The 238,178-nt window shown below is 45.4% G+C and overlaps 2 protein-coding genes across 4 annotated transcripts; one reads left to right on the forward strand and one right to left on the reverse strand.

The window, feature by feature from the left end:
- Positions 1 to 19,617: 19,617 nt before the first annotated feature.
- LOC122935262 (uncharacterized mitochondrial protein AtMg00860-like) lies at positions 19,618 to 21,773 on the forward strand. The gene is made up of 2 exons (XM_044291024.1): positions 19,618 to 19,698; positions 21,387 to 21,773. Exons 1-2 carry the CDS (start codon positions 19,618 to 19,620, stop codon positions 21,771 to 21,773), a joined length of 468 nt encoding a protein of 155 aa, XP_044146959.1.
- A 7,462-nt stretch (positions 21,774 to 29,235) lies between these two features.
- On the reverse strand, positions 29,236 to 149,328 carry DGKD (diacylglycerol kinase delta). Of its 3 annotated transcripts, XM_044289326.1 has the most exons (30): positions 149,149 to 149,328; positions 124,751 to 124,861; positions 107,881 to 107,961; positions 87,257 to 87,361; positions 85,587 to 85,719; positions 80,320 to 80,426; positions 79,324 to 79,449; positions 72,975 to 73,077; positions 71,839 to 72,001; positions 71,141 to 71,249; positions 70,494 to 70,633; positions 70,313 to 70,397; positions 70,135 to 70,229; positions 64,529 to 64,628; positions 64,109 to 64,364; positions 61,790 to 61,897; positions 57,235 to 57,333; positions 56,264 to 56,360; positions 55,275 to 55,385; positions 55,091 to 55,187; positions 53,387 to 53,494; positions 53,192 to 53,305; positions 51,680 to 51,814; positions 51,434 to 51,600; positions 48,528 to 48,633; positions 39,485 to 39,577; positions 38,688 to 38,807; positions 38,017 to 38,131; positions 34,126 to 34,256; positions 29,236 to 30,485 (listed from the first exon to the last, which is right to left on the reverse strand). In XM_044289326.1, exons 1-30 carry the CDS (start codon positions 149,272 to 149,274, stop codon positions 30,399 to 30,401), a joined length of 3,528 nt encoding a protein of 1,175 aa, XP_044145261.1. In that variant the 5' UTR covers positions 149,275 to 149,328; the 3' UTR covers positions 29,236 to 30,398. The 3 variants fall into 3 exon arrangements, with proteins under 3 accessions (XP_044145261.1, XP_044145262.1, XP_044145263.1); XM_044289327.1 differs by lacking the exon at positions 34,126 to 34,256; XM_044289328.1 differs by lacking the exons at positions 29,236 to 30,485; positions 34,126 to 34,256; positions 38,017 to 38,131; positions 38,688 to 38,807 and adding an exon at positions 39,184 to 39,385.
- Between the last annotated feature and the right edge of the window lie 88,850 nt (positions 149,329 to 238,178).

Consider the following 238,178-nt stretch of genomic DNA (forward strand, 5'->3'; position numbering starts at 1 on the left):
TCCTATGTAAAACCACAGATAATACTAGTGCTGATAATGTGGTAGTGTTACCTGCAGTCCTACGTAAAACCACAGATAATACTAGTGCTGATAATGTGGTAGTGTTACCTGCAGTCCTATGTAAAACCACAGATAACACTAGTGTAGATCATGTGGAAGTGTTACCTTAGTCCTTAGTGTGCCTTCCTGTGTCTATCGCACGGACTCCATGCTGCTGGCGCTGCCTCCTCTTCCTTCTTCTTCCTCTGCACAGAACGTCCTGATGCAGCTGCGTCAAGACATAGGAACAGTGGGCATGGTGATGGTGACACACAGGAAGAGACACACACACAGGGACGGACACACACACTTACAAATGATAAATATGATCACATCACAGTTCCTGCCTGTCTGCTTTGGTAAAACTGGGCATAGCTGGGCTATGCCAGGCTTTAGCAGAGTGGGCACAGGACAGTGGACACAGGGCACGATATGTATGCAAGCACAGCTGAGCGAGTGCAGGGCAAGGGCCCGCATACACATTACTCCTCCTGCCTGTCATACCCTTCCCCCCCCCACTGGGCATTTTGGGGGGCATTAGGGGTTGGATGATGCGGATTGTGCACATAGCCACCATTCATATCCCCCCCCCCTCCTAAAGGTAACTGATGTGCTGGGGGAGAGGAATATGATTGGTGGCTATGTGCACAGTCAACATCAGCAGCAAGGAGTTAAAGTCCAACCCTTAATGGCCCCCAAAATCCCTGGGGGGGGGGGGGGGGGGTTGATGTAGTAGCAGGAAAGCACACTGTCCCCCTGTCCTCTCTGAGCCCCCCCTGAGTCCTCTCTGAGCCCCCCCCCCTCACCCATTGCACACTTTTCCCACTCCAGATGGGCCAGTGGGCTGGCAGCAGCACCCCCCCCCCCAGTCACCATGGCATTGGCACATTTCTCCCTGTCCCCTCCAGATGGGCAGCATCAGCACATCTCTGTCCCCCCCCCCCCCCTCCAGTCACTGTGGCATTGGCACATAATCATTTCTCCAAATAAATACCTACTTGTTCTTTTGCTGTAGAGTAGACTACTAGCTCTAGCTGTAGTTTTGCCGCGTGGGCCTTGCTGTGTCTGCTGGCTGGGCGCGCTCCGTCTTCTCTCTGGGGGCGGAGTTCAGTGGCAACGTCAAAAGGATAAGGGAAGACGTGCCTGTGCGGCAGCTACGCTCCAGCAGCCACTGGTCTGCTCTCTTAGGCTGCTTTCACACTAGCGTTCGGGTGTCCGCTCGTGAGCTCCGTTTGAAGGGGCTCACGAGCGGACCCGAACGCAGCCGTCCAGCCCTGATGCAGTCTGAATGGAGCGGATCCGCTCAGACTGCATCAGTCTGGCGGCGTTCAGCCTCCGCTCCGCTCGCCTCCGCACGGACAGGCGGACAGCTGAACGCTGCTTGCAGCGTTCGGGTGTCCGCCTGGCCGTGCGGATCCGTGCGGATCCGTCCAGACTTACAATGTAAGTCAATGGGGACGGATCCGTTTGAAGATGCCACAATGTGGCTCAATCTTCAGGCGGATCCGTCCCCCATTGACTTTACATTGAAAGTCTGGACGGATCCGTCCCAGGCTATTTTCACACTTAGCTGTTCTATGCTAAAATAATGCAGACGGATCCGTTCTGAACGGAGCCTCCGTCTGCATTATTATGAGCGGATCCGTTCAGAACGGATCCGCCCGAACGCTAGTGTGAAAGTAGCCTTAACCTCTTAAGGACACATGACGTACCGGTACGTCATGATGTCCTGGTACTTAAGGACACATGACGTACCGGTACGTCATGAATGGTTCCGATCACCGCCGCTCGGCGGGCGGTGATCGGAACCCGGTGCCTGCTCAAATCATTGAGCAGGCACCTGGGGCAAATGCGTCGGGGGGTCCTGTGACCCCCCCATGTCGGCGATCGCAGAAAACCTCAGGTCAATTCAGACCTGCGGTTTTCTGCGTTTCCGGGTTATTCGGGTCTCTGAAGACCTGATAACCCGGAACAGGATGGTGATGGTGGTGTGATTTCACTCCACCAATCACCATCCAGCGATCCTGAGTGGTGATGGTGACATCACCACTCAGGATCGCTTTCTGATTGGTCAGTGGGCGGTCCGGCGGCAGATTCAAAAGAGGCAGGCGCTCCTCTCCTCCTCCTTTTGTGTTCCGGAGCCGGAGGAGAGAGGAGCTGCCTGCACGTGTCTGCTGCCACCGCTGCACCGCTGCCTGCACCCGATCTGTGCCCCCAGGACCCGATTTCTGCCACCAGCACCCCCCCATCAGGTACATAGGGACAGCTAGGGAAAGTTTGGGTTAGGCAGGGAAAAAAAGGGAAAGTTAGTTTTTTTACTTTTCATTGCATCACCCTAGTTAGGGTGTCTGGGGTCCACAGCACAGCTGTGTGACCCTAGACCCCCCAGGGGTGCTGCCACTTGCCCCCCCCCTGCCCCCCCTCCCCCCACTTTTTTGGGGTGCAGGATTTTATTTTTATTTTTTTGTGTACGCTGACTGTGGCCGGCACTCTTAGTGTCCGGCCACTGTTAGCGCATCGCACACCCCACCGCTGATCAACTTCGGACGGTTGATCAGCGGTTTTGAAATTTTTTTTCCACATTTTTTGGCCTTTTTTTTAGTCAGTTTTTTTTTTTTTTTTGTTAGTTTTAGGGTGAGTTCGTGAACACCCGTGCCCCCACACACACGCACACAAAATAAAGAGAGTTACACACACGCACATATACACGCAGACACACACTCCCCTATGGCCCGCCGGACGTTCTCGGCCGAGGAGGCATACGCCCAGCTTGCCTCCGAATCCGAGAGTCCCAGTGAGGATGAGGATGACCCCACATTCCTGTTGTCATCCGCATCCTCCTCATCATCTAGCGATGATGATGAGCCCCCAAGGCAGCGGAGACGCCGCCAGGCGGAGCAAGGGGACCGCCATGTTAGGGACCCTGTGGCCCAGCCTAGTATGAGCAGCTCTGGGGCTCGTACTGGTTTCCCGGCCCACCAGTTAAATCCACCGGAGCACCCTGCTGGTGAATTTGTCTGGTGTAGCCCAGAGCGATACGAGCCCGTGATTCCTGATTTTGTAGGCCAATCAGGAATCCAGATTTCCACAGTGGGCTACACTGAATATGACTTTTTTCGTCATTTTGTCTGATGGTGGAGCAGACGAATCTGTACGCCCAACAGTTCGTCGCTCAACACCCGGGCTCCTTTTTGGCCAGGCCCGGTGGCTGGACGCCGGTCAGTGCAGCCGAAATGAGGACATTTTGGGGCCTCGTGCTGCATATGGGCCTGGTCAAGAAACCCAGTGTCAGGCTGTACTGGAGTGGGGACGTCCTATACCAGACCCCACTTTACAGTACGGCCATGACACGCTCCCGGTTTGAGGCCATCCGGAAATGTCTGCATTATTCCGATAATGCAGCATGTCCCCCCCGAGGTGATCCTACCTATGACCGTCTGTACAAGATACGGCCGGTCATCGATCACTTTGGGGCCAAATTCATGGAGGCCTATGTACCTGGAAGAGAGGTCGCGGTTGATGAGTCTCTCATTGCGTTCAAGGGGAGACTCATTTTCCGCCAGTATGTGCCCACCAAGCGGGCGAGGTATGGCGTGAAGCTATACAAAATTTGTGAGAGTACCTCAGGGTACACTTACAAATTTCGAGGGGCGAGATTCCCGGATTCAACCCCCAGAATGTCCCCCCACTCTGGGTGTTACCGGGAAACTTGTGTGGGACCTTATGTTCCCACTGCTGGATAAGGGTTACCACCTTTACGTGGATAACTTTTATACCAGTATCCCCTTGTTCCAGTCCCTTGCCGCCAGATCCACGTTCGCTTGTGGGACCGTGCGGAAAAATCAACGCGGCCTCCCTGCCCTCCCCCTCCAGGTACCTATCCCCAGGGGTGAGACCCGTGCCCTTACCACTGGAAACCTGTTGCTGGTCAGGTATAAGGACAAGAGGGATGTCCTTATGCTGTCCACAATTCATGGTAACGGCATCACCCCTGTCCCTGTGCGAGGTACCGCGGCAACGGTCCTCAAGCCCGATTGTATCGTCGCCTACAATCGGTATATGGGAGGAGTTGATCTCTCTGATCAAGTCCTCAAGCCATATAACGCCATGCGCAAAACCCGGGCATGGTACAAAAAAGTTGCGGTCTACTTGGTGCAGGTTGCCATGTACAACTCTTTTGTACTATCCCGAAGCGCTGGCAGCACAGGGACATTCCTCCAGTTCTATGAGGCAGTCCTCAAGGCCCTGATCTTTTCGGACCGGGAAAGAGCAGGCCGGAGTACCTCGGGAACTGTAGGTGCCCGGATCGTCCCTAGCCAACACTTTCCAGGTGTGGTCCCCCATACTGGAAAGAAGGGACGAACCCAAAAAAGGTGCAGAGTGTGTCACAGGAGGGGGATACGGAGGGACACCACAACTCAATGTGACACGTGCCCCGATCATCCGGGCCTCTGCATTATTGGTTGCTTCAGGGAGTATCACACTTCCATGGAGTACTAAATTTATATCCCAATTTAGAACTGACATGGGATTAAAAAAAAAATGGTTCTCAGACTTGAGAAACCCAAACAAAATAAAATAATTTATTAAAAGTATACATATTAGGTATCGCCGCGTCGGTAATAATCTCCTCTATAAAAATACCCCATGATCCGACCCCCCCCAGATTAACACGGTCCAAAAAAAAAAAAAAAGTGCAAAAAAAGATTTTTTTTGTCACCAAACATAACAAAAAATTTAATAGCAAGCGATCAAAAAGTCATATAGCCCCCAAAATAGTGCCAGAAAAACCGTCCGCTCGTCCCGCAAAAAATGAGCCCCCACATAAGATAATCAGATAAAAAATAAATAAAAAAATGACACCTAGACTTTAGAGATACCCAAAAAATGTTTGGGTATCAAAAAGGATAATATAGTCAAAAACCTAAATAATTATTAAAAAAAAGTAGACTTATTAGGTATCGCCGCGTCCGTAAGAATCTCCTCTATAAAAATATCCCATGACCTAACCCCCCAGATTAACACGGTTAAAAAAAAAAATATGAAAACGGTGCCAAAAACTCAATTTTTGGCACTTTTTCATTTCAATCCGTTTTTTTCGGTAACAAAACAAGGGTTAACAACCAAACAAAAGTTAATATTTATTACCCTGATACTGCAGTTTACAGAAATGCCATATTTGTGGTCGTAAACTGCTGTATCAGTAAAAGGGAGGCCGCAAAAGGAAAGGACCGACATGGTTTCTGGAAGGCCGATTTTGATGGCCTTTTTTATTGACACCATGTCCCTTTTGAAGCCCCCCTGATGCCCCCCTAGAGTAAAAACTCCCTAAAAGTGACCCCATCTAAGAAACTACACCCCTCAAGGTATTCAAAACTGATTATACAAACTTTATTAACCCTTTAGGTGTTCCTCAACAGTTAATGGCAAATGGAGATGAAATTTCAGAATCTCAATTTTTGATAACCTTGCCTCACAAAAATGTAATATAGAGCAACCAAAAATCATATGTACCCTAAAAATAGTCCCCCAAATAATGCCACCTTATCCCATAGTTTCCAAAATGGGGTCACTTTTAGGGAGTTTCTACTCCAGGGGTGCATCAGGGGGGTTGAAACAGGACACGGTGTAAATAAACCGGTCCATAAAAATCAGCCCTCCAAAAACCAAACGGCGCACCTTTCACTCTACGCCCCGCTGTGTGGCCGTACAGTAGTTTACGGCCACATATTGGGTGTTTCTGTAAACGGCAGAGTCAGGGCAATAAAGATACAGTCTTGTTTGGCTGTTAACCCTTGCTTTGTTAGTGGAAAAAATGGGTTAAAATGGAAAATTAGACAAAAAAATCTAATTCTCAAATTTCATCCCCATTTGTCAATAACTCTTGCGCAACACCTAAAGGGTTAACGACGTATGTAAAATCAGTTTTGAATACCTTAAGGGGTGTACTTTCTTAGATGGGGTCACTTTTAGGGAGTTTCTACTCCAGGGGTGCATCAGGGGGGTTGAAACAGGACACGGTGTAAATAAACCGGTCCATAAAAATCAGCCCTCCAAAAACCAAACGGCGCACCTTTCACTCTACGCCCCGCTGTGTGGCCGTACAGTAGTTTACGGCCACATATTGGGTGTTTCTGTAAACGGCAGAGTCAGGGCAATAGAGATACAGTCTTGTTTGGCTGTTAACCCTTGCTTTGTTAGTGGAAAAAATGGGTTAAAATGGAAAATTAGACAAAAAAATCTAATTCTCAAATTTCATCCCCATTTGTCAATAACTCTTGCGCAACGCCTAAAGGGTTAACGACGTATGTAAAATCAGTTTTGAATACCTTGAGGGGTGTATTTTATTAGATGGGGTCACTTTTAGGGAGTTTCTGCTCTAGGGGTGCATCAGGGGGCTTCAAATGGGACATGGTGTAAATAAACCAGTCCATAAAAATCAGCCTTCCAAAAACCAAACGGCGCACCTTTCACTCTACGCCCCGCTGTGTGGCTGTACAGTAGTTTACGGACATATATTGGGTGTTTCTGTAAACGGCAGAGTCAGGGCAATAAAGATACAGTCTTGTTTGGCTGTTAACCCTTGCTTTGTTAGTGGAAAAAATGGGTTAAAATGGAAAATTAGACAAAAAAATGAAATTCTCAAATTTCTTCCCCATTTGCCAATAACTCTTGTGCAACACCTAAAGGGTTAACGACGTATGTAAAATCAGTTTTGAATACCTTGAGGGGTGTAGTTTCTTAGATGGGGTCATTTTTGGGAGGTTTCTATTATCTAAGCCTCACAATATGACTTCAAACCTGAACTGGTCCATAAAAAGTGGGATTTTGAAGATTTCTGAAAAATTTCTAAATTTGCTTCTAAACTTCTAAGCCTTGTAACATCCCCAAAAAATAAAATATCATTCCCAAAATGCTACAAACATGAAGTAGACATATGGGGAATGTAAAGTCATCACAATTTTTGGGGGTATTACTATGTATTACAGAAGTAGAGAAACTGAAACTTTGAAATTTGCTAATTTTTGCAATTTTGGGGTAAATTAGGTATTATTTTGTGCAAAAAAAATAATTTTTTTGACTTCATTTTACCACTGTCATGAAGTACAATATGTGACGAAAAAACAATCTCAGAACGGCCTGGATAAGTCAAAGCGTTTTAAAGTTATGAGCACTTAAAGTGACAGTGGTCAGATTTGCAAAAAATGGCCTGGTCCTTAAGGTGAAATAAGGCTGTGTCCCTATGGGGTTAAAGAGACAGGCAGGCCAGCCAGGCAGCAGAGAGGAGCTCAGAGCGGCCGCGGGCCCCGCCCCCTCCTCACTCCTTCAATTGTCCAGAGCGCTACCTGTGTTAGTCGGCCGCCCGCCCGCAGGCCCCGCAGAATAAAGATTTGCGTGAGTAGAGAGTGAGACGTCACTCCTCTCTTCTAGACTTAGTTCACGGCGGGCTGTCGGCCGCCCGGCGCCCCTGTTGCTATGGCGCCCTGTGCGGCCGCACAGCCCGCACACCCCAAAGGCCGGCCCTGGCTATAGCCACTCCCCTGCACACTTGCTGCTGATTCATATGGAAAATAACTGTCAATCAGCAGCAGGTAGGCGGGGAGAGTCAAAGGCTCATGAATATTCAGGAGTCATCATTATCAGCTGGAGCTTTTCAATACAAGATGTTGGCAGATTGACTGGGTCAATTAAAGAAAGTGACCCAGCATTTTGCTAAGAGAATCAGTCACTTATTTATGTTGCCCTTAGTTAGGACACCATAAAACTGGTGACAGGTTCCCTTTAACTTGAAAAATAACAAGATTATTTCAGGTTGGTATTATTGCCCTGTTCGACTTCACCATGTTTCTATCCACCTCTGACGCGTGTTGGCGATGTGGGGCGGATAGAGGAACCATGTTGGGTATATGGTGGAGCTGTCCTAGGGTCAAGTCTTTTTGGGATTGTGTTTTTCGCATTTATGCAGCTTTTTAGAGAACCAAGTAACAAATAGCCCTAAGATTGCTCTTTTTCCAGTGATACTCGGGTCCCTTGCCTCGATTATGAAAGGCATCCTGAAACACTTTCTGGGTGCAGGACAGTTAGTCATCCACGTCGACGGTGACTCCCCTTACCACTGAGTGGTTGGCAGAACTACATAGCATAGTGAAGATGGAAGAGATTATAGCAGAGAATCATGACCACTTGAAGGAGTATGTTGCTGTGTGGAAACCTTGGAAGAACTTTGCTGAGTTTTTTGCATTTACAGATTTGATTCACTAAGCCTGTCTTGATGTAGCTACCGCTACTTCATCCTATCCCCCTTTTCTTTCTCTTTACTTATTAACACAAATTGTGAGATAATACCCTACAATTACAGCTATTTCTTAGGTATATTGTTCTGTACCTGAAATGAATATTGTAATCATATATTGGACAGACGTCTACAATGTGGGGCGTTCAGCTTTGGAGTGCAAATCATTCTTTTATTACGTCTTTTAGTTTTCTATGCATTTTTTTATGTTCACACTGCCATTATTGCCATAATGGATGTAACATCTGACCGCAGCGTAAGCACAGCCACACTGGGAGAGACGCGCTGCTGAGCCAGGTCCCCTGGTGAGGCAACATACACAAGTGCCACTGATAGTCTTTGACTCACTAGCTGTGTTCCTGGTTCCTTGTTCCTGTGCTTATTGGATTGCTGGTCCCTCTGACCCTGGCTTGTCTTCTGACCCCTCACTGTCTCTCGTTTGGTACTGCGTTGTCCATCTGGTTTTGATCTCAGCTTGTCTTCTGACCACTGTCTATCTCCCATATTGGCACGGCATAGCTTGTCTGGTTCTGATCTATTTACATACGACTCTGGTATTTTCTCTGTCTGTCTTTGTTAGTCCATCTTTGAATTAGTTGCGGTCTAGCTATCTAGGGCATGTACTGCAAGTAGGTAAGGAAAGCAAGCTGGGTTCTAGCCGTAGGGCTCACTGTGCTTGTCTGTCCCTACCTACAGTCATAACATTTTTAAAAATCTATAAAAACAGTTGAAACATAAAGATGATTGAAGCTGGTATGACTTAGAAAACTGTTGGCTAAAACTTAACTAGGCCAGCATGTGAATAAGCCTACACCGCAGAAAAAACACTAAACATAGAAAATGAACAAAAAAGTCTCATTACTTCCTCCCCTTATCTCCTCTTTTCCTTTGATCCCATTTAGTCTCATGTTACCAGTAAAACTGAAAAATACATAAAGAAATCTGTCTTTCCCAAGATTTTGGCCATGTCCCCCTCCTCCTCCTCACTGTTCTATGCCTTTTTGTAAGACAACTGGCTGCAGCAGGAGTCTCCCACCTCTGTCCTATCTGCAATAGGACAAAATGTTAATAAACCCTGCCCCCTTGGCTACGTTCCACCCCTTATCTGTGGTGCAGTGGAAAATTGAACAAATCAGCAGGTGATTGACCTCTATGTTCTCTGCAGAATTTGTACAAGACTGTTGTATGCACTAAACTCTGCACAGGTTATGCCCAGTTTACTTGTATCACTTGTTTGCTCCTTTAACAAACAAGTTTGGGTTGGCTGATCAAGCTTATTAATTCCTATGGAAAAGTAAGCTGTTTTCTAACACCTCTATCACTACTTATCTGTGTTATGAGGAAAACTTTAAAAGTAAACAGGAAAACTATTAGGACTCATTCACATGACTGTATTTTCACTCTACGTCCAATCCGCATTGTTTGTGGATCGCACACGGATCCATTAATTTATATGGGGCCACAAAAAATGCACACAGCACACAGATGTCTGGCAGCGGCTTTCTCCTCTTTCTCTCAATTGAAAACACATACATTCTTGGCAGAACTGAACATGTATGTGCAGTGACGTGCCTAGGGTGTTTAGCACCCTGGACGGGTCCTTTCTCTGTCACCATCCCCCCCAATACTTTAAAAAGTTCTACCCCCTCACAGTAGTATTGCCCTCATTGCACAACCTTTACAGTAGTTTTGTACAGATGTGTACCCCTTCACAGTAGTTATGCCCACATTGTGCCCTCTCACAGTAGTTATGCTTACATTGTGCCCTCTCACAGTAGTTATGCCCACGTTGTGCCCTCTCACAGTAGTTATGCCCACGTTGTGATCCCCTCACAGTAGTTATGCCCTCTCTGTGCCCCTTTCACAGTTATAATTCCCTCTTTGTGCCCCTTCACAGTAATAATCCCCATTGTGCCCCCTTCATAGTAATAATCTTTATTGTGCCCTCTTTATAGTAATAATGCCCATTGTGCCCCCTTAATAGTAGTAATGCCCACTGTGCTAATAATACCCTCTGTTCTCCCTCCATAGTAGAAATCCCTATTGTGCCCCCTTCACAGTAATAATGCGCACTGTGCCCCCTTCACAGTAATAATGCCCTCTGTGCCCTCTTCATTGTAGTAATGCCCTCTGGCTCTGTGCCCCCTACATAGTAGTAATGCTCTCTGTGGCCCCTTCATAGTAATAAAGTCCTCTGAGGCCCCTCCATAGTAATAAAGTCATCTGTGGCCTCTCAATAGTAATAAAGTCCTCTGTGCCCACTCCATAGTAATAAAGTTCTCTGAACCCACTCCATAGTAATAAAGCCCTCTTTACCTGCTCTGTAAAAAAATGAATAAATAAATAATAAAAATAACACAGTAACTACACACCTTATCCCTTTCCTGAAGCTCACATACCTCTCTTCCCTGCAGGTGCAGTTCGCTCTGCAGCCACTGTGTGGGCGGGGCTTATGCAGATTTCTGTGCTTCAGGCTCCACCCACATGGGCTGGCAGCGTGATCTGTGCAAACTGAATGGTGGAGAGGGGAGAAGTCTTCTTGCTTCACCAGAGCGCTGCCGGCCTGAAGGAGGGGAGGAGTGCTGGGAGCTGAGCGGTAAGTGACAGGACCCAGCTCCCTGCGCTCCAATAATGAGCGTTTCCATCCTGAGAGCTGGCACCTGGGGCGAACCGCCCCCACTTAGTACGCCACTGTGTATGTGTGAGTCGCAAGAGATAGTTGTTGGCTAAATGAGAGTTTGGCCAACAACTATTGAAGGTACATTGGCACCTTTGCTACATGACTAACTACAGAATTGATAAAGACCATGTTTTACACCACTTCAGAGGCATTCTCTTTGGATAACATCAAGAGTCATAGAAACATAGAAGAATGGCGGCAGAAAAAGACCACAGATCCATCTAGTCTGCCCTTATATTATTTTCTTTTTATGTTATTTTAGGATATACAGTTGTGTTAAAAATAATAGCAGTCAGACATCACTAACCTGATCAATCACTGTTTTTGGTAGAAATGATATTTCTACATTGCAAATAATTTACTAGCAAGTGTAGTAGAGTAATAGAAACCCAACAGACCCAACAGTCATGACATGCATGCTGCTGATTCTGTGTAATTCAATCACTTATTGAAAGGGGCATGTTCAAAATAATAGCAGTGTGGAGATCAATGAGTGAGGTCATTCATTCTTTGAAAAAGAAGGGCAATTATTGCCCTTATTTAAGGAAGGAAGGCAGCAAATGTTGTACATGCTTGTTATAGTGCATTTCTCTCTGAAATTCTGAAGAAAATGGGTCGTTCCAGACATTGTTCAGAAGAACAGCGTACCTTGATTAAAAAGTTGATTGGTGAGGGGAAAACATATAAAGAAGTGCAGAAAATGATAGGCTGCTCAGTTAAAATGATCACAAATGCTTTAAAATGGCAACCAAATACTGAAAGACGTAGAAGAAAGCGAAAAACTACCAAATGGATAGAAGAATAGCCAAAATGGCAAGGACTCAGCCATCTGTGGATGACGGACACTGTTATGGGGGGATCTGTGCATGACGGACACTGTTATGGGGGGGATCTGTGGATGACGGACACTGTTATGGGGGGATCTGTGGATGATGGACACTGTTACGGGGGGATCTGTGGATGACGGACACTGTTATGGGGGGATCTGTGGATGACGAACACTGTTACGGGGGGATCTGTGGATGATGGACACTGTTACGGGGGGGATCTGTGGATGACGGACACTGTTACAGGGGGATCTGTGGATGACGGACACTGTTATGGGGGGATCTGTGGATGACGGACACTGTTATGGGGGGGATCTGTGGATGACGGACACTGTTATGGGGTGGATCTGTGGATGACGAACACTGTTACAGGGGGGATCTGTGGATGGCACTGTTACAGGGGGGATCTGTGGCTGGCACTGTTATATATGTGCCATCCAGACCCCCCACCCCATAACAGTGCCATCCACAGCCCCCCCAGCCCATAACAGTGGCATCCACAGACCCCCCCCCCCCTTAAAATGTATTAGATATGCCCCCTCACTTCTAAATTCCTAATAGTACCTTACATCCTATTCCTAGGTTCTGTACAATTGCGGGCCGGCGCGTCACTCACTGACGTCACTTGCCTGCGCCACCTGCTTTATTCATAAAGTAGGCGGCGCAGGCACATGACATCAAGGAGTTACGCTGCCGCCCGCCCGGCCTGCCGGCATTATACAGAACCTAGGAATAGGATGTAAGGTACTATTAGGAATTTAGGAGTGAGGGGGCATATGTATTACATTTTAATTGAATAAGACATTTAATATTAGTATACCGGAGCGGCGGGGCGGGGCTATAGTACACTGACTGCACCGCCCCGCCGCTATTCCCGGCCCCCAGCTCCTCCTCCCAGTCCCTCCCCAGGCCCCCGCTCGCTCTACATCGCATCCAGCGATGTTAAATTGTCAGCATTCGCCCCATAAGACGCAGGGGCATTTCCCCCCAATTTTTTTTTGGGGAAAAGTGCGTCTTATGGGGCGAAAAATACGGTAGCCCCCAGATCACCCTCCATCACCCCAATTAACCCCTTGATCGCCCCCTGTCAATCACCTAGTGAAAGGGAAAAAAGTGATCAGTGTAAACTGTCACTTTTTTTTCTTCACTGGTATTGACTGTTAGGTTTAGAATAGTTTAGGCCCCTTGGTTAGGTAGTTTAGCGATTGTTTAGCGCCCAGCCCACCGCACCGCAGTCACTTATTCGCTGATTAGCGTATCGCTAATCAGCATTTGTACTTTTAATGATCACAGTCAGATCTATAATTGTATTAGTGTCACCTAAGGCTACTTCACACTAGCGTTCGTCGGTCCGCTCGTGAGCTCCGTTTGAAGGAGCTCACGAGCGGACCCGAACGCCTCCGTCCAGCCCTGATGCAGTCTGAATGGAGCGGATCCGCTCAGACTGCATCAGTCTGGCGGCGTTCAGCCTCCGCTCCGCTCGCCTCCGCACGGCCAGGCGGACAGCTGAACGCTGCTTGCAGCGTTCAGCTGTCCGCCTGGCCGTGCGGAGGTGAGCGGATCCGTTCAGACTTACAATGTAAGTCAATGGGAACGGATCCGCTTGAAGATGACACCATATGGCTCAATCTTCAAGCGGATCCGTCCCCTATTGACTTTACATTGAAGGTCTGAACGGATCCGCTCAGACATCTTGCGCACTTAGAAATTTTTCTAAGTTATTAATGCAGACGGATCCGTACTGAACGGAGCCTCCGTCTGCATTAATATGATCGGATCCGTTCAGAACGGATCCAATCAAGCGCTAGTGTGAAAGTAGCCTTAGCTCGCCCTCCACCCAAAACGCAGTGTTTGCCCGATCAGGCCTGATCGGTCGCCCACACGTGCGTTCACCCACGCCCGGCCCACCGCAGTGACAAAAAATAATTTTTTTTTTTTAATCACTGCACAATCACTTTACAAGCGCTGCGGCGATAAAAAAAAATCAGTTTTGATATTTTTTTATCAACCGCAGCGGCCTCCGGTACTTCGCTAGCCTCCCATTTGTAAGACAGGGTTGCTTTTTTTTCATGGGTAGTCTCAGGGAATACCCCTAAATTTAGTTGCCCATATGTCAAACAGGGGGTATTCTTCTGAAGAGGCCTACAGGCTTCTGACCCAGTCGGATGAGGAATGGGAACCATCATCTGACGAATCTAGCGGGTCAGAATATGAACCTATAGAAAGCAGTGGCAGTCGGACTCAAAGTTCGGACGAGGAGGTTGAGGTCCCTGATACCACCAGGCGTACCCGGCCCCGTGTCGCTAGACCACAGGTTGCGCAGGATCCGCTTCAAGGGCAGCAGAGTGGGGCTGGCGCTGTCGGATTACGTGGTGAGGCATACACCAGCAGCGCAGCCCATCCTGGACCTAGTACCAGCACTGCCATACAACATGGTAAAGTGGCGAGCACCAGAAGGGCAGTTGAAGCTGGTACGGTGGCACGTGCAGTAGTTACCCCGTCGCAGCCACCGCACAGACAGGCCCGTAGAGCCCCTAGAATCCCTGAGGTGCTGGCAAACCCTGATTGGCAGTCCCCAACTTCAGCCGCACCTGTAGTTCCCCCTTTCACCGCCCAGTCTGGAGTTCGGGTTGAGACAGCTCAGATCGGTTCGGCCCTGGGATTTTTTGAGCTGTTCTTGACTGCGGAGCTCTTGGACTTAGTTGTGGCAGAAACAAACCAGTATGCCACACAATTTATATCCGCCAACCCGGGAAGCTTTTATGCCCAGCCTTTCCAGTGGAAACCAGTCCAAGTTTCCAAAATTAAACATTTTCTGGGCCTTCTCCAAAAGCATGAATTGCGGTCATATTGGTCCACGAACCCAATTCATCACATGCCCATGTTCTCTGCTGCTATGTCCAGGACACGATTTGAGACCATCCTGCGTTTCCTGCACTTTAGCGATAACACCACCTCCCGTCCCAGAGGCCACCCAGCTTTTGACCGGCTCCACAAAATTCGGCCCCTCATAGACCACTTCAACCAGAAATTTGAAGATTTGTATACCCCTGAGCAAAACATCTGCGAAGACGAGTCCCTAATACATTTTACCGGGCGCCTTGGCTTCAAACAATACATCCCAAGCAAGCACGCCCGGTATGGGGTCAAATTGTATAAGCTCTGTGAAAGGGCCACAGGCTATACCCACAAATTTCGGATCCATGAGGGAAAAGATCAGACCCTGGAGCCGGTCGGTTGCCCTGACTACCTGGGGAGCAGTGGGAAGGCAGTCTGGGACTTGGTGTCACCCTTATTTGGCAAGGGCTACCATCTTTATGTGGACAATTTCTACACAAGTGTGGCCCTCTTCAGGCATTTGTTTCTAGAACAGATTGGCTGCTGTGGCACCGCGCGAACTAGTCGCGCGGGCTTCCCCCAACGGCTCGTTACCACCCGTCTTGCAAGGGGGGAGAGGGCTGCCGTGTGTAACGAAGAACTGCTCGCGGTGAAATGGAGACAAGCGTGACGTTTACATGCTCTCCTCCATTCACGCAGACACGACAATCCAAATTGAGCGAGCAACCCGTGTCATTAAAAAAAGCCCCTCTCAGTCCACGACTATAACCTTCACATGGGAGGGGTGGACTTCAATGACCAGATGTTGTCTCCGTATTTAGTTTCCCGACGCACCAGACGCTGGTATAAGAAGGTGTCTGTATATTTGATTCAATTGGCTCTGTATAATAGTTTTGTTCTCTACAGTAAGGCTGGGAGAACAGGATCCTTCCTCAAATTTCAGGAAGAGATCATCGAGAACCTCCTGTATCCAGGAGGTTCCATGGCCCCATCCACCAGTGTAGTTAGCCGTCTACACGAGCGACATTTCCCCAATGTCGTTGCTGGTACCTCAAACCAACCGTCACCCCGAAAAAGATGTTGTGTCTGTAGCAGGAGTGGAATAAGGCGTGACACCCGCTATTTCTGTCCTGACCACCCTGCCCTATGCTTAGGGGAGTGTTTCCGGAAGTACCACACACAGGTACACCTAGCATAGGGATCACATCTCACCAAGACAGGCACACAGGGCTATTAGGGCCCATTCACACACAGCTGCTGCAAACCTCTCCTTTAACCTGGGATAAAGTGCATAATGTACTTCGCCACATCTTTGGGCGCTTTGCGCTTTGCACATTGTCCCATGGGCAAGGAGAGGTTTGTCCTATAAAGGTAAAAAAACAAAAAAACAAAAACACCAGTAAGCAAAAAAGTTAACGTTCAGTTTCAAAAGTTAAAAAGTTTATATGTTCTGTTCTAAAGTTATTATAAAGTTAATAAAAAAATTTGCGTTGCGGCCTGGTTTTCTTTTTTTTACCTTCCAGGTGGATCAACCGATCAACTAGCTGCAGCACTGATGTGCATTCTGACAGAAGCATTGCGCTGCTGTCAGATTACACACAAGTCGGTATATGCGGCGCTGCAAGACGATATTTCTCCTCTGCAGTAAAAGATACGTTTGCCGAGGCATATGAGCTGAGGAGGTGGCGGTGTTCATATGCTTTGGCAAACACTTTGTATATATAAAAATAATAATAATCCCGGCAATGATTTATTCATCCACATCGATTGATGTGAATGGAAAAATCGGGTTTGCCAGGGCATACGAGCTAAGTGGGTATGGATGTTGGGCGGAGCTCCTATGTCCTGGCAGACGCCTTTCCCCTCCTTTTTTTTTTTGGGCAGAGATTTTTTTCATCCACAGTGATCGATGTGAATGAAGAAATCTGTGCCGTTCATTACCTGTATGCTCAATATAAGGAGAATAGCAGAAACTCCTAATGCTGGCCATACATGTAATGATTGCGGAGACCCTCAAATGCCAGGGCAGTATAAACACCCCACAAATGACCCCATTTTGGAAAGAAGACACCCCAAGGTATTCGCTGAGGGGCATATTGAGTCCATGAAAGATTGAAATTTTTGTCCCAAGTTAGCGGAAAGTGAGGCTTTGTGAGAAAAAAAAAAAAATCAATTTCCGCTAACTTATGCCCCAAAAAAAATAATTCTATAAACTCGCCAGGCCCCTCATTGACTACCTTGGGGTGTCTTCTTTCCAAAATGGGGTCACATGTGGGGTATTTATACTGCCCTGGCTTTTTAGGGGCCCTAAAGCGTGAGAAGAAGTCTGGGATCCAAATGTCTAAAAATGCCCTCCTAAAAGGAATTTGGGCACCTTTGCGCATCTAGGCTGCAAAAAAATGTCACACATGTAGTATCGCCGTACTCAGGAGAAGTTGGGGAATGTGTTTTGGGGTGTCATTTTACATATACCCATGCTGGGTGAGAGAAATATCTCGGCAAAAGACAACATTTCCCATTTTTTTATACAAAGTTGGCATTTGACCAAGATATTTATCTCACCCAGCATGGGTATATGTAAAATGACACCCCAAAACACATTCCCCAACTTCTCCTGAGTACGGCGATACCACATGTTTGACACTTTTTTGCAGCCAAGGTGGGCAAAGGGGCACACATTCCAAAGAGCACCTTTCGGATTTCACAGGCAATTTTTTACACATTTTGATTGCAAACTACTTCTCACGCATATGGGCCCCTAAAATGCCAGGGCAGTATAACTACCCCACAAGTGACCCCATTTTGGAAAGAAGACACCCCAAGGTATTCTGTGAGGGGCATGGCGAGTTCCTAGAATTTTTTTATTTTTTGTCACAAGTTAGCAGAAAATGATGATTTTTTTTTTCCTTACAAAGTCTCATATTCCACTAACTTGTGACAAAAAATAAAAACTTCCATGAACTCACTATGCCCATCATGAAATACCTTGGGGTGTCTTCTTTCCAAAATGGGGTCACTTGTGGGGTAGTTATACTGCCCTGGCATTTTAGGGGCCCATATGCGTGAGAAGTAGTTTGCAATCAAAATGTGTAAAAAATGGCCTGTGAAATCCGAAAGGTGCTCTTTGGAATGTGTGCCCCTTTGCCCACCTTGGCTGCAAAAAAGTGTCATGCATGTGGTATCGCCGTACTCAGGAGAAATTGGGGAATGTGTTTTGGGGTGTCATTTTACATATATCCATGCTGGGTGAGATAAATATCTTGGTCAAATGCCAACTTTGTATAAAAAAATGGGATATGTTGTCTTTTAAGAGAAAAATATGATAATTTCAGCCCGCACAACCCCTAGCAGGTGCAGATTGCTATGGCGAAATAGAGATATAAATGTAAAAACACAAAATGCAATCGCACACTGCAACCAGCACTCTGCCCTGCCTTTATGCTGGATGTTGAATAAGGCATTGGTGTACATTTTGGCCAAAGCGTAATAGGCCACTCATTTATATCTCTATTTCGCCATAGCAATCTGCACCTGCTAGGGGTTGTGCGGGCTGAAATTATCATATTTTTCTCTTTGTAGTACGTATTGGAGGCGTGGCAATCTCCAAGCAGTCAAGCACACCTGTCCAATTAATCTGCCCCCTGGAGGCTGGTTTTAAAGTCAGTATAAAACTGAGTCTGCTTATACAGCACCTACCAGTAGCCATTAGGCTCCAGGAGAAGTATAAAGTGGGCTCAGCATGCATGTGAGTACTTGCATCCCTGGATCCGATGAAAGCTGTAATGGCACCGGACGGGGTTAAAAGCAGAGTGTGCTTGGCGTGCATGCTGTGCCTGCGCTCCCTGGACTTTATGTGGCTGTCATGGCCCATAAAAGGTAGGAACTAGTGTTAGGGACCACTCATGAAGGCGACCTTGACGTGGTGAGTGGCTTATTACGCTTTGGCCAAAATGTACACCAATGCCTTATTCAACATCCAGCATAAAGGCAAGGCAGAGTGCTGGTTGCAGTGTGCGATTGCATTTTGTGTTTTTAAATGTTGTCTTTTGCCAAGATATTTCTCTCACCTAGCATGGGTATATGTAAAATGACACCCCAAAACACATTCCCCAACTTCTCCTGAGTATGGCGATACCAGATGTGTGACACTTTTTTGCAGCCTAGGTAGAACCTCAGGAAATTGTAGAACCTCAGGCATTGTAGAACCTCAGGAAACATGACAGGTGCTCAGAAAGTCAGAGCTGCTTCAAAAAGCGGAAATTCACATTTTTGTACCATAGTTTGTAAACGCTATAACTTTTACCCAAAACATTTTTTTTTGCCCAAACATTTATTTTTTATCAGACATGTAGAACAATAAATTTAGCGAAAAATTTATATATGGATGTCGTTTTTTTTTGCAAAATTTTACAACTGAAAGTGAAAAATGTCATTTTTTTGCAAAAAAAAATCGTTAAATTTCGATTAATAACAAAAAAAGTAAAAATGTCAGCAGCAATGAAATACCACCAAATGAAAGCTCTATTAGTGAGAAGAAAAGGAGGTAAAATTCAATAAACGGTGAAAGTAGTGTAGTGCAGAAGTGTAAAAAGTGGCCTGGTCATTAAGGGTGTTTCAGCTAGGGGGGGTTGAAGTGGTTAAAGGGCATCCGTTAGCAGATTTGTACTTTATGAAAATTGATGACCTGTTGCATGTGCACTTGGTAGCTGAAGGCATCTGTATTGGTCCCATGTTCATCTGTGCCTGCATTGCTGAGAAAAAATGTAATTTTAATATATGCAAATGAGCCTCTAGGACCAATGGGGGCGTTGCCATTAAACCTAGAGGCTGAACTCTTTCTGCAACTATTGCGCCGGTCTGCACTTTGATTGACTTTAGAAGAATTCAGGGCCAGGTGTGATGATGTTTACACTGCGTGGCTGTTACTAGGGCCCGGCGATATGACTCTTTGCAGCATCGCCGGCACCCTTCTTGGGATGAGAAGCAAGGACTCGAGCTGTGTCCTCGTTCCCATGACAACGGTGAGGACCTGGCCAAGCACACTTCCTCAGCGTGGCCGGCGTCCTCCGTTCCCCAGGAGACAGGGAGACTGAGTGCCGAGGTTGATGACTTGGTGCTCAGCTACAATAGACCTGGAGGGACGGGTCACGTGACGCTGGTCACGTCACGTGACTCTATTACCTCTGATATTTAACTGGCAGCCTGCTGGTCACAGGTTGCCTGTTATTGGGTCTGTACTACCTACCTGCTACGTTTGTGTACTCTGCATTTCTGACCTCGGCTTTCGTTCCCGACCTTGCTTCTATTTATCTCCTAGGTTTTGACTTGACCTCCTGGCTATTTGACCTCGGCTTGTTGTTTACTCTTCTATTGGTTATTGTTTGTGTACTGATGTCCTCTCCTGGTATTGACCTCGGCTTGCCTCACCTTGCTTTTGTGTTCCGTGTGTTCTGTGTTCCGTGTGTTTCTCCACTTCCCTAATCTGCACTTACCCAGGTTAGGGACTGTCGTCCAGTTGTGTACCGTTACCTAGGATGGATCGTGCAAGTAGGCAGGGAGAGAGGCAAGGGTGGCAGTCAGGGGTGCATGCTTCCCTACCCCCCTATGACACTGGCCATGTCAAACAAATTGCTGAAGGTGCAGCAGTTTCAGAGAAAGCTGAGCCTGTAGGAATAAAGGCAATGCCCCCGTTGCTCCTAGAGGCCGATTTGCATATATTAAAACAAAATCCTATCTCCGCCTGTACTCGACTCGGGAGCGGCCGGTAACTTCATTGACTCTTCTCTGGTCCAACGACTATAGATCCCAGTGTTCAAACCGGGAGAAGCCATTTTCGTCACTGCTGTGGATGGGTCTCCCCTTCAAGAAGGCCAGTCGTTGTGGATGACCCCTGGGTTGAAGGTAACGGTAGGGGCTGGTCACTGGGAAGTCTTAAACCTTTTAATCCTGGACATGCCATTCACTCCTGTGATTTTGGGCCTCCCCTGGTTGAGACTTCATAATCCATTTGTGGATTGGCGTTTCGGACAAATTTGCAAGTGGAGTTCTGACTGCTTCACCAGGTGCATTTGCCCGGTGTTGCCACTTGCATCCACGGAAGTGCTGAGTGCGTTACCCAAACGCTATCATCGCTTCCAAGACATGCTTAGCCCACAAGGGGCTGATGTGTTACCTCTTCATAGGCCATATGATTGTCCTATTGATTTGTTGCCAGGTACCATGCCACCCAGAGGGCATCTGTATAATCTCACTGGGCCTGAAGTTCAGGCCCAGCGAGAATATATAAAGTAGAATCTCGATAAGGGTTTCATCTGACCGTCCACTTCTCTGGCAGGGGCAGGATTTTTTTTTGTGGAGAAGAAAGACGGCGGATTGAGACCTTGCATTGATTTTCGTGCCCTCAATCGAATTACGGTGAAGAATCAGTACCCCCTTCCACTTATTGTAGATTTCTTTGCTCAGGTGGCAGGGGCCCGGATTTTTACCAAACTCGATTTGAGGGGTGCGTACAACTTAGTACGTATACGCAAGGGTGACGAATGGAAGACCGCATTTAATACTAGAGAGGGGCATTATGAGTATCTTGTGATGCCTTTCGGTTTCTGTAATGCTCCCGCAGCCTTCCAGGAGTTCATCAATGATGTCCTCCGGGATTTCTTGGGTAGATTCGTGGTTGTCTATTTAGATGACATACTAATCTACTCTTCAGACTCACCGGGATCATGTTTGTCAGGTTTTCCAGAGGCTGAGAGAGAATCACTTGTACGCCAAGCTCGAGAAATGCTTGTTTGAAGTGAAAGAATTGCCTTTTCTAGGGTATATAGTCTCTAAACGAGGATTGGCGATGGACCCCTCCAAACTCTCAGCGGTCCTGGACTGGCCTCAGCCTAGAGATCTGAAGGGATTACAGCGTTTCCTCGCCAATTTCTATCGCAAATTTATTAAGAACTCTTCTGCTGTAGTGCTGCCTCTCACTAACCTCACTAAGAAGGGGATGAACCCTTCTAAATGGACGAAAGAGGCTGGCAAAGCCTTTGAGACCCTAAAGCAAGCCTTTTGCTCAGCTCCAATCCTCACTCATTCAGACACTTCTTAACCTTTTTTCCTCGAGGTTGACGCCTCTGAGGCCGGAGTGGGGGCGGTTCTGTCTTAGTACTCTGGAGATCCTGAGAGGCTTCATCCTTGTGCCTTTTTCTCTCGGAAGCTCTCTCCAGCCGAGTGTAACTATGATAACGGTAATAGAGAGCTTTTGGGGGTTAAGTTGGCCTTTCAAAAGTGGAGACATTGGCTAGAGGGTGCGGAACATCCCATTACGGTTTACACCGACCACAAGAACCTCGAGTATATCGAAGGGGCTAAGAGATTAAATTCTCGCCAAGCCCGCTGGGCATTGTTTTTTACCCGCTTTAATTTCCACTTAACCTATAAACCAGGAACCAAGAATGTCAAAGCGAATGCTCTTTCCCGTTGTTTCCCTGAAGCCCCTTCTGGACATGACACTGAGCCAGAACCCATTATCCCTGCGAGGTGTTTTGTAGCCGCTTGGGACACCTCAGGAATAATGGAGGATCTGTCTTCACTGCTCTTACCTTTACAGGCAGAGAGCCCTCCTAACAAACCGAAAGGTCGGCTGTTTGTGCCTTTAAATTTCAGACTCAGGGTTTTGCAACAATTGCATAATTCTAAGTCGGCCGGGCACCCGGGGATAATGAAAACCATATCCCTTTGTAAACGTCATGTCTGGTGGCCCAAGATGCTTTCTGATGTCAAAGCCTATGTCCAAGCATGTAGTGTCTGTGTTCGCTGTAAATCATCTCGGTCCGCCCATTCTGGTACTTTGCTTCCTTTGTCCATTCCTTCGGTCCCGTGGACCCACGTGTCTATGGATTTCATAATGGATTTGCCTAGGCTTTCCGGCTGTACAGTAATTTGGGTAGTGGTGGATCGTTTTAGTAAGATGGCTCATTTTATTCCACTTCCTGGATTGCCGACGGCTGGAAAGCTGGCAGATCTGTTTGTAAAACATGTCTTCCGATTACACGGGGCACCGGAGGATATTGTTTCAGATAGGGGTGTTCAGTTTATTTCCCATTTCTGGCGCTCCTTCTTCTCCCGTCTAGGGATTAGGCTGTCATTTTCATCTGGTTTTCACCCAGAGACTAACAGGCAGACAGAAAGAACGAACCAGACCCTGGAACAGTATCTCCAGTGTTTTGTGTCAGACTGCCAGGAGGAATGGGCAGCTCACCTCCCCTTTGCAGAGGTGGCTTATAACAACTCCGAACATGCCTCTACCAAGATGTTTCCGTTCAGGTGCGTGAGGGGGGGGGGGGGGGGGGGCAGGATCAAGACTCTCCTCTCTGGCAGGGGCCTCCACTGACTGTCCAGTGGTGAATCAATGGTTCCAGGATAGACAGCACATTTGGTTGTTGACGCAGCGGAATCTTCGTAAGGCGGTGGCACAACAGAAAGAATTTGCTGACCGCCATCGCACTACGGAGCAAGAGTTTAAGGTAGGAGATCCAGTGTGGGTCTCCATCCGAAACATCCCGTTGCGTCAACGGTCTGCCAAACTGGGGCCTAGATTCATTGGTCCATACCCGGTTATACAATAAATTAACCGGGTGACTTACAAGGTTGCGCTTCCTCCGTCGATTCAAACAGTGAACACCTTTCATGTTTCACTGCTCAAATCGGCGGCCGAGTCAGCTCCCTTCATTCGAACTCCATCTCCGGTGGAGGTTCAAGGGGAGCCGGAATTTTAAGGTCAATAAGATTTTGGATTCCCGCTTTGTCCAGAGATCTCTCCAGTATTTAGTGGACTGGAAGGGATTTGGTCCAGAAGAGAGATGTTGGGTACCTGCCCGCCAGGTTCATGCGGAGGAATTGGTAGCTACTTTCCACCGTGAGAATCCGGGTAAGCCCCGTTTGGAGTCTTCTGAGCCGCCTCCTCGAGGGGGGGGGGTAATGTAAGGGAGTTTGCAGTTTTGGTTCCCTTGCGGGCAGATATGGTGGGGCGTCCGCGTGGGCACCGGAGGGGAGGGCCACGGGGATCTCTAAGGCAGAATTGCCAGGCTGATGGCAATACGTCGCGGCCGGTCCTGATCCGGCGTCCATGCTGGCACAATCCCGTGCAGTCTGTTGGGCGTCGGCGTGCATGCCCGAGCGGTGATTCGCAAAGGAATGCGCGGCCGAGTGTGCGTGCATCTTATGGGCTACGTCGGCCACTGGCAGGTAAAGCATCTGTGCACAAATTCAAAGTTGATTAGGGATTTGCTGCACAGGTGCTAATGAGTAGGATCATCGCATGACCTATGAGGTTCTGACAAGCAGCACTCTGTGATTGGCCAGCAGGTGTTTAAAAGGTGGTTTCCCTGGCTGATCAGTGCTCACTGTTGTCTCTACAACCTGGGAGTATGCTGGTTCAGATTCACTAAGTTTGTTCCATGCATGAACTCTGTGTGTCTCCATCTAGTGAATGCCTCTGGAAACCTCATCTCTGCTCTACAGTTGCACCATGTGTGGCCTCGGATCGGACCTTGGATACTTCACCGTCTCATCCTTAGGTATTTGGCTTCACAGACTCTTCCGTATGAACTTTAGCCTGGTCTGGCTTTTCTTTGATGTTTTCCCATAGAGGTTATTATTTGGACTACGTTATTTCTGTATGATTTCTGGCTTGGACTTTACTGCTGTGTTTTCAATAAATCCACGTTTGTTCAGATCTTTGCCTGGTTGCTTGGGGTTCTGCAGCATTACAGTGGCATTTCATACCAGGATATAGACGTGAACCTTCCTGGTTTTCCGCTGCGCTTAGTAAAAGTCCAGTCTTTGTGACTTTGGCTAGCCCAGCTTTTGCCCCTCCCTCCTACGTGTTGATGTATGAGGTGTAATCACAATCCTAAGTGCAGGTTTAAGAGCCTCTTTTCAGTGGTTGTAGGACAGTCGATAATAACCTTTCTTTGGGAGGAGCTTTAACACTGGTCTGCAGGTCGTTGTAAGGTCATCAACCATGCAGATTGGTTGGTGCACAACAGGAAGTCTTGGCTAGACAATTACATTTGCGGTCCACCCCCGGACAACACTAGCGCGAGCAGCAAGGCCTTGTTCAGCATGGCAGATGAGTGGTTTAAGTTGTTTCTGGTTGGATAACAGGCAGCCCACCAAAAGCTGTGTCATACCACACCTGGTGTTGTTAATTTGAGTGGCAACTGGGCACTGCTGAGGTTGTCAGTCCTGGCTCTGCTAAACATCTTATACAGCTTGCATATAGGGAAGATGGAATTGAAGACAAACTTGAACAATTCCACATTGTTCTAAAAACAAATGTCCCTTTATGACTTTTGTCAGTCCAACAATGCTTTTAAATAACATTGCCTAATGGAACCATAAAGGTCCCCTGCCAAATCAAAAACTTTGCCTAAACTCTATACCTAGTCTAATTGTACACTTACATATACTATTCTCAATTATTTGCTCAATATTTGGTCCAATATGTAATAACATTTCCAAATTAAAAAATATACATAAAGTAAGTTGCACTTCATAGCGGTCCTCATCTTTCTTCTTAATGCATTAAATAAACAATGGCAATCAATATTTTTAATGGTATTGGATGGCCTTTGTCACATAACACTGTAACTAACACTGTATAAGATCTGAAACGCATAGACAAAGTTTTTGTATCTGATGTCTGGAGATTTTATTACAAAAAAATAATGCTTTTTTACAGGAAGCTGGATTAGATTTTTCTTTGTAGAAGGCTGTATGGTCGTTATCCAGGACCTTTTTCCGTGCTTCCAAGAGAAAGTTCACAGGTGAGCACTGCAGTTGATGACTTTGCATTGAATAACACTGTAACATGTATCACTTCCTTTCAGTTACTCAACACATTGAGGTGTAAAATAAAGAAAAAATTTGTTTTGATATCTTTTCATTTGTTATATTAGATATCTTCTTCAATATAAATCTTTTAGCCAATAATATCAGTTTAATTATATGCCCTTGATTATTGATAATAATTAATATTACACATTTATTAACTAAATTTTACAGCGTTAATTTTTCAGTATAAATAACATATCTTTATTCTCTGGGTCAGTACGATTACAGCTATACCAAATACATATAGTTTATTTTATGTTTTACTACTTCTGTGCAATGAAACCCCCCCTTTTTTTTTTTAAGGAAGAAAATCTTTTTGCATCGCCACTTCCCAAGACACATAACTTTTTTTTATTTTTTTTATTTCTATGGAGTTGTGTAGGTGCTTGATTTTTGCGGGGCAACTTGTAGTTTTCATTGGTATCATTTTGGGGTAAACTCTGCTTTTTGATCACTTTTTATTGTTTGATATTTTTATAGAGCAGGTCATTAAAGATGCAGTGATGCCCAATATGTCCGCTTTTTTTTTTTTTTTAAGTTATTTCAAAAAGCCTTTTTGGGAAAAAAATCATGTTTTTGTGTCTCCATTTTCTGAAATCCATATATATTTTTTTATTTTTCTGCCAGTCGTCTTGTGTAGGGGCTCAGTTTTGTGGGAAGAGTTGATGTTTTTATTGGTACTATTTTTGGGTACATATGGTTTTTTGACCGTTCAATATTATACCTTTGACCAAAAAATTTCAGTTTTAGTTTTTATTTATTTAGGCATTCACCTGAGGGGGTAGATAATGTGATATTTTATATTTTCATTATGGACGCAACAATACCTAGTATGTATATATGTATAATTTTTAACATTTTACTTAAGTTTTACAGTATTTTTATTTTTTTAATTAAGTCATGTTTTTGCGTCTCCATTTTCTGAAAGCCATAATTTTTCTGCGGATTATCTAATAAAGGCATAGTAAATGATAAACGAGACGGGTTTGGTGGCCCACCCCCTTTTTTAGACCTGGTGTGAGTGTGGAAAAGTCGCAGACTGCAGCACAAATAACCCTTGCGCCGCAATCTGCGACAGATATACGCCAGAAAACTAGTGTATATCAGTTAGTAAATGACCCCCTATATGATTAATCTTCACTCTGCTTCTTATGCATAAACTGTATTAAACAAAATAAAAAACTATTAACAATGCAACCTTAATCACTTATTTAACTCATCATCACATTTTCTCTCATCAGCATGGTGTTAGTTAGTTAACCCCTCCGATCTCATTCCCCCTTTTTAATCTTTCTGATGTACTGCGCAGACTCCAAACCAAAATATGTATGTATTTGTAAAGTTAAACCCCTTTTCTTAACCCCTGTCTTTCCTAACACTTTACATTTTTCCCCAGTCTCTAGTGCAAGTAATGAATATACTGCACTAGGGCACTAAAAGCTTAATACACAGATACCTTTTCATGATGTTCCCTAAACATCTGGGCACTCTTCCTTATTAGCTGTTGGATCAACTGCAATATCAACAATCTGCAGACTTTCACTACCCAAATTTCTGGAGACTATCCAACTGCTTCACTGATCTCTACGGATATATATTTAGCCACTTGTAGATATCCAACGTGACAGCCTATGCCGTCAAGATATCCAACGTGACAGCCTATGCCGTCACCCTTCCCTTGTCTATGGATGCCCGAGTCTCACCCTGATAAGAGATCAGACCAAACCAACTCTTTATATCATCTTATAATCAATAAGTGTCTTTTTTGCCCAAACCCCACTTCTGGTACCAGATGTAGTATTGTGAGATCTGAGATTTGGAAAAAAATAGACTTCTACCATCATAATTTCTGTTATGTAGCTGACTGACATTAGCGATGTCCTAATGTCAGCACTACATAAGTTTGTTTTTTACATTTGTCCCTGCAGCCGTTCTGCTAAAATACACACTTTAACAATATGCTAATTAGCCTCTGGGTGCGTAGATTCAGCACCTAGAGGCTCGAAAAACTAACCATGTATCCCGCCCAGGTCCTCTGTTCTGCCCACCCCGCTACTCTTGATTGATGCCCAAGTTCCATGCATCATTGAGGAAATCCGGCGCCTGCACCGTTCACTTCTGTATTCGGCGCAGGTGCAGTGAGTGTAGTCCGTGCTCCTGGCACCGGCTTCCTCACTGTGACGTAGTCGGCGCAGGCAGGGAGCCGGCACCAGGAGCGCGGCCTTCACTCACTGCACCGAATACAGAAGTGAACGCCGCAGACGCCGAATTTCCTCAACGATGCATGGAACTTGGACATCAATCAAGAGTAGCGGGGCGGGCAGAACGGAGGACCTGGGCAGGATACATGGTTAGTTTTTCGAGCCTCTAGGTGCTGAATCTACGCCCACATAGCACCCAGAGGCTCATTAGCATATTGTTAAAGTGTGTATTTTAGCAGAACAGCTGCAGGGACAAATGTAAAAAACACACTGTTATGTAGTGCTGACATTAGCACATCGCTAATATCAGCCAGCTACATAACAGAAATGATGATGGTAGAAACCCTTTAACACAACATAGGTGCATAAAGAGTTTAACAGTCACCAAAAGCCGTGAACAAATGAGCGAGTTCCCATCGATCACTGCCCAACATGGCACTCAGCTGACTCCCATATGATATAAAAAGAGGCGAGTTAAGAGGTAAGTTAGACCTTACTGGAGAACTGATGCTTTGGGTTCCTTCAGCCAGAAACCACAATGAAGCAGGTATGAGTGTGAAAATGCTTATGTAAAGACTGCCATAATTATAGGTGTGCATAATTTTTGTCACAGCTTCTGTCCTTCAGAGTGCAAGACAGAAAATAGAGCAGCAGAGAACCCCACAGTTGACCATAGATGATTCTGCCGCTGCCTTCTCTTCAATTGCAGTGGCGAGCAGGTGTAATTGCAGCTTCACAATCGCATTCACTTCAATGGGAAGGAGCAGATGGAGTGTAACTGCTCCTTTCCATTCAAATGGGCCAGAAGTGGCTGCTTGACCCTTCTAGCGCAGCTTAGGTTGGTTCTATATCTGTGTTGTCATTTATGGTTTTCTGTTCTGACTTAGGAGCAAAAAAAAAAAAAAAACGACAGAGAGCTGGGTCTGACATTACGGACACAAAGGGTGCTCAATGGAGGGCATTCGGTCATGGTCAGAAAAAAAAGCGCTGCATATGATGGAAATGGAGCATCTGACGCAGGTGTGAACATAGCTTAAGGCCGGTATTACAAACAGCAGATGTGGGTGACGATTGTCGGGAAGGAAACATTCCTTCTCGACAATCGCCTGCTTGTCAGCAGAGGAGACCGCAGTACGGAGAGGAGCTATCGCTAATGTCATCACTCGTCCCAAAACAAAAATCATTCTTTGCTGCCACGAGCTGGCCCTGGCAAATGATGATTTTAAAGCATGCTTAAAGATTGCGATTGCCCAATGAACAAGCATTTGGTGGGTAATCGGCGGCAGTATTACACTGCCAGATTGAGTGTTACCATGAACACTTGTTAGCGATGATCTGCACGATTTTCTGCTGGTGTAATACAGCCATTACCTTGATAGAATACATTCAGATTTCTATTGAAACTAGCCTGCGTGAGGCTTGTCACATATATTATAACCCAAGTGGTGAGAAAAAAGTAGACTAGGAACAAGGCAACATCATTAAGAGATATTTTACTGTTAGAACCAAGGAATTTTTACAATATTGCTATTTACATGCATTAACATCAATCTGGAAAAGAAGCTGTGACTGCAATAAGGCACGGGACAATAAATACGCATGGGAAAGGACAGCCAGGCTTCTGCTGAGGGTTTTCGTGGCTTTCATTTGTCCCTCATACATAAGAAGCAAGAAACAGGGGACCTGCCCAGAAGTAAGAAATGTAAGAGGTTGAACAGATGAAGGAATGGATGTGGACAACTGAAATCACAAGCCAAACACATCTTCAGGAAACAGTACTTCAATGTATCTCGCTCTGACAGCGAGTTCCTTCTTGCGCTCCACAGGGGACACATTATGCAGGGCAGAGGCTGCTCCCTGCTTTTTAAAAAGGTACCTACAGTATAGAAATGTAAACAATCGTTTGATCCTAGACCCCAGCGTGGGACGTTGCAATGGTCTGACATCTCACAAACAGCCCAATAAAACCACCGATTACAACAAGTCTACACTATTTTACAAATACTTTATAAACCACTAGAAATGTACACGTTGAGCCTGAGAAAAGAGCATTCATATTAAAACATAGTACAAAACTCCACAGTCATCTGACATGTGCAATAACTGTGCGAGGAACAGGTAGAGCCCTAAATCCATTACCAAGGTCTCAAAGTCTTTAGGCAAAGGGCAGAGGGTGAGTAAGCCCTGTCTACTGTGTTCAGTCTGCTAGCAGTATAATGCCTGTCCCAATCCACACGAGGTAGCACATCAATGAGAAGGACTACTACAGTCACAACTGGCTATCGCAGCATCTACAAAAAATACCTGGCTTAAGGGTATCCAGTAAAATGCAAAAAAAAAAGAAAAAAAAAAAAAAAAGATTAAAGCCCTTGGCTCATTCAAGACATGGATATATCCGGTCTATAACTGGCAGCAGTTATTCCCAGGGCTCATTTAGGCTTGTGATACTTGACTGGTCGTAGGGATAACAATGGCTATGTATCATAGTTGGCCAAGAAGCTCAGAAGACTTTTGAGATGAGCTGATGTTACAAAGCGATGTGCTGCAGCAACACTAGAGCGGCATGTGTTTTAATGGAGCGACACCGGCGATCATGAATCACCCAGACTGGACCACACACGCAGTGAAGACAGATCCTATTCCACACTGACAGGAGGGGGGTTCAGCTCTCGGATGGCATGGAGGATTCTCTTCATGTGACCCACTTTTGTCACTCCCAACTCCTGCAGAAAAAACAGGTGTTATTATCTCGTATTTGTACTTAAAATATTGGGAGAAGTCCTAATGCAGAAAACCCACAAAAAAGTTAAGCAGAAAAGGTCGCAACTTTCAACTCGCTGCAAAGCATAGTAACCATTTTGTAGCAATTAATTATGTTAATAATGGTTTCAAATATTGTATCCATTTCATGGATCAAGGTTAATCATATAGGATTTTAATATTTGAATTTTTGTGATGTGAATAATACTAATACAAATGTCATTTTCATTCTACAAGGCAGTGTGGGCATATCAGTAGAGCTATCAAGAATACAGGTGAGTGCAACTACATTCATGCTGTGAAGCCCTCATGGCACTGCACCTGTCGATTGTGCTAAAAACCCTACATGAGACATTATTAGTGTAAAATGCATTATATTAAGGCCATAATAACAATGATAATCCAAATGGTGACTAATGTTTTTGTCACTTAAAGAGGACCTTTTACAGGCTCTGACATTACCATATAAATAGCTGGCAGGGTAGGGCATACTGATGACATGTGATATTGCTTATTATTTCTATGCGCTGCTTTGTTCCCCTGTTCTGGTTTCCTGCCCAGTATGTAAATCCATACCATTGGTACAGGGTGGGGGAGAAGGCTGTGGCTGTGAGCTGTCCAAGTGATAACTATAGAGGGGCACCTAACATTGTGGCCTTCTATCAGTAAGTATGGTATTTTTCAATGATATCAAGTAATTTGAAACCCACTTTCAGTGACATAATTCTAGTTTAGGGACTAGCAAGACAACGAGGATCCTTGAGGTGAGAGCAAGTTGTGTGTCTTGGCCAAAATATCACCCAATGCCATTCATTTCATTTGCAGGATGCAGTCTGGCCTTCTGATGTTGGTGGAGATTGAGGTGCCAGGACTTGTGGGATGTACTTAAAGAGGTGCTGGGCAACCTGCCATTTTAATACAATGGCTGTGGGCAACAGGCTGTTAGCCAGTATAGTGCACTGCATAGCAGATGTTCAGTATTTTTATCTGTTCGACCTCCTTCATATAACACTATGGCCTGTGTACTTCCTGTTGGGAAGGGGTACCTGAACCTGCCCTTCTATCTTCTTCCCCCTAACATCTGCTATTGGGTTGAGTCGGGATGCTTCCATACAAGTCAGATGGTTGTCCTGCCGGGCTGGTTGACAATAATCTAATGTGTATGGGTAACATACGTTAATAAAGGCCATGAAAGTGATTATGATGACAGTCTAGCGCCTGAATGTGGCAGCAAAAACTATTGAAAATGGATATAATGTAAGAGTTTTACTGCTTTAAAATGTTATGCTTTTGCAACAAATTGAAGAAAGGCACAGACACATTACATATACCACAACACGTGCCGGAAGAGAACTCGCTGGTGTTAACACAGAGCAGGCAAATATTAGCATTTAGTCACCTGGTAGAATAGCTGTGATTGCATGCATGCTAGGGTGGCAGGAGGGTGCAGGTGGCATACTGTCATTGGTCATAAGACTTAGAAATGGGAATGACAATGTTAGACATGCCATGCTTGTGTATTGTGTTTTTCAGAGGTTGTGTACTGATGAGGCCTGAAGACATTTTAGCACTGGATTTCGGGCACTGGCTGAAGAGCAATGACCAATACAAATGACAAATGGACAAAGGTCACATAGGTTTAGCAGTGAAAGTCTTTGCAGTATACCGTCTAAGCACGGACTTGTAAAACACTGGATCAATACAGTGATGTCACCATAGAGGGGTGACAGGACTGATTTCAAGGGACAGGCTTGAAACTTAGGACAATCTATCATTTTTAATAAATCATCTGAGTGGAGTGCAGCCGCTTTCACACTGCATTTTGCTGTGTCTGTTTTCACTTTCACTGCTAAACATATGTGCCGTAATACACTGCAGAGGCTCCTGGCACATATGTCCAATGTATCCACAGGCGCATTGTACCATTGTAAAAAAAGAAATAAAATAACACATTAGGGTGGGTTCACATCATGTTTTATGCTTCCGTTTGACATATACGTTAGAAAAAAAAAGATACAAAGAAGCAGCATACCACGTTCTTGTATCCTGCAGTGTCCCGTAAAAAAAAAGGATACTTTTTTTTTTTTACAATGGAACGGATGCCACTGTATGGCATCAGTCTGAGGCATCCGTTTAACGTATATGGTTTTTGTATATCTTAAACGGATGGGAAAAACATGATGTGAACCCACCCTTGATGCTATTGCTGTCTTGTTAGGAACTTTGAGACTATTACAGAGTCTGACACTTATACCATGGCGGTGGTCAACAGAGAAAATAGTCCATATATCCAAAAAAGAAGAGAATCTGTATAAAATCGTCCTTTTATTTCTTCATTTAAAAGCAGCTACATAGGTAATGGGATGCGGGGCATGCAGTCAACAACCGTTTCCCGTGTATCAGCGCTTTCTTTTGGCCCACCGTGCGCTTCCACTGTGGGCCAAGAGGAAGCGCTGTTACGCGGAAAATGGCTGTTTCCTGTATGCCCCGCATCCCCTTACCTACGTAGCTGCTTTTAAATTAATAAATAACAGGAGGACAGTGCCACAGATTATTATTATTTTTTTGTATCCATAGGTCCATTTTGCCTTGATGAATGACAGAAGAGCTTCCTTTTGACTTTGGTTACACTGGTATTTCTTTCTTTCGACTGGATAGAACAGCGGGGACTGCTGCGCTATTCCATACAGAGGGCATATGTTTATTGAACATGGCAGTCTACAGCCTACGAATGCCACTGTATGCTTATTCGGTGGCATCAAGCAGAGGAATAGGTCAAGAACTCATCCAAACATATACCGCCAATGATCAGAAACCATGCAAGGCAATGGTCCTTAAACAGTGCTGATTACATGTGTCACACTGTATGTTGCTATATGGTCTGAAAACAGTGCTTGGATACTAAGTGACCGTAAAATAGTAGAGGTGACTTGTGCCAAGTACAAATTAAGGGTTGGCAATGCAGAGCTGTACCTAGATGGTGTGGATAATAATACACATATATTATATAGGCAGTTTTGCCAGCAGAAATGGGGAGAAGTATTAGGCTACTTACACACTAGCGTTTTTGCTGGATCCGGCAGGGTTAAGCAAAAACGTTTCCGTTACTGATAATACAACCATCTGCATCCGTTATTGTATTATCTTTAACATTTCTTTAACATTGCCAAACGGATCCGTTTTAAACTCCATTGAAAGTCAATGGAGGACAGATCGTTTTCTATTGTGGCAGAGAAAACAATGCAAGTCAATGGGGGTCATGACAGATCCGTTTTTCCCAGGATGGAAAGCAAAATACTGCATGTTGCGGTTTGCTCTCTGGTCTGGGAACGCATCTAAATGGAACAGAATGCATTTTGGAGGATTCCGTTCTGTTCAGTTCAATTTTGTCCCCATTGACAATGAATGGGGACAAAACGGAAGCGTTTTTTTTCCGGTATTGAGCCCCTATGACGGAACTCAATTCCGGAAAACTTTAACGCTAGCGTGAAAGTATCCTTAACAGATGACATGCAAAATCTGATTGCAGGGAGAGAATTAGACATAGACAAAGAGCAGAAGAGAGCTGGATTCTACTTTGTGTCTGACATCTGTGAGAGATACCTTGAGGTCTCGGCGCTCCAGATGTAGGAGCTCACAGCCCCGGATGTCATGGCGAGTAAAGACCTCCTTGTACTCAGACAGACTGAGACGCTCCAACCAAAGAGATACCTCTTCCGTCCCCCAAAGGTGAGCTGTCAGAAAGAGTCCCTTAGTAAGAAACCACATCCCAAAGCAAAGAAAACCACTTGCCAAGATACAGATTATCCACAGTTGAGAGCAGAGGAATCTAATTTCAAGATGCAACGATCAGGTAAAGACAAACACCACCAATGTTGTTACGTAACTGCACAGTTTCCAGAATTTCTATAGACAAATGTAATTGCAGCCACAGATTGAGGCTATCATAAGTCATTCTGCGAAATGATGCAATGAATTACCTCTCGACACCACACCTATTATTTCCCTATTTTATTCAGATTAACTCATTACATTACACGGAGTAACCCAATATCAGTTATATTCACTTATTAGCAAAATAATACCTGGTGATAAAACCGATAAATGAATGTGGGATTATCAGGCTACTTGTCAGAACAGCTCATTTTCTATTAAAAGATCACTTAAAGGATTAGAAAAACATGGCTGCTTTCTTCCAAACACAGCCAGTCATTTATAATGAGTGAAATTAATGTTTTCATTTATTTGAAGTGGTTCACCAATCACCTTAAAGCATGTTCTAAATGTATTATACAGGTCGGTATGGTCTCAAAGGGTTGTGCAAGACTGTTGGGGGAAAGTGGGGGGTTGGCAAAGGCCACTTGCTGGGCCTGTAAAGGGAAAATTACATACCTACTTGCTGGTGCTGGCTTCCTGCTCCTTCTCCTCCCAGCCGGTTATGCTCTGCTGGGCTCCCTATCTATAAACATCTGGTTTGACATCACCTCAGCCAATGGCCACAGTGGTGACCGGATCACCTAGCGTGATGTCATTATTTGTCACCACGTAAGGGGAGACAGTCTCTGCAGCGGCCAGTTAGTGGCTGCGGCGATGTCAAACAAGATGTTTACATCGAATGAGCCCAGCGGAGCATCGCAGGGAAGTCATTTTCCGTTTACAAGTCCGGTAAAGTGTGGGGGAAGGGTTGCCAACTTCCCCCCTTCCCCATTCTTGCAGAACCTTTAAGGACACCAAATATGCCTATGCTATTTGGGGTTTTCCAAATCATATTTAGTAAATTAGATTTGTTGTAAAAAAACAACAACAAAAAAGACCCTGTGGTTTGTGACCGTTTTTCCCTTTTTACTTTTGCATAATTAACCATTATTTTTGAATGGATTTTTATTATAGATTTTTTTTTTTTACTTTATAATATTCTTGCATATTAAATAAAAAACTGCTGTTAGGACATCCATAGGTTTGCCCTAGGAACTGGCTACAGTAAGAGAAAGGACCCTGGACTGTCTGCTCATATCTAAAGGAATTATTTTGATGCCCACAAAAGTGCAAGTCCCCATAAGTTGCTTTTTTATGTTTATGCTTATTTATGTTAACCATATTTCTATAGAATTTTTTGGGAGCCCCCCCCCCCCCCCCCACCGTCACACACTGGCCGCTAGGCCTAAAATATGTTAAAGGGGTTGTGCAGTCTGTTTGTATTGATGAACTATCGTCCCCACCGATCAGATACTGACGTCCTATTCTGAGAAAACAAGCTTCACCACCCCTTAAAGACTTCCAGCTACATGGGCCATAGGCACAATGGACAGGAGCTGACCCCATTGACTTCTATGGGAGTTTTTTCTAGGCATGCTCTGTGCACAGGTGAGGAGGGAGTAGATAGGTTAAAACCTATTGTGAAATGGTGGATTTTGTGTTATATATACACAGGCGTTACCTGTCATTGTAATCCTTCCTGGGATAATGTGATGGCTACTGAAAAGTCACAAGTACAGAACAGGAAATTATAGAAAGTTATTAGGTATAGTGGCCGGTGTGAAAATTGCAGGATTATATAATTTTTTTTGTAAATATAGATAGTGACACAGGAAAACATAAAAACTAACTAACTAACTAACTAACATAACATTCTAAAAAAACACATGTTTAACAGAAGGTGATTTAAACCATAGGTCATTTTCTGACAACACATTTCCTGTAAATCCTGATGAACCCCTTTAGAGATGTGTATTAGATGTAAAGGAAAAATCCTAGAACTGCTTCTAAGGAGCACTGAACAACAGTACCGCATGTGAAATCCATAACTGCAGTTTGCACTTGTAGTTCTTTTTGCTGCAGTTTTTCCTCGTTGAAGTTCATGGGTCAAAACCACAGCAAACTGTGATGGGTAGGGCATTTAACTTAAACTCAGCATGTGCATACTTTTCAAAATTTTAATGTGAATTAGATTGTTACCAATATGTAAAAAATATACACCGATTAGGGGAAGCCAAGGAAAAACTATGGGCCAGATTTATCATTACACTTACATCTTACTCCACTTTTACATATGTCCAAAGTCACTTTTGGCTAAGTCAGATTTATTAATGGTCCTTTAATACTGTGATAAATGTGGTTTGACGGTAGCAGTTTGTCCTTCAGTAAGTGTCTTTACAAAAGTCGCACGTCTTTACGAAAAAGTTGCATGTTCTATTACAAAGTCGCATAAGATAAGCATGGGCCTCACTGGAGTGAAATTGCGCAATTTTTTGTGAGTTTTTAAATTGTCGCAATAGTAAATCTATCTAGAGATTCATTTACATAGGAAAACATGCCCACTTTCAGAAAACTGGCGAGCATAGCGCAGAGCCAATAAAATGAACTTTTTCACTCCATTATTTTGACTTGAGTTAATGATAAATCTGGCCCATGTTTTTTTCAGCTGACATGTAGACAGAAAATACCGTTGTCTGACTGAGCCCGAATGTTTGGTGCATCCTCCTAGCTTCAGGGCCTATAACCATGGTGCTACATCCTCAAGTATAAAAATGTATAAGCAATGAAGTCACAAGTGCTTATGTATTTGTATTCCTACACTTTCAAAATACTAAATACAAGATCGTATGTATTATGTGGTCTGCACACCGCAGATCCGCAAAATGGGATACCGGCCATGTGCATCCCGCAATTTATATGTTGTAAAAATGCCTATTCTTGTCCACAAACAGACAAGAACAAGACTTTTTTTTTTTTGCGAGACGGACATACTTATGTGGACAGCACACTGTTTACTATCTGCAATTTTTGCACTACAACTCCCAACCTGCACACTTGCTTGGCTGAACCCCCATATAAGTGAATGGAGCATCCTGGGAGTTGTAGTTTCACAATTGGGGTTGAGCGAATTGGGTTTGGATTGCTGTATCTGAACCCGATTCTTTTAAGAACTACCTTAAGAATATCAGCTCCGTCCTACTGTAAAATGTATGGCCTCGCGAGACTTACTTCATGTGTCAATTCGTTTATTTGCATAAATGATCAAACTGTATCAAAATACAAAGATGAACTTGGCTTCATTACTGAGGCATGAAGCGGCATTCGGCTTAGTATTTTGATACAGTAATTTATGTGAATAATCAAAGTGACGGGTGATAGAGGCTAGATGAACTAAGTCTCGCGATATTTGTTGAGATTTCGGAAAGACCTCCACGGAGGCCATACATTTTACAGTAGGATGGAGCCAATATTATTAACGAAGTTTACAAACGAATCGGGTTTGGATACAGCAATCCGAACCAGATTCGCTCAAGCCTATTTACAATAGTCGGGACTGCAAGAGGTTGCGGACCCTGTACATAATCTTCATCAAAACTTTTAGAAAATTTCTAGCAATCTACTACTTTCTGTTAATTACAATGTTTTACCCATCACAAGTATATACAGTATATACAGTATATCAGTATGGCACCCTTTACTGTGCATCTGCTGTAATTATTTATTTGACAGAACATTTACCAGGTGCTCCTGTGCTGCTCCGGGTCTCCTTGTTCTTAGTGTTTTTCTCCTTCTTGAACTTGTTCACCAGTCTAAACCGACTGCTACGTCTTAATTTGGAGTAATCAAGAGCCCCCTGATGAAGAGAGATCACAACTGTCAGCCTCTAGCAAAACATGATTTTGAAGAGATGCATGTCTTCTTTTCACAAATGAAGGGAAGAACATGTTTAAGGCTACTTTCACACTAGCGTTAATATTTTCCGGTATTGAGATCCGCCATAGGGGCTTAATACCGAAAAAAACGCCTCAGTTTTGTCCCCATTGATCCAAAATGCATTCCGTTCTGTTTGGTTGTGTTCCCATACTAAAGAGCAAACCGCAGCATGCAGCGGTTTGCTTTCAGTCATGGGATGCGGAGCAAGACAGATCCGTCATGACCCCCAATGCAAGTCAATGGGGACGGATCAGTTTTCTCTGACACCGTTTCCGCTGCCCCCTTGAATTCAAGCACACTGCAAACAGAGCGCTCGGGAGATTAAAAAAGTGTTTTTCTGAAGTATGGATTAATGAATTTCTGGCTCACACACATGATCAGTTACAGACTGGGGGCTGCTATAAGGTAATGCTGGCAGTTTTATATCACTTTTGGAGGTGACAGGTTCCCTTTAAAGGAAGAATGACAATACTCACGTCTTCTTCTCCAGGCTCTGTGTTCTGGGACAGCCATGGGATGTCTGCTAGTTTCCTCAGCTCCTGCTCTGTGTTACTGAGGGATGTCATCAGCTGTTCTTTCTGAGGAGGATCCAACAGCTTTAAAAGACAAAGGTTAGTCAGAGTTATCTTTACTGTTCGGGTACTTTCACACGGTGTGTGCAGTGCCCATCAGAGGTCAGTGTGGTATACTTTGTTTGCCATTCCATACAGCAGGAAGGAAGTTATACCAATGTCGAGCTCTCATGGCACAGACAGAAAACGGACACTGCAAATGCTGTGGGAATCCACACTTAGGGGCCATTCAGATATCCGTAAGTGTTTTACACGGATACCGGCCCGTGTGCTTCTGCAATTTGCAGACCGCACATGGCCGTCCCTATGATAGAAATGCCTATTCTTGTCCACGATTGCGGACAAGAATAAGACATGCTGTGTCTTTTTTTGCGGGGCCGTGGAACGGAACTACGGATGCGGACAGCACACAGTGTGCTGTCTGCATCTTTTGCGGTCCCATTGAAATGAATGGGGCCGCACCCGTTCTGCGAATTGCGGAACGGATGTGGACCCAGAACTACTCACGTGTGAAAGGAGCCTTATCTAGCCATTGTGTCCATTTTTCACCTCTCTGGCTTAAAGCACGACTAATATTAGACTTGTTATCTACTGAAGAACACCTATTGTGGGGAGAGATACATCACTGCTTGGAGTGCACTGAAATCGGGTAACAGTTTGACGCATAAGGAGCAATTTGTACATTTCAGCCCTCTACTCACCAAAGCCATCTTTCCAGAAAGTAAAAGCTCGGTCTCATTCAGTAAAGCTCGAACGTTCGTAACCATTTCCATTACATGAGTGCAACTTAGACCCTGAAACAAGACAGTACTGGAAACCATTAGAAATAGATCAATACAACTGCTACAAATAATGATTATTCTCTATGTATTATTTCATTTCTTTACAATAGCACAAGGAAAAAGGGGTTTATTTTTACCTTGACATATACCACTACCTATTGAAGTGTTTCAGAGATCTATGGCATTTCCCTGCCAGCCTGCCCATGGTACCTGATGAACCAGCTCCATTGTTAAAAAGAACCTGTCACCATGAAATGTGTAAGGGCTGTATGACACTAACAGATTATCTGACCAATATCTTTTCAAATCAGACCAATAGGTGTTGTGTATAACAAAAGATCTGTGTGGGCAAACTGCCATCTGACCAATTATTGGTCAAAAAATCTGTCAGATAATCTGTTGGTGTAATACAGGCCTAAGTGTGTATAAATAGATAACTGTCAGTCACTGATGGCTGTACATGGGGCGGGTGTTATCAGTGATTGATAGCATTCTCTGTGTAAGTGTGTCTAAATAGATAGCTGTCAGTCACTGATAGCTGTACACAGGGGAGGTGTTATCAGTGATTGATACCATTCTCTGTGTAATTGCGTATACAGAAATAGCTGTCATTAACTGATAGTGGTACACAGGGTCGGTGTTATCAGAGATTAATAGAGTTCTCTGTGTAAGTGTGTATACAGACATAGAGGTCCTTCACTGATACCTGTATATGGGAAAGGTGCTATAAGTGATTGATGGCATTCTGTGTGTGTGTATACGGAGATAGCTGTCAGTCACGCATAGCTGTACAAGGGGGAGGTGTTATCAGTGATTGATAACATTCTCTGTGTAATTGTGTATACAGAAATAGCTGTCGGTAACTGATAGTTGTAGGAGAAAAATTGTAGGAGACCACCAAAATACCAAGGACAAGTGCCTGGGAAAAAAGGCCATATGCAAGAAAGGAACAAAGGGAAACACCCAGCTCCACCTAAGGTGGGAAAAATAAGAAGCTAGACCAGTGATGGCTAACCTTGGCACTCCAGCTGTGGTAAAACTACAACTCCCAAGATGCCCCCCTTGCTTGGCTGCTCTCAGAACTCTAGAAATAAATAGAGCATGCCGGGAGTCGTAGTTTCACCACAGCTGGAGTGCCAAGGTTAGCCATCACTGAACTAGACTATAGCAAGCAAGCTTGAACAAGTGCACACTAGAGAGCCAGAGAAAGGATCTGGAAGAACAAGGGCTCCCCCTGAAGAAACAGGAGAGCAGCACAACCGAAGGGCGTCTGTTGGTAATGACCTAGCGCTCTGCATATAGAAGGATGTTCCAGGAGGAGGATCTATAAGAGGATAGACCCAACAAGAAAAATTAGACCATGAGGGAACCTGGCAGGAGAGAAAATGCCTGGGAAAAGGACAGAAGCAGTCCTGAACCAAGAAAAAAACTTCCTGGAGACAAGCAAAAGTAAGACCCTGTGGACCACCACTCCGCAAAAGGAAGGAGATTCCATAAGGCCTGGAAGCAAAGGAACCTGACCAGTAAGAGGACCCGGCAAGGAAAAAACTCTAAATTGTCTCAGACCAAAAACATGGCCTATCCGTGACAAACATCAAGTGAAGGCTAGGGTAGAAAGGAAACAAGGAAACACTGGAGGCTGAACGACTGAGAGAAAGAATAGAAAAGACTCACCATGGGAAGGGAGCAAGCCTCCTTCCACTGCAAGGCAGATGGGAAAATAGAAACACCATATAAGAAGGTGGAAACCCCATCCTACAAGAGAAAGCAGCCAACCCCTGGGGAAGAAGGGGGTCCTAGGTAATGGCCAGAAGAAGGGAACGTAAAGACATGCTTCCCATACAAAGGAGGCGAGAATCGAGCCTCAGAAAAACTGGAACAAAATATCACTGTGAAATGTAAGACCAGAGAAATCCCTGGCCACAAAGTCTCAGGAAAAAAGGAAATAGTCGCAGGCCCGGAGCAACAAACTCCCAGGTACCAGGACCTGAACCTGGGGAGACGGGAAGAGAGGTTAGAAACTCAAGAGGGAAACAAGCCTATGGGGACCCAGGAGGGAAAAGAACCAAATCGGGCCCAAAGAGGCAGCTGTCATACAGAGCATGTGCGATCAGAGATGCTATGAGTAGCTTCCCCAGAAGTAACCGGCCAGCTAGATTGTCCAAGAATCATTGGGGCAGGGACTCCAAGCAGGATTACCTCAGAGGCTAAGTAGGGTCCACAGAACTGGACCACATGAGGACAATAATAGCCAGATTATCAAAGGAAAAATGAAATGTAGCAACCATAGGGAAAAAAACATCAGCCATGGTTAGACCAACCATCCCAAGTGTAGTGAATAGCATACTGTATAACACTGCCCCGGAAGGCGCAAGTACAGCCCCCTGGATTTTGTAAAAGAATCGCCAGACATCCATATGTCAGAAAAAGGATGCAGAACTCGCCAGGGAAAGCTGGGAGAGACTACCAGCAGAGCACAATGAAACCCCCAAGGAAGGGGGAAGAAACTGACAGATGCAGACAACGGCAAGGCCCAAGCGAACGGCACTTCTGTCATGTAGCACAACTAATCAGAGAACATAAGGGAGTACCAAGAACGCCCGGACCATGGAAGAACTACGGGACCATGTCCGATACCAGAGTGAGCAGTGGGAAATTCCACCCACCAAGTAGGTGTATGTGACGCTCACTAATCCTGTCACAGCCATATCAGAGAGGACGTCCTGCGATGACCCGAACACTGCAGTAGTGGCTGGTGCTCCCAATGCTTCGTATACCTGCAGGATAGAATATCCAGTGGTGATCCAGGTACTCTGCCAGGATTGGCGCATGTAACTGTGAAAACAAAGCAGAGAGGCAGTAACAACGAGAGTACTCCATCCATGAAATGGGGTAACGCAGCTGTGCGGAATACAGTAGTACTTTATAGGGTTGACAAAGCACAAACCTAGCATGATAGCCAACAACCTGCCCATGGCAAAGGGAGTGTGGTTGTCTGGTGCATAACAGGACTGGGAAGTCTTGTTAAATAGTGCGTCAAGCAATAAAGTAAAAATCATGCCTAGTACAGGGGCAATGAGAAGACATGGTGCACTCAGAGGGCCTGGTTCAGGAGTTACTGCACCGGGTGTCAGATCTGAACAGGCCAGCCATATACTGGATCTAACAATTGCAACTCTACTCCGCCCAAGAAGGGGGGAACATATGCTTACCAGGTACATACTACAACCAGGATGGTTTGTCGGATCAAGCGCCTTGAGATAGTACAAGTACACCGCCGAGGACGACGGTAATGGGGTGCTAGATGCATACTAGAACCAGAAAAGAGTAATGAGTACAGCATCTGGGGATAGTACAGTCCACATGAAGAGGGATCCCATGATTGCCTAGCATGCATTAGAGCCAGGAAAGAGCAATGCAGGAGCAGTATGGGCCACAGATTGTACCAATAGGGCACAGCACTTGGAGATACTACAAATACTCCGCCTGAGAATGGGAGTAATCTGGCTGCATGGTGCATACTATAATGAGATTGGAGACATGGCTACAGCATCTGGAAATGGTATAGGTACTCCGCTTGATAAAGGAGTAGTATGACTGTATGATGCACACTAGAACCAGACATGTGCAATGGCTACAGCATTTGGAGATGGTACAGGTACTCTACCTAATAAAGGAGTAATATGGCTGTGTAGTGCAGACTAAAACCAGACAGGTGTAATGGCTACGGCTACAGCATCTGGAGATGGTACAGGTACTCCACCTAAGAAAGGAGCAATGTGGCTGCATGGTGCACACTAGAACCAGAAATGTGCAATGGCTACAGAATCTGAAGATGGCATCTGTACTTGGCCTGATAAGGGAGAAATATGGCTGCATGGTGCACAGTAGAACCAGACAGGTGTAATGGCTACAGCCTCTGGAGATGGTACAGGTACTTCACCTAATAAAGGAGTAATGAGGCTACATGGTGCACACTAGTACCAGACAAGTGAAATGGCTATAGCGTCTGAATATGGTATAGGTACTCCACCCAATAATGGAGTAATATGGTGCATGGGGCGCATTAGAACCAGACAGGTGACATGGCTATAGCATCTAAAGATGGTACAGGTACTCGGCTTGATAAGGGAGTAATATGGTTGCGTGATGCACACTAGCACCAGGATGGTGTATTGGCTACAGCGTCTGGAGAAGTAATACAGTGGCCTGAAACACTCTTGGACTAGGAGGGTGTGTTGAATATAGCCCCTGGTAATAGTGAAATTACTCCAGCTGAAAAGGAAATACATTGGAACCAGGAAAGTCTGCCGGATACAGCATTTGGCAGTGGTACGAGTACCCCCCTGTGAAAGGGAAGGCGCATGTACCTGGGACACCACATAGGTGTGCCGGCGTGCTAAACACTGTGGTGGTAAAGCACCACCTACTGGAGAGGCGACAAGCTGACCTACCTGTGTGGATAATTACCTGTACAACCAGGGGAGTGCCATCTGAAAATCCACTAAAGGGGGCACCAACCCTGGAGAGGAGAGTTTCCACAGTGGACATTTGTCTTTGACCACCAAGAGAGATTGTGTATGGTGGAAGACCGCCTAATGCTCTATTCAGAGTCAGAATCGGTACAGAGGAGTACCCCGATGAGGCAGAAGAACGCTGAGGAGTTTCCCTCAGTGCTAGTCCCGTCCTGGGAGGAAACCAGAATGCTGGGAATGAGCGGGACCTATGAGGGGAGACTCTAGGCCGCTATTGGACTCTGATATGGAACGAGGCAGATAGCAAAGGACTCCCGGTGGGCCCGATGCTACCGCATAAGGGCAGGGAAGAGTGCCATAATATCATCATAGCTGAGAATGGGTGCAGGCTATGGTGCAGGTGAGGGACCCACATGGGGAAAAGGTGACCCCTGAACAGCGTTTAGGGTAACCCGACTGAGCCCAGGATCCAGTCACCGCATGCAGGCCAGCCAGGCCGATGGCAAAGCAACCCCCAGCTACCGCAGGAGCAGATGCAACCCAGGGGGAGGGATGGGGGGCAAGGGGGCCTGCCACAGCATGATCTACCAAACAGGGGCCCAAGATAATACGTCCCACCAATGACGCTACATGCGGGCGGGGGGCACTGTGAAAATGGGGAAAGCACCCTCTGGGAAGAAGATCTCGTCCTCCCACCGGAAATTCCCTGCAGAGACCTCTAGAAGGCAACACCCCTAGAAAATAACAGGAAGCCAGGAAAAAATGGCGGGAAAGAGTTTGGCCTAGTCCGGGCAGAAGCCGGGGGCTAGAGTAGATAGTGTAGCTAAAAATGAGGCACCCCCAGCGGACTAAAGCTGCAGGGTTCTAAAAAGCGGAAAAAAACTCCAAAAGGCTACAAAAAAGGGGATGCACAGAAATGGGATCAAAGCGACCCCCATTGGTGAGAAAAATAACCCAATAGAACCCCTGAATGGCAGGGGGAAAAAATAAATAAATCAGACAACAGATGCGGCCTTGTCACAGCTGAAGTCGGGGACTATAATAGATGCAGCAGCCATAAATAAAACATCCGAAGTGGGCGGACACCGCGGGACCTGGGGATGGGAGGGAGCAATGCCTTGAGGGGGGAGGGAAGGGGAGGGGGGTCATAGCGACCCCCATATAGAGAGAAAATGAGCCACACAGAGATCCTGGAAGCCAGGAAAGAAGGCGAGAACTGGAGCGGCCTAGTCCAGGCACAAGCCGGGGACTAGAGTAAGGCCTCCTGCACCTGAACGTGTGCTTCCCGTTGCCGTATTGCGGACCGCATTTGCAGATCCACAATACACGGGCACCGTTCCGTGTGCATTCCGCATCACGGATGCGGACCCATTCACTTGAATGGTTCCGCAAATCTGTAGATGCGGAATGGTGCGGAACGGAAGCACGGAACGGAACCCTACGAAGTGCTTCTGTGGGGTTTCGTCCAGTATTTCCGTTCCGCAAAAAGATAGAACACGACCTGACCTCAGTATCTGAGGAAAGGGATTTAGGAGTAATTATTTCAGAAGACTTAAAGGTGGGAAGACAATGTAATAAAGCAGCACGAAATGCCAGCAGAATGCTTGGATGTATAGGGAGAGGTATAAGCAGTAGAAAGAGTGAAGTGCTTATGCCGCTGTACAGATCACTGGTGAGACCTCACTTGGAGTATTGTGCGCAGTACTGGAGGCCATATCTCCAGAAGGATATAGATACTCTAGAGAGAGTTCAGAGAAGAGCTACTAAACTAGTACATGGATTGCAGGATAAAACTTACCAGGAAAGGTTAAAGGACCTTAACATGTATAGCTTGGAAGAAAGACGAGACAGAGGGGATATGATAGAAACTTTTAAATACATAAAGGGAATCAACTCGGTAAAGGAGGAGAGAATATTTAAAAGAAGAAAAACTACCACAAGAGGACACAGTTTTAAATTAGAGGGGCAAAGGTTTAAAAGTAATATCAGGAAGTATTACTTTACTGAGAGAGTAGTGGATGCATGGAATAGCCTTCCTGCAGAAGTGGTAGCTGCAAATACAGTGAAGGAGTTTAAGCATGCATGGGATAGGCATAAGGCTATCCTTCATATAAGATAGGGCCAGGGACTATTCATAGGATTCAGATATATTGGGCAGACTAGATGGGCCAAATGGTTCTTATCTGCCGACACATTCTATGTTTCTATGTTTCTATGACCACAGGCGCACACGTTTGTGTGCAGGAGGCCTAAATAGGAGGCCAAGGAAGGGAAGGATGGCCAGGGGGGAGGGGACCTCGATGGAGTATGGATGGATGGGAGGGAAGGAGTCCCTAACTAGGGTAGGGCGCATACTCACTATCTGGCGTCTTCGGGCGCCGCCGGGTCACCCCTTCCGGTAATTCCACTCTAGTGCAAGTTTACCGTGCTCCACTGCGGATGCGGTAATGGGGGACTGGGTGACCGGCGAGGTACCGAGGTACATGCCCGCAGGGGGTGCTAATAAAGTGGACCTCTACTAATTGAATTCATACATTTTTAATGGCTGCAAAAATGGCCATGAAAAACTTACAGTATGTCCATTTTTCATTAACATGAATGTAGCCTTGCTTTCTTGTTCAAGCAGGGATTATGATTACAGTAGTGCTGCCATCTAGCTGACACTAAAGGCGATGGGTAGACATTGATAGAGAAAAAAGTCAAAACCTACTAGAGGCTTGATCACCTGAAAGAAGATGAAGGAGCGTCATAATGAGCTGAACATATGAAACCTCAGGGTGAGAGCCAGCTTAAAGGGGGTTGTCTATCTTAAGGTGGCCATACCATATATATTAAATGAACGTGACAGTTTCGTCTGGACTGGATGATCATATGTGTATTGTGGTGTTCTGACTCTCCCACGATGGCAGATCTCAGAAGGAAGAAGAAGGGTCTTGTATAATGAATTTCAACATCACTGATCCTTTGTTCTGGCAGCGGATTATTCTCCTACTTCTATAATAATACAGGCACTCCTGGCTGACAGCCGTCTGATGCGTACGGACACCATTAGAAAACCTACTTCCAACTACTCTAGTAAGAAACTCTTAGTAAGGCCTCATTCATATATACGTGGACTACGGTCTGTGAAAATCCGTCCTGCTGAGTGCACGGCATCATTGGTTGCTATGACGCCGTGCGCTCGTGCACTCAGCAGGACGGGTTTTTACGGACCGTGGTCCACGTATGTGTGAATAAGTCCTAAGAAGTGGTTGTCCTTTGTTAAAAAAAAACACTTCTAGTAGATAAAACAAAGAGGGGCATTAAAAAACGCACCACTCTAGAGGACCTGGCACATCCTTGCGTTCAGTCTATTCATTGTAATGGTCATTGTGCAATGCTCATCTTTCCTGCGGTGGTGCTTCCTTCACATAATATAGATGACTGCTGAGGATCAAAAATGCTTACTCATTGAATAACTACTCTCATTAATATTCAAAAATCTAAAGATAAGATAAGCTACAGAAAAACTCCAATGCCAGAGGTATTACACTGACATTGGGAAAGGGTTAAATACTACAATCAAATACTTTCATTTGTCTTCTAAGGCTGATCGACGGGGACCCCCGCCGATCATCTGTTTGAGAAGGCAGCGGTGCTCCAGGAGCGCTGCGGCCTTCTCTCGGTTTCCCTCAGGCCCAGTGACGTCACGAGTCGTATCACTGACCTAGGCGGGGCTAAGTTCTGTTCACTTGAATGGAGCTTAGCCCCGCCCAGGCCATTGATACTAGTCGTGACGTCACTGGGGCAGCGGTAAACAGTGAGAAGGCCGCGGCACTGCCTTCTCAAACAGATGATTGGCAGGGGGTCCCGGGTGTCGAACCCCCGCCGATCAGATGCAGGTGATCTATCCAGAGGATAGATCATCAGTTTAAAAGAACTGCATAACCCCTTTAATTTAGTATTTTTATTAGACTTTCCCCCACCATTCCCTGTGCGCTTAAAATTCAGTTCTCTGTACACCACTGCCAGCTCAGTTCATAAATGGGGCTGCAGCAGCAGTGAGTACAGGCAGGAGCGCATATTGCTGCTCCTGCCTGTGCGCCCACGGAGGTTTGGCATAAGTTGAGTTACTCTTTAAGACTGGTGTTACCATTGCCAGACTTGATCTTCTGGAGTCAGAGACCTCTTAATAAATTACGGGTGCTAGGAATTCAAATCTACACCAGTTAGGGGCTGGCGTAGATGTGAGCTAGAATTTACACAAGTTTCTGGCGTAATTATAGTGGGGCTGTGGAGGCTCCTTCCCTCCAGCTAAGGCCCGGCCATTTTCATGCCACTTTAGAACGGTGACTAGAAGCGCACAAAGCAGCAAATTATGGTTCATATATAGTGTGTGCCAGAATTTTCACACAAGTACTAAAAAAAGCATTGATAAATCCCCCCCTATGTTTCTAAAATTAAGTACTGGGCTCCAAATTAGAACATGCAGTCAACGAGCAGCTTACCTCAGAGTTCTTGCTGTAGACCTTTTCCATGGACTTTGAGCTTGCATTTACAGCATGGGCCAGCTCCTGCTCCATACTTTCATGAGAAATCGCTATTTCTTTAATGCTGAAAACATAGAAACAAGTATGTTCTCCCACTTGATTTAACATAAATAAACTTTAGGATTCAAAAGCTTTTTAGATTCAAAAACCAGTTATTCCCCAGTTAAAGTTATAGTCCATTCATGTGTTACGGGAACACAGAAAAGAAGTTCCTCACTTCATCTCCTCCTTTTCTTTGGTTCTATTTTGTCTCATATTACAGTTAGGGCTCAAGCCATATGTCCCGGAGTGGCATACATTGCAGGGCTGTGGAGTCGAGGAGTCAGAGGCAATTTTGGGTACCTGGAGTCGGTGTCGTCAAAAATGAACCGACTCCGACTCCTACTAAATTTAAATTGGAATAAAAATAAAAAAAAGCAAGTTTAAATGTCCCAATTCACCAAAAGTTATAATTAATTACTTCTCTACTGTAAGAATAAAGGCCAATGCATGCAGTGTGTCACATTACCGCAAAACGAACACGTTAAGTGACCGTGAAGAAGCATGATTTTCATATGTTTCACGCAATGCACAGTTAAGGAGCGGCAATACTTATACTTTCCATTGTGTGGTGTTCCGGTGTTACAGGGAACGCAACGCCCATGGTTAACCGAGCCTCTCACTGATAACTGATTAAGTAAATATGTTTTTTTGCAGGACTAGAGACACTTGTGTAAGTGAAGGGAATGGAGGGTCAATAGTTCAAGACTGAAGCTGTAAACCATTTGAAAAACTGCTGTCATTCAGCTAACGCTATAAAAACTTGCAAACTCAGATTGTTAGCTTAAACTTTAAACATGACCATGGGATTCTACTAGGGAAATCATGTTTTACAATACATGCCCCTTCCCCTGCCCCTTCCTGGATCCTCCCACTGCCCTGTCTTCAACAGAAGATCAGCACACAAAGGAGAAGGCAGCAGCTTCCTAGCCAGTAGTTCTGTGGTAATGACATGTATGTTGCCTTTCATTCCTTCAAGGAATGTATAAAATACATTTGCATATTAAAGGGATTCTGTCACGAAGTTTTGGCCTATAGAGCTGCGGACATGCACGGCTAGATCGCCGCTAGCATGTCCGCAATATATATGTCATATAGGGCTGTGTGCTTTTAATGTTTTAAAAAACATATCTATAAAATCCTTTTTTAAAGACATTAAAAGCACACAGCCCTATATGACAGATATATTGCGGATATGCTAGCAGCGATCTAGCCGTGCATGTCCGCAGCTCTATAGGCTAAAACTTTGTGACAGAATCCCTTTAAATACAGAGGAGTCGGAGTCGGAAGTACCAAAAACTGAGGAGTCGGAGCATTTATCTACCGACTCCACAGCCCTGATACATTGTGCGCACCGGAGCGCACAGCATCCTAGGTTACTAGGATACTGTGCGCATCTGGCCGCCAGCGGGGCTATTGTACTGCACTCATATGAGTGCAGAACAAAAGCCACGCGGGTGGCCCGATGCGCACAGTATCATAGTAACCTACGATGCTGTACGCCCCTGTGTGCATGAGCCCTTAAAGGGTTTCTACCACCAGATTTTCACCTATCTGCTAGTGACTGCTGTACCTAACCGTGTTCATGTATTACCTTTGTCTGGAGCGGTTAAGCTTAAAAACGTAGTTTAATTGATATGCAAATGAGCCTCTAGGTGCTATGGGGGCGTCTTTTCAGCACCTAGAGGCTCAGTCTACTCACTATTTCTGCCGCCTATCGCGTCCCTCCAGCCCGCCCCTCTCGTCTAGATTGACAGCCTACTTCTCTCCATCTCGGCCGAATTCTCGCGCTTGCGCCGTGTGCTTTTGTATTCGGCGCAGGCACAATGACTGTCGCGGGAATTCCTAGAGGCTCATTTGCATATCAATAAAACTACGTTTTTAAGCTTAACCGCTCCAGACAAAGGTAATACATGAACATGGTTAGGTACAGCAGACACTAGCAGATCGCTAGTGTCAGACAGCTAAATAGGTGAAAATCTGGTGGTAGAAACCCTTTAAACAGAGAAATACATAAAGAAATCTTCAGGAGATCTGCCATATCCCTCTTCCTCCTCAGAGTCCTGTGACAAGCTGTATGAAAAGTGGCTGGAGCAGGAGCCTCCCTGCTGTGTCCTGTATGCAGTAGGACAAAAAGATTTTAAGCCCATCCCTTGAGTAACCTCCATTCCTCAGACTGGCTCCAGCCGAAGATGGAGCAGATCAGCAGATTTACCGCTGTGTTCTCTTTTTATAAGACCGTTTGTCAGGTTAAAGCAGAAACTACTGCAGACTCACAAACAATGAGGGCAGCTACTGTATATTTCTTGTTTAAAGGGGTTGTCTCATCTCAGACAATGGGGACAAATCACTAGTATATGCCCCCATTGTCTTATAGGTGCGGGTTCCACCCACCTATATTGGGGTCGAGGCGAGTGATACTAGTTGTGACGTCACTGGGCCTACGGTAAACATCGAGAAGGCGGTTGGCTATTTTCGGCGCCCCCATAGAAAATGAATGCGTAATGTGCCCTCCACCACTTTTGGGGCCCCATTCTCGATATAGGTGCAGGTCCTACCCATCAGACAATAGGGGCATATCCTAGTGAACGCTACCTGAAAGATGGTCTCAAGTAACAGAAATCTAAAGTTTATGCTAAAGGAATCCACCAGACCAGGGGGAGTTATACTGGATAATACATTCTATATACACCCAATTGAGCAAAATGCTATTCTTTACAGTTTGTGGAGGGATATTCTGTTAGAGGAGGCACTAAAACCCCAAAATGTCCTTTATACACTTACTTTTCTGGTCTAAATGGGTTTTGAGCCATTGGGACCTTTACCTGTGAATTAGGGCACCAGCAGCCTGGCCAAACCGCGAGACCTGGGCTGCCTCCTCTTCAGACAGAGCTTCAGGGTAAGAAGAGATTGGAGACAAGGCAGTGGAAGTCTGGCGGGAAAGTTCACACTTCTGTTTATCTTCCCAAGATTTTAATGTACTTTCAAAGGCCTGGAGGGATAAAGATGTGAGACATGGTTGACCCGGCCAAGAGAATACATCTCATTATACATATTTCTGGAAGCTTTACCCTGTCTCTGGTGAGTGTCTGGGTTCTGTTCTTATGCACTATACAGATATAGCCAGGGGGCTGGATCCAGGCCTCTCCATCCACTTGCACAGGAATACCTTCATCTCCGAGCACTGTGATCTTTACTGTCCGACACTACCGGACAACATAAAAAAAAAAAAAATGAGTCAACAGGGCAATGATGTAAATGCCACTTTTTAAAACTGTAAAAAATATATATATATTTTTTTTTAAATACATGGACAAAAGATTTAGCATTTTGGTATACTTTATCGTCCTCAAACTAGATATAGGTTGACCCGGTGCTTATAAGATTAGAAGAGCAGTACTAAAGAAAACAACAGGTCCCTTATTTGTACATGGCCATGCTGTTTTATTTATTACCCAGTAATCTCATCTGTAAATTAAAAAACACATTGCATTTCTCTGTTAGATCATGTAAGACAAAAATATGCCTGCATCCACCTGAAAAAAAGCAGCAAGATCATGGCCACTAGGGGTCTCACTTCCACTAAGTTGCAGTCATTTGCCTGTTGTGAGGCAAGATCTGTACCCAGAAAGGCTAGTTTCACACATGCGGTGTGAATTCTGGCAAGCTGTTCTGGCACAGAACAGCCTGCTGGAATTCACCGGATTTGACACTGCCGGATGCCGACGGAATGCCCACCGGCCCCATTTACTATAATAGGGTTGGGTGGAGATCCAGCCCCACTCCGGAAGACAATGAGGAAGATGTGCCGGACACAAACCCCTGCATGCCGCAGTTTGTGTCCGGACAATTCCCGGCATTGTCTGTCGCAACAGCCTGACGGAATTCACACCGAAGGTGTGAAACTAACCTAACAGAGACTCAGCAGATGGCTTGTCAGAGCTAGCTGAGATTGTGAGCCTGATAAAACAACTGCTTCTACATGGCTTTAGAACATCACAGGAGCCTCCTGCCTTTCTGTAAGTGTAATCTCTCCCTCCTTATGTGAGCTCCACAGCTGAAAACAAACACAGTGGGAAGTAAGGGAAAGGATGTGACAGCAGTGAGTGCATGCAGAAGGGAGAGAACCCCTGCTTCTGAGTGAAATGCGACTAGCTGTGCAGCTGAAACAGGGAATAGTATGGCTGACAAACAAAAAAACACTAGGGAAGCCCAAACTTAACTGTTTCTTCACAGTTATGATTGTACAAAGAAGCACTCAGGTATGCTTTAATGCTATATTCTTGTTATGGTGCCATCTTTTATTGCTTTTGATTCGCTCTCAGAATGTTCAGACCGGCAAAAAAAAATCTGTACAGTAGAAGGGACTTCTCACCAGCACTGAACACATTAGTAAGATGTTCTAAATAGAAATCAAAAGATAATACAGCAATACAGTATGCAGACAAAGAAGCTTTAAAAAATGATTTCAATTGAGAAATTATGGGTTGGGTGATCCAACAGAGAAATGTAATATTTAATAACGAGATACCTGGTTTTTGCATTTCTGTGTCTTACAGTGTCAATATTGCTTGTTGTGTTACCTGTGCAATCCGATGATGCTGCAATTTGATAACCCTGGACACAGCCATCTGCATGCTACCAAAAACAGCAACTACCTCCAGGATCTTGTCATCAAAAGAAGGAGCAGCAAATGTCTAAAACCAAGGGGGAAAATAACGATAAGAAACTGGAATGACAGCCTACAATGCTGACTCAAATCCATGCATGAAACTTACATCATCTTCCTTGTTGCCTCCCCAGAAGTTGGTGCCTCCAGCATAACTGGGAATGTTCAGGACAGCAATTCCTTGCAAGCTGGGCAGGGGAATGGGCACCCCATCACACTGCGGGGGACATTGGGGTAAGTGGAGGTAGACACGCACATCCACTGAGAAAGAAAGAGACAGACATCTAAAAGAAGAGAGACAGACACAACCAGTGTTAGGGACAGACACAGAGACATGCAAGATGAAGATAAACATTGCTAACAAGGGAGCCAAACAATGTAAACCAAGGTGCAAACACACACATGCAGAATATACGTAACACATGCAAAAGAGGATACACTCGCCCAGTCATCTCTGCTCTACAGTCATGAATAATATGCGCGAGTATGAAAGTCTAATGTCTTTTAACCAGTTTAAAAACCTAGCGATTTTCCATTTTTTACTCCCGGCCTTCACAGAGTCATAACTTTTTTTCATTTTTCCATTCACGTATGAGGGCTTTTTATTTGGGGGACATGTACTTTTTGATGGCACCATTTAATATTGCATACAATGCAGTAGGAAGATGGTAAACAAATCCAAACGGGGTGGGATTGGAAAACAAAAATAGTTTTATGGGTTTCTTTTAATGGCGTTCCCTGTATAGTGGAAGTGGCCTGTTACTTTCATTCTCTGGGTCAGTACGATTACAGCGATACCCCATTTTTATAGTTTTTTGTGTGTTTTAATACTCTTATCACTTCTCCCATAGACTGCAATGATTTAATATTGCAGCCTATGGGGTTTCACTATGTTCCTGCTGAGCCCTACAACAGGAAGGGCTCCATAGGAACTTTGCTATGGCAGGCCTCAGAACCTTCAGAAGGCCAGAGGCTGCCATAACAACTGAACGACTCCTTTGATCTTGGTGCGTGGTTGCAACTGACTACGGTGTCTGAGGGGTTAAATGTCAGTGTTCCCGCCGATCATGTACTCTGCTGTGTAAAACAGCAGACCCTCGGTACTGGAATGAAGCTCTGCTGAATAGGTAAGTAGCTATTTTTCTTTATTGCTTTCAAGGCCAAATTAAATTTGCTTTGGCAGTTTGACAACCCCTTTCACAGTCAAGCTGGACCATACTAGAGATGAAAGTAAACCGAACGTACTGGCTATGGCTAGATCAGCCAACAAACTTGAGTAAAGGGGTCTCCAACTATTTCCCCAATGGAAAACATTAGAGAAAAGAAGGATAAGGCAAGTTGGATTCAGAAGCGTCTAGTATCAGTACCCTACTGAAAAATACATGCAAGCTCAGCCAAGCATGCATGTTTTGGTTACGTAAGGAGATCTTTGAATGTTCAGCCGACCGGGAACTCATGTGCATGGCCAGCTTTAATGTCTGCTCTGCCTAGCAAATCTTCTAAAATCATAGTTTTACCTGAAACATCTATAGTGCTGAAAAACACATAGCTGACATACACAGAACATCAATGATTTTCTTTCCAACTGCAACAAACGTGGGGAAAACGTGCTCACAATATTAGGTTGGAAAAAGCAAAGCTGAAGCAGGATCAAGTTCATTGTGAGGCATCTGTGGTGTAACATAATTTATGTGTTTCTTAAGCTTTAGGTTATTTCACGCACAAACAACCCTATGGTGCAAAGGTAACAGAATTAGAAAGACAATAGGGACAGACAGAGGAGACAGATTAGGAAGCGCTTCCACATACAAACCTCTAGTAGAACTCGCTGCTCCAGGTTCTTGTACGTCCTCTGTAGAAGCTCTTTGGTCCCCAGCACGCCATACCACATCCTATTCTTTGTACGACTTCTGTCATTGAAGAAACACAAGAAATGACTATAACCGATTTTAAAGGGATTTGTTGGAAGGCTGTTTTATGTTTTAGCCATTTCTCACCTACACTTCCTCGGGTGCTCATCCCTTTTATTGTTAAAATCCAGGGAGATTTTTGCATCCAGACCAATTCCAAAGTAATTATTCATCACACATTTTTCTGAGTAACAATCCCTGAGGAACAGCATAAAAGCATGAAACCTTCCATCACAAGAGTACATGACCCACATCATAGATTTAATATATCGGGGTGAAGGTCTGCATGCACATTAGAGTATTGCTGGCTGAAGCTGCTACTTTTGGTGGAACCTACCGACAATGTAATGTATATGGGAAGCTCCTGAATGTCCCCTGACAAATGATATTGGGGGAGAAAAGGATCGGGCATATTGAAATTTCCCTTTTGCTTTCCTGGTAGGTAAGCTGCCGCAGGGTTGTCTGGCAGTGGCTTTCTCCTCAATGAAAACGTATACATTGAGCCGAACCTAGCGTGTATGAGTATGGAGGAGTCGAGAGTATTCAGCCAACAGCTATTGAATGTGTATGGACACCTCTAGGCATATTTGGAACTATATGGTGTGAATATAGGTTGCTTGCTTACTCTACTATTACTGCCCTGTAGAGAACCTAACATTTAAAAATAAAGAATGAAATATTAATAAACTTGATCCGTGAAATTAATGTAATCAATATACAGTGCTCCATCAGCTATTGAGGATGTATGGGCACCTTAATAGAGGATATTTAAACAAAACCAGCTATTAGTCAGACATTATCTGACAGCTAGGGCCATGTCTAGTTAACTACTGTTACAGCTATCAAAAATGAAAGATTACAGATAATGTGACAACATAAAGGAAGTAAGGACCTGCTATTCCCTGCTCAATGTCTGAGTTTATCTGGAAACTGCCGTACAGTTTGATAATTTATCTAATCTAATGAGGCTGAGCATCATGACGAATAACAGGTCAAGAGCTTGTAAAAATGACAACCCACATTGATCATGAGTGAACTCTTATCATCCTTGTGATACTCTTATCAGCTCTACTTACAAGTTATCAGGTTCAGAGCTAAAGGAATCAGCGTTAATTAAGAAGCGGTTCATGAGGGCGTTCACTGGTAAAGATACAGTCATTCCTGGTCTCATGCCTACAAATAACGAAAGAGGCTGTTACTTTTTGGCCTTATCAGATTCACAATACATTTCTTAGAGCTCTTTTACACAGGCCGAGTATCCGACGATCATTGGGAACGAACATGCATATGAATGCTTGTTCCCAATAATTGCCCAGTGAAAAAGTTTTCACACGGTACTTAAAATGATCATTTCTCAGCAGCACATTGCCCCGTGTAAAGAAGGATGTGCTGCAGATAAAGAATGAATCTGTATGGGGAATAATGATTGCTGTGGCGGTCATTCATCCCCACACAGGGGTAATTATTCCTGAATGCAAATGCAGCTAAACAACTGGGCGATGATCGGGAACAAACAGTTGTTTCTGATCACTGCTTTGTGCACTGATCCATGTAAATAGGCCCTAAGAATATCTTAGCCAACTTTCACACTTGCGCTTTCCCTTTCTATGCCGTCATAGGATCTCAATAGCGGGGGGGAAACGCTTCAGTTTTGTCCCTATTCATTGTCAATGGGGACAAAACTGAACTGAACAAACGCAATGCACCAGAATGCATTCCATTCCGTTTGGTTGTGTCCCCATTACGGACAAAAAAACGCTGCAAGCAGTGTTTTTCTGTCTGTTATGTACTGTGGAGGAAGACGGATCCATCCTGACTGACAATGTAAGTCAATGGGGACGGATCCGTTTTCTCTGACACAACAGAAAACTGATCCGTCCCCCACTGTCTTTCAATGGAGTTCATGACGGATCTGTCTTGGCCATGTTAAAGATAATACAACTGCATCCGTTCATAACTGATGCAGATAGTTGTATTATCAGAACGGAGGCATTTTTGCTGATCCATGACGGATCCAGCAAAAACACTGGTGTGAAAGTAGCCTTACTTGGGTATACATGGTCCCCTTGAGAGTTGGCATTAGGAAGCGATGCAGTGGCTCCTGCGGAAAGACTGACTTTGCTGGAAATTTTTTCTCCCTTGGAACCTGCAATTACAATCAAAGAATAGCATGAACATTTAACAAAAATAATTCTTAGCATCAATCCTTCATTTACATTGCATCGGCAGCACAGATCGATCTGGGGAAAGCAGTCCAGACAAAATCCACATGTCAGCTCCAGATTCACCTATCCTTCATGCACATTGATAATTAACCACAGTTATGGGGAGTAGCCCTAAAGAATTACCGTATATGAGTACTTTTTATAATTTGTATTTATTGAAGTTTTAACTGTTTTTAGGCTAAAGTGTAAAACTGAGGTGATGGGGTAGCCGAGGGGAAGTACATTAGGAGAGATGTATTTTAGATCTACATTAGGAGAGATTTTAGTTTTAGAGAACCATCTTTAAGAGGTCAGCTTGCGGGGGTGGATGGGCTAATTTAATTTGACCACAATATTTGCCAAGTACCTCATGTTCATTTATATGGTGAATACAGCATTAATTAAATTTATAATTCATATACTCACTGTCTGTTGTGTCTTGCGTTTGATTAGGAGAGATAATGGAGAAGGAATCTTCTGTTTGAAGTGACTGGGGTGCTTTGGTGAGTGCCAAGGCCTCCTCCTAGGTCAATGACGTCAAGTTTACCAGTCATATGACCTAGAAGTGGTTCAGTCTCATTCAAGTGAACGGGGACAACCTGCAATTCTAAGCACAGACGCTTTCTAATGGAGGGTGCTGTGCTTGGTAACCTGTGAAGCCACGGTGCACCAGCCTCCTCAAACAGCTGATCAGCAGGGGTGCTGGTAGTCGGGACCTCTGCTGATCTGATAGCAAATTACATAGCAAGTATCCACATTAATAAAAGTGTTCATCTGTTATTATGGAAGACTTTTCCAATGTGGTAAATGAAGGGATTTTCCCAGTAAAAAATACTTTTCCACTATCCACAGAATAAGGGATAAGTATCTGACTGCTGGTGATCCAACTGTGAAGAACCCCGACAACCATGAGAACAGAGAACCTGAAATGCCCCATTAAAAATGCAGCTGTGGTGGGCACCGATAGTCTGGGAAGCACATAAGGCTTATATTAGGGGACTTTTTTTTTATAGCTCTGGGCTCTAAATTAAAGAAAGCCAAGCAAAAGGTAGTGGATAGCATCCTACAGCAAATTGCAGCTGTGGAGAGAATCCAAAAGAAATCCAAAGCTATTCCTCTCCAGGAGGAGCTAGCGCTCTTGAGGGCCAAACTCAAAACCTCTCTCTCGACTCAATTGGCAAAAAAATACTGATATTTTAAACATCTTTTATATGCACATGGAGACAAAGGGAAACGTCTGATGTCCTCCATTCTTAAGAAAGCTAGAGCAAAGTCTTTTATACACACAATCAAGACTGAATCTGGCAAACTAGTCTCCTCGACAGATGAGATTGCTAGGGCTTTTCACCTCTTTTACTCTAAACTATATACTCTTAGGAGTCCAGAGGATAAGGCCCCTAAGTTGATTTCTATGGAAACAACGCAGAAGTTCCTACACCTCCTAAAACTACCCTCCATAACCTCCTCCGATTGAAGACTTCAATCAAGATAAAGCCCGCCCCCAGCCAGAATCCAGGAAGTGAACGGCGCGCTGGCAGCAGGCAAGTATGAAAATGCAAAGTGGGATAACCCCTTTAAGGTTAACTCTGCCAATCAGAGATACTGAACGTGTCAATCCCTCAGCCGCTACTTCCCAGATTGAAGTCCAGAATGGATTTTGATTGGGCCTCCTCTACCATTACCTACTTGGGAGTACGTCTCTCAGGAGACTTATCAAAGCTCTATCATCTGAATTACTCTCCGCTATTAGCAGTGCTTACCAAGATGTTGAAATCATGACTCATTGTGGATATCCTGGCTTGGCAGACAGAACCTATTGAAAACATACATCATGCCGAAAGTACTATATATGTTGCAGATGGTCCTGATTCTCCTGTCTCCTGCATTGTTCAGTTCCATCAAGAGCCTCTTTTCTAGATTCTTGTGGAAAAATAAAAAAAACTCATATGTCTCATTCAATGCGGATCAGGAGACGAGAGGTTTGGGCCTACCTGGCGTGTTTGCCTACTATAAAGCGGTACAATTGAATAGATGGTTACAGATGATGTTTCCAAGCGGAGAAGAAGAGCCATTTGCAATTTTCTCCTCACACAGTGGTGGCTCAGATCTAACGAATATGTGGATTCCCAATGCTAAACCTAGGGCAAATGTGGGCTTAGATCCAATGCTGCAAGGTCTGGTTGACGTTTGGCGTCAGTTGGGCTCAACTCTGGCTCCACGACCATCTCCCTTGATACCAATGTCATTATTGCCTGCTATTGTATCTTCCCCAGGTGTGGCTAAAGAGGATCTATGGTGTTCTCTGAGTTCTTGGACACCAAGGGACTCCTTTAATGGAAGAGCCATACCCTCTACCGAATCTCTAGGAGGTTTTCTCCCTACAGGTATTCCGAGGGTGACCTTATCCTTTTATTATGCTCACTTCAAATATATCTGCACAACATTTTTAGAGGTAGCCACACCTGGGAGAGACCTTACAGCCTTTAAACAATTAATGTTGACAACATTTTCCCAAAACAGGAAAATTTCATACCTTTAACAGCATTTTGGTATAGACCCCCAGACAAAACCAATAGGTGCTGGAGATGCCAGAGTTTCAGAGGTTCCTACTTGAACATCTGGTGGACATGTGACACCATAAAAGCATTTTGGAAGGAAATAGAATCCACTATCCAGAAGATATACAAGGCGCCCTTTCAAATATTACCGGACATAGTCTTTCTATCCAAACCAAGCGACTTGCATCGCCCTTCTAAAACAAATTTGATCACACACTTATTGGCAGTAGCTAATGTGTTGATCCCGCTACATTGGTTACAAACAATACCTCCATCTTTGGATGAATGGTGCGCAAGAGTCGATTAGGTGTGCAACTTTAAGGAGCTCATTAAAAGAGACATGATGCCTTCTTGAAAACATGGAACCCCTGGAGGCAACTTCTATAGGAAGCTTCACCCACACACCCCACCTCTCAGAGGAAGTAATAACTACTTGAGGTATTGGAGGTGGGTGCGCTTTCAGACTCACTGTGTACACAACCACAAGTCATATGGATAATAATCCCATAGGAGAACCCTCAACTCACCCTCCTCTCCTTCACAACCCTGTGTTCTTACCCTTTTGTTAGTCTGTATATTTCTTGTCTTTAATGTTATATAGATGGAAATACACCAGGAGACGAGTATTACTTATCAAACTCATCATTGTACCTTTGTATGTAAAGACCTTACTTAACCAACTATGCTTAACAACCTGGTATATGTTTTTTGGTTCTGTATTTGTGACAAAACCTTAATAAAAGTGAATTTAAAACAAAAAATTGAGCTGTGGTGCTCCATTCACTTCTATGGAACTGCTGCAGACAACATGAGTGCTCACCAGTCCCATAGACGTGAATAGAGCAATGGTCAATAATGCGTACCACCACTTCATTCTCATGGGGCACGTGAGGACCTCTGTTCTCATGATCGCTGGGGAAACACCCTGACAACTGGAACACTAGAGAACAGATACATATCCCCCTATCATCTGGATAGAGTATAAGTATTTTCAGTGGGAAAACCCCTTTAAGAGTCTCCTTCTAGTTTCCATAGAAAATTGCATGTCTCGGGTGCTGAAGTTAAGATTTTATAGGGAGAGAGGAGGATGGAGGGTTACATAGGTCACTGGTAAGTATTGTCACAGAAAAGACACTGTGACCATTTAATTCCTGCAGCGGCAGTGGTCAGGAGTTTGTAAAGCTATACTAAAGATACTAAGTGGAGTATTGAAAGCTTGAGTTCAATTCCTGTTCAGCTAAAGAGGAAAATGCTCATTAAGGGTTCCTATAATGTGAATAATGTTTTACTGTGAATTCATTTTGTAATGTGGCTTCCAGCCAGTCTGTTCTGAATACATGAGATACCTTATGTGGATAATTTTAAGGTTAAGGTTGCCATTAAAATATTAAGACCCCTTTACAAGGGTAGACACAGCAGGCAATTATTAGAAATGATCCATTTGTTCCCAATAATTGCCTACTTTTCAGGGGAGATGAGACCCTCGTTTACAAGCAGCAATCACTCCCACTGTTTCGGGGCGAGGGATTGCCACTGTGATCGCTTGTCCCTATAGAGAATCATTGTTTCTGTACAGCAGATGGCTGTTTGGACAATTTGCTGCCCAGAAATAAAGAAGCAATGCTTTCAATGATGAATGAGTGTTTGCACCTTTAACCAGGACAATTATCGGAAGGAGCGTTCCTATCATGGGCTAGTGTAAAGGGACCATTAGATCCTATAAAAAACACCTAAGCATCACTTTTAGCATCTGTGTTTTTTAATCAGTTGTATTTGGGATTAGAATCAGTCTCTTGTAATTCTATTGTAAATACATCAGCCATAAAGTAAGAAAAATTACCTCTACTTGATCCTCTTATCCTTGGCAATGCATTCCCACTATGTACATCGGTAGAAAATGGCAAGAGAAAATCTTCACTAGGAGTCTGTGCATTCTGTTCATCAACAGCTGCAAGGAAAGCATCCAACATCATGAATGTGACACAACCTCCAAAGGACATAACCTCAAAGGAATGAGCTGCATGGACATGGTCATTTGACCAGAGCCCAGAACGGATGATTGGATCGATAAAAGGTAAAAGAAATACATTACAAAATGACAGCTACCTTCATAAACGGATATTTTAAAGGATGTTGATGCACACTGGAAAACCCCTTTAAGGACAGAAAACTAGACCATTAGCCCATATATGAAAATTCCACAAGTATTTTTAATGGCTGTGTTCAAGTTTATTTTATTCAACCACTCCAAGAGTTTCAGTGCTCAGAATTAAAGATGAGTGAATCAATTTGTCTCATCAGCAAGACTTATTGGGGAATATATTTATAATTAAAGGGGTTCTGCACTTTGTTTTAACTGATGATCTATCCTATCGGTTTACCGCCGGCCCAGTGACGTCACGACTAGTATCAACTAGCGTGGGCGGGGCTAAGCTGTGTTCACGTGAATGGAGCTTAGCCCCGCCCACGCTAATTGATACTAGTCGTGAAGTCAGTGGGCCAGCGGTAAACAAAGAGAAGGCCGTGGCGCTACTGGAGCGCCATTGCCTTCTCAAACAGCTGATCGGCAGGGGATCACAGGTATCGGACCCCCACCGATCAGAAGCTGATGATCTATCCAGAGGATAGATCATCAGTTAAAACAAAGTGCAGAACCCCTTTAAGTAATATTTAAGTATTTCCATTTACTTCATTCCCAGAGAACCCCCTGAATAGGTGAAATCACAATATCCTGACTTTTCCTAGCAAACGACATTATAGACTAAATATAAATATATATTAGGGGTGCACCGAAATGAAAATTCTGGTCCGAAACCGAAACTTCAGGATGCCCTTGACCGAAAACCGAAACTGCCTTTTTGCCCAAATACTTTTAAAATACTTTTTTTAAGTAAAAAAAAGGAAAGTGAATTAAAATATAAAGTTAAACAGATACATAGATATTATACACACAATGCCACCCAAAGTGGTTATTTAAAAAAAAAATGTCACTCCCCCCCCCTCCCTCCCTCGTCACTCTCCCCCTCCCTCCTTTGTCACTCTCTCCCCCCCCCTCCCTCCCTTGTCACTCTCATTTCCCCCCCTCCCTTGTCACTCTTATTCTACCCCCCCTCCCTTGTCACTCTTATTCTACCCCCCTCCCTTGTCACTCTCATTCTACCCCCTCCCTTGTCACTCTCATTCTACCCCCTCCCTTGTCACTCTCATTCTACCCCCTCCCTTGTCACTCTCATTCTACCCCCTCCCTTGTCACTCTCATTCTACCCCCTCCCTTGTCACTCTCATTCTACCCCCTCCCTTGTCACTCTCATTCTACCCCCTCCCTTGTCACTCTCATTCTACCCCCTCCCTTGTCACTCTCATTCTACCCCCTCCCTTGTCACTCTCATTCTACCCCTCCCTTGTCACTCTCATTCTACCCCCCCTTGTCACTCTCATTCTACTCCCCCCCCCTTGTCACTCTCATTCTACCCCCCCTCCCTTGTCACTCTCATTCTACCCCCCTCCCTTGTCACTCTCATTTTACACCCCCCCCCCTTGTCACTCTCATTTTACACACCCCCTTGTCACTCTCATTTTACACCCCCCCACCCCCTCCCATGTCACCTCTAGTGTAGCCTGTGTAGCGTGGCCGAGCTCTGTTCGGTCCGCGGTACAGGAGCATTTTTTTCTTGTACCCGGCCGGACTGAAAGGAAGTGCACACTAAGTGAGCACTTCCTGTCAGTCCGGCCGGGTACAGGAAACAAAAGCTCCTGTACCGCGGAACGAACAGGGCTCGGCCACGCTACACTAACAACAGCAGTAGCACAGAGCACACACAGCAGGACTGAGCCGGAGATTCTTTAGAGCGGCAAGCGTTTAGGAGGCACAGCATGAGGGGCGCTGCCGGCTGGCCGCCCGAACGTATAAATCCAACCATATTTTCTGCCGATATGTACGAATATCGGCCGAAATGGATTAGGCCCATTTTCGGCCGATATTTTCGGTGCACCCCTAATATATATATATATATATATATATATATATACACACACACACACATATACACTAAAATACCCATAAGTCCAGATTTTCTCATACAACTTACATATTTGTTCTATGTATGCAATACAGTCAACAGAGCCTAACCCTTTGTGGTTCTGGTTATTTTTGACTTACCTTTCTCTGCCTGCTCTATTATCTGTCTGATGGCTTTCTTAAGGCTATTAGCTCTTAGCATAAGCTGCTCCCGTGGCCGAAAAGTCTGTTGTCGACCTGGGGAAGGAGAGATTGCTGCTGGAGACGCCATGGTTTCGGACGACTCCTCACCCTCTTCACTAATTGTAGGTGGGGGCTGAGAAAGAACTGATGTAGCTTGAGATTCTTCATTTAAGGTGTTCAAGAGAGAGTCTAGCTTCTCCCTCAGAAGATTACACTGTAGAAAAAAAGACTCTTTAGCTACAAAATCATGCATTTCCTTTCCCATGTCTGTCTCTTATCAACAGTTACTGGATGGATAGCTGGAAGATCAGAATATGGGCTCATCACCAACACCTAATTATATTATTACGGGATAGCTAGATCTTATGGTGGACGTACCTTTCCCGCCATTGTTTCAGATTCTTCACAACTCTCGGTCATTCTCTCATAGGCCTTCCCAACACGTGCAACAAAATCTTTTACCGTTTCACACAGAACTCTGAGAAAAACAAGGAAACAGAGCACCAGCGAGTAAATAACAACGCAATCATTTCTACGAGCCAATTATAAAATACTAAATGTTCTGTGTACCATGCAAATTGAAGCTAAAGCTTTGTCAGTAAACTCAAGGAAAACCAAAGAAAGAAGTGTGCTTGCGTATTCTATGATCACCCAATAAACCTTTATTTGCCAAGGAGTTATCTCAAATTTCCTGGCAGGGAAGCAATTCAACAGCCAAGAACATATGTGATACTTCCTTGCCACTAAAGGCTATAGTTTAGGGTAGACCATACCTCGAGACACAACCTGCATGACATTCCTGAGGTGCAGGACCTGCGCAGGTGCAGTGTGTTTCACAGGAGAAAGCTGAATGACGTGTCTTGTCACAAGCCCCCCCAATTGTTGTCATCTTATAGAAAGTGGCATGTGCATGGCACAGAAGGCTTGCCGATCAAGAGAGAGTGGCTGAAAACACAGCAGAAATTCTAAACAAAGTATATTAGTAAACCACATACATCTATCTATCTGCATAGTTTTAAATAGTCATAAAGTGGTCAGCCTCACTGATCAGGCGAATACAAATTTAGTGATATGCAAGGGTATTGTAGAATTTATGTTTTGAAGTATGGTATGGCTAGCTATAAAAAAAGTGATATGTTCTATCACTTGTAAAGTTTATGAAAAGTTTATTTTTTATGATAACTTAGGTTTCTTAAATTTAAAATCTTATTTTCAAGGAATGATCTCTAACATTGCATATGCCATATCTGCATCCCCCAAGTGGCTCAAACTCAATTAAAGTCTTGTCCGACCGTTTTTAACATTCTCAGGGGAGCAGACAAACTTATTAAAAAAGAAAAACTCCTAACATCTTTTAAGGGTCTCACTATTCCAGCGCTCTGAGTCCGGTTCCCATTGGATTGGAAGTGATAATGTCACCTTCATCAATCATGTGAACAATGGATGTGACATCATCACTTCCACTCCAACAGAAGAACCGAGAACCAGGCCTACATTGAGGGATTGGAAAGACCTTTAGAGGATGAGTTATTTTTCTTTCTTTTATAAGCCTGGTTGCTCTCATGAGAATTTAAGCTGTAGGACAACCACCTTAACAGAGTAAAAAGCCAAAAATGTGAAGTGGGACTGCTATGGAGGATTCAGAGCTAGCATGTATTATATGTTCAGAGGCCATGGAATAGAATAATTCCACCGCAGTGATACAGCTACCACTTAAAGTGAAATACACTGCCTGTCCCAAAATAAAAAAGGTCACAAACTCTTAATATTTTGTTGGACCGCCTTTAGCTTTGATTACGGCACGCATTCGCTGTGTCATTGTTTCGATAAGCTTCTGCAATGTCAAAAGATTTATTTCCATCCAGTGTTGTGATTTTTCACCAAGATCTTGCATTGATGATGGTAGAGTCTGACTGCTGCGCAAAGCCTTCTCCAGCACATCCCAAAGATTCTCAAGGTCTGGTTAAGGTCTGGATTCTGTGGTGGCCAATCCATGTGTGAAAATTATGTCTCATGCTCCCTGAACCACTCTTTCACAATTTGAGCCCGATGAATCCTGGCAATGTCATCTTTGAATATGCCCGTGCCATCAGGGAACAAAAAATCCACTGATGGAATAACCTGGTCATTCAGTATGTTCAGGTATATATTCGGCTGACCTAATTCTTGGAGCACAGATACTGTTGCTGAACCTAGACCTGACCAACTGCAGCAACCCCAGATCATAGCACTCACAGGCTTGTACAGTAGGCACTAGGCATGATGGGTGCATCACTTCAACTGCCTCTCTTCTTACCCTGATGCGCCCATCACTCTGGGACAGGGTAAATCTGGACTCCTCAGACCACGTGACCTTCTTCCATTGCTCCAGAGTCCAATCTTTATGCTCGCTAGCAAATTGAAGCCTTTTTTTTTCTGGTTTGCCTCACTAATTAGTTGTTTTCTTACAGCTACACAGCTGTTCAGTCCCAATCCCTTGAGTTCCCTTCGCATTGTGCGTGTGGAAATGCTCTTACTTTCACTATTAAACATAGCCCTGAGTTCTACTGTTGTTTTTCTTCGATATGATTGCACCAAACATTTAAGTGATCGCCGATCATGATCATTCAGGATTTTTTCCCGCCACATTTTTTCCTCGAATACGATGGGTCCCCACTATCCTTCCAGTTTTTAATAATGAGTTGGACAGTTCTTAACCCAATTTTAGCAGTTTCTGCAATCTCCTTAGATGTTTTCTCTGCTTGATGCATGTCAATGATTTGACCCTTCTCAAACAGACTAACATCTTTTCCACGACCACGAGATGTGTCTTTCGACATGGTTGTTTAAGAAATGAGAGGCAATTTATTGCACCAGTTGGGGTTAAATAACTTGTTGCCAGCTGAAAGATAATCACCCATGCAGTAATTATCCAATAGGAGGTTCATAACTATTTGCTTAGTTAAATCCAGGTGGCGACTTTTTTTTTTGGACAGGCAGTGTATATTACCTATAAGTATTTTTCCTAACTAGAACCAGACACTGATTTGTTTTATTTAATTTTTTTAATTTACTGTACATAATTATGGAGAGAAGCCATCAGAGAAATGCTTCAAAGCCGCCTTACCACAGTAACCTGTAGTCAATGACTTCAGTAGGTGCTGTGGGTGTGCTCTGTGCGCTGTGCAGAGGGCACTGTGTTGTGGGTGTGCTCTGTGAGCTGTGCAGAGGGCACTGTGTTGTGGGTGTGCTCTGTGAGCTGTGCAGAGGGCACTGTGTTGTGGGTGTGCTCTGTGAGCTGTGCAGAGGGCACTGTGTTGTGGGTGTGCTCTGTGAGCTGTGCAGAGGGCACTGTGTTGTTGGTGTGCTCTGTGAGCTGTGCAGAGGGCACTGTGTTGTGGGTGTGCTCTGTGAGCTGTGCAGAGGGCACTGTGTTGTGGGTGTGCTCTGTGAGCTGTGCAGCGGTCACTGTGCAGCGAGGAGAAGGGGGAGAGTTGCAACCTTTATCTATTGCCAATGGCAGATCTTGTTTTATCTGCCTCTGGCTTTAAAAGGACACTACCATCATTTTTTTTTTACATATTAATAGTCTTTATGTGAATATTCTATGTAAATTTTTATTTACAAAAAAACAGGCTGATGGTTTTCTGGATACAATTTTCAAGTCCACATGATATTTCCAATACTGCGATGTCTCCATAAAACAGGAACTTTATTATAGCGGGGCTAAAATACCTACACTAGACCAAAATGGGTCAGAGTTACTTGTATTTTTCCTCGCTATAATAAAGTTCATGTTTTATGGACACATCACAGTACTGGACTTTTAATTTAAACTTTTTCTTGTAACTCCAACTTGGTCTGAGCCAAGCAACCTTCCTCTTGTGTTTGCACAATATTTTTCTAAGTCCCTCCTTGTATTCTACTTAGGCCCCTTGCAGATGAGCGTTCCTCCCGCAGCGAGTCCACAATGCAGCTCCCGGCAGGACCTCCCAGCGCTGCCGGGGGTCACATAGCATTATATTGATTTATGATGATATGTAACCCTTACAGTTCTGGAATGTATTGGATAACAGTGGCATAATGCTGCCAGAGTTATCCAATACATTCCAGAACTGTAAGGGTTACATAGCATCATAAATCAATATAATGCTATGTGAATTCCGTCAGTCCTTGGAGGTCAGGCCGGGTGCTGCGATGCGGACTTGCTGCGGGACGAACGCTTGTCTGCAAGGGGCCTTACTGTCCGAGAGCTGAACCCTGACATACCTCCATTTTCACCCCGGCAGCCCCCCTGACTTGAGCATCGGAGCAGTTCATGCTCCGATGCTCTCCTTTGCCCTGCGCTAAATCGCGCAGGACAAGGGCATTTTTGGAGATCCGGTGATGTACCGGGCTCTCCATGGGGCTGCCAGAAAGCCTGGTGACGTCACCGGCACTGATGGGCGGGATTTAGCGCTGCCCTAGCCAGTAAAACGGCTTCGGCAGCGCTAAAGCCCGCCCGTCAGAGCCGGTGACGTCACCGAACACACTGCCGAGCGGAAGCTTCCGCCTGGCAGTGTGTTATGATAAATAAAAGAGCCCGTGCCCTGCGTGATTTAGTGCAGGGCACGGGAGCGCATCGGAGCATGAGATGCTTCGATACTAACATCAGGGGTGCTGCCGGGGTGAAAATAAGGGATGTCAGGGTTCAGCTCTGAACCCGGAGAACCCCTTTAACTTCCTACTTTGTTTGGACTTAGCACAGCAAGCAACCTTGCTTGACTTTCTCAGACTGCGACCAGTGACAGAAGGGGGATGACTGATTCCATTAGAGCATCAAATATTACACTGATACGTGCATTGCTCTTCTGTGGACATCTTTATCCAGTCCTATTAGGACACCAATAGACCAGTGATGGCTAACCTCCAGAATTTCCAGCTGTGGTAAAACTACAACTGTCAAGATGCACATTTGCTTGGTTGTTGTCAGAACTCCACAGAAATAATTGGAGCATGCTGGGAGTCACCACAGCTGCAGTGCCGGAGGTTAGCCATTACTGCAATAGTTTCATAAATTCAACACCTTCTATGATATTAGGAGATAACATCTTTCTCTCACTGCAGCAGTAAAATAACAATGGATTATAGTTTTTTTTCTCTCTGTGCTGACTGCTACAGAAGTACAATATTTTGTGTTTAATTTTCAATAGCATGATGCCAAAAGAAAAACAGCCAAAAATGTAGTTAAAAAATACCCCATTCTGATGGAATTGTCCTTTTAAAATAGAGGTGTCACCTATCATTGTTATCCTGCCTGTGATGATAATGGGATGACTGCTGAGAAGTTATATCTACTTAAAACTAAGTGTCAGCATGTTATGAGGCTCAGTAGTCAGTGTGATAAAATATAAATAATATTGTCAAAAATTCTTAAATATGTTCATCATATAAACTTCATTTAAACTATGGGTCACTTCCTCATGATACAGTCCCTATAAATAAAGCCCCTTTACAAGGCCCAATGTAGAAAGTGACTGTCGCTTGCTTGTCGGTGAAGAAGACTGCTACATTTACATTCAGTGATCTCCTCCACAGTATAGGGAGGAGTGATTGCTAATGCAAACGCTCATCCCCATATAGAATCTTTGTGTTTAGATAGCAAAATCTCTGCCAGCAAACAATGATTTAGGTCAGGGATGCCCAACCTGCGGCCCTCCAGCTGCTGCAAAACTACAACTCCCAGCATGCCCGGACAGCCTACACCTATCAGCTTACAGCAGGGCATGATGGGAGTTGTAGTTTTACAACAGCTGGAGGGCCACAGGTTGAGCACCCCTGATTTAGGTGGTCACACTAACTATTTCGCTCATTCATCAGGTAATCGGTGGCACATTACAAAGGCAGATTATTGCGAACAAGCATCTGCATGTACACTTGTTAGCGATAATCTGCCCGAACATCGGGCAGTGTAAAGGGCCCATAAGAAACAACCCAGGATTTCTATTGTTTAAAGTGGTGCTTACTTGGCTGATGAAATAACCACGGAGTGCTGATCTGAGCTGAGAATCTGTGATAAGTGAGCAGCTACAGAGTCTTCGTAGCCTAAGATTTGTTGTACCTGGATGGTGTAAATGAAACAAGGCTCTAGTCATCAGGACCATACAGAAAGAAAGATGTAAGAGAAAATCAGTGAACACTTACCTCACAGTCCTCACTTTGTTCTGTGGGTGTACAAGGATCTGGGGCCTGAGCTGGAAGTTTTGTCTCATATACCATGATGCTCCACCTACAAAGTATAAAACCATTAATGTCTTACAACTGTGAATCTGTTAGGAAAAGAATGAAATAAAAAACACAGCAAAACTCAATTCCTTAAGCTCACCTATCCAGCATTTTAGTGCCAGCTCTCTCAAGTTTTTCCAGAATCTGAGGGAGCTGAGTGTCATCATCACACGCAGAGCCCCAGCCAAGGACACGGGCCAGGTCATTTCCAGTGCCCAAGGGCAAGACTCCCAACTGACACTAAGAAAAAAGGGAAAACAGTACACTTACACTGCATACCTTTGTATATTATAAATGTTAAAGGGGATGTAAAGGAAAATAATTATCTTAAACCACCTTTCAGAGGATGCCTAATCCTTGCTGTTTTCTACTTCCTGCTGCATCGATGATGTCCCAGCTCATGGACATATGCCACTGCAGCCAATCACTGGCTGTAGCAGGTCAAAACTGCTCCGCAGCGCACATGTCCTTGCGCCAGGACAACCATCGCTGTAACAGAAAGAAGATAATTGGGTGGTCTCGGAACAGGAGCCACGAAGGATAGGCGAGGCAAGTGACATATTTTTTCATTTATTTATGTATACCATGCTGATCTTTTTTTAAAGATTATCTTGGACAAGAAGATGGACTGTGCAGACATGACCAACTGTGTGCTTCATATCAGCTAAATCAAGATACATATCATCATAAATAGATATGAGCCATGAGAGGAGTCTGAAATGAACCCTTGTTATAATCTTTGTATACCTGTTTATGTAGATTAAGGGCATCAATTTCAGAAAGGACCCAGCCCACGCTACCGTCACCGCCACACACCAATATTCTGAAAGTGTCAAACTTTTGAAACAAGCGTAAACTAGAGGGGAAAAAATGGCATCATTTAACAGTGTTTGTTTTAAGTACGGTATGAAAAAACAACAATCTATAAGGAATATTAGGACTTGGCTGTTTCATACAAATGATATCATCTGTGGACCACATAACAACTACTCTAGCGTCATAGAGACACTTACAAATTAAAGAAACAACCTCTCTGCTGGAAAAGGACATAATATAGGGCCTTATCAGGTACACTCAATACCATAAGTTTAGCCCCTTGTGCACAGACCTATCAGTCCTCATTGTGATTAATTATGTATTTTATGTAATTGTTTTATCTTGATTGACATTTTATCTCATTAAATGTGTGCTTTATGTTAGAGTGCTTGCCCAATATACTTTTTATTTCCCAAATCATATAATAGCCAGTTATAGTGTTATTTATCAGGTACCCATGATAGCTTATCCTGAAAAGTCACCTGAAACATCATTTGTACTTCATATACCTCTTATTAAAAATCTAGAACATTTAAAAAAAAAAAAAAAAAAAAAAAAAAAAAAAAAAAAAAGGAAGTACGGTATGAAAAGAAGTATGAAAAAAGTGTGGAAAGGCCACTTGGTCTCACCCTAGATGAGGCCCTCCATTCATCAGGTCAAACACTTGAGCTGGGTTGAGCAGCTGTTTGAAACGTCGCAGGAATTTCACTCCTTGGTTATCTCCACTTTTTGAATTTACAAAGACAAGCAGTGGACTAGTACAGGAAGGGGGGCACGTGGCCTTCCAGAAACCTGGAGCAGAAGCGGAAGACAAGAAGGAAGAGGTATGTTAAGCGGTGATGTGTTAAGGGTCTTTCACATGGGTAGATAGGATAATCAGGCAAACTAATGCAATTGCGACTGCTCCTTCCCATGCATTCATTGTTCATAATTTCTGTATGCACATAAGAGTCAGTGTTTGTTGGTCCTTAAGGCAACCCTCCAGTTCGAAGAAAAAATATTGAAATCAACTGGGGAACAAACAGAACATACAAGATGCCTCCTTTTCATCTTTTAGTTGCATATCCTCTATTTCTCAGGCCTCTCTTCTGCCATCTGAGATTGATCCGAGATCTGAGACATTGGTAGCCCAAGACGCTTCCTACTAGTCCAGCCCTATTCTTGGATTGGCCAGCACTGTTCATGTGAGCATAGTCAGCCAATCCAAGGGTAGGAAGTGTCTTGGGCTACCAAATGCACAGTATGCATCAGACAGTCCGAGAAGCTGCATGGCCATCTTGGATGGCAGAAGAGTAGCGGGAATTGATGGCTCCGCAGCTAAAAAGAAGATCACAAGTGTGCTGTTCTCTCCCCAGTTAGGGTCTATTCACACATCAATATGTGTTTTGTGGATCCACGGATCCGCAAAACACGGACAACGGCAATGTGCGGACCGCACATTGCCGGCACTATAATAGAAAATGCCTAACCTTTTCCGCAATTGCGGACAAGAATAGGACATGTTCTATTTTTTTTCGGGAACGTAATTGCTGACCCGGAAGTGCGGATCCGCATTTCCGGATCAGGACAGCACATAGTGTGGCCCCATAGAAATGAATGGGTCCACAATTCCATTCCGCAAAATGCGGAACAGAATTGCAGACGTGTGAATGGAGCCTTAATGTGATCTTGGTTTTCTCAAACCGGACTGAGCTCTGACTGCCGAATGTCGCTCTGCACAAAACATGAACTCCAACCCAACCTACCAAGTGTAACGTGTACATACCATCAGAGTCGATGCTGTTGAGGGCTGTTGGTGGAATTACTGATACTTTGCACTGGCCAAGTGGACATTTTTTCGGCAGAAGTTCTTTACAAGAGGAGTGTGCCTACAGAATTTAAGAACAGAAGATTACTTATATGAAAAAAACAGAAAAATGGCAAGTCAAAAAAATTGTGTGTATACATGGTGTGGCGTCTCACTGACACCGGTGACAGATCTCAATTATGAACTATCAGTTTTCTCTCAAAACCATCTGGCCAGCGTGATGATGTCATCACGGCACCGTGCAAAATTTAGTGTTTTTTCCCCCCAATCAAGAGCAAATGGTCGGGGACATTATTATCGGAGGGGCACTGTGGGGGACATTACTACTGGAGGGGCACATTAATACCGGAGGGGCACTGTGGGGGACAGTTCTATCAGAGGGCCACTGTGGGGGACAGTTCTATCAGAGGGCCACTGTGGGGGACAGTTCTATCAGAGGGCCACTGTGGGGGACAGTTCTATCAGAGGGCCACTGTGGGGGACAGTTCTATCAGAGGGCCACTGTGGGGGACAGTTCTATCAGAGGGCCACTGTGGGGGACAGTTCTATCAGAGGGCCACTGTGGGGGACAGTTCTATCAGAGGGCCACTGTGGGGGACAGTTCTATCAGAGGGCCACTGTGGGGGACAGTTCTATCAGAGGGCCACTGTGGGGGACAGTTCTATCAGAGGGCCACTGTGAGGGACAGTTCTATCAGAGGGCCACTGTGGGGGACAGTTCTATCAGAGGGCCACTGTGGGGGACAGTTCTATCAGAGGGCCACTGTGGGGGACAGTTCTATCAGAGGGCCACTGTGGGGGACAGTTCTATCAGAGGGCCACTGTGGGGGACAGTTCTATCAGAGGGCCACTGTGGGGGACAGTTCTATCAGAGGGCCACTGTGGGGGACAGTTCTATCAGAGGGCCACTGTGGGGGACAGTTCTATCAGAGGGCCACTGTGGGGGACAGTTCTATCAGAGGGCCACTGTGGGGGACAGTTCTATCAGAGGGGCACTGTGGGGGACAGTTCTATCAGAGGGGCACTGTGGGGGACAGTTCTATCAGAGGGGCACTGTGGGGGACAGTTCTATCAGAGGGGCACTGTGGGGGACAGTTCTATCAGAGGGGCACTGTGGGGGACAGTTCTATCAGAGGGGCACTGTGGGGGACAGTTCTATCAGAGGGGCACTGTGGGGGACAGTTCTATCAGAGGGGCACTGTGGGGGACAGTTCTATCAGAGGGGCACTGTGGGGGACAGTTCTATCAGAGGGGCACTGTGGGGGACAGTTCTATCAGAGGGGCACTGTGGGGGACAGTTCTATCAGAGGGGCACTGTGGGGGACAGTACTATCAGAGGGGCACTGTGGGGGACAGTACTATCAGAGGGGCACTGTGGAGGACAGTACTATCAGAGGGGCACTGTGGGGGACAGTACTAGTGAACGGGCACTGTGGAGCCCTTAACTACAGGGGGGGGGGGGCACTGTGGGGGACATTACTACAGGAGGGGCACTCTGAGGACAGGGGCGGACTGGGAACTTAAGTGTCCCTGGAAAAAATATAAAAAATGGTCCCGTTTTGTAGTCTGGTCCAAATTGATGGAAGGCAGGCCAGCAATACCATATTGTGGCACATTATACCATCCCAACAGAGCCAAATACCACAGTCTAGGGCTGCAACGATTAATCGACGCAATCAATAATATTCGATAACTGGATTCGTTGTCAAATAATCCAGTTATCGAATAATCGGCCGATTCGTTGCTATTCGGGCGGGAGCGGACGGTCGGGCGCTATGCCTGCGGGTCCTTGAACTTTAGATCACCGCATCTTTATTACCTTACAATGAAGCTCCAGTAACAGGCAGAGCGGGTGGCGGCGCAAAGTCACTTACTCACGTGACGCGCCTGCTCCATTCATAAAGTAAGCGGAGCAGGCGCGTCACATGAGTAAGTGACGTTACGCCGCCGCCCGCTCTGCCTGTTACTGGAGCTTCATTGTAAGGTAAAATAAGATGCGGTGATTTAAAGTAAAAGTTACTGCCGTTTAAGGAATACTGCTGTGAGCGGCGGGGCCAGGGCTGTTATGGGGAGGCGGATCTGTGTATGGCACTGTTATGGAGGGGATCTGTGTATGGCACTGTTATGGGGAGGGGGATCTGTGGATGACACATATAGCATAAGATGCTATATAGTTTCATGAATAGATCTGTGCCATCCACAGATCCCCCTCCCCATAACAGTGCCATCCACAGATCCCCCTCCCCATAACAGTGCCATCCACAGATCCCTCTCCCCATAACAGGGCACAGATCCCCCTCCCCATAACAGTGCCATCCACAGAACCCCTCCATAACAGTGCCATCCACAGAACCCCTCCATAACAGTGCCATCCACAGAACCCCTCCATAACAGTGCCATCCACAGAACCCCCCACAATAGTGCCATCCACAGAACCCCTCCATAACAGTGCCATCCACAGAACCCCTCCATAACAGTGCCATCCACAGATCCCCAATAACAGTGCCATCCACAGATCCCCAATAACAGTGCCATCCACAGATCCCCTCCATAAGTGCCATCCACAGATCCCCTCCATAAGTGCCATCCACAGATCCCCTCCATAAGTGCCATCCACAGATCCCCTCCACAAGTGCCATCCACAGATCCCCTCCACGAGTGCCATCCACAGATCCCCTCCATGAGTGCCATCCACAGATCCCCCTCCATAAGTGCCATCCACAGATCCCCCTCCATAAGTGCCATCCACAGATCCCCTCCATAACAGTGCCATCCACAGATCCCCCATTCACAATTTGTTTTAATATGGCCTTTGAACATAGTTTTTCAAGTAAAATCATATAAACCCCTTTTTTTTGTCATTTTGGTGTTTTTTCCCCGATTAATCAATGAAATTATCGACAACTAATCGATTATTCAAATAATCGTTAGCTGCAGCCCTACCACAGTCCATCACAAAATACTGTCAGCAGCACAGAATACACCCCCAAAAACTTCCACTAGCTAGCTATGAGAAGGGCTAAGGCATCGGTCCACAGGGAAATTTCCCTGTAAGTTCTATGGCCAATCCACACCTGTCCGGGGGCCATTACTACTGGAGGGGCACTGTGAGCGACATAACTGGCAACATTATTGGGAGCACTCTATGGGAATTTTTAATGCTGGAGACAGTATAAGGGGCATTACTGGTAGCACTGGGGACTTTTAATACTAAGGCACTATATGGTATTCAATACAAAAGGTTGTAGCTGCACTTACGGGTCTGCTCCTTCAGCCAATACAGTGGCGGTGCCAGCGGTGATGGGTACCAGTCCGTAGTACCCCCCGAACTTCACAGAAGTAGAAAAAACTGCAGCACTCCCAGGTCTTCAAGCAGTTTCTGATTTATTCACCAAAATGTGCAACATTTCGCCCTCACGTGGTCTTTTTCAAGCATGAAAAAGACATTTGAAGTCGAAATGTGGCACATTTTGGTGAATAAATCAGAAACTGCTTGAAGACCTGGGAGTGCTGCAGTTTTTCTACTTTTGTGAAGGCACTATATGGGGCATTACTAGGACATTTTTTTGTATGAAGGCACTATATGGTGCATTACTGGACGCAATGGGATACTTTTGGTCCCTGCAGGACCAGGAAGCGGCTCGGTCCCGTAACTGTAACAGCCAAGAGGTCACAGATGCTTGAATGCTACATCAGAGCAGTGATATACCATTCAAGCTGCTGTGACCACTGAGGCATGTGATTGGTTGCAGCGGTCACAAGACCAAGCCGCTTCCTGGTCCCACAAAAAAAAAAAAACTAACACAGATCCTTTGCTGGAAAAAAATGTTAGGACTCTTGGAATATGGCAGCAAAAAAACAAATCATAAAAAATGTTTAAAGTGTATTTATTATAAAAAAAAACTAATAAAACATAAAAGCAAACATAAAAATGGCCTAAAATAGCCCACATGCTCTAACAGGTAAAACACCGGGGAAATTAAATTAGAACAGAGTCTACTGACAAGTTACAAGGAAGAGCACAAAGTGAGGAGGAGCCGGTGACGACATAAGCAAATGAAGCTGCAGTACATGAAAATTGAGTCCGTCATTTGACACCCTATGTATTATATGAGCCGGGTGTGGAATATTAACTTTTATTTTAGCTTACATGCACAAAAGCCATAAAAATTATACTGTAATCTGGAGAAAATTAAATATTCCACATGTATACGAATGGCCTTCAGACAGGAACAAAGTGAGAAGCCCTTTCAGCATCTGTCTTTCCTCATGCCATGAATGAACTGTGAGACAATTAAAATGTTTATGCAGCAAATATTAAAGAGGAACTACTCATGGGATCATGTCACAAAGTCCCTGCTCGTAAAAGGCAAGCTATGAACAAACTGGACCAGTTATCAAGCAATACATACTGGAGTAACAGGGTGACTACGCTAGGTTCCTGTTCCCCTGAGAACCAGCACAGGTGCCCCTGGACTATGTAAAGGGTCCGTGGCAAATGTTCATCATATGCCGGTAGCACTCATTTTACTCAAGGCAATCTCCCCTCTGCCTGACGACTAGAGCCTAGCTGAGCATGAAATTCCCTCCAACATAGCTATGTCTTGTGGTCCGCTCTCCAGCTACAACATACTACATGGAATGAACTTGGTACATGTGTGAGACAGTTATATTTGGGACCCCCACCAAACAGCAGAAGTATGGAGGTAGGTTTCCAATATAGGACACAGTAAATGTTTCATACTTCTTAAGATTGGTTAGCCACACTCATCCCTGACAACCCTCACTGGCAGTGACGTTAGCTAGGCAGTGAGGAAAGCCCCCCATTCCTACATTACCCACTACGGAGCCTTGGATCCAGCCATTGCTACTAGTTCCCATGCTCAATTTATAGGGCGGGCAGCCCTGGTAACCTCAACAGCCACCACGCTCACATCTGTGACATCACTCCCTGTCTGTTTTGCAGACTGAAATGGAAGATAACATTGACAGTGGCTATTATGAGGTCACCACCTACAGGAGATCCACCAGCCTAAGGCCTATATTAGACTGAGCAAATATCGTACTGAATGTCGTTAATGCAAACTAAATTGAATGAGCGATTAAATGACAAGTGAGGAATTGCTCGTTTCTCGCCAACTGTGATCTTTCATCCAGCTCACAGATCGGTTCGTATAATATGGAGTCTACTCGTTTACACATCATATAGAGGCATAGTACTCGGTAGTGAACGATTAATGAGTGAACATCGCTCTATGTAATAAGCACGTTGCTAAGGAGTCGCAAAATCTACTATCTATAATCGCTATCTGCAAGACATCTGCTGGTCTAATACAAGCCTATGCCCTGACAATCACGTTAGTGACATAATCAGCAGAGATCAGCAAGCCTCCTTGACGTCAAGGACTCTCCACCTGCTATGGAGCCTTAAGGGCCCTTTCCACAGGCAGAGATTACAAAAGATAATTGCTAACGAGCGTTCATAGGAACACTTGCTAGCGACTATCTGGCGGTGTAAATCTGCCACTCATTACCTGATAAATTGAATCGCTTGTGCGCACACAAAAATTATCGTTTACTGTCAGCAGGTCATGCTGTGCAAACACGATCTGCTGCCGGCAAACGAGTCAGTATGAGGAAGAGCGATGGCATTAGCGATCGCTCCTCCCCGTACTCTCCTCTACCAGAGAGCAGCAGATTATCAGGAAGGACCGCTTCCCTCCCGACAATCAGCTGCTCTGTCAGCCCATGTAAAGGGACCTTTCCAAGGGATTGACACCGGGCCACCCTTCCACCCAAGTGCAGGCATCGTGGCTGTGCAGCTGCGGGAAGTAACAGTCAAGGGTGAACACTTTGTGATCTCACAAACCCAATAAGCCCAACAAACTCTCAACCCATCAGCTGTCATCACCTTTACTTGGGCCTTAAAAGGGACATGTCAGGCACATTCATCGTAACAGTCCTTACCTCTTTTCCCTACAAGCAACAACGATAGTCCCTAACAGTGGATTGTCTTACTGTCCTGTCAGAATCACATTCTCATTTTCCACTACCCCAGTAGCACATCCTCCCCATACTGCAGTGCACATGAGCTCCTCTGCCTTCTCTCCTGGTCTCTGTACAGTATAGTAACTGGCCAGCAGCCAGTCGGTGTAGTTCATTCATTGTGGCTCATTTTAAATGTAGCACTGCCACTGGTGCACTTGCTTGCCCGCCACATCCAGCAGAGCACAATATGGGACAATACTTCCCTGTATGGCGGGTTTATGTGGATAAAGAGATTCAGCCCCGTGTATAGAAAGACTTACCGCTGCCTTGCACCACAGGCATTGCCAGTCTTGCAGACGCAGCACACTGCCACATGTCTTCTCACAGACAGTGCATTTTGCACTAACAGGTAAATTGCCCTCCAGCCACTGGTGTGGCATTGAGACCTACAGATAGCAGAAAGAGCAGTCTTTAATACTGTACCAGAATGCAGCCCCTACTCCCATTTTTGTTTTTTAAATACCATGCCATATATTGTACATCTATACATACAGCAGTATATGTAATGGTGAGTTTCACGTACCCTCTGAAAGGTGTTTTCCGGTACTTCGATACTGATGATCGATTCTCAGGATATATTATTAATATCACATCGTGAGGGTCCGACACCAGGCACCCCCCACCAATCTGGTGATTCATGCAGCTGTCGGACACCATACAGTGGATGGAAGGCTCCATACACTGTGTTGTTACTGGTGCTGGTGTCCTGCAGTTCAGCTCCGATTCCCTCGAATGGAGGAACACGGCACGGCCAATACCCACTTAGGGAGTGCTGTAGTGGTAAGTAAAGGCCCATTTATACAGGTTGACTGAGCAGGGAATTATCGGGAATTAACTGTTTGTTCCCGATAACTGCCTGCTGGAGATGAGAGATGCATTTACATGCAGCAATCACCTCCGTTGTATGGTGATGTGAGATATCTCTACTGTGATTGCTCATCTCCATACAGATTCATTGTTTCTGGCCAGCGTCCTGTGTAAATTGTGACATAGGTGTAAGTATCAACAATGCTTTCAACCAATGATAGATCGTTTTCTCATTCATCGGGTGATCGGCGGTACCTTTACACAGGCCGTTTATCGGGACAGAACCTTCATTCACAGTCTGATAAGTGTCCTGTGTAAAGGGACCTTAACGGGTGCCATCATAAAGGGCTCATTATCTTAAATTCAATTTAAGGGTTTCAGGCAAATATTTCTCAGTTTTGCTGAATGCCAGGCCATACTTATATTGTCTTAAGACAAATGACACTAACCCCATCTTCGTCCTCGATAATGTCCTTTCCAATAGAAGCCAAGGTGGTCCATTTGCAATTGTTTGTGGCCCTCACAGCACAGCGTCGGTGAGACTTAAACTTGCAGACTATTTACAAGAATAGAAAAACACAAAGAAAACCCATGAAAACTATCATATGACAGTCCAGGAACAGCTTGGATAAGCAGATATGAGTGGAACACATGACTGCACAACCTCTGGTCTATATGTTCCACTATTCATGTGTGTAATCTCTGATTGGAAAAGAAACAACCTTTCTCCATGTCTGGGGGCTGCCTGGCCCACCTTGATATCTGCGACACATAATTCGGATGCCTAGGAAAATCTGGCAAATGCCGTACGCAGGCCGCCAGGGTATCCAGCTGAAATGACCAATCTGACATGAGTATGTAGTTTAGACAAAGGACCACATTTTCTAATCCTAAAGATGGCGTAAGCTTAGACCAGTGGTCTAGACCTGCCCCAGATTTATCACAGGGGCTCAGGCTGGATGATAAATGTGGTGCAGGGCTAGACTCTTTTCTTTGACGCTATAACAACTGTTGGTTGGCTTACTTTGAGACAGATTTATACACTAGAATGTGGCACTATTTGGGCACAAAATAGCACATCTTAGGCCTACCCCTTTATGTGAAGCTACACCTACTTTCTGCCAAGTCCCACATCCTTCTGGAGCATGACGGAAAAAAAGTATAGAAACCCTAGATGTGCCAAATTGCACCAATTTTAAGACAGATTTTTGGTGCAGATACATTTTTGGTGCAGCCCGCAAAAAACATGGATGACGTCCGTGTGCATTACGCATTTTGCGGAACGGAACAGCTGGCCCATAATAAAACAGTCCTATCCTTGCCCGTAATGCAGACAATAATAGGACATGTTCTATTTTTTGGGGGAACGGAAATACGGACACACGGAAACGCAATGCACACTGAGTAACTCATTTTTTCTTGCGGACATGGAAAGAAAGTACGTTTGTGTGCATGAGCCCTAAGCCAGTTTTCCTTTACACCAGTTTTGATAAATCTACCCCTACAGTCCTCTATGACAGACACACCTTAAGAAGCTTTGAAAAATAGAGCCTAGCAACACTAGACAATCAACAACCCAACTGCTTAGGAGGCAGTAGTCATCAGTGCAGCTTCCATTGTTAGTGGTTTTCTTCTGTTTGTTTTTTATGCATTTTTTACAATGCAATCCTAGCGCTAGAACTGACATACAAACTGACACAAGATACTGTATGCGACTGACTGAACATACAATAGCTAAATCTCCAATAGTCTAATGAATGGTTGGACATGTTGGATTTGATCATGCACAATCCTCTGTTCCCTCAGGAATAAGCGGCTATCTATTCCCCATGCACTTTCAGCCCTTGTTCTGTCGATACTAACAAAACAGAACCTGCAGCTGGGTTCCCAGACACTTACCTCCAGGGACTGACTTTCCTACATAAAAAAAAATAAAAAATCAATAAAAAATAAATCGTTCCTGCAAAAAAATCTTTGGGGTATATCGCCACATGGGACTTATTGTTAACAGCATTTAGAGATAAGCTGTGCAGAAGCCACCCATGGGTAATAGACACAATGGACAGGAGCTGCCTCATTGACTTCTATGGGAGAGTTTTCTAGGCATGCTCTGTGACCTGTGCAGAGGTCAGGAGGGAGTAGGTAAGGTGTGATATCACCTACGATATTGTGAACGGTGGATCTTGTGTATACAGTACAGACCAAAAGTTTGGACACACCTTCTCATTCAAAGAGTTTTCTTTATTTTCATGACTATGAAAATTGTAGATTCACACTGAAGGCATCAAAACTATGAATTAACACATGTGGAATTAAATACATAACAAACAAGTGTGAAACAACTGAAAATATGTAATATTCTAGGGTCTTCAAAGTAGTCACCTTTTGCTTTGATTACTGCTTTGCACACTCTTGGCATTCTCTTGATGAGCTTCAAGAGGTAGTCACCTGAAATGGTCTTCCAACAGTCTTGAAGGAGTTCCCAGAGATGCTTAGCACTTGTTGGCCCTTTTGCCTTCACTCTGCGGTCCAGCTCACCCCAAACCATCTTGATTGGGTTCAGGTCCGGTGACTGTGGAGGCCAGGTCATCTGGCGCAGCATCCCATCACTCTCCTTCATGGTCAAATAGCCCTTATTTACAAAGTTTTCACAATTTTTGGGCTGACTGACTTTCATTTCTTAAAGTAATGATGGCCACTCGTTTTTCTTTACTTAGCTGCTTTTTTCTTGCCATAATACAAATTCTAACAGTCTATTCAGTAGGACTATCAGCTGTGTATCCACCTGACTTCTCCTCAACGCAACTGATGGTCCCAACCCCATTTATAAGGCAAGAAATCCCACTTATTAAACCTGACAGGGCACACCTGTGAAGTGAAAACCATTTCAGGTGACTACCTCTTGAAGCTCATCAAGAGAATGCCAAGAATGTGCAAAGCAGTAATCAAAGCAAAAGGCGGCTACTTTGAAGAACCTAGAATATAACATATTTTCAGTTGTTTCACACGTTTTTGTTATGTATATAATTCCACATGTGTTAATTCATAGTTTTGATGCCTTCAGTGTGAATCTACAATTTTCATAGTCATGAAAATAAAGAAAACTCTTTGGAAGAGAAGGTATGTCCAAACTTTTGGTCTGTACTGTATATATATGTCATTGTAGTCCTGCCTCTAATGATAAGCAGATAACTGCAGTAAAGTAATCTGTACTTTAGGATATTATTTTAAAATATAGTGACAAATAAAAAATAACAATCGCCAAAATTTCTTTAAAAATGTTTAACATAAAAACTTGATTTAAACAATAGATCATCTTCTGATGACACATACCATATACTACAATAATATACTATGATTGGGATCATCTGATACTACAGCAAGGAAATCCTCAGGGAAATAAATACCATGCCCCCGCACGTCAATTGGCAGAAGAAAAGCCAAGATGTACAGCAGCTTATGTTCTACCAATAGGTCAAGGAAATCCAGTTCACTTACCTGTTATCAGATTATTCACACTTAACGTGAGTCATTCAGATAACTGTAATATAATGCATAATTGTCCATACAATGCCCTACTGTACAAGGGCAAATCAGCACTTCTAGGATAACACTGATAATATTAGCACCTGGATAAAAATCTATGTATTATGTCTGCATATCCTCTTAATTCTGACAGATTCCTTCGACAATGAGTTCACACTTCACTTCAGTACTTTCCATGAGTATCAGTACATTCACACGACTGTATGTGTTTTACGGTTCACTAATTGCAGATCAGCAAAACACAGATACTATTACCAACCGTGTGCGTTCCGCATTTTGCTTGGCCAGCCCTATGACAGAAATGCCTATTCTTGTCCACAATTACTGAGAAAAATAGGACATGCTCTTCCCTTCTTGCGGGGGCCGCGGAAGCAAAGTACGAATGCGGAGTGCACACGGTATGCTGTCCACATCTTTTACGGCCCCACTGAAATGATGCGGACCCATCAATACAGTTGTGTGAATGTTCCCCTTTTGTGAGCCAAAACCAGTAGTGAAGCCTACTCACAGATCGGGTATAATGGAAAGATTTCCTCCTGTTCTGTGTTTTGGACCCGCAACTGGTCCGGGCTCCCAATAACTGCTGGAAAAAACTGCGCAAATAACTGAAGTATGAACTCAGCCTAATGTTTATGGGTTCAAGTAAACTGTCCCCAATGTGTACTATGAAGGGTAACAAGGATTCGCCACGGTGAATTTAAATTCCTCCCATTCTCTATTTTCTCCAGTGGTAATGGGTGCCATGCACCTGGCATCCAGTTCTCCTCTCTTAGGGTACAGGCAGACGGCGCGGTCATGTCAGGGTTGTGATACGGCCACGCTGCAGTCGGGATCCCCGATGCTGTATGGGCCACACAGCAGGCTCTAATTAAACTAATGAAGACGGTACTGTTTCGTCGGCCTGGCTACATGGTACCTTCTATTCTGCAGCATCATTAACAATGCAGACAGTGCCGTCTTCACAGTGACCGTACCATGTGGTCGTACCCTTAACAGGGTTTTCCGGGAATTCTTCACAATTTTCTTATGGTTCCTAATTTGGATGACCCGATTAAAGACTCGCAATATTAAAGACTCCTATGGTCCTGCAATCTGCTGCTCCCGTCTGGATCCCATACAGCCATCTTCCCATTCCCGCCTGGAGTATGGACATGGTCACCTGCACTTCTGCAACTAATGGGTGGCTTCAGAAGTGACGTGCCACTTGGAGATATGTCCCTAGTGAAGCTGGAAATTGGCTGTGGCAGAGCAGGATGACCATTTCCTAAACCCTGCCGGAAGTAAACAAACCGGGGATCTGAGGGCGGCTGAAGGAGAAGCAGGGGGCAGGTAAGCTTAAGTCTATCATTAGGTCACACATGCTAGGGGTCATTCTTCTGCAAATAATGAAGAATTCCCAGAAAACCCTTTTGAGCTGGCCACAAACATGAGATCTATGTTGGTTGGATCCGTCAATTTTGGCCAATTGACGGGTTGGCCAACCATCTTATTTGCATGGGGCCATCATCACTTGGCCACTAATGTGGGGGAGACAAGGACTTGCCACATTGAATTTGGTTGAATTTGTATGGCAAACATGCAAGTTCAAATGGAGGGATGGCTTGGTTGACAGCTATATAAAGGGTTATTGTTTTAGATGTAACTTGTTGCAAATATCACAGTAGAGATGAGCGAAACGACTTCGGATGAAACATCCGATTCGCTCTGATGAGACAAAGAAGTCATTACTTCGTGAATAACTTCATAAATTAATTCGTACTGTAAAAAAACATTTCCTGAACTCGGGTTCGGTTCCAAGTGGTACCTTGGAATAATTTATGACACAGTCTCTACATTAACCTACATTTAACGCATTTGTTCCAGCACTTTCTATAATGTCACATTGCTGCCATGTAAACCCATCCCTGGCCTGTGGCAGTGAAAGCTATGAAGGTGACTAGATCAGCATGGGAACATAGTAAACCCGGCTAATTAAACAGCATTAAATAAATAGGGCATGTTCCACTTATAACTGTACAATCACCTTCCATAACCATTTCATAAAGCTAATACGCAGAAGGCATGCGACGCCTCCCAGCCGACACCGAAGATCTGATACCAAGAAACCTCATAGTGACAAGGACAAGTCAACATGACAGATGGGATTACATTAGGATATTTGCTAACATACCTTCGCAGGAGAGTCCATGGGATGTGACCCCAGAGAGGGCTTCACGACACACGTTGCAGTATGTGGGTCGGGCATGGGAACAGGCGTACCAGTTGTGCATTCCGGAGAAATGGTCCATACTGTACTGGGCAGACTGGAAGTATGAAACACAAAGAGCTGTTGATCCTGCAGGCAGTGTGCACACGCAGGCACGGCAGGTCAGATCACTGCCCGGGGCAGCCCTGCCTATCGGGATTGTTATGCAAATAACAAGTCAAGTAATACTACCTAACCTAGCTAGAAGGAAAGGCATTTCTTGTGCAGACAACAGCGACTTGCGGCACGACACTTGGAGATATGGGGCTGGGTTCACACATGACCACATAGCTGCGGATTTGCAGCCGCTGATTTTCGTGCATTGTACAGTACCAGCAAAGTGCGGAAATGAAATCTGCAGCATGTCAATTTATGCTGCGGTCCTCCCCGGAGGATTTCATCCTTTGCAATCAAGAGGGTGAAGCCCACCGGCTTTTCCGCAGCAAAAAACGCTTGTAGCACATGTGTTTTTTGTGGCACCACATCAACTGCTGCAGACTTTTCGTCTACAATTACCAGTACGGGTGGACGTAAATCCTGCTCTGTCAAGCTGTTATATTTCATCGTCATGCACACTGCGGTCTGCAAATCGCGGAACCGCAAAACGCGGGTACTGGCTGAGTGCATGCTACAATTTTCCTTAAACTCTTGTAGAAATGCCATATCCTTGTTCTATCTTATAGAAGTACACACTGTGGGAGATTTATGAACCTGGTGTAAAGTAGAACTGGCTTAGTTGCCCATAGCAACCAGATTCCACCTTTCGTTTTCAAAAGAAGCTGTGAAAAATGAAAGGTGGAATCTGATTGGTTGCTATGGGCAACTGAGCCAGTTCTACTGTACACCAGTTTCATAAATCTCCCCCAATGTGCTGTCCGCATGTTTTGCGGCCCCATTGAAATGAATGTATCTGCATCTAATCTGCAAAAAATGTGGACCAAAAATACGGTTGTATGCATGATGCCGTAATGACATCCAAAACGCCTAGTGATGAAGAAGAAGGAGCGCATAAAAGAAAACTGATTATCAGAGCCTGGTAAAGCTGGGTGACAATCCCTATGGGAGCGATAATGGCAGCAATGTTAGTTCTTCTTCAGCTTTCCCAAAAACAGATGTAACTAAAGAACGGCTAAGGGTCCATTCACACGACCGCAAAATGGGTCCGCATCCGTTCCGCAATTTTGTGGAACAGGTGCGGACCCATTCATTTTTAATGGGGCCGGAATGTGCTGTCTGCATCCGCATTTGCGGATCTGCAAAAACATAGAACATGTCCTATTCTTGTCAGGAATTGTGCGGTCGATGTGCGGTCTGCAAAATGCCGGTGTCCGTGTTTTGTGACACGGACGTGTGAATGGACCCCAAGTAGAATCTGGTGATCTCTTTTTTTAAAACACATAAATGCCTCAGCGGCCCCTTTACCTGGGGCGAAGGTCACTGGAAGGACAAGTTTTGTCTGTTTCACTATAATTTGTCTTTTATCTGCTGACGATCAGGCTCTTGGCCACTCCTGGAGCACAATAATGAATACAATGTACACGTGTCCCTGCAGAGTGACCCGGCTGCTCCTGGAATCCTACTGCAAGTCAGCTCACCTCAAAGAGTTCACGATTCTGCACCGTCTTCAGCGCCGCCATCCATTCTTCCATGTCTTTTCTGTTGTCTGCGCTCAGTATCAGTTTGCGAAAGGGAGTGAATACCTGAGGAATAGGAGAAAAGGAGGATGAGGAGCAATGCCAGGGAAAGAGAGACTGCAAAATCGGGGAGGAGGAGAGAGCAAAAGGAGATTTCATTCGAAGCAGCTGTTTGCTAAAGGCATGGAAGCCCAGTGTGCATAGTGGCATAGGAAATGCAAACAAGTGACTACAAACTTCAGAGAGGGGAAATTTATCGTCTCACTAATCTATTTTATGACATTAAAAAGTGGCAAATACAAAGTTTGCAACGTTTAAATACCACTGTGACAAAATTCAGTTGCAAGTGGCGTTTCGAAATTCCTTGCCACTCGTGATCAGCAGCAGGACCCACTGATCTAATACTTATCCTCTATCCACAGGATAGGGAATAACTTCTCACAGCCGGAAAACCCTTATAAGGCCTCATGCACACGACCGTTGTTCTGGTTCGCATCCGAGCCGCACAAAGCAATCTGCAGTGCAGATTCCACAAAGCAAATTCACAGCAAAGTACAGTACAATACAAGTCTCTGATTTTCCAATCCCCATCTACATGCTTATGTTTAAAGGGAACCTGTCATCAACTTTATGCTGCCCATACTGACGGCAGCATAAAGTAGACACAGGTGAGTTGATTTCAGCGCTCTGTTATTTAAAAGTTAAAAGTAAGTGGTTGCCGAGAACCAACATCACAATCATTGCAGACTGGGCCTGGAAAAGAGTCCCGGCCACCTGAGAAGAGTCCTGGTTATTCATGAATTCATGCTCTCCTGCTGATGGCTGACAGTCTTCTACCTAGTTTTCTCCCTTTCTCTCTAGGAGAGAACTGACAGTCATCAGAAGGGTGAGAGTGCAGGAGATTATGTATAACCAGGACTCTTCTCAGGTAGATGTGACTCTTTTCCAGGCCCAGGCTGCAATGATTATGATGCTGGTTCTCGGCAATTCTCATGAGTGACACACCGCTGAAATCAGCATTTCTGTCAGTATTTTATGCTGCCCTCAGTGAGGTCACCATAAGGGTCCATTCACACGTCCGTTTTTGTATTCCGCATCCGTTCCGATAAAAAACGGAACGTTATTTGGAGCCATTCATTTCAATGGATTCCGCAAATATTCGGACTGCACACATAGTGCTCTCCGATTCCGTTCCGTGGGTTCCGTTTATTCGGACCCAGGAAAAAAAATATACCCTGTCCTACTATTTGTCTGATTTTGCGTTCCGTCATGCCATTCTAGTCAATGGATCCGTCAAAAATGCGGAAGACATGCTAAAAGCATCCTCATGTCATCCAGATTTTCGGATCCGCAAAAAACAGGAACGTTTATCTGGAAAGGTAAAAATACTGATGTGTGAATGGACCCTAAAGTTGATGACAGGTTCCCTTTTAAGGGGTTATCCAACCCCTATAATGACCCCCCTCCCAATGCCGATGCACCTCATATAGATTATACTTACCCCGCTCCCTGACATCCACGTCACCCCTGATCTCCGCACAGCCACTGATGCATCTCCCTGTCGTGTGGATCAAAACATCCAGCGACAAGGGGGAGGGGGTGCAGCCAATAGCAGGCCGCAACAGAGACGAGCCTCCCTAGCATCGCGGGTGACGCTAGGGAGGCTCGTCCCCGTGGCAGCCTGCTATTGGCTGCCCCTGTGTCACCGGATGTTTTGATCCGCGCGACGGGGAGATGCAGCAGTGGCTGTGCGAAGATCAGGGGTGACGCGGGTGTGGGGGAGCGGGGTAAGTATAATCTATATGAGGTGCCCATGCATTTGGGGGGTCATTATAGGGGTTGGATAACTCCTGGGAATGGTCCGCATGCGATTTGAATTATTTTGTGGGTCAGATGCTGACCCATTCACTTCAATGGAGCCGCAAAAGATGTGGACAGCAGACTATGTGCTGTCCGCCTCTGTATGTCCATTCTGTGGTTCCGCAAAACAATAGAACATGTCCTATTATTGTCTGTGTTATGGACAAGGATAGAAACGTTCTACTAGGGGCCGGATGTTCTGCAAAATGCGGAAACCACACAGCCGGTATCCATGTTTTGCAGATCCGCAATTTTGCGGACCACAAAAATGGATATGTTTGTGTGAATGAACCCAAAGTAATATTCCTGCCAGCATTCCGTATTTTGTGGAACGGAACAGCTGGCCCCTAATAGAACAGTACTATCCTTGTCCGTAATGCGGACAATAATAGCACATGCTATAGTTTTGCGGAACAGAAATACGGACATAGAGAAATGGAATGCACACTGAGTACCTTCCGTTTTTTTTGCGAACCCATCGAACTGAATGGTTTCGCATATGGTCCGCAAAAAAATGGAGCAGACACGGAAAGAAAATCAGTTCGTTTTCAAGTCCTAATCAAGGCACATATGGGGTCATTTATCAAACTGGTGTAAAGTAGAACTGGCTTAGTTGCGCACAGAAACCAATCAGATTCCACCTTTCATTTTTGACAGCTCCTTTTGAAAATGAAAGGTGGAATCTGATTGGTTGCTATGGGAAACTAAGCCAGTTCTACTTTACACCAGTTTGATAAATGACTCCAATAGAGAAGTAAATATGCCTCACCTCCCCATATGAGCACCTGAAATGACTTTGAAATGACTTTGCACCAGCCACAGGATACTTCACCTCTGCTGGGACCTGTCAGTTTGATCTCAGACATAGTGCATGTTTGGTCCAAAAATTATCAGCTTATCATAAAAATGACCCGATCTTTTTGAAAGTTTACAGAATTTGTGGTCACCACCCTGTCTGGAATACACTGGCAACGTCCTGGTGGGTATGTGGGAGGGAAGTGAAAACTTTGGCATCAAGGAGCTTTATCTTACTGCAATATTCATTCTGAAGAAACTCATGATCAGATTTTACTTTACACCGCAAAATAAATGCTGATTGATGATCTAACAAGCCGATCGGCAGTTATCTAAAGGGCTTTTTGCACGGGCCATTGTAAATTCGGGAAAAAAAACAATCACACATATGACTCCATTAATAATAAGTCAGAATGAATCGCCACCGAGAAGTCTATAAAAACCGTACAACAACCATCTGTGGGGACTAGAATGTCAGCCATAGTCATCATCAGTTGTAGTTTAGGGAAAAAACTTACACAAAATATCCTCATACGGGGTGTCTGGGATTTTGATGTTGGTGGCCTATCCTTAGGATAAGTCATTAAAGGGGTTACCTGAGACTATAAAAAGCTCCCCCATATGCCGGGCCCCTCACACTGAATAGACTTACCCCGCTCCCTGCGCCGCTCCTGGTCCCCGCACCGCTGCTTTTCCCTGTACACGGATGAAAACATCCGGTGTCAGGGGTGAAGGGCAGCCAATGGCAGGCGGTGATGGGGATGAGCCTCCCTAGCGTCACCCGCGATGCAAGGGAGGCCCGTCCCCGTCTGCCATTGGCTGCTCCCCCCTACACTGGATGTTTTCATCTGGAGAGAAGCAGCAGCGGAGGTGCGGGGACCAGGAGCGGCGCAGGGAGCGGGGTAAGTACAGTATATTCAATGTGAAGGGCCTGGCATATGGGGGAGCTTTTTATAGTCTCGGATAACCCCTTTAATTGGTGGTGGTCTGACTCCTGGCATCCCTGTTGATCAGCTGTTTCTAGAGGCTGCAGCGCTCAGGTTTAGGTCTCTTGCGTTCTGTATATGGAAACATTAATTTCAATGGGTCTGCCAAAAAAACGGAATGTACTTTCTATGCATTCCATTTCCGTATTTCTGTTCAAAGATAGAACATGTCCTACTATTGCCCACAAATCACGTTCCGTGGCGCCATTCAAGTCAATGGGGCTGTAAAAAAAAAAAAAAACTGAACAGATACGGAATGCATCCGTATGTCTTCAGTATCCGTTCCGTTTTTGCAGAACCATCTATTGAAAATTTTATGCCCAGCCCAATTTTTCTATGTAATTACTGTATATGCCATGCTTCAGTTTCCATTTGTGATCCACAAAAAAACAGAAACCAAACGGAAAAACGGAACGGCAAAACCGAACGGAAACACTACTGAAACAAAAAGTGGAGAAACGGATCCGTTTAAAACGGACCACAAAACACTGAAAAAGCCATACGGTCGTGTGCAAGAGGCGAAAGTTATATATATTTTTTCGTTTACGTTCCATTTTTTGCGTTCCGTATGCAGAACCATTTATTTCAATGGATCCGCAAAAAAAAAAAAAACGGAAGGTACTTCGTATGCCTTCCGTTTCCGTATTTCCGTTCAAAGATAGAACATGTCCTATTATAAGGATAGTACTGTTCTATCAGGGGCCAGCTGTTCCGCCAAAAACAAAAAACGGAATTCACACGGACGTCATCCGTATTTTTTGCAGATCTGTTTTTTGCGGAGCGCAAAATACTGAAAAAGCCATACGGTCGTGTGCAAGAGGCCTCAGGCAAGCAATATAAAAATCACAGACAACCCCTTTAAAGGGGGCTGTCTTATGAAACGCAACGCCTTTAACACGAGAGCTGTCAAGATCCCTGGCAGCTGACTATACCAGTGGAAGGTGCAGATGGCTGTTTATTTCCCCTACAGCAAAGTATGACATAGTGGCCATTCAAAGGAATGGTCCTCTACAGGTGTAGCGGATGCTAAATGAAGTTGGCGCACTGGGTGCACTGAGCTATTAATACAGTGCGCAACAGTGCTTGACGGTATTAACGTAGCATAGGCACTCTGCGTAAAAATGTCGTAGCTCACCGAGACCGTTCATTTAACACTTTCTACCTCTGTATGCGGTAATGTAGTAAATAAACGGTCCAAGTCCACCAGAGCAAGTGAGTACTGAAAGCCGGTTTTGAAAAGTTTAAAAGAGTTATCTGGGAATTTGATATTAATGGCCCTTTTATCAGGAAAGGTCATCATAATCAGATCGGCGGGCTCCCGGCAATGACCCTGATCAGCTGTTCAGCTGTTCGAAGAGGCCGTGGTGCTCTGCGAGTGCTTACACCTCTTCCTAGGCCAGTGACATCGCCGTACATCGGTCACATGGCCTCGGCGCAGCTCAGTCCAGTTCAAGTGAATCTGCCTGAAGTGCAATGCCAAGCACAGCCGCTATCCAATATAGGGCACTGAGCTTGGTATGGTGTGAGGAGGCCACACCACTCACCACAGCTCTGACGAGAGCAGCGGACTCTTCAAATTCCTGATCGGTGGGGGTACCAGGAGTCGGACTTCGCAATCTAAAATTCAGGGGTGGACTGGGAACTTTAAATGGCCCTGGTGGCCCTATTTTGTAGTGGGGCCCAAAATGACAAAAGGCAGGACAAGCATTACCACATTGTGGCAAAATATACCACCCCGGCAGAGCCAAATACCACAATGTATTGCAAAATAGTGCCCCAGCAGCCCATATTACCTCCCTAAACTGCTCCTCTGTGACCAATGCCACGTTCTGTCCTACTCCAGTTGCCTTAGGATGGCTATATGCTTGCATTTAGGAGTCAGAAGCGGAGCATCAGATCATTACCATGGCTGGAGGCTGTGAGGAGGGCTCAGACGGGCCCCAGGGCATCGGCCCCCTGGGATGTTTCCCTGTAGGGTCTATAGCCAGTCTGCCCCGATATTATTGATGACCTATTGAGTATAGACCAGGGGTGCACAACCTGCGGCCCGCGGCCCCCAGAGCCATGGTTTGCGGCCCCCGCCCTGCTGGGCAGAAACACCGCTGATCCTGCGATCAGCTGTGTTTCTGCACAGAGCACCGCACAGCAGATGGATCACAGCAGATGGAGCACTGTAGCAGGAGCAAAAAGGGTCCCCGGCTATCAGTGAGAGCGGGGAAGCCAAGGAGAAGACAGAAGCGCTTTATTAGCGCTTCTGCCTTCTCCTCTATGAGCACTCTGCAGTGTGGACCCAGCGACCATGTGATCGCTGGGTGTCTCGGGAACAGAGGAGCGCTGCCCTGGTACAAAGCCTCCGCAGCAGGCTGGTTTCCCTGTAACTGGGGCTCCTTTGTACAAAAAAAAAAAAGTCACTTATTGTCTCCCAAAGGTCTTTCAGTGACCTCTTGGGGACAAATTATGTGGTAAAAATATATAAAAAAGTTAAAAAATGATTCCAAAAAATGTGAAAACTTAATAAATTAAAAAATTAAATAAAAAGGAAAAAGTGCTTAATAAAAGAGTGTTCACTGTCCCACCACAGTTTTTTTATGAAAAAGTGCAAAATTTAAAAAAGTGACAGTGTGCCCCAAAGTCTTTTTATGACCTCTTGGGGGACATATTATGTAGCAGAAATATATTATGTAAAAAAAAAAAAGATACTTAAAAGAAAAAACACCCACACCAATCAAAACCATCACCATTACCGCCCCATTCACATGAAACTTTTCATATTATATAGAAAAACGGCCTACACAAAATAGAGAACTAATTATAATAATTTATTTTGGTGTCAGTTTGCATATTTAAAGAATAAGGAGCTACAGTTTGAAAAAAATATAACAACTTTTTAAAAATGTTTTGTACAGTTTCCCCCAAATAAAAATTGTTTCAAAAATTATTTTGGTAGTCCAACAAATAAGATAGTTACAACCATTTGAACCACCACGCGCGCTAAATCAGAAAAAAGTGTTTGATCCTTAAGGCCTTTTCGGGCCTGGTCATTCAAGCGTTAACCAATAGGCGCCTTCCCCACTAGAAAGGTAATGAGCTTACTGGTTACTGCAGGGCGCCTATAACTGGATTGGCAGGAGATGGTAGTAACCAGTGAGCTCCGTCCTCTGCAGTGAAGGAAAACGCTGATTTATAAATAGGAGGCAGGATGGAAGGAAATGTCGCCACTTTTCTGGTAAAAAATGATTTTTAACAAGTTCCTGCAGCATGGCCTCTGAAATCGAAAATTCATAATTAACTGCTCTACTCCGCTCTGGTCCTCTGCGCTGCCTCCATCTTCCGGTTCCTGCTCTGTTTACACCTGTTAGTGCATGGCCATGGTCACTTGCACGGCTCCAGTCAATGACTGGCTTCAGCAGTGACACGCTGCTTGTGGCCACATAACCGCCTAAGCCAGTCATTGGCTGGAGTGGTGTATGACCATGTCCATGCACTGCCAGGTAGGGCTGCAGTAAACGAATATTTTTGTAATCGAGTATTCTATCGATTATATTTCTCGATTCATCGAGTAATCTAATAAGAAAAAGCTACTTAAAATAACGTACGTAATTAGGTATGTATAAAGTTATTGGTTTGAAGGGGTTAATAACTTTATACATGCCTAATGCCAAGCTGCTTCCATTAACCCCTCCAAACCAATAACTTTATACATGCCCATTGGGTTTGGAGGGGTTAATGGAAGCACCTTGGCATTAGGCATGTATAAAGTTATTGGTTTGAAGAGGTTAATGAAAGCACCTTGGAGGTGCCTTCATTAACCCCTCTCTAAACCAATAACTTTATACATGCCAAGGTGGTGCTTGCAGCCTCCATTAACCACTCTCTCTCCATCTGCCTCCCCCCAGCCTCTGATCTGCTTGCCCCCAGCCTCTGATCTGCCTCCCCCCAGCCTCTGATCTGCCTCCCCCCAGCCTCTGATCTGCCTACCCCCCCAGCCTCTGATCTGCCTCCCCCCCAGCCTCTGATCTGCCTCCCCCCCAGCCTCTGATCTGCCTCCCCCCCAGCCTCTGATCTGCCTCCCCCCAGCCTCTGATCTGCCTCCCCCCAGCCTCTGATCTGCCTCCCCCCCAGCCTCTGATCTGCCTGCCCCCAGCCTCTGATCTGCCTGCCCCCAGCCTCTGATCTGCCTGCCCCCAGCCTCTGATCTGCCTGCCCCCAGCCTCTGATCTGCCTCCCTCCAGCCTCTGATCTGCCTGCCCCCAGCCTCTGATCTGCCTCCCCCCCAGCCTCTGATCTGCCTCCCCCCAGCCTCTGATCTGCCTCCCCCCCAGCCTCTGATCTGCCTCCCCCCCAGCCTCTGATCTGCCTCCCCCCCCAGCCTCTGATCTGCCTCCCCCCCAGCCTCTGATCTGCCTCCCCCCAGCCTCTGATCTGCCTCCCCCCCAGCCTCTGATCTGCCTCCCCCCCCAGCCTCTGATCTACCTCCCCCCCAGCCTCTGATCTGCCTCCCCCCCAGCCTCTGATCTGCCTCCCCCCCAGCCTCTGATCTGCCTCCCCCCCAGCCTCTGATCTGCCTCCCCCCAGCCTCTGATCTGCCTGCCCCCAGCCTTTGATCTGCCTGCCCCCAGCCTCTGATCTGCCTCCCCCCTCCCCCAAGCCTCTGATCTGCCTCCCCCCTCCCCCCAGCCTCTGATCTGCCTGCCCCCTCTGGTAACGCAACCCTCCCTCCCTCCCTCCCCAGTATTAATCATTGGTGGCAGTGTAATGCTGGGGCTCCGATCGGTTACCATGGCAGCCAGGAGTCACGCTACTGAAGCCCTGACTGCCATGGTATGTTAGTGAGCAGCGCATTATACTCACGTGCGCTGTGGCCGACGGTCGCTCCTTCTTCTGTCTGTGCGGCGGATTGCTAATGCTTACAGCATTAGAAATGCGCCGCACAGACCTATGAGAAGGAGCGACCGCCGGCCACAGCGCATGTGAGTATAATGCGCTGCTCTCTGCTCACTAACATACCATGGCAGCCAGGACTTCAGTAGCGTCCTGGCTGCCATGGTAACCGATCGCTCCTTCTCATAGGTCTGTGCGGCGCATTGCTAATGCTGTAAGCATTAGCAATCCGCCGCACAGACAGAAGAAGGAGCGACCGTCGGCCACAGCGCACGTGAGTATAATGCGCTGCTCTCTGCTCACTAACATACCATGGCAGTCAGGGCTTCAGTAGCGTGACTCCTGGCTGCCATGGTAACCGATCGGAGCCCCAGCATTACACTGCTGGGGCTCCGATCGGAACTGACACTGCCACCAATGATGGGGGGGAGGAGGGGGACCCTGTGGGATATGGCCGGCACATTAATTGGTGGCGCAGTGGCCACAGTCCCTCCCCTCCTCCTCCTCCTACTGTCCTCATTGGTCTTCAGCGGCAGCCGCGCACAGTGGGGAGGGAGTGACTCCTCCCTCCTCCTCCCTCCTCCTCCCTCCTCCCTCCTCCTACCTCCGCTGTGCCGGCCGGCTCAGTCCTGCCTCTCTGGCCTCCGGAGGACACGGAAGCGGTGAGTGAGACGCTTAATTTCACTCCCGCTCCGTGATCACGTGATGTAAACGATTCCTCGATGCAGGGAAACTGCATTGATGAATTTTTTGACTCGATTTAATCGAGTTATTCGAATAATCGTTTCAGCCCTACTGCCAGGTGTAAACAGCGGAGGCAATTCGAAGAACCAGAGAGGTGGGGAGCAAGTAAGTATAAGGGTCCATTCACACGTCCGTTTTTTCTTTCCTGATCTGTTCCGTTTCTTGCGGAACAGATCTGGACCAGTTCTGTACCCATTCATTTTCAATGGGTCCTGGAAAAAATCGGACAGCACAATGTGTGCTGTCCGTTTCCGTTGTTCCGTTCCGCATGTCCGAAAAAATATAAAACTTCTCCTATTCTTTTCTGCAAAAATCGGATCCTGGTACAATACAAAGTCAATGGATCCGCAAAAAACGGAAGACATTCGTATGTCATTATGTATGTCATCCGTTTTATGCGGATTCCGTTCCTGGAAATTGAATCCTGCCCACAGAAACTTATTTTTTTTTTCAAAGAAATCGAAACAACTTTATTTGCTTATTGAAATTTTGCGGATCCGCAAAAAACGGATGACATACGGAAACATTTTCAGGAACAACGGATCCGCAAAAAAACTGACTGAAATTCGGGATATAGAAAAATACTGACGTGTGAATGTAGCCTAACTCTTCGGTTTCAGGGGCTATGCTGCAGCACGATATTTGGGACAATTACTGGGAACAAGTGTTCATAGGAGCGCTCATATCTTATATCTGGCCAGTATAATCGTGCAGCTGATCAGTCGATAAACAAGGAATTGCTCATTTGTTGGTTGATTTGCATATTTTATCAGGATGAAAGATGTCCGATTATCTGCAGCACGACTGTGGCAGCGATCGCTCCTCCCCAGTCACTTTACACTGGCTTGTTGATCGGCGCTCATCTGCCTATTACACTTTTTTTTTTATTTGAGGACCCTTGAAATAGAGCGATGTGACAATGCAGCCCCCAGACCAAAAAAGGTTGTGCACCCCTGGTATAGACCATCAAATTCCTGGATAACCCCTTTAAGGGTCCATTCACACGTCCGTGAATGTGTCCGCACCCTTTCCGCAATTCTGTGGAACGGGTGCGGACCCATTCTTTCTCTATGGGTACGGAATGGATGCGGAGAGCACACTATGTGAATGTGTCCGCACCCTTTCCGCAATTCTGTGGAACGGGTGCGGACCCATTCTTTCTCTATGGGGACGGAATGGATGCGGAGAGCACACTATGTGCTCTCCACACCCGCATTTCCGGAGCGCGGCCCCTATCTTCCGGTCTGCGGCTCCGGGAAAAAAAATAGAACATGTCCTATTCTTGTCCGCAATTGCAGACAAGAATAGGCAGTTCTATGGGGGTGCCGGCCGGGTGTATTGCGGATCCGCAATGCACTACGGACATGTGACTGGACCCTAAGTGTGCAAGATCGTTTTCTTTATTTGACACGAATGTAGATAGGAAAATATCGAAATGCACAAAATTTACACAGGTACAGCACACAGAGGGTTTCTAGAAAATAGCCCCTGTGAGAGAAGAGTGAGAATTACCAGCCGACATTTGCTTTAAATGTGTTTCACTATATTAAAATGGTATGAATGCAAAAAAGGAAAGGAACAAAAACCTGTTTAAACCTAACAATAATGAAATTCTTCTAGTTAAAACAATGAAATCTTTACTTCCCCCATCTCTAAATATAGCACAGAACACACAGGGCTCACAAGAAGTATTTACTTATGTATCATCACACAAAGGCGACACTATGCCCAGAAGGAACCTTTCCCAGCCAGAATACCACACAGTGCAGCCCTGCGTCGGGCGCCAACCTGGTACAAACCAGTCATTAAAGGAGTTTTCTGGGATTTTAATATTGATGACCTAACCTCAGGATAGGTCATTAATTTCAAATCGGAGGGAGTCTGACACCTGGCACCCCGCCGACTAGCTGTTTGAAGGGAAGGCACGCGCCGTGCCAGTGCTGACTTCTCTTCACTGCTTAGGCTACTTTCACACTGGCGTTTTGGCTTTCCATTTGTGAGATCAGTTCAGGGCTCTCACAAGCGGTCCAAAACGGATCAGTTTTGCCCTAATGCATTCTAAATGGAAAAGGATCCGCTCAGAATGCATCAGTTTGCCTCCGTTCAGTCACCATTCCGCTCTGGAGGCGGACAGCCAAGACGCTGCTTGCAGCAGTTTGCTGTCCGTCTGACGAAGCGGAACCATTTTCTCTGACACAGTCTGGCACAATAGAGAACGGATTCCTCCCCTATTGACTTTCAATGGTGTTCAAGACGGATCTGTCATGGCTATAAAAGACATAATACAACCGGATCCATTCATGACGGATGCATGCGGTTGTATTATTGTAATAGAAGCGTTTTTGTAGATCCATGACGGATCCACAAAAACGCTAGTGTGAAAGTAGCCTTACCTGCTCACTGTAAACAGCGCAGCGGTGAGCAGGTGGAACTACGAGCGCCCCATTCACTTCTATGGGACGGCTCTGTAGTATACATTTGAATAGGAATGAGCCGTCCCATAGAAGTAAGGATAGGTCATCAATATTAAAATCCTGGAAAACCCATTTAAAAAGGAAATTGCAGGTTTCCGCAATTTCGTTCCGCATTTTGTGGAATGGAATTGCGGACCCATTCATTTCTATGGGGCCGCAAGATGTGCTGCCCAGATACTGAATTGCGGACCCGCACTTCCTGGTCCGCAATTCCGTTCTCGAAAAAAAATAGAACATTTCCTATTCTTGTCCGCAATTGCGGACAAGAATAGGCATATTCTATTAGTGCCGGCGATGTGCGGTCCGCAAAATGCGGAACGCACATTGCCGATGTCCGTGTTTTGCAGATCCGCAAAACACGCTACGGACGTGTGAATGGACCCTAACAGCTCCTGTGCTATTCTAAGGCTAAGTGGTCCTGTGCACTAGGACATTATGAGGGGGGACAGTCACTTCTAATGGCAAAAACAGCAGAAATCCCAACAGAGCCCCAATGAACTCCATTCTAAGCCAATAGTGTGTCCATTGGTTGCCTTTTGGATCTGTTGTACAATGGATCGAGCACAGTGCCATGGATGCTGTGACACTAGTTAGTGAATTCTACTTTCACACTTGCATTTTGGTTTTCCGTTTGTGAGATCCGTTCAGGGCTCTCACAAGCGGTCCAAAACAGATCAGTTTGCATTCTAATGCATTCTGAAAGGAAAAGGATCTGCTCAGAATGCATCAGTATGCCCCTGTTCCGTCTCCATTCCACTTTGGAGACGGACACCAAAACGCTGCTTGGTGTCCATCTGATGAAACTGAGCTAAACTCTTGTACATCTTCCAAACCATTCCACTCACACCGCCCTCATCCTTCTTTTGAAAATTAAGAACAGCAATCACCCAATTTGTTTTGGGGCCACCTTAGCCCTCGGATAGAATTCTCCACTTTAATCAGACCTAAGTCTCAAGGGGGGGGGGAAGGGAATAGGCCTTCCTGATCTCAAGTTATATCACACAGCGGCTTCTCTCACGAGATTACTTGATTGGTGGCAGTACAATGGGGAAATTTAACAATGGGTAGGGTTAGAACAATCCCTTTATCCTCTTCCTCTTAGGCTACTTTCACACTTGCGTTTTGTGCGGATCAGTCATGGATCTGCACAGACGGATTAGTTCAAATAATACAAACGTCTGCATCCGTTCAGAACGGATCCGTTTAGCCAATATGGATACGTCTTGAACACCATTGAAAGTCAATAGGGGACGGATCCGTTTGTATTATCTTTTACATAGCCAAGATGGATACGTCTTGAACACCATTGAAAGTCAATAGAGGACGGATCCGTTTTCTATTGTGCCAGATTGTGTCAGTGAAAATAGGATCCGTCCCCATTGACTTACATTGGGTGCCAGGACGGATCCGTTTTCACTGACACAATCTGGCACAATAGAAAACAGATCCATCCCTTATTGACTTTCAATGGTGTTCAAGACGTATCCATCTTGGCTAAACGGATCCGTTCTGAACGGATGCAGACGTTTGTATTATCTGAACTAATCCATCTGTGCAGATCCATGACTGATCCGCACCAAACGCGAGTGTGAAAGTAGCCTAAGAGGAAGAGGATAAAGGGATTGTTCTAACCCTACCCATTGTTTAATTTCCCCATTGTACTGCCAATCAAGTAATCTCTTGGCTATATTAAATCTAATACAAACGGATCCGTTCTGAACGGATGCAGACGGTTGTATTATCTGAACGGATCCGTCTGTGCAGATTCATGACGGATCCGCACCAAACGCGAGTGTGAAAGTAGCCATAATGGAGTGCATGTGTTAATAAGATCCCCATCATTTACTTATTTATTACACACATAGTAGAACTTAAACGGTCACTACATTTTCACACAGCTTTGCATAAATCAACAGTACAGGCAAATATAAGAAAGTGTAGAAAGTGTATAGCTTATTAGAGAAAATGCTTCTTTCTTCACTTATCAGTCCTTCCCCACTTTCCTCCTAAACTAACATTCACTCTGAATTCTCTCCACAATCCATCTTGATTGAGCAAGAATCCTTCACTGAAGTATCAGATTATAGCTGTCGGCCTATGGAGAGGGGAGAAGGAGTGAGCTGCAGTGAGAAAGACACAGGCAGTAAATGTTTTACTGCCTCACAGCTACTGATTTTACATATACACTGCTTAGAATTTCCCTACAATGTCCCCCATGTTCTTCTGATTCTCTGGATATAAAAGACACTGGCAAGTGGAGCAGAATCTCCTCTACTTTCTCTGTGCTCTGTATTGGAGACATCATAGCAGTCAGTCTCCATCTACTAGCTCAGAGACCATACACCTTCAATAGATATTGGCTGAATGTTCGTGTGCCAGACTCTCCTAACAGATATGCTCCCGGACAGCCATGTCTTCCGACTTCCCCTGACACATACATGCTTGGTTCGGCAGAGCATGTATGCGTTTTAATGGGAAGAGAGGAGAAAGCTGCGGTTAGCCACCTCTGTTGGCTTATCTCTCAGAAGAAAAAAAAGGTAGGAAAAAAATTAAATTAATCTGTTCCTTCTCACCCTGGCATCATCTACTGGGGAAGTCAGGAGATCGATGTATAAATTAGATTGTCAGCTGGCCCTGCCGAAATCTGGGACAGCTTATCCTGAAAACTTATCTGAAAGTGTAGGTACACTTTAATTATTTATACTTTGGGGTGAAGAGATGCCATTCTTATCTTATAATGTTTTGTTCCCTTCCATAGTATTATTTTTGGGATATATTAGTGTATTAACAGATATATCTACATAAACCTGGATATTTTTACTAAATCCCGTTTTTATGTAATTATGAATGCTCCGTCTTTGTTCTATTGACTAAACTCATGATCTGTCACATACATTTGGGTCAGTTACTCCTATTTCACTGACTTCTATGCTTTAGTGAACACTTGTGCAATACCCCAGATAGGGTATGTGCAATTGTTTGTTATATTTTGTAATGATGTCATATAATATGTTATGTATCTATCGTTTGCTTCTAAATGATGAGGTATGGTAGGCATTAGAAATGGAACTTACCATTCCATTCCTCCCCTCTTGGTGGGAGTTAGCTGGTCCAGCTTCCTGCCAGAAGGCGGAGCTCTACAAAAAGTTAGCTTGGAGAGGCAGGAGTGAGGGAGCACATCCATCCAAGGGCCTTTGGGACCAATGATACAGCTCATCTGTGAGGACCACTACTCCAGGGAGACTGCAGGGTCCCAAGCCACAGAAGTCGTGCAAGCTACAGCATTTAAACTCAGCAGAGTAATCAGCACTACATTTATACAGACTCCAATGCAGGTGAGGGGATAACAAGTTAAGACGCCCATCACCAGAGTTAGTTCAAGACAGGCACATGTAAAAGCCTGCATGACACAAGTGGACACCTATAGCCACAAGTTCCACCTTATTGCTGTTAGTGAAGTAAAATCAGGAGAGAGAGAAGGACTACTCTAGAGTGCTATTATCTGCCATCTTTCCTCATCATCTGGGTACAGAGACATTGCACCTTGTACACACGGCAGCTGGATGTACTGTAATTCATCCTGATGAATGGTTTGTTCTTTTTTTGTCTGTCTGTTACTTTCACATCACCTTTTCACTGGACTGAACCCCAGGGAGAAACAGCCTTAGGCCTCCTGCACACGAACGTTGTGCAACGTCCGTGCGGCGGCCGGGAAGGATCCGAGACCCATTCAACTTGAATAGGTCCGTGATCCGTCCGCACTGCAAAAAAATAGGACAAGTTCAATTTTTTTGCGGTGCAGAGGCACGGACAGAAACACCACAGAAGCACTCAGTAGTGCTTCTGTGGAATTCTGATCCGTGCTTCCGTTCCGCATCTCCAAGATTGCAGACCCATTCAAGTGAATGGGTCTGCATTTGTGATACGGAGTGCACACGGGCCGGTGCCCGTGTATTGTGGGCCGCAATACGGACATGAACACACAACATTCGTGTGCAAGAGGCCTGCACCGGCTCCTTGGGGACTTGCTGCACTTGTATTCCACATAATCTAACAATTCTTATAACTCTGTATTGTACCGTTCCTCTGTTGTTCCTCTTACATCAGTTGGGGATGAGTCCCTACAAGTGTATAAGGACACGTCCCTTTGAGAGGTTAGGAAGTGGTGTACCACTACAAAGAACAAACACAAAAAGTACAGCAGCACCCTGCTTTAAGACAGATGCAAACACTGAATAGATGAATTATCTTGAACTGCATTACCTCTACGCTCACCTCTACGCCTGGGGCGGTCATTTCTGGTGTTTGGTTTATGGGCTCACTCAGTTTAATAAAAGGTGTGCACTGAGAACCTCAGGTTTATACAGTCCTGATCAAAAGTTTAAGACCACTTGAAAAATGGCAAAAAAAACAACAAATTTTACATTGTTGGATCTTAACAAGGTTCCAAGTAGACCTTCAACATGCAACAAGAAGAAATGGGAGTGAGACAAAACATTTTTTGAGCATTCAATTAATTGAAAATAACAATTAAACTGAAACAGGCTGTTTTTCAGCCGATCCAAATTTTAGGACCACATGCCTTTAAAAGGCCAAATCTGTGCAAAGATGTGGATTCATTGTCATTTTCTGTCAGGTAGTCACACGTTGTGATGGCAAAGCCAAAAAACTCTCCCTTTTTCAACATGGTCGGGTTGTTAAACTGCATAAGCAGGGTCTCTCACAGCGTGCCATCGCTGCTGAGGTGGGACGCAGTAAGACAGTCATTTGGAATTTCTTAAAGGATCCAATTGGCTGTCCGTCAAGACACTGGACGATCCTCGACCCAAATTAAGGCCCTTACTGGTGCCGACTGCAGCCCCATAACCATCAGACGGCTGCAGTCTGAAGGGCTTCAAAAACAAAAAACGTCTTCAAAGACTTCGTCTCCTTGAACGCCACAGAACTGCTTGTTTGGACTTTGCAAGAGAGCACCAAACATGGGACATTCAAAAGGTGGGGAAAAAAATGTATTTTCTGATGAGAAAAAATTTAACCTTGATGGTCCTGATGGTTTCCAACGTTACTGGCATGACAAGCAGATCCCACCTGAGATGTTTTCTACGCGCCACAGTGGAGGGGGCGCCATAATGGTCTGGGGTGCTTTTTCCTTCAGTGGAACAATGGAGCTTTAGGAAGTGCAGGGGCATCAAACGGCCGCTGGCTATGTCCAGATGTTGCAGAGAGCATTCCTCATGACTGAGGGCCCTCGTCTGTGTGGTAACGACTGAGTTTTTCAACAGGACAACGTTACAGTACACAATGCCCGCAGAACAAGGGACTTCTTCCAGGAGAATAATATCACTCTTTTGGCCCATCCTGCGTGTTACCCTGATCTAAATCCAATTGATAACCTTTGGGGATGGATGGCAAGGGAAGTTTACAAAAATGGACAACAGTTCCAGACAGTAGATTGCCTTCGTGCGGCCGTCTTCACCACTTGGAGAAATGTTCCCACTCACCTCATGGAAACGCTTGCATCAAGCATGCCGAAACAAATTTTTGAAGTGATAAACAATAACGGCGGAGCTACTCATTACTAAGTTCATGTTTGGAAGTTGGATTTCTGTTTTGGGGGGGTTTAGGTTTTTTTTGGAGGTGTGGTCCTAAACTTTTGATCAGCTGAAAAACAGCCTGTTTCAGTTTATTCGTTGTTTTCATTAAATTGAATGCTCAAAAAATGTTTTGTCTCACTCCCATTTCTTCTTGTTGCATGTTGAAGCTCTACTTGGAACCTTGTTAAGATCCAGCCATGCTAAATATGATTTTTTGCCATTCTTCAAGTGGTCTTAAACTTTTGATCAGGACTGTATAAACCTGAGGTTCTCAGAGCACACCTTTATTAAACTGAGTGAGCCCATAAACCAAACACCAGAAATGACCGCCCCAGGCGGAACTCCGCAACAATTAGGCCCCTTTCACACGAGCGAGTATTCCGCGCGGGTGCGATGCGTGAGTTGAACGCATTGCACCCGCACTGAATCCTGACCCATTCATTTCTATGGGGCTGTTCACATGAGCGGTGATTTTCACGCATCACTTATGCGTTGCGTGAAAATCGCAGCATGCTCCTCTTTGTGCGTTGCGGTGCAATAATCCACGCAATGCAGGCCCCATAGAAGTGAATGGGGTTGCGTGAAAATAGCAAGCATCCGCAAGCAAGTGCGGATGCGGTGCGATTTTCACGCATGGGTTCTAGGTGACAGTCTATTCACTGTATTATTTTCCCTTATAACATGGTTATAAGGGAAAATAATAGCATTCTGACTACAGAATGCATAGTATAATAGTGCTGGAAGGGTTAAAAAAATAAAAAAGTTAACTCACCTTCTCCTCTTGTTCGCGTAGTTCCCGGTCTGTTCTTTGCTAGCTGTGGGCTTGGGCTAAAGGACCTGTGGTGATGTCAGATCACATGCTCCATCACCATGGTGATGGACCATGTGATTGGAGCATGTGATCTGACGTCACCACAGGTCATTCAGCCCAAGCCCACAGCTAGCAAAGAACAGACCGGGAACTACGCGAACAAGAGGAGAAGGTGAGTTAACTTTTTTATTTGTTTACCCCTTCCAGCACTATTATACTATGCATTCTGTAGTCAGAATGCTATTATTTTCCCTTATAACCATGTTATAAGGGAAAATAATACAATCTTCAGAACATCAATCCCAAGCCCGAACTTCTGTGAAGAAGTTTGGGTTTGGGTACCAAACATGAGCGATTTTTCTCACGCGAGTGCAAAACGCATTACAATGTTTTGCACTCGCGCGGAAAAATCGTGCATTTTCCCGCAACGCACCCGCCTCTTATCCGGGCAAAAAACATGACGCCCGTGTGAAAGAGGCCTAAAACCACCTCTTTTAGGACCAGGTTGGCAAAATAAACCCACTGGGGACCAGATCCAGCCTTTCTTCGCTCTAACCAAAAGCCCTGGACAGATAGGAAGAAATGCACTAGCAATAGAGGCAGCCAAATGCACAATGCAAAGCAATTTTGAGGGATACTGTGTGAATGCAAATGTTTTTGAGACACTCACAAGATTAAACGACCCAATACATGGCAGCACAGAGCTACAATAGCGCGTTCATTCTACAAGCCAGGTCTGCATACTAGCGCTGATCAATGACTGGTTCCATTATAACTGCTGGCGAATGGACTGGTCACCAGATATTACAGAGCTTCTGGTCTAACTGGAGTAAAAGTTTCCCCTTTATACAAAACACAGAGCCAAACAAACACCAAAAAATGTAAAAATCCTTCATAAATATACAGTGTGTGTGTGTGTGTGTATATATATATATATACACACACACAGAATAGTTATCAAAGTTCAATTGCAGTGTAATAGCTCTCTTAAAAGATCTGCAATTAGTATAATCTTCGTAGTCAAAGATTGCCTTGCTACATAGCTAGCCCTGTTACAACTCCGCTCATAACCCACATCCTGCCCTCCGGAGCATTGCTCTGTTACCCACATGCCATGTGATAAGCTGAAGGTGTGCACCCAGAGGTTTTAAAAATAGCAATAAAGCTGCACCCTTATTGTCAGGTTCCTTAAAGGAACACTACCATCAAAACATTTTTTTAACATATTAACAGTCTACATGTGAATATTCTCTGTAATTCTTTTTTTTTTTATAAAAGCTTTTCTGGATATAATTTTTGAGGTCACTTGAATTCTACCTCCTGTTCTGGGTCTTTAACTTCCTCCTTTGTTTGGACCTTTAGCACATCAAACCGCTTCGCTTGAATTAAAGGGATTTTCCAACTCATGACCTATCCTCTCATGGGGTCTGGCAACAAAATCTACTAAGGTCTATGGCCATCTCAGACATGCAGTGTGGTATACTTAAACACATGGTCTTCCTGTGTATGACAGGCACCCAGAGATTTTTTTATTTTCAGACACATTTATGTAACTGCAAAAAAACAACAATGTTGTCAGAAGTGTACCATTCCATAGGAAGGAAAGCCTGAGAATAAAGGGGTTATCCCATGAGTAATGTAAAAAAGTGAAAAGCAGACATCATATATAGTAAACTTTCTAACAAACTTTTTAACAATTGCTCTGCTAGATTTATTTCAAGTTGGCAGTTCAGGAGGCATGTCCTTTCTGCTGCAGCTGAAGGATGGAAGTGACCATGTATGTCAACTTCAGTGAGCTGAGCGGGTGCTATACAGATACATTTTAATACATTTTTAATTACCGGTACATGCAGTTACAAACGTCTTCATATCCGGGTGCTGGTGTGAAAAATGCAGAATATTTTTTGTGGGACAACCCCTTTAAGTATTCAAGGCTAGTAGAGTAGTCTGCAGAGACCCTGCCTGGAGAGTGCTGTTGGAAAAGTTGAATCCGTATACCATAAAGTCAGGTGCACCGTAGATCAGGCATGGATTTCTCAAAGAGAATGACAGGAGCAGGAAGCTGGGTATAGCAGGGAGCCCGGCACCCTCAGAACGGCAGTAGCAGGACATCAGTGAGGTTAGTATGAGTCTTGTTTTTTTGTGTTTTTTAACATGTGTAGTTATTTTGTGTGTGTTTTTTTTTGTATTTTTTATTAACATACGTTGCGCCTGGGACAGCTTTTATTGTGAGCTGGAATACCAGTTTAATAGCTCATTATGGAACCAAGAGACATAAAGGGGTTATCCATTCCCTATAATGACCCCACCAGAATGGCCAGACTCCTCCTCTAGAGACTACTTACCTGCTCCCCGGAACCTTTATCCTTGGTCCACAAAATAAAACACTAGGACCAAAATGCATCCAAAAAGGTGGTACTTTACAGACTGGGACACTTACTGTGAAACTGTTGTTAAGGTTTTTGGTGCTCGACTCTGCAACACTGGCGTCCGTTACGTCAATCTCCTCAAATATGATGGACTGTAAAAGAACAGAAGAAGAGATGATTTAGTGGATTCTGATGCTACTATGGATTCCTCTATATACAAACAAATAAAAAAAATGGCGTGGTGTTAAACAGGCAGGAAGTGCTCAACCCCATATGCAGTTGTGCACGTATATACAGGGGAGCAAATCCTGCACTTGTGGCCCGTTGCCAATGGCGATCCTCAGCAAAAATGCATACAGTGGAGGATGCCCGCAGCGGACCACAAGTACCACAATAAACATCCTACACAAGATAGCACTGATGTGGATGTGATAACCAATATAGCAATATAATAATATTTGCAAAGACAGGTGCACCCTGCGGTCTTACTAACCCTTAGGCCGAATGCACACGGCCGTGTTCCGCGGCCGAGAGCGGTCCGTGGTGTGTCGGGCTGGATTCCTCGTATAGTGTATTACTGTACAGCAGCGGCGGCATGAAGCGCACGGCGTCATAGCAACCAATGACGCCATGCGCTCCTGCTCTGAACAGGAATCCAGCCCGACACACCACGGACCGCTCTCGGCCGCGGAACACGGCCGTGTGCATTCGGCCTAAGGGTTAGTAAGACCGCAGGGTGCACCTGTCTTTGCAAATATTATTATATTACTATTGATTCCTCTATAAAACAAGCATAGACACAATGGTAGTTATCCATCTTCATGATCTACATCAATCCATAGCAAGCTATACTTACAGGAAACCCAAGCAGTCTCTGTAAAGAAGTGCAGCTCACTATTCAGTCACATGTCAAATATACGCCCCCCCCCCCCCCCTCCCCCAGATGTGGTAGGATAGCTGGCTATGTGGAACCAGATAATGAGGAGTTTGATCAAATGTGACCTCCTCATCCACTGACATGGAAGAAAGTAATTGAAACTGACAGCTAACATGTTTGACTGACATCTGCTCGAACCTGCTTTCAGAGTAACTAAACTTTTGGAAAACGTTATTTTAAAATGTTCTAAATAGCCGAGAAATGATTTGTCAGTGCTGTACTGGTGCACGGATTTCACTGCACAGATCTCTGCTCCTGCCTGTGCACCCCTCACACTTGACTTAGGTACCCTGTGCCCTGTGCAGTGGTGCTATGCCCGGACTTTGCTGAGCGGAGTGAGCTCCTGCATGAGCCCGTTCAGCTCAACTGAAAGCTCTCCATAGCACATCAGAACAGGAGCAGCAATGTGCCAGAGATCCTTGAGCTGAGCGGAGCAGGCTCAGGCACAGGGTGGATTTGATTTAAATCAAACCGATTTAAATCACTAGTCAGTGAGGCTTGATTTAAATCATAGTTTTTTACATAAAGATTCATATTTGGACAATTTTTCTGTTGTACTTAGGAAGGAGAAAAATAATCATTACCTTAATAATAACAATTTAAATTGGATTTATGCAACTGAAACAATAACATTACAGCATGTTATTTGCTTAAACATCCATGTTTGTTAACTAATTTGGCTAAAGAAAATATATATATTTTAAGTGACTTCCACCAGTTCACTGGTGTGACTTTCTTTAAAATATCTTCAGGAAACATATATTTCTTGAATGGTTCCCCCCTTGACTTTGAAGTTCATTATAGTTGGCATTACAGATGGATGATTGCTGGATACCCATGTCATAGCTAACTCCTCTTCCTCAGCACTTAAGTTTTGACCCTGATACTGGATATTGACAATATTTGCCAAAAAATGAGCTGGAGACAGTGCTTGTCCCATTAGTTTTTTTAATGCTTGTAATTTAATTCTGTCCATGTGTAGCTCTGTTTTTAAGTGTTCACTCAGTTCCTTCCACATTTCAACAGCATCAGCAATAAAACAGCTGAATGGATTAATGGAATTTAACAAAAAATTAAACATATACAGCCTTATTCTACATAATTAAAAAAGTAATCTTTATTTCATAATGAAATAACCTTTGGATGGTAATATATTTTCCTCAAAAAGCATTTTATATTAAAAAATCTGATTTGAATCATTGATTTTCATCCACCCTGTTCAGGCAGAAGCCCACTCTGCTCAGCCAAATCCTGGCATAGCACCACTGTACAGGGCACCGATTTACTGTGCCAGAATTTAGCCAGGCTTGAGAGGAGCACAGTAGGAAAATATTAAATATCATGGTGGCAGATTCCCTTTAATCAATTTTGGACAACAGGATCTGTGGTTTTATTTTCATTTTATCATCTCTGCATTAAAAAGAAAAAAAAAAACACACAGCAATTCCGACACCTTTTTAAGGTTTTGTTCATGTTGTATAAGTGACATTATAACTTTATTATGCTGGCCAGTACAATTACGCCAATACCACATTTATCTAGTTTTTCAATGTTTTTCTACCTTTTGTAGGAAGGCGCAAGGGGCAGTCATTGACGGAAGGTATGTGTCACCAAGGTTCTTGGCCTCGGTGAGGTAAGAGCCAGTAGTTTCAAGTATCAGCGGCAGCTAGTGCTGATTGACACTGTTTGCCGTTTAGTATGGCTGTAAGCTGATCAGAGCCGGCTCTTACTGGGAGTAGACAAAATGCTGGGTGGGTGGCTCCTCCCCACGCTTCAGGCCGGGTCTTCGTTTGGGATATAAAAGCACAGGCAGCACTGTCAGGTGGTGTGGATTATCCTCCATCTGACATCTTTGTTCTGTGGACTTGCCATGGTGTGAAAGAACACCAAGACGGAGAACTGTCATTTTGTTTATGTGTGAATAAACACTGAACTGTTTAAGTTAAAGACTTTGTTTTTGCCTCTGTACTGCGTCCGCTAATCTGCCTACCAGAGCGAATACCTACACTTTGTACAACAAAAACATTAAGAAAATTGTTTTAGTGTTGCCACATTCAAAGACCCATACCATTTTTATTTTTCCATCCACAGAGCTGCATAAGTCTTTTGTTAGGGGTGGGCTAAGTTGTAGTTTTTGTTGTCATTTTGGAGTACATACACAATTGTTGTTGCTTTTTGTAATGAACAATAAACAGCAATTATACTATTTTTTTCAATTTTATTGTATAGGTCATTGTGGATCTGGCAATACCAAATATATACCAGATATGCTTTACTTAATTTATTATAAAAAAAAATCATAAGCACTTTTTTAACTTTTGTTTTATTTTTTCTTTATCCCACTAAGGGACTTGACCATGTGATCCTCTGAACGCTCATATCATACTTCTTTACTGCAGTGTAATATGTTAGTTACTGTAGTGCCTGACATAATGCCTAATTGGACGTACCAAAGGCATCCATATATGGCAGGCTAGAAGCCATTGTTAGACCCATGACCCAACCGCTTGGCACCCTGGGATTGTATTGCAGGGGGCCGATGGGTTGACAGAGCTACCCCCCCTCCTTCTCCCTTAGATGCCACCTACAATGAAGTTCTAACAGCTCTCCTGCAGCAGTTTAATCACACCTTATAGCTTCAGTCATTCAAATATAATTAAAATCTCACCTTCACGAGGTCCTTGACCTCAGGGTTTTTATGATAAACAGATTATTCTGACTGAATTACTAGTCATAAGTATTTAATGCCAGAGATTCCTTGTCACTGTAATCTTGCCTGTGAAGTTAAAGGGGTTGTCCGGGTTCAGAGCTCTACCCGGACATACCTCCATTTTCACCCCTGCAGCCCCCCTGACTTCAGCAACGGAGCAGTTCATGCTCCGATGCTCTCCTTTGCCCTGCGCTAAATCGCACAGGGCAAAGGCATTTTTTTGAGATCCGGTGATGTACCGGGCTCTCCATAGGGCTGCCAGCAAGCCCGGTGACGTCACCGGCACTGATGGGCGGGATGTAGCGCTGCCCTAGCCAGTAAAACAGCTAGGGCAGCGCTAAGCCCACCCATCAGAGCCGGTGACGTCACCGAACATACTGCAGGGCGGAAGCTTCTGCCCAGCAGTGTGTTATTGTAAACAAAAGAGCCCGTGCTCTGCGCAATTTAGCGCAGGGAAAGGGAGCGGATCGGAGCATGAGAAGCTCCAATGCTAGCCTCAGGGGGGGCTGCCTGGGTGAAAATAAGGGTATGTCCGGGTTCAGCTCTGAACCTGGACAACCCCTTTAATGATGAAAACTGATCTGTACGGACCAAGAAGTGGCACCTATTAGGTCTAGTGGCCAGTGCAAAAAGAATTTGGTATATTTAAAAATAAGATTATCAAGCGAGCATCGGACGTCACATGCACCGAGCCCAGTGACGAGGATGAAGCTCCTGCCCTCAGTCTCCTGCTGATCGCACAGGCGCAGCCCTCAGTGGGTACTGCGCCTGTGCGAGAGTCCGTTCGGCGTGAGGGAGGGGGAGGAGAGGGAGGAGAGGCTGTGGCAGGCTGGGGGCGGTTAGACAGTGCAAGGAAGGCGGGCTGGGCACTGAAAGAGGGGCGGTACTGGGCTCTCTAAGGAACAAAACGCCCCTCTGGGCACATTCAGGACTCATTTGCATATCAATAAAAGTCGTTTTTTGCAGAAACTGCTGGACGGATTTCAAGATAAAACAGCACAGCCTAATCCAGGTAAGCTGTGCTTCATGGCTGCTTTAAAATCGTTTTTTGGGTTAGGGGAGGTGACAGAATCCCTTTAAGTATGCCAGAAAAGGAGCTGCTCATAGAGAGCAGCTCTCGGCTCTGGCTTATAGAGGGTGGTCTACCGCTCCCCGCTCCTCTTCCCCTCTATGACGCTCATATGGCCTAGTAGGGCATATGACAGGAGTTGCCTTCCTAAGAAAAACGGCATAGAGTTCAATGCAATCTATTGTTCCTCATTACCACAAGAGGCTGGAAAGGTTATCAGTGGATTACTAACAGGTATCTTGAGGAATACAACGGCAGCACAATAAACAGTAAATGTCAGCATGATATTTATTTTCTATATAATATTACTATGCAGTCTGTTTAGTTGTATTTTTATCTTTTGCATCCTCAAACCTACAAGCTGCAGCCCCCCTTTGATCTTGTGCACATAAAGACAGCTATTACCCTCGCTCCTTCTCTTATATGGAAACAAAAAATAGCTCTTTACTAAAATAGAAAAAAAAACTCAATTTAAATGTCTCTACGGCTCCACATAAACGTGGTGCAGTGGTAAGTTATGTATTTAGTTTGTGTCATAGACAGGGAACTGTGCCACTTCTTTGGTAGGAAAACAGAGGATTTCCAGAAAATATGTAAAGCCTGTAGACCATCCATCATCCAGAACAAAGAAATAGTAGCTTTGCAAATCATACCACCCACGCACCTCAGTGTAAACCACAGCCGCCCAGCGGGTACATAAACTGGCTCCAGATTCTACAATAGAGAAATTTTTACCATCTGTAACATGGCACTCCCTCTTCCCTAGACTGCGCTCTGCAGAGATTGATTTAATTGTGCTTGTTTTTTTTTTTGCCTTTATCATTAACTCTTTGATCCGGGGACTATTATACGTCTCCCTGTTGACCTTCCTGTCAAATGCACTTTGTTTCTTTGATGGGTTTGGCTGCTGAATATTACACCACATTTACTGTGTGGGGGTGCACTTATTTATTACTGCTATTGCTCGTACATTGGGATTGGCACAGGCACTGGCCGTGTGCATTCCGCATCACGGACCCGTTCACTTGAATGGGTCTGCAATCACAGAGATGCTGAACGGAGGCACGGATTGGAACCCCACGGAAGCACCCCTGAGGGGGTGAACACATGCCAGACAGTGTACCCGGGACAGGGCATCCGCGTTTCCCTGTAACCGGCCTGCCCTGTGTTCCACTGAAAACGTAAAGTTTTGTAGGGAGAGAAACCATCGGGTGACCCGGGCATTTCTGTCCTTGGCCTGGTTCATCCACTTGAGAGGGGAGTGGTCAGTCACCAGGCGGAATTTTATCCCCAATAAATAATAGCGGAGAGACTCGAGTGCCCACTTGAGCCAGGCACTCTCTCTCCACTATACTATAACGGGTCTCGACTGTGGTGAGCTTACAGCTGAGGAAGACAACGGGATGCTCCTCCCCGTTGACTTCCTGAGACAGTACAGCACCAAGGCCTACTTCGGAGGCATCGGTATGTACTCTAAACTTCCTTTTGAAGTCAGGCGTCACCAAAACCGGGGAATCTGGTTAAACCTTTCTACCAGACCGTCCGTTTGCGGATGGTAAACGGACATCCGTAGCCGTTTCATGTGCAGCAACTTACAGAGTTCCCTCATCACCTTGGAGATAAAAGGGGTCCCTTGGTCGGTCAGAACCTCTTTAGGTAGTCCTACTCAGGAAAACATCTCCATTATTTCCATAGCTATGAGTTTGGCCGAGGTATGTCGCAGTGGCACCGCCTCCGGGTACCTAGTGGCGTATACTCTAGAATGACTAAGATGTGTTGATGCCCTCTGGTGGACTTCGGTACTGGGCCTATGAGATCCATAGCTATTCGGTCAAACGGTACTTCGATAATCGGGAGAGGTACTAGGGGACTACGGAAATTTGGCTGGGGGCTAGTTATCTGGCAGGTCGGGAAACACTTACAAAACTCTCCTACCTCTTTGAATATGCTGGGCCAGTAAAACCGCTGTAGAGGGACTTCCGGTTCCGGCGCGCGCATGGCCAGCCGCTAGTGAGAAGCGCTCCGCTCGGCCGGCCCGAATTCAGCGAAATCGCCGCATACCGGGGCTGAGACTAGCCCCCAATCCCCCCGGGAACATCGAGGGGCTTCACATGGAAAAGTTTGTGGACCGGGGCGGCTCGCAGAGGGAAGTTCCAACACTACCCCCGACGGGAGACGAACTGAAAGCTAGGGGCAAGATGGCGCCGGTGTCCGAGAAGCGTCACAGGCTCATCCGCTCGACTTCCCAGTCCACACAGAGAAGTACCGAAGCGTCCGGGTCGGAGGACGAAGAAGGAGATTGTGGCCTCCTGCCGAAAGGTGATATAACCTCCTCGTGTAAATCTATGGCCATAGAAGTAGCTAAGCTCCTGGCCCCGGACATTAAAGCCTCGCTAGAGGCCACGGTTGCGACGGCTTTGAAACAGCTGCAGTCTGAGGTGGCACAGCATACCTCTCAGATCACAGAGGTACAGCACAGAGTGGTGCAGATCGAAGAAGATCTGGAGAAAGCACAAAGTAATATCGCTGACCTCCTGCGTAGTAACCAGTTCTTAAAGGAAAAGATAGATGATTTAGAGAACCGCTCCAGGAGGAGCAATTTGCGGATCATTGGGTTACCTGAGTCGATCCCTCCGAATCACTTGGCGGACATATGTGAGGAGGAAATACCGCAGGCTTTGGGGCTGAGGGGCACGTGTGTGGTGGAGAGAGAGCATCGCCTGGGTCCGCCTTTACCGGCGGGGTCGCGCTCTAACAACGCTAGACCGAGGGCGACGATTGTGAAATACTTGAATTATGCGGCCAAGGAGGCCATATTGGCGAAGTTCAGACGTAAAGAGCAACCCCTAATGATCAGGGGTAACAGGATCCTCCTTTTCAGCGACTACTCCGCTGAGGTGGCGAGGCGAAGAAAGGAGTTCACTCCGCTCTGCTCAGCGCTGGCTAAGCACAAGATCAAATTCGCTCTACTATACCCTGCCACCCTGAGGATTTTCCGTCCGGATGGGTCGATTGATACTTACCACTCGCCAAGGGAGGCAAGAGAAGCGTTGGAGATGGACCCTCTATATTCGGACATGTTCATGTCCTTGTCCCAAAGATCCACGGCATCATCCAGGGGAAGAGGAGCAAGACAGAGCCCGGGCAGATCTATGGCACGTGCAGCGGAAGCTGATCTGCGGGAAGCTGAAAATGTGTGACTGTAATCGCCTCTAAGCAGAGACTTTACCTGTGGCAGGATCCCTGGCGGGACACGTGAGAGATCAACGGACCTGCTGTTATGTTGATTTTGGGTTGTAGTTGTCTGTTAAACTCAAGGCATAGGGCTGGAGGGTGGGGCATGGTGGGAGAAGGATTGGGATGCGGTTGGATTTTAGTGGCGACAACAGCTACGCGGTAGAATGCGCGATAAAAAGCGAAGTCTAGAAAATGTATGTTATTGTTGTGGGGCTGGTTGGGGGGGTTGGGGGGGGCTGGGAGGGGGGGAGGGGGGGGGAGGGAGTTATTACTGATTTGAGACACAGTGTAAGGCTGATACCGGTGCCTCTTATATGTATTACAGGACCGTTTGCTCTCCGGGGGTCCTCCTGCAGTGTCCTTTTCAGTGAGTCACCGACATGAAAGTTGCAACATGGAATGTTAAGGGCCTTCGCTCCCCCACCAAACGTATGGCAGTGCTCCGTTACCTTAAAAAACTGGGCGTTGACATTGCATTCCTGCAGGAGACCCACTTGGAGGAAGCAGATTTTGACAGGATGCGAAAATTATGGGTGGGCCGAGTAGTGGGGTCACCCTCCGTGGGAAGGAAGGCGGGTACTTTAGTGCTTTTTCATAAACGGTTGCGTTTTGATGTACTGTCCGCGACAGCTGACACACTGGGGAGATGGTTTCGTTTGGAGTTAAACTCGCCAGTGGGGCAGTTAGTGGTCCACAATGTTTACGCCCCTAATGGCTCCCAGGCAGCGTTTTACGAGACCCTAGAAAGGGACATTATCTCAGAGCACTCACAGCTGCTGCTGGTAGCGGGCGACTTTAATAGGGTACATAGTGAACAGGAGGATAGAAAGCGGGGGACATTTGCAAACGTAAATAAACGGCAGAGAAGTCAGACGCTGCTTCCGTTACTGCAAAATACGGGGCTGCATGACACATGGCGGTACTACCATCCGGAAGACCGCGAGTATACCCATTTCTCTCATGCCCAGGGGTCATGGTCCAGGATTGACTACCTATTAGCGTCAACAGTCTTGTTGTCTAAAGTGAAAAAGGTGGAAATTGCCGATCTGTTAATCTCGGACCATGCCCCAGTGGTTATGGAGCTCAGGGACGCAGTCCCTAGGGGACAGGATTTTATCTGGCGGATGCCGCAGCATCTGTTAAGAGATAAGGAGTTCACTGACAAAGTAAAAGGATGGTGGTGGGAGTATGCACAGGATAATGCGGAGCATGCGGCCAATCAGCGCTTATTCTGGGACGCGGCTAAGGCGGTACTGAGGGGTCGGATTATGTCGTATACAGTAGGGAAGAAGCGCGAGGCGAGAGAGCGGTATGACCAAGCCACGATGGAGGTGCGGGAAGCCTATACCAGATTTTTGCAGAATCCCACAAACCCCAACAAATTGGCCTGGGTGACGGCTAAACACAGCTTCGATTATTGCCAGGAAACGAGGGAAAAATGGACGGGGGACTATCAGAAGGCGAAATTTTTTCGCTTCGGTAATAAGGCGGGTCGTTTGTTAGCCAATTTAACACGCCCCTTCACTGCACAATCTATGCTGCATCCTCTGAAAGATAGAACAGGAAGGTTATGCAGCCAACCGAAAGAGATGGTAGATATCCTGGGAGAATTTTATCAGGCCCTCTATTCTAGGGATCCGTTTGATCCTGCGGAAGCTAGGAGTATTCTGGATAAAATTGACTTGCCACGATTACCGGAGGAACGGTTAGAGGCCTTAAATGGGGAAATTACGGAAGAGGAAGTTGGGGGCGACCATAAAATCCCTCTCGAACTGTAAGGCGCCGGGTCCAGACGGGTATCCTGCGGAATTTTATAAGTCAATGAACCCGACCCTGACCAAATTGTTTAATAGCGTTATGCTGGGGGGGAGCCTACCTGATTCGGGCAAGATGGCATATATTAAGGTCCTCCCGAAACCGGGGAGGGACTTGAACCTGCCGAGTGCGTATAGGCCTATTTCTTTGATAAACCAGGATGTCAAGATCCTGTCCAAACTCTTAGCCACCAGGTTGGCGCAATGTGTACCTGAACTGATTGGCCCTCATCAAGTGGGGTTCATGAAGGGGAGGTCGGCGGTTACAAATATTCGCAAAGTATTAGCTAGTCTGCATGCGAGTGGGGAGGTGAAAACAGCACCATGTCCGGCGTTGCTTGCGATTGATGCCGAAAAGGCTTTTGACAATGTCAACTGGCAATGGCTGGACATGGTGCTGGACAGGTTCAACGTCATGGGTCATTTTAGGAATTACATAGGGGCGCTGTATGAGGTTCCTCAGGCGAGAGTAAACATACCCGGCTTCCTATCCAGGTCTATAGTACTGGGCAAGGGAACCCGTCAGGGCTGCCCCCTGTCTCCGTTGCTCTTTAATTTGGCGATGGAACCTTTGGCGAGGTGGCTGACTCATTCGGATTTATTTGACGGAATCAGAATAGGGAGTAAGGTGCTGAAAGTTAGCTGTTTTGCGGACGACATCCTGCTGTATATGGGGGCTCCAGAGGCCCAGTTGGGGAAGGTGTTGGAGGCATTAAGCGCTTATGGGAAAGTAACGGGTTATAGGGTCAATGTAGACAAAAGTCAACTATTGTTTTTGGGGCGAACACCGCAATTGGGGGCCTGCACGATGAGTGGGGTGGAGATTCGGAAAGATTATATAACTTATCTGGGCATCAAGATCGGTCGCACCCCGAGCTCGCTGTATACCCTGAACTATCCCCCTCTTTTCTTGAAAATAGAATCTGAGTTAGAAAGGTGGCGGGATCTGCCCTTGTCTCTCTGTGGTAGAGCCCACTTAATCAAGATGATGAGCTTCCCGAAATTGCTTTACCCGCTTCAAATGATACCTCTGTTACTGAAACATGTGGATGTGGTGAGGATGCGGCGGGCATTTAACCGCTTCCTGTGGAAGACCAAACGACCGTGTATCGCCTATGCCAAGCTGACTATGCTACGGGATGAAGGGGGGTTGCAGCTTCCTGATATCCGCCACTATAATCTGGCGGCGCTGTTTAGGCACGCGCGAGATTGGGTATGGGATACTGCTTTCTACTCGGCGACTTGGCTCGAGAAAGAACTTGCTGGCAGGGAAAATTTAGAGGCTCTACTGCATTCCAGGCTCAGGGACATCCCGGCGTCGATTAAGCAAGCCGTTTTGTTGAGGGATACCATAGTGGCGTGGAAGGCCATTAGGAAGATTTACGGGCTCCCGTGTTACATTTCTCCTAGAATGCCGCTGTGGTCACTCCCGGCCTTCCCCCAGGGCAGGGAGAATGCTCTGTTTCAAGTATGGAGGAACAAGAACATCGTGAAACTTAGTGATCTATTGTTGGAAAACACGGTCCAATGGTTGTCGTGGGACCAGCTTAAAAGAAAGTATGACATGCCAGACGCACAGTATCTTCCTTACCATCAGATCAGGAGTTATTGTAAAACTCAGGCGAGTTCCTTGGGAGATGTGGAGAACCTGGCCTGGTTTGCGGCTCTGTTGGGCAATAGTGGTTCCCACATGTCCCTGTCGGAACTGCACAGTAGGCTTCACAACATTCAAACGATAGGGCTGGTGAAAGGGGCGTACAAGCTTTGGGAGAGGGAATTGCTGGATCAGAATATTGCAAAAAAAATGAGAGTGGGGTTTGAATTGGTAAGGCGGGCCACATATAATGAGCTGTGGAGAGAGTCGCAGCTAAGACTCATGCATAGGGCAACATATGCCTTCAACCTGTCGTATCGTGACGCCCCTGCTCATTATCTGCGGAACTGCCCCAAGTGCAATCTCCAAAGTGCCGGATTGTTACATGCCATGTGGGAGTGCCCGAAAGTGAGACCCTTGTGGCAGAAATCAATAGACACAATAAAGGAGTTCTGGGGGGAAACGGTGGGATTGACACCTCAACAGTGTATTTTCCATTATATACCCTTGAATCAGAATGAGGAAATGGGTACAGTAGTCACCAAAGGAGGGGTACATCTTATGTTGATGTCTGTGAAGAAAACTCTTTTGAGACATTGGTTGGAAGGGTCAGTGCCGTCTTGGGAGGAGGTATTGGGCACGATGAAGGCTGTCCTTTATCTGGAAAGACTTGAGGTGGAGCAAGATAAGGAACGTATGATTGAAAAGTTTGTTAAAAAATGGAGGTGCTTCATTGAGAAGCTGTTGTCACGGGGGGAAATTGGGGAGCTTATGCGCCCGTTCAAGCTGACCAAATGGTACCTGGAAGCGCAACTGGCTAATAAGTTGGGATTACTGGAGGCTTAAACCGGAAAGTATGTGATAAGATAGGCTTTTTCATGTAAGGCAATCAAATCAATGTTTTTGGGGTTGGGGGGATGGGGGGGGGGGGGGGTTCAGGGATGGGGGGGGGGGTGGCGGGCTGGGGAGGGGAGGGGAGAAAAGTTAAAATGAGTGGAATGGAAAAATGTTGTGAGACGATCAATGTTTCTTGCTTGTGCAATGTATCTTACTTCTTTGGACATCAACGTCTGTATGATATGTATTGTCTGCATTTTTCCACTTCAATAAAAAGAAGTTTAAAAAAAAAAAAAAAAACGCTGTAGAATACGATCCTGAGTTTTCTGCAGCCCGAGGTGACCCCCGATAACGTGTTGGTGGGCTAGATCTAACACATGCTTGCGATAAGCCTTGGCGACAACCAATTGTTCAATAGGTTCACCCCATAGTTGGTTTACCCGATACAACATATCCTGATGAACCACATAATGGGAAAACACTGACTCTGCCCCAGGTTGTTGTGGTTCACCATCTACTATTAACACATTTTCCCAGGCACGGGATAGGCTTGGGTCCCGATGTTGGGCGGTACCAAAATTATCCCTGGAGACATTGAGGTCTGCCAATTCAGGACCCGGCGGCCAGTCCTCCACATCTCCCACCATCACACTCAGCGGGGTTGTCTCCCCCTCTTCTACCAAAGTGGCGGTTACCCCTACCGCTGGCCCTTCGGTCTCAGGTTCCCAGGGTTCTGGTCTCCCCCCTGAGTCGGGCCACTCTGCTAGGGTTACCCCTCTCTCATGGGCATCAGTCACTCTCATAGCAGACCACATTGCCGGGAAGCCCGGGAAGTCTCTCCCTATTATGAGTTCATAATGTAGATTTGTGGCGACAGCCACCTCGTAGGTCCATCTACAGGCCACCGTAGTTAGAGACACCAGTGCGGTGGGGTAGTCTTTTAAGTCTCCATGGATGCACATCACCCTGACTCTCCAGCCAGTATAATCAGGGGACCACATCAGGGTAGCCCTTACTAGGGTCACCAGACTCCCTGAGTCCAGCAGAGCCTCTGCCAGAGTGTCTCCCACATCCACCTGGCACAAATGATCTAGAGACTCTGGGGTACCTGTTGCACACAGCCTCCTGGCATATAGCGACTGACGGTAGCCATAGTTAGTATCCATGATTGGGACAGCCAGCCCTTACATGGCTAGGCTCCTGACACCGCCAGAAGACTATCAGAGCCAGGTCTGCCGTAGGTACATCCCGGGCAGGTTTTATTGGCTCAAATCTCCGGGCCTGGGGTGGAGATTTCCGGGGTTTGCCGACCCCCCTCCCGACAGAACCCTCCTTTAGATTCCTGGTAGCTTCGTAGCGTTCCACCAGGTCCACCATCTCAAGGGCATTGCCAGGAGAGAACATCCAGAACATATTGGCCAACAGACGATCCAGCATAGCAGTGGGACTTAGCACGTCAGACTGTAGCCATTTTTGCAAGAGGTGAAGTAAGTTATAATACTGGGGTCTTGCAGGCTCAGCTGGGTTGAACCCGGATGTACCCGCTGGGCCCGGACCAACACATTTCCCCGCAGTCTTGCCAGAATATCACCCTTAATTTTCTGGGAGTCAGCCGCTTGATTGTACGGCAAGTCGAAACACACCCGCTGGGAATCGGATGCCAGGAACGGAGCAACGACCTCAGCCCACTGGTCACGGTGTAGCTTTTCCCTGATGGCCACTTTATCGTACATCGCCAGGTAGGTTTCGATGTCTGCGGGGGTCATCTTAGGAATCACGGCATGGACTGCTTTCTGGGCATCGTGGACGCTCGCGGTTGCTCCTGCTTTCTGCAAAGCCATCAAGTGTTGTAGCAGCAACTGGTTAGTCTCCTGCTGCTGCTTATTAGCCTCGTGTTGCTGCAGGTTTGTCTCTCGCTGCTGCAGATTAGCCTCCAGGAGGGCCTTTACAACAGCCTCCATTTTGTCGTGGGGCACTGGTTGTAATACAACTGGTTTAATGTATGACATACAACCGTGCCTGAAAAATGCAGAGAAAAAAAAAAAAAAAACAGCATTCACGCCAGCCTCACTGCTTATGCCCACATCCTCCACCAATTGTGGGGTTTCGCTCTTGTAGACAGGATTAGCGGACGCAGTATAAAGGCAACAACAAATTCTTTGGATCAAACAGTTCAACGTTTTATTCACACTTTAGGCAAGTGACAAAACAAGCAGTCATAATCAAACAAAAAGTCACCTTGCGGTGTTGGTGGTAATTCACACCATGAGGCAATTTTACCTCAAACAGTCTTTGACCATAGCAGCACCAACCTGTTTTCACGCCAAACAGGTAGAAAGCCTTCATCCAGACACAAGGCTCCCAGATCTCAACACAGAGACACGGCTTCTGAGCCCAGCTGCCTATTTAAGGACAGCCAGGTGCTGCCAAAACACAGACCGGCACTTAAAATCCGGTCCGGTATTTGACCTCACTTGGCTGTAAAACAGCCCAGCAGCACATGCTGGGAGGAAAATACTTGTTTTCCCAGACGAAACCTCTCACTTTGTCACTATATATGCCACTTTTGTGGTATATATCTGATTCAGATTCTGTCGTACGCCATTTTGTGGCAGAATCTGCGACTTCTTCCCTGCTAACGCCAGGTCCAAAAAAGGGGGTGCGGCATGGGCGGGCCGACAGGCCAGTTTCATTCATAACTTTTTACGCCTAGATTAGGCGTAGAAAATTATCTGAATGTAAGACATCAAGGAAGCTGGCTTACATTTAGACCGCGCTGGATACGCCAAAGTTATGTATAGGCTGACACCTTTACGTAACTTCAGCGATCCACCATCAGCACAGGGGCTTATTAAGACTGGCATCTAAAACGCCGGTCTTAAAAAATGTGCTCCTTAGTTTTTATTGACCGACTTTATTAAAATAACAAATTGGGGGAGAATGGGGAAAAATAGTAAATTAATCTTTGGTCATTACTCCGCTGTGTGTGAAGCCACGACCATCTCCACTTCCAGTTGGACTGACATGCCGGCTTCACACACAGCGGAGGAGAGCAGCTGCAGGGATGATCGCACGGTAAGTACTCTAGCTCGCTCCCCTCTGTAGAGGCTCCATTGCCACCAATGAGCACCGGCGATCACATATAAGCAATAGGGAATTGGCAAAATCATGCATTCCTACTGGAACACACTGCCACTGATGATTTACAATTGTATTTGCCAGGAATCATATTGGTGGCACAGAGGAATGAGAAGACAGGGCTATCTTGTCTAGCCCTGTCAATCAAAGGTGAGAGGGAGTGCATTGAGCACAGAGGGGGCGTAGCTGTAATGCTGCTCCACGAGCTACTCCCGGTGACCCAACTGCCTAATCTGCATAAAAAAGTACAGATTACTCAGCAGCTGTTTAAGATGCAAACAAAAGAAATATATAGTTTAACTCAACATGATCAACCCTACCAGGCAGTATGCCTGGTTTAATAGGGTTGATCATGCTGACAGAGGCTCTCTAAAAGACGATATATTGCAAGATTGCTTTATCAATGAGAATGATTTTGCAAGTGAAAAACCATCACAATTTTTTTTTCTTGTTGCTGAGTGATAAGATATATACACACTTGTTCTCAATAGAGATAGGTGAGTAAGCTACTGCCTGACACCTCTAGTGATGGAATGTCTCCCTTGAGAGGCGCTGATATTCAACATGCCCGATCTTTGACATCTTCTGTTGAGGGAGTGTCTGCACACCTCCATACAAAAAAGGTAATGGGCTGGTCCCACCAAAATCAGCAGGTCAGTGGGACCTGCTGACCATGTAACATGTATGGTGGTGTCCCGACTTTTTCCACGACAATAGATGTCAGAGAAAAGAAGGACTGGGCATGTTGGTGTCTGGCAGTGGCTTATTTTTTAAAAACAAATGCATGGTTGGCCTTATGTGCCTTTATATGGGGGAGAGGGACGTATATATTTCAGATGCATGGCCACCTTTAGAGACCTACCGGTAGACAGCTATTTCTCCCAGGGAACAAAGGATCAGATCTGTTGAAATCACACTGATCTTTCTTTCCAATGAGATCTGCCATTACGGACAGTCAGGAAACCCCTACAGACATCAGACAGCTGGCCAATCCCACCAAAATTGTCAGGTTCAGCTGACTTTCCTTTAATGTGTATGGACACTTTTAGTCTAATTTGTGTCAAAGAAAAGTTGATGACCATTATAGTAGTTGTCACCATTCATAACGCACATCCTCTGCCCTTGTATGTCACATTATCAAACAGATTTTTTTTTAGTAGCCTGTGAAGGCAGACTGACAACCTCTGTGGAAACCGCAATGGCTGCCATAAGGGTTGTTGTCAAGTGATGTTTTCTCCACTTTCCTGAGCTAAGGAGAAGAAAAGACTTAGGGGGTCATTTATTAAACGTCATAAATACGCCTATATTAGTAGAAAATGGCCTAGATTAGTTTTAGGCGTAGAAAATGGCCTAAATGTAGGACAGCTAGGAAGCAGTCTTCCATTTAGAAGTGGCGGTGGATCTGCTGAAGTTATGTAGAGTCTGGCGCCTCTACATAACTGCAGCAGATCCACCGCCGAGCAGGGCCTTATTAAGATCAGTGTCTAAAATGCAGGTCTTAATAAATGTGCCTCTTATGACTTCATTTTAGGCTGATATGGTCTTTATGTTAAAAAAAGCACAGATTTTATGCTTCTCTTCCTACCGCCCCACTCCATATTTCACCTTTGCGGTCTTGGCGTAGTAGAGGGTTCGGCCTCGCAATTTGAAGTAGCGTCTCCTCCATCGCTGAAAGGAACTTGTCTGCTTTTGTAGATGACCTTCTTTCACAATTGCCTGGGAAAAGTCAAGGAGACATGATAAGAACTCTATTTTCAGCATGACTGTCCTCCCATGGTATGAGATAGTAACTCCTGCTCAGTTCTCATCTATAACTCGTTACCGATGCAGACTTATAAACCCAAAATCTGAACGTGGAGGACACTGGATTGCCTACAACAGTATACAGGGGAGAGTATACTGGAAATGGTGGTAAGAGAGGGGAAAGAAGCAATAAAGTTCCAGCTGAAAAAGCTCCGTAGGAAGTCCTAGGCACAGGGATCACATGTCCTTGACCGCATGGTTTATGGAGGCAAGTCCGGCCATCCTTTCAGATATTGACTACACTTTTCAATGAAAGGCTCATTAAAAGAAAAAAAAAAGAAAACTGGATAGGTGTCAATGGCAGAAATAAGTAACTGCACGTAAATTGTTTGGGCTGTGCATACACACAGAGCCACAGGCCACATTTGCACAATCCATTTTTCACATGGATTTTGCTGCACCAAAGTCATCACTGAATCCACCTCCCATTGTTTTAAGGGAAATCTGTCAGCTCCATAACACCCCCCAAACTAGAGTAGCGGTGTATGGTGTAAGTGACGCCGAGTCCAGTTATGTAATTTTCATCTTCACTTGCATTCCGACGCTGCGCTCTCACAAACCAGCAGTAACTTGCATTGAGAGGACTCCCGAGCTCACACCCATAATGGAGAGGACTCAAAGAGGAGTCCCCGTCAAAGCATTTTACTGCTGGTTTGTAGGAGCATAGCGTTGGAATGCAAGTGAGTATGAAGATAAAAATGGCATACCCGGACTCCGTGTCATTTATACTATACACTGCTTACTCTGGTTTGGGGGTTGGGGGAGGGGGGGGGGTTGGAGCTGAAAGATTCCCTTTAAATATGAAATCCACATTGCAGTTCATGTGGAGCATTTTTTTTCCATGCGCATAAGGCCTCATCCACACGACCGTTGTGTGCACCCGTGGCCGTTGTTCCGTTTTCCGTGATTTTCTGCGGACCCATTGACTTTCAATGGGTTGAAAACTCGGAAAATGCACCGTTTGTCATCCGCATCCGTGATCAGTGTATCCTATCCGTAAAAAAAATAAGACCTGTTCTATTTTTTTGACGGACAACGGTTCACGGACCCATTCAAGTCAATGGGTCCGTGAAAAAACATGGATGCACACAAGATTGGCATCCGTGTCCGTGATCCGTAGGCTACTTTCATACAGACGGATCCGAAGATCCGTCTGCATAAAAGCTTTTTCAGAGCTGAGTTTTCACTTCGTGAAAACTCAGATCCGACAGTATATTCTAACACAGAGGCGTTCCCATAGTGATGGGGACGCTTCAAGTTAGAATATACTACGAGCTGTGTACATGACTGCCCCCTCCTGCCTGGCAGCACCCGATCTCCTACAGGGGGCTGTGATCCGCACAATTAACCCCTCAGGTGCCGCACCTGAAGGGGTTAATTGTGTGTATCATAGCCCCCTGTAAGAGATCAGGGGCTGCCAGGCAGCAAACCCCCCTCCCTCCCCAGTTTTAATTTCATTGGTGGCCATTAGGGCTGCAGCTAACGATTATTTGAATAATCGATTAGTTGCCGATTAATTTCTACGATTAATCGATTAATCGGCAAAAACGACTAAATTACAAAACAGAGAGGTTTATATGATCTTACTTAAAAATATATGTTCAAAGGCCATATTAAAACAAATTGTGGACGACACTATTATGGGGGATCTGTGGACGACACTATTATGGGGGATCTGTGGACGACACTATTATGGGGGATCTGTGGACGGCGCAGTTATGGAGAGGGGGATCTGTGGATGGCGTAGTTATGGAGAGGGGGATCTGTGGGTGGCGCAGTTATGGAGAGGGGGATCTGTGGGTGGCGCAGTTATGGAGAGGGGGATCTGTGGGTGGCGCAGTTATGGAGAGGGGGATCTGTGGGCGGCGCAGTTATGGAGAGGGGGATCTGTGGGTGGCGCAGTTATGGAGAGGGGGATCTGTGGGTGGCGCAGTTATGGAGAGGGGGATCTGTGGGCAGCGCAGTTATGGAGAGGGGGATCTGTGGGCGGCGCAGTTATGGAGAGGGGGATCTGTGGGCGGCGCAGTTATGGAGAGGGGGATCTGTGGATGGCGCTGTTATGGAGAGGGATCTGTGGGTGGCGCAGTTATGGAGAGGGGGATCTGTGGGTGGCGCTGTTATGGAGAGGGGGATATGTGCACTGTTATGGGCATAACAGTGCACAGATCCCTTTCCTCATAACAGTGCACAGATCCCCCTTCCCATAGCAGTGCCATACACAGACCCCCCCCCCCTCCTCCCCATAGCAGTGCTATACACAGACCCCCTCCCCATAGCAGTGCCATAGACAGATCCTCCCCCCTCCCCATAGCAGTGCTATACACAGACCCCCCTCCCCATAGCAGTGCCATAGACAGATCCTCCCCCCTCCCCATAACAGCCCCGGCCCCGATGCTTATAAGTCGGACTAATCACGTCTGCATCTTTATTTTACCTTTTTACAATGACGCTCCTGTAACAGCCAGGCAGAGCGGACGGCGGCGTAACGTCACTCACTCACGTGACGCACCTGCTCCGCCCACCTCATGAATGAAGGAGGCGGAGCCGGCGTGTCACGTGAGTGAGCGACGTTACGCCGCCGTCCGCTCTGCCTGGCTGTTACAGGAGCGTCATTGTAAAAAGGTAAAATAAAGATGCAGCGACCGCCCGCCCGCATAGCAACGAATCGGCGATTATTCGATAACTGGATTCGTCGACAACGAATCCAGTTATCGAATATAATCGATTACATCGATTAATCGTTGCAGCCCTAGTGGCCATTGCGACTCCCAACCCTATTGTATTTATATCATTGGTGGCCAGTGTGCGGCCCCCACTCCCTCCCTCTATTGTATTATCATTGGTGGCCAGTGTGCGGCCCCCCCTCTTTTGTATTAATATCATTAGTGGCCAGTGTGCGTGTTAAAATATACCATCGGACTGGAGAAAACTCCAATATAATAGGGACTCCTGACTTTACATTGAAAGTCAATGGGGGACGGATCCGTTTGCAATTGCACCATATTGTGTCAACGTCAAACGGATCCGTCCCCATTGACTTGCATTGTAAGTCTGGACAGATCCGTTTGGCATGTCCGTGGATCCTCCAAAAATCAAGGAAGATCCACGGAAGGAAAAACGGACACGGATCGCGGAACTACGGAACCCGTTTTTGCGGACCGGAAAAAAAAAACGGTTGTGTGCATGAGGCCTGAATTGAAAAAAGTTCCTCCTTGCTGCAGATTCAGCATGGAAATTCCCATTGAAATCAATGGAAGGCATCAAAATCTGCACTAAAAAGCGCTTCAAATAGAAAACAACATAGAAAAATATGGAATTTTTAATGTCTACATTTTCAAGATGCTAATACAACCATGTGAGCATAACATACCCTAATGTGTGTCATTCATTGTGTTAGAGATGAGACTTGCAATGATAACGCGGCCTCGTGTGTGACCCGTCTCTAACACCATATTCTGCACATGCCATGTAGCTGAGAGATGGACCCGGAGGACCAGAGGACTTTCCGGTTTCTATATCATCCCCTCCCTCCTCACCGTATCTGCCATCTACCGCAGGCTCTCCACTTGGCTGTCCAAGGCATCAGCTTTTCCCGTGTGTCCCCACTAACAAGCGCTGTCATCTGCCCGGCTACAACAACAAACATGGTCCTCAGGATGACTGTGACGGCAAACAATCTTGTCCTAAATGCCCCAACAGCAAACATCCTCTGCTTGACAACACCCACTCACTGCCTGTTCCTGACAACACTTTTCCTGTCAGAACGCATTAACGTTCTGTTCCTGACAACACCCACTCACTGTCTGTCGCTGCAAATCCCCTCGCAACGCTCTTCAATGTCCCCATCCACCTGGCTTATGCAAGCAGCTTCTGTCACTGATCTATCTCAAGTCTCTGGCTGTTCGTGAATGTCTTACAAGTGTCTCCCCGTATATTACATGGCCCTATCGTGTCCTCCCCACCCCCGCACGCCTCTGTATTCCATCTTGATGTGACACAAACCATTCTTGAAGTATCGCACATCCCGCAGTACATTTCCCAGGACATATTCTAAACTATGGAAGTAAACAAATGACATTGCCTGCTGCCTGCCTTCTCCTCGCATGTTCCTTCCTCTATTTAGAGAAGTGTTCTGACCAGAGACCTAGGAGATCATCCGTGACTTCTAGCTTACTGTCTACTAAAGCCTGATTCAGACAGTCGATAGCCAGCCAACTGCACATAGACAGCAGATGGGCCCATCCCCTTCACCCCCGGAGGGTTTTTTGTTTTTCACTCCCTGCCTTACCAGGGCCATAACTTTTTTATTTTTCAGTTTACATAGCTGTATGAGGGCTTGTTTTTTGTGGGACAAGTGGAACTTTATAATGGCATAGTTTATTATTGTATACGTTGTAGTAGGAAAATGAGAAAAAAATCCAAATGGGGAGGAACTGGAAAAAAAATTCAATTGAGACACAATTTTATGGGTTTTGTTTATACGGTGTTCTCTGTGTGGTAAAACCGACCTTCATTCTCACGTTTCATTGCCATATTCTGACCCCTATAACTTGTTTTGTAGTTATGTGTACGGAGCTGTGTAACGGGTCATTTTTTTGTGGGGTGATCTGTACTTTTCATTGATACCATTTTGGGGTGTGTTTGACTTTTTTATCACTTTTTATTAAAAAATTTTATGGGCAGTGAAGCAACTAAAAATGGGCAAATCGGCCATTTTGACATTTTTTCAGTTTCGCTGTTTGCCGTATGGGATAAATATTTCAATATTTTAATAGTATGGGTGTTTTTGCACATTGAGAAGCCTATGATGTTTAGCTTTTTTTTTTTATTGGTTTTTCATTTAGGGGAAAAGGGGGGTGATTTTTTAAATATTTGTAAAAACATTTTTTTCAAACTTGTTCATATTTCCCCCTAGGGAACTTGTACAACAAAAAAAATCATTATCTCATAGATTCCAATGCAGGAGTGTGCGATTCTGGGTTTTTGCTCACCCAGATACAGTGGTCACATTTGACCACTGATCTGATGGGTTAAATGTGTGCGATCGATGTTATCGTCGATTGAATACATAAGCCACGGGCGCCTGCTAAAACAGCCTGCAGCCATGGCTCCCACTGCGTTCACTTCCGAGTGTCTTCTTTAACGACCCTCACTGCGCCATACATGTACGGTCCTGGGCGGGAAGAGGTTAAAGAGGCAGTTCCATAATTACATGTTAATATGATTCAGCATGCAAATCTAGCTACTTTCTATTACAATATTGTTCCAGTTGCTCCATGCTTCATTATTATGCCGCCCCCTGGTGTTTCATCTGTATAGTAATGTGCATGTCCACCTACTGAGCTACATATGCATGGTCATATATGCTCAGCTCCATCCTTCAATGTACACCAGATATACCTACTGTTAGAAGCTGTGACAGTTACAGGGAGAGAGCTGCAGAAGAAGGTACATGCCTCCTGAGCTGTGATAAAGAGATGGATTCAGCAGAAGGGACACCCCCCCCCCCCTCCCCAGGGAGAGCAGCAGCAGAAAGGACACATCCCCTGAGAAAAGACAGGCCCCCTGATTTACCACATAGAAATAAATCCAGAAGAGCAATGAATGGTGAGATTGCTGGCCCCAAATGAGGTACAGGGCTGGTTCTAGCTTTGTTAGAAAGAGTTGGCATGTACTATATGATGTCTGATTTTCATTACTTTTCTCGTACATTGCATAGCCCCTTCAAAGCCATAGGTTCTATTCACATGTCCATTGGATAGTGCAGCGAAACTTCTTGCCCGTTTTTAATCTTAGACTCATTCATTAAAGTGTATGGTTGTGGGAAAAAAACATGGATGCCAACAAGGATGGACATTTGTCTGTTTTTTGTGGAATGGCAACCTGAATCCGGGGTTTATAGTCAGTTTTATAGTCGCTTCTATTTTCCGGGACTGAGATCCGTCATAGTGTCTCAATATCGGAAAAAATACTTCCATTTTGTCCCCATTCATTGTGAATGGGGACAAAACGTAACTGAACAGAACGGAATGCTCCAAAATGCATTCCGTTCACCTACCGGAGAGCAAACTGGTCGCGTTCTCATACCGGAGAGCAAACCGCAACAAACTGCGGTTTTCTTTCCGTCATGGGATGCGGAGCAAGCAAATCCTTTTTCTCTGACACACTAGAAAACAGATCCGTCCCCCATTGACTTTCAATGGAGTTCATGATCCGTCTTGGCTATGTTACAGATATTTACAACCAGATCCGTCCATAACGGATGCAGGTGGTTGTATTATCAGTAACGGAAGCGTTTTTGCTGAACCCTGTCAGATCCAGTAAAAACGCTAGTGTGAAAGTAGCCTGAGCTGGTTGATAACCAATAACACAATTACAGAACCCCCCTCACCACCACAGTTTCCCAGCTTTGCCTGTCTTCTCTATTCTGTCATCAGATCTGCCCTTCAGATAAATTCATAGGTTAGATTAAAGGGGTATTTCCATCTCAAACATTTATGACATATCCACAGGATGTACATGTCTGATAGATGTGGTTCTCAGCTCTGGGACCCACACCCATCTGTAAAACAGCGCCCGCAGATCTACTTCAGTTTGGATGCGGCAGCAGGAGCTGGCCAGGACCAAGGAAACCACAGATATGGAACAATGTGGCACAACCTCCTTAGAAGTCTCCATAGTCTCATAGCTTTGTGAAGTCGGGGAGCAAGGAGATTCGGAGTATGCAGGGCGGTGCTGGGCTCCTTCACAGTGGGCGTGGCTGGGCTCCTGAATCGTTAGTAGCCTCATTTACATATATATAATAGTTTGTTTGACACAATAAAAGCACACAGAGCTATGGGGACTGGATATTGCAGATGTGCTAGCGGCGATTTAGCAGTGCATGTCCTCAGGTCTATACCCAAAATCCAGGTGACAGGTTCCCTTTAAGGACTTGTTTACACGACTGTATGGCTTTTTCAGTGTTTTGCGGGCCGTTTTTAATGGATCCGTATTTTCGTTTTTTCTTTTAGTAGGGTTTCCAGTTACGTTACGTTTTTCCGTATGGCATATACAGTATACAGTAAAAATTAGGCTGGGCATAAAATTTTCAATAGATGGTTCCGCAAAAACTGAAAGGATACGGATATTTTTTTTGCAGACCCATTGACTTGAATGGAGCCACAGAATGTGATTTGCGGGCAATATTAGGACATGTTCTATCTTTGAACTGAACGGAAAAACGGAAATACAAAAACGGAATGCATATGCAATACACCCGGCCGGCACCCCCATAGAACTGCCTATTCTTGTCCGCAAAAACAGGAAGAACTGGTTTTCTGGATATTTTTTAAGTCCCTCCATGTATTTTACTTCCTGTCCTGGTTCTTTAACTTCCTCCTTTATTTGTTATTTTCGGCTTACATTCACAGAACCAATGCAGTCTATGGGGCCATTACCACATCCACTTACATGTGCAGAGACATTTGCTCTTCTCTTAATACAAAAGGACCTGCGCTCCCAACGTGATGACATCACCAAGCAATCCCAGCACATGAAATACCCCTATATTGCTAATAAATTTTTCAGGCATTTCTACTATCAGAATTAGGGTTCATGCACATGAACATTCGCAGTAACTTTCTTTTTTTTTTTTGCGGATCCTTTGAATTGAATGGTTCCGCATGCGGTCCGCTTAAAGAAACGGAACGGACACGGAAAGAAAATACGTTTGTGTGCATGAGCCCTTAAAGGGGCTGCCTCACTTCAGCAAATGGCATTTATCATGTAAAGAAAATTACTATGCGACACTTACTAATGTATTGTGATTGTCCATATTGCCTCCTTTGCTGGCTTGAATCATTTTCACATCACATTATACACTGCTTACGTCCATGGTTACAACTAGTGTTGCAAATTGCGGCCCGCAATGCACGAACACCGTCCATGGGGCAGCCGTAGAGGATCGTGGAACCAATCACTTTAATGGGTCCGCGATCTGGCCATTTTGCAAAAAGATAGGACATGTTCTATCTTTTTGCGGAACGAAAGTACAGGACGAAACCCCACAGAAGCACTCCGTAGTGCTCCCATAGGGTTCCGTTCCGTGCTTCCGTCCCGCACCATTTCACATCTCCGGATTTGCGGACCCATTGAAGTGAACGGGTCCGCATCTGTGATGCAGAATGCCCACCGAACGGCACCCATCTATTGCGGATCCGCAAATGCGGTCCGCAATACAGCAACGGGGTGCACACGTTAGTGTGCAGGAGGTCTAACTCTGTGAATTGAGCTTCCGCATACGGGAACTGAATTTACAGCGATTCCTTATTATCTACAGTGCTGCCTATAATTATTCATACCCCTGGCAAATTTTGACTTAAAGTTACCGTACTTTTATTCAACCAGCAAGTTTGCTTAAATGTAAAATGCCTTTTGTACATCGTCTTATTATCTTTTGGGAGACACCTATGTCATTTCCCGTCATAAAATTACTTGCTGGTTGAATAAAAGTAACTTTAAGGCCTCATGCACACGACCGTTGTGTGCATCCGTGTCCGTTGTTCCGTTTTCCGTGATTTTCTGCGGATCCATTGACTTTCAATGGGTCCGTTGAAAACACGGAAAATGCACCGTTGTTCATCCGCGTCCGTGATCCGTGTTTCCTGTCCGTAAAAAAAATATGACCTGTCCTATTTTTTTTGACGGACAACGGTTCACGGACCCATTCAAGTCAATGGGTCCGTGAAAAAACACGGATGCACACAAGATTGTCATCCGCGTCAGTGATCCGTGTCCGTAGGCTACTTTCATACAGACGGATCCGAAGATCAGTCTGCATAAAAGATTTTTCAGAGCTAAGTTTTCGTGAAAACTCAGATCCGACAGTATATTCTAAGGGTACTTTCACACTTGTGTTTTTATTTTCCGGCATAGAGTTCCGTCACAGGGGCTCTATACCGGAAAATAACTGATCAGGCATATCCCCATGCATTCTGAATGGAGAGTAATCCGTTCAGTTTGCATCAGGATGTCTTCAGTTCAGTCGTTTTGACTGATCAGGCAAAAGAGAAAACCGTAGCATGCTACGGTTTTATCTCCAGCGAAAAAAACTGAAGACTTGCCTGAATGACGGATCCGGCATTTTTTTCCATAGGAATGTATTAGTGCCGGATCCGGCATTCAAAATACCGGAATGCCGGATCCGTCCTTTTGGTCTGCGCATGCGCAGACCTTTAAAAATCAAAAAAAAAAAAAAAAGATCCGTTTTGCCTGATGACACCGGAAAAACGGATCCGGTATTGCAATGCATTTTTCTGACTGATCAGGCATTTTTCTGACTGATCAGGATCCTGATCAGTCTGAAAAATGCCTGATCAGTCAGAAAAAATGACATCCGTTTGCATACAGTTTGCCTGATCAGGCAGTCAGTTCAGGCAACGGAACTGCCTGCCGGAATCAAACAACGCAAGTGTGAAAGTACCCTTACACAGAGGCGTTCCCATAGTTATGGGGACGCTTCAAGTTAGAATATACTACGAACTGTGTACATGACTGCCCCCTGCTGCCTGGCAGCACCCGATCTCTTACAGGGGGCTGTGATCCACACTATTAACCCCTCAGGTGGCCAGTGCGGCCCCCCCCTTCCTCCCTCTACTGTAATAATTTTATTGGTGGCCAGTGCGGCCTTAGCAATATTAGAAGCATTATACTTACCTGCGCTGTCTGTGACCGGCCGTGCGCTCCTCCTACTGGTAAGTTACAGATCTGTGCTTTAAGCAATTTGCACAGACCTGTCACTTACCAGTAGGAGGAGCTCCCGGCCGGTCACAGACAGCGCAGCAGGTAAGTATAATGCTTCTAATATTTCTAAGTAACCATGGCAGCCAAGACTGCAGTAGCGTCCTGGCTGCCATGGTTACCGATCGGAGCCCCAGCGATTAAACTGGGTCTTCGATCGGAACTCTCTGCTGCCACCAATGATGGGGGGGGGGGGGCGCCGGGGAGGCCGCAGTGGCCACCAATGAAATTAATACAGTAGAGGGAGGGAGGGAGGGGGGGATTAATTGTGCTTCAGCCCCCTGTAAGAGATCGGATGCTGCCAGGCAGCAGTCATGTACACAGTTCTTAGTATATTCTAACTTGAAGCGTCCCCATCACTATGGAAACGCCTCTGTGTTAGAATATACTGTCGGATCTGAGTTTTCACGATGTAACTCAAATCCAATGGTATATTCTAACATAGAGGCGTTCCTTTGGTGATGGGGACTCTTCAAGTTAAAATATTCCATCGGATTGGAGAAAACTCCGATAGGGACTCCTGACTTTACATTGAAAGTCAATGGGGGACGGATCCGTTTGCAATTGCACCATATTGTGTCAACGTCAAACGGATCTGTTTCCATTGACTTGCATTGCACGGCCAGGCGGACACCAAAACGACTTTTTTTTACTTTTCTTCATGTCTGGTGATCCTCCAAAAATCACGGAAGACACACAGAAGAAAAAACGGACACGGATCACGGAACAACGGAACCCCGTTTTGCGGACCGTCAAAAAATACTGTCGTGTGCATGAGGCCTAAGTCAAAATTTGCCAGGGGAATGAATAATTATGGGCAGCACTGTATATTTTCTGGACAGCTCTCTCATGGGGAAATCAAATTCTCTTCAGCTGCTCAGAGGGAAGCATCCCTGGGAAAAGTATGACTTCTCTATAACTACTTTCCACGTATACGGAGAGCAATCTAGGTGACAGTTATCTACCGCTCATCAGAGAAAAAGTTCCACTGGCATGTCTGTAAATGATAATTATATAAACCACACATTCTGATGCCAAAGATATAAAGAGATGAGTGGCGTTACACAGGCACCACTTATCTCTTCCGCAGAATCGGTCTTTTGTATATCACTTGCTCCAAGTCCCTTCTATCTCATCTACTGACTGACTTGTGGACTCCCTAAGAGCAGCTGCAGTGTGTATTATAAACTTCTGTGTCCCTGCTTATAAGCATCTCAGATGCTGCAGAACCTCTTTTTGAAGCGATGATGGCATTTCACATCAGTCCATATTTTTCCTGTTACTCTAAAAAAAGAAGCTCTTCAGTCACTGTGATTTATGAAGTAACACCCTGATATAAGAATATTAGATGTCACCTCGGGCTGTGGCCTTGTGCTCTATCCTCCATTGTTAGCGATGATCTGGCAGTGTAAGGCTTCATGCACACGACAGTTGTTTTTCTCGGCCTCCGTTCTTTTTCTTTTGCGGTTAGGATGGGGACCCATTCATTTCAATGGGTCAGCAAAAAAATGCTGATAGTTCATCCGTTTGTGTTCCGCATCCGTTGTCAGTGTTTCCCTTCAGCAAAAAAAAAATAGTGCATGTCCTACTTTTTTCACATTTGCGGACAAGGATAGGCATTTATTACAAGGGATCTGTGGAAAAAAACCGGATCCTCCAAAAAAAACGGATGCCGCATCGATAAATGAGCAAACATTCATTTATCTTGTAATTGGAATCATTCAACAGATTTAGGCCTAGTTCACACGACCGTATGGCTTTTATTGTTTTTTGCGGTCCGTTTTTCACGGATCCGTTGTTCCGTTTTTAAGTTCCGTTATGTTTCCGTTTCCTTTCCGTTTTTCCGTTCCGTTTTTCCGTATGGCATATACAGTGTACAGTAATTAGATAGAAAAAATTGGGCTGGGCATAACATTTTCAATAGATGATTCAGAAAAAACGGAACGGAAACGGAAGACATACGGATGCATTTCCGTATGTGTTCCGTTTTTTTTGCGGACCCATTGACTTGAATGGAGCCACGACCCGTGATTTACGGCCAAATATAGGACAAGCTCTATCTTTCAACGGAACGGAAAAACGGAAATACGGAAACGGAATGCATACGGAACACATTCCGGTTTTTTTGCGGAACCATTGAAATGAATGGTTCCGTATACGGACCGTATACGGAACACAAAAAAACGGCCCGTACACCCGCAAAAAAAACGTTCGTGTGAACTAGGCCTTAGGCTACTTTCACACTTGCGCTTGATCGGATCCGTTCTGAACGGATCCGATCATATTAATGCAGACGGAGGCTCCGTTCAGTACGGATCCGTCTGCATTAATAACTTAGAAAAATTTTGCAAGTGCGCAAATGCGCAAGTAGTCTGAGCGGATCCGTTCAGACTTTCAATGTAAAGTCAATGGGGGACGGATCCGCTTGAAGATTGAGCCATATGAGCTCATCTTCAAGCGGATCCGTTCCCATTGACTTACATTGTAAGTCTGAACGGATCCGCTCGCCTCCGCACGGCCAGGCGGACAGCTGAACGATGCAAGCAGCGTTCAGCTGTCCGCCTGTCCGTGCGGAGGCGAGCGGAGCGGAGGCTGAACGCCGCCAGACTGATGCAGTCTGAGCGGATCCGCTCCATTCAGACTGCATCAGGGCTGGACGGAGGCGTTTGGGTCCGCTCGTGAGCTCCTTTAAACGGAGCTCACAAACGGACCCATGAACGCTAGTGTGAAAGTAGCCTTAAAGATCATGGTTTGTTGGCAGTAGATCGTGATGTGTAATCGCAATCTGCTGCAGGCAAACAGTGATCAGTTTGGGGACGAGCAACGGCATAACGATCGCTCCTCCCCAAACTTTGGAGAAGATGGCTGCATGTAATAGCAGCAGTCTCCTCTGCTGACGAGCAGGCAATTGCCGGGAAGGAACGTTTCACTCCCTGACAATCGCCCGCTAATCTGCGGGTCTAAGGCCTCTTTCACACGAACGATACAGATTTTGCATTCAAGGTGCGTTCAGTGAAACTTGCACCATTTTGCAAGAAAGTTCAGTCAGTTTTGCCTGCGATTGCGTTCAGTAGTTCAGTTTTTTCCGCGCGGGTGCAATGCGTTTTGATGCGCTTTTTAACGCGCGTAATAAAAAATAAAAAAGGTTTACAAACAACATCTCTTAGCAACCATCAGTGAAAAACGCATCGCACCCGCACTTGCTTCCAAATGCGATGCGTTTTTCACTGAAGCCCCATACACTTCTATGGGGCAAGGGCTGTGTGAAAAACGCCGAATATAGAACATGCTGCGATTTTCACACTCATGTACACAGACCCATTGAAATGAATGGGTCACAATTCAGTGCGGGTGCTATGCATTCAAATCGCGGAAAACTTGCTTGTGTGAAAGGGGCCTAATACAGACAGAATACATTATACTGGAAGTTTTGCAATTCCCTAACATACCGTATACAACCCCCCCCCCCATATCCTATAACTAGAAGAGAATACAGAGGGAGGAGCGTGTTGTCCATTAACTAATCCTGTATTGTAGATCTGAAGTGACTGATGAGGTGTGTCACCATAGAAAGACGCAACTTACATAATCACTTAAAGGGATCCTGTCACCGGGATTTTGTGTATAGAGCTGAGGACATGGGTTGTTAGATGGCCGCTAGCACATCCGCAATACCCAGTCCCCATAGCTCTGTGTGCTTTTATTGTGTAAAAAAAACTATTTGCTACATATGCAAATTACCCTGAGATGAGTCCTGTCCCTGACTCATCTCACGTACAGGACACATCTCAGGTTAATTTGCAAATGTATTAAATCATTTTTTTTACACAATAAAAGCACACAGAGCTATGGGGACTGGGTATTGCGGATGTGCTAGCGGCCATCTAGCAATCCTATGTCCTCAGCTCTATACACAAAATCCCGTTGACAGGTTCCCTTTAAGGGTATTTTCCCTTATTCACAGGAGGTTCAGTGGTCGGGCATGTGCACTGCTGCTCTAGTCATCTCTATGAGACAGAGGAGCGCTCGGCTATCTTCGGCAGTCAAATAGACTTGAATGCATGGCAGCAAACATGCACAACCATTCACACAGAGTACGAAATAAGTGATAGTCCCCTCATCTAGCACTCGCAGCTCCAGTTCAAACACTTTCTGGTCCCTCTCCACAAAAGGAAATGACTACTCAGGCGATCACCAGCCGCAGCAGCGACCCACCTAATCCAGTGATTGGCTGAGCAAGCATTTCCTGTGTGTCAAGAGGGACCTGGAAGTAGAGCCTGGTGTTGGAAGTTCAATAATGAGCTGAACGGAGTACCCCTTTTTTTTTGTAATGCCATTCTGATCCTCGGTATCGTCCAGACGACCCCTTTGAAGGTGTTTTCAGGAGGCTCCTGTTCATATGCCCTCTTAAAGATTCTTAGAACAGTGAACACCGCAGGAGATGTGCGCTCACCACGGCTGCAGTTCCAGATGTGAAAACACCAGTCCAGCCAGAAATCATAAATAATCTTTAGACATGACACATTAGGGGTTCTCTGGGACCACTATGGTTTTTAGAGGGTAGAGTTTGCTGAATGTTTTTTGGATGCCATGTCTTACATAAAGAGACCCTGAGGTACCCCTACAGTAGAACTCCCCAAAAACTGACCTCTATTTTGCAAACTACACCCCTCAAGGATTTTTTCAAGGGGTGTAGTGAGCACCCTGACCACCAGGCGTTTCATAGAATTTAGAAACACTTGGCTGTGAAAAATGAAAAATACATTTTTTTCAAATAAAATGTCGCTTTAAACCCAAATATTTCAAGTGAAAAAGCACATGCCCATTTTCTCCTGAACATGGCCACACCTCATAAATGGTCACAAACTGCTGTATGGGCTTGGAGGGCAGATTTTGCTGCAATCGTTTTTGGATGTTAACCCCAACAGTGGAACCCCCTACAGTGGAAACCACCCCAAAAAAATGGAAATTGTACTCCCCATTTCCTTTACCGGCAATTTTACTCCCTAAAAAAATGTCTAATACGTATAAATACTCCCAATAATTTCACAGCCATTCATGAGCGCACTTAGCGCTGTGAACGGCACAGGCAGCGCAGCAATACTGCTGGCGGCAGAAAGGTCCAATAACAGAGCTTTATTAGGCAGGCCATGCCATTTGCCACTCCTCTCACACCCTCCTTCTTCCACTCGCTGGACACAGCAGCAGGCGCGCCACCCCCGCACCATTGCCAGCTGCTGAAGAAAGTGCCAGGCACAGCATGGCAGAAACGGGGCCTCTGCTGAGGTTGGAGCAAAGACCATAAGGGAAGTGACAGGCTTGTGCCCAGGTGATGCCATACCAGAAGTCCCAGCGTGCTCCTATCTGTGCTGGGAGCTCAATGTGGAGGTTTATGAATGGAAAAACTAATAGCCAAGGAACTAAACAAATCCCTGTTTCTGACCCTTATGTAAAAACGTAGCTTTTATTTTATTACTCTAATACCTAAACACCCAAAGGAAAAAAATTACTTTAAAAACCAGCTGTTTCTCTAGATGACCTTGTTTTGATAGTAGTGTTAATAGAGTCTCAAGGGTCTATCTGGCAGCGTAAGGCTTCATGCACACGACAGTTGGAATTCTGGGGAAAAAAGGGATGCTTATGCTTATTTAATATCCGAGGAAGAAAGGGACGCTCTTTTAATATCCGAGTCATGTCTCCAGGCCTACTTAAAGGGTTGAACATCGACTTCTAGAAAAGCTGCCTTACATCTGGTGGCATCAGAGGCAGAGCTCGTTAAGAGCTTATTTGCATCCTTTTCTTAACATAAGGGTCAGAAACAGGGTCTATTTTCCTGTATGGTTTATGTATGGAGCGCAGAGATCACAGAGAGGACTGTAGGGTCAGGTGGGGCCTCCTGAGACTTCACATACTGGGAGTTCCCCAGGGCACATTGCTCACCTCCAATGTCAGTAACATACCCTCCACAGTTACACTACAGTATTAGAGCTACACTGTGCCGTAGCCACGACTGTGGGGGTAGATAACCAGAGTGTGCCCCTTCACCTTGACCTATGGCTAGAGAGTGTACCCTCATAAACAGTGCCCTCCCAGGAAATGCAACCTTTATGTCCTGCTGGGGTCTAAGAGAGCTTACACTGTAGGGCTCATGCACACGACTGTATGTATTTTGTGGTCTGCAAAAAATACGGATGACGTCTGTGTGCATTGCGTATTTTGCGGAACGGAACAGCTGCCCCCTAATAGAACAGTGCTATCCTTGTGGAACGGACATACGGACATAGAATACACATTGAGTAACTTCCATCCATTGAAATGAATGGTTTCACATACTGCCTGCAAAAAAATGGAATGGACATGGAAAAAAAATAAGTTTGTGTGCATGAGCCCTTAGGGAGACTCCAGAAAAAACAAGGAGGGTTGGCAAATAGGCAATAGATTGTCCTAGATATAGCGACAGCCATATTGCCCCCGGGACTATCCATTTTGAGGTCCACAAATTGAGGATCCACAAAATATGGACATCCGTGTGCTATCCGCATCGCCGTGCTGAAAAAGATGGAGCATGTCCTGTTCTGGCAGACCCAATGAAGTCAATAGGTCTGCAAGAAAATGCGGATTGCACTCAGACTGCATCCGTGATTTGCGTACCGTAAAAGGGATACAGTCGTGTGCTTGAGACCATATAGTGACAGCCACAGTGCTCACAGATATAAAGTACAGAGATGTCAGGCACACTATACTGTGCAGCAGTCCAATCTATTGTGTATAAGACTGCCCTATAACTGCCTCCTGTGCATTCATCCCAGATCCTACCCTGTGCCACCAGACCACCATTGAGTTTTGCACAATCTACCGCTCGGATCCCTGCGTGACAGATTTGGTGCTTAAAGAATGGTAGGGGTTCAGTCTTCTGAGAGAGAAATGTACAATGGTCACAATTAGCTTTTTCTGCACAGAAGACATTATACAGGCGACTAGTAATGGTTTCCCTGCAGAAATAGCCACCCCTTAATGTTATATAGGCCTACGTATTATATATATGAATAACTGCAGCTTTCGTACTCCTCCTCGGCTAAAAATACTCCTCAAGAAAGATAAGGGAAGTATTTTTACTCTTCCGGAAAAAATGTAGTTTGACCTCTCCACAGGTGTTATGCACAGCAGAAGGTGCAAGGTGAAAAATGTGAAATTGTCCACAGATATACCACTTCAGTGCCCAACATTGTGTGCCCACCGCACTTGTTATTATGCCAAGCTTTTTTAGACACACCCTACATGTGGCCCGAATCTTCTGCCTGAAAATATGGTCAGAATTAAGGGGCACCCTGCACATTTTGATGCCCAGTGTGGCGATTTAACACCTCTTCTGCTGATAAATGTAGAAGTTCTGAAATAATAAATGGAACCCCCGAGAAGCGACCCCATTTTGGAAACTACATCCCTTAAAGAGGTTGTTTCATCACAGACAATGGGGGCATATTGCTAGGATATGCCCCCATTGTCTTATAGGTGCGGGTCCCACCGCTGGGACCCGCACCTATATCGGTAACGGAGCCTCGCAAAGTGGTGGCTGAAGGACTCCGGTCCAGCCACCACCAAGCGCTCTCCCCATAGAAGTAAATGGGAGTGCACCGCACATGACCGGCCACCGCTCCTATTCACTTCTAGGGGCCCGATGGAAATAGCAGAGCCAGCTCTCAGCTATTTTCGATGGCCCCATAGAAAATGAATGAAGGGGGGCTGCACATGCACAGTGCGCCTCCAAGACTTTCGGGGCTCTGTTCTCAATATAGGTGCGGGTCCCTGTGGTGCCCCCATTGTCTGTAATAAGACAACCCCTTTAAGGGGCGCAGGGAGCATTTTCACACCACAGCATTTTGCAGAAGTTAATGAGCAGGGAACTGTGCACAGTGAAAATGGAAAGTTTTCCACAGATATGGCATTTCAGTGCCCAATATGCAGTGCCCAGCTTGTGCCATCTGAGACAAACCATGCCCCTTAAACGCAGGTGCTAGTGGGTACAGAAATGCCATGAATATGAATATAAACTGCTGTTTACATGGTGGATTGGTTTATAAGCGCCATGTTGCTTTCAAACAGCCTCTATGGTACCAGTACAGCCATTTTCTGACAACCATACTTTTTTTTTTTTATGTTTTTGAATACTTTTTATTTAGCTTTTTGGGAAACAGGAAAAAGAAAAGTAGCAATTTTGCCATTATGTTTGGGTTTTGTTATTGGGACGTACACCACGTGGGAAAGATCACGTTAGTCTACTTTAACACTTGCATTTTGGCTTTCCGTTTGTGAGATCCGTTATATAGCTCTCAGAAGCGGTCCAAAACGGATCAGTTTGCATTCTAATGCATTCTGAATTGAAAAGGATCCGCTCAGAATGCATCAGTTTGCCTCCGTTTAGTCTCCATTCCGCTCTGGAGGTGGACACCAGAATGCTGCTTGCAGCGTTTTGGTGTCCGTCTGATGAAACTGAGCCAAAAGGATCCATCCTGGCACACAATGTAAGTCAATGGGGACAGATCCTTTTTTTTTTTTTTTTACAATCTGGCACAATAAAAACGGATCCGTCCTCCATTGACTTTCAATGGTGTTCAAGACGGAACGATCTTGGCTATGTTAAAGATAATACAAACTGATCCGTTCTGAACGGATGCAGACGGCTGTATTATCTGAACGGATCCGTCCATGACGGATGCGCACAAAACGCAAGTGAAAAAGTAGCCTCATCTTTATTCTTCTGGTCAGTACGATTACAGAGTTTTTTTTTTTTAAGTATTGCTTCTTTTAAAGAAAGCATTTTTGAAAAAATAAAATAAAAATCACATTTAGGCCTCTTGCACATGACTCTAAGGCTTTTTCAGCATTTTGCGGTCCGCAAAAATGGATCTGCAAAAAATACAGATGACGTCCGTGTGCATTCAGTTTTATGCAGAACGGAACAGCTGGCCCCTGATAGAACAGTCCTATCCTTGTCGGTCATGCAGACAATAATAGAACATGTTCTATCTTTGAACGGAACGGAAAAACGGAAACGGAATGCATACCTAGTACATTCAATTTTTTTTGCGGATCCATTGAAATGAATGGTGCCGTATACAGTATACAGAATGCAAAAAATGGAACGTGAACGGAAAAAAAAAAAAAAACGTTCGTCTGCAGGAGGACTTATTTTGTCACCATTTCCTGCGAGCCATATTTTTTCAATTTTTCTGGCATTGGTCTTGTGTGAGGGCTTGTTTTCGCTGGATATGGTGACGTTTTCATTGGTACCATTTTGGTGGTAAAAAAAAGACTTTTTGATCACCCTGGCATTGTTCTAGCATAGAGGAGAGGGGAGTCATTATGAAGCAACAGAGGCAGGGCATAAGCCCGCCTCCGAGTGCTTGATTACTTCATTTGCATATTTATAAAAGTTGATTTTTCTCCACCACCGGAACAACTACAGAACAAAGAAAGGTATAGTTTTTGTCAGTGTAGGGTTGATCTGGGTCTGATCCCTGTATTGTTTTATTGTACTGCACCGAAGCTGTCAGTAGCTAGCAGGCCTTGAGGCCTTGGGCTGCCATAGCAACGAATACATCTCTGCAAGCTGATGGGGTGAGAGAGGGAGCTCCTTTATCTCAAAACCCCTTAGATTTGCTCCATCTAAGGGGGTCATCTGTCGGCAACTGAGTTTTCAGTGATGCTGACGGACACAGCTGATCCCGTGCCCACTCGATCAGTGCACCGTACATGTCCAGCACAAGTCTGGAACTTCCAACATGTACAGCGAAGGTTTAAGGATTTTAATGCAAACTGGAAAACTACTTTAAAGGAAACCTGTCACCAGGATTTTGCGCATAGAGCTGGGGACATGGGCTGCTAGATGGCCGCTAGCACATCTGCAGTACCCAGTCCCCATAGCTCTCTGTGCCTTTATTGTGTTAAAAAAACGTTTTGATTGATATGCAAATGAACCTGATATGAGTCCTGTATCCGGAGATGAGTCAAGCGGAAAGGAGCCCAGCACCGCCCCGTGTCCTCCGAATCTCCTCCTTGCCGGCTGACATCACAGAGCCGGAGCGCCGAAATCTCGCGATGCGCGAGCTAGCGCATGCGTAGTTCGTTCCCTGTGCTGATGCCAGCACAGGGAATGAACATGATGCCGACACTGCGCATGCGCTAGCTCGCGCATCGCGAGATTTCGGCGCTCCGGCTCTGTGACGTCAGCCGGCAAGGAGGAGATTCGGAGGACACGGGGCGGTGCTGGACTCCTTTCCGCTTGACTCATCTCCGGATACAGGACTCATATCAGGTCATTTGCCTATCAATCAAAACGTTTTTTTAACACAATAAAGGCACAGAGAGCTATGGGGACTGGGTACTGCAGATGTGCTAGCGGCCATCTAGCAGCCCATGTCCCCAGCTCTATGGCCAAAATCCCGGTGACAGGTTCCCTTTAAAGGGATATTCCCATCTTGGACATTTATGTCATATCCCCAAAATATATATATATATATATATATATATATAAAAGGACGTATATGTGTGTATTAGGGATCGACCGATTATCGGATTTACCGATATTATCGGCCGATATTCAGGATTTTGAACGTTATCGGTATCGGCATTTATTTTGCCGATATTCCGATAACGTCCTGGGAACACAGATCGCGCTGCTGACAGCGCTCTCCGTGTTCCCTCAGCAGCAGCACAGGGGAGAAGGAGCAGTGTCTCCTCCCCCTGTGCTACTGCTGCCGCTCCAGCCAATGGGAGGACAGGGGACAAGAGGAGGGGAGGAGCTATGGCCACTGCGCCACCAATGAAGCTTAATCTCACATTAATTCATATACAGGAGGCAGGAGCTGCAGGATCACATAGCCTGCTCCCGACCTCTGAGCTGTAGCTGCGATCTGCGGTAGTTAACTCCTCAGGTGCCGCGGATCGCAGCTACAGCTCATAGAGGTCGGGAGCCGGCTATGTGATCCTGCAGCCAGCTCCCGTCTCCTGTATATGAATAAATTAGAAATTAAGCTTCATTGGTGGCGCAGTGCGCCCCCCCAATCCCCCCAGTATCAGACATTGGTGGCGCAGTGCGCCCCCCCTCCCCCCCCAATATTAGACATTGGTGGCGCAGTGCGCCTCCCCCCCAAGCCCCCCCAGTATTCAGCATTGGTGGCGCAGTGCGCCCCCCCCCCCCCCCCAGGATTAAGCAGTGGTGCGCCCCCCCCCCCCCTGCTCCTCCGATCGGAGCCCCAGCAGTGTAATGCTGGGGCTCCGATCGGTTACCATGGCAGCCAGGACGCTATTGAAGCCCTGGCTGTCATGGTAAGCTCCATGCTGCTGTGTGCACAAAGCACACAGCAGCAGGGACAGTGTGAGCTCCTATTCACCCTGATAGATCTCTATCAGGGTGAATAGGACAAGGGTTCTAGTCCCTAAGGGGGCTAAAAGTTAGTTTAAAATAAAAAAAAAAGTAATAAAAATAAAAACACCAAAATATTAAATATAAATGAAAAAGAAAGATTTACAAAAAAAATAAAAATACACATTAACAATAAACATTAATTTTCAGCAGATATGTGGGAATTTTTTATTTTTTTTTCAAAAATGAAAATTCCCAGAATATCGGTATAAATTATCGGCTATTGGCCTGAAAGTTCACAAATTATCGGTATCGGTATCGGCCCTAAAAAATCTATATCGGTCGATCCCTAGTGTGTATGTTCTGTGAAAACTCAAAAAGCAACCATCCATTTCAACAAGATTTGGTATACACATCCCTTGCTACCAGGAAAGAAATCTCAGCTCTCTAGGACTGCAAGTGTTTCTCTTCATATCCCAACTGCCATACACACGGTCACATGTCCTTAATCAGCCAATAGAAGCTCGCAGGCTCTTACTCTCCACACACACAGATTTACTCCAGGTTTCCATAACAACCCAGCCAACCCAAGTCGCACGACACATAGAGCACAACTACACTGCTACATGCATCCATCTTGGATGGATTTTTTTTTGCGACTGTCGTGTCGCATTCGCAACATGTCACAGTGTGACACCATAGCCTATCATTATAAAAATTGTTGAGACAAAATGTTGCACAACACATGTCGTCGTGTAGCCCTAGCCTTAAAGGGGTTATCCCATCTTAGACAATGGGGGCATATCGCTAGGATATGCCCCCATTGTCTGATAGGTGCGGGTCAAACCTCTGGGACCCGCACCTACAAGGAGAACAGAGTGGAGAAAGTTGAGGAGGACGCACTGCACATGCGCCCTCCATTCATTACTATGGATCCGCCGAAAATAGCCGAGCGCTATTTCCGTCGGCCCCATAGAAATGAATGGGAGCGGTGGCCGCGCATGCGCGGTGCGCTCCTATTTACTTCAATGGGAGAGGCGGGGAGCTGCGTCTGGTGGTGGACGGACCCTGGGAAACACTCCCCGGCTCTGTTCTCCTTGTAGGTGCGGGTCCCAGAGGTTGGACCTGCACCTATCAAACAATGGGGGCATATCCTATCTGCCAACTAACTGACAAGTCCGGCGAGGCACAGGTAAGTCCTTACCTGTGCCTGTGCGCGAGCCGGTCTGAAATAAAATGCGGTCTCCGGGAGCAGGCCGTTCCAAGAACGCCCCCTGGAGGCTGTTCTCAGAACTGCCTGCTCCCTGGAGACCACATTTCATTTCAGACCGGCTTGCGCACAGGCACAGGTAAGGACTTACCTGTGCCTCGCCGGACTTGTCAGTTAAGATGGCAGATCGCATGTGTTCGCTGGCGAACACTGCGAACTGGCCATCACTGCATGTAACAGGTCAGCCAGTGTCATAGGTACAAAACTGCTGACAGACGCCCTTAAAAAAATAATAGAAATAATAATGTGGACAACCCTCTTTAAGAGTCCTCTCTCCTTTCAGTAATGTGGCAGCAGTAACACATACAGTTTATGGGATTCTTTCTATGTCATTTTACATTCAAAACTGGCAACAACAAAAACAAACACAACAACGCAGGAGAAAATGGCACATGTCAAAATAACTATACGGAATGCGACATCAGGGTGTGGTGTTGGATAGGGGTCCCAACTGACATGATGGGGAACCCCCTTCTCCATCATGTCAGCTTGGACCCCAATCCTCCATCACGCTCTGATGGGACAAAAAAGCAAAAGACATGAGCAGCCACCTCTCCACCAAATACAGGGACCTAGCAATCCATCTATATATATAAAAAGAAGGACATATGTATGTATGTATGTATATTCCACGATTACTCAAAAACCCAACCATCAATGTCAATGAACCTTGTGGGGTCACAAGTCTCTAGGACGTACCGTTCCTAAGATGTTCCCAAAAAAATGCAAATATGGCACATCACATGACCTACATTAGCGCTGTGGATGACACTGTTAAGGGAGAAGAGTGCTGTGGAGGTGACAGTTCAGGGGGCAGGTAGGGTGGCTATTCAGGCCACCCTTAAAAGACAGACTTAAAAACCCCACCCCAGAACCCACTAAGCCACGCCCCTCCCGCCCCACAGCCGCCAGATATTGAAAAAATGAAGGTAAAAATCAACTTCTGTCAGCTGCAGGGGTGGGAGGGAGGGTGACTTTCTCCCTGCAGCTCACTGTTATGGGGGATACTGTCGATATCTTTTAACGTCACACACAAACATTAAATGAAATAGATGAAATATACCCGAGCGAAGCCGGGTCCTTCTGCTAGTGACATATAAACCCGCCACCTCATGGTTATAGAAGTTCTTGGGGTGATGAACTAGGAAGCTCAGGATGAACACTACTCATGTTCACAAACATAGTAGAACATGGATAGCGATGGCGCCCCTGAAATAGCTTATCACAGCCTCATCACTGGGAACAGCATTACAATGTAGCAAAGGGGCGTTCTGCTGGGAAATGTGAATGCGTTGTATGGCGCCACGGAATGTGACGGCGCTATAACTTATACAATACACAATAATAATAATAATTCATGTCTCAGGATCAGGACAAAGGTCCAATCATGGGTATTAACCATTCATGGTCTGCTGGAGTCAGAAGTCACACAGTCATGGAGCCATACACTGCCCCCCCACAGAGCAGGACACATCTGACACCACATGTGAGGAACCTGTGACACCGCACAGTGCTCTGTAACCTGTGAAACTACAACTTCCAGTACGCCAAGATAACATATGTCAGAGCATGCTGGGAGTTGTAGTTTGACAACAGCTGGACAGCCACAGGTTGCAGCCTGTTCGCTCTGTCACCACGGACGTCTCGTAGACTCCTGGCTGTCTCTGGGCTGTGACACAGTCCTGCTTCTGCCTCCCCCCTCTCTCCATGGCCTCTTCTCTCTCTATGTCCCCTCTCTAATCTAGAGGATGTCTCCAGCCAGTGACGGCTGTCCCCGCTTCTTACCTTCCTCCTGATCTGGCCCGATGTAGAAACTTTCCGGCGCAGTTTCTGTTGCTCGGGCTCCGGCTCACTATCCGATGAATCCTCGGCCGGGACCCCGGGAGCCGTCGCAGCCAGGGAGGCCGCCATCACTACGAAAAGCCGGGGACATGGACACAGGGTCAGCTACAGGGGACCGGGATCCTCTATGGGAGGCAGCGACATCTGGCGGCAGCTGCAACTCAGCAATAGCGACATCTGCTGGTCACTTGGTGCAAGCGTTGTGTGTGAGAGAGAGAGAGAGAGAGAGAGAAAGAATCAAACTTCCCACAATGCTTTGCGCGTGTGCGGCATCTTGTCCCGTCAGGAACGTCTGTCCGTTATGAATAAAGTTTATTAAAATGAGCGCCGTGCATTCCATACAGATATTACACGAACGCCAGAGAACCGCGGCATTACCTCACGGACAACAATCAGGAGGGAAAAAAAAAGGCACTGAAAAAAATGTCACATATAAAAAAGCATTGACCTCTGCAGGACGCAGCCTATTTTGGCCTTCAGGTCGCAGCCTCACTTGTCTCATCTGTCACATGTCACTTTATGTGGTAATCACATCCACCCCATTCGGAGGCAGGTTTATTTTATTTATTTTTTGACACCTTGTACTTTATGTTAGTGGCAAACTTCAGTTGATTTGCTGTTTATTTATTAATTTTTCTCCTTAAAAAAAATAATCCTACATTTAGTGACAAAGTTTATAATTTTCCAAATTTTTATATCTTTCTTTTTAAAGCATGTCAAAACTCACAAAATAGTTAAAAGGGTTCTCCATTCAAGTGAACAGAGCTTAGCCCCGCCCAGACCATTGATACTAGTCGTGACCAGTGATGGCCAGTTCGCATTGTTCGCCCGCTAACATATGCGGGCTGCCATGTTTTTTCACAAGTCCAGCGAGGCACAGGTAAGCCCTTTCCTGTGCCTGTGCCGCAAGCCGGTCTGAAATCAAATGCGGTCACCGGGGGCAGGCAGTTCCGAGAACAGCCCGATGAAGTCCCCCGGTGGCTGTTCTCTGAACTGCCTGCTCCCACTGACCGCACTTGTTTTCAGACCGGCTCGCGCACAGGCACAGGTAAGAGCTTACCTGTGCCTCGCCGGACTTGTGAAAAAAGATGGCAGCCCGCATCTGTAAGCTCTTACCTGTGCCTGTGCGCGAGCCGGTCTGAAAACAAATGCGGTCAGTGGGAGCAAGCAGTTCCGAGATGAGCCCCCCGACAATCGCCCAAAAATTAAAAAAACTGTAGCTCTCAGAACATGGAGACACTAAAACATAATTTTTTTGTTTCTAAACTGCTATTATTGTGCTAAAGTGAAATAGATAAAAAATATATATACATATTAGGTATCGCCACGTCCGTAACAACCAGCTCTATAAAAATATCACATGACCTAACCCCTCAGGTGAACACCGTAAAATAAATAAATAATAAAAACTGTTAAAAAAAAGCCATTTTTGTCACCTTACATCACAAAAATTGCAACAGCAAGCGATCAAAAATGCTATTATTGTGTAAAACTTAAATAAATAAGAAAAAGTAGACATATTAGGTATTGCCACATCTGTAACGATCTGCTGTATAAAAAAAGTCACATGACCTAATCCCTCAGGTAAACGCTGTAAAAACAAATAAAACCCGCCAAAACAACCAATTTTTTAGTCACCTTGCCCCATAAAGTGTAATAATGAATGATCAAAAAATCATATGTACCCAAAAAATTGTACCAATAAAAACATCAACTCTTCCTGAAAAAAATTTGCCCCTGCACAAAACGATCTGCAGAAAAATAAAAAAATAAGGCGTTCAGAAAATGGAGATACAAAAACATAATTTTTGTTTTCAAAAATGCTTTATTATGTAAAACTGAAACAAACATAGAAAGTAGACATATTTGATATAATTGAGTCCGTAACAACCTGCTCTATAAAAAATAGCACATGATCTAACCTGTCAGATGAATGTTGTTAAAAATAAAAACTGTGCCAAAACATCTATTTTTTGGTTACCTTGCTTCACAAAAAACTTAATATAGAGCAATTAAAAATCATATGTACCCCAAAATAGTACCAACAAAACTGGCACCTTATCCCGTAGTTTCCAAAATGTGTTCACTTTTTTGAGTTTCTAGCGGCGCATCAGGGGGCTTCAAATGGCACATGGCATCTAAAAACCAGTTCAGCTTAATCTGCCTTCCAAAAACCATATGACGTTCCTTTCTTTCTGCGCCCTGTGAAAGGTGGCGGGCGCATTCTTCATCCCAAAGGGCATACGAGTAAACTCATAGAGGCCAAAAGGGGTGATGAATGCGGACTTCGCTCTCGCCTCTGGCGCAAGCGGAATCTGTTCAATTCATCAATTCGAGGCATGGGATACGCATCGGTTGTGGTAATGTCATTCGGTTGTCCTTTTTGGGGACTAGAATAATGCCCAGTGTTCAGAGGCCACGTACCCTGAACTCGAAAAGTTCTGAGGACATAGTTGACTGGCTAACACAGGACACCCAATCTTCTACAGCTTCCACTCGGAACCTTGACGCACCATCCTCCTCCAGCTCAGCTTCGGGCACCTCTCAAGTTACCACTCGCCCGCCTGCTGCCACCACCAACACTAGCACCCACAGCTGCTTCACTTGATCTGTCAGAGGAGTTATTTACACATCAGTTGGAAGAAATGAGTGATGCGCAACCATTATTGACAGAGGATGTAGATAACAGGGATATGTCTCAGTCAGGCAGCATTACACACATGGACAGTGCTGCCCAGCAGGAAACCAACTGTCTGTTGCTGGAACAGATCACAGTCCTGAGAGATAGGGTGTCAGCTCAGTCAAGCAATATGGAGGAGTTATCTGGGACTATAAATGTTAAAAAGGCAGTGCACCGCGCCTTGCAAAAAATGACCCCAGATGACGACATAGAAGCCTATCTGGCGGTGTTTGAAAGGATTGTGGAAAGGGAGAAACTCCCTGCGGCTGAATGGACTTAGGTTCTGGTGCCTTATTTGACTGGAGAGCCGCAAAAAGCATATTTTGATTTATCGGCAGAGCAGGCCAAAGACTGTGATATCCTTAAGGCAGAAATCATGGCCTGGCAGTTAGTCACCTTATCTGTGTGTGCTCGCAGAGTCCATGACTGGTGGTTTGAAGAGAAAAAAACACCCCACTCTCAAATGTTTGATTTGCTACACCTTGTGCGCAAGTGGCTACAACACGAGACACTGAGTCTAGCAGACATTGTCGATCAAATCGTGCTCTATCGTTATGTGAGTGGACTTTCTTGGGACATTCACCGATGGGTTGTAAGGCGCCGAACTGTTTTGTGAGGATCTCAACTGCGGAAACGTGTTGCATTAACTAGTGCACAAGACCAAGAAGGAAGGTGAGGTTAGATCAGGTTCAGTAACGGATTCCCAGGCGGCTCTCTCAAACTACTGAGAGTTAGGGACCCTAACATCATACACCTGCTCCCTGCTCTGATTATATTATTAACGGCTATCTCTATACGCCCTGCACGTGGATGCAGTTATACATATGGTGCAGGCAACAGTTATAGTCCATGAGTCATATTTTGGACTACACACGCCCCCCTTGCAAGCATTACACAGAGAACAGAGTGCCTTGAATATTATCGCCACTGATGTAAGGTATTGGTAGTCCAGATTAAAGTCAGCCACTAAATAGCTCTACTTGCAGTTTGGTAGAATCCTTAAGTAGCGTCCCGGATTGCCATGGGAGGTTAGCGGAGTCTTGGAGAAGGTTCCCAGGTGTTCTGAAGTCCGGATCCAATGTCAGTGGGGAGAGCTTCAGTAGCAGTGTGCACAGGCGCACACTCCAAATTAGTGGAACACTGTGCATAGCTGCCACGGGGCTTATATGGGGTAGCTCCGCCCAGTGGGAGGAGTCGCTGTGCTGCAGATGGAACCACCCTGCCGATCGTTACAGTACCCCCCTCCCAAGGGAACCCCTCCGGGGTACCCTAGAAGGGGAGGGCCGGTCGGGGAACCTGCGGTGAAACTCCCTTTGCAATTTTGGAGCGTGGACATCATCGGCCTCCTCCCAAGAATCATCTTGGGGACCATAACCCTTCCATCGTATGAGGTACTGGAGTCTCCCCCTCCTCCTTCTGGAATCCAAGAGCTCCTCAACCTCGAACTCTTCATCACCTTGGACAATGACCGGAGGTGACGGGGCAGGGTTCCTGCCCGGGAAAGGGTTAGGACGAAAAGGCTTCAGCAAAGATACGTGAAAGGTGGGGTGTACCTGAAAACGAGGAGGTAGAATAAGTTTCATCGTGTTGGGGTTGACGACCTTCTCGATACGGAATGGTCCCAGGAACTGTTTCCCCAATTTTTTAGAGGGAGTACCCAAGCGGAGGTTTTTGGTGGAGAGCCAGACGGAGTCCCCTGCTTGATAAGGGGGACTCGGCCTTCTGCGTCGATCATAATACATTTTTTGTCGATCTCTAGCTCGGATAAGGTTTTCTTTAAGCTCCTTGAGGGTCTTCTGTAATGTGGAGATGTAATCTTCAGTAGCTGGTACGTTAGTAGGGATACTCATCGGAGTGATAGGAGAAGGGTGAAAACCGTAGTTCGAGAAGAATGGAGAGTGAAGAGTGGAGGCACTTTTGGAATTGTTATAGGAGAATTCCGCAAGAGGGAGCAGGCGCTCCCAGTCGTCCTGGAGATATGAGCAGTGACAGCGAAGGTACTGCTCGAGGCATTGGTTTACTCTCTCAGTTTGTCCGTTTGTCTGCGGGTGGTATGCACTGGACATCCGATGGTCTATCTGGAGTCTCGCACAAAGAGCCTTCCAGAACTTGGAGATAAATTGTGAGCCTCTGTCCGATATGAGTTTAGTAGGCACTCCATGTAGACGGACGATGTTAGTCACAAAAACCTCAGCAGTCTCCTTCGAAGATGGTAATTTTTTCAGGGCCACAAAATGTGCCATTTTTGTTAGTAGATCAACAACAACAAGTACGGTATTATGACCATGTGAAGAAGGAAGGTCAACTATAAAATCCAGTGAAACCCACTCCCAGGGTCTGGAGGGTATCGGGAGATTCATTAGTAGGCCGTAAGGTTGCTTACGATCATGTTTGCAGGTGGCACAAATCTCACATGAGGCGACGTAGTCCTCAATTTCCTGTAACATGTTGGGCCACCAGTAATATCTGCGGACTAACTCCATGGTTTTGGAGATGCCCGGATGACCCGACAGGGGAGTATCATGGCATAGTTGAATTACTTGTGTTGTAACGTTTGGTGGTATGTATAGATGATTTCCCTTATAACAGAACCCTTCATCATCCCTACGGAGTCCTGGAGGTAGATCGTTTTCATTTAGGGTTAAACAGTCCTTGAGCCTTTGTCGTAGAGCTACAGTGGCGATAATTTTTTTGGGTGGAATTACCCACGAAGGGAATTCTGCCCCTGGATGGGGATCATTCAAACGAGATAGCGCGTCTGCCTTTCCGTTTTTTGAGCCGGGTCTGTATGTGATTTGGAAATCGAAGCGGTCGAAGAAGAAACTCCATCTCACTTGGCGAGAGGATAATGTTTTACCGGTCTTTAGGTATTGGAGGTTGCGGTGGTCTGAGTATATGGTGATTGGGTGTGTCGAGCCTTCTAATATATGTCTCCAATTTTCCAAGGCGTTTTTTATTGCCAGAAGTTCCTTTTCCCCTATGGGGTAGTTAACCTCGGCCGGATTGAGGGTCCGGGAGAAAAACCCTACCGGATGTAGGGGCATCATTAATGATGAACGTTCAGATAAGACGGCTCCTACAGCATTTTGGGAAGCATCCACTTCGAGGACGTACAAGTTGTTAGGGTCAGGTATGGTGAGGATGGGAGCGGATGTAAACCTGTCCTTCAGTAGTTGGAATGCTTCCTGAGCATCTCCATTCCATATGAACCTCGTGTTGATGCTTGTAAGTCTGGTGAGCGGTTTTGTAGTCGCAGAGTAATTCTTGATGAATTTCCTGTAGAAATTAGCGAACCCCAAAAACCTTTGGAGTGCCTTCCTGGATTTTGGAGTGGGCCAATTTTGTATACATTCAATCTTTGTCTGGTCCATCTGAATCCCCTCGGGGGAGATGATGTAACCCAGGAACGGTAGTGTAGTCGTATCAAATACGCATTTCTCGAATTTTACGTACAGGCAATGGGCTCTCAAACGTGCTAATACCCAACGCACATGTCTTCTATGGTCTTGGATGTTGTCTGAATAGACCAATATGTCATCGAGGTAGACAATGACACAAACATCCAGTAGGTCTCGAAAAATATCATTTATAAAATTTTGGAATGTTGCAGGTGCATTGCACAGTCCGAACGGCATCACTTGGTACTCGAAGAGTCCGTAACGAGTTCGGAAAGCGGTTTTCCACTCGTCTCCTTTTCTGATCCTTATCAAGTTATAAGCTCCTCTAAGGTCTAGTTTGGTGTAGACAGTAGCAGTGCTGAGGCGTTCAATCAGTTCATTAATGAGAGGTAGTGGGTACCTGTTCTTTACCGTCACTTTATTTAGGGCTCTATAGTCGATGATAGGACGAAGGCTGGAATCCTTGTTCCGAACAAAGAACATTCCCGATCCTGCGGGTGAAGTAGAGGGCCTAATGAATCCCTTCTTCAGATTTTCCTCTAGATACTGTTTGAGGTGGTCTAGCTCAGGTTTCGCCAATGGATAGATTCTCCCCGTAGGTATTTCACTTCCTGGAAGTAGATCTATGGGACAGTCGTATGTCCTGTGAGGCGGAAGCATCTCCGCATTCTTTGAACTGAACACGTCGGCGAAGTCCAGGTAGTGGTCTGGTATCTGGGTGCCGCCAACCAGTAATATGGAATTTGTAGGATAACAGGTTTCCTGGCAATACCCCGAATCTAAGGCTACCCTCCCTTGATCCCATAGTAGTGTTGGTCTATGTAGTTTTAACCAAGGTAGTCCTAGTATGATAGGGAATAAAGGGGAGGGTATAATGTCGAAGGACATAAATTCGGTGTGGTTGTTTTCACACGTCACCAGTATAGGTAGGGTTTGATTTTGAACTGGGCCTGAGGCCGAAGTAGTGCCGTCAATAAAACTCACGGACAACGGGGAATTCTTTTTGATCAATGGAATTTTATTTCGCTTAATCAACAGCGTATCGATAAAATTTCCGCAGGATCCTGTATCCACCATTGCGTCAACGGTAAGTCGATTTTGGTCCCACTGTAGAGTAAGAGAGGTGTATAAGTAACCCGGGGTTCTAATCTGGGGATCAACGATTTTACATAGGGAGTATCGCTTACCTTCGGACTTCTTCCGTATTGCCGGGCAATCTTCTACCCCATGGCCTTCGGAAGAGCAATATAGGCAGAGATTCAAGTTGCGTCTTCTCGTTTTCTCTCTTTCAGTGAGAGGGCCCCTGAGGGCAGCAATCTCCATCTTTTCTTCAGGGGGGTGCATATCGGTTTGTCCACTGGGAGGTACATATCCATAGGACCGCTCTGCTCTGCGTTCACGGAGACGCCGGTCGAGGGTGGTGACACGTTGCATAAGATCTTCAAGGGTGAGGGGCATGTCACCTCTTGCCAACTCATCCTTCAGTGCTTCGGAAAGACCCAGACGGAACTGGTTCCTAAGACTGAGATCGTTCCACTCAGTCTCCCGAGCCCACCGCGTATATTGTGCAATAAAATCCTCAACAGGCCGTCTGCCTTGTTTAATGCTCCTGATGGCGGATTCCGCCGTCAGCTGCTTGCTATGGTCTTCATACAAGAGGGCCATGATTGTAAGAAATTGGTGGTAGTTGTCTAGGACGGGGTCCTCCCTCTCCAAATAGGTATTTGCCCAGGCTCTGGGCTCCCCCCTAAGAAAGGAGATCATAGTGAGAACTTTTATCCGGTCAGTAGGGTAGGTCCTAGGACGAAGCTCAAACATTAATTTGGAAGCATTAATGAAATCTCGGAACTGTTTACGATCGCCTGAGAATAGTTCCGGAGGACTGACCAATGGCTCAGGTCCCTCCCGTGGGAGGTTTGTGTTCTGTGCGACAAGATCTCGCAATGTCTGATTCTCGAGTTGCAGGTTCTGAACATCCTCAGATAGATTCTCAACCTTCTGTGAGAGGATGACGATGTGTCCTGCTAATTCCGCTGGATCCATTTGGGTTCCACTAATATGTAAGGCGCCGAACTGTTTTGTGAGGATCTCAACTGCGGAAACGTGTTGCATTAACTAGTGCACAAGACCAAGAAGGAAGGTGAGGTTAGATCAGGTTCAGTAACGGATTCCCAGGCGGCTCTCTCAAACTACTGAGAGTTAGGGACCCTAACATCATACACCTGCTCCCTGCTCTGATTATATTATTAACGGCTATCTCTATACGCCCTGCACGTGGATGCAGTTATACATATGGTGCAGGCAACAGTTATAGTCCATGAGTCATATTTTGGACTACACACGCCCCCCTTGCAAGCATTACACAGAGAACAGAGTGCCTTGAATATTATCGCCACTGATGTAAGGTATTGGTAGTCCAGATTAAAGTCAGCCACTAAATAGCTCTACTTGCAGTTTGGTAGAATCCTTAAGTAGCGTCCCGGATTGCCATGGGAGGTTAGCGGAGTCTTGGAGAAGGTTCCCAGGTGTTCTGAAGTCCGGATCCAATGTCAGTGGGGAGAGCTTCAGTAGCAGTGTGCACAGGCGCACACTCCAAATTAGTGGAACACTGTGCATAGCTGCCACGGGGCTTATATGGGGTAGCTCCGCCCAGTGGGAGGAGTCGCTGTGCTGCAGATGGAACCACCCTGCCGATCGTTACATGGGTGCTCAAGGACACCCCAAAACCCTGGATCAATTGGTTTCACTTGTGAAGCGGTTTACGACTACCCAGACCTGTCGGAGGCCTGAAGGTAAACCATAGCAGTTCATGGGATCCTCTGGTGGTCGTCGACAGAGAGCAACCTCCACAGCCATTTCTGCCTCTGACCAGGAGGACCAAGCCAACAGACAAAGCCTGGGTGGCTCACCCAGGGGAAAGAGGTTTTTCATTCCAAGAAAGGTACCCTCTCGTTCTGAGGCCCCACTCGAAAGCCAACCTAAGGTCCGTTGGAAGTGTCAGCAACCGGGGCATATTGCAGCACACTGTCCGCAGGGGGAGGAGCCAATAGACTGTGGTGCCACCCGCCGCCTCTCCATGTTTGCTCATCCTGTTTGTAGCACTACACCCCTGCAGGAACCAGGTCCCCAGGAGCGTCAACTCCAGGTAAACGGGGTTAGTGTTGTGGCCCTTTTGGACTCAGGTAGCCTGGTCACCCTCTTGTGTGCTGCTGTACCCCATGACCTGGTGATCCCTGAAAGGCGGGTGGGGGTGGTTTGTATCCATGGGGACACTAAGCATTATCCGCTGGCCAAAGTGACTGTAGGGACTGGCTGCGGGACAGTGACCCATGAAGTGGGTGTGGTACCAGACTTAATACATCCATTGATTGTGGGATGTGATTTTCCATTGTTCTGGTAACTCTGGTCTCATTCCCACTGTAATGATACGCCTGTTGCATGTTCACCTTCTTTCAGCCCAATTCCTTTAGGGGAAGAATCCCAAACAGATGCTGTAGGGGTGACCAATGAGGTATCGGACAGTTTTCCCCTTGCAGTATTGGATGGGGATGAGAGTGAGGCGTCTAACCCTGAGGAGAATGTACCGGACTTGGAAGTGTCACGGGAGAATTTCGGGACTGCTCAGTTACGAGACTCCACCCTGAAACATGCATGGGAAAATGTAACTGTACTGAATGAGGTGCCTCAGGAGCCTAATGCTGATCAAAGTTTTCCTCATTTTGCTGTCAGCGATAATTTACTGTATCGTGTTACTAAGATGCGTGATGAAATTGTGGAGCAATTGGTGGTACCCATACCTTATAGAAGGATGGTCCTTGATATGGCCCACACCCATTTACTTGGGGGTCATCTGGGAACTGACAAAACAAAGGAAAGAATCCTGCAAAGGTTCTATTGGCCAGGTTGTTACCAAGAGGTTGAAAGGTTTTGGCGGTCTTGCCCAACCTGCCAAGTAACTGCTCCTGTGAGTCACTTTTGGAGCCCCTTGATTCCCCTGCCAATAATTGAGATTCCATTTGACAGAATAGCTATGGATTTGGTGGGGCCAGTAGTCAGGTCTGCCCGAGGCCACCAGTATATTTTGGTAGTGCTGGACTATGCCACCAGGTATCCTGAAGCCATTCCGTTGCAGAATATCTCCAAGTGCATTGCTCGGGAGTTGGTTCATATATTTTCTAGAACTGGCCTACCAAAAGAAATACTGACTGACCAGGGTACACCTTTCATGTCCAAAGTTATGAAAAAGCTTTGCAACCTGCTGAAAATGAAGCTGCTAAGAACCTCTGTATATCATCCCCAAACAGATGGCCTCATAAAGAGGTTCAATAAAACCTAAAGGGGATTTTCAGAAGGGTGGTAGAAAAGGATGGGAGGGACTGGGTTTGTCTGTTGCCATATCTCATGTTCTCCATCCAAGAGGTCCCCCAGTCTTCCACTGGCTTCTCTCCATTTGAGTTATTATATGGGAGACATCCCAGGGGATTGCTGGATATTGCCAAGGAGACTTGGGAGAGTGAGGCTACCCCTTACAGAAGTGTGATAGAACACGTGGCCCAAATGCAAGATCGCATCAGCAGAATTATGCCCATCGTGAGGGAACACATGCAGAAGGCCCAAAAGTCCCAGAGCTGGGTGTAAAATAGAGCGGCCCGGGTGAGGCAATTCAACCCTGGGGACCGGGTACTAGTGCTGGTTCCCACAGTAGAAAGCAAATTTCTGCCAAAATTGCAGGGTCCTTTTGAAGTAGTAGAAAGTGTTGGAGAAGTCAATTATAAAATACATCAGCCTGGGAAAAGAAAGCCCATCCAACTCTATCACGTCAATTTAATCAAACCTTAAAGGATAGAGAGTCCCTGATAGCGCCCCCAAAACCCCAAATGGACTGTCACACAGATATTGAAAAGGTTGCAATAGATGACACCCTGTCCAAACACCAAAAACAAGAAACCAAGGAGTTTCTACAGCGGAACAGGGATATTCTTACGGACCTGCCAGGCACTACAGATGTCATTCAGCATGACATAGTCACTGACCCCAAGGTAACAATAAACATTAAACCATACAGAATCCCTGAGGCTTAGAGACAAGCGGTCTCTGAGGAGGTATAGCGTATGTTAGCTCTGCAGATTAAGGGTAACACGGTGGTTCCTGGAGTTGCAGGACTTTAATTTTGTGGTAGAACACAGGGCAGGGAAGCTTCATATTAATGCTAATGCCTTGTCAAGGATTTACTGTATATCAGGGTCAAGTGCCCAGTCCCCTGGCCTTGGGCAGAGGGGGGGGGGGGGGGGATATGTAAGCATCCAAGGGGAGAGCTATGTGTCACTGAGGCTGCTGCTCTCAGTCATGTAAATCCCGGAGGTAAATGGCAACCAGTGATGTTAGATCGCTGAGTTTGTGGTAGCTGTAATTTGGGTCCGGGATTTAGGAGTGACTGAAGAGTTTGGGTGGGAAGGTCACTCCCATACTCCAGCTTGTGCGTTACCACCTCACCCAGCTGGAAGCTTATTTAAAAGACACACTGTCAGTGTGTGTGTGTGTGTGGTGTTGGTCTGCAGAGGACTTGGGAGCATTCCTCTCCACAGTGTTCCAGAGAAGGTAAAAGACAAGACTCTGCACAGAGGTGACTCCTATATTTTTGCCTGTTTAAAATTTGAACTGTTATATGACACATAAGGGCTGAAGATGAGTGCTTTATGTGACTGAACTTTGATGGGCTGAAGCCAAGCCATCCTGTCGGAACAATTTTTGTTGTGTTTTTTTTTTTTTTTCAATAAAACCCCTATGTTACATCCCATTCTGCCGACTCCCTACCATTTGTAAAGCTAACCTACACAATTACAGGGGAGGGCTGGCAGCCTTAGTCCTGGGGGCAAATCCAGTCAAGTGGCCCATTTTAGCCCCACCCATTATTAAAGCCCCTCCTACATATAATAGGCCACTCCCAACAAACACTGTACTGCTGACATTCTATAGTTGCGGCCTGTCTCTACACATCATATGGAGAGAGGGGGAGGCCTGTCCTGGCTGCACTGCCTGCTTCACATTATACAATAAACAGCAGGCTACAGCCAGGAAGCTCCTCCGCTCTCCTCCCTCCCCAGATCCTGCTCAGGGCTTGTGATTCCCCCCACCATCTGTCACCCGTCCGTGGCCTGCTGCCCCCTTTCATCGTCCTCACCCAGCTCTGAATCCTCCTTCTGCAAATGGCAGGGGAAGGAGCCGGAGCATCTCCTCTCCTACATAGCACCTCATACCTCTTACATCCAGTGATGTCACCTTTGTTGTAGACCTTCTCTTTCTTTATCTTCTCCATTCAGCCCAGACCGCCATGATGATTTTTCTGCCATCTCCCGTCTCTGCAGAGATTGACAAACAGACATTAGTTTCCCACATTTCCATCATCTTCACATCTTCTGAACACCCTTTCCTGCCACCCCCAATACTATACTGCAGAAACAGTCCCCCTGGAAATACTGCTACTACACAGATAGTGCCCTTATACTGTGCCCACTGTGCCCCCAATACTATACTGCAGAAACAGTCCCCCTGGAAATACTACTACCACACAGATAGTGCCCCCAATACTGTGCCCGCTGTGCCCCCAATACTATACTGCAGAAACAGTACCCCTGGGAATACTACTACCACACAGATAGTGCCCCCTTAAACAATTATTGGCACACAGTGCTCTAAAAAATAACTGCGCCCAGACACTAATAGTATAAAGATAATGTCCCCAAAAAATAATTGTGCTAAGCTGATACTATGCCAGGGTGCCCCCCAAAGTAACAGTGCTCCCCAAAATCCCACCAATAGAAATAATTCTCTGCCAGAGCACACTTAGTAGTAATAATGCCCCTTTAGTGCCCTAGTAATCATGTTCCTCATAGCCCCCCAGTAGTTGTAAAGCTCCCCATAATACCCCCTAGTAGTACTAATTCTCCCTATAATATGACAGTACATGAAATACCCGCGCTTAGTGCCCGTAGTTGAGCTAATGTCTCCATAATGTATGCCAGTATAAAATACCCCTATATGGTGCCCCAGTAAATGCCCTCATAGTGCTTCTCTCCCCCTTCCCCATAGTGTCCCCCATAATATGCCAGTAAAAAAATGCACCTTCTTAGTGCCCCAGCAGATGCCCCTATAGTGCTCCTCTCCCCCACAATGTGCCAGTAAAAAAATGCCCCTTCTTAGTGCCACCATATGGCCCAATAGTGCTCCACTCCCCCATAGTGCCCCCAAATAACGCCCCATAGTGCTGCTCTCCCCTATAGTGCCATCCATAATGTGCCAGTAAAAAATGCCCCCTTAGTGCCACCAAATGCCATAGTGCCCCCCATAATGTTCCAATACAAAAGGCCCCTTTAGAGCCCCCACTTCCCCATAGTTCCCCCAAATAATGCCCCTATAGTAACACCAGATGCCCCATAGTGCTGCTCTCCCCTATAGTGCCCCCCAGAATGTGCCAATAATTAAAAAAAGCCACTTTAGAGCCCCAAGATACCCCCATGGTGCCCCCCCCCATAATGTGCCAGTAAGAAATGCCCCCATAGTGCCAGCTCTTCCAATAGTGCCAGCTCCCCTCATAGTGTAATGCCCCCCATAGTGCCAGCTCCCCCCATAGTGCCAGCTCCCCCCGTAGTGCCAGCTCCCCCCATAGTGCCAGCTCCCCCATAGTGCCAGCCCCCCTATAGTGCAAGCCCCCCATAGTGCCAGATCCCCCCAATAGTGCCAGCCCCCCTATAGTGCTAGCTCCCCAATAGTGCCAGCTCCCCCATAGTGCCAGATCCCCCCAATAGTGCCAGATCCCCCCAATAGTGCCAGCCCCCCCATAGTGCTAGCTCCCCCCCCATAGTGCCAGCTCCCTATAGTGCAAGCCCCCCATAGTGCCAGATCCCCCCCAATAGTGCCAGCTCCCCCCCATAGTGCCAGCTCCCCCATAGTGCCAGCCCCCTATAGTGCAAGCCCCCCATAGTGCCAGATCCCCCCAATAGTGCCAGATCCCCCCCAATAGTGCCAGCTCCCCCCAATAGTGCCAGCTCCCCTATAGTGCCAGCCCCCCTATAGTGCTAGCTCCCCCATAGTGCCAGCCCCCCTATAGTGCCAGTCCCCCATAGTGCCAGATCCCCCCCAATAGTGCCAGATCCCCCCATAGTGCCAGCCCCCCCATAGTGCCAGCCCCCCATAGTGCTAGCTCCCCCATAGTGCCAGCCCCCCTATAGTGCCATCCCCCCTATAGTGCAAGCCCCCAATAGTGCCAGATCCCCCCAATAGTGCCAGATCCCCCCCAATAGTGCCAGCCCCCGGCCCCCCTTATAGTGCAAGCCCCCCTATAGTGCCCCCTATAATTGCCTGCCTGCCCCCGGCCCAGCCCGCCCCAGTCCACAAAGGGTTCGAGTCCATTGGTAGAATGTGGTGCATAAGCGGCTAGCCACATCCACGTAAGAGTCTGTGGGCCCTTTCTGGATTGCACGGAACTTCCTCCGGTAAACCTCAGGGGTTAACTGGAACTTAGCGATTATGGCATCCTTGATACTCTGATAATCGTAGTCATGGTCTGTGTGTCACTACCAGAGCTTTGAGACGTTCTCACAGCTCTGTTTCTCCACCCCTGTGATGATGTCACTTAGAGTTTGGAGGAGTTCTCACTGCTCTGTTTCTCCACCCCTGTGATGATGTCACGTAGAGCTTGGAGGAGTTCTCACTGCGATGTTTCTCCACCCCTGTGATGAGGTCTTTACTCCCAGCTGTTCCTCCTGCGTTTGATTTCCCTGCCTTTAAATCACCCCTCCTCCTATTGTAGGGCGTGGATTATATTTCTCATTTCAGTTGTAGCTCTTGCCTGAGTATCTTCACTTGTAAGCTATCAGTTCACTGGACCTGTGTTCTGCAGCAGCAAGCACTCCGGATATTGCCAGCTGTCCTTAGATCCGTCTTCTCTGCGGCTGCAGCTCCTTCAGCTAAGTGTGCAGACATTGTTGTGTACCTGGTTATTTTCTGACTGGATCTGAGGTGGCCACGGTTCCCTCCATATACTGAGCAGGGCACCGGTGGCCGTGCCCCTTCCACTATTGTAGGGGTTACAGTGGTCATCAGTCTTAGGTACGCGGGCATGCCTCGTTCCACCATTTGGATCCGGGCATGTGCTTTAGCAGCATAGGGAGAGCTTTGAGGGTCTGACAGGGGTCACCCTTTATCTTCCCTAGTTTGGGTCCGGTCAGTAGCTCTTTGTTCTGTGTATACTCTTGTTGCTCACAAACAGCCGTGACATTATAATCCACCAAAACCGTCCTTTTTGACATGGATCCGCTTTCTGGCCTGGTTGACCGCATGCAGGGTCTTTCTTTGGAAGTAGCGGATCTCCGTCAATCTATGACTCAGCTTCAAGCACTGCTCCAGCTCATGGAGTCTGTTGCGAACCAAAGGTCTCACTTCCGGAAACGTTCTCCGGGGGCAGTGAGAATTTTGTTCGCTTCAGAGAGGCATGCAAACTCCATTTTTGCTTGTGTCCCCACTCCTCTGGTAAGGAGGAGCAGAGGGTGAGGATTGTCATCTCCCTGCTCAGGGGTAATGCTCAGACTTGGGCTTTTTCGCTGCCATCAGGGGATCCCTCCCTTCGATCCGTGGAAAGATTTTTTGTGGCCCTGGGGCAGATATATGATGACCCGGATCGTGTTGCTCTGGCCGAATCGAACTTACGTGTCTTATGCCAGAACAAACTGTCTGCAGAGCTTTATTGTTCTGAATTTCGGAGATGGGCAGCTGATTCAGGTTGGAATGATGCTGCACTCCGGAGTCAGTTCTGTCATGGTCTCTCAGAGAGATTGAAAGATGCGTTTGCTTTCCATGAGAGACCAACGTCCTTAGAGTCTGCCATGTCATTGGCGGTACGCCTTGACAGGCGTCTAAGAGAAAGAAACGAGACCTCTCTGTCCAGCCATTGTCAGTCTAGGGGCAATGGTGCGGACTCATTCAGTGTGCAGGGGCCTCATCCTGTCTCGCTCCCCTCTGAGGAGGAGCCCATGCAGCTAGGTCGACTTGCCCCTGATAAAAGAGGATTTAGTCCTCAGAATATGGTGTGTTTTTGTTGTGGGGGCATAGGTCATTTGGCAAATGTCTGAAATGTTTGTTCAGATTCCTGAACTGTACTAAGAGCGATAATAAGAGAAAAACCTCAAGAGGTAAATCATCAAGTTCTGCTTCATCTGCTACTTTGGGCAAAGTTGATGTAGGAATTGATGCTTTTCCTCTGACCTGCAGTTCCCGTTTTCTCCTGTCTGCCAGGGTGGCGCTAGAGAGCAAAGTCATTTCTTGTGAGATTTTTGTCGATAGTGGAGCGGCCGTCAATCTTATTGACACTCAATTTGTAGCCATGCATGGTTTTCAGGTTTGAACATTAGAAAAGGATATACCTGTTTTTGCTATTGACTCTGCTCCACTCTCGCAGAGATCTCTGAAGGGCATTGTTCACAATATCCGGCTAGCTGTAGGTGACACTCATGTGGAGGATATATCTTGTTTTGTCCTTAACGGATTGCCTTCTCCTCTAGTTTTGGGGTTACCCTGGCTCACTAGACATAACCCCACTATTGATTGGCAAGGAAGGCAGTGGAGTGACTTTTGTAGAGAGAATTGTCTCACAGCGACTTTTGCAGAGGTGTCTACTAAAACTGTGCCATCATTTCTCTCTGATTTCTCGGACGTGTTTTCCGAGAGCGGTGTTCAGGAGCTACCTCCTCACCGGGAGTTTGACTGTCCCATTAACCTCATTCCCGGCGCCAAGCTGCCAAAAGCACGCCTCTACAATCTCTCACAACCGGAAAGAATCGCAATGCGAACCTATATCTCCGAGAGTCTCGATAAGGGGCATACTCGTCCCTCAAAGTCACCTGTTGCCGCGGGTTTTTTTTTTGTTAAAAAAAAAGATGGCTCTCTGAGACCTTGCCTAGATTTTAGGGAGCTGAACCGTATCACGATTCGCGATCCCTATCCCCTTCCTCTGATCCCGGACCTCTTCAACCAAATTGTTGGGGCCAAGGTCTTTTCCAAATTGGATTTGAGAGGCGCGTACAACCTGGTCAGGGTCAGAGAGGGGGATGAATGGAAAACGGCCTTTAATACCCCTAACGGGCATTTCGAGAACCTCGTTATGCCTTTCGGCCTGATGAATGCTCCGGCCGTCTTTCAGCATTTTGTTAATAGTATTTTCTACCATTTAATGGGGAAATTTGTATTGGTGTATCTTGATGATATTTTGATTTTTTCCCCTGATGTTCAGACCCATCAGGATCATCTTTTTCAGGTTCTGCAGATTCTGCGGGAAAATAAATTGTATGCCAAGCTGGAGAAATGTCTTTTTATGGTACCGGAGATTCAATTTCTGGGTTTTCTCCTCTCTGCTTCTGGTTTTCGCATGGATCCGGAGAAGGTCCGTGCTGTACTTGAGTGGGAGCTTCCTGAGAATCAGAAGGCATTGATGCGCTTCTGGGTTTTGCGAACTACTACAGAAAGTTCATTTTGAATTATTCCTCTGTTGTCAAACCCCTTACTGACATGACAAAAAAGGGGGCGGATTTTTCCTCTTGGTCGGAGGAGGCGCTTGCAGCCTTTTCTAAGATTAAAGAGAGTTTTGCGTCTGCTCCCGTCTTGGTGCATCCCGATGTTTCCTTACCTTTTATTGTTGAGGTGGATGCTTCCGAGGTGGGTGTGGGTGCAGTTTTGTCCCAGGGCCCTTCTCCTGCCAAATGGCGACCCTGTGCCTTTTTCTCTAAAAAACTCTCCCCGGCAGAGAGAAACTATGATCTGGGAGATAGGGAGTTGTTGGCCATTAAGTTGGCTTTCGAGGAATGGCGCCATTGGTTGGAGGGGGCCAGGCACCCTATCACCGTTTTTACCGACCATAAGAATCTGGCATACTTGGAGTCGGCCAGGCGTATGAATCCGAGACAGGCCAGATGGTCTCTGTTCTTCTCCAGATTCAATTTTGTCGTTACATTCCGCCCTGGGATCAAAAATGTGAAGGCTGATGCTCTCTCTCTCGCTGTTTTCCGGGAGGAGGAAACTCAGAGGACCCGGGTCCCATTTTGGCGGAGGGGGTAGTTGTTTCTGCTCTATATTCCGATTTGGAGGCCGAGGTCCAGGCTGCCCAGACTGAGGCACCTGCCCGTTGTCCTTCTGGGAAGTTGTTCGTGCCTCCTGAGCTACGTCACCAACTCTTCAAGGAGCATCATGATACGGTTCTTGCTGGTCACCCCGGGAGTAGAGCCACGGTAGATCTCATTGCTCGGAGATTTTGGTGGCCTGCTCTTCGTAAGTCGGTGGAGGGTTTTGTGGCTGCTTGTGAGACGTGCGCTCGCGCTAAGGTCCCTCGTTCACGACCTTCAGGTTCCCTTCTCCCGTTACCCATACCTTCCCGTCCTTGGACACACCTGTCCATGGACTTTATCACGGATCTTCCTCGTTCCTCGGGGAAGTCGGTGATCCTGGTGGTCGTGGACCGTTTTAGCAAGATGGCTCATTTCATTCCTTTCCCTGGTTTACCCAATGCTAAAACGTTGGCACAAGCTTTTGTCGACCATATTGTTAAATTGCACGGCATTCCCTCTGATATTGTTTCCGATAGAGGCACGCAGTTTGTGTCCAGGTTCTGGAAGGCTTTCTGTTCTTGCCTGGGGGTTCGGCTGTCCTTCTCTTCTGCTTTTCACCCGCAGTCGAATGGTCAGACTGAGCGCCTCAATCAGAATCTGGAGACATATTTGCGCTGTTTTGTGGCAGAGAACCAGGAGGATTGGTGTTCATTTCTCCCTCTTGCTGAGTTTGCTTTGAACAACCGTCGTCAGGAATCTTCTGATAAGTCACCATTCTTTGGTGCATATGGGTTCCATCCGCAGTTTGGGACATTCTCGGGAGGGGCTCTTTCTGGTTTACCTGAGGAGGAGAGATTTTCCTCGTCTTTGTCTACCATTTGGCAAAAGATTCAGAGTAATCTTAGAAAGATGAGTGAGAAGTATAAGCGTGTGGCTGATAAGAGACGTGTGCCTGGTCCGGACCTGAATGTGGGTGATCTGGTGTGGTTGTCTACAAGAAATATTAAACTGAAGGTTCCCTCCTGGAAATTGGGTCCCAAGTTTATTGGGCCTTATAAAATTTTGTCAGTCATCAATCCTGTTGCCTTCCATCTTGATCTTCCACGGGTTTGGAAGATACATAATGTATTTCACAGTTCTCTCTTAAAACTATATGTCCAGCCCACGGTACCCTCCTCTTTGCCTCCTCCTCCGATTTTGGTTGATGGCAATCTGGAGTTTGAGGTTTCCAGAATTGTGGACTCTCGCATTGTCCGCGGTTCTCTTCAGTACCTCGTTCATTGGAAGGGTTATGGTCCTGAGGAGAGGATGTGGGTTCCGGTGTCGGACATTAAAGCCACTCGCCTCATCAGGGCATTTCATAGGGCTCACCCTGAGAGGGTGAGTCCTGGGTGTCCGGAGTCCACCCGTAGAGGGGGGGGGGTACTGTCACTACCAGAGCTTTGAGACGTTCTCACTGCTCTGTTTCTCCACCCCTGTGATGATGTCACGTAGAGCTTGGAGGAGTTCTCACTGCGATGTTTCTCCACCCCTGTGATGAGGTCTCCCAGCTGTTCCTCCTGCGTTTGATTTCCCTGCCTTTAAATCACCCCTCCTCCTATTGTAGGGCGTGGATTATATTTCTCATTTCAGTTGTAGCTCTTGCCTGAGTATCTTCACTTGTAAGCTATCAGTTCACTGGACCTGTGTTCTGCTGCAGCAAGCACTCCGGATATTGCCAGCTGTCCTTAGATCCGTCTTCTCTGCGGCTGCAGCTTCTTCAGCTAAGTGTGCAGACATTGTTGTGTACCTGGTTATTTTCTGACTGGATCTGAGGTGGCCACGGTTCCCTCCATATACTGAGCAGGGCACCGGTGGCCGTGCCCCTTCCACTATTGTAGGGGTTACAGTGGTCATCAGTCTTAGGTACGCGGGCATGCCTCGTTCCACCATTTGGATCCGGGCATGTGCTTTAGCAGCATAGGGAGATGTCATGGAACCATGAACCAGACGTACAACAAGAGATAAGTGGAAATAAGAAGGCTTTATTGAAAATAAAGCTGTAAGGCAAAGTCCAAACGGATGGCTAAACCGAAGCAGGGTCTTGCGAAGCCAGAGGTCAGGAACCAGAAGGGTAGTCAGACGAAGCCTGGATCAGGAACCAGCAGGGTAGTCAGACGAAGCCTGGATCAGGAACCAGCAGGGTAGTCAGACGAAGCCAGGATCAGGAACCAGAAGCAGCAGCAGTCTTAGAAGCATGTGAACACAGGAGGACCAAGCAAGGAACTGAAGCCACAGACCTCCTATATATATGAGCTAGGCATCCAGCTCCTCCCAGTGGGAAGGAGAAGCCGCAGGGTGGGAGGCTACAAGAAACCCAGAAACCAAGATGGCCGCCAGCACATGTCAAACGAAGGAGAACAGCAAGAAGGTAAGACCATGACAGTACCTCCCCCTCAAGGGCCCCTCCTCCGCGGAGTAAAGAACGGTTTCTGAGGGAAGCGTGCGTGGAAGGCTCGGAGCAAGGCAGGAGCATGGACATCTGCGGAGGGAACCCAGGAACGCTCCTCTGAACCATAACCACGCCAATGGACCAAAAACTGCACCCGACCGCGGACCAGGCGTGAGTCCAGGATATTGCTCACCTCATACTCCTCACGATTGCCCACTTGGATCGGACGAGGCCGAGGAACCGAGGAAGTGAAACGATTACACACCAGTGGCTTCAACAGGGAGACATGAAACACGTTGGAGATCCGCATGCCAGGAGGAAGCGCAAGGGCATAGGCTACCGGGTTTACCCTGCGAAGCACTCGGAAGGGACCAACAAAGCGAGGCGCCAGCTTGGGAGTGGGCACTCGAAGGTTGAGGTTGCGGGTGGACAACCATACGCGGTCTCTGACCTGGTAGGAAGGAGCGGGCGCTCGTCTGCGATCAGCCTGGAGTCTCTGGCGCTGCGCAGAGACCTCAAGGGACCTCTGGATCTGTACCCAAGAAGCACGTAGGACGGAAAGGTGATCCTCCACAGCCGGAATATCCTGGGGAGAGAATACCTCCGGTAACACGGCAGGTTGGAACCCATAATTGGCCATGAAGGGAGACGTCCCAGAGGAAGAGTTCACCGCCGTGTTCCTGGCAAACTCAGCCCAAGGCAGGAGGTCAACCCAATTGTCTTGGTGATCGGAGACATAGCAACGAAGGAATTGCTCCAAGGCCTGATTGGATCGTTCTGCGGCCCCATTGGACTGAGGGTGGTAGGCCGAGGAGAAAGAGAGATGAATCCCCAACTGGGAGCAAAAGGCGCGCCAGAACCTGGACACAAACTGACTCCCCCGATCCGACACAATCTCCTTGGGCAAACCGTGCAACCGGAAGACCTCCCTGGCAAAAATCGAGGCCAACTCTTGTGCAGAGGGTAACTTCTTGAGAGGAACACAGTGGCACATTTTGGAAAACCGATCCACAATCATGAGAATGACCGTATGGCCTCGGGATGCAGGGAGGTCCACAATGAAATCCATCCCCAGGTGTGACCATGGACGCTCCCCGGTGGCTATGGGTTGCAAAAGGCCCAACGGAAGGTGCCGAGGGGACTTACTCTGGGCACAAACGGAGCATGCCGCTACGTATGCGGCGATGTCGGAACGTAGAGAAGGCCACCAGAACAGACGCGAAACAGCCCAGGACAGCTGATTCTTTCCAGGATGCCCCGCGGCCTTGGAGTTATGATAGGTTCGCAACAACCGAGTGCGCAACTCCTCAGGCACAAAACATCTGCCGTTGGGTCTCCCAGAGGGAGCACCAGATTGAGCCGCCAAAATCTGCTCACCCAGGGGAGAGGTCAGGCTGGTGCGAATGGCGGCCAGGATCTGATTCGGAGGTATGACCGAAGTCGGAATCGACTCCTCCCCGGACAGCTCGGAGTACTGCCGTGATAAGGCATCCGCTCTGATGTTCTTGGAACCGGGTAGGTAGGAGACCACGTAATTAAAACGTGACAAGAACAGAGCCCATCTGGCCTGACGTGGTGTCAATCTCTTGGCCTCAGAGAGGTAGGTCAGATTCTTGTGGTCCGTCAGGATGAGAACCGGAACCACCGAGCCCTCGAGCAAGTGCCTCCATTCTTTAAGGGCCTGCACGATGGCCAATAGCTCCCTGTCACCAATCTGATAGTTGCACTCCGCGGAAGACAGTTTCCGGGAGTAAAACCCACAAGGAAGCAGAGGACCCTCTGGTGTTCTACGCTGAGACAGAAGGGCGCCTACTCCCGTCTCAGACGCGTCCACCTCGAGGACAAAAGGCAACCCAGGGTTGGGATGCGACAGAATCGGAGCCGACACAAAGGCGGACTTTAGAGCCTCAAAAGCTCGGATGGCCTCGAGCGGCCAGACCTGGGGATTACTGCCCTTCCTGGTCAGATCCGTGAGAGGCTTGGCTAGCATGGAAAAGTCCCTGATGAACTTCTGATAATAATTGGCGAAGCCCAAAAAGCGCTGCAGGGCACGAAGACCACTGGGCTGGGGCCACTGTAAGACAGCCGAAACCTTCTCAGGATCCATGGAGAACCCCTCAGCGGAAATGATGTAACCTAAGAAGGTTACCTGGGATCGGTGAAATTCGCATTTCTCAAGCTTACCGAACAGCTTGTTCTCTCGTAACCGTTGCAACACTCGTCTGACATCCAGAATGTGGGCCTCCATGGATTCAGAATATACCAAGATGTCATCCAAATAGACCACCACACACTGCTGCAACAGGTCACGGAAAACATCGTTGATGAATTCCTGGAAGACTGCGGGCGCATTGCACAACCCAAAGGGCATAACCAAGGATTCATAATGACCGGTCCTGGTGTTAAACGCGGTCTTCCACTCATCGCCCGCCTTGATCCTTACCAGGTTATATGCCGCCCTCAGGTCGAGTTTGGTAAAGACCGTGGCCCCTTTGAGGCGATCGAACAGCTCGGAAATCAAGGGTATCGGGTAAGCGTTCTTGATCGTGATGCGATTGAGACCCCTGTAATCGATGCAAGGCCTCAACTCACCGCCCTTCTTTTTCACAAAGAAAAATCCAGCCCCTGCCGGGGACGAGGATTTGCGAATGTGTCCGCGTGAAAGCGCCTCCCTCACGTACTCCTCCATGGCCTCATTCTCCGCTACCGACAGTGGATACTTTGCCACGAGGAGGAACGGCACCAGATTGTAACTCTATGGCACAATCGTATGGGCGGTGCGGAGGTAGGGCAACCGCACGCACCTTATCGAATACATCCCGGTACTCCTCGTATTCAGGAGGCAACAGAGAGTCCGAGGAAGTACACAGCAACTTGACAGGCCCATGGATGCAACTAGCCCCACACTGCGGTGACCACGAGAGGATCTCGGCCGATCTCCAATCGAAAGTCGGATTATGCTTCTGGAGCCAGGGGTACCCCAAGACCACCGAGTAGTGTGGAGACGAAATAACCTGGAGACAGACCGACTCTCTGTGAACGGCACCAATGGCCATCCCCACTGGAAGGGTCTCCTGAGTCACGTGTGGCGGCAGAAGGGGTCTGCCGTCTATCGCCTCAAGAGCCAGTGGGGAACCTCGAGGCTGCAGAGGAATGGAATTGGCGGCAGCGAACACACTATCAATGAACAAACCACCAGCACCAGAGTCCACCAACGCCTGGGTCGTCACCGAGCCCCCGACCCAGGAGAGGACAACAGTAATCAGTGGTTTGTCAACACGGGAAACCGGGGACGAGGAGACTCCACCCAAGATCTGCCCCCGACAGGATCTCAGGTGCGAGCGTTTCCCGGACGGTTCGGGCATGCCAACCGAAAATGCCCACCGAGACCACAGTACATGCATCGGCCCTCGCGTCTCCGGAGTACCCTCTCCCCCTCGGACAGGCGAGCAAACCCCAGCTGCATGGGTTCACCCCCAGACAAGTCATCCCCAGGAGGCGTGGGAGGAGAGGGAGGCACGGGTGGGACAGCAAACGTAGGCGCCAATCTGTTAGAAGACCTCCGCAGGCTCTCCTTAAAGGAAGGTCTCTCCCTGAGTCTGGTGTCAATCAAAATCAGGAAAGAAATAAGAGACTCGAGCTCCACTGGTAGGTCCTTAGCTGCAACCTCATCCTTCAAGGCATCCGAGAGACCATGAGAGAAAGCAGCGACCAGAGCCTCATTATTCCAGCCCACCTCTGCTGCCAGGGTACGAAACTCAATGGCGTATTCAGCTACGGATCGTGAACCCTGTCTGATGGACATAAGGAGCTTCGCAGCAGAGGCAGCACGAGCCGGCACATCGAATACCTTCCGAAGAGAAGCAACAAAACCGGAAAACTCGGCAACCACCGGATTGTTGTTCTCCCATAAAGGGCTGGCCCAGGCCAAGGCCTTGTCCGAGAGCAGCGAGATCAAGAAGCCCACCTTTGATCTCTCAGTAGGAAAGGCATGTGGCAGCAACTCGAAATAAATGCCCACCTGGTTAAGGAAACCTCGGCACTGAGTTGGCTCTCCCCCAAAGCGCTGTGGAAGGGGGGCAGAACCGGTCATACCCCGAAACACCGCAGGCGCAGCAACAGGTGTCGGGGTAGACTCTGGCGCAACAACCGGAGCGGCAGTAGGAGCGGGCCCAGGAGCGACAACCGACCCATCGGCAACGGAAGCTAAATGAGCCGTGCGTTCAAGCAGGGTTTGCAACGCCACAGCGAACCGACCCAACAGGTGATCCTGCTGATCAAGTCTGGCAACCAGCGTAGGTAGCGAGGATGGCCCTGTACCGTCAGAATTCATGGCTTGGTCCTAATGTCATGGAACCATGAACCAGACGTACAACAAGAGATAAGTGGAAATAAGAAGGCTTTATTGAAAATAAAGCTGTAAGGCAAAGTCCAAACGGATGGCTAAACCGAAGCAGGGTCTTGCGAAGGAACCAGAAGGGTAGTCAGACGAAGCCTGGATCAGGAACCAGCAGGGTAGTCAGACGAAGCCTGGATCAGGAACCAGCAGGGTAGTCAGACGAAGCCAGGATCAGGAACCAGAAGCAGCAGCAGTCTTAGAAGCATGTGAACACAGGAGGACCAAGCAAGGAACTGAAGCCACAGACCTCCTATATATATGAGCTAGGCATCCAGCTCCTCCCAGTGGGAAGGAGAAGCCGCAGGGTGGGAGGCTACAAGAAACCCAGAAACCAAGATGGCCGCCAGCACATGTCAAATGAAGGAGAACAGCAAGAAGGTAAGACCATGACAGGAGAGCTTTGAGGGTCTGACAGGGGTCACCCTTTATCTTCCCTAGTTTGGGTCCGGTCAGTAGCTCTTTGTTCTGTGTATACTCTTGTTGCTCACAAACAGCCGTGACACTGTGAGTAGCTCCGAAAAAGCATCCTGGGCTTTACAAGTCAACTGAGGCGTCAGGTGTAGAGCCTACTGATCCTCAGGGATGCAGAACTGTCGGCACGCTCTCTCAAACGAGCGTAAATACAAGTCAATGTCCCCGTTTTTTTCCATAACTGGAAACCTTGCTTTGGGGACCACGGGTTGAGGTATGCCTCCTGCACCAGGAGTGTCAGGAGAGGACGACCGCTCGGCCTGTCTCATTTGGGCCAGTTCTAGTGCACGCTAGTGTTGCAGCGCTTCTCTGAAGCTGGAACTGCTTCTCCTCTCTTTGCTGCTGTTGCTGCATCTCCAGGTAAAAACGTAAATTTGTGCCAGTCAGGCCCGGTAACAACTGCTGGCTCATAGGGCCCAAAGCAGTGAAGTTTAGTCCAGAGCTGCTTGTTCCTTGCTGAGGGTTAGCAGGAGCTGTGGACATAGTGTAATCCAGGTTATCCATATCACCCGGAGCTTAAGTGGCAACATCAGCACTCCCATAGCTGGCGGTGCTGGGTGAAGTTGAACGAAGGGGCAGCGAAGCCTCCCACATGGGATTGGAATCCTCCATCACTTGGTCTCTCTGTCAAAGCTTTGATCAGCTGTGATTTTTGTTATGAACGGCAATGCCTTGCGACTCCCATAAGGCTCGTAAGTCTGCGACAGACCAATTTAGGTAATTTGGAACTGAATCAGACATTCAGAAGAGAAGAGTAAAAGAATAGGATATAGCAAATAAAAGGTGGGAAAATGTATGCCAATCTATTCGCTATCAATGTGTACCGTTTTGTGCCCGGAACTCAAGTTCCGCAGGACAGGATACTAAGTAACCATTGTCCTATTGTTCTGATTGCACAAAAACTGCACTTGTCAGTTCTTTGTGCTCTTACAGTGCTGCCCATAATTATTCATACCCCTGGCAAATTTTGACTTTACATAGGTGTCTCCCAAAAGATAATAAGACGATGTACAAGAGGCATTATTTGCAACCTAGCTAACCAATTAGCAATTTATAAAAATAAGACAATGCGGTAGTATGTCTCCTCTGAGGACAGAGTTCTTATCATAGACCAGATAATCAAGTAACAAGGGCAAAACTGGAACGATTAAATGGTTAGTTTTATTCTAAAAACTATACACAAAAAATATATACATTAAAACTGACAGATAAATATACCTGCCAGTCGAACAGATTGGTTGGATAGAAATAGGTAAGAGGTGGAAGGGAATAGAATGTCTGTAAGTTCAGAATTACCGTGGTAAAGTCCAGTAAAAGATAAAGTCTTTGAAGGAATAATCCAAAATGTCAGGGTGCCCGTGTCCAGCGGGCGGTCGTGATGATAGTCGACGTCAGATGGTAGATGAAGGACCAGGATCTGTGTGGGTCACTCTGTTTTACCCAGTCTGGAGCTGGGAGTGGCTCTGACACGCACAAGTCTAGCCTTGTGTAATTGAAAGAGAGGCAGTCCTTGCCCTGAGAGGGAGAAAATCTGGCAGCATCATTGCTTTGCCAGTTTCTCCGTACCCGTACTCCGTACCCCGGTCAAATTAGGAAATAAAGTTCATATTTATAATCAGGGCAATTTTGCGCATCATCTGATATCAAATATGACTGGAAGATAATACAGGGTGCCTGAGAACCGTCATATCTCAGCGAGGGAATTTCTGATTTGCTTGCGGATTTCCAGGAAGGTGTGTTAGAATAACCCAAACAACCTCTGAAGAGATGGTTCCTTTCATATTTTCCTAACCCATCAAAAATGAGGAAAATATGGGAAAAATATGAAGTCTATGGATTGGAGGTGACTTTCAGGTCATCTTCCTTCTTGTACCAACCAGCTGCGTGATAAGGATCTGTCCTTTTCTTCTGAGGTTTGCTGCCCAGGCTGAAGGTGTAAGACCTCCTGCGATGCAGGAGCCACACAGCCTGGGAAGATGCACTTTTTATGAGGTTTTGTCATGATAATATCAGAGTGATGGATGTATAACCTGGCAGGGAAGATTCTTTTGGCAAGGAGGTGCTAATTGACTCTGATTTGCGAGCTGTGCTAGCAAGGTGAATTACTTCAGGGATAAAAAAAAAGATTTTAACTCTTTGTGTGCAGGAGAGGGCTCTTGTCATTTTAAAACCAGACGCATTTGCGATTTCGTATTGCTGAGATCGCGAAGCGTCACAGCTCCCCCCTTTGGAAGATTGGGGAATCTACAATAGAAAAAGATGTATTAAGACAATTGTCAATGCAATAATCACCCCAATCCAGAATCGGCCTAGCTTGCCAATCAATAGTTGGATTGTGCTTGCTAAGCCACGGCAAACCCAGAACCACCAGTGCAGGGAGACCTTCCAACACAAAACACAAGATAAATTCTTGATGAAAGTCACCCATTTGTAATCTGATATCGTAAACCACTTGAGACAAACACTTCTGAGCAAGAGGTGCAGAATCAATAGCGAATACAGGAATGTTTTTTTTTTAATACACTTGGTGACAACCCATGCATATGGACAAACTAAGCATCAGATTCACCCCTGCCCCACTGTCGATAAACACCTCAATCCCCACAGTCTTGGACTCTAGCGCCACCTCGGCAGTCAGGAGAAATCGGGTAATACCAGTAAAAGACAAATGCACATTTTCTGACTCTCCTCTCACTCCACCAAGAGTCAAATGAGAATTAAATGTCTTTTTTCTCTTTTTTTGCCGTTGCATGTCTGGACATTGTGAGGGATTAGCTCTTTATCGGAGGTGATTCTCACAACTGTCTTCACAACAGCCGGATTGCAGCTCCAAACGTTAGGTTTATTTTCACAAAAACAAAACATAAAGTAACACCATGCCCATCTGTGCTCTAACTAAACATGAAATATCCCTACCTCACTTAAAGCACCGTTCGTAATAACATGCTTTTCCAGCCAATAGTCCAGCTCACTTCCAGGCTGTAAAAAAGTCAGTCCAGTACCTTTGGGGGTATGGGGTCTAGCCGTCCTGCTGACTCTGACCTTGCGACTGTCATTTCCCAGACCTTGCGGAAAGTTCAGGCTATCACCTAGCCCAGTGGTCCCTCAGCCAGCCCAGCTGAGACCACTCTTACAGAGCCTCCAGCAGGACTCTATAGCACAAACAATCTCTCCCCTGACTGACAGTCTGGGCTGGGATCTTATCCCAGACTGACTGTGGCACCTGGTGCTGCCTCAGACCTGATGACTGACGGGGAAGACATGGAAACTCCTGCCATAAATCTCCCCTAGCAGATATGAGGCCTGTCACTGCCTCACAACATACATTGATAAAATGTCCCCTTTCCTGCAGAAAAAAACACACTCCCTTCCTATTACCAGTGGATCCAGGGGTAGCTCCCCCTAACTGCATGGGTTCGTCTCCCAACCCAAACCCAGGAGTAGCTTCACCCAAAGTGTCAGAGGAAGATGATATGTTATGTAATAGAACGTCCTTAGAGAGTGGGCCCTTCGATCTCTCTCTCAGGCGTCTATGAATACGTACAGCAAGAGACATAGCGGCTTCCAAAGACTCAGGATTCTCATGAAAGGCCAAAGTGTCCTTCAGCCTTTCAGATAATCCCTGACAGAACTGACTACAGAGAGTCGGATCGTTCCACTCAGAATCCGTAGCCCACCTCCTAAACTCAGCAATAGATCTTCACAGAACGCTCTGACTGACGCAGGCTGTGTAACTTGATCTCGGCCAGGGAGGTCCGATCCGGGTCATCATAGATTAGATCTAAAGCTCTGAAAAATTAATCCACTGGACTGTGATCGGGTCGGCAGAGAAAAAGCCCAAGACTGGGCGTCCCCTTTAACCCCTTAAGGACACATGACGTACCGGTACAACACATGACACATGTTTCCCAAGTCCTTAAGGACACATGACGTACCGGTACGTCATGTGTTGTTCCGCCCGGCCGGCTGTGATCGGAAGAAGGTACCTGCTCAAATCATTGAGCAGGCACCTCGGCTAAATGCGCGGGGGGGTCCCGTGACCCCCCCATGTCCGCAATCGCAACAAACCGCAGGTCAATTCAGACCTGCGGTTTGTTGCGACTTCTGCAGTTTCTGATCCCCGCGGTCCCTGACCGCGGGGATCAGAAACTTTAGTGTGGCGAAAATATATATTTATCAACCCCCCTGCACCTCTGAATGATTTTAGCCCAGTGGGAGGTGCAGGGGGGGTTGCGGGCGGTGCGGGAGGCGATCCCCCGCCCGCTTCCCATTGAATAATCGTTGGTGTACAGTGGGTATACCAGGGTGTCAGCACATTGCTGACACCCTGGTATAAATGGCTGACATCACTGATGCGATGTCAGCCGTTTAACCCTTTCCATACAGCGGTCCGTACGGACCGCTGTATGGAAAAGGTTAACAGCTCAGGGAGCTCCCTCCCTCTCCGATCAGGGGGCTGCTGTGCCTTTACAGCCCCCAGATGGGAGAGGGAGAGAGCCCCCAGACAGGCCCCCGAAGCCCCGTCCTCACCCTTCCCCGTCTGCAAAGTTGTGGCAGACGGGGAAGGTTCCCATGGCAACAGGACGCCTTCTCAGGCGTCCTGCTGTCCATGGTGCTGAACAGATCTGTGCTGAAGGCATAGATCTGTTCAGTGTAAGTAAAATACAGTGCAGTACCCTATATAGAGTACAGTACTGTATTATACAGACATCAGACCCACTGGATCTTCAAGAAACAAGTTGGTCTGGGTAAAAAAAAAAAGTAAAAAAAAGTGAAAAAAAAGGAAAAAAACAAAAAAAAACATTTATCGCTGATTAAAAATGAAAAAAATAAAATTCCCTACACATGTTTTGTATCGCCGCGTCCGTAACGATCTGATCTATAAAACGATCCTGTTACTTTACCCGATGAACGGCATAAAAATAAAAAACTATGATGAAATTGAAATTTTGCCCACCTTACTTCCCAAAAAAAGGTAATCAAAGTGATCAAAAAAGTCGCATGTACGCCAAAATTGTAAAAATCAAACCGTCATCTCATCCCGCAAAAAATAAGAGCCTACTTAAGAGAATCGCCCAAAAACTGAAAAAACTATGGCTCTTAGACTATGGAAACACTAAAACATCATTCTTTTTGTTTCAAAAATGAAATCATTGTGTAAAACTTACATAAATTAAAAAAAGTATTAGGTATCGCCACGTCCGTATCGACCGGCTCTATAAAAATATCACATGACCTAACCCCTCAGGTGACCATCGTAATAAAATAAAAATAAAAACGGTGTAAAAAAAAGCAAAAAGTGTAATAGCAAGCGATCAAAAAGTCATATGCACCCTAAAATACTGCCAATCAAACCGTCATCTCATCCTGCAAAAAATGAGACCCTACTTAAGATAATCGCCCAAAAACTGAAAAAACTATGGCTCTTAGACTATGGAGACACAAAAACTTTTTTTTTGTTTTAAAAAGGAAATCATTGGGTAAAACTCACATAAATTAAAAAAAATTGTATACATATTAGGTATCGCCGTGTCCGTGACAACCTGTTCTATGAAATTACCACATGATCTAACCTGTCAGATGAATGTTGTAAATAACAAAAAAAAACGGTGCCAAAAAAGCTATTTCTTGTTACCTTGCAGCACAAAAACGGTAATATAGAGCAACCAAAAATCATATGTACCCTAAACTAGTACCAACAAAACTGCCACCCTATCCTGTAGTTTCTAAAATGGGGTCACTTTTCTGGAGTTTCTACTCTAGGGGTGCATCAGGGGGGCTTCAAGTGGGACATGGTTTAAAAAAAAAACAGTCCAGCAAAATCTGCCTTCCAAAAACCATATGGCATTCCTTTCCTTCTGCGCCCTGCCGTGTGCCCGTACAGCATTTTACGATCACATATGGGGTGTTTCTGTAAACTACAGAATCAGGGCCATAAATAATGAGTTCTGTTTGGCTGTTAACCCTTGCTTTGTAACTGGAAAAAAAATATTAAAATGGAAAATCTGCCAAAAAAGTGAAATTTTGAAATTGTATCTCTATTTTCCATTAAATCTTGTGCAACACCTGAAGGGTTAACGACGTTTGTAAAATCAGTTTTGAATACCTTGAGGGGTGTAGTTTCTTAGATAGGGTCACTTTTATGGAGTTTCTACTCTAGGGGTGCATCAGGGGGCTTCAAATGGGACATGGTGTCAAAAAACCAGTCCAGCAAAATCTGGCTTCCAAAAACCAAACGGCGCACCTTTCACTCTATGCCCCGCTGTGTGGCCGTACAGTAGTTTATGGCCACATATTGGGTGTTTCTGTAAACGGCAGAGTCAGGGCAATAAAGATACAGTCTTGTTTGGCTTTTAACCCTTGCTTTGTTAGTGGAAAAAATGGGTTAAAATGGAAAATTAGGCAAAAAAATGAAATTCTCAAATTTTATCCCCATTTGCCAATAACTCTTGTGCAACACCTAAAGGGTTAACGAAGTTTGTCAAATCAGTTTTGAATACCTTGAGGGGTGTAGTTTATAGAATGGGGTCATTTTTGGGTGGTTTCTATTATGTAAGCCTCGCAAAGTGACTTCAGAGCTGTAGTGGTCCCTAAAAATTGGGTTTTTGTAAATTTCTGAAAAATTTCAAGATTTGCTTCTAAACTTCTAACATCCCCCAAAAATTTAATTTCATTCCCAAAATAATTCAAACATGAAGTAGACATATGCGGAATTTAAAGTCATCACAAGTTTTGGGGGTATTACTATGTATTACAGAAGTAGAGAAACTGAAACTTTGAAATTTGCAAATATTTCCAAATTTTTTGTAAATTAGGTATTTTTTTATGCAAAAAATAATAATTTTTGGACTTCATTTTACCAATGTCATGAAGTACAATATGTGACGAAAAAACAATCTCAGAATGGCCTGGATAAGTCAAAGCGTTTTAAAGTTATCACCACTTAAAGTGACACTGGTCAGATTTGCAAAAAATGGCCTGGTCCTTAAGGTGAAATAAGGCTGTGTCCTTAAGGGGTTAAGCAACAAAATAATCACACTCACCCTCTGACTCTCATCCACAGATAGGTGTGGACATAGCTTAAAGTACAATTTGCACACTTCCCTGAACCGAATGAAATTATCACCCCCCCCCCCCCCCCCCCCCGAGAATCTATCCGGGAGGGAAACTTTAGGTTCAGAACAGGCCTGCTAACCACCACTAGAATCAGTCGCCTTTGGTCTCTGAATCTGTGAAATGGTCGTGCAGAGGTCAGCTTACCTCCAGAGACAGCCCCTGCAGCTGTCCGGCCAGTGCATTGATAGCATCTATGGCTGAACTGATACAGACACAAAAATGACAGCCATTCAGCGGTTTATGATGTCACGTATGCAGTGTGGCTGGGAAACTCCACACCGAGCACAGGAGGAAAGGGGACAGGAACTAGGGTAGAGAAGAAGGTCACCTCCTAGAACAACCCTAATCCAAGTCCTGACTAACTAACCGTATTAACTGACCTTGATGGTAGGAAAGTTCATACACAGGAACCTAGAGTCCTAACACACCCTGTAGTCCCCTGGTATAAGACAGGACTTGAGACAACCTATTCCTCCACCAGAAGGATGAACAGGAGTCTTCCTCAGGCCTAGATCCAAAAGACTGGGAAATACAACAAAGTAGGGTTGTCACGATACCAACATTTTGATTTGATTTCGATACCATAAAAAAGTATTGCAATATTCGATACCACACCAAAAAAAATAAAACACCAAAAAAGCCGCGTGCATTCTGGATTTGATGGAACACCCGGCCCATAATTGAACAGTCCTATCCTATTTCTTGGGGGGACAAGGTGACCCCAAAAAAATTGCTTTTAAAAAAAAAAAAATATTTTAATACTTTGGACGTGGTGATATGTAATATGTTTATTTATTGTTGATATATTTTATATGTATAATTGGGGAAGGGGGTGATTTATACTTAATCCTTAGGATACCAGCGCTGTACATGTTAAAGTTTCAAGTAAAAAAAAAAAAAAAATTTTCCCAAAATAAAGTCAATAAAAATGGTAAAAATTAGGGAAAAAAAGAAAAGTAGACATATTAGGTATCGCCACGTCTGTATCGACTGGCTCTATAAAAATATCACATGACCTAACCTCTCAGGTGAACACCTTCAAAAAAAGAAAAGAAAAACTGTGCTACAAAAAAAAAATTTTGGGCACCTAACATCACTAAAAGTGCAACACCAAGTGATCAAAAAGGCATATGCCCCCCCAAATAGTAAATCTCCCAAAAAAAAAAAAAAAAAAAACTATGGCTCTCAGACTATGGAGACACTAAAACATGATTTTTATGGTGTTAAAAGTATACATATTAGGTATCGCCACGTCCGTAAGAACCTGCTGTATAAAAATATCACATAAACTAAATAAAAGGTGAACAGCATAAATAAATAGCAAGCGATCAAAAAGTAATATGCACCCTAAAATAGTACCAATCAAACCGTCATCTCATACCGCTCTATAGAAATATCACATGACCTAACCTCGTGGGTGAACACTGTAAAAAAAATAAAAAAGATGTTGTCACCTTACATCACAAAAAGTGTAATACCAAGCGATCAAAAAGTCATATGCACCCCAAAATAGTGCCAATCAAACCGTCATCTCATCCCACAAAAATCATACCCTTCCCAAGATAATTGCCCATAAACTGAAAAAACTATGGCTCTCAGACTATTCAAACACTAAAACATGATTTTTTTTTTTGTTTCAAAAATAAAATCATTGTGTAAAACTTAAATAAATAAAAAGTATACATATTAGGTATCGCCGCGTCCGTAATAACCTGCTCTATAAAAATATAACATGACCTAACCCCTCAGATGAACACTAAAAAAAAAAAAACGGTGTAAAAAGAGCCATTTTTGGTCACCTTACATCACAAAAAGTGTAATAGCAAGCGATCAAAAAGTAATATGCACCCTAAAATAGTACCAATCAAACCGTCATCTCATACCACAAAAATTGAGCCCCTACATAAGACAGTCGCCCAAAAAATAAAAATAAAAATATGGCTTTCAGAATATTGAGACACCAAAAAATCTTTTTTTTCGAAAATGCTTTATTATGTAAAACTGAAACAAACAACCAAAAAAAGTAATATTTGGTATTGTTGCATCCGTAACAACCTGCTCTATAAAAGTAGCACATGATCTAACCTGTCAGATGAACACTGTAAATAAAAAATAAAAACGGTGCCAAAACAGCTATTTTTTGTTACCTTGCCTCACAAAAAGTGTAATATAGAGCAACCAAAAATCATATGTACCCTAAAATAGTACCAACAAAACTGTCACCTTATCCTATAGTTTCCAAAATGGGGTCATTTTTGGGGAGTTTCTACTCTAGGGGTGCATCAGGGGGTCTTCAAATGTGACATGGCAGCTTACAATTATCGCAGTGAAATATTGAGTTTTGTTTGGCTGTTAACCCTTGCTTTGTTAGTGAAAAATGAATAAGATTAATAAAATGGAAAATCTGCCAAAAAAGTGAAATTTTGAAATGTCATCTCCATTTTCCATTAATTCTAGTGGAAAACCTAAAGGGTTAACAAAGTTTATAAAATCAGTTTTGAATACCTTTAGGGGTGTAGTTTCTAAAATGGGGTCATTTTTGAGTGGTTTCTATTATGTAAGCCTCACAAAGTGACTTAAGACCTAAACTGGTCCTTTAAAAAGCGGGTTTTGGAAATTTTTGAAAATTCATAGAATGGAGATGCCCTTTGCTTCTAAGTGAAATGCCTCTAGCTGTGCAGCTGAAACAGGGAATAATATGGCTGAAAGAGACATTAGGAAAGCCAAAAAGAGGTCTGGTAATTCACAGTTATAATTGTACTAGCTAAAGGACCTGGCTTCGTTTGGGTATATTTAATTTATTTCATTTAATGTTTGTGTGTGTTGTTAACAGATATTAACACTATCCACTATAACAGTGACATCTACAGCACCCCACCCCCTTCAGACACCCTGTCCTCCATCTGGCGCAGGGCCTGGACGGACACAAGGATGTCTTTTTGAACAGCTCACTCTAAGACAGCAGCACTGTGCTGTCTGAGCCGCAGGGAGAAAGTCACTGTCCTTCCCACTCCTGCAGCTGACAGAAGTTGATTTTTACCTTAATTTTTTCTATCGCTGTCGGCTGAGGAGTGGGAGGGGGCGTGGCTTAACCAGATCAGGGTCTGGCTTAGCGGGACCTAGAAGTGGATTTTTAACTTAATTTTTTCAATCTCTGTCGGCTGAGGAGTGGGAGAGGGTGTGGCCTAACCGGACCGGGGGCGTGTCCTTTTGAACAGCTCACTCTAAGACAGCAGCACTGTGCTGTCTGAGTGTGAACTGCAGGGAGAAAGTCACCCTCCCTCCCACCCCTGCAGCTGATAGAAGTTGATTTTTACCTTCATTTTTTTTAAATCCCCGTCAGCTAAGGAGTTGGAGGGGGCGTGGCCTAACCAGATCAGAGGCATGGCTTAGCGGGACCTGGTGGCAGGGTTTTAAGTTCGTCTTTTGAGGGTGGGCACATTGTGGCAGGGGGCATGTCTGGGCTCCTTCCTGCAAGAGTGACGCCCCTCTGGGCACCTTACTGGCTCATTTGCATACCAAATAAACTGGATTTTCAGAGGATAAAAACATCTATTTCTGGAACATCTTGAAATAAGGTACTAAGTGCTATTCGGCCATGGCTTTACGTCAATAGCAATTTTCCCGGTGACAGATTTTCTTTTAAAGCTCACCTACAGCAGTGAAGAAAAATGGCTTGGTTTTTACGGAAACCTGGAGTAAAACTGTGTATGTGGAGGCTTGCGAGCTTCTATTGGCTGATAAGGGTCATGTGACCAAGCTTCTATTGGCTAATGCATTAAAAAAAAAATATCTCAGGAACGGTACGTTCTAGAGAGCTGAGACCTGGTCTAAAACCTTCCCGGACACCTGATGTACCTATGTGCCAAATTTCATGATTGTAAATGCGACGGTGCGGATTCCTTTAGCGGACATACATACATACACACACACATACACTCAGCTTTATATATTAGAAAAAGAAGCACAGCCATTGAAAGGGATTTTTCATAAATCTTACTTTTGATACATCACAGATTAAACATAGATTATACAAGCCTCATCTCTTGTGGAATGCAGTACCTCGAATTTGCACAGCTCACAACCTTTGCCAGTTGCTGGACACAATAGCAGCCTCCCTTAACAAAAGGCTATTTAACATCTCACCTCACATACAATGACAGCAACCTATGATAAGTCATTCAACTTATTAGCATGTAGATAAACAAACCTGTTGAATATGTAAAAGAACCCTTTTCATGTATTGTATATAGCAGATACCAGTATTGTTTAACAAAGTTTCAACTGTATCTTGACAAACATGTTTCCCAAGGCCTGCTAAGAAATACCAGGATTGTTCCAATTGGATCTTGAGAGACAATATGCGCCCACCCCCAAAAAGCCCTATAAGTATGTGCTGGGAAATAAAGATTTCAGATATTTAGCAACCTATGTTAAAGAGGACCTTTCACCCGAATGAAACTTCTAAAGTAACTATACAGGCATGTAGAGTGGCGCCCAGGGACCCCCCTGCACTTACTGTTATACCTGGGCGCCGCTCCGTTCTCCCGGTATAGCCTCCGGTATCTTTACAGTTAGGCTCCACCCAGGGGAACCTGCCGGCGCCTCCTTCTCCCATGCTGCAGCGCTGGCCAATCACAGCGCTCAGCTCATAGCCTGAGAGGCTTTTTTCTCTCTCAGGTTATGAGCTGAGTGCTGTGATTGGCCAGCGCTGCAGCATGGGAGAATGAGGCGCCGGCAGGATCCCCTGGGTGGAGCCTAACTGTAAAGATACCGGAGGCAATAACGGGAGAACGGAGCAGCGCCCAGGTATAACAGTAAGTGCAGGGGGGTCCCTGGGCGCCGCTCTACATGCCTGTATAGTTACTTTAGAAGTTTAATTCTGGTGAAAGGTCCTCTTTAAGTCTGGGCTGATATTTATCTCCTGATCAGAGCAAATGGGATATTCGTTGCACAGGGAAATATTCATGGGTTGGAGGTCTGATGCCTCATCATATAACCATCATAAACCTGTCTGAGAAAAAACGCCAACAGTTTGGTGTCAGAAGGTAGGATCCACCAAAAAAACTGTATCGGGTAAGTGATTCTATATTTTTTTATATATATTATTACTGCCCTATACTGTAAGAGGGGATTATTTGAACCCGGTAAGCGCTTCTGATAAGCGTCTCCCCGAGGAATCTGATATTCCTAAAGAAATAGAGGGATCTGAAGTCCTGCAGGAATCTGATATTCCTGAAGAAAAAAAATGGGGTCTGGAGTCCCCTAATCTGAAAAACAGTATTGTGTGCAACGAATATGCTTTGCTAAACCTGTATATAACTGTATAGTTGCTTAAGCATTTTTAGTTGTTTTATATATATATATATATATATATATATATATATGGTTGAATTTTACTGTATAGACTGTGTATAGATTATGTATAGATTGTATGCAAGTTCATGCTGAAATTGAAGGTATAAAATTGGCCATCAATAGTTTAAAATCTGCCATAAATACAGGAGTAATTTGAGCCTGTATTAGAAGTAATACCATCCAGAATAGTTTAAAATCTGCCATAAATTCAGGAGTAGTTATGAACCTGAATTAGAAGAAATAGGATAAAAACCACATAAACTGATAAGCATAAGGTTTGTCAGTAAGTACTTTTGCACTAAACACAAACATAGTCATCCTTTGATAAACCTTTAAATTCAGCTGATCTCACTGTATATTTTAGCAAATTAAGATGGGCAATTCTTATGGTAAGAAGAATCCCAAAAAGAAACTGAATGTTAAATTTAGAACTGAAAATCATGTTCCCTAAATCTGCTGCAAATCGCTCTATGGTGAAACTGTCTCCTAAAAATGAATTGGGGGGAAAGTCCAAAAATGTTTGTCCAGAGGTGTTTAGGTCCATTTTATACTGATCCTTGGGTTGATAATATGTGTAAATGGACAGAAGGAATTAAATGTACTGACCCGTTCCCAAAAGAAGGGTCTTTTTCAGACTTCCATATGGCCATGATCAAGGGCCTATGTCTAAATGACATAGACACTTTTCTATGGTACAAAGGAGACCCCCACTGTAATAAAATGTATATGAAAACTTGCGGCCAAGCATGGCTATCTGACTTGTGCAGTTCAAATATAAGACAGCAAAGTAAAACCCCCATCGTGACTCCAACTCCTGTCCCACCCCCATATGTGCCATTTTACCCTTTAGTAACAAAATTAACAACAGAATCAGATGATGAGATATGCACACACTTGACTCTACCACAGGTTCCTGGCTTCACAGAACCTGAGGAACAGGTTTTGTCTGAGCATGCTAATCAGCCTATTGTACAGTCTGCACAGCCCAGTAGAACAATATATGCAAGGGCATCAAAGATTCAAGGGTTGACCAAAGACGCTAACGGTCTATGGTCAAAAGGAGGAGTAGTATTTGGATGGGGAGACCCTTCCCAACCCCATGGACTATGAGTCCACTAATTCTGATGCCTAGAGACTTGCAGCAGATACAGGAGGAATATGTGGCAAAACTGATTGAGAAATTAAACATTGATTATGATGATATTTCGCTCTTGTTTCCCTTGCCAACAGGTGCACCAACCCAACCCTCGTCTTACAGGAAAATATGGCGCTGGATTATCTTTTAGCTTCTGGGGGGGGGGGTTTCTGTGAGTTTATAGGAGAGGACTGCTGTATTTGGATACCAGTGATAAAGTCCAGGCCCATATGGATAAGATCACTGTACTTTAGTGCAGAGCTAGGGCTATTACTAATGAGGTATAGAATCCTTTCGCAGCTTTGGGTGTTTTTTTTTTAGATTTCCTATTTTCCATAGGTAACTAGTTGAAAGAAATTGGAGTATATATATCCTGATGTTGTTGTTTTTCTCTTTATCATATATATCCTGAAGAGATGCTCCTGCTGTTTGATCGATCGGATCGCCCAGTCACGTGCAGATAATCACATCCTCATCACAGCTCCCAGATATACCACGGATCAACCTATGTCTTTGATGGAAAGGATGTCCAACTAAACGTTCATCGCCACGCCACACCTTACCACATCAGGACCTCCCTCAGAGTCAACTCCCCGAAAAATCGAACGGAAGGATGGAGCATCATCATGGAGGCAATAACACCCAAGGAGCACCACAATCAACGAGGGCAAGCTGAGGAAACCGAAGATTCAGCAAGAGATTCAAAGAACACAGGGGACATATTACAGAGAGGAGGGAACTGTCGTGGAAAGTTTTAATAAGCATAGGATGACTATAGTGGACTTTCTTTTTAGCTTAGGAATGGTATGTAGGTTTATTTTGTATATGCCTCCCTGTGTAAGGTCTGACCTGATTACGGTTATGAGAGCGTGATCGGGTAAGGTTATTGCAAGGAAAATTCTATAGATCAGCACTCTGGTCCCTACTTCCCATGTGAAAGCCACCACCGTTGGTTTGAGGGGGATCTAATGGCTGCTGGCTCTGAGAGCAATGTTCTTAGTGAAAGCTACCAGCGGGTCCTCATCAGCAACGGTGGGGCATGGCACACTGATGCCGGTCTCACTGAACCATGGGCGCCGAAACATTGGTTGGTGGGACTGGTCTCCATATGAATGCTATATCACCTTTCTGGTGTGCTGAAACTCGTCACTATACCACTTTAACATCCTTTTTGATCTACATCCCTGCGAAGTGCCGGTCTTCTTCTCTGCAAGGTTTCTATCCATGTCAGATGTATAAAGCAGAACCCCTTTAACCGATTTTGATTGGTCTGAATCATATCTCTTTTCTTCAAACTTAGAATGAAAAAACCCCAGCTTCCACATGATTCTGCTATTATTTCAGTACAATTCCTCCTTAAGTATGGCATATTAGCCAACCACACTGGTAATTGGCAGCTACTAGATAAAATAAAACTATTTCTGTCTGTTGGTTTATGAAAAGTTTTAGTGTGCAATTGGCCATTTTTAATAAAAACCATGAAATCTAAGAAATTTGCTAAAAGTGGGTGGAACTAAAGATGAAAATCATTTTATCTCTCTAAAAAAATCAAGTAACAATGGTTCACTGCCACCTCAAATAAAAATATTAGTAAAATATTGCCCCAAAAAAATAGTGCATGTCCTAATTTTTTCTAGTTTGCAGACAAGGATAGGCATTATTACAATGGACCTGCAAAAAAACTGATGCCATACCGAATGTCATCTGTTTTTTTTGCGGATCCGCAATTTGCAGACTGCAAAACACTTACGGTCATGTGCATGTAACCTAATAGCATTGGTGGTGCAGCCAACATACTGTAAGTTGCAAATCCTACATGTAATCAGATATATCGCATAGGTTGTATTACAATTAAGGTATGACCTTATAGGTTGTTTATTATAAGGTCATAAAATAAATACAGTCCCCAATAAATTGTACTTGCTCCTCGGGGGAAATTATTACTTATTTTAAGAAAAAACTTTGTGGCTTCCTGTCCTTTGGTATTCTCAATTAGCGTATGTAAAGATGTTACATCGAATGTGCCCATATGTAATTCTCCTGCCAGTCTACCTGTTTGTAAAATATACTTAAATATAAAATATTTTTTTATAATATATATAATATATTATATTATATAATATACTTAATATACTTATAATATATATAATATATTATATAATATACTTAAAATATACTTAGGCAGATAGAGCCTAAGCAAAACCTTGTATTAAGCAATCCACATATTTGGAAAAATTGGATGTCCGGCTCTAAATCCCTGAAGTTATAGGTTTATCTGGTGGACAACTGCTGTTCATGGGTTTTGATTATTTACAAAAATGCGTTAATTTCTAAATAAAATGTGTTTTGCCTTTTCCTCACCAGTTTTCCTAATTGCTTTTGTGCAAAAATTTTCAACCCCTACAAATGCATCAAAGGAGTTAAAGGGATTCTGTCACCTCCCCTCAGCCAAAAAACGATTTAAAAGCAGCCATGCAGCACAGCTTACCTGGATTAAGCTGTGCTCTTTTATCTTGAAATCCGTCCAGCAGTTAGTGCAAAAAACGACTTTGATCGATATGTAAATGTGTCCTGAAGGTGCCCAGAGGGGCGTTTTTTTCTTCTTAGTGAGCCCAGTACCGCCCCTCTTTCAGTGCCCAGCCCGCCTTCCTTGTACTTTCTAACCGCCGCCCCCAGCCTGCCACAGCCTCTCCTGCCTCTCCTCCCCCTCCCTCACGCCGAACGAAGTCTCGCACAGGCGCAGTACCCACTGAGGGCTGCGCCTGTGCGATCATCAGGAGACTGAGGGCGGCAGCTTCATCTTCGTCACTGGGCATGCGCCGAGCCCAGTGACGTCCGATGTTAGCTCTTTCCCTCAGTCAGCCTGGTAGGAAGCGCAGAGGATTGCCGATCGGCTGCTGCACCCTGCGCTTTCTCCAGTCTGCCTGCCACAGTGAAGACGGCCAGCGATTTCTTTCCCCACCCTCCCTTCAGGAAAGAAATAAGTATTTGTTGGGGCGAATTAGGTATTATTATATTAAGTAAAGGCAGGCAGACTGGAGAAAGCGCAGGGTGCAGCAGCCGATCGGCAATCCTCTGCGCTTCCTACCAGGCTGACTGAGGGAAAGAGCTAACATCGGACGTCACTGGGCTCGGCGCATGCCCAGTGACGAAGATGAAGCTGCCGCCCTCAGTCTCCTGATGATCGCACAGGCGCAGCCCTCAGTGGGTACTGTGCCTGTGCGAGACTTCGTTCGGCGTGAGGGAGGGGGAGGAGAGGCAGGAGAGGCTGTGGCAGGCTGGGGGCGGCGGTTAGAAAGTACAAGGAAGGCGGGCTGGGCACTGAAAGAGGGGCGGTACTGGGCTCACTAAGAAGAAAAAAACGCCCCTCTGGGCACCTTCAGGACACATTTACATATCGATCAAAGTCGTTTTTTGCACTAACTGCTGGACGGATTTCAAGATAAAAGAGCACAGCTTAATCCAGGTAAGCTGTGCTGCATGGCTGCTTTTAAATCGTTTTTTGGCTGAGGGGAGGTGACAGAATCCCTTTAAATTTGGCTGAAGGTGCAAAATTTAAATTCTTTTGTAGTAATTGTTCTTCCCTTTTTTTAAAAAAATAGCTGCTTAAATTAAACATTGTTTTGTCCCCTATTTGTTAGTTTCTTTTGGGTGTTTCTTCCCCCTTTGACAACTTTTGCACATTTTTTTTTCTTGCTTGAAAAACATCTTAACGGTTTTTCATCATCTTTCTTCTCTCTGATCCTTCTGTCGCATTTGTTCGCTGGGGTCATGACCCCTCGAATCTCATTTTGTTTTACCCTTTTTTTTTTACCATAGTACTAATCATCTCTCGTATTACTATGTGGTCTTTCCTTCCGTATGTTGTCACATCTTTGATCATTTGTAGCACTAGTGTTTTGTGTTGGACAGTTAATGACTTCCTCCTCACTACTTATTTCCTCCAAAATCTTAACTCTGTTTCACACTGGCAAGGGGCTCTGGGAATTCTTCTCTAAGAATGCACCACTGGTGTGATGAAGATATTTGGTGGCCCTGAGGTTTCAACACATTCATACACTTCCTCACTGCAAGATATTTGAGTAGTGACCTATTTGATAAACTCCTCACTATCCTGACATAATACAGACGTGGACAAAATTGTTGGTACCCTTTGGTCAATGAAAGAAAAAGTCACAATGGTCACAGAAATAACTTTAATCTGACAAAAGTAATAATAAATTAAAATTCTATAAATGTTAACCAATGAAAGTCAGACATTGTTTTTCAACCATGCTTCAACAGAATTATGTAAAAAAATAAACTCATGAAACAGGCATGGACAAAAATGATGGTACCCCTAACTTAATATTTTGTTGCGCAACCTTTTGAGGCAATCACTGCAATCAAACGCTTCCTGTAACTGTCAATGAGACATCTGCACCTCTCAGCAGGTATTTTGGCCCACTCCTCATGAGCAAACTGCTCCAGTTGTGTCCGGTTTGAAGGGTGCCTTTTCCAGACTGCATGTTTCAGCTCCTTCCAAAGATGCTCAATAGGATTGAGGTCAGGGCTCATAGAAGGCCACTTTAGAATAGTCCAATTTTTTCCTCTTAGCCATTCTTGGGTGTTTTTAGCGGTGTGTTTTGGGTCATTGTCCTGTTGCAAGACCCATGACCTGCGACTGAGACCAAGCTTTCTGACACTGGCTAGTACATTTCTCTCTAGAATTCCTTGATAGTCTTGAGATTTCATTGTACCCTGCACAGATTCAAGACACCCTGTGCCAGACGCAGCAAAGCAGCCCCAGAACATAACAGAGCCTCCTCCATGTTTCACAGTAGGGACAGTGTTCTTTTCTTGATATGCTTCATTTTTTCGTCTGTGAACATACAGCTGATGTGCCTTGGCAAAAACTTCGATTTTTGTCTCATCTGTCCACAGGACATTCTCCCAGAAGCTTTGTGGCTTGTCAACATGTAGTTTGGCATATTCCAGTCTTGCTTTTTTATGATTCGTTTTCAACAATGGTGTCCTCCTTGGTCGTCTCCCATGTAGTCCACTTTGGCTCAAACAACGACGGATGGTGCGATCTGACACTGATGTTCCTTGAGCATGAAGTTCACCTTGAATCTCTTTAGAAGTCTTTCTAGGCTCTTTTGTTACCATTCGGATTATCCGTCTCTTAGATTTGTCATCAATTTTCCTCCTGCGGCCACGTCCAGGGAGGTTGGCTACAGTCCCATGGATCTTAAACTTATGAATAATATGTGCAACTGTACTCACAGGAACATCTAGTTGCTTGGAGATGGTCTTATAGCCTTTACCTTTAACATGCTTGTCTATAATTTTCTTTCTGATCTCTTGAGACAGCTCTTTCCTTTGCTTCCTCTGGTCCATGTCGAGTGTGGTACACACCATATCACCAAACAACACAGTGATTACCTGGAGCCATATATATAGGCCCAATGGCTGATTACAAGGTTGTAGACACCTGTGATGCTAATTAGTGGACACACCTTGAATTAACATGTCCCTTTGGTCACATTATGTTCTGTGTTTTCTAGGGGTACCATCATTTTTGTCCATGCCTGTTTCATGAGTTTATTTTTTTACATAATTCTGTTGAAGCATGGTTGAAAAACAATGTCTGACTTTCATTGGTTAACATTTATAGAATTTTAATTTATTATTACTTTTGTCAGATTAAAGTTATTTCTGTGACCATTGTGACTTTTTCTTTCATTGACCAAAGGGTACCAACAATTTTGTCCACGTCTGTATCTCATCTATTATGTAACATAGTTTATAAGGCTGAAAAAAGAAATCTTTCCATCCAGTTCAGCCTGTCATCCTGCAAGTTGATCCATAGAAAGGCAAAAAAAAAAAATGTGAGGTAGAAGCCAATTTTCCTCACTTTAGGGGAAAAAAATTCCTTCCCAACTCCAATCAGGCAATCGGAATAATTCCATGGATCAACAACCCCTCTCTAGTAGCTATAGTCTGTAATATTATTACACTCCAGAAATAAATCCAGATGCCTCTTTAACTCTTTTAGTGAACTCACCATCACCACCTCCTCAGGCAGAGAGTTCCATAGTCTCACTGCTCTTACTGTAAAGAATCCTCTTCTATGTTTGTGTACAAACCTTCTTTCCTCCAGATGCAGAGGACGTCCTCTCATCACAGTCACAGTCCTGGGGACAAATAGATGATGGGACAGATCTCTGTACTGACCCCTGATATATTTATACATAGTTATTAGATCTCCCCTCAGTCATTTTTTTTCTAAAGTGAATAACCCTAATTTTGATAATCTTTCAGGGTACTATAGTCCCTCCATTCCAGTTATTACTTTAGTTTCCCTCCTCTGAACCCTCTCCAGCTCTGCTATGTATGCCTTGTTCACAGGAGCCCACAACTGTACACAGTACTCCATGTGTGGTCTGACTAGTGATTTGTAAAGTGGTGGGACTATGTTCTCATCACGGGCTTCTATGCCCCTTTTTGATGCAACCCATTATCTTATTGGCCTAGGCAGCAGCTGCCTGACACTGGTTTCTACAGCTTAGTTTATGGTTCACTAAAATTCCTAGGTCCTTTTCAATGTCAGTGTTACCCAGGGTTTTACAATTTAGTATGCAAGGGTGACTTGCATTATTCCTTCCCATGTGCATAACCTTCCATTTGTCAGTGTTAAACCTCATCTGCCACTTATCTGCCCAAGCCTCCAATCTATCCGCCTCTAATCTATCCAGATCCATCTGCAGCCGTATACTATCCTCTTCCATGTTAATTACTTTACACAGTTTAGTGTCATCTGCAAAAATTAATATTTTACTGTGCAAGCCTTCTACAAGATCATTAATAAATATATTGAAGAGAATAGGGCCCAATACTGACCCCTGTGGTATCCCACTAGTGACAGTGACCCAATCTGAGTGTGTACCGTTAATAACCACCCTCTGTTTTCTATTACCCACATACAGACATTTTCTCCCAGTCCAAGCATTCTCATTTTATATATTAACCTTTTATGTGATACAGTGTCAAATGTTTCGGAGAAATCCATTATATGACATCCATTGATTCGCCGCAGTCAAGTCTAGAAATTACCTCCTCATAGAAACTAATTAAATTAGTTTGACATGACTGATCCCTCATGAAGCCATGCTGATATGGTGTTATTTGCTTATTTTTATTGAGGTACTCCAAGATTCCATCTCTTAGAAAACCTTCAAACAGTTTACCACACGACAGATGTTAAATTTGCCGGCCTATAGTTTCTGGGCTCTGTTTTTGGACCCTTTTTGAATATTGGCACCACATTTGGTAGGCGCCAATCCTGTTGAACATTCCCTGGCAGTATAGAGTCATCAAATATCATAAATAAGGGTCTGGCTATGACATTACCTAATTCTCTTATGATACGGGGGTGTATGCCATCTGGTCCTGGCGATTTGTCTACTTTAATCTTTTTAAGACGCCGCTGTACTTCTTACTAGGTCAGACAGGGCACTTTTAATGGGGAATATACTTTTACATTCTGCATTTCATCTGACAGTTTATTTTCTTCAGTTAATACAGTGGAGAAAAAATATTTATTTCACAAAGTTTTTATTGATAAAAGAAAGGCAACAAATGAAAATGTATGCATGCAAGCCCATTATTATAAAAAGTATCAGTAGTAAAAAGGCCACAGTATTTCAAATATAATTTACAATGATGTCTAGGAACAATGGAACACATATTCTGTGGCTTAATAAAGAGTGAATTAATCTTGGTGAGAGGGGGGGAAGGGAAACAAACCAAAAACAGCAACCTAACTCGTTCCAGAGAATATCCACGAAGGAGGAAATTTAAATGGAGCCAGATCTGAATTTAGGATGTACTCAAAGTCGGGTATACTTTAATCCATTTACTCCAGTATTTCAAATAGGAGTCATAACTAGAAGAGCTACAATTTATGGTAAATGTTCTTGTATCCACCAGTAGTCTACAACTGGAGTGGGCGGAGTAACTGGGTGGAGTGGGTTGAGTAACTGTTGTGTGGTTGGAGTGGCTGAAGTAACTGTGGAAAGTTTGGACTGGGCAGAGTAACTTTATGGAGTGGGCAGAGTAACTGTGTGGAGTGTTTAGAGTGAGTAAAGATAGTAAACATTACACTAACCAATTGATTAATCCAATTAAAAAAAGTGCACATGGCAAGCTTGATAGAGTGAGAAATGCATCTCAACTTTTATTTATTGATATAGCACATTTAATTGTAATGTTGTTGCCCAATGTTTTTCACAGTTACATTAAAACATACATTTATAAAAAACATTAGCAGCCGATTTGTGTAAGTGGGCTTGAAAATGAGGGAGTGGTGGCAGTTTAGAAATCATGTCCTGATTTTTCAGCTCACACTCTAGCTTTTGTCACTCTGCTGGCTGCTCACACACCTGGGTTCCTATGGCAACTCACTCTACAGCAAGGGCAGAGAAGAGCGGTTAAAAATAAACTGCTCCAACTGGCGGTTGCCATCTTCAAACAGTTGTAGTTTAAAATTTTTAAATCCTACAGCAAAGAGCTTTATATTGTGAGAATCACAATACCCAGACCTACATTTTGATGCATAGTATGTCCTTTGAAATATTAAAAATGAAGGCACAGTCGCAGTTTAGAGATTGCCCTTCAAATTTGGCTACAGTGGAGTTTCAATGAATGTCAATGGGCGGCGTGAGTTGCAAACATATGGTTATATTGTGAAAACTATCAGGACTATGGCTTAGCCGTGGACATTTTTAGTGGCAGCAGGGATAGCTGAACGTTTTGATATAAGATTTGTGTAGGTGTGATTGAAAATAAGGGAGTGGTGGCAGTTTAGAAATCATGCCTGATTTTTCAGCTCCCACTCTAGCTTTTGTCAGCTCCCACTCTAGTTTTGACCATTTTGCAATTCATTCCTATGGGACCAATTTTGCCACAAAAATGCTGATATTTCGTGAACCATTCAGCGAAATGTTCCACAAAGTAATAGCACACCAATCGGGAACAATCGGTATATTACTGTCTATATAGTGTCAAAACTGTGGGAGGAGTTAGGGTGGTAAATGTGGCTATAATAAAAGGAAACATATATGTGAGATACCAGTAAGTGGTCTTGCCATGCAAGAACACTTAATTACCTTTGCAAGATGCCATGGTACTTTCCATAGCGCAGTTGTAGCCCACCCTGCGTACAATATAATTTATTGTGGAGACCTGAACACAGTGTTTAGCTATCAGTGTCTTGGTTTCTGTGAAAACATGAAAAATGATGACCCTGTCCTTTTTGGGTATGTCTTCCATCCCTATATGTAGTAAACATAAAGCTGGGCTTTTAAGTATGGTCTTCCCTAAGATCCTGTTCAGTAGGCATACTGTTTAATCCCATATGCTATATGTAAGTGCTATACAGTCCCAGAATATGTGCTTATTGTCACCTACAGCCTTCTCGCATCTCCAGCAGATAGCAGACACCTCTGGATATTGCTGGATCCCAGGTGACCCTGACTCCCTCCGTATCTTGTGTAGGGAGCCGGTGGTCGTGTCCCCTCACTATTGTAGGGTGCTCAGGGCTTTATAGTCAAGGTTCGTGGATATGCAAACCTCCACCATTCGGATCTTTGCATAGGCTGAGCAGCCAGGGAAAGTGCCAGGTCTTCTGCAGGGGTCTCCCTTGGTTCCTTAGTTTTTGGATCCAGCGAGTCGTTTATACATGTTGCTTTGCCTTGTTTCCTGTACACCGTCCGTGACATTATAAGCCGCCATAACCGTCTCAAGCATGGATCCGGTTTCACTTTTGGCTGAACGCTTCCAGGGTCTTTCATTGGAGGTAGCTGATCTCCGTAAGACTTTTTCTCAGCTTCAAGTGACCGGTTCAGCTTGCGTTCATGGAGTTTGTTCTGAGCCTAAGATCTCGCTCCCGGATGCGTTCTCCGGGGGTAGTGAGAATTTTGTGCGTTTTAGAGAGGCTTGCAAACTCCATTTTCGCCTTCTTCCCCACTCCTCTGGTGATGAGGAACGGAGGGTGGGGATCATTATATCGCTGCTCAGAGGTAACGCTCAGTCCTGGGCCTTTTCGCTGCCGGAGGGGGCACGGCCTCTCCGTTCAGTGGATGAATTCTTTTTAGCCCTGGATCAGATATATGATGATCCGGATCGTATTGCTCTGGCTGAGTCTAAACTACGTCTATTATGCCAGGGTAAACAATCCGCAGAAATATACTGCTCAGAATTTCGGAGATGGGCAGTTGATACTGGTTGGAATGATGCTGCGCTCCGAAGTCAATTTTGCCATGGTCTTTCAGAGGGATTGAAAGATGCATTTGCCTTTCATGAGAGGCCTATTTCTTTGGACTCTGCTATGTCTCAGGCCGTTCGTATTGACAGGCGTCTTAGAGAGAGAGGAGAGATGTCTCCTTCCTGTCATACGCAGTCCCAGGACAGTGCAGCGGTCCCGCTCTGTGCGCAGGGGTCTCAGTCGCCGTCAGCCCCTTCTGAGCAGGAGCCCATGCAGCTGGGGTTGATTGCTTCTGACAATAGAAGATTCAGCTCGCATGGGAGGGTTTGTTTTTGTTGTGGAGGTATAAATCATTTGGCAAATATTTGTCCCTCTAGGAGATTCAGGCAGTTTTCTGGGAGTAATAAAGAAACAAACAGGAAAAAATCTTATAAAAATGTTCCGTCTGTTACTATTGGCAGGGTTGAGGCGGAAATTGAAGGTTTTCCATTTGCTTGTAGTTCCCGTTTTGTCCTGCCGGCTAGGGTGGCGCTAGAGAGCAAGAACATTTTTTGTGAGATTTTTGTGGATAGTGGAGCAGCGGTTAATCTCATTGATAATCAATTTGCGATAACTCATGGTTTCCAGGTGCGCACTTTGGGAAAGGATATTCCTGTTTTTGCTATCGATTCCGCTCCACTTTCTCAAAAATCATTAAAGGGCATAGTTCACAATATCCGTTTAATTGTGAGTGATGCTCATGTTGAGGATGTGTCATGTTTCGTCCTTAGCGGTTTACCCACCCCTCTGGTGTTGGGGCTGCCCTGGCTCACTAAGCATAACCCCACCATTGATTGGCAAGCGAGGCAAATAAATGGTTGGAGTGACTTTTGCAGAGAGAATTGCCTCATGACATCTGTTTCTGAGGTTGCTACTAAGACTGTACCATCTTTTCTCTCTGAATTTTCGGATGTCTTCTCTGAGAGTGGAGTTCAGGATTTGCCCCCGCACATGGAAAACGATTGCCCTATTAATCTCATCCCAGACGCCAAGCTGCCTAAATCTCGTTTATACAATCTTTCCCAACCTGAGAGGATCGCTATGCGTGCTTATATCTCTGAGAGTCTGAGAAAAGGACACATACGACCCTCGAAGTCACCTGTTGCCGCTGGTTTTTTCTTTGTTAAGAAAAAAGATGGTTCTTTAAGACCTTGTCTGGATTTCAGGGAGCTGAACAATATCACAATTCGTGACCCTTATCCGCTTCCTCTGATCCCGGACCTATTTAACCAGGTTGTTGGGGCTAAAGTCTTTTCCAAATTAGATTTAAGAGGGGCATACAACCTGGTCAGGGTCAGAGAAGGGGACGAATGGAAGACGGCCTTCAATACCCCTGAGGGCCATTTTGAAAATTTGGTTATGCCTTTTGGTTTGATGAATGCCCCAGCCGTTTTTCAGCATTTCGTGAACAGCATTTTTTATCATTTGATGGGAAAATTTGTATTGGTGTATTTGGATGACATTTTGATTTTTTCTCCCGATTTCAAAACTCATAAGGAACATTTACGTCAGGTCTTGCTCATCCTGCGGGAGAATAAATTATATGCGAAACTGGAAAAATGTGTGTTTGCGGTTCCAGAAATTCAATTTCTGGGGTTTCTTCTCTCCGCTTCTGGTTTTCGCATGGACCCCGAGAAGGTCCGCGCTGTGCTTGAGTGGGAGCTTCCTGAGAATCAAAAGGCACTGATGCGTTTTTTGGGCTTTGCCAATTATTACAGGAAGTTCATTTTGAATTATTCTTCTATTGTTAAACCACTCACTGATATGACCAGAAAGGGGGTAGATTTTTCTTCTTGGTCAGTAGAGGCGCGTAAGGCTTTTTCTGATATCAAGGAGAGTTTTGCTTCCGCTCCCATCTTGGTGCAACCTGATGTTTCTTTACCCTTCATAGTTGAGGTTGATGCTTCTGAGGTGGGTGTGGGGGCGGTCTTGTCTCAGGGTTCCTCTCCTGCCAAATGGCGACCGTGTGCCTTTTTCTCAAGAAAACTCTCCTCCGCAGAGAGAAATTACGATGTGGGAGATAGGGAATTGTTGGCCATCAAGTTGGCTTTTGAGGAATGGCGCCATTGGCTAGAGGGAGCCAGACACCCTATTACCGTATTTACTGACCATAAAAATCTGGCCTACTTGGAGTCAGCCAAGCGTCTGAACCCGAGACAAGCCAGATGATCGTTGTTCTTTTCTAGGTTTAATTTTGCCATGGTCTTTCAGAGGGATTGAAAGATGCATTTGCCTTTCATGAGAGGCCTATTTCTTTGGACTCTGCTATGTCTCAGGCCGTTCGTATTGACAGGCGTCTTAGAGAGAGAGGAGAGATGTCTCCTTCCTGTCATACGCAGTCCCAGGACAGTGCAGCGGTCCCGCTCTGTGCGCAGGGGTCTCAGTCGCCGTCAGCCCCTTCTGAGCAGGAGCCCATGCAGCTGGGGTTGATTGCTTCTGACAATAGAAGATTCAGCTCGCATGGGATTCAGCTCCGCAGAGAGAAATTACGATGTGGGAGATAGGGAATTGTTGGCCATCAAGTTGGCTTTTGAGGAATGGCGATATTGGCTAGAGGGAGCCAGACACCCTATTACCGTATTTACTGACCATAAAAATCTGGCCTACTTGGAGTCAGCCAAGCGTCTGAACCCGAGACAGGCCAGATGGTCGTTGTTCTTTTCTAGGTTTAATTTTGTTGTCACGTTCCGCCCTGGAGTTAAGAATGTGAAGGCAGATGCCCTGTCACGTTGTTTTCCGAGAGGCGGGAATTTTGAAGACCCGGGTCCCATTTTGGCTGAAGGTGTGGTGGTCTCTGCTCTTTTTCCTGAATTGGAGGCAGAGGTGCAGGCAGCCCAGTCAGAGGCTCCTGATCTTTGTCCTCCTGGGAGGTTGTTTGTGCCTCTCGCTTTAAGACACAAGATTTTTAAAGAACACCACGATACGGTCCTTGCTGGGCACCCGGGGGTAAGAGCCACACTGGATCTCATCGCTCGGAGATTCTGGTGGCCTGCGCTTCGTAAGTCGGTTGAGGGTTTTGTGGCAGCCTGCGAGACTTGCGCTCGTGCCAAAGTCCCTCATTCACGGCCATCAGGTCCTCTCCTTCCCTTACCCATTCCTTCCCGTCCTTGGACACATCTGTCCATGGACTTCATAACGGACCTGCCTCGTTCCTCGGGGAAGACTGTGATTCTGGTGGTGGTGGACCGTTTTAGCAAAATGGTGCATTTCATCCCTTTTCCTGGTTTGCCCAATGCTAAGACGCTGGCGCAGGCATTTGTTGATCACATTGTCAAATTGCACGGTATTCCTTCAGACATAGTCTCTGATAGGGGCACGCAGTTTGTTTCCAGATTCTGGAAGGCTTTCTGTTCTCGCTTGGGGGTTCGGTTGTCATTCTCTTCTGCTTTCCACCCGCAGTCGAATGGCCAGACAGAGCGCGTCAATCAGAATCTGGAGACATATCTGCGTTGTTTTGTGGCGGAGAATCAAGAGGATTGGTGTTCTTTTTTGTCCCTTGCTGAGTTTGCTTTAAATAACCGTCGTCAGGAGTCCTCTGATAAGTCACCATTTTTTGGTGCATATGGGTTTCATCCACAGTTTGGGACTTTCTCGGGAGAGGGGTCTTCTGGTTTACCTGATGAGGACAGATTCTCCTCGTCTTTGTCATCTATTTGGCAAAAGATTCAAGATAATCTAAAGAACATGAGTGAGAGATATAAGCGTGTGGCTGATAAGAGACGTGTGCTTGGTCCGGACCTGAATGTTGGTGATCTGGTGTGGTTGTCTACCAAGAATATCAAATTGAAGGTTCCCTCCTGGAAGTTGGGTCCTAGGTTTATTGGGCCTTACAAAATCCTGTCTGTCATCAATCCTGTTGCATACCGTCTTGATCTTCCTCAGACTTGGAAGATCCATAATGTTTTTCATAAGTCCTTATTGAAACCTTATGTTCAACCCATTGTACCCTCGCCTTTGCCTCCTCCTCCGATTATGGTTGATGGGAATCTTGAATTTCAGGTCTCTAGGATTGTGGATTCTCGTCTTGTCCGCGGTTCTCTTCAGTACCTTGTTCAGTGGGAGGGGTATGGTCCTGAGGAGAGGATGTGGGTCCCAGTGACGGACATTAAGGCCTCTCGTCTCATCAGGGCTTTCCATAGGTCCCATCCTGAGAAGGTGGGTTCTGAGTGTCCGGAGTCCACTCGTAGAGGGAGGGGTACTGTCACAACCAGACAGCTGAGAGGCTCTGACAGAGGCCTTTCAGAACCTCCTCCTTGAGTTTCTGTGTTGTGGTATTCAGCTCCTCCTCTCGTCAGCCTCTCTCAGCTGTCATGTGTTGGACTAATTGCTTCCCTTTAAATTCTTCCCCAGAAGGCTTTTCTGGGCGGCTTATACTTCTTCCTGGAGTGTGTGTGCACGCTGACTCTGTCCTCCTGTTTGCTTCAAAGCTAAGTGTTGTACCATTATCTGTTATTATCTGTTTGCTGGATCCCAGGTGACCCTGACTCCCTCCGTATCTTGTGTAGGGAGCCGGTGGTCGTGTCCCCTCACTATTGTAGGGTGCTCAGGGCTTTATAGTCAAGGTTCGTGGATATGCAAACCTCCACCATTCGGATCTTTGCATAGGCTGAGCAGCCAGGGAAAGTGCCAGGTCTTCTGCAGGGGTCTCCCTTGGTTCCTTAGTTTTTGGATCCAGCGAGTCGTTTATACATGTTGCTTTGCCTTGTTTCCTGTACACCGTCCGTGACAATGTGCATTTGTGACAGTCAAATAGAAGCTTGAAATACTGCAATTATATTCTGGGTTTAAAAAAATCACCCATTTTTGGAAAGACCCTCCATCTGTGGCCTTTGTAGCATTTGTCATTGTTAAATACCAGCTTGAAATACTGCAATCATTTTCTGGGTTTAAAAAAGCACCCATTTTTGGCAATACCCTCCATCTGGGGCCTATGCAGCATTTGTCAGTGTGAAATTTAAGCTTGAAATACTGCAATAATTTTTAGGGTTTTAAAAAACACCCTTTTGGGCAAAATACTAAATTTGCAGCCTTTGCTGCATCTGTCAGTGTGAAATACACACGTTAGATACTGCTGTTATATTCTGTTATTGAAAAAACACCCATTTTGGGCCAAATACTACATTTGCGGAGAATGAGGAGAGCGTCGAATAAGGGACCTGGCTCCAGTCGTGGTGCTGCTGGTGGAGCTCCTGTTGCAGGATGAGGACGTGGTCGATCTGTGCCTGCTACACGCACAAGTGAAACACCTTCCTCAGGTGCGAGTAGGCAACAAAACCTTCAGCGTTATTTGGTTGGGCCTAATGCGACTCTACGAATGGTGAGGCCAGGACAAGTACAGGTGATAGTAGAATGGGTTGCTGACAGTGCCTCCAGTTCCTTCACATTGTCTCCCACCCAGTCTCCTGCTGAAAGATCAGAATGAGCACCTGCAGCTGATGTCCTTCAATCTTTCACCTCACCCCCTTGCAAATCAGCCAAGCAGTCTGAGCCCCAAAGTCATGCAGCAGTCTCTTCTGCTTTTTAATGACTCTGCTAGCAGGGTTTCCCAGGGCCATCCACATAGCCCTGCCCCAGAAGTGGAAGAGATTGAGTGCACCGATGCCCAACCACTTATGTTTAAAGATGAGTACATGGGAGGACCACCGCAGCACGTCTCGGATGATGACGAAACACAGGTGCCAACTGCTGTGGCTTTCGAAAGGAGAGCAGGGGTGAAGACTGGGTGGAAGATGATGAGGTCCTCGACCCCACATGGAATCAAGGTCATGCGAGTGACCTGTGTAGTTCGGAGGAAGAGGCGGTGGTCGCACAGGGCCACCAACACAGCAGAAGAGGGAGCAGGGTGCAAAAGCGGAGCGGCCTTCCCCTAGACAGTGCGCCTGCTACTGCCCAATGCAGCAAGGGGACAGAGCACACCAAAGCCAGCTCCAAGGAGTTCCCTGGCATGAAAGTTCTTTAGACAATGTGCTGACGACAAGACATTAGTGATTTGCACGCTGTGCAATCAGAGCCTGAAGCCCTCAACCTGAGCACAACCAGCATGACCAGGCATCTAAGTGCAAAGCACGAGCTGCAGTGGAGTAGACACCTCAAAAACCAAGAAAGGTCTCTGGCTCCTCCTGCTTCCTCTTCTGCTGCAGTCTCGGCCTCTTCATCCACCTCTGGAGTGACAGTGGCACCTGCCACCCCGCAAACAGAGGATCTGCCAGCAACACCACCACCTGGGTCACCAAGCATCTCCACAATGTCCCATGCTGTCATTCCATCTGGTGGAGACGGAGAGTTTTAAAAGCCTTATGGAGGTGGCTGTCCCACAGTATGTCATGATTTTGTCCCTGCACAACCCCACAGTACGTCGTGATTTTGTCCCTGCACAACCAAGTGGGGGACAAAATCAGGTGTGCACTGTGCAACGCCATCTGTGGCAAGGTCCACCTAACTACAGATACGTGGACCAGTAAGCACGGTCAGGGACGTGATATCTCCCTAACAACACACTGTTTAAATGCAGTGGCGGCTGGGCCTGAGGCAGGATAGCAGTTTGGCGCATGTCCTTCCACCACCGAGGATTGCAGGGCACTTCTCTTTGCCTCCTGTTGCTTCCTCCTCCTACTCTGCTCCCTCATCCTCTACCGCCTCCTCATCCGGTCAGCGTAACACCTTTACCACTAAATTCAGCACAGCCAGCGGTAAATGACAGCAGGCATTTTTAAAACGTATCTGTTTGGAGGAGAAACCTCACACCGCGCAGGAGCTGTGGACGGGCATGGAACAACAGACCGATGAGTGGTTGGTGCCAGTGAGCCTCATGCCCTGCCTGGTGGTGAGCGATAATGAGAGAAATCTCGTAGCAGCTCTGGGACTAGCCGGTTTGACGCACATCACTTGCCTGGCGCATGTGCTGAATTTGGTGGTGCAGAGGTTTCTTAAAAATTACCCCGATATGTCAGAGCTGCTGCAAAAAGTGCGAGCCATCTGTGCCTGTCAGCACTGCAGCGTAATTTCGGCCTTCCCACTCACCACCTCATATGCGACGTGCCCACAAGGTAAAACTCCACCTTGCACATGCTGGCCACACTGTGCGAGCAGCAGCAGGCGCTAGTGGAGTTTCGGCTGCAGCACGCACGGGTGAGTCGCTCTGTGGAACATTACCACTTCACCACCAATGACTGGGCCTCCATGCTAGACCTGTGTGCCTTGTTGTGCTGTTTCGAGTACTCCACCAACATGGCCAGTGCCGATGACGCTGTTCTCAGTGTTACTATCCCACTTCTATGCCTCCTTTAAAAAACGCTTTGGGTGATGATGGAAGAGGATGTGGCACAGGAGGAGGAAGAGGGATCATTTCGTAGGGTTTCAGGCCAGTCATTCACAAGTGGCTCCGAGGGTGGGTTCATTCACTAGTGGCTCCTGCACCCACAAATGCCAGGTTGTCGGGTATTTATTTCATATAAGATATGAAATCATAAAAATTATGATTTCATATTTTTATGAAATATGAAAAATGTAAATGGCGGACATATAAACGCCAGTTTTTTGATTGATTAGATCTAAAGTTAATTTGTGCAGCTAATGAAACAGGGTGCAATTAATTATATAAAATATAATTTATTATAAATACAAGCAGTAAAATGGCATACAAATGAATACAAGGATAATATCAAAATTGACCACAAGATGGTGATCCACCGTTTACGCCAGGCTCACTTAATTTACTACACCAAGTACAATACAATACTACTTTTTTCTTTTATAAAAATATTACCGATTAGTGTACTGATTATCAAAATATTATAATGCAACAACAAAAAAAACAATAGAAATGAATCTGTGGAAAATCCCTTATGCTCAATCAAAGAATATGGCAGTAGGAGACACCTTATAAATACGCCCGTTGGCCTAACTACGGATAATAAAATCCGATCAGAGATCCCACTCTGATAGCAATATTACAGAAATTCTAATGATGTGCACGTTCATTAAGATTTCCCATAAAATTATTGTTTTAACACTATTGACCCACTAATAATGGGGTCTCAACTATATGCCAATTGGAGCAATTTATAATTACTGCAAATGAAATAAATTATACATTACCCCTGGCTTTGGGATAAAGAGCTTTTAGAAGGGACCCAGCTTTCCAAGATTTAGATCTGTCCTGTCCTGTGGCACGTTCCTGACGTGTGACTTGATGCTGATGAATGAATCTCAAGTGATTTCCCAAAACTGGATCAGATATTCTAATCCTTATCTATGCCCATCCCTTCTTGGATTAGGGATTTCCAATTAGATAAGGTGGGTGTGACGTATGTTAAACATGGGGATGATGTCATTTAATTGGCATTCCTTAGAAACTTCTGCCCATCTACCACTTGATGGCACTGTTGTATCATATAGCAATTTTAAGAATTAACACATATATATAGCTTCATTACCCAACTTAAACTTTGGCCTCTCCCAACTTAAATCAATTAGGAGGGATTATTCTTCGACACTTTAGAATCACTTTCCCAGACATCATGGATCCATCTTGACAGTTAACAGACCATCTTATTTATGGTCAGATAAGAGAATAAAGTCCTTTTACTTTTCTCCTGGTTTGTATACCTTAACCGTCTCAGCTATTGAGTAATGATGTTTGAAATAACATCAGTTCCTCTGAATAGACCCTATTTAGGAAAATTCTACTTAAACGCTCTCTATATCCCCTAGAATATATCCTCTCAGTGAGATACACACACATTAAGATACATTAATAATATTTGGTTATAATACATCAATATTGCATAGTATATATGAATCATTAACAAGTTCAAACGCTAAATAAATGCACACAGGAATATATATATATATAAATATATATATATATATATATATAAATCCAGAAGAATGAGCGGCACTCCGATAGATGAAAAAACAAGTGAACCTTTATTCACCCAGGTGCAACGTTTCGGCTCTGCTCTTGAGCCTTTTTCAAGCATGCCGAAACGTTGCACCTGGTTGAATAAAGGTTCACTTGTTTTTTCATCTATCGGAGTGCCGCTCATTCTTCTGGATTTATACATTGGGGTAAGAAGCCTATTCCCCTAGGGACGTGCACCCTACTTTTTGTATCCTAGAGCATCAGTGCCGCCATTTTTCTTGAACTATATATACATATATATATATATATATATGTGTGTGAATTCCACACCAGATGTGTTTTATGGATATCTTTCCTTATCAGATCATGGTTTAGCCATGAAACACCCATTGTTCCTCAGACAGACACGTTTAGAGAAACTAGTGTAGATAAATCCATGTCTCTAAACAATAATAAAAAGTATAGTCTTCTCTATATATTCACTTTTAACACATTGAACTTGCCATGAACCCATCTTAGTTTTTTTCAGGTTCATGCTGATCACCTGCTGTTAAAGGCAATGATCATCCATTTTGAATATAGTATCATCAGATACATTGTACACTTATGAAAATGCACAACAAGGTACGCAATTGTCCAGCCAGGCACAGTTCTGGAGGATGACGAGGTGGAGAAGGAGGAACCGTGTTCACAGCAGGGTGGTACCCAAACCAGCTCATGGCCATCACTCATACGTGGCTGGGGGGATACAGAGGACACAGATGATACACCTTCCACAGAGGACAGCTTTTCGTTGCCTCTGGGCAGCCTGGCACACATGAGCGATTACATGCTGCAGTGTCTCCGCAATGACCGCAGAGTTGCCCACATTCTAACTTGTGCTGATTACTGGGTGGTCACGCTTCTGGATCCCCGTTACAGGGACAACGTACCATCCTTAATTCCGTCACTGGAGCGTGATCGTAAGATGTGCGAGTACTAGCACACGCTGGTAGACGCGCTGCTGGTCGCATGCCTACCTGACAGCTGGGGGACAGTGGAAGCACAAGGCGAAGGCAGAGGAGAAGGAAGAGGTCGCCAACGTAGCTGGGGCACCGCCAGCACCTCAGAAGGCAGGGTTAGCATGGCCGAAATGTGGAAAAGTTTTGTCAGCACGTCACAACAACCAGCACCACCAGCTGATATGGAATGTCTTAGAAGGAAGCAGCATTTTAGCAACATGGTGGAGCAGTATGTGTGCACACACCTACACGTACTGAATGATGGGACTGCCCCCTTCAACTTCTGGGTCTCCAAATTGGGCACATGGCCTGAGCTTGCCCTTTACGCCTTGGAGGTGCTGGCCTGCCCTGCAGCCAGTGTATTGTCTGAACGTGTGTTTAGCACGGCAGGGAGCGTTATCACAGACAAGCGCAGCCGCCTGTCCACAGCCAATGTGGACAAGCTCACATTCATTAAAATGAACCAGGCATGGATCCCACAGGACTTGTCCGTACCTTGTGCAGAATAGACATGTATACCGGCCTTACCCAGCCGTTGTTATACTACAGCGCAATTGCTCATTGTTGTATTTTTGATATTTCCCACTCTTTTGGGGTGTACCCCAATTTAAACAAAAAATTTTTAAAATTTAAACCAAAAACCAGTGTTGGCTACCTTGTCCTCCTCCACCGCCGCTTCCACCTACACCGCTACTTTTACCGCCTCCTCAACCTGCTACTCCATATGGACCTCCACCTCATACATCAAGATTTTTTTTATTTGTACGTATTTTATTTTATGTCATTTCAATAATTTGTCTCTTACATTTTCAGGTGAAATTCACCAATTTTTGGCTGTGATATACCCTTGTTCTACCTAGTAGACAGGTAAACAAATTTCACAAATTTGGTTGTTACATTTTTGGGTGAAATGCACTAATTTTTGGCTGTGATATACCCCTGCTCTACCTAGTGTACAGGTTAATAAATTTCCCATATTTTTCTGTTACATTGTCAGGTAACATTCACCAATTTTTGGCTGTGATATACCCGTGCTCTACCTAGTGGACAGGTTAATACATTTCACTAATTTTTTCTGTTACATTGTCGGGTGACATTCACCAATTTTTGGCTGTGATATACCCCTGCTCTACCTAGTGGACAGGTTAATACATTTCACAAATTTTTCTGTTACATATTGGGTGACATTCACCAATTTATGGCTGTGATATACCCCTGCTCTACCTATTAGACAGGTAAGCAAATTTAACTAATTGTTCTGTTACATTTTCGGGTGAAATTCACAAATTTTTGGCTGTGATATACCCCTGCTCTACCTAGTGTACAGGTTAATAAATTTCCCAAATTCTTCTGTTAAATTGTCAGGTGACATTCACCAATTTTTGGCTGTGATATACCCCTGCTCTACCTAGCCGACAGGTTGATACATTTCACAAATTTTTCTGTTACTTTTTGAGTGAAATTCACAAATATTTGGCTGTGATATACCCCTGCTCTACCTAGTGGACAAGTTAGGGCTCTTTCACACTTGCGTTCTTTTCTTCCGGCATAGAGTTCCGTCGTCGGGGCTCTATGCCGGAAGAATCCTGATCAGTTTTATCCTAATGCATTCTGAATGGAGTGAAATCCGTTCAGGATGCATCAGGATGTCTTCAGTTCCGGAACGGAACGTTTTTTGGCCGGAGAAAATACCGCAGCATGCTGCGCTTTTTGCTCCGGCCAAAAATCCTGAAGACTTGCCGCAAGGCCGGATCCGGAATGAATGCCCATTGAAAGGCATTGATCCGGATCCGGCCTTAAGCTAAACGTCGTTTCGGCGCATTGCCGGATGCGATGTTTAGCTTTTTCTGAATGGTTACCATGGCTGCCGGGACGCTAAAGTCCTGGCAGCCATGGTAAAGTGTAGTGGGGAGCGGGGGAGCAGCATACTTACCATCCGTGCGGCTCCCGGGGCGCTCCAGAGTGACGTCAGGGCGCCCCAAGTGCATGGATCACGTGATCGCATGGCACGTCATTCATGCGCATAGGGCGCTCTGACGTCACTCTGGAGCGCCCCGGGAGCCGCGCGGACTGTAAGTATACCGCTCCCCCGCTCCCCGCTCCTACTATGGCAACCAGGACTTTAATAGCGTCCTGACTGCCATAGTAACACTGAAAGCATTTTGAAGACGGATCCGTCTTCAAATGCTTTCAGTACACTTGTGTTTTTCCGGATCCAGCGTATAATTCCGGCAAGTGGAGTACACGCCGGATCCGGACAACGCAAGTGTGAAAGAGGCCTAATACATTTCACTAATTCGTCTGTTACATTCTTTGGTGACATTTTACTATTTTTGTCCCACATTTCAGCTCGATCACATTGCAGCCATTGACCTCCCTTGGATGTGGTATCCTTTTCTCACGCTCACTCTCCGGCAAGGAACCCTGATTTGCCCCTAACAGTGATCAACATGGTAGGCACAGAAAAGAACATCGAAAGTTGATAGAGAAGATATCCAATTGGATGGTGGACGTCACGGGGACGTGCAATCGGGCAGAAGTTAGCTAGAGTCCACAAAGCGGCATCAGGGCCTCTCCTGTCTATCGTTTCCAAATCCAAAATACCCCAGTGACATTCCCCATAATTCTTTATTAATCATTCCAACAACCGGGCATCTTAAGAGTCCTGTATTGTTATTTATCATCACTACCTTCCCGAATCGGGAGTGGGTAATTGCCGCGCGCCCCCTCTTTTTCTTGGAAGCTTCGGCTTCAATAATTTGTCCCACATTTCAGCTTGATCACATTGCAGCCATTGACCTCCTTGGATGTGGTCTCCCTTTCTCACGCTCCCTCTCCGGCGTGGAACCCTGATTCGCCGCTAACCGCGATCAACATGGTAGGCGCAGAAAAGAACATCGAAAGTTGATAGAGCAGATATCCAATTGGATTGTGGACATCACGGGGACGTGCGACATGGTGGAGCAGTATGTGTGCACACGCCTACACGTACTGACTGATGGGTCTGCCCCCTTCAACTTCTGGGTCTCCATATTGGGCACATGGCCTGAGCTTGCCCTTTACACTTTGGAGGTGCTGGCCTGTCATGCAGCCAGTGTATTGTCTGAATGTTTATTTAACAAGGCTGGAGGGGGTTATCACAGGTTATATTTCGCAATGTGTTTGGGTGTACCCTAATTTAACCACTTGCCATGCTCTTAACCACATTTTGCTGCCATTTGCAGCCCTCTAGCCCTTTCCATACCTTTTTTTAGAGCCATTTTAGTGCTCAAAAGTTCGGGTCCCCTTTGACTTCAATGGGGTTCGGGGTCAAGTTCGGGTTCCGAACTCAAACTTTTTTGTGAAGTTCGGTCGAACACGAACATCCAGGTGTCCGCTCAACTCTAGCCCTTAGCATTTCTATTACCCCATCATAATGGTACTTAAAATTACCTCAATTAATGCTAAAGGATTAAATAGCCCATTTAAGAGATCCCAGTTATGGCAAGATGCCATTAAAGCCAATTCTGATATCTTATGTATTCAGGAGACACACTTGCTTAGTGGCGATCTCCACAGGCTTAAACACAAACGCTTTCCTGTTATTATATCGTCTTCCATGGATGCAAAAATAAGGGGGGTTTCTATTGCAATAAAAGACACGGTTGCATTTAAATTAAGAGATTCCTTCACAGATGAGGGAAGTAGATATGTGATCCTAATCTGTGAACTCAACAATATATTATTCACTCTAGTGGCCTTATACGCCCCCAATAGGAATCAGCTGAAATTTTTCAGGAAGCTTTTTGCTCTGGCAGAGTCTGTCAGGAGGGGGTCTCTTCTATATATGGGAGATTTCAACACACTCATGTGGCCTGAGTTAGACTCTTCAGCTAAAACCAAATCCTCAAGCCCATCTAAGTTATACAACCTTACACAAAGAGAAGGATTACTAGATGCGTGGCGACTGAAGCATTCTACAGAAAAGGACTATAGTTTTTTTCTCATCTGCTCACAAAACCTACTCAAGGATTGACCTCTTCCTGACAGATTTTTCAAAAGATCTTTTCCTGCACAATTGGCCACATAAACTGGTCTGATCATGCCCCTATTTCTGTGTTAATTTCTGAGAAAAATAACTCCCTCCCTAAGACCCCCTGGAGGATCAATGGCAGGATATTACATTCCCCCTAATATCTTCCCCAGTCGCAAAAAAAACCTTGAAGAGTTCTTTGCTTTTAACGATGACAGATAAACGGGCATTGCCTCTATTTGGTGTGCCCACAAAGACTTTATAAGGGGTCATTACATTAGCCTGGCATCGCCAGACAAAAAAGAAAGGGAAGCACAGTGTGTGCATCTTACTGACTCCATTATTAAATTTAGTCGTTTGAATAAACAATCTTACGATCAGGGAAGAGAGCAAGAACTCAAAATTTGCACAAAGAGCTACATCTTCTCCAACTACATAAGTATGAACTGGCCTTAAGGTGACTAAAAGCTAAGAACTACGGTCATGGCAATAAAGCCACCTCCCTCCTGGCATCTAGATTGAAAGGCCTACGGGCTCAATCCAAAATTTCCTTCTGTAGGAAGGCACAAGGGACCGTCGTTGATGGAAGGGGTGTGTTACCGAGGTTCCTGGTCTCGGTGGAGTAAGAGACAGTTTTCATGTGTCAGCAGCAGTTGCTGTTTGACACCTTGCTATTTAGTATAGCTGTATAGCTTATACGGGATGGCTCTTACTGGGAGTAGTCAAATAGCTGGGTGAGTGACTACTCCACACGTTCCAGGCCAGGTCTTGACTGGCCTATATATAAAACCTAGCCTAGCCAGCAGTGAACGAACACCAAAACTGCAAATGGACTGTCGTACTGTTTTGTTGCCATAAGTGTGAATAAAACACAAAACCCCTTGACCAGATGGTCTTTCTAATAACTATTATAAGCAATTCTCCCCCCTTCTGACACAATACCTTCATAGACTGTTTAATTATGTATGTAAGTCAGGAAATTTCCCAAGCGAGATGCTCTCGGCTACCATAGTTACACTACCGAAACCAGGGAAATCCCCGGATAAACCAGAAAATTTTCGCCCAATTTCTCTTTTAAACATAAACCTGAAGTTGTATGCAAAGATTTCAGCCACTAGACTCGCAGATGTCCTCCCTACACTGATTCATGTGGATCAAGTGGGATTTGTCTGGTGCAGGCAGTCCGTGACTGGTACAAGAAGGATCCTGGATCTGGTGGGGAGGGTGGAGGCTCCTTTCATTGGATGTGGAGAATGCGTTCGACAGGGTACACTGGGGCTACTTGGGAGCTGTGTTGGCTAAATTTGGGATTACAGGTGTGGTCCAACAAGCTATATTGGCGCTTTATACTGTCCCCTCGGCTAGGGTGTTGGCTTCTGGTCATCTATCAGAATCCTTCCCCATTACAAATGGAACCAGGCAGGGATGCCCCCTTTAATATTTACTCTGGTTATGGAACCATTGGCGGAGGCAATAAGATTATCAAAAGAGATATCAGGTATAAACATAAAGGGGCGAGACAATTTAGTAACATATATTACAAACTCAACGCCAACAAATCCCTTATTTTGGACATGGGGCTCCCGCCTCCGGCTGTCTCCCGGCTGGCCTCCCAGTATCCCTTTAAATGGACAAAAGAAGGATTACCATACCTAGGAATAACACTTACCTTCCCCTCGAAGGAATTGTTTGCACTTAACTATGTACCCTTACTCAAGACAATTAATGAGGATATAACCATTTATTCCAAAGTAGACCCCTCGTGGGTTTGAAGAATTGCAACGGCTAAAATGATGCTTTTGCCTAAAATATTATTATTTTTCTGGAAACTCCCTATAATGCTTTCCAAAAGATGTATTACGGAATTACAATCACTACCTAATACCTTTGTTTGGAACCACAAAAAATCCAGGGTAGCCTTATCCACCTTATATAAACCTGTAGCTCAGGGAGGCCTAGACCTGCCCAACCTATTTCTCTACTACCACGCCGCATTATTAGACCAGACAAGATGCTGCTTTTTAGGAGAGGCAGCCCCTCAATGGTTTCATTTGGAGAAAGAAGTAGCGGGCCCAATTCCCTTAAAAGAATATATGAAAGTGATTCCCATAAAAAAGATTCTCCCTGCTTTTTTGTTACCTCCGATGAAAGCTTGTTTCAACTCATGGTTGAAGGCAAAGACTTAGTGTCATTGAGTATACCTAATATCACACTACACATGGTAGAATTGCTGATTCCAGATGTCTCCTTTTCAGATTGGATTGCGGAAGGCATTACTGAAATCAATCAAATTTGGGATTCAAGGCACTTAGTCCCCTTTTCCACCTTAACAAACTCATTTAATGTATCAAATAAGGGATTTTACAAATACCTGCAATTACAATCTCTCCTAGGTTCTCTTTTATAAGCCCCCAACACCACTCCCACGGCTTTCGAGCTATACTTCTTTGGTAAATCTGACCGCCCTAAAGGCCTATCTAAAATTGACAAATTAGTATTAGAAAATAACTCAAAAGATGGCATTCAGGGCAGGAAATTTCCTGCTAGGCCGGCAGGCCTGAGTGCTGCAAGGCCGCGGCCTTGGTGACAAGTGGGGGCGGCCGGCGGCAGGGCACAGCCGCAGGAGATGAGCACTTCCATTGTGGAAGCGCTCATCTCCATAGTCATCTGTATTGCCGTCTTTAGGACGGCGATACAGATGTCTATGCTGCGGCAGGGGAGGGAGAGGTGTGTCCCCTCCTGTTCCTCTGATATGCTACGGTTTTATCTTTTTGCTGATCAGTCAAAACGACTGAATTGAAGACTTCCTGATGCATCCTGAATGGATTACTCTCCATTCAGAATGCATGGGGATATGCCTGATCAGTTCTTTTCCGGTATAGAGCCCCTGTGACGGAACTCAGTGCCGGAAAAGAAAAACGCTAGTGTGAAAGTATCATAACTTACCGATCTCTAGCACAAATTATGTTAAAGGGAACCTGTCACCTGGATTTTGGGTATAGAGCTGAGGACATGGGTTGCTAGATGGCCGCTAGCACATCTGCAATACCCAGTCCCTATAGCTCTGTGTGCTTTTATTGTGTAAACAAACCGATAACAGAGCTATGGGGACTGGGTATTGCGGATGTGTTAGCGGCCATCTAGGAACCCATGTCCTCAGCTCTATACACAAAATCCCGGTGACAGGTTCCCTTTAAAGTTCTTGTTTGTTTCCCCTTCTTACCGCTATCCACTTCCCCCTACCCTCCCCTAGTACCTCTCGGGCATTCAAACAAGGTATCATTACCCTCTACTTAGCTGCAGTGTGAAAATGTCTACATTTCTTCAAATTACTGTGCCTGATATGTACTGGACTGTGGCCTTAGATCACTATTATTATGTTTTTTGTAATATTGGATATAGATGTGTACACTGTCACATATCGCCCTGTTTTCTTATCAATAAAAATTTTGTGAAATAAATTCTAGACAGACCTTTAAGTTGTCCAGATTTGCCGAAGAAGTCCAGCTCAAATGCTGTAGGTGTGGTTTTCGGGGATTGTGAAAGAGACCCCAGGAAGGATCGTAGTTGCAGGTATTTATAAAACCCTGTTTGATATCTGATTAGAGGTGAACAAGGTGGAGTAAGGAACCAGATGCCCAGACTCCCATATTTGCTGTATTTCAGTGATCCCTGCAGCAATCTAATCCGAGAATGAGACATCAGGGATTAGTAATTCCACCATGTGTAAGGTGGTATTAGGTATGTTTCATGACACAGTAGAGGGGAGGTAAGGAGAGTCTTTCTCATGAGGGCTGCCCTCAGGTAATCCTTCAAAGGTATTGAGCCCATTACCTCCATTTCTAGGTATACCCACTGTGGGGCACAATCTCCCAAGAGCCAACACCTCGCTTGATCAAGTAGTGCAGCATGATAATAAAGAGATCAATTTGGGAGCCCTAAGCCTCCCTGTGCCGTAGGTTTGTATAGGGTAGAGGTGGTCCAATTTTTTTTTAATTAAGTACTGCTTGTAGTTCTGTAATGTATCTTTTAGAAAGCACTATAGGGAGGTTCCTGAAAAGAAAGTATTTTGGGCAAAAAGTGTCCACCCAAGAAGTGTCCACTTTGGAGTAAGTGGCTATGTCGTCTTTTATCACTTTAATCAAAGGGACATAATTTGGGGTGAACAGCTCCTTAGAGGGAAAAATAAGTTTTATTCACAAATATGGCATTCCATCTTTTGTCCACTTGAAAGGGTGTTGGGAGGTCAATTGGGAAACAACTAGAGGTGAAAGCCTCATGTTTCGTATAAGGGATTTTTTTGGCATTAACTTTATAGTAAGATATGTCGCCAAATTGTAGCAGAAGGTTTGTGACTATTGGCAAAGATTCTAGGGGACTGGTCACGGCTATAATGATATCGTCAGTAAATAATCCAATTCTGTGATCCACTCCATTTATTTTAATGCCTGTTATCCCTCTGGAAGATCTTATTGCTTCCGCCAAAGGTTCCATGACTAATATTAAAGGGGACAGGGAACACCTCTGTCTGGTGCTGTTTGTAACGGGGAATTCATCTGATAGATTGCCAGAGGCCGACACCTTTGCTGATGGAGTAGAATATAATGCCAATATGGCTTGTTGGGCTGGGCCAGTAATCCCAAACTTAGTTAAAACCACTCCTAGGTAACCCCAGTGTACCCTGTCGAATGCCTCAAGGGAAAGAAGCAGAGAAGGCATCTGACAGGCCTCCACCCTTCCCACCAGATCTAGGAATCTCCTTGTCCCTTCCACTGACTTTCTGCCCCTGACAAATCCCTCTTGATCCCCATGAATCAGTGATGGGAGAACACCTGCCAGTCTAGTAGCTAAGATCTTTCCGTACATTTTCAAATCTGTGTTTAGAAGGGAGATTGGACGGAGGTTTTCAGGTTTGTCCGGTGTTCTCCCCGGTTTAGGCAGGGCAACTATCGTAGCTGAGAGCATCTCGCTAGGAAAGCTTCCAGTCTTCCGTACGAAATTGAGAATTCTATGAAGGTATGGTGTCAACAGAGAAGATAATTGCTTGTAATAGTCATTGGAAAGACCATCTGGACCAGGGGTTTTGTTAGATTTCAGAGATTTAATTGCTGCAGAGATCTCAGTAGGAGTGAATTATGCTGAAAGGCCTTCCAATTTATCTGTGTCTAACAATGGTAATTCCACAGAGTCAATAAACTGCTCAATAGCCCTCTGCTCAGGTTGTGTAGTAGTGCTATCCTCTTTTACGTTATACAAGTTTGAATAGAACTTGGCAATAGAATCTGCAATGCTTTTAGGGTTGAAAATTCTATCCCCTTTGGAGTCGTATAAGAAAGACATTCTGGATCTGGCCTGTAAAGTTTTTAATCTAGAAGTTAATAGAGAGGTAGCTTTGTTATCATGGCCATAATACTTAGCTTTTAACCACCTCAAGGCCAGTTCATACTTGTGCAGCTGAAGGAGATATAATGTATGATGCAAATTCTTGAGCTCCTGTTCAGTCATAGGACTGTTTATTCATTTGACTAAGGCCTCATGCACACGACAGTATTTTTTCACTGTCCGCAAAACGGGGTTCCGTTGGTCCGTGATCCGTGACCGTTTTTTCGTCCGTGGGTCTTCCTTCATTTTTGGAGGATCCACAGACATGAAAAAAAAGTTGTTTTGGTGTCCGCCTGGCCGTGCGGAGCTAAACGGATCCGTCCTGAATTACAATGCAAGTCAATGAGGACGGATCCGTTTGAATATGGTGCAATTGCAAACGGATCCGTCCCCATTGACTTTCAATGTAAAGTCAGGAGTCTTTTTTATACCATCGGATTGGAGTTTTCTACAATCCGATGGTTTATTTTAACTTGAAGCGTCACCATCACCATGGGAACGCCTCTATGTTAGAATATACCATCGGATTTGAGTTACATCGTGAAAACTCATATCCGACAGTATATTCTAACACAGAGGCGTTCCCATGGTGATGGGGATGCTTCTAGTTAGAATATACTACAAACTGTGTACATGACTGCCCCCTGCTGCCTGGCAGCCCCTGATCTCTTACAGGGGGCCGTGATCAGCACAATTAACCCCTCAGGTGCCGCACCTGAAGGGGTTAATTGTGCGTATCATAGCCCCCTGTAAGAGATCAGGGCTGCCAGGCAGCAGGGGGCAGACCCCCCTCCCTCCCCAGTTTGAATATCATTGGTGGCCAGTGCAGCCCCCCCTCCCTCCCTCTATTGTATTAATAACATTGGTGGCACAGTGTGCGGCCTCCCCCGGCCCCCCCTCCCTCTATTGTAATAACATTGGTGGCACAGTGTGCACCCCCCCCCCTCCCTCCCGCTATTGTAATAATAACATTGGTGGCACAGTGTGCGGCCTCCCCCCGGCCCCCCTCCCTCCCTCTATTGTAATAATAACATTGGTGGCCAGTGTGCGGCCTCCCCGCCCCCGATCATTGGTGGCAGCGGAGTTTCGATCGGAGTCCCAGTTTAATCGCTGGGGCTCCGATCGGTAACCATGGCAACCAGGACACTACTGCAGTCCTGGTTGCCATGGTTACTTAGCAATAGTAGAAGCATCATACTTACCTGCTGGCTGCTGCGCTGTCTGTGACCGGCCGGGAGCTCCTCCTACTGGTAAGTGACAGGTCTGTGCGGCGCATTGCTAATGATCTGTCATTTACCAGTAGGAGGAGCTCCCGGCCGCTCACAGACAGCGCAGCAGCCAGCAGGTAAGTATGATGCTTCTACTATTGCTAAGTAACCATGGCAACCAGGACTGCAGTAGCGTCCTGGTTGCCATGGTTACCGATCGGAGCCCCAGCAATTAAACTGGGACTCCGATCGGAACTCTGCTGCCACCAATGATCGGGGAGAGGGGAGGCCGCACACTGGCCACCAATGTTATTAATACAATAGAGGGAGGGAGGGGGGGCCGCACACTGGCCACCAACGTTATTATAACAATAGAGGGAGGGGGGGCCGGGGGGGGCCGCACTGGCCACCAATGATATTAATAGAATAGAGGGAGGGAGGGGGGGCGGGGGGTCCACACTGGCCACCAATGAAATTAAAACTGGGGAGGGAGGGGGGTCTTCCCCCTGCTGCCTGGCAGCCCCTGATCTCTTGCAGGGGGCTATGATATGCACAATTAACCCCTCAGGTGCAGCACCTGAGGGGTTAATTGTGCTGATCACGGCCCCCTGTAAGAGATCGGGTGCTGCCAGGCAGCAGGGGCAGTCATGTACACAGGTTGTAGTATATTCTAACTAGAAGCTTCCCCATCACTATGGGAACGCCTCTGTGTTAGAATATACTGTCGGATCTGAGTTTTCACGAAGTGAAAACCCAGCTCTGAAAAAGCTTTTATGCAGACGGATCTTCGGATCCGTCTGTATGAAAGTAACCTACGGCCACGGATCACGGACACGGATGCCAATCTTGTGTGCAACCTTGTTTTTTCACGGACCCATTGACTTGAATGGGTCCGTGAACCGTTGTCCGTCAAAAAAATAGGACAGGTCATATTTTTTTGACGGACAGGATACACGGATCACGGTCACGGCTGCAAAACGGTGCATTTTCCGATTTTTCCACTGACCCATTGAAAGTCAATGGGTCCGCAAAAAAAAACAGAAAACGGCACAATGGCCACGGATGCACACAACGGTCGTGTGCATGAGGCCTAAGTTTGATAATGGAGTCAGTGAGTTGTACATACTGAGCCTCCCTTTTTTTTTTATACCGTGATGCCATACTAATGTAATGACCCCTATAAAGGCCTTGTGGGCACACCAAATTGAGGCAATACCGTGTCTCCATTATCATTAATATTGAAAAACTCCTCTAGAGTTTTTGTGATTGAGGGAGATATTTAGGGGAGTGTAAGATCCTGCAATTGTTCCTCCATGGGATCCTGGGGGGAGAGTTATATTTCTCAGCTATCGAAACAGAGATTGTGGCATGGTCAGACCAATCTATATGGCCAATTGTGCAAGATGAGACCCTCTGGAAAGTGTTATGATCTGTCAGGACGAGGTCAATCCTATAGTAAGTTTTGTGGGCAGATGAGAAAAAGCTGTAATCCCTTTCTGTAGAGTGTGTCAATCGCCATACATCTAGTAATCCCTCTGTTTGAGCGAGGTGATATAGTTTGGATGGTTGCAATGATTTGGGATTAGCTGTAGAATCTAAATCAGGCCACATAAGTGAATTGAAGTCGCCCATGTAGAGAAGGGATCCCCTCCTGACAGATGCCACCTTTGCAAATAGCCTCTTAAAAAATATGATCTGTTTTCAATTGGGAGCATAGACAGCTACAAGAGTGAACAACATATTATTGTGTTTGCCAATTAGTATCACATATCTGCCCCCTTCATCTATATAAAGAATCTATTAATTTAAATGCAATTGTTTCTCTTATTACAATAGAGACCCCTCTTTTCTTGTCATCCATAGAAGCCGATATAATAGCAGCAAAAAATATTTCCCCTGAATATAAAGGAGGTCAGAGTCAGTGGTACCCCCCCCCCCCCCCAAAAAAAAAGGTGGAGAATACACCACCACATACCTCTTACATCCACGGACATCTCCTGTCATGTAGACCTTCTATTTCCTCTTCTCCTCCGTTAGACCGCCATGACAAATTATTTTAGTCGCATCTCATCTCTACAGAGTTTGTAACACAGACACATTAGATTTCTCAATTTTTCCATCAACCTCCCCATCCTGGTGTCCCCACAGTGTCCTCCTGCTGCCACTCCCAATACTGTGCCTACTGAGCTCCCCAATGTCCCAGGTACTATACTTCTGAAAAAATAGTGACCCCAGTAGACATAATTGGGGTCATTAATCTAACTGGTTTAAAGTAGAACTGGATTTCCAAAAGAGCTGTCAAATATGAAAGGTGGAACCTGATTGGCTGCTATGGGCAACTAAGCCAGTTCTACTTCACACTAGTTTGATAAAATACCCCAAATGTCACTATAGTGTCCACAGCAGTTATAATGTCCCCTACCCTAGCGTGCCCCCAGTAATAACACTTTGTGCTCCAGGCAATAATCCCTGTATAGTGTCCCCAAAAATAATAGAATTGCCCCTACAGTGCCTCCCCAATGCCAATGCCCCTCCACTCTGCCCCTATATAGTAATTTCCCCCACACACAGTAATTTCCACCACACTGCCCCCATATAGTAGTTTGCTCCCACACAGTTATTTACCCCACATAGTAATTTGCCCCACACAGTAATTTCCACCACACTGCCCCCATATAGTAGTTTGCTCCCACACAGTTATTTCCCCCACATAGTAATTTGCCCCACACAGTAATTTCCACCACAATGCCCCTATATAGTAGTTTTCTCCCATACAGTAATTTCCCCCACACTTCCCCCCCACAGTAATTGCCCCCACACATATAGTAATTTGCCCCCACATAGTAATCCCTCCCATAATAATGTGCGTTTGGGTCGGCATTGGGAACAGGGCTGCCGACCCGAATGTCCCTATTATAATCCAATCCGCCACTAGTGCTGAGACCCCAACCCATTGACGATCTCTATTCCTGCTGCAAGAGACGGCTCAATACAAAGTCTATGGGCCCATCTCCATTCTATCTCATGCACTGAGGAGAGAGTACGATATACAAGTGCTTCTCTCTCCTCGTTCTAGGGATCGGTAGGGGTCTCACCACTTTGAAAGGTCATGATGACATATAATACATTTTTTAAAAATTCTGTGACACTCGAAGCTTTCAAGTTCTGGATTTAAAAAAATCACAGACACATAAAAAAAAAATTCACGGACTGAGTGACAGTCACAGAACAGTCGCCTATTTTTATGGACTCTCCAGAAATTTCTGAACGGTTAACAAACCCTGGGCGGTATGGGGCATCATCGCTGCAGCAGTGTAAACAGAGACCAATGACATGCATTTTACCAGAACTGACCAGTCATTTCGTTTTGCAGTGTTATTTGCAACATGTACAGGGGGTATGCAGTTTCTAGCCCTCTTTGCACTGTCGGTGGGTCTGCACCTGACAACATTACCGCATGTAAGTGCAGTCACGGTTGGAGTATGTCTCACAGGGAAGTGAACAGACATGCTCTAGGTGCTCCGTAAACTGCCTGCTCTGCACCTGTCTCATCCTCTTCCATCACAGACCCTGCACGTTGCATGCGCAGTTTCTGACAGTGGCGTCGGAGTACTAGACGCCCCGCCTCCAGCTGCATCAGACCTGCGGTTTGCGGCTTTTTATGATGCCATCGGATCCCCATGGGGCTGTAGGGGGAACCGATGGCATGGAAGGCAGCGCGATGCCTTCCTGTGACGTGCCTGTGAGATCCAGCCCCCTGGATCTCACAGGCCAGAATCTGTATGAGTAATACACACAGTATTACTCATACAGCCAATGCATTCCAATACAGAAGTATTGGAATGCATTGTAAAGGATTAGACCCCCAAAAGTTAAGGTCCCAAAGTGGGACAAAAAATAAAGTTAAAAAAAATGTTTAAAAAATAAAGTTTCCCCCCCAAAAAAATTAAGTTTCAAGTAAAAATAAACAAAAACGTAATTTTCCCCAAATAAAGTAAAACAGCAAGTGATCAAAAAGGCGTATGCCCACCATAATAGTACCAATCTAACAATCACCTCATCCCGCCAAAAATGAGCCCCTACCTGACACAATCGCCCAAAAAAATAAAAAAACTATGGCTCAGAATATGGAGACACTAAAACATCCTTTTTTTTTTTTAAAAAAGCTGTTATTGTGTAATCGGTATATCGCTGCGTCTGTATCGACAGGCTCTATAAAAATATCACATGACCTAACGCCTCAGATGAACACTGTAAAAAATAAAAACTGTGCTAAATAGACCATTTATTGTCACCTTACATCACAAAAAGTGTAATAGCAAGCGATCAAAAAGTCACACGCACCCAAAAAATAGTGCCAATCATCTCATGCCGCAAAAATCATACCCTACCCAAGATAATCGCCCAAAAACTTAAAAAACTATGGCTCTCAGACTATGGAAACACTAAAACATGATTCTTTTTCTTTCAAAAATGAAATCATTGTGTAAAACTTACATAAATAAATAAAAAGTATACATATTAGGTATTGCCGCGTCCGTGACAACCTGATCTAACCTGTCAGATGAATGTTGTAAATAACAAAACATGAAAACGGTGCCAAAACAGCTATTTCTTGTTACCTTGCCTCACAAAAAAGTGTAATATAAAGCAACCAAAAATCATATGTACCCTAAAATAGTACCAACAAAACTGACACCCTATCCCGTAGTTTTAAAAATTGGGTCTTTTTTTGGAGTTTCTACTCTAGGGGTGCATCAGGGGGTCTTCAAATGGGACATGGTGTAAAAAACAGTCCAGCAAAATCTGCCTTCCAAAAACCGTACGGCATTCCTTTCCTTCTGCGCCCTGCCGTGTGCCTGTACAGCGGTTTACGACCACATATGGGGCGTTTCTGTAAACTACAGAATCAGAGCCATAAATATTGTGTTTTGTTTGGCTGTTAACCCTTGCTTTGTAACTGGAAAAAAAAAGGAAAATCTGCCAAAAAAAGTGAAATTTTTAAATTGTATCTCTATTTTCCATGAATTCTTGTGGAACACCTAAAGGGTTAACAAAGTTTGTAAAATCAGTTTTGAATACCTTGAGGGGTGTAGTTTCTAGAATGGGGTAACTTTTTTGGAGTTTCTACTCTAGGGGTGCATCAGGGGGGCTTCAAATGGAACATGGTGTCAAAAAAACAGTCCAGCAAAGTTTGCCTTCCAAAAACCGTATGGCATTCCTTTCCTTCTGTGCCCTGCCGTGTGCCCGTACAGCGGTTTATGACCACATATGGGGTGTTTCTGTAAACTACAGAATCAGAGCCATAAATATTGAGTTTTGTTTGGCTGTTAACCCTTGCTTTGCAATTGGAAAAAAACTATTAAAATGGAAAATCTGGCAAAAATGTGAAATTGTATCTTTATTTTCCATTAATTCTTGTGGAACACCTAAAGGATTAAAAAAGCTGGTAAAATCAGTTTTGACCTTGAGGGGGTGTAGTTTCTAGAATGGGGTCATTTTTGGGTGGTTTCTTTTATGTAAGCTTAACAAAGTGACTTCAGACCTGAACTGGTCCTTGAAAAGTGGGTTTTTGAAAATTTCAGAAAAATTTCAAGATTTGCTTCTAAACTTCTAAGCCTTGTAACATCACAATATGATCCAAACATGAAGTAGACATATGGGGAATGTAAAGTAATAACATTTTTTGTAGGTATTACTATGTATTTTAGAAGTAGAGAAATTGAAACTTGGAAATTTGCAATTTTTTTACAAATTTTTGGTAAATAGTTTTTAAAAAAAATATATAATACATTTTTTTTACTTCATTTGACCAGTGTCATGAAGTACAATATGTGATGAAAAAAACAATCTCAGAATGGCCTGGTTAAGTCAAAGCGTTTTAAAGTTAGCACCACTTAAAGTGACACTGGTCAGACTTGCAAAGAATGGCCTGGTCCTTAAGGTGAAAATGATCCCGGTCCCTAAGTAGTTAAGAACTATTGTTAAGGGACATTAAGACTACTAGCGGCCGATCTTCATATACCCAAACCCTGTGCGCACGACATGATCGTAAGCTCCAAGTGTAGCTAAGCTGTAATGAGGCATTTTCTCCAGCACAAATAAACCAAAAGTAAAACTCAGGAAAAACTGAACCAGAAATGGACTACAGTGGGTCCCATATCGTGGAACCTCCAACGCCCGTGTCAGATGTTAGTCGGCGTCACCTAGGGGGGAATAAAACAAGGGATTCACAGTTTCGGCCGCTCAGGCCCGAGACAATGACGTTTCTCTGCTGCAAGGAAAGAGAAGAAAGAAAAAAGAAAAAACATATCTACTCATGGTCCTTTCAATCATTTGGGGATCTTCACTGACGGACTGTTGACCACTCTACTTCCACATGTGGGGGTGAAGCAGGCTTAGACGTTGACGCGGATCCAGAAGGTATGGACAGATTCCAATCAGATATCAACTGCAATGCATCTGCTGGGCTGCATGCCACCATTTTGCCCCCTCTCTTGAGATCAACAATTTGGCTGGGAAGCCCCATCTATATAGGATTTTGTTAGCTCTCAGGATTTTCGTAGCTTCCTGAAACTCCCGTCTTCTTGCGAGGGTGGCAGCAGATAGGTCGGTGTAGAGAGAGATGGAACAGAATAGAGTCGGTACCTCTGAGTTATTGCAGGCAGCTGCCATAAGGTTCTCTTTGATATGATGAAAGGTAATACGTGCCAAGACATCTCTAGGCACCTCTGCTGGCAGCCTTTTGGGTTTTGATATTCTATGTGCTCTGTCTATAAAGGGCTCAGTTTGAGAAGCATTAGGTAACAAAAGTGTAAAAAGTCAATTAGAAAGTCATGTAATTGGTCGGGTTTCACCGTTTCCGGGATCCCGCGGAATCTAATGTTATTGCGGCAGGAACGATCTTCCAGGCCTATCACTTTTGCCCAGAGTATAGCCAGCTCTTCATCTTTCTCATTTGTATTGTCTACTAGCTCATTGTGTGCTTTCGCAAATTCAGACATTTTATTCTCTAGATGAGATGTGCGCCTCCCCAACTCTGCTATTTCATTTTGTAGTGGGGTCAGCATGGCGCGAAAATCTGCCTGCAGAGATGCCCTCAGGTCGCCCATTAGTGCCTTTAGGTCTGTCAGTAGTAGGATAATGCTGGGTGTATACACTCACCTAAAGAATTATTAGGAACACCTGTTCTATTTCTCATTAATGCGATTATCTAGTCAACCAATCACATGGCAGTTGCTTCAATGCATTTAGGGTTGTGGTCCTGGTCAAGACAATCTCCTGAACTCCAAACTGAATGTCAGAATGGGAAAGAAAGGTGATTTAAGCAATTTTGAGCGTGGCATGGTTGTTGGTGCCAGACGGGCCGGTCTGAGTATTTCACAATCTGCTCAGTTACTGGGATTTTCACGCGCAACCATTTGTAGGGTTTACAAAGAATGGTGTGAAAAGGGAAAAACATCCAGTATGCGGCAGTCCTGTGGGCGAAAATGCCTTGTTGATGCTAGAGGTCAGAGGAGAATGGGCCGACTGATTCAAGCTGATAGAAGAGCAACGTTGACTGAAATAACCACTCGTTACGACTGAGGTATACAGCAAAGCATTTGTGAAGCCACAACACACACAACCTTGAGGCGGATGGGCTACAACAGCAGAAGACCCCACTGGGTACCACTTATCTCCACTACAAATAGGAAAAAGAGGCTACAATTTGCACAAGCTCACCAAAATTGGACTGTTGAAGACTGGAAAAATGGTTTCTTGAACATGACAATGAGTTCACTGTACTAAAATGGCCCTCACAGTCACCAGATCTCAACCCAATAGAGCATCTTTGGGATGTGGTGGAACAGGAGCTTCATGCTCTGGATGTGCATCCCTCAAATCTCCATCAACTGCAAGATGCTATCCTATCAATATGGGCCAACATTTCTAAAGAATGCTATCAGCACCTTGTGGAATCAATGCCACATAGAATTAAGGCAGTTCTGAAGGCAAAAGGGGATCCAACACCGTATTAGTATGGTGTTCCTAATAATTCTTTAGGTGAGTGTACGATAGTCGAACAGTCCCCATAATGTTGTTCCATTGATAGAACTTGCCCTTGGGGTCTCCCCACACTAACATAGTGCTGCTCCGAGTGTCTTAGCTAGTGTGAGGCACCGCCATGTTTCTTCCCATTGTGCCGTCTGGGGTCCGTGACCCGGGGTTGGCGGGAGAGGAGGCAGGGTGACTCACCGAGGGTCCTTGTACCAGAGGCAACCTAGGCTGGGTACCTGCAGGTGAGTGCGCAGCCCACACTGGTTCTTCACAGATCCGCTGCACGCCGCCTCCACCATCTTGAATTGCGCTTGTGAAGGGAAAAAACTCTGCCAATTTGCCAGCGGCAGCTTTTCTTCTCGTCTTGGTCATCGCCAAATCTTTCAGGGTGCCAGCCCCTGTATGGAGAGTGGACTCAGGATGGGTCTAGTGAGCTTTGAGCCGCTGTCTCAGGTCTGAAGCGCCGGAGCCGTGCTGAAGTGAGTCCTACTCAATGTGCTGCCAGTCATAACCCCGAGAAAAAAAAAAATTTAATAGCTTTGCTTATATTTAATAGCTTTGCTATATATTGCTATATATTGAACATCTGAATCCAAGTCCATCTCACTTGACCTCCTTTTAACTGAGGGACTGAGTCTCTTTCAGATTTATGTCACTTTTTCACAACAATTTTCTCCTTTTTAGCCCAGATCCAAGGATTTTTCTTATATGGTTTCAGAGATAAGCAAATTATTTGACGTTTGTTTCGGGTCCTGTTTGTCTAATTTACCCGAATCAACTATGCTCCAATAGCCTTGAAAGTTGAAATATACTACACTTTGGTCTCCTAGGACTTATATTTTTGAGAGAGAGAACCTTGTATGAGACTCTAGGTTTCTCAGCAATATATATGCATTATCCGGGGGGTTACTCTTCCTCATTATGTAGAGCAGCTAGTAGGTGTAGTATGTGTGCCGAGTATTGTAGGCCTGGCAACACCCCTTCGGATTTCTTGGAAAAATATTAAAATTATCTTACCAAAGCCTATCTCATGATATGCTAATATTCATAGATTTTTCCCAGAAACCCAGAGGAGCGTTGACTGGCTTATGACAATACTCATCATGCATACTCAGCACCAATAGTGCCCCAGCCAAAACCTCTCAGGTAGCCAAGCAAATTTTCATTGCTCTTCTCTGCTAAAGCGTAATTACTCACAAAGAGTTGGATTCCTGGGATGACAGAGTTTTCGTTCCTTTTGGAAAGGAGACTAGCTTGTATGTCTTTTTTTCAGAGAAGGACAACCGTAGCAATAGATAAAATATCCTATTATAATAAAGCACTGATAGAAAAGTGATTTTTACCACCAGGGGAAAATCGTATTATAAAAAAGCACTGATTGAAGGCTACCACAAAAAGTTAGCCTCTCTCTCATCACAAAAAATTTGGTACAAATTCAAAACCAGTAGAATCGATTCTCTCATCCTTTAGTATGTTACTTGTTCAGAAAGAAACATTGTATAAAGGGTTGGGCTTTGACAGATTTTGTTGGCATATTGCTTGGCTATGACATCCAAGCAGGCTCGGATTGGGCCACTGGGGTACAGGAGAATCCCTTGATGGGCTCCTGAGCAAGGTGGGCCCCTTTGTCATCCACGCCCTGCACAAGTGGAATATAACACAATAGACTTACTGCACTACATATAGATAGGCTGTGTACAGTACCTCAACCAACCTTAGTTTATCTGCTGTGTGAGCAGTTAATATTTGGATGTATCCATATGGTGGGCCCCCAAAATAAATTTTACTGGTGGGCCTTAGATAGCCAAGTCCGACACTGCCTAAAAGATACCATATTTGTATCTGCTTCCAAGTCCAAAACCATTGATTGTCAAGAACAGGCACCTTCTCCTGTGATAACCCAGAACCAGGGATCATTACACAGATCACCCACCTCCTTTCTGGAAAGATTCAAAGCCATTAAAGCCAAATATCAGCAGTAGAAGGAAGGCAGGAAGGCACGTCTCTATCCATCCATAGTCTATCAAACACTCCAGCAAAATCAGTGGCACCCACCATGATACAAAATACAAATATACCATATTCCATCCCCAGACCCTAATTTTATAATATATCTTACGCCACCCAATATGTTGGACATATTCCCTCTAAGAAACCAAGAATAACCCAAAATGTTGGACAGACCCCTTCTGGGGACTCAAAAGTCACTCATTCTTATTGATAATACGGACATGGGTACAGAAGTTTCTGTTCCCTTTCTACATAGCACACAGGTTTCTCCTTTGTTAAAAGGAACCCCATACAATCAAGAAGACAGCGAGATCAGGCGACCAGATTCCAAACACAACTGTGAACAGCAGGAGCGTACATAGAAATCATTGGGCCCCATAGCAAGAATCTGAATTGGGCCCCCAACTCCGCCCACTACCCACCCTTGGCCCATCCGACCTCCTGCCCTGGCCCCTCCCCTGCCACACCTCCATTTGCCAATTCCACCTCATTTGGAATTTTTTTGCCTGCTTCCCACTACATTGTATGCCGTAATAAAGTACAACTTGTCCTGCAAAAAATAAGCACTCATGCAGCTATGTGAACGGAAAAATAAAAAAGTTATGGCTCAAAGAAGATAGGGGAGAAAAATTAAAATGAAAAAAGGAAAAAACCTCCGGTATCCTAAGGTTTAAAGGGGTTATTTAACCCCTATTATGCCTCCTAAAATGCCTGGGCCCCGCATACAGATAATACTTATGCAGCCAATAGTAGGTAGTTTCAGAAATGAGCCTCCCTAGCGTCACCTACGATGCTAGGAAGGCTCGTTCCCATCGTGGCCTGCTTTTGACTGCCCCCCATGACGGTGGATGTTTTCACCTGCACGAAGGTTTGGATGCAGTGGCAGCCGTGCAGGCAACTGTCACAGATGAAGTTGCAGATAGCTGGAACTTATAAATAAACGACCGACTGGCTTGATCCCAAACTAAGGAGCATATAGGTGAGCCCTTTAAAACCATAAGAGCTCTCCCTGACTGCTATGCACATTCAAGGGTCTCAATGGTAGACGATTGCATGCCCACGTACCTAAGACTGTGTGACACCTGAAAACCCTATAATAGTGAGGGGACATGACCACCGGCTCCCTGCACTTAATACGGATGGAGTCAGGGTCACCTAGAATCAAGCCAGCAAGGAAACACAATAAAGGAAAATATATATCTGAGCAAACAGCAGCAGCAGCCTCCAGCAGTGAACACTTCATCCAGGAAGGAGTATAAACCGCAAAGTGAGGCAGTATGGGAGGGAATATAAAGGAAGACGATTAGTCTAAATAAGTGACACCTGGCAGAAAGAAAAGGAGATGACAAAGTGAAACCAAAACAAAGAACGTCATACAAGAGATAGAGAAGAACGTCTGCCAGACCTTCTCACAGAACTGGCGGGGACAGTACCCCTCCCTCTACGGGTGGACTCCGGACACTCAGAGCCCACCTTCTCAGGATGAGACCTATGGAAAGCCCTGATGAGACGAGTGGCCTTAATGTCCGCCACTGGGACCCACATCCTTTCCCTAGGACCATAACCCTCCCAATGAACGAGGTACTAAAGAGAACCGCGGATAATGCGAGAATCCACAATCCTAGAGACCTGAAATTCAAGATTACCATCAACAAAAATCGGAGGAGGAGGCAAAGAGGATGGTACAGTGGGTTGGACATAAGGTTTTAATAGGGACCTAACTCCTTGCTGCTGATGCCACCAATCATATTCCTCCCCACGGTCATGGGCATGAGGCCATAGTATGGCTGTAATAATCAGTCACACTTTGCGGTAGTAATTTGCCTGTTCTCAAATGTGTAAAAACTGGTTCTAGGTCTCACTTATCTGAGCAACATGTTGGCAGAGTGCGGGGATGGAGGGGGGGGGGGCAAAATGCAACACAGCATACACTTGCATCTTAATTTCTTTTTCTGAAAAATGTACAGAAAAAAGCAAAAAGAACACTTTCCTATACTCACACACATCATAAAACATGTTGTGTAAAGGGCTTAAAGGGGTATTCCAGTGATAAATTATAACCTATTCATTGGACAGGCGATAACTGCTGAGAATGGTGTGGTCACTGATCACCAGAATGGGGTGGGGGGATTAGCATGTACCCTGCAGCTAAATTCAAAGTCACCAGGACCCACATCCAGGACTGGTGACAACTTATTACTGGAATACCCCTTTAAGTTCAGCAAACCTCCGGGCAATGCATCTGAAGCATAAGCATAAAGACTGAGGGTGGTGGGCTCCAGATGTCCATGTAACACAATGCCAGTGGGCAAACACACATCTTTGGCACAGGTCTGCACTACAGAAGCCTATGGTTACACTACAGTGTATGGCTGGGTGCTTCCTTCTGTACACAGCCTTATCCCTGAGGTAGTGACAACGCAACGCTTAGTGTGAACAAGGGCTGGCCAGAAATAGTAGTTTCTGTTCAAATACGGCATGCAATATCCCAGAGACGTTTCACAGCTAAATGTGCCCAGTCACCAGGGCAGGGCCAGTTCTCCCCTGTGTACAGCCCCCTCGTCCCGGCAACACTTCCTCCTATAAGCCCAGCACACAGCCAAACCTCTGGTACACCGCCGGCTGCCAGTCTCCTGACATCCGCTCATCATTCACGGGCTTATTCTGCAAGGCACTGTCGTGATAGATGTTGCTCATAGTGACAGCGGCTCACCGTGCTGAGGCCGGAAAGAGACAGCAGTCAGATACTGGAGGGCGCAGGGAAATAGCCTGAGGCAGGGACGTACATAGAAATTGTAAGGGACGGGGCCTCCCATGCGCCCTGGGCCCCCCTGTGCTGCCTGCCCCATAGCAACAGCATGGTCTGCCTACATTGGCAGTACGCCACTGGTGAACGGAGCCTAAGTCACAGTACATTCTATAAATGTCTATTGTTATTGCAGCTATATCTGTGAGCTGTGGGGCTTGGGGTCAGTCTGTCTTGTGCCTTGCTGGGTGTAGCCCTTTGCTGCTGACCCAGGAGTTTTGCCATCTGTGTCCTGTTTGCGATACGAAATTAATATAGTAAAGCATTTAATATCACTTATTCTATTACCAAAAATATAAAAGGATATATGGCAGAAACTAATTAATGGGTTAATTTATTTCTTACATTAAAAAATAATTATATAATATGTTAATTATTTCATCTGTAATTACCTAATTTCCAATCTTTACTTCCTTATTCTCAGTATCCTAATATCGACTAATGGTTAACCAGTATTAATATGTTGATACTTGTTATCTTATGTATCCTGTAAGTATAGATAAAACTACAGATCTGATAATAACATCCAATATGGCAAGTTATTATACTACACTGACATCTAGTGACCAAATAATATACCCTCAACAGGTTGTCGATTAATAGCTCCCCAATAACTGCTTCCCTAGTTATTACATAATTTTCATATAATTGTCCCCACCACTACTATTTTATTTGTATCACCAAACACTAACTCTTTTAAATCTATTTATATTCATTTCATTTTCTAACAATTCCATCTCTTAATTTATTTCATCCAACTATTAAATTTTTTCGAACAATATTTGTCCATCCACCAATATTTTCATACATTGTACTTGTTTTGTTAAATGCAAAGTTTCATTTTTTACAGGTTTTATCATTGTGTTTACACTGCGTTGCCTAGAGATTGCAGCCTAAATCTTGACAAAATGTGCTTTTAAACAAGTGTATTTTCATAACTGATGACCCACCCTTGAAACGCATTGTTTTAATAAAGAAATATTGTTTGCCATAACTGAGCCCAATACCACGCAGGTCTATGCTGCAAATTTGCTGAACAGTGGGGAATCCCCCACCACTCCATATATGACTATGTCTTCAATGACCCTGCCTCATTTGCTAAAAGTTATTCCGTTAGAGCAGGGATGCTCAACATGCAGCCCTCCAGCTGTTGTAAAACTACATCTCCCACGATAGGCTGTCAGGGAATAATGGGAGTTGTAGTTTTGCAACAGCTGGAGGACCGCAGGTTGAGCATGTGTAAAGGGGTGATGTTAGTTAGTAATATTTATGCAAGTAACGCTAATTAATATTCATAAATAGGCGTAATCGTCAGTTGATAATCATGCCTATTTATTACCTTAAATACACTCCTTTCCTGTCTTGCCTTACACACTGCGCTGACACTATCTGCGTGCGCCTTACTATTCTAGAATAAATACTACACCGTGAGTACTAATAGCAAAATAAGTTTATTAATACGTACACAACACCAGAAAAAGGACGCACACAATACACCGACGACACAGCGCTAAATATAATACTGACTACACTACACGGTTCCTAAATTCCACCCACAAAACTATCTAATACAGTACACACACACATTAGCAGCCCACCCAACCTGGACTAAAAACTATCCCTACAGGGAAATAAAGGGTTAAATACCACAGTAGCAGTGGGATTGTAGGGGTTAATGGTAGGACAGAGCAGGGGTTCAGGTGGCAGGGATATGGGTTTATATTGTAATGGTGGGGTATTGTAGGTGGGACAGCAGGGATAGGGGTGTATAGGAGCAGGGAGTGATGGTGGGATGGCCGGACAGGGGTTAATGGAAAGCGTTGGTGGGATAGTGGATACTCAGCCCTCCAGGGGTTAACAGCTCGTTGTCCAGGGGATGCTCGTCGTCCTGGGGATGATTCTCACTCCCCCAGCGAGCGCTGCCTGCGCTCTCCATCCTCTGCTGGGGGGTAGGGGGTTTCTCTACTTCCGGGGGGTGGCTTGGCTCTTCTCCTTTAGTGCAGGGCCTGCCGGACATTTATGTCCGGCGGTCCGCACTGCCGCCCCGCCCACACTGTGAGCGCATCGGGGCCGCACCACTTGCTGACAGACGGGAGAAGCCTTTGATCTCCTGCCTGTAGCACTTTGCATTCCGGGCAGTGGGATGGTAATCGCGCTGCCAGAATGCGCATAATAGAAGGAGGGGAGGTTTCTCCCTTCCTTCTATCATGCATAATTATCTCCAGCAGCGCTGGAGATAATTAAAACAAAGGACTCAGATTCTGTTGAATCTGAGTTCTTTGTAGTCATCAGGATGACCGTTCCCTTGTCCGGTCATTCTGATGCAATCAACCAGATTGCATCAGTGTGAATGGTTGGGGCACATTTACACTGATGCACCTGGTTTCAGGTATATAAAGGGGCCTATGGATATGGGGGGTATATGATTTACTATAAGGGAACAGGCAACAAGCAAAATAAGTCTCTTCTGCTTGTTGCCTGTCCTTAGCAGTGGTTTCCTAGCAGATATTCTACCATGAAGGCCTGATTCACACAGTCTCCTCTTAACAGTTGTTCTAGAGATGTGTCTGCTGCTAGAACTCTGTGTGGCATTGACCTGGTCTCTAATCTGAGCTGCTGTTAACCTGCGATTTCTGAGGCTGGTGACTCGGATGAACTTCTCCTCCGCAGCAGAGGTGACTCTTGGTCTTCCTTTCCTGGGGCGGTCCGCATGTGAGCCAGTTTCTTTGTAGTGCTTGATGGTTTTTGTGACTGCACTTGGGGACACTTTCAAAGTTTTCCCAATTTTTCGCACTGACTGACCTTCATTTCTTAAAGTAATGATGGCCACTAGTTTTTCTTTACTTAGCTGCCTTTTTCTTGCCATAATACAAATACCCCATTTATAAGGCAAGAAATCCCACTTATTAAACCTGACAGGGCACACCTGTGAAGTGAAAACCATTTCAGGTGACTACCTCTTGAAGCTCATCAAGAGAATGCCAAGAGTGTGCAAAGCAGTAATCAAAGTAAAAGGTGGCTACTTTGAAGAACCTAGAATATGATATATTTTCAGTTGCTTCACACTTTTTTGTTATGTATACAATTCCACATGTGTTAATTCATAGTTTTGATGCCTTCAGTGTGAATCTACAATTTTCATAGTCATGAAAATAAAGAAAACTCTTTGAATGAGAAGGTGTGTCCAAACTTTTGGTCTGTACTGTATATATATATATATATATATATATATGCATATGTCTCAACCCTTCCTCAACAGCATGCCTGCTTTAGAGGGTAGAGTCCTGACCAAGCTTTTACCTCCAGTAGAAGAGGAGATAATTCCAACTAAGACTGGGCCCCCTCTTGCCCTGGGCCCCATAGCAGCCACATGGTCTGCAACTATGGTAGTTACGCCCCTGACTGTAGCATAACTATAGATCAGTCAAATGGTACCTTTTGTCTTTTTGTTTGGATGTTCACCATAGGCAAAAACTTAGTTTTATTCATATGTAAATGATTGTGGGGGCATCTGTGGATGGCACTGTTATGGGGGCATCTGTGGATGGCACTGTTATGGGGGCATCTGTGGATGGCACTGTTATGGGGGCATCTGTGGATGGCACTGTTATGGGGGCATATGTGGATGGCACTGTTATGGGGGATCATTGTGGGGGCATCTGTGGATTGCACTGTTATGGGGGCATCTGTGGATGATACATATATAGCATCTTATCTAATGTGTCAACCACAGATCCCCCATAACAGTGTCCCTGTGTAGTGAATGGGGGCCGGCGTGTGTATCACTGTAGTATAATCATATCTAACTTGTGGGTATTGTTAAAGTATTCAAATCATCTGAAATCCAGCGCTTCTACTACTAACTTTTTAGCAGCCAGGAGGCCGGGCAGGCGGGGCGCTCGCAGCGTGACTCACTACATCATGCACCTGCGCTGCCTGCTTAATTTATAAAGTGGGCGGGCCCCGCTGCCATTACAGAACCAGATGCTGGCCCCCAGCCCCTCCTCCCTCTCAGCCGATACACTTGACGGTTGCAGAATTCGCCCCATATGATGCACTGCTATTTCCCCCCCACTTTTTTTGGGGGGGGGGGGGGGTGCGTCTTATAGGGCAAAAAATACCACCTGAGGGGTTAGGTTCTTACGGACTTGGGAATACCTAATATGTATACCTTTTTTTCATTTGTTTAGGTTTTACACAATAATATCATTTTTGAAACAAATTTTTTTTTGTGGGGGGCGATAGTCTTATTTAGGGTATCATTTTTTGCGGGATGAGGTGATGGTTAGATTGGCACCATTGTGGGGGGTATACACATTTTTGATCGCATGGTGTTGCACTTTTAGTGACGTAAGGTGACAAAACAAATGTTTTTTTAGCACAGTTTTTATTTTTATTTTTTGACAGTGTTCACCTGAGGGGTTATGTCTTATGATATTTTTGTAGAGCGTACCTGTACGCCCTGTGTCCTTAAGTACCGGGATATCAGGGCGTATAGGTACGCCCTGTGTCCCCAAGAGGACCACAACTTACAATCATAAGAGAAATTGCTTCATTATTCTGTATAGAAATCACCATATCACAGTTGAGTGCTGTCACATAGTGGCATGTTATAGGGGCCACTGGGGAGGTCATTACACTATGAGGGGGCCAGGGTTATTATACTGTGTGAGGGGGCCATTTGGGGGGGGGTGTCATTATATTGTGTGAGTGCCCCTTACACAGTATAATGAGTGGTGCCCCTCACACACAGTGTAATGATCTCCAGTGCCCCCCTATTCATTATAATGATCCCCAATGACCCCCCATACAGTATAATGACTCCTAGTGACCCCATACAGTATATTGGGGGTTACTAGGGGGTTATTATACTGTAGGGTGTCACTGGGGGTCACTATACTTTATGGGGGCACCGGAGGTCATTATCCACTTCACATCCGGGCCATTTACCCACTTTCTGACAGAGCCTAATTTTGCAAATCTGACATGTGTCACTTTATGTGGTAATAACTTTGGAACGCTTTTACTTATCCAAGCCATTCTGAGATTGTTTTCTTGTGACACATTGTACTTCATGACAGTTTGAGTCAATATATTTCACATTTATTTATAAAATAATCCAAAATTAAAATAATCCCAAAATTTAGAAAAATTCACAATTTTCAAAATTTTGATTTCTTTGCTTTTAAAACAGAAAGAGATACCTCATAAAATATTTTTTTATTTAACATTCCCCATATGTCTACTTTATGTTGGCATCATTTTGTAAATGTCATTTTATTTTTTGGGGACGTTAGAAGGCTTAGAATTTTAGAAGCAATTTCCAAAACCCACTTTTTAAGGACCAGTTCAGGTCTGAAGTCACTTTGTGGGGCTTACATAGTGGAAACCACCCATAAATGACCCCCTTGTAGAAACTACACCCCTCAAACAAAACTCAATATTTATCACTCTGATTCTGCGGTTTACAGAAACACCCCACATGTGGTCGTAAACTGATGTAAGGAGACACGGCAGGGCGCAGAAGAAAAGGAACGCTGTATGGTTTTAGGAAGGCAGATTTTGCTGAACTGGTTTTTAGATGGCATGTCCCATTTGAAGCCCCCCTGATGCACCTTTACAGTAGAAACTCCCAAAAAGTGACCCCATTTTGGAAACTAGGGGATAAGGTGCCAGTTTTATTGGTACTATTTTGGGGTACGTATGATTTTTAATTGCTCTATATTACGTTTTTGTGAGGCAAGGTAATGAAAAAATGTCTGTTTTGGCACTGTTTTAATTTATTCTTTTTTACAATATTTACCTGACAGGGTAGATCATGTGCTATTTTAATAGAGCAGGTTGTTACAGACGCAATGATATCAAATATGTCTACTTTGTTTGTTTGTTTCAGTTTTACATAATAAAGCATTTTTGGAAATAAATATGTTTTTGTGTCTCCATTTTCTGAATGCCATATTTATTTATTTATTTTTCTGTTGATCGTCTTTTGCAGAGGCTCATTTTTTGCAGAAAGAGTTGACATTTTTATTGGTACCATTCATTACATGAACAGGACCTGTGATGACATCACTCCGGTCATCACATGTTCTATCACATGATCCATCACCATGGTAAAAGATCACGTGACGGACTATGTGATGACCGGAGTGACGTCATCACAGGTCCTGTTCATGTAATGAATGCTCACCCCAGGTCCTGTTCAGCAAAGGAGACAGAAGGAGATGCCGGGCTACGCGAACAAGTGGACTAAGGTGAGTTAAAAATATATTATTTTTTTTTAACC

Source organism: Bufo gargarizans, chromosome 4 (genome assembly GCF_014858855.1).
Source record: "Bufo gargarizans isolate SCDJY-AF-19 chromosome 4, ASM1485885v1, whole genome shotgun sequence".
NCBI lineage: Eukaryota > Metazoa > Chordata > Amphibia > Anura > Bufonidae > Bufo > Bufo gargarizans.

Excerpts from the sequence above, each read along its gene's own strand:
- LOC122935262 (XM_044291024.1), top strand. The coding sequence starts at position 19,618 with ATGACTCTTTGCAGCATCGCCGGCACCCTTCTTGGGATGAGAAGCAAG. Across the intron at positions 19,699-21,386 it reads TCCTCGTTCCCATGACAACG|ACTCACCGGGATCATGTTTG; the intron begins GTGAGGACCTGG and ends TCTACTCTTCAG.
- DGKD (XM_044289326.1), bottom strand. The coding sequence starts at position 149,274 with ATGGCGGCCTCCCTGGCTGCGACGGCTCCCGGGGTCCCGGCCGAGGAT. Across the intron at positions 72,002-72,974 it reads CAACAGCATCGACTCTGATG|GTTTCTGGAAGGCCACGTGC; the intron begins GTATGTACACGT and ends CTTCTGCTCCAG. Across the intron at positions 48,634-51,433 it reads GCTGGTGCCCTAATTCACAG|CATTAAAGAAATAGCGATTT; the intron begins GTAAAGGTCCCA and ends CTATGTTTTCAG.